This window comes from Idiotropiscis lumnitzeri, chromosome 8, assembly GCF_059441095.1.
Source record: "Idiotropiscis lumnitzeri isolate Australia: NSW breed Sydney's pygmy pipehorse chromosome 8, RoL_Ilum_1.0, whole genome shotgun sequence".
NCBI classification, from domain to species: domain Eukaryota; kingdom Metazoa; phylum Chordata; class Actinopteri; order Syngnathiformes; family Syngnathidae; genus Idiotropiscis; species Idiotropiscis lumnitzeri.
Window position 1 is genome coordinate 8,145,126 of NC_142398.1, and position 208,851 is coordinate 8,353,976.

Sequence of the window (208,851 nt, forward strand, 5' to 3'; positions counted from 1 at the left end):
CACCGTGATGCATCGTCTTCCTTTTCTCATGCGGTCCTTTTCTGGACCTTATTAGAATGGGTCAAGAAAAAGACAGAATGAAGTGGAGGATCACCTGACAGGTGAGATCAAGCCTGACCTACATCATAAAACGTAAAACTCAAACATTCATTAAAAATATTGGAAATTTTAGTTATCTGGTCTGTTCTTTATATATTTTCCTTTGGAACCTATAGTGTCCAAAATTCCACTGTCAAAATTGCAGAATTTGCTCATTTCCCGTTCTCGGACTATAGGCTCACCTGGGATTACACAATCCCTCGCAAAATCAGTTGAGGAGGCTTGTAACTGCCAGGTGCCTGTATCAGTCAGAGTTATAATGGTTCTGGGATTTTTCATCATACTTTTTATTTCATCCTGTCCGAATTCATTTTTAGAGCAGTTTTTTTTATTCCTGAGAAAATGTTTCATTTTAGTTAGGTTTTTATTAGTTTTAACATTATTTTTACTTTTCCCCCCATCCATCCATTATTCAAACTCCATAACCTCATGAGGGTCGCAGGCGTGCCCGAGTTTATCTCAGTTGTCTTCAGGCAGTAGGCGGGGGACACCCTGAACCGGTTGCCAGCCAATCGCAGGGCACACATAGATGAACAACCATCCGTGCTCACACTCATACCTAGGGGCAATTTAGACTGTTCAATCAACCGACCAAGCATGTTTTTAGAATGTGGGAGAACACGCAAAGTCCATAGAGAAAGGCTGGAGCTGGAATCGAACCCTGCACCTGTGTACTGTGAGGCGGACGTGCTAACCTGTGCCGTACTTGAGTTTATTTTTGTAAAGCGTATTTCGTGTGTGAAAGACAGACAAAAGATGTGTCCGAAGCCCGTTGATTTGCTCCGATGTGATGACCAATCACAAAGCAACAAATGCGGCTGTGACAAAAACTTTTCTCGTGTGACAATTGGCTTGATTAGAAAATCAACCAAAAATTTAAGACACCCGTTATCAGCATATTTTATTAACATTGCCAAAAACAACAACTGTCACTCCACGCTGTGATGCCACCTGTACTAAAAATCAAGATAACAGGAGACAGCTGGTCACAACAAGGCGCATGCTGGTGACGATGTTTTCATTCTTTGCCATGATTGGTCAAAACAAATGTTTGGTAGATGTGCATTGCCCAATCAGCGCAAAGTATTACACTGAATTTCCCCGCAATTCCCAAGCAGATCTCATTGAAGCAGTCCCAGAATGGCAAGCAAGCACGACGTTCTGTTTGCCTCACTCGCCATGAACCTCACCGAACAACGCTCACCGGAAAACTCTCCACCCCATTTGGATTGAGCATCACGCGAGTGGACAAACAGTAATTGCTTTTGTTCTTTGTGAGGTTAAAGAATCTATGCCTGTGTTTTTTGGTTTGTCTACATGTGTTACTTCAGATAACTTGCTTAGCCATCACATGGATCCTAATTGTTAGCCTAAGGAGCTTCATTTGCATTGCAGATTAGCATTCAAGTTGCATTTTGCAGTTGTTTTGATGGTTACCTTCAGATAAGAGCAAAAATAAACAGCTCGGGTTGCTCGTATCTTAAGGCACCACTGCAGTTTTCTGATGTTCTGAGTCAAAATATGATGCATTTCAGTTGCAATCAGTTTGAATGTGAGCCGCACCTAATAGTTTGCCTGCTTCTTTGATATGATGCAAGCGATGTCATTTTCTTGCAGCTTCTCCTGTGCTCTCGTGTCAAAATGTCAAAAACTTCACGTTTCATCTTGACGGCCTTTGATCAGATTTCTTTTTTTTTTTTCCATCATCATTTGAGTCGTGTCCACCACCCCCACCATTCCCTTTTTCATCCCCAGGTGGGGGACGGGTGCCATCATTCTGACCAAGGCCTTCGTCGATACGTGCGACTCATGTCAACCATGGGTGGGGGTTGTGTGACGTAGTAGCGCCCTCCTCCTCCGCTTCCACCCCCACCCAGTCACTGACCAGAGAGTGGTCGCCTTGAAGCTGGAATGCAAGTGGTCTTATTCTAAGCAACTAATTGCCTTTGCTGCTAGGCCGCTGAGACTTTTCATGTTCGGGTTTGCACTAATTAATTGAGATTTCACGAGGGGGGGAAAATAAAGGATGTGAACTGGGATGTTGCCACTGCAAAGCTCGTTAAGTTTGCTGGAGATTTTGGTTCTCACGGATTTTTAGCAATTAAGGCCAGTAAAAGGAGGAAGAACAACAGAGCTCAAGAATGATTACACAAGTTTCTTCCCTTAAAAGGATTCTGTGTATGTTGTATTTTAGACATATCACCAAAACATGAAAGGTGCATTCAGATTGTGAAATTCTTTAAAACATATATTTTCCAACTTCAGACTCAGCAAAGAAAGCAGCAAAATATTCAACCACCAAATCATTTAAATATACCAGCATCATTAAGTCCTTTAATGTATATTCTTTCCAATTTCAGGGCAAGCAAAGAAACATGTTTAACCAGTAAATTCACCACCTTTCATTAAACCAACAGGGCACCCGGCATCATGAGCTATTTTAATTCAAACTCTTTGAATTTCAGTCAGAGTGGACTGAAGAATATCATTGTAACTCTAAAACTGATTTTAATTAATTTTTATTTATTTTAGTCCATCCATTATCCAAACCACAGCTGTTAAAACAATAGACAGCCTCCAGCACCGTGGAAGTGTTTTAATGTGAATTATTTTTACTTTCAGCCAGGTTATTAAACAGTGAAAAAATAAATAAAATAAATCCTGTGGCATTTCATACCTGGCTTCTTGACTTTTTTGTGGGTCTACTCAAGGTACACATGGCCAGTAGATTTCTGAGTGAAGCAGTTTTAAGGGATCAGAATTTTATTGAGGACTATTTATGAGTTCAATGTTGTAAAACTTCTCCATCATGATGAGTCTGCATGCAATGACCAAACCTCAGATCTTTCACAATAATGTTGACTGTCTGGTCCACATATTTAGTAGCAGGTGTAGGAAATCTCTGGGAGTGAACAAAAACAACACTAGAATGTCAGCTTCAAACCAAAATGGCTAAAACACTTGGCGGGTTCAGGCACAGACTTACCAAAGACTTTTTTTGTGGCTCTACTCACAATAGCAACATTAAAGTTAGACCATCACACCTCAGGGTAAGAAAGTTTAATGACACCTTGTAAAGTTGTCAGCAAATTTTGTTGCTAGGCCCAGTCTACACGCAATGACAGAAACCCTACTTCTTCGCAATTTCAGGATACCCATCTGCCTAGTAGGATACATGGCTCAAATTCTGCAGAAATTGGACAACCAAGACAAGCCCATCTTTGATGGACCCCTGAAAACAGACAAAATGACACTTAAAAAGTTTGTTGCAAATCAAAACGGCAGACTTACCTGTGCCCTTTCAGTTTCTTGAGGCATTTTTGAGGTTACTCACCATGGACATGTTGCTAAATTAAACTGGCGTCAAGGGTTATTTTTTTATTTAATTTTGTTGTGGGTGTTTGTGAGCTAAAATGATTAATTCAAAGCCAAACGGCTGACTCCTGATTGACCATTACATTTCATCCTGCTGCGTTCAACGAGCTTTGAGGGCTTAATTTAATTTTTTTTTTTTAAAATAAATCAGACACCAACTAACTTCCATGAAATCTTGCCAGCCATTGACGGCGCTCAGTTCACTCAGTCACTGGTTCGGCAACAGCGGTTGAAAATAAGATTAAGCGTAGCTGTATTTGCCGGCACTTGGAAAGAGGAGGGCGGAATTCATCCACAAAGATGTTCAATGTTTCCCATAGTAACGTGTGGTGCTAGGTGGGCGTGCGGGTAGTTGGAGCGGGGGTTCCATCTCAGGCAGCCTTGGGAAGCAGCGGTGGCGGCCGCTCATTCATCAAGCATGAAGGTTGTGCAAAAAAAAAAAAAAAAAGGCGCAAGCTGGATAAATGGTTGACAACGTCGAGAAATGAGACCATTCATCATCTACGCAAAAAGACAAATGAAAAAGAGCCTGAGGAGTTTTCAGCAAAAGCTTTTTTTTTCTTTCCACAATTCATTTCTCGAGGGTGCCGCTGCAGCAAAGGAGAGACTGTGGCACACTATACTGCTACAACAGTATAACAAAATACTGTTGATTTTTGTCATTTAGTCATGTATCTTGAAATGTTACAATGCCGTGGCACTTTTACTGAAGAAGTGACTGAGGCTGAGATTGTGGTGTCAAGGGTTGTGGCATTCAAGGCAGAGCGCAAAAAGTATGCCAAGACTAGCATGTGTGTCATTTCTTAAATGTTACAATGACAACAGCAAGTTTACTCGAGGAGACTGCGGGCACCGCAGCAACAATGTAGAGACTTCGGAGTCCAAGCCAAACACACACTAGCGGCAGAGACTGTGGAGTTTATTATGACCTAAGTCCAAAGTGAAGACAGCAACAGGTCACACTAGCGTTAGAGTTTGATTTATCCGGTAATTTCTAATCGACTGAAATGTTACAATGACTTTATCCGATGAGACTGACATAGTGGAAATTGGAGTTTCATACTGCAGCATTTAGAGCTAAATCAGCAATGGTTAAGCTAATGTTAGCGTTTGTTTCATTTGGTAATTCCTAGCAATAAATGCCCAAACATTAAAAGGACAAATCTTTTTGTCCCATGAGTTCGAAGCAGCATTTTTTTTGTCCAATCAAATTGTGCCCAAACACGAAGAGCAAATTAAAGGAGTCCTTGACGACACCATTACCCAAATAATTTGCTTTATTCAACATAGAAGATTCCTTCACACAAGGTAACAAAACAGACAACGGATTTTCGTTTGAAATGAAAAAAAAAAGAAAAAAAAGTAAAACAAACCCACATTTTATTGCACTTTTAAGTTATAAGAAAATAAAATTCTAAGTAAATGAAACAAATCACAAGAAAATCCCTTTAAGGTATTTTTTCTTTTCCGTCTGTCTATAGTCTTTTTTTTTTTTTTGCCAGGCAGTTTAACACAAACTGAACTGAAAAAAAAAAGACGTTTTTAAAAATAAACAACCGATCTGATTTATCAAACCAGACCATAAATTAAACAGCGGGAGAAAAACAACGAGGAGAAAGAGCAAGATTGTTTTGTTTTGTTGTTTTTTTTTGTTTACTATACAGTGTTACAACCACTTTCACAGTTCAGCTTGTGAATTTTGGAGAGGAGTTTTGGCTACAAGGTTCACCTTTTTTTTCCCCCCACCGTGTGTAACACTTGAACTTAATGGGTGGGCGGGCCCTCCACGGACAACAACCAATCACACGCTAGGACATTTTTTTGTTGTTGTTCTTTTCCTTTGAAATCCCGTAAAGTGTTTTTGTTCTTGTCCACGCAGCATTGATACATTCCCGCTGGTTGTCCCGAGGAATGTGCTCACAAGTTGTCCGCTAGCACAGCAGCACGCTAACACTCATGCTTCCTTCTTTTTCTTCGCAGGCGATCACATCCTCTCCGCCTCGTAGAGGCACGTTTGGCTCAAGTTTCAGTGGCAAAAAAAAAAAAAGTAAGATGTCTTCTTTTCTCCCCTCTCAAAAACACAAAAGTTCAATTTGGAATTTCACCTGGGACTAAAACGTCACAGCAAAAAAAAAAAAAAGAAAAGAAAAAAAAGGTTGCGACTATATCCACCCCCCCGTTCATCTAGCAGCATTAGTACAGTTTGGCCACAGACTGGGAGGTGGCAGGTGGGCGGTGGTCTTAATGAGGAGCGGGGAGGGGAAAGGGCGGGGAGGGGAAACGGTGGGGGGGGGGGCCCACACGCTGGCCTCGGAAGGTCGGAACACTGGACTGAAAAACTGAGGACAGCTTTGACTTTCCTGTTTTTTTTCTTTTTTCTCGTGGCAACATGGCAGATGGCACCAGCCGGACAGCAACGACATTCCTTTTTGTTTTGGTGTCTTCCTGTCTGATGTTAATCACAAGCAAATACCACACACCACCACCATGTGGACTGAAAAAAACAGCAGTGGAGTTCCTGTTCCTGGCCTTCTAGTGCAGGAACGCATCCCCAGATGGACAAGAAATTTTGAATTAGATGAGGTGGAAGTTGGTGGGCAAGGGGGGCTGCAGATTCCACACCCCCCGTATGGACTGAAACGAATCCGGAAAGCACTGGTGCTCCTGTTCCTGTCTTTCCACCCGAGTAAAGACGTGATGGGAAGCATAAGTCGTCACCACAAAAGGTCAGGCTGAAAAACTCTGGATCTGGACAGAATTGACGTTCCTGATACTGATTCCTTTCTTGTAAGATTTGGTGCAGTGAGGAAGCTGAACACGCACGGCTAGAATGAGAAACAACATACTGATGTTCCTGTTCCTTTTTCCTCTTGTGATGTGGAGGTAAATTGGCAGTCGAAGGGCGACAGCACAGTCACTCTCTTCTGAAGGATTCAATGGAGCTCCAGTTGGACTAAAAAAACTGGGCAAACAGCAATGACGTTCCTGATCCCTTCTTTTCAATTCCAAGCCAAATGTTGCTTTCCCTTGTGAAGACTTGATGGGAGATTGGTGGGCCAGAGTAACTAACGTCTCAGAAGACAGGAACAGACCACGAAGCAACACTCTGGACAGGACTGATGTTACTGTTCCTGTGGGTAGGTGGGGCAAAGTGGAATTCTTCACCATGGAAAGTTGGAGTGAAAAAACTTTTTTTGCCCGGGAAGGCTGGAAAACAAGCTTGACCGATAACACTTTGGACAGCATTGCTAACAAACCCGTTCCTGTTTTTTTCCCCAAACAACAATGAAGTGGGTGGGGGTGTTCTAATACTGGGATTTGCTGCCATTAGCAACATGGTGGAGGAAAAAATAAGATTTTGAAATTCACAGTTTATGACGTCAAGGTTCAGCGGAACAGGAACGGCAACGGCAACAAAAGGAGTTGGAATTCCAACCGAGATCTCCATCTTCGGCCCTCAAAGGTGCTTCTCTGTACATGACAACAATCGGGCCACGTTATCGGAGTAGATTGGTGTCTGCTGTTCGCTTATAGGGACCACCTGACCCCCTACCCGCGGCTCATCCACCCCCTTCCTGCCGCCTCGTAACAACGTTGTGCTCACTTCATGTCCACGTCAAAGTCGAGCACGAGCAGCTTGGTCTCCTCGGTGCCGTTGCGGCTGCCCACGGCGCACACCAGCTTGGTGTTGGAGGCCCGTATGCGCCACACCACACCCCCACTGCCGCCGCTCTCCAGCGTCACCAGATTGCGGATGAACTCGCCCGTCTTCAGGTCCCACAGCTTGACCGTGCCGTCGTCTGAGCTGGTGATGACAAAATTCTTGTTGAACTGCAGGCACGTGACGGCGCTCTGGTGCTTGTGCGGACCTGCGAGACAACAAGACGACATGGTCAGACATGGCGGCATGAGCATCAGATATTGTTAACGTTGCACTTGCAGGGTTTCACATAAGAAGTGGGCCACTACGTGACTGCGTTAGGCCACCCAACGAGACGCTGGTCCAACATGGCCAGTACAAATTTCATGAATCCAATAAAATTCATACACTTGTGTTTTTAAAACATTGAATAACGTCATTGATGTTTGATTGTTTTTGTTTTTGCGCAGGTTAAATCCTTCCATAAAGAATGACTTGAAGAGGATATAAAGTCCGGATGAAAATGTCAAATAAACTTTTAGGTAGATTTCATTGTGCAAGACTCAGGGTGACTCTGCAAAAACGGCTTCAAGTGCCTATTCCTTCGAACCTGTTCCCAAAATAAGTAGCCGGCGATGCAGCGAGGCTTTAGCGCATGCGCCTGTCACTGAGACTTGTGCATGTGATGCTTCAAGTCAAGATAAAGATAAAGATAAAGATGTCCTTTATTAGTCCCACAATGGGGGATGTCTGTCTTCAGAGCCAGCGAGAGTCTTGAAAGCGATATCTTAATGAAATCAATTTGAGGCAACACCAAACACAAACGCCGTTTATAGCAGCTGTTGCCATGGCAGCAGGATCCATCCGTTCGTTCAAAGATCACTGCCGGGCCTGGTAATCAACACTGAGCTGATGCGCTTTGTCCACCTATTGCGTCATGAAAGGTAATGAATAGCAGACATTGTTCACTGACCTCATTATATCACCTACAAAGACCCTCCCCCTTATCTCAGACATCAACATCCACCCAAGGCTCACCCCCGCCTGCTTTTACAAAATCACACCATGGTGCAACCCCCTTTGTTTCAACCTACTGTCAACTAATGGGGGAATTTTGGGGTGGCTTTTTGAGCGACTTCCTGTGAGCCACCAGTGGCACTAATGGAGTTCATGCAAACAAAAGAAATGCAATAAGCTTTTTGTTTGCACATGCAGACAAACAAGCACGGTGTGTCTGGTTTGGACTGGCATAGTTCTTGATTTGTCACATCATTACACAAACAAGACAAGGGCGTAATCAAATTCAAAGACATCAGGATGTCATAGGATGCAATTCTCAAATCGCAAAGTCAGCAATTTAAAAAAAACTTGCTTATTTTGATCATTGTCATGTTTTAAATTGTACTGGCCTTCTCTCGCAACTCATTTATATCGAGATATGAAGCGAAATGTCTTATTAGAGCTGCACACCAAGTATGAATAAGTTTCACGTTTCTGATGGTTTCTTTTAATGTCAGTAATTTGTATAGTTTGGCATTCGGAAAACTAACTTGTTAGATATGACATTACCATATTATATATTATCATATCAAGTCGAATTGTAAAAATAAATGATCCACTTGAAAATGTTCACTTCTTGAATTATAACATACACCATGTATCAAGATACGAATCAAATCGTCGTTCATGGGAGAGACGCATACCGCTAATCGATATGTATAGAATTTTTTTGTTCAATATTATTCAGATAGGTTCATTGCTGAGAAGCGCAGCCCACCTTTACATAGCATTGTTTTATGAAAAAATGAAAAGCACAAGTGACAAAGCCAAAGATTTGTTTGTGTTGTGAAAATTTGATTTATCACTTACTGACTTGTTTTTTTTCGTGAACGCGTAAAAGACTGCAAGTCAAAGTGTTTTAGAAGTTAACATCTAATTGACGTAGATAAACAGTTTTTTATATTATTTCATGGTTCATTTACTTTTGTTTTAAAATAAGCTTGACTTTGTCCAATTTGTTGCTTTTGTCTGTTTAAAATTATTGTATACAATAAAAGAGAATCTTTGAAAAAAAAAAAAAAAGTATTTTAATCATGAGAACAAAAATGCAATTAGATTGTCCTGCGCAAGTTCACAGTTGATTGCTTCAAGGTCTAAGAAAGATCATAATCGCTTAAAACCCACCTTGCAGCGTTTGCAGACACTGGCCTGTCTTGATGTCCCAGATCTTGACGGTGGAGTCGGCGTTGCCCGACACCAAGATGTTGTCTTTGAGCTCCATGCCGCTAGTGAGCGACTGGTGGCCCGTCAGCGTGTGGATGCAGTTCCCCGTCTCCACGTCCCACACTCGGATGGACGTGTCCAGCGAGCCGCTCACCACGTGGATCCCGTCAAACTGAATTCACATAAACAGATTCACTTCAGTTTCGTGGCCAATTCGACATGATGATGGCGCCACGGCAAGTTCGCGGCTCACCTGTAGCGAGTACACCCGGTTGGTGTGGCCCTGCAGCGTGTGGAGGCACGTCTCCGTCTCGGGGTCCCACACTTTGACCATGAAGTCGTAGGCACCGCTGACCACCCGCCGTCCGTCGTACTGGACGCAGCGCACGGCTGCCACGTGGCCCATGAGGACGTGTAAACACTGGCCCGTCTCGATGTCCCACACGCGCAACGTTGCGTCCCGAGAGCCACTCACCACCCTGGGGACAAAATCACCACACCCGTCCGTCCCTTCGTATCACAATTGCTTCAACGTAGGAATGTTTAAGTTTTTACTGGTTTTGTTTCTGTCTGTGCTGTAGATATGGACAGGACTTGACTGTTTCCATTCTGACATAAAATGCCGTGTCATGAAACATCATCGAACATAGACAGTTACAGTATGCAGCCATATCTACATGTTCACTTCAAAATTTTGCCCCTCCTCATATTTGTCAAATTTAGTCGATTGGCTAGCCAATCGACTAACGTTGCAACCAAGTGACTGACATCTTATTTCAGTCACCTTCAATTGGATCATTGGTGGGTTCTGCACAACCTCAACATGTTGGTCCAACCAATTGACCAATTAATCAAAACTTTATTCAGTCATCGAAAACGTTCAAGTGTATTTCTGCTAATTAAATGACAAATAGCCAACCAATGACTTACATCTTTATTCGGTCATCTTTATTTTTAACCTTTTGGTAGGGGCGTCACTTCTCAAAAAATTGTTAATCCTGCTAACTGGAATTAATTTAAGCATTTACTTGTGATTGAGGACCCCGTTAGTAACTTGAATACATCATCCAAATGAGAATGAAATTTCTGAGGACAAAAGGGATTTATTTATTTATTAAAATATAAATAACAGCCCAATTTCTATACACTTGGGTCTTTCACACATTCAGCTGATTGTTTATAGCTTTCTTTCGCTTTGGCAACCTGAAAGTCAAATCTCCTCTACTCCTCTTCAGCTTTGCACTTGAATGTACAAAAAAAACCCCCCTAAAACTCTAAAAGCTCCACCTGAGGCCCTCAAGCTCACAGAATGTAGACGATATTTTTAGAGACTGCAAGATAAAGCGTCCTAAGGGTGGATTGCATATACAAGTTTGTTCAAAGTAAAACATTGAGTACATCCATAAGTTTCTTAGAAACTGCTAGGCCTACCCATCTCAGGTTGATGACGTACATTCCTTGATAATAAACTACGTTGTGTCATTATGTCCGCATGCCATGCATGAGGAAGAAAATTCTAATTACAAAAGGGCTCGCTCCATGGACAAGAATCGCCCGCCATGTTACTCACTGTCTGCTTTTCAACTTGCAGTTACCCCCCCGGGCCAGTCATCAAAAGCTTCACAAAATCTCGGCGGGCCCTGGGGCGCAAAGAGCACTTTGGAGCCTCCCCGTCCCCGGTGTAATTGTGGAGTGAAAGAGTGAGCTGGGGGGGCACCACTAAAGAGCGCCTGTTTAATGGCCACCATGCTCACTTTCACAGACACAGATGCTCTTTTGGTCTGTCAGGTTGCAGCTGCTATTAAGCCAAGAAAACAAAAACATTAGCAGAATGTTCATTACATCCTCCAAGCAACTTTTTACTTTAATCGCCATTTGTTTGCTGGTTCGTCAGCAAGATGAGTGCAAAACTAATTGACACGCTTTTTTTTCCTCCGAGACAACTTTGCAAAAGGGGCAACAAGAGCCAAGAAGGAATTACTTTTTGGATGAAAGGTGCAGAACAAGCAATTTCCTCCCTTACTTTAACCTTTGCCAAGAGCCAAAACTGAAGGCCGTGCTGTGATGCTTTGTTTGCAGTTAACTTGTCTTTCCAAAATCCAAATTTTAAGCGCTACCATAACCATAACCAAAATTTTGTTAGATAACACTAACTGATGCACAACCATAGCCGTAACCGTATTCTACTCCAGGACCGCATTTGCAGCCCTAAGACAACATCAACCATTAACACTAACCCAAATTGAGCTCCATGACATCAAGTCAAACTCAAACCATTCTTCTAGTACACGATGCCATCCTTAGTACTGGTCCAGGACCCTAACCTAATGAAATCTCTGGTCAACAGTATTTTTTTTTTATCCAGGACCTAAACCCAGAATGCATATCAGGTGCAGCACCAGATCCAACCTCAAACCATATTTCTCATCCAGAACCGTAAACTCAACGGTTTATTCATCCCTCTAAGCCGAAGCCTAACTCAATATTTCTGGTCCAGACGCAAACCCTAACGCCACCCCAACTCCATTTCCGTTCCTTGATCCCAACCATGCCAGAAGAACCAACATTGTTTCGGCGGTTTTACACCAAGTGACCTCACCTTTTCTCGTGCAGATGCATGCAGCGCACTGTTGAGGTATGCCCGTAGAGGGTGTGGATACATTCTCCCGTCTCTGCATTCCAGACCTTGAGCGTGCGGTCAGTGGAGCCACTGATGATGATGTTGTCACGCATCTGCGATGACCACACGCCGCCCGTGTGGCCCACCAACGTCCTCAGACACTGAGGGGACAGAAGTCAAAAGTTTCTCAGTTAAAAATCCATGTACAACATTACACTGGAACGTTATGATCAAGAAGGCGTGCTTTTTCCATGGCTTAACAAGTGTCCAAAAATTCTCATTAGGCGCGCTAGATTAGGAATTGATTAGCACGCTTACGGGAAATCCTTGTGATCAATTCAATTTGCGCAGTTTGAATACATTGTGTGCCTCTATTACAGCATCTTCAATGTACTCAAAAGCGCGTGGGTAGAGGCTGCTGTATGTACAACAAGGAAACGTAGCAGCTTTGTCACAGGCGGAGAGGATTTACAGCATTGTGTGAAAAACATTACAGTGCAACCTTTGCCAAGTCTCTGTCCTGTGATTAAAGCGTTGTGATGCATGACACTACAGCACAAGGCAAATACCACTAGACTTCAGCTCAGTGAGAATCCAACAGATCGCACCACTGAGGTTGATGTGATTGCGATATACTGAAAAAAAGTTAGCACTTTTTAGTCCTCATGCAGCAAAGGATAAGGTTTACAGAACACAAAAAAAGAATAATGCCGAAAACATTGCAGTCTACGCATTCTCTTAGACCAGGCGTGGGCAAACTACGGAAAGGGGGCCACATGCGGCCCATTAAACGTTTTAATCTGGCCCGCCAAACTTGAAAAAAATTAAATTAATAAACCTTGGTAATGTTTTATTTTCGAAATGCCTTTGTTCATTTTTATTTAAAATTAAATGTATTTCTTTCTTCGAGGAGGTGAGGTCACCAAAACACTCCATCTGCTCCTAGTCCGGCCCCTCTGTCAAATTTTAGAACCCATTGTGGCCCGCCAATCAAAAAGTTTACCCACCCGTCTGAGACTATCATCTCGGTTTGGGAGTAATGAGAAGATGACCATTAATTTTTCTGTTTTGCATTTTATGGTAAGAGTGCAACATGTACACTAAAAATGTACTAAGCACTAAAATATTCTTTGATTTAACAAGGCTTATACAAAAGCACTTCTTGTTGGCATCAAACATGTTGGCGGAGGAAGGGGGGGGAAAAAACACTCTGGTGCCGAGTTTGTTTATATGGCTTACATCTCAATCAGAGGTCGCATCGATGGAGACAAAAAACAAACACAAAACAAACATCCTGTCTGTAATCTCAGACTATGCAATTTCGAGATCGTCATGAAAGACCCAAAATAAGTGCTCCGATGTACACTTGACTTCTGACAGAAGTCTGGCGAGAACCGCGTTAGGGCGGCGAGCCAACAGCAATGAACAGATGTATTGCAATCAATACATAGAGACATAAAATAAGCAATTAATGAATAAAATTCGAGATTTAGCAGGCGCTCCAAGACCAGAACACACAAACGGCTAACGTCATGAAGAAGAGCTCGATGTCAAATGAAATATTTAGAATCTCATCAATGTTATTTGCTATATTTTGCATCCGAGAGTTTTGCGGCAGAGACATCCCGATTGGGAATATACACCAGCAGAATAACGGTTCACGCAGAGCAGATGTGAAATTTTTGTATGCTCTCCCGTTGTGTTAAAGTGGTCAAGGTTTCTAATTACCAAAAAAGCTACGTGTATGCTTATTTCCATCCCGTCTATGGAATTTTCCATTAAGATGGCAGACTTACTTAAAACTAAATTATAATGTATGGTGGAACAGTTTGGTGATAAATATACAAAGTTTAATTTTCTTTTGGCTTATGTGACAGTTTTAGAGTAAACTTGCACTGCCAGTTGCACAGGCAATCAGTCACATACACTGCCGCTTAAGAAAGGCCGAGACAATTGTCAAGAACCAATTTCCTTATCAATCGATTGTCAGAATGCTTTCAGCGACCAGGTTTATCGTTTCAGAACACACGGATGATGGAATGAATATCCTGCATCTACCGAAGAGCTCATGGCTCCAATCATGATTGTTAATGATGGCTTTGCACCGATTTATTGATTATGCTGGATGATGACATACAAGCCAAAGTGACAACAATCAGTACAATCCAATTTTGAATGGAATTTCTCAAGTATATATTCCCAGTCTATTTTGTTTTCAGTTTTCTGCGACACAACCCTATTCTTCCCAGGGGGGAGTGGAAGCTAAGTGAATAGCCCCATATTATCAATTTTCACAAGTTCCTAATATTTTTGATTACATTGTATTGTCTAGTGATGGCCATGCACTTCCTTTTTTTTTTTTAACATTTTCCCCCCATTTTTTAATTTTGTTTATTTTCTCAACTACAATTTTGCGTTGTATTCTTGTTAATTTTGTATCAGTTATTTAAACACCATAAGCGGAGTTCCTCAGGGCAGTGTGCGATGTCCAATCATCTTCCACTCGCTCAAATGGAAAGCACTTTACTGCCAGCTGTTGTGAATTACGCTGTATTAATAAAGTTGTATTGTATTTGTATAAATAATTTTGAGTGGAGTTCTTCAGGGCAGTCTTTGCATTGCAATGATTTTCTATAACAAATAAAAGTTTGAGAGGTGTTGTGCAGCTAAGTGTTTAAAGTCCATTTGTTTTCTATACAATGTCGCAAGAACCCTCCTAAAATATTGCAGCAATTCCTCTAAGTCTAGGAGGATGGACGCTGTGTGAGTAACCCCACATTTTCTACAATTTTGACCGGCCATATGCCCTGTCATATTGATTGGTTCAAACATGTAGAATGGCACGATGGAAACAACACCCTGTGACAGACTAAAGGAATGCTGAGTGTGTGGAAGGAGGTACATGCAGATGGTGGTAATCCTAATGTATCTTTTACACGGCACTTTTATTGGCACGGACAGGAAATTTGAGCCGCAATGGTCGACTGGGTTTAATTCCACCCCCTCTTTCTTTCTCTTTCCTGTTGAAGCCGGACGTGAGCAAAATTTCCAGCAGTGTGGAAATTGGTCGCTCATCACTGAAACCGTGCCTAATTTTGCCAATAAACACCCAAGGAAATAGTGCTTAAGTATGCAATAACAAAGAGAACAGAGGATTGTTATTAAAAGCTCTGTAACAACAGTGGTGCTGCAGTGATTTTCAACAAATTCCTCACATTCCATTTCCACAGTGCTTTTCTTTTGTCAGCGCCGCACAATGCTGCACCACAAGAGCCGTGTGGCCGCATTAGCAACAGCTTGGAATACCAACGCTGCTTGCGGACGTGCCACATCATCAGATAGAGCTGTGGTGAAATTACGCCCGTATTGGGATCGATTTTGTAATATGCATGAGTGCAGCCGCCCTCTACAGAACTGGAGTGGCACAGTATGGCCAGACACGTCAGAGTTTTTCAATCAAATGAGTCTGAAAGTCACTCAAAGTGTCGTGGTTCATATAGCTGACTTCAGTGCATCTGGCATGGAATCAATTCCCATTTAAGGCCACAGTCACGATCATTCTGTGATTGACTAGGGATCAGTTCAGAGTGCAGTTCCCCTTTCATATAATGTCAGCTGGGATAGGCGAAGCCCGAACAGGTTAAATGTTCCAGAAAATAAGTTTTAATGTAGTGATTTAGATATTGGACTTTCATGCAATCACTCTATGCTTGACCGTGAATGAGCTAAAGCCAGGGTGTAGTATGTTTTTTTTGCTGAAATACATCAAGAATGCCATTCTTTATCTGCCAGTTGTATACAAATTGATTGACCTGAAGACGTACCTTGCCCGTGATAGCCGACCAGACTTTGAGCGTGTTGTCGTCAGAGCCGCTGACGATGCGGTTGCCGCAGAATTGGAGGCAGGTGATCACGTGGTCATCGTGACCTTTCAGCACCTGAGCGGAGAGAGAGAGGCCAATCGCTTTTTCAACATCAAAAAAGAGCGCAAAATGTCAGTAAGCGCCGCAGGTGTTGTAGCCAGCACTGCATGCTGTGACCGGTCACATGTCATCTTTCAAGTCGACAGGTTTCAAGTCGACAGGTGTGTCGCAGGGACTGCATGCTCAGCCCAGCGCAGGCATTTGAGGTCCCCTCTACTCCAGTTAGTGTCTATGATGTGCTGCCGGATGAATACATTTAACAGAGTCGGAGTTCATTGGGGAGAAGGCCGGGGTCCGTTCATTTTCTACAAAATTAGACCTCATTAATTTGAAGCAAAATGCCACCTTGGAGTAATTGAGTTATTAATTGCGTTAGTTTTGCCCCCAGTGGAGCTCATCAGGGAAGTGTTCGAGAGCAAAGAGTTTTCTATAAGACGTAAACGTAGCAATTTTAAGGAAAGATCAAAGTGAAAATGCTAATGTGATTTGAGATTACCTCCAGGGCCATTTATTTTTGCAACATTTACATCTGAAGGAAAATCCAAATAAAAATGCTACCTCGTGTGATTGGAGGTCCCCTCTCCTCCAGTTAGTGTCTAAATTGTGCTCCCATATATGTGCAGTTAGCAGTTGCAAACGCCAGGGGAAAAAAATTGAGTTCAGGTTTATGCCATTTGTGTGATTTGAGGTCACCTTTCCTAAAATGTATCTAATCCGTGCTTCCTTGTGTAGCTGACCATAATGCAGTTCATACAGTAATAGTTTGAGAAACATTAATTTTGTTGAAGATTTGATCTTAGCAATTTGTAGGAAAATGCTACCTTGGGTGATATGAAATCACATGTGGGGCTTTTCTATTAGCCCGGTTTCACAGCGAGACCCATAGTGGTGTCCCTTTTCCGTTAGATTTTGTTCGGGGTCCGAGCAGCTACAATGGAACCGCTTTTCAGAACAACTGAATCTGATTGGCTGACAGCGACACACGCACATTTCCTGGTTTTAAGCGAGGGGGCCGTCGCCAAAGTTAAAAAAAATCCAATATACACAACAAACATAACAGTGTGTTATATTAGTAACAGTGGACATACTCATGGAAATTACAGAGATCCACTCATTTTCTTAAAGAATTTCCCTTATCAATCTGACAAAAAAATTGAAATGCTACCTTGGGTGATTTAAGGACCCCTCTCCTCCAGTTAGTGTCTATTCTGTGCTGCCTGATGTAAGCACTCTTCCAAGGGCTGTGAGTGAAGCCAGGCTTGACAATTTTCCTCTTCTTGAGGGGCAAAGGCTCATCGATGCCTGGTGGTGGAGAGGTTAGGGAAAAATGATTGGACTTTTTCAATGTCATTGAATAAAACTTCAAAGTAACATTTTGCGGCAAAGCATTATTCTCGCACCTTCTTCGCGGCATTTTTCCCTCCACAACAAGTTGTCCTCTGCCAGAATGCGCCAGTAGCGACACGTCTGGGCGGCTTGGAGGAGGTCCTTGGGCTCCAGGAATGACAGCACGTACAATGCCAGCTGTGGGAACGGAAAGGAGGAGATGTGAGAATGGCACAATTGAGGAACAAAAAAAGCACCTGAAGCCAAGAATGTGCTGTACGAACATGAGTGAACAAGGGCAATGTAACCGATTTTTATTCTTTTTTTTTTTTGCCACGACTTTATCAGGGTCGGGTGGAAATATAACAGCTACATTGCAAGGCTTCATGGAAAATCTGGAGACCAGCGCAAACTGTTGGGTGACAAATTGAGCATGTGGCCAGTATATCCCAGGGCTAATTTGCCAGCAGCAGTTTGAACTACAGTAAGAAGATGCATTTTCACACTGCAACAAATCGTCTTAAGGGTAACAGCGATATTTCTTTCCTTTGCATTTCCGTGTACTATTTTAGTTTTTTCCATACCCGTAAAATATATATATTTTTTTATTACAATGGTGTATTTTTTACCAATACATATCTCTTTCACAAAATGTAATGTTCGTATTTTTGTAGGTGCCATCCAACAAAAACATGGGATTTCCTTCCATTGCTCTGGAGATCAAAAATCACGCTCTCTCCTTGATATCACTTTTGTCCTGTCTTGAGGAACTTTATTTCTTGAATTTCCACGAAAAGAAGATAGTAGTTATGGAGTTCAGTACCAGTGACCCTTCTACTTTCAATCTTGTTGACCTTGGCCCCATATCTTATCTAAAGCCAACAGTCTCGAACTTGGGTTTTGAATTGGACAGTGTTTTGAAATTAGAGCGGCAAATCAGTGCAGTTGTTTGATTCAGCTTCTTTCATCTTGGTCTGCTGGCTAAAGTGAAGCCCTTCCTTTCCAAGCAGCACTTGGAAACAGTAATCCCTGCCTTCGTTACATCTAGGCTACATTACTTTAATGCACTTTACTTTGGAGTCAGCCAGTCCTCCCTCACACGCCTCCAACTGGTCCAAAAAGCTGCTGCTTGGCTTTAACTGGAGCTCGGAGGAGGGAGCACATAACTCCAATCTTGGCTTCTCTTCACTGGCTCCCAGTGCACTTCAGAGTTAATTTTAAGATACTTCTGTTAGTCTTTAAATCTTGATATGGCCTTGCCTTGTGTCTCTCAGAGCTCCCCCAACCCTACGCACCTGCCCACTGCCTCAGGTCTGCGGACCACATGCTGCTGGAGGAGCTCAGGACTAGGCGGAGCCTCAAAGGGGATGGAGACTTTTCTGTTGCCGGTCCTTCTCTATGGACTGATCTTCCATTAAATGTTAAGCCCCCTCTCTACCCACTTTTAAAACTCATTTAAAGACATTTTTATTCTGGCTTTCGACTCAACATGAGACTGCCGATGTTCTTCAGGTATTATACTGTATATGCGTGTTTTAATTTGAGTTGTAATTTCCTACTAATTTATATTACACCAAATGTAAAGTCATTTGTTACAGCTCCAGCTGTTGAGAAATGGGCAAACTAAATAAAGTTGTATTGTATTGTTTTAACATCCCGGAACAAAGCCGGTCCTATATTTTGCCACCCTTTACAACGGAAACACTAAATGCCCACCATGTCGGACTGAAAACTGCATTAAGCGGGCGTTACACATCCTTGATCAGGTACAGCAAATGTACAACGGATTCCGGTGTTTAACACGTATCTCTAGTCTACGCCGAGTCACCGTGAATGACGCAAGGTAGCCCCGTGGTCTGATTAGTGCTAGCGACATGCCAGGTGTTTACATTCAAGAGCTTGACGTCTGACAAAAAGGTTAAATGTGCGTTTGCGTGTGTGTGAAATGGAGGCACTTTTCTCTTTTTCCTCACCTCTTTGGGCAGCAGGGAGATGAAGTCGCGCTGGAACTGCGGCTCAATGACCTGCATCATATGCTTGACCTGCGTGGGCTCGCAGATGTCAATCAATTCATCAAGCGCCAGTAGCTTCTCAGGGCCGGTCCAGCTCTGCAAAATAAAACCAACAACATTCCTGGATTGAAAAGGAGGTTGGATGTGGTCTCCATTGGAACTTTTTAAGTAACGATGCAGTCGGGATCTGCTATGAACAAGCAGTACAGGCAAAGACTTCTTTCTTTGAAGTTTTTATTTTATATTTATAAAGTTCTTCAAATGAGTGACTTTTGAACTGTTTCAATTGCTTTCGCTTCATCTCTCATGCTGATACGTGTCTAATTTATTCCAGTGCCTTAATATTCCCACGAGAAGTTGTAATTATCTGTATTTAGCGTTGCTGATTAGTCTTTCGGTGTCATCATCCTATGCGCAAAAGGATCATCAAACAGTGAAAGACGCGAACCGAAGAAGACAGAAGAAATACTATTTGATTTTAAATAATTTCATGTCATCCATATTAGTTCGGTATTCATTCTAATACATTTTTTTTTCTGAGAATTATCATACATTTTTCACCATATTTTCATGATTACTATTTTGTCTCTGGTCAACTTGTGTAGCCACGGCAGTGCACGAGTTGAACACTATCCACATACAGACTTGTGCCACCCGATGCAGATCTAAGGTAGCAAGCATGCAAACCGAAACAAAGACTTTATTGGTTGCATTGTCGTCATTTGGGTGCTTATGTAAGCTTGTCGTTGGGGCACCTTGCGGACGTGCCGCCTGGTGTTTGGAGTCAATAAGACGAAACAACTCCCGACGAGCGCTACGAAGCGCGGCGGTAGAGATGGCTGCAGGCACCTCGACTATTTCAGGCTGCAAACACGCAAAGTGGAAAGGCACAAGCCGGAATCAAGACATTAGGAAGGCACATAAAACTGACAAAGATTACTCGCAGCAGCATGTATGCAAGTGTGTGTAAGCAGGGGAAATGCTTCAGTTTAGCAATGCGGCTGATTTATATGTTTTAGTGTTGCCCATAATAAGTAAAAATTGTCACCCTTATGCTTTTGTCAAATATTTTATCATTTCATCTTCAATTATTTTTTTTTAAATTAAGTTTGTATTTTTCCAAAATTTGTTTTGGTCCAATATTTTGCATTTCTAGTTTAATATTTCTGATTTTCTCATTTGTCTAATTGTTTTCTTACATTTTTTATTTGGCACAATCTTATTTCGTTTTCTCTAAATATATTTTGTCAGATCTGTTTGTATAGCTCTATATTTGTGATACTGGTTGTGAATTGCAGCAAAAGTGTTTGTCCAAGTTTTTGTATTTTTTCCAAAATATTTGGTTTGCCCAAATAGTTTTGGTACTCCCTCCTATAAAAACCTATATATATTTGAGCACCTTTTTCCATTACATATATTCTTTTAAATATTTTGATAATCTTCCAAACAATATTGCTCAAACACCTCGCTCGTTTTTTGTAAACAAGGTAAAAATTAAAAGATATAATAAAAGGAACTCCCCTCAAAGTAACAAAATGCTGTCAGTCACTAGGAGACAGTGCTGGGATAACAAGGAAATTTCCCCAGACTTTTTCAAAGATTCCTGGTTTCCTCCTAACCCCAAACAGTATCGTATATTTGTGCTACCATTTGTGTATTGGAGCTAATATGCTTGTCAAATGTTTTAATCAAGATGGCGTACAGTGTGCCAGTCTGCTTGGCGACCTTCTTGATATTTCGGCTTTTTTTTGGTTTGAGGTCTACCTGGTGGGGTACGATCACCCATCTTTGTTGGACTTGCGGTACGACGGAGGTTAGGGTGTGTTGGGAGAGGATGTTGCCTGCTGACATCCCGGCGGATGTTTTCCGCGTCTATGAGCTCCCACCATTGAGGAAGTGGCACTGCGGCAAACGTGGTGGCCAGCTAAAGAACAAGCTAAAAACACGCTTCATCCCCTGCTTGTTACAGAACACGTGGATGTACTCCGTTGTGGCGTGCTCGAGACCCTGCAGACTCCCACTTGCTACAAGTCGTTGGGTGTCCCGGCAAGCATCGGAAGTGCAACCTGCCGCGTGCCCTGCGATGCGGCTCTCCAGCTTCTGAGAGGGCTACCCAGAGCTCGCCTATCGCAGGTGTTACGCACCCCTTCTACTCCCACAAGGATAGCGTTGTTAAACACCTGGTCGTTGACAAACAAAATGTTTATTCTGAGGGAGCTATTTCGTCAAAATGTCTGGGATTTCCTCAGCCTGACGGAGACTTGGACTGGCGCAGTGCGTGGAGTGCAACGCTCAAACTATTACCGTGTTCTTACATGGACGCTCCAAGAACTTCAGGTCCTGGTGGAGGGACGGCGACTATTTTAAAAAAACAATTTTGAAGTACATTGGCCACAGCTTTGAAAGTATTTTCTTTGAAATGGGCGGGGTTGTTCCAGTGCTCCGCGCTCCCATTTTACTGCCCTCCCAAATACAGCAAGGAGTTTCTGACTAACGATCACAATAACTATAAAAGTTTTCTTGCCAAAGAAATGAAAAATCATTGGCAAAGGACTTTTTAAGACTCATTGACTCTTTCGATCTCGCGCAGTGTGAGTCTGGCCACCCTCACAAACAAGGACATCCTTGCTTTTGGTCTTTTGGTTTCAAATTTAAAAGTGATATAAGCAATATGATTTCTGATCAGACGAATGTGGTCTTTGATGTGTTTTGTTTCTGCTACTATTAAACCTACTACCAGCGAGTGCACCGGTAGGATCTTTAAACCCCCCACTACTAGTCGATTCTCAGAAGCCTTTGATCACCTGTGTGTTCCCTCTTCAAAGACAGAGGAACTCAGCTCGTGGTTTCACACATCTTGCTGTAATATTTTGGATTTTGCGGCTCCATTAAAAATGATGCGGCCAAAAGTTTTTTTCAGGCTTTGGCAGAAATGTAATAATTGCTAATTCAAGAGTCAGTAGGAAAATTTGGCGCAGCAGAGCTTCCGTAATCATATTTGTCAGTCGTGACAACAATTTAGCCAAAAATATCAACACTCATCTGGCCCTGGGGCCTTGTTGTTTTGCAGGGTTTCCATGGACAAGAGTACCTCGCCCTCAGGTTTATCCAGGTCCAACCCTCTTCTGTCTTATTCCTAACTGGGGGAGAGGGACACTCCAGAAACGAGTTTGCAGCAATGTTGTTCGTGTTATGATCAGATTATTAAAAAAAATTCATTAATCTCTTTTGAACCAGTCAGTACTTTGCTCTTATCAGTAACAATAGCAGGGATAGCAACACAAGAATCCTCACAGGTCTTGTCGGCATAACACAATAATGATATCTAAATCTTGCTCAAGCAGCCTCATCCTAATTAGTACTCAGGTTTTTGTGAATACATCTCGTTTTGCACCAATCGTTTTTTTTTTTTAATTCACTGCATTTCTAATAAGTGTATATTTATCAGATGATATACACAAATATTAGGAAAGGTGTGAATGTTTGTGTCATCTCTCTATATTGAAGAAATTCGAAATAAATCGTAAGGTGGCCCACATTTGACTCGTTTTGAGTATTAGCTCATTCAATGTTCTGAGAATTTGCACCATTTGCATTCATATGTCCATTGTGTTCTCCCTGTGTGCTTTTTGCTAGGTCACAATGCATTCCAACCACACATTAGCAGCTCAACATCCTCCTCAGCCTCATTCAAAGAAGCCTTGCGATGGTTGCTGAGGTTTGGAAAACTCCCTCTTGGTGTGTGATGTTGAGTGTTTCCCCCTCGTAAGCGTTTCCTTAGCCTCCCGCCATTAGCTGATCAAAACGTTTGTTCTTGCCACAGTTGCCCTCCTCCTCTACCGGTATCCAGCAAAACACTTTTATGTCACACAGGCGTGCTTGGGGTATTTATGGAGCTTTTCAACATTTTCAGGAACTCCCCTAACCAATGCATCGACTTGAGCTGGACTGTTATTTAGGAGTCATTTTCACGTTGGCTGTGTTTAAAATGGTCACAGATGCACCACAAATAGAGAAAAGTGGAGCTACGGACACATAGCTGTGGTCAAACACTATATCGTAAAATGGGACATGGAAAATTTGCATCATAAGAGAAAATAACACTTATGAGAAGGTTCAAGGTTTGCAGAGAGGGATTTCATGTTTTAGCCATTATGGCAACTTCCGGAAATACTGCCAGAGAGTAGTAAACAATCAAATTTAAATCGCAATGTCGAATGAAGGCAATATTGTGGCCTTAAAAGTTTGGCTGCAATTTTTTAGCCCATTTTAAAATGAAACCAAAACTATACACGATGCAGAGTTGCCCTAATTCTATGAAACTATAAATACAAAAAGAAATACTTGTAAACAAATTTCACTCTTTTTTAGCACCAAACATTTTTTCAAATGTAGAAGGTAGTGAAATCAGAGGAGAAAATAAGGAAAATGCACTGTGCTGAAGAAAACTAAAATAAACACGTATTGTTTTTTAATTTTGTTTTCATTTAACCTTTAGCCCAAACGTTTTGCTTTTCTTCACTAATATGGGTAATTTAATAGTAGTAAATTGGTCTACGCAATCAATGCAACAGGGAAACAAAATCTCTATTAGGAACATTTTTTTTTATTTTTTGTGCGTACTACAACTTAGTATATTGCAACAAACTTAATTATGTGTTTTATTGTTATGTGATACCAATGAGGGATTGTGGCAAATATATCATGTTTTGTTACTTTGAGTACTGTAATTTCCTAGTTTGTGAACGCATCACTCCATTCGCGAGCGATCTTTCTGCTTTGATGTCAAACACGGCAAACGCACACTTTGATTGTTAAAAAGAGTTTGCTGACTAATGCCTCCTTTGATCCATATTAGACGCTACAATATATTGGCGTAGCAAAAAGGACATCGTGGCCGTGTACATCAAACACACACGTGTGTGTGCTAACTACAGTTAGCTTGCAGACACAACTGAACGTGTCAGCAATGAAAAAAGGCATCAGCCACAACGTGCTTCCTTTCTTGGTGATTGCGCATCCCCGTCGTGCTGCCCCGAACGGGAGGGTTGCATCTTGAGTATTTGTGGCTGAAATGAGCCGTAACTTTAGGGCTCGGTTGCTAACACCTGGTAGCCGCCCCGCCTCACTACCCACAATGCTTCAGTGTAGATCACGGATGACCTGGATCACCACAACTGAGCATTTGCGCCCTAGACAGGCAAATGGCCAGCAGAGAAAAAAAGCGTGAGTTGATGCTGTTTCAAGAGAAAAGCAATGTGCCAAATAAATAAATATACACAAACAACTCGTCGACGTCGTCGTGATTAGTCGACTAATCTTAGCGGACCGAGTTCTTATTAGAGAGTAGAAAAATAATGCTCGCCAAAACTTGATTAGATCAACACGGCACAATACAATTGATTTTTAAGAGGAATTCATGTTAACTTTTTTCCAATTTGATTTAAAATGGAATTGTTTTCCATGCTCCACATGAAACATGGTACGGGTCTTTCACGCCATCGAGCCATACTTCACCATGACATTCGCGTTGTTTACATTGAATTACATCGCGATTTAATGATTTTGCATTGTGTCGGATGCCAACAGAAATTAAGGCCAGTCTTCGCCATCTGCTTCCCTGTTCTCACCAGAGTGCTTCCTGTAGAAATTGCTTATACTGCACCTTGGTTCAAAACACAGGCCAGTCAGTGTCATCTAACGCTACGTTCTGGTTGCCGTGGATGCTGTAAAAAAAAAAAAAAAAAAAAAAAAAAAGAGAAAAAAAAAGGTGCTAGTGCATCCAAACTTTTGTTAAAAACTTCACCTTGGCAGAGGTCTGCGCAATTGTTTCGTACTCGTGTCATGTCATCACATTTCCTTTTCCCCGAAAAATGCGACAGGCCGAGACGAGACTGGGGAATGTACAGAATGTACGTTTTGGCTTTGAGCCGCCTGTACAATCAAGTAGCTGTCAGTTTGAAAAGATGGTAAACTGGCCTGAGGACTTGTCTTGCAACCACACAAAGACACACACACACACCCTCCCACACACACACGCCCCCCCCACCACCACCACCACACGCAAACGCACCGCCACCCCCCCACACACACGCACGAGTGTGACTGCGAGTCAGACGTAATGAGCAGCTTCAATTCTCATCTGTCATCACTCAAGACATGAACATGTTTGCGGTGACGTCTCATTTCCAAGAGAGTCAATTAAAACCAGTCAATGCTTCCAACTAGTTATCAAAAAGCCCCGTTAGAAATATGATGGATTGGCGAGACAATCAGTTAACTGATTGTTTGGAAACATTTCAATCATTGGCTGCAACTCGCACAAGCACGGTTGAGTCAGTTGATCTCAGGATGAACAATGTGACCAAGGTGGTTTTTCCAATTTCAACTTCCTGGTTTTCACTTGACCTTGATGCTAAAAGTGTTGATGCTAAAAGAAAATGTCTGGAGATTACACGCAAAAACACTACTATTAAGTTGACTGTCTTCTAAAATCATAACTATGAAAGTTGAAAGTATGGATGCAAACAACGATTATTTTAAAAATCCATAAATCTGTTGATTATTTTGTCAAACATGGCATTATTTTAAAATGACAGTGAATATTATGATTCAGTTGCTAGTTTGGTCTGTTACATGTCAGAAAATAGGCAACAATGTTGTGCTTAGTTTTCTAAAGTAAAAGCAAATGTTTTATTTTGTTACACGCTCTATAAAAAAATTGTATTGTATTGATTTAACACAAATATATTCAGTCCACAATCATGGAAGACAATAGAAATTGGATAATACTTATAATTGAGAAGCTGAAATTCTGCTAATTTGGGCAACTTTAAATTAAAAATGTAAACCATAAATATAAACGATAAGTTTGATAATCGATTGTGCTGCTAGTTGTATAAAAAAGTACTGTGAAAAAAGGGGTGATGGAAAGAAGGCAAATGTGAATACTGACGTTGAAAAAGGAAAAAATCAGCAAACAAAATACATATATTATAAAAATATAGAGTCATTATGCCATCGCTTTGTCAGCTTTTAGCGACGACAGCTTGGGCGTTTGGCAATTTCACTTCCTAATTTTCACATTCCACTGTCTTCTCTTCACTTTCAACTTTACAGAAGTGTTTCAAGGCTAAAAATGTCACTGTGGTATTTACACACTCTTAGCAACTCCCCTACATGCCAAACATTATCGCACAAGCTTTTATTTTTCTTGAAAGTAAAAACCAGAAAGTTGAAAAACAACTGTGTATCAGTGTAATTGCACCATTTGCTTCACCCAGAGTGAAACCTGCCAACAGACTGCTTTAATTACCCACGGATTAGCATCTTATCCTCGACCTGGTTAATAACAAGCTCAAAAAATAATTCCGACGTATCCGCACGCCTGACATTAGATAGCATCTGTTCAACTTTTTAACACCGACAACATGTCGTCCCTTCATCTGCTTTTAGCCTCCCCAACCGCTCGAGCTAATACCAATTCCACGCTACAGTGCCTTCCAGTGATGTGCAGGCAGGGCTGGAACGACAACAATTATCGCGCACGAGCAAGAGCAAACATGGATTGATTATTGCCCCTACCCGGGGTTTTTTCTGCATATAAAATTCGGAGGCGGCCACTGTTATTATTGTCAAGTTGGATGCCGTATTTCACCGCAATTGTGGTGTTAGCCAGGGTGATGGGGAGGCGCTGTATCAGAAAAAATTGGAAGTCGCTCCCAACAGCATCAAAAACACAAGCAGAATGACATTTTCTAGTCGGACAATTAATACGAAAAATTTGAAGACGAGCATCGATTAGACCAATGATGGGGGAAAAAACAAACAAACAAACAAAAAAAACCCCCTTCCTTACCTGAAACGTCCGGAGCCATTCCTGGAGCCCTGTAGGTGGCTGGATGGAGGTGATGCGTCGCCTCTGCTGGCCCTGGCCGTTGGCCGCCCGGATGTGGCCGAACGTGGTGGGCGTGGCTGGGCACGGCACGATTCCCGTTGGGCTGGAACAATAAAACCGTTAAATGGGAAACATTAAAGTGGAATTATGCAATATTCATGAGAGCAATTAATCCGAAAGGTCACAACCGTTATTTGCATGTAGAAGGCTAGCACCTTTCAACATTCAGGGCATTTTGCTTTTTATTTGGCATTTTTTGGCAGCACGCTGGTCTTAGTGTCAAAGGATTACGCAGAGGTTTTGTTTTTCCTTAACACTTTCTCCATAAGGCATCAAATGATTTATTTAGTGCCTTGTTTTTTTTTTTTTTTTTTTAACAATTATTCAAACAGTTTGACATGAGCAAGATTTCGGCCTACTTCACACAAGCTCAGTTGAGTGAGCAAAGGATTTAGCCTCCAATCCTCCGTAAATAAATTCAGGAAAAAAAAACCCTGATGACTAAATTACATCCTTTTCAACTGAGCATGCAGATCTCCTTATGAATGATGTTCAATTTGGGCTATTTTGAGTTGAGCCTTTAGGGCAAGGGACGCCATTTGAAACATCATCGGAACATTGGCCCGGCCGGACACGCATATTGGTGGGTCGTTTCCACTGCAACATGTCCTCAAGGAGCAGAAATTAAAGGGTACAATGAGATATAATGAACTTGGACTTCTTTCCAGTAATTTGAAGGCCTTTTTTTTAAAACCAGATTTTCAGGAGATATTACTCAAAAAGGGCCAAATTTCTTCCCAACAAAAAAATTAAATCAATTTCTCCGGAACCCACCATCTGGTTTTAAAAACTGTTGCTACGTTGTAGTCAGACTGAAGTGCCTGTTCCATCCATCTTGAGCATCTTGACATGCTGCCATCTTGTCATGTTGCTACTTAAAAAGATAATTAAGTGCAGCTAATTATTTTTGACAATAGAAGCTGATTTTTTTTTTTAAATCCCGAAACTGGCCATGTTTGACAGCTGTTTCCAAAGATGTTTTAATACAAAATTTTAAGCCTATATGACAAATAAATGAGATGTACATTTTCTATGCAGCTAAAAGAAAATGAGGACTTTCATTGGACAGCGAGAATATGGGATTTATTTCTTTATTTTTACCGTATCAACCAGCTGGCATGGGACGACCATGCGACTGTGTAAAGCCACCAAAATGAATTTCACAAAGAAATGTGAAGAAAACAAAACGTCTTTGCTTTGTCAGTATCTAATATTAAATATTTTGAGTTTTGGCCACTGAAATTGAGCAATCACCTTTGCCGTTTTCCCCCTCGCTGTGCACATTTGATCGCTGTCATTCACACACACGTGCATGCTATGTACTTGCGTGCATTTTGGCAACTGAGTATACAAGCTTCACTATTTCATCCTCGGTTGTTTCAAATCAGAGCCAACTCATGGTGGGAGTGACAGGGCCAGTCCTAAAAAAAAAAAGGTTTCACTTTGGACCCTTGTATTAATTATTTTACCACGGCCAATTTGAGCCAGGAATGCATCTTTTCTTAGTTTAGTATTTTTTTCATCATTAAGATGTACAGGTTTTAAAATGAATTACAACTTTTAAAATGTTTATCAGTGTAAAAGTACAAATTATTTAATTTACCCATGACATGAATGCAAAATCAACCCCATATATTTGTTTTTGATCATGTTTTGCACACCATGCTGTGAGAACACTGATGCAGAAGAAATCCCCTGTGTGCAGGAAAAAAAAAAGAGTGCAGCAGAGGGAGGGAAGCCCAGGGTCTATATTTCATTATTGATTCATATTTAATGGGCCAGGATGCCGATACACAGCTGGTTACACGGCCACATTTACACTCAAGTGCCTGTTGTGTGCGTCTGTGTATTTTTTAATGGGGCAACATGCGCATCAAGTATTCATGGGAAACATCAGAGATGGCTGGCGGGAAAGCGTCATTCCGTTTGAACATCTCTGCTTCGCTTCCCTTTCACGGCCTTTAATACGTTTTGCGGCTAAAACTAGCGCCTCTTAAATATTTCATTTCTTTTGATGCTGGAAAGCGTGAAAGGCATGTTACACTGTTGGGATAAAGTGGAGGAGGAAGCGCACCTTGGGTACTTGAGGACCTGGGCCCAGATAATGAGAAATGACATTTCCGTTCTTGGCTATTTGACGGCACTTATTCTAAACAAGATATTCGTCTAACCAACATCAAATTACTTTTTGGTCATTTGCGTTGGCTATTTTGTAAAACTTAGTCTACACAAGACCTGAGCCCAATTTGAGACATCCATTCTATCTATATCTATGTCTCATTTGCTTTTTTTGGCTAAACTTATTCCCCTAACCCGTTTTGAAAATTTTACATTAACTAAAAGTTCTTAAATGCAATTGTAGTTAAAGTTAAAAAAATATATAAAAAATATTCAAATGACTTATTTTCTTTCTTTAGCTTTTCCAGATGGTACCGTAGCACAACTAGCATGAAAAAGTAAAGTTAAAAGTAGTTGTCTTTTACTTTATTTTTTGTGTGTGTTGATGATGCAAGCTCACCTTGCGTACTCGGGACCTTTGCAGGGCTTTTTTCCTGAAGGGAAAGATCGGACCTCGGGGCCATGGTCCAACTTTCTCTTCATCTAAGGCGGAAAAAAAAGAGATACAGGTAGTGTTAGACACCCTAACATGAATTAAGCTTTTGTAGAGGAGATAACAGTCAAAACAATTCAATGTGAGACAATTTGATTGGAATACTTTTGCTTTCAATTCTATCAAAGCAAAGTTCTCAAGTCGGGTAGCAGGTTGTTTTTTGCCGAACGTGGTGCAGAATTGCTTCAGACGTTGTTCACATTGTGTCTGCAACTCGGCGTATTAAAATCTGCTAGCGTCACATTTCTGCTAATGGGGAGCCAAAGAACAGACGATCAATATATTAACCAATGTGTTGTATACACAGCTAATGAGATCCAATGTAATATCAGCATCAACAATTCTCCCATTCAGGCATTTATTTAAAAAAAAACTGTCCCTTAGAGCAGGCAAGCACAATGGAGTCATCTCCATGTTCTCCATGTGTTTGTGGGGTCGACCCCACCTGACGACTGGCAAGAGAAGCTGGCTGTACCTCAGAATGGTCGCCAGTCAATCACCGGGCACGTATAGACAAATTCACATACACACACTCTTCAATGAACCTAACATGTCTGAAATATAGAAGAAAATCCACCCAAGCATGAGAACATGGGGATTTAAACCCAGAACCACTGTACTGTGAGGCAGACACACTAACCGCGATAACAACATGCTGTCTCCAGTCGGTAATAATCCCATTCAGTTCAGAAAACAAAGACACTTGTGTTTCAAGTTGATCTGTTCCATTTCTGCCACACATGCAAGTGATCACCTTCTCAGCAACATTCCCTCAATTGCACATTTACCGGCTCGGGTCCAAATGATGTATACAAGGTGGATGGATGGCCTCGTTCCTCAATTAATTGAACTTGTTGCTTGTTTGACAAGGTGTGTGGCCCTCTCACTTGCACGTTGAAGGGCTGCACAAAATATATGAAAAATATTGATATGGCAATATTGGCTCCTGCAATATGTATATTGCAAAGACATGCAATAAGTGTTTTTATGGAATTGTATGATTTCTCTGAATTTGACCAGACAGATGCAAACTTAAACGCAATAGTTAAAAATCATACAGGGTAATTACAATTAATAAGCTAAAAATACACTGAGCTTGCTTACTTTGCCGGATGAAAAGAAAATCATAAGGTAAAAATCTAATTTCAAGTTAAATATCCCCATAATATTGATAGCTATATTCAACAACCATAATTGCATATTTTTCCAATATCGTGCAGCCCTATAAATTTGTGTGTGCCACTAAGATTCGGATTATGTTACATTTGCAAGACAAAATAATAGAGTGAACAAATTATTCCTACGCAAGCTGTGGGACAATCAAAGGTCAGGTATGATTGTGACGTCACAAATATAACAATCCCACATTATTTATTTTTATGAATAAAGGGTATATTTTTGAGAACTTTTTTTCCTGAAAAGTTATGATTTCATTGTAACACAACACCTGACATTTTTTTTTTAATTCCTATGGCATTTAGGCTTTCACATCATAGTTATGTTTACTTCGTGTTAGAATTATGAGGGGTTATGTTGATAAATCTCCTACCTCTAAGGGTCCCGGACAAAAACACTTTGAGAAACTATTATTTTGCATCTGCTTTGGATGCATACAAATAAAAGTCACAATACAAATTATAAGTGAAGCAAGCGAAAGCAATTTTTTGGCCCATATTGACATCAAGGGCGGTTAAAAACACTAAATTTGCCTGTGAAAAACAATCTGTGAGGTCTGCTGAAATTAAAACGGCATTGTCCCACGTTGCCCTTTCTGCTGTTAGCGTGACGACGCAAGAGAAAAGCTGCACATTTAATGCCATACTGACTGGATCTTCAGAAACTTGATAACATATCTCTCCTCCAGATTGGTCATTTATTTTGTCAGCCTCTATAATTTGGCCAGTTTTAGTGTTTTGTTTTTTTCCTAACAGCAACCCCCCAACAGCACTACCACCACAGTCCCAAGGGGGGAATTTGGGGTTTTAATTAGAACCCAAACGCTTCAAATACAGCCAAGAATGTTGGCCATCAGTGACTGCGCCCATTCTTTTCTGTATCGCAATCAGACTACAGAATCAATGCGCTAAAAGCGACTGATGGGAGGAGAAGCACGTGTACATGACTAGCACGCTAATGCGTCACCACCGCCGCCACCCAAACCCCCCCTCAAGACATTAAGACTGATCTAAAGCACAATTGATGATTTCCTCCTCCCGCTCGCATGCGAAACGGCACTTTGAGAGCGCCTCTAAAGCCGCACGTTATTCATTCAGAGTGACCTTTTGACAACAAACATGGCGACGGCGGAGGAAGGATTAAGAATGTTGAAAACTAAGGCAATGTAGCAAGTCGCGGTGGTCCGCGTGCTTAATTACCTTAAGGCGTGTCCATGGTGAGGTTTTTTTTTTATTGCTATTACAATGAGAGCCTTTGATGCCCACTTTTAGTGTTTTCCGTGATTTTAACATTACCCTCGTGGGTTTCTAGTCGTACTGCAATATTTGTGCCTTAACCACCCAGCGACCAGGAGATGTGACAGAAATACAGACGAAATTAAGGCCGACTGCGTACGTAAGTGTATCTATCTTACAGCATAAACTCTGACATTTTTCCCCTTTGCCTGTTTTCTCCCACCCAAGTCTAATGGGAAGGACCAAAACAACCAATCTGAGAACACCTAAAAAGAACTTTGTTCAGGTAACATTTGATCGTTGCTAGAACGTGATAACCCCATTTAGACTGGTGAACAAATCAATCAGTTAAAGGCTACAGCTGAGTGTAGATAGTAAAAATAGAGAGAACTATTGACTTTCCAAACTTTTGATTTAATACTGACCCTGCAGGTTTCTAGTAGTACAGGAAGGAGGAACCTTAGGTCTTAGTTTCCAGGAGATGTACACAAGAATGGCAAAGGTTATAAGCGTAACCGTTGCTAGCAAACATTTCCCACCTCTGTGTGCGTTTATTTGGAGTGATGTCAATATAGTAAATGAACAAAACTACAAAATCTGCCATAATTTGGTCTTTGGGAGAAACCAATCTGTTCTTTTTAGATTGGCTAAAATGTTTTAGTTTTTGTTGTTCATATAAAAAGTTGCTTTGTGGTTACCGTTTTTATCAGTTCACAGATGGCTGAAACAATGCAAATGAGTTTTTTCTTTACTGTTTTAAACACTTGCTGCTGAGACCAACTAATGTAAAAACAAGTAGCAGCTTCATTACATCATACGTTACAATTTGAAAACAAATGTTTCTAAAAATCGTACAATGAAAGCCTATTTGTATTCTTATTTATTTTTAAAGCTAACCGTTTTCCAACATGCTATAATCCGCTAAATTGTCCATTTTGACAAATTAATCAACAATAGAATCATTTTAGCTGCATCATTCACTACTCCGGACCACTAAACTACTTCCTGTTTACATTTTTCCGACCAATAACAAAAGACAAGAGCGCAGTCGTTCGGTTTGGTGTGACGCATTTTGTTTGGCAAAGGCAGGAAATGGACCAGGGAATATTTCTTGGGTGTGAAAGCAGTCAGAAACAATGTAAACGTAAGTGTGTGTGCGTACGAGTATGTAGGGTCGGATGTTACTTGTGTTGGTGAAGCGCTGGCCGCCATAAGACAACCACCAAGTGGTGATCTCATTGCAATGGCAGTTCAGTCGCGAAAGAGATTTAGGGTGTGTGTGTGTGTGTGTGTGTGTGTGTGTTAAACAAATAAAGATAAAAAGGGCTTGTGTGTGTCAGGGAACATCACAGAAAATTAAGGTGTGGAGAAGAAGGGGAGCAAGCATGTAACAAGCCTCTTCTTGTGTGTGTAAATGAGAGTGACAAAAGAATGTGCACTAATAAGCACTTCCGCTGGCCTTTTTTCCACTGGACCCGGCACGCCAGATGGACGCAAGGAAAACGTGACGGTATTTGGATGCGCTTGGACGGACGGGAAAAATAATGTGGTATTTCAAACACCCAACAGCTTCAGACGCTAACTTGTGTCTTTTTTTTTTAAACATTAAAAAAACTGTGGCTGTGGTACCTTGATTTACTTAAGGGCTTCCCAGTTTACATGTTTTGACTTTAGGAGTTAAAAAAAACTGTACTCCCCCCTCCCCCCCAACTATGATCCCTATTCTGCCTTCCTTGAGCAATGAAACATAAGGATGATTAAGTTGTGTATGTAACCGAACCACATAACTGTCCAACAAAAGTTTGCGAGCTTAATGCAAACACACTTCCCATTCCCAAAGGCTGATTTGAGATACAATAGATCTGAGTAACATGCGTTGTCTAGCACCCAAATAAACTTGAAAGTCAAGGTACCACTATAGAATAATCGTACAGCCAAAAAAGGTTTTAATTAAATCAAGATCGACGTGTGTATTTCACATGCACTGGCCCATGCGCTCCTTTCATATTCACTTTTCATGGCTTCCACCCAACAGATATCCTGGAGGATATGCCACCTCACACAAGCTGACACACTGACCCATTATCCCAGGTTTGAGCCTGGGGCAAATGTTTAACGTCACGTGAACGAAGAGCAGTACTGTCAGCAAGAGAGACTCCGACAGGCAACAGATCACATACACGCGAGACAACCACTGCTGCATAACGAGCCAATGTCATTCAGTTTCCACCCACTTCTATACCGGTCAACTATGACAAAATAAAAAAATGACCGGAATTGTTGTCACTGGTTGGGCTCATTCTGAGAGCTAAATGGTAATTAGAAAGATAACGTTTTCAGGCCGTTTCCACACATAAAGAACTCACCATTAATTACCATCACAAGGCGTGGGAACGCTCTCATTATAATTAATTCATTTTATAAATCAAATGAGTGTCAGCGGCGTGGCTCATTTGGGGCCCCAACGTCAAAATGGAGCTTACAAATACGATGTCCATTCAAGATATACCAATGTCACTGTGGTGTTTAATTGTAAAAAGTCATTGTAAAAAAAATAAAAAAAATAAAATAAAAAAAATAAGAATGATCTTCATGCCAGAAATTTCATCCTGTTTTGATGTGTATTCAATTAACCCATTCAAACATTTGCTATAAATATTTACAAATCTATACAAAAAATAGGGATTCAAGACTATTTTTTTCTGCTAATAACCTTCTTGGTGTGGGTCAAATTGACCTGCTTTAAAATTTCTCAAATCTAATTAAAAAAATAACACTTCTCTTGTAATTAGTTTTAAGAAAAACTTAACCTTGTTTCATTGCGGATGATTGCACATTTTAAAATGACAAAACTGAAGGGCAAAGCTAATTTTGCTTGCCTTATTTTAGTTTGTGCTTATTAATCAAACGTATATTTCATGAACAAAAATGACTCAATTTGAGATAGTGCATGCTTTTGAAAAAAATAAATAAATGAAACATCACAACATGCAACCACGGTCAGCAAGTCAACTCCAGAACGGGTCCACTTTAGGGCCTCCACCCACTAGTTCCAAAACCCTGAGTGTCGTTGCTTCAGGCATTAATACAGCACAGTGCGTCAAATCAATGAAGTCCTTGCGCATTTGTCATTTAAAAAAAAAGCCTCCACTTGATTGCCTACACCGCCATCCGTCCGCGGAATGAGATCAATGTGCGCATTTAGATCGGCGAGGACGCCAAATCGGCGTGGAGAATATACAAATTAAGGCAACAGCGAGGCCTCACTGGGCTGCTGGAGCTCTGCGCCACGCCGCTCTCCGTCCTCCGCAGTGAGCGAGCAAACCTGACCCACGAGTGGCGCGTCATAAAAAAAATCTCATAATAAATGAACAAAAACAAAAAAAAGCGAGGCGACGCAGTGACTCACTTTGTAGAAAATCATCTTCAAAGTGCCGTAGAACCCCATGGTGCTTTTTGGGGGAGCCGGCGGGCGCTTTCCTTCCTGCTCAGTGACGCTGGCTGGAGTGTAGCGGCGCTTCTGCGGGGGCGGTGGCGGGGCTGTGACGGCGTGAGGCCGGCGACCGACTCGCAGGTAGATCCGACGCCGCCTCAGCTGTGAACATGCTCGGGCACGTCACCCTTCCACTCGCGTTGCTTTCAGTACAATCCCCCCGAGCGATGGCATCAAATTCAACACGAGGGCAAAACTAGCGAAGATGAGCTCCACTCGGGCGCCGGGGGACAAAGTGAGACTCGCGTCCGTGTCAACGACGCGATGCGGCGGTCGACTGGAGACTCTGGCATCGCCGAGCAGGGAGTGATCACGGGAGGGGAGGAGGAGCGGACAGCAGCGATCAGGCAGCAGAAAGCGAGTGTTCGTCGTCGTCTTCCTCTGCGCACGCGGCAGAAAGACGACTCCTCCGCATGGATCGCATTAGAGCCTCCCCAGTGGAGGGGAATGGTGCAGTCCGGCGTTCAGCGCCCTCTCGCAGGATTTGCACGCATGCCAGATTGGAGCACGAACTCCGATTTTACTACCACTTGTTGCACAAGCAACTGATGCACGCACCACACCCTAAAATTGGCCCCCACCTTCCAAACATTACCGCGTTTTTACGGAGAAAATGGTGGTGAAAAGATAATTTAGGAAGACCACATAAAGCAGTGATGAGCAACTGGCAGCCTGCAGAGAGCCAGATTACATCAATAAAATTGTGCTTTTTCCGGTAAATTAGGAATATGTTCTGAAAATGTAAACACAAACCTATCCGCTAGTTTGCTTAGAGACGCTATTACCCATGAAATATTTCAACCCAAATTGCCACTACAACACTAATCTGAAAAGTACTGTACACAACCATTTTCTTTCTCCACAAAAAAACCCCATTGACATTTCGTTTGAAGTGCATGAGGAGCAAGAGAGCATTTGAAGAGAGGGGTCACTAATAATAATAATACTCATAATAATAATAATAATAATTTAAAAAAATAATGTTTTCTGTCCTTACTTAATATGGCATTTTGTCATACATCTGCTTAGGAAGTGCTAAAAAATGTAGACTGCACCCTTGTTTAAAGGGATACTTTACTTATTTAGCAATTTACAGCAGTAGAGTTTGGATCATATTAAATTAGTAAAGCACCTTTAAGAGTCCGATTCCCTGACAAAGGGTAGTATAAAGTACAAGTTGATAACATGTTAGGAATTGGAAATGGCATCTTTGTACATGTCATCAAGTCAATATGCAGCCATACAAGATTGGCACATGCCATTGTTGCATCATTTTTTTTTCATGGCCAAAGTTTAACTCATACACTGCCATTAACGGACATAGAACTCAAAGAGCTGGAGACCACGAGCACGTTAATTCACAGAAAAACCCAAATTGACTAATTAACGTTTGATTAGTTACCACACACAATGTGATCATTGTCATTTTGAACAAATCCTATTGGGGGTATTTTTTGGCAGCCAAGAATGCTTAAAATAAAATATATTATTAAATAAACTCCTATGAGAAGAATCAAACTGTATAGAATATCATGTCTATTTTCCTCAAAACCTTATTCAATAAATTAGAGCAATAAAAAAAAACTGGCATATGCCAGCTATGTCCACAAGGCTGCAAGAACAGCAAATCAGACAAGTTCATTTCAGATTTGACATCATGCTCTGTATTAAACATATAATACAATTGAAAGAGAGGAATAACAAAATGTGAAGAACTGTGGCATTATATTACACACAAGCAGCTCTGATACAACTCCAGGGGCTAAAATGTTCCCAAAGTCCTGCCCCCTTTGGTGTCTTTTTGTCCAAAAGAGACAGAAAAAAGGTGTAAAATCTGTACCTTCTACAGGCAGTCGTCATGAGTACTTGTACTTAAGTGCGTTGCAAAACCAATATTTGCTCAGGACTGCATATGTCAACATTTGAATAGCAGATGTCTGCGCACCAAGAAGAGTCAACAGTGTGCAAACTTCCGTAATGCATCGGATTACTCAATTAAACAGCACAGAAAACGAGCACAAGGAGCAGACGAGATGGCAAAAAGCATCCAACCGCTGTATCCTAATCTATCAGCACAGTTCGTGTTGTTGGTGCACCTGCTTGTTTGCACACAAATTCGAAAGGACCAATATTAGCCTTTCAGTGTGGCAGGTGACAGTCAACTGACACCGTGACCGCTTAATGCGCCAGATGGCTTCATAACTGATTACTAACAGGCACATATCAGGAAAAAAAGACATTTTGGTCACTAAGGGTGCATTCATGTACCGTAGCTATTTTTTTTTCCCTTCAGTTTTTGAAAATTTTTACATGCGGATGACAAAGATTGTCAAAATGTCTCCATTTTAACAGCAATATTATCTTAGGCTAAAAAAAACCTCACGTGTTTTGATCATATTGGATGAGGTGCACTTCTTAGATTAACAAACAATTGTGAAAAAAACACGAGGATGAAATTTGATTTAAAAAAAAGAGTCTAGAAAAACAAAGATATTGGAGTAATTATGTAACACAAACCAAGTCATTTTGCAAGGCAAAGTCAAGATAAGTCAAATTGTTTTGAGAAAAACTGTAATATTGCAAAAAATACAATTGACATTTTTTGTGACATTACAGGACTACATTTAAAAAAAACAAAAACAGAACCACAATATTATGACGTTATTCACTAAGTCCAGAGTTTAATTCTTGTAATATTCAAATATTTAGCCCAACAGAAATATCCAGAAAAAAGATCCTCATTAGACATCCTTCCCCAAAAATATCTGACTTCAGAAGCTGGAAAAATGTCAACTTTTTCATATTAGGGTACGTTTCAGATTGTTTTCCCTAAAAATTGTCTACTTTTCGTAAGGCAAAACTCAAATCCATCAAAGATCCAAACATCAAATGAAAATCAATACAATCAAAATAAAAAATTGCTTCATGTTTTCAACATTTGCTGCATTTATGCAACCCTATTCCTTTGTGTGATGCTGAAAGTTGTCAAAACATCATTTAAACAGCATTTGGTCCACCATCATTAATACTATAATTTTGTTATTGGATAAAAATATGTAATTTTTTGTAAAAAACAAACAGAAAAACTTCGATACGCCCTTAGTGAGAAATGTGGCTATTTCAAGGACATCAATATCGCCCAAAATAGTTCTGGGCTAGTTTTTCAATTAGTTTCATTATTCAGTTTCTATAGAATCCAACGTCTTTTCTACATATGCAAAAGTTTGGAAGCAAGTGATGCACCTCTGCTGAACAAGCTAAACGACATTTGTCCCTCGGCTCTACTTGATACGGAATGGCTGCATTTACACCAAATTGGAGCATCCAAATGACTGGCGATAATTGCTAACGCTAACCACTACCCGCCTATTTATTTTCTTCACAGTCCATTTCTGTCACATGGGAGATAGCAGCGGCTCTCGCCTTCGTTTCCATTTTGACTCGACCCCTTCAAACATCCTCGCTGCAGTCGCGTGGGTGGCTGCGCGAGATGTTAATTCAACTCCAGGCAGACGATGCTCCATTATCCTTCACCCGTTGCCATGATTCATCATTTCCTTATTCATCACCCCGCAAGCCCCCACCCCACCACACCCACATCTGGCATACTGGGAATGACGCTCATGCTTCAGCTTGTTTTGTTATGAGGGACCTCTTCAAAAAAGGACCCCCTCGAAAGAGGACAGTCGCACAATGACGCGCTCCCATTTAGTGACGCATCGCTACCCAAGAGGTATTCCGGCCTCAAGTTCACCGGATGGCATTAAACATTAGCCGGAGAAAGGCCCTTTCTTCTCGCTGGGTTGGAAGGGTTCCCACCGGCAGGATTTGGGACGGCAGCAGTTTCTGCTGTCCCTCACTTGACAGCTGTTTCGGAATATCATTCACTTCTTGCGTCACAAGGTGAAAGCGTATTCCATTTTTTTAAGCAGCACATAAACATCCTTCTTGATGTTGCAAAACTCTTTGCGTCAAACTTAAAGCACGTATCTAACAGCATATAACACTTCTACATCAGATTTTTTGTTATTCAGGGAAAATTGTTCAAAGGAGTTGATGGTGCTCATTTTCCCCCTTATTCAAAGCACGCAGCAAAATTGTATTTTTTTTTACCTGGGGTTCTCTGTTTTCGATGGATTCCCACAATCTATTGCTAAGCTACGCTACAGTAAATGTTTGTATGAAAAAGGAGGTCAAACAATAAAACCAAAAGCAGGAAGCAAAGCTATAAGAGTGTTCATCCACTCATTTTAAAGAAAGCCTTCCATTTTCTTCGGGATCAGGTCGCGGGGGAGCAGCTGAAGCCGGGAAGCCCACAATTCCCTCTACCCAGCCACTTTATCCAGATCTTCCAAGGGAATCCCAAAGCGTTCTCAGGCCAGCCGGGAGACGTAGTCTCTCCAGCGTGTCATGGGTTGTCCCCAGAGCCTTGTCCTCGTTGGGACGGGACCGAAACGCCTCGCGAGGGAGGCGAGTAGAAGGCATCCTAACCAGATGCCTGAGCCACTTCATCTGCCTCTGCTCAATGCAGATGATCAGTGGTCCTACTTTGAGCCTCTCCCCGGCTAACCGAGCTTCTCGCCCTCTCTCGAAGGGAGAGCCCAGACATCCTGTGGCGGAAACCCATTTCAGCCGATTGTATCCGGGTTCTTGGTCCCTTCGGTCACAACCCAAAGCTCGTGACCATTTCTACCCTCACAGATGGTCTTTATAGCAAGCACTAGGACAAAATAGCATGCCTCGCCAATGAAACAACAAGTGTGCGTTACGACTGACATTGCATAAATGTGTAAATGTAAAAAGGAAGTGATAGCAATTTATAAAGCAGATTTAGTGACAAATGTCATTTTTTTAAAAAAATGTTTCCCATATTAGAGTCAAGGCACACTTTAAAAATCTCACTGCATACCACAAAAGACAAATGTCACAATAAGTATCCATCCATTTTCTTCGCCGCTTCTTCTCACTAAGGGTTTGGGGGTGCTGGAGCCTATTCCAGCTGACTTTCGGGCAGTAGGCGGGGTACACCCTCGACTGGTTGCCAGCCAATCACAGGGCACACAGAGACAGTCAACCAAGTGTGCTCGCACTCATACCTGGCGACAATTTAGAGTGTTCAAGCAACCTATCATGCATGTCTTTGAAATGAGGGAGGAAACCAGAGTACCCGGAGAAAACCGATGAGATCATGCAAACTCCACACAGGAAGGCCGCAGGAAACAATCCCACGACCTCTGCACTGCGAGGCCATCGTGCCAACCAGTCGGCCACCACGCCGCCAATAATAATTATATATACTGAAATAATTCCGCTCTTTACATACCGTCTGATGGACTCATTCAGTTGTTTTATGTCTCCCTATGTCACAGGTTGAATTAAGATACATTATTTGTTTGAAATAATTTAAGCACAATTAAGGAAAATTGGATGACCTCTCAAAACACACGTGCTGCAGCATAGTGGTTGGGAATCACTGATTTAAAGCACCTATTCAGATAGTGCTACTTTTTCCCCATTCAAAGCATGCAGCAAAATTTCACACCTTTCACAGGAGATCCTCAGTTTAAGGCGGGGATGTGTTCCTACAGTAATTCATTTGTATTAAAGTCAGAATCCGCTGAAGTATATCGTAGTGAGGTCAAAATTACAGAAAATGTTTGCATTAAAAACATTTGACCATAAATAAAAAAACAAAACAAATGGAAAACCTTAAGTATAGCGCTTACTGTATTCTTGTTTTTCATAACCATATATTCTATATATTCTTACGTCATCACTGTAGCATCATATTCATCACTTTTCAGCAACACTTTTTTTTGCAAGGTAAGTGACCCGCATACTGGGCAAATATTTGAAGCGGGGTGTTGTTAGCTGTCGTCAGAGCAATTCAAGCGTGAACAGAAGGGCTTTGAAGGCGGTGGGTGTATCAGACACGACTTCTGTGTGAAAAGGCCACCTCGTCGCCCAACCTTTACACAGCGCATCGGAATGCCTGGCATGCAGGAGAGGCCGTGCCGTGGCCTTTCAAAGGGCCGGCCTCTCCTTTGTCGAACTCCTTCTGGCCCTTTTGTATAGCCTTAACCACCCCCACCATCCGAACCCCCCCGATACTGACCTACTGCTCATCAAAACCTAAATCGCACTGGTCACACCTACATAAACCCAGTAAAGCAAGTTGGTTTTGTTAGGGGAAAAGTAAGGTGATCCTTTTATGCAACAGAGGTTATGTTGGAACGCTCATTAACACTGCAGTGCAGCCGGATGGCTTCTGGGAAATTACAAATGCTAACGTTTTAGCTTTAACACACACAGCCTGCAGCTAATCCTTGGATATATTAGGTACTCCCAAAAGGATAGCGTTCATGTTTTAGGAATAAATCTTACTTTCTTAACCCTTGAGGCGTCCTCTAAATCTATTTTAAGGACATCAACATGAAAATGTACTCGCTCATTTGTCCCAAACGACAAAAAGGAATGTCACCTTCCCAAAGACCATTGTAACATCTGTTTAAATTACTCAATTGTGGATTTAAAAAAAAGCCTAAAATCCATCCAAAATGTGAACCACAACAAAACGAATTTATCTGAATCTTTGTTATTTACATTTGCCTGGAGCGCATTGGGGTCACAACTGGTACAATCCGAGTAGGATAAATTCAACTTTGCACATTGCTGGGAGGCAGCATAGGGACAATTTAGAGTGTGAAATGAATCTAACATGCATGCATGCATACATGCAAGAGAAAAGACTTGTGAAGTAGGACTTGAAAGAAACATTTATATTTTATCCAACATCAGAAGCAACACATATTTCCTTTGGAAGACACCCTTGCAGAAAACTCGAAAAATACGATCAACTTTGCGGAGATGATGTTGCACCATTTCAATAGAGCTTTTAGAAATCCACACTTGTTTTTCCCAAATGACAAAAAATGTCACCCGTGTGCGTAAAAACTACCCCCAAGCCACACAGACACACACCGTGTCTTTTTTTATTTTGTCTCTTAGACCACAGGTCTCAAACTTAAGGCCAAGGGTGTCAGTTGTGGCCTGTGACATCATTTTATGTGGCCCGCGTGTCCGTTGACTTTGTTTCTTGCAAATTGTCTTTACTTTCAATAACACTGACATAAGATACAGTAATAGCTCGTTTATTGCTGTTAATCGGAACCTACAAGCCTAAGTTAAAAAACTTCAAAGTAGGTTGACTTTTTATATTATTTTTAATTTTCATTTTAGAGGGGATTATTATTGCACCATTGGGAGACATTTTATTTGTTAATGTTTCACCAACCTTCGTGCAGTGCGAGTCGTGCATGTCAGGTGGCTTGTGTGCCCTGCGCTCACAGCTTCTAAACATAGCATAAAACTATCCGCTTTTCTGGCTCGACTCTGACTAACTGAACGGCACATTTGCACAACATTGTGAGTTTCCGACCAGAACATTGTTTAAAAGTGCCGTTCGTTAATTAACTTGATGAGACTGGCAAGATATAACAAGGGAGGACGCCCGGTCATCGTAGCCAATCATTTCACCGGATGAATCCACTCTTGGTCTCATTGGTCGACCTTGCGCCGGGAACCAATCATGCGCCTTGGTATGTACAAAGTGAACTCATTTATGCTTTCATAGAAATAAATCGTTAGTAACATTGCTCTCCATGATTTATTTCTTTACGTTTGAAGTGTAATTACTGTAACTATTTTGTTATTTTAATTTACTAAAATAACCTTGGTTGGAAAAGGCATTTTTTTCAGTTCCAGGGCTTTTACCTAAACTGCCCATTAGAGCTCATCCCAATCAGAAGCAGGTGTCCTGGACACATGAGCGATGCTAAATTATGATGCGCCTGCTCCGTTTCCAAAGGTTTCACAGGGTCAACCAGTTACAAATAATTGTCAAAAAGAAGCATTTAGAACTAATTTTCCTGGCTTTGTGTTTGTGAAATTAGTCAATGTAACTTGAATGAGGCAATGGGGCATTTAACAAGGTTTGTAAAAGATAAAGAGTGGTTATTTGTGGCCAAGTGTGACAGCACGGCGGCACAAATGGATCAGAGGGAAGCGGGCGTGCGGGCAACCCATGTTGATTTACAATCCAATTTCAGCCAGTGAAGGGTGTCTTTGATCTCGTTTAGATGTGTCCACCCAGCACGCTTGTAGAGCAAAGGTCCTTGTCTAAAGTGTTCCGTTTGAGATTAGCGCTATCTCTGATGGGCCACCAGCAGAGCGGCTGATAGCAAGCCCAGCCTGACTTGAGTGGAAATGACACAATTTGGCCACCAGAGACAGCACAAGTGAAAGGTAGTGGAGCAAGGTGAAGCACGGGAAAATGGCAATATCATTGTCAGAAATCTTCTTTTTGGGATGAAATAAAATGATGCAACTTGCCGCAAGTACCTCAAAGAAGATAAATGGAATGATGCAAGACCAACAAACACGTTTGGGAGAAGGCACTGAAATGATCAGATTATAGCAATGAGGATTGTGGCTGTCTGATGAGAAAGCTCGCAAAAGACAGAGAGCGTGACTCGCGCGTGCTCAAGCCACATATTTAGTCCGTAAACAAACAGCCTCAAGCTAGCAGACGTCACAGCTCGAGTCGTTTTGGAAAAACGTCAAACTTGTAACATAAATACTTCATCAGTGCAGCGGAAAATCAAACCAGCATAATTCAAACTGTTGCACTTTGTTTCCAAGCAAGACTGCAAACTATTTGCTGCACTTTAAAAAGATGACAAGGTATGGATGTTACACTTTCCTATCTCAAAAATATTGATAAATATTGAAAAATGGAAATACATTTTGACATAAACATTTAAATGTATGAATCATAACATATTTGTTTATCTAATTCTGTATTTATTTAGTAAAATAAATGTGGCACTCTTAGCCCTCTGTAAATTGAGTGTGAACCAAACCAAACCTTAAAATCCAAGGTTTGTATGTATTGTACTGAAAAATTATTTTGGGTAATAAGCGAAAGCTAACAAACTACAACTGAAAAAAAATGCTGAAATAACATAAAAATAAGAGTAATAGAAAAAAGCTAAGTAAAACTACATTTCTTTTTTAAAGTCAACTGTAACTATAATCATAGCTAAAAACGTCCTTTGTTTTTGTCTGTTAATTAATTTCATACATGAGCTTTTAGTAGTTGACTTTATTACACAATAATAATTCTTTCACTTGACAAATACTCCCTTAATTAAAAACTCACTTATACTAAAACGAAAAAAAGAAACTAAAACAAAAAATTCTAACAAGCCTGCTCTAAAAACTAAAACGGAATAAAAAAAGTAAAAACGAAATAAAAATGAACTATAAAGAAAAATCCCAAAACTATTAGTTTCAGACATATATTACTGACAATGAAATAAAATATTTTCTTAAATACCAATTTACAAAATACACTGTTGCCACTGAACCCCAAGGATGACAAGTTCATCAAGAAAGGAGGCAAAGACTATGACAGGACAGACATCTAAATGAATTAAGGCCAAGTGTTTATCTTGCGTTCGCGATAGCTGTGAGTAAGCTTACACTGCAAAAAAGATTAAAAAAAATAAAATAAAAAAAAAGAAACCGCTGGTTTCTCCATTCTGTTTGCAGTCTTTTATCCGCAATAGGGTTTGTGCGTGTGACGTGAACCGCGTTCCTACAGTCATGTACGCCTACATGCCAAGAGTACACATAAGGCAGCATCCTCCAACCTCATATAGAGAACAAATGTGAGGTCAAAACTATAGTGGGCCACTTTGCAGAGCTTGGAGGAGGTGCTGTTCATTCAATCGTTAGCTCGGTCATAACAAACAGTAGAAGAATGGACCGTTTAATAATGCACCAACAACTCCTAGGCATGGGCTTCGTATAGTTATCGTAAAAACAAAGCTAGTTCACACTTTTGAGAAGGGAAAAAAACTAAACAATGTAAATGTGCAGTTATCATCCCAGACCACCACGGCACTTAATCTCAGCGCACCGCAGTTTGGGAATCCCTGGGCTAAAGCAAGCTAAGCAAGATTTATGGAGCGTCTGCATCACTGAGGCAGCAGATGGCACGGAAAAAGGGAAACATGCCCTTCTATTTGAATGATGCAGTCACATAAGCATTCATAGTGTGCTTGGGGTTGGGCAGCCGACGGTCTCCAAACACATATAGGCAGCGATAAACTGCGTTTAGCTTTGAAGGACTCTTGGAAATGGCCAAAAACAACCGAAAATGGATGGCCGCTTCAAAACAAAATGGTAGACTTTCTTTTTGTCTTTTCAGGCATGGCTTTTTGACACTCAAGGCTTTTTCACTTTGCACTTTGTTTTCTTGATGTGCAGCGAAGGGCAGCATATTTGGAGGTGCTTGTGTAGCAGCCCACCAGGAAGTACAATGGTGGCTTTTCCTGCTGGTTGGTCTATTTGTGTTAGCACTCCGGAATCACTCTGCCAGCCGCTCGCTTACTGGTTGCACCGCTCCCGAATTGAACATTTTAAATTTTTTTCTTAATCTTGCTGCGGTTCTCGAGCCCGAGTAGCATAGACACAATGAATGTGTTCGTCAACGCTGCGTTGTGCGTTGCTAAATGGCCTTAAGCATTTCCAATCAAACCTACCATATTCCAGAATTAAGAGTCGCCCATCTATCTTGTAGATGTGGTTCAAAGTTCTTGGCTACAAGACAAAATCTCTAGGACAAGTTCCTCTTTGAAGGATCCTAGTAGATGGGCAAAAGTACCCACTAATTGTCACCCTGAACCAAATCGGTAAACTTTCTGCATCTTTTCAAGCATGGCTTCCTCAGACTTTTTGTGGGGCTACTCATGATATACCCAAGTATCTAATTTCATGTTGCTAAGGGAATTTGACCACCAGAATCTTTTAATCCTGTCTCTTTCCAAGCATGGCTTCTTGAGACATTTTTGTGGGACTACTCGTGATAGACATGTTAGTGAAGGGATGAATTTTCTACAAGTTCTGTGTAAATGTGCACTTTAAACCAAAATAGTCGACTACTTCAGAATTTTTTTTAAGGGATGGGTTCTTCATACTCTTTCATTTTATGTGGATAAGTGGGGCTGAATTATTCAAAAAGATCGAGGCGATGATGTGGAGACAAAACTGCCAATTAACACAAAAATGGGTGACTTCCTTAGTTTTTTATTGGCTGGATTCTTGGTATTTTTTGTTGCTCTCATCATAATAGACCTGCCAAATTCATGTTAAATCAAACCAACATGAGGGCCTGAATTTTGTGCTCCAACAAAATGAAAATTCTTATGAGATTTTGAGCCCTCAAAGAGGAAATGAATCGTTCCACTAGTCCTGCTTCAAATTTCTACCTTTTGTTTGGACATATGACATCTATGGAACCCCTCTGATAAGCACAAAGTCTATTATTCGCCAAGGCAGCTCCCATTCAATTCACAAAGGGAAGGTGTGGCTCATTACACCAATCCAAGTCACGACACTAAAAATGACAAAAGGCGAGCCGTAATAGCGACCATGCGTCTGGTGCTTGTAATCTGGGCTGCTCCATCTGCTGTGGTTGCGTCTCTAACCACATCCGGTTGGACAGCTGTATGGTAATGTGCACGAGAGGCGGCAGGATTGGCGGGCAGACTACACGAACAAGGGGCCTCCTTCACAGCAGGGCGACTTGGCAGATTACGCATTCAGGAAACAAATAAAAGGCAGCAGACAACGTAGATACGCAAAAGGTTGACAAAGACGCGGTTGCAAAGGCACAGAAATAATCAACTGATGAAAACAGAGATGAGAGTTTTTGGGTTTGGTTTCTGGGGAAATCCCAGCATTAATAGAAACTCTGTGTATGCTGCAATTTTTCTTTGGCTATTTGTGGCTACTTTGTGCGATATTTCCACCCAAAAACGTCACAACAGAAGTCATATCATGCCAGATGTCAGCACACCACAAGAAAAGTGTGGAGTGGGGGGCTTTTTTTTTTTTAGACATTTATTCCAAATGATGTGCAGTCATCGTGCATGATGTCACGACAAACCAGCATATCAAGCCGGATGTCAGCTCACCTCATGAGGACCCAGTTGCACTGCAGTCTCTTCTCTGGCGTATTTCCCTAACACCAAGTTTCTTTCTCTCTCTCTCTTTTTTTTTTTTTTTTTTAAACGTGACAACGACTGCGGCTGCACTGCTATTATTTCCCTCCGGCGGCACGAGAGCAGTCAGCCTGACTGATGTCAGACATTTGAAGGTGGAAGGCGATGTGGGCGGGAAACACTGAGCAGACTCAAATCAAATCAATACTTGAACAGGCCAAGCAAGCTCTAGAAGCAATTCCACTGCTGCCGGGATGACGGAGGACAGGCAGGGGTGTGGGCAACACAGGAGGACCCCGCTACTAGCCCCATAACCCCCCAACATTCATCTGTAAACTTGTTGCCTGGCAACAGGAGTCTCTCCATGTTGGACCTTCAGGCCGCAGTGAGCGCCTCTGGCCTCATCCGGGGATAACGCTCCGGCTAGCTGTTTATGGAGAGGCGTGCATGGCTGGCAATTTAGTGAAGACGTTTAGCAGATAGTGCTGATTAAGGCTTCAATTTCATGGGGAGGAGGCCCCCCACCTTCTTCTCCAAAGACCAACGATATGATCTCACACAGCAATTTCATGCCCCAGCAGAGTGGAAACAATCTTTGAAGGAAACGGCTAAAGTGTCTTTAGAGTATCAGCCGAGGTATCTGCCTGCGAATCAGACGACAAAACGGCTTAACTGTGATGTGGTATGACAACATGAAATTTGCGAACAAGCGATCTGAAAAACTTTATCAGCTGCGTTCGTACAATTGGGCCGATTTCGCCACGGAGCTTATCATTTTCTCTACGATGACTGTATTTCCGACTTATTTTCTAAAGCACATCAAGTGAGTGGGTGCGGTGGTGCCTTGCGATACAAGTATAATTAGCCCTCTCCCTGTTTCTGTTGGTCATGAGGAAAAACAGCAGTCTATTATATTGCACTTTATAGAAACATACAGGAATAACAAATGTATTCAATGTAATGTCCATCACAGTTTTATGCCGAAATACAATTCATTGTGCCACTGGGAGGCAGGATGATACTACACGTTCATGCAGACAGAAATGAAGAATAGACTTCTACTACTATCACTACTACTATTACTATTAGTACAAATATTGGTGCATAAGTCTAGAATACCCTCTCGTGGCCGTCTGTAAAATTACATTTTTTTCCATGCATAAGTTGCTTCAGAGTATAAGTCGCAGGACCAGCCAGCCAACCCATGAAAAAAGTGTGACTTATAGTCCCGGAAAATAGGGCAGTTTGCATAGGATAAAGAATATATGCCTGTAGGTATTCTTATATTAGCTGTCTAAATGTGTTGCTCCACCATTTGGGCTCAAATATCCATTGCTTCAACCGCGACTATTGCAGCTAAATTTAGCATGTCAAAGGTCTTTTTGTATGATTTGTTAACATTAAGCTAAGCAGACATTTTTTTCCACGGGGTGCTTTGTTGTTTAAAATACAAGTGTAATGAGAATGAATTATTATCTCATTAAAATTAACTATGTTACATACGCTACACTATGAGACATTTGAACTATTTTTTTCTTCTCATTTTCTGGCCCATTTGTCGGTTTGAAAAATCAAATACGGCCACTGAGCATAAATGTTTTCACAGGCCTGGTCTAAAGGATGCTCCTTCAGGTAATTTGACGAAAATAAGTTCTAAGCACGTTCAATGTTTAATACGGTTTGAAAAAAAAAAAAAAAAGCTTAAAATGTCTCTTTTAAATTAAAAATGGATGCGCTAACGAGGCAGGTGTTCTCCACAGCTGTCTACTGGCAACCAAGCAGCAGTACATGCTGGCCACGAAACTCGGCGTCGGGCCCCGTGGGAGTCCAACCCCCCAACCTCCCCACCCTGCTCTCCGCAAATTAAAAAAAGAAGCCAGGCGGACCGGATCAGCACTTTGTGCGCTCTGTTGTGGCACGCTGATGTGGTTAGTGGGTGTGAAGGAAGGAGGCCTGCAGAAGATGAGGGAAGGTGAAGCGTACATGTGGGTGCGCCCTGAGCTTTAAGCAGTTGCGCTGCATGTGAATAACGCCCACTAGTAAACGACTTCAGCGGTTGAAGAAGCTCTTAAGATGATAGTCAAATTTTTGGCCCAATGTTCTGCAGTGAATAGTATGAATGGGTACGTTCTAGGGGTGTCCCGATACATTTTTTCACTTCTGATCAGATACCGATATTGTGGCCAAGAGTAATGTCCGATTCCAATATCGTCCAATACGATAAATATAAGAAATGAGCATGAATGATTAATGCTGTAATTGATTATTTTAGTATGTATTGTTAGAAGAGACTTTAAATTATACTATTAAACCGAATAACAAGTCAGTCACGGTAGGTATGATAATATATGACCCATTTATTCCAAACATGGGGTGCATTTTTGTGTTATACTGTACGAAAAGTACATTGTTAAAGCTTGTGAAGTGCGCTATATCAATAAAGTTGTTTTGTATTATAGACCATCTTATTTGCTAATGAATCCCCACATTCTACTGTTGGATCAGATTTGCAACTTGTGGCCGTGTAGATGTAGCACTCGAAATTCTAAAGTGAAGGCAGGTTCAGAAGTGGTGACCAGGTATAATTTGTTTTCATTTTTAATCCAAACAGAGTGAGCTATCCCCCCCCCCCCCCTTCTTGAAGCGTAAAGTTCACTTTTAGAAAATTGATCAAACTTTGACACTGAAGATCACCGGGTACACACACATATCTTGATTTTAAGAATTTCATAACTGTGTCTTCTTTTAAAAGTTCCATTTTTGAGTTGAAAGTCAGAGTTGAACACCAAAAACAGCCGATTTCTTTTGGCATGGAGCTGGCGGGTGTAATTACTCAACTGCAGGTGGGTGGCTGATGTCAATGAGAAGGCTGGGGTGGCGTGGTGGGGGCTTCATGTACTTCATAGGCATTTTCTGACTCAAAAAAAATAAAAATAAAACCCAATGGATTTTTGAACACTTTGAGGCACCCAAAATAAATTATCTACTGTTAAATCAGCCATATCATGTAAAAGGCGATCAATTAAGCGGCTTTGAGCAAAAATAAAATATGGAGCAATCCCCTGCTAGTCACAGTTGATAGGGAACAAGCCCTGGTGTGAGACATTGACACACTCCTTAACTGTCATTCAGAATTATAATACTGTACATATACCAAAAACCTCAAAACAACTTCCCAGACACCAATTAATAATTTCCCATTACCCATGCCTTTCGGTACCATCTTGTCAGGGCATTACAGAAAGTACCCAAAGCCGTCTATAGGTTAATTTTTCAGCAAAGACCAGAGGATAGGTCCCCCCCCCCCCAAAAAAAAAAGTACCGCAAACGCCAGCTCAAGGATATAAGGTATGTTCTAATTGTGCATAATTTATACAAGAGAGTAGCAAAGCACTTAAACTAGACAGGATCATAAAGCAACACCACAAGGCATCTCACATGTACACAGTCATAAAACCATTTTACATAAGCAACTTTGTATTCAGTCGTTGATTTATTCAGCACAAAGAATCTGAATGACAACAGAAATAACCACTAAAAGAAACACATTTACTGTTTTGGCCTGAGCACAAAATTACCAAATAGGAGGATAAGTTCCACAAAAAAAAAAAAAAAAAAAATCTGTGAATTTGAATTTGCAAATGCTGATCTGTGAATATGTGGTAGATCAAGGCAATATAGAGAGGGTCCTTAGATTAGAAAAGCCTACAAATGTTTTTGAATAGAATATTTGCTGTAATTATAACTTTACTACGCCGTTTGCATAGTTTAGTGATAAACTATGGACACCTTGTACATATTGAGCCCTTTGGCCTGCTATTATTCCTAAAGCGAGATAACGGCTCTGAGTTCTACTGTTGGCTGGGGAAAACCATGAAGCGATATTTCTTTGAGGACAAGTACGTGTATTCAGCGGGAGGTGAAAACTGGCCTGAGTCATGCTACTAAATATAGAGATAAAGAGCTGGCCGGGCGGGGGGTGGCAGGGGTGGGGGCTGCCACTGGAGGCCAATGCACAGTGAAGCGGAGGATGATTACGGATGCTTCTTGAATGAAACTGAAGCCTTTCAGAGGACATACCGCTATGTTTTTGCCACCACCAACAATCCATATGCACCCTCTTTCACGAACAATGGCTTTTCTTCCCAAATAAACATCAGGGATATAATGAGACCCGGGATACCATCATAAAAGTTGGGATTGTTAAACTGGCGTTGCATAAAAGCAATTTATGACAGTAGTAACGAGCTGTCGCCTATTTCTCATAGGCGCAATTGTAAGATATGGCGTATGTAGTATGGCGTCTTCTTTGGGGATGTGTTCGTAGGCTTGCAAGTTACAGTAGTACTCTGACTTACAATGTTTGATTTTCTTTGAACAGCCACGTAGCCGCTGCTACTTTAATGCTAATATGCGATGGGAAATCCTGTAGGCACACAGGCTAAAAATGAGCATAAATGTGGCCGCGTCGTCCCTTTAAGCAAACTCATTCAAAATGACCGTTGCTCTCCTTGCCCACATCCAAAAGGCATTACATTTGCTCAATTGCTCTATTAGCCCGCCCTGACTTCACTCAAGTGGGATGCATCTGGTGGGTGGAATAGCGGTAGTTGTAGGTTGCGGTAACACTGTATTGCGCAAACATGCGCTTTTTGACAAACGCTTCAGCCAGCTCATTGATTATTCCCCACACGACTTCACTCGGTTAAGACACTGCCAGGCGAAGGCAAACTCTCTAAAATTATGGCATGCATAAGTTTAATAACAGAGCGATTTTACTCCACAGAAAACCACCAGGGAACACTAGCAGGAACATCTCGGCCAGGAAGCAACGGATTAGGACGGAAGGTCCCAGAGAGGCATTTCGTGGCACGTGAGTGTAATCAAACAGTATTTTTTTTGCTGTTTGGAGTCAATCTTTTCCTAACATTGTCAGGCATTAAATTATGTGACTGGGAAACTGTGCGTAAGTGCAAACACAGTAACGGCAGTACAGGCATACATTTAGCAGGAACTTTGTACATCTCAGGTGAAATGCATCCACCAAACTTAATATGCAGTCAAAGCATTGACAATTTTTTTCCGATGAAATCAATATTTGACGTCACAACATACGACAGATGATGGGCTTGCGTTGCTCCAATTCTAAAATGCATCTTTGTCAACCATCTGTTCAAAGCATAAATTAGGGTTGGTAGTTTATTGAAACCAAGTAGAAGAAAAGTAAAAGCCAGAATTTCCCCAATGGTTTGATGAAAACTTCTGGCATCTTAGGGCGTTTCAAAAATGTCGATAGGAGAGTTTTTCAGCAAATAGGTAGGGATAGAAAAATATATAAATAGGTGAATTTGTGAAAAGTGACCTATGAAAATGTGAGATATTACTCTGCTTGTAATAAAAACCTCATGAAAGAGGTTTTCATTGGCTGTTTAGCTGCAAAGGTGGAGAGCATGAGAATCTCATTATGTTAAAAGTCAATCTCTCCATGAAATAGACAACGAGGTTGTCCACGGAAAGCGACTGTATGCTAATGTGCTAAAAACGCGCCGCTGCTTTCCGATACATCTCTTAAATCAAATCAGACAACTTTGATTAAGTATGAGTGTTGGACGCAGCATCAGTGTGGAGCATATTTTCCCCAACTTTTAACAAACTATTTCCTTTTGATTGACCTCCACTAACGACCTTGTGACGAGTCGCCCAAAGACGCTTGCCACGTTGGCGACTTCACTTTAACGCGCGAAGGACTCCTTCAGACGTACTTAATGACGCGGCATTGAGAGTACACTCACGGTACAAGTGGAATATTTACCAAGCCTTTAGTTGGGTGGCTCTGCAATAAATGAGAGGGGAACGACTGTGCTTGACGTGCGTCTAATCAGCACAAATGTTACTTACGCATACTCAAATAAAGGAGACATGCATAAGGGGTATGTGTTAAGTGGCCGCAATTTCACAAATTAGCAGCACTACACTGGCAGGACGAGCATACAAGTAGATAAGCACAGCCAACAGGGACAGTGAAGTGAAGATTCCCTTCTTGAAACATGAAGGACAAGCAGAGAGCACTCCAATGTTGAGGCCATGCTGCCCCCTGGAGGGGACAATTAAATATTTAGAGTCCCGTGAAGCAGAGAACTGGACCAGCAGAATCAACCATCTTAAAGCAAAACCATCCACCAAAATTTCATTTCATTCGTAAATGGTGAAATTTTGTGTTCATGTAGTTTCACAACAAAAGGGTGGCAGCAGGACACCGAGGAGAAAAGAAAGATTTCTTGTGAGGGGTTTGTTGTGAGGATGTCAAAACGAGTACAAGTATACTGTACACCAGGGGTGTCGAACTCCGGTCCTCGAAGGCCCGTGTCCTGCATGTTTTCTGTCTCTCCTGGCTGCAACACACCTGATTCAAATGAGCAGGATACTTCAGGACTGGATCTTGACACCCTTGCTGAACACTATCCACATGCGATTATACAGATTCACGAACCAATTTGGGATCCAACATCAACGGTGGCCCGATGGCCCTGAGCCCGTAAGACACTTTGTTGGGCCACCATGTACGTTCCGGATGCTGTTCCAATGAACAACATATTCATGCTTTCAACCCAAAATACTTTGAGTTTTACCCACTTAAATTGATCAAGCCATGAATTGCCAACTCTTTATAGTATTTATTAGGTTAGTTCTTTCTCCACTCGAACTGGGTAACAGGTTGATGTTTGTAACTGTTATACGCAAATTGTGAGGATCATCATGAAAAGCTGCCGCAAATCAAGAGGAAATGACGGGAGTGAAAGTGCTTTGGTTATTCTGCTTAATTACAATCAGTGGTCCATCTGGTCAACATACATAATCAAATGCTGAGCTCCAATTATCCATTATAAAAGTTATCCAGTATTGGTGGCTGAAAAGCCTTCATGTCAGACCCTGAAAATGAGGGATCACTTCATTTCTTACAAATGCATTTTGTTGTTTTTAGGCAAACTCATCAGTTTTTTCTTTTTTTTTTGTGTTCCGTGTGGTGCTACAACCAGTACCACATGTCTTTGTCATTACAAAAAAAACAACAGCAGCAGAGCCCTTTGGTATTGAATCAAAGTGAGATTTGGGCAGGCCAGGATGGTCTCCTGCTTTCAAAGATGGGCGGACATATGAAAAGCAAACAGGCGTGCTTTGAGAGGTCATAATGGAATTTCGTGTTTGTGCCTCCATCTCCAAAATTGCCACGTTTCTTACAGCGCTTTCCTTTTCCGCAGTCTGTAATTCACAACAACTGCAGAAAAGACAACAATTGCAGAAAAGCCAGGAGAACAAAAAGCGTGAAATGTTGTGATCTTATCAAATTTGACGCATGGAGCAACAAACGCTGTCTCCCTGGCCTCCAGACAGAAGAGAGAAAATAAGTGCACCAACAACATGAAAATGTTGATTGGGCGACGTTACTGCGCTACTCAGATGATTTAATGACGCTATTAAAGGACCTTTGTGTGACTGTAGGGCAGGAGGGGCGTAATGAAGGTGTTTATTGTGGCCCGTGTGATGTGATGTTTTGTTGCTGGGGCCAACTCTCTTTTGGCTCACAGAAATCGATTTCAGGTTGAGATTGGTATCCGCTGGAATGCATCCGAGGAGGGCTTTTACTACACAAAGAGCAATTTCAGTGTTTTGGCTTTAGGAGCAGAGAGCAGAAAAGTTGATCTAAAAAGTTTGCTGTCAGGAGGTTCAACATGGGAAATAACCAACTCCCACCTACATGTCCAAGAAGTGTATAGACAATGTAGAATGAACAAAGAAACTAAATGTAACACTATAGCCTTTGCTATGAACTGAACTCTAAAGATCCCAAACGTTTTCTTTCTACACAATTGGCACAGCCATTGAAGAGGAATGGGAGCTTTGGAATGTCGGTCCAATCAACAACCTGATCAACTTATGCGAAGGAGATGTGTTGCACCACATGAGGCTATCTGAATGATTTTCAAGCTAGACACTGCAAACAAAATATGAGCGGCTCAGCCTCTGCCTGTCCAATGTCATGGCTAGCTTTTGGCGTAATGCGAATGCAGGACGGGGGGAAAATATATTCCCTTACTGTATTGGATATGAACCAAAATATGACCTTTAAAGCCAAGGGGATACAACCCTCCACCCCCACTTGTGGTAATGCAGGACTATGCAAAGAGTAACAAACTTCAGCAAAACTTAATAAAGGTGAGAGCCAAAGCAAGTAGTTATTAAAATTAAATTAAACTTTGGTAGCCTGGAGTGAAACGCGCCTCTCGCGAGTGTCTCATAGGAGCCTGCAGTGGCCGAGCCGCTTTTCTCGACCAACTGAGCAACAAAATGCTGTGATGAAAACTGAGCAGCAGTGTGTGACTCTCGAGTCATGGAACTTCTAATTGGACCGTTTCATGCATCACTAGTTGAACCCGAAGCACAACACAACCTTCTTGAGGACTCAATGCGAGGACTCATAGACAAGCAGTCCATTCCATACGCCGCTCCTTGTCTTGTATTCTGCAGCGCATTGATCCAGCATGCAGTCTATCTGATCAAAACAATCGCTCCCGTAAAGGAGCTACCGAGCACGCACTGCTCCCACAGTGGTCACCCGCATGACAGCCGAGCTCGGGTGGAGGATTCAGGTGGCAGCTGCCCAAGGGGTGAGATGCAGGAGTGTCAGGACCAACGAGCAGTGACTTTTCCTTTTTTACTGTATTGACACATTAGTTTAAATGGCTTTCAATGAAGAGTTTGCAATCGGTCCCTTCAGTTACGCTGCAGTACCATGGGGAGAGCGGAGGGGGGCGTGGCCATACTCCTCATTAAAAGTAGGCCTTTATCAAATTGTCACCTATTTCCTCATTTTTTCAAAATGAATAAAGATAATTAATTTCAGTTTCCTGATCAAAAAAAATATATAAACTGAGCTTGTTTGTGAAAAATGGGCCATCTGTGGTCTTGCCCTCCTTTAAATAATTCTGCGAGTGATTTATTCTTTGAAGCATTAATTATTAAATGGAGTAAAATAATCCCATGTGCAGTCCTGCTGTCATGTTCCTGGCAGTACTTTAAATTGAGAAAATTAACAAATTGTTCAGAGAGCGAATTTATGTAAGTTGCCAGCTCTGCGAATGTGGTCGTCAAATTTTTCCAACTTTTGTGCAGGTGCGACCAAGTAAAAATGTTGTGGACGCCAGTTACAGCCACTTTAAAAACAGTTTAGAGCCCTGGTTTAATTTATTATTCACTTATTTTATTCAAGTGCAGTGCATTCTCATGTTTGAGGGTTGAATTCAGTTAGGACGATATCAGTATCAGACAATACTCCAGGCCGCAATATCGGTATCGGATTGGCAGTGAAAAAAGTTTTATCTGGTGAAACTGATTTCGAGTCACTCAAACTCGATGAGAGGCAATGACAAAAACTACTATTGAGCATTTTTAAATTACCCGTCTAGTTTCCGTCCTTCAATTTTGGTAACAATCACAAAATGGTCAAGCCAAGCCAGCCTTTGAAGAACACCTGGATATGACCAAAATTACTCTAAAATACCCTTTGCAAACCAAGATGGAAGACTTTTTTCCACATAGGGCTTCGTGAGTTTCATATTTTATTGCTAGTCATCAAGCATCGCATCATCCGCGTGTCTGTCTGTGGTTCAAATTTGGCAGCAATCAGACTCAATTTCTGAGTAGCTCATCTTTCAAGGGCTTGTAGAAATAGCGCAAATGACCGTAAAATGGCTGCTTCAAACCAAAATGCTCGTAGCTACATGACAAGGCACTGCCATCATTGCTGAATTTTCTATATTGAAAAAAAACAAAAAAACAACAACAACAACAACAACAACAACAAAAAAACAACAACACACAGTCAACACATTTTTCTACAGGATCTTATCAGTCAATACCCAATCAGCCGAGTAGCAGACACACACATGCAAACACAAAATAAAAATAAAAAAAGTATTTCTCCCAAAACAGACCATTGAGTTTCTCAAAATATTTGGTGCATTGTAACTCAGGTTGGAGTGATGACTCATCATTTTGACAGAATGTGATTTTTTGGAAATCTTGTCACATTGATCATGGTTGACTTCTTTGTGTGCAGCCATGCTGCAACCACACGTACTGATAAACTGCGACTGTTCTCAGTTGAACAGCACCCAGTGTAATTAATATATATTTCTTTAAATTTGGTAGACGTTAGCCGTATAACAAGTGATTCCACTTTGAAAGACCGCTGGAAATTGCACAAGCGACTCAAATGGTTGTTTTGAACCTCTTTGTAGGACTGGGTTCTTGAGACTTTTCTGTTGATCTACTGATGGTAGACATAGCTACTAAATCTCACATTTCCAATTCAAACCAGCATTTTCCGAACCAGCAAGGTCATTAAACGGAGCAAATAAATACTATAGAAGATAAGGGCAGGAACCTGGCCCCTTTCCTTTCCATGCATCCTACCAACAGTAACGCCTCACAGTACTATAGAACACATCGTGTTCATGCTTCTATCCGGGGTCAGATGAAGAGACACATATCTCACGGACACTAAATATCATCACTTGCTCATTTGGCAGGGATTGTTATCAAATAATTCAGGGTATAAGTTCCACTGAAATAGCCCGTCATATCTTGAGAGGAATTCAAGGTAGGTAAACTGGGTGAATACCGTGTGCAAATCAAGCTCAAGTTGTCCGGGATCACTGAGTTGTTCAGTCAACTTGAGTTTGTATTTTGCACTGGTTATCAATAAATCTTTTTTATTTTAATTATTTAATATTTTTGTTATTAATACAGGGAGTTTGTAAGTATAAGAAAGGCAACACCAGAAAGGCATATTGGGTCAAGTGGGTATTAAGTGAGGGTCGAAAAAGACTCGATATCACATGAAAACACCAGAGCTGGGCAGTCCGTCCCGAGGCCGGAATGGTCTGGCCATCCGGCCCGGACCCCAAATTTTGGGGTAGGGTGGGGGTTACAAATTTAAAAATAAAATAAATAAATAAAATAAAAGGGCTCTATTAAGCAAGGCCGGAGGTGTTTATTAGTCCAGCCGCCGTGCGTGTGATGTGGCTGCGAGGCGGCCAAAAGTTCATCTCAACCTATTCAGGGAAATGTGCAAACAACTAAAACGTACTTGCATTGGGCATGTTTGTGAAGAAGGGTTGGGGGCCGACAATTTTTATGAATAAGGCCGGTGAGTCGAGGCCGGAACGGTACCTCGGTCGCGACCACAGGGTGGGGGACTGACCCGCAAAAAAAGGGTCAAGTTCCCAGCTCTGGAAAACATACAATTTAATTTTGGTTAAGCATTTCTGATATAGTCATGTCATGCTAAAATGCATACTGGTTTTAGTCACGAAGATTTAATTTTTCAGGGTAATTAGGGCCGCAGTAGATTTTAACTGTATTATGTTATGCTCTGATCCATTAGGAAATTAAATCAAGGCTTGTTATTCACACAACTCCTGATTGGCCAGACAGCAATCTGATTAATTTTAGACCTGTCCCAAAATCTATTGGATGGATTCCCCAAAACTCACTAGCCCTGGGCAAAGTCGTGTGTAACTTAGCTTAGCTGCCAGCAGCTGGACTAGTTACTTTCCATTGGAATAGCAGGATGGGAATAGACTGATGGGTGAACCTCTGAGTTCAATGTCACAGGTACTGCTTCAGTGTAATGTCTGTGATGATGGTGACCTCAAGTGGACAAAAATGGTATTTTATATATATATATATATATATATATATATATATATAAATTAAAAAATTGTCATGATTTTCACCTATCGAGGTTGGTATGAATTGTCTACATAAACAAAATAATAATAAGAATAATAAAATTCCTAAGGCGCTTCCCGAAGTTCTTTTTTTTCAGCGACTAATTAATGAAAAAAAAAAAAAGTAATTTTGTTGCAACTCTTTAGATTTACGCCTTGCGATCTGGCACGCCCGTTGAGGTATGCACGTCCACACACGCACACACACCTACAATACCATTCCCTTACTGCTGTTAAATATAGATGCACTTGATACTACACCGGCTGAATGCGAATACCGGGAAGAGGCACGGCTCAAGCTTGTTTTTCTTCTTCTTTTTCTTCAGCCTGCACAGGATGTGCGGTTTGAACAGAGGAAAGCCCTCACGCTGCTCTTCATGATATCAAACGAGAGGGGGTGGTGGGGGTGGCGGTTGATGGAACAAAAGATGCTAAACAAGATATCTCGCAGTGGAGGAGAAAAGGGGTAGGGCAGAAAGAATAACATCCTGAGAGGTCAAGGACTGCGGCAAATGTCCAAACCGCAGTGCAGAGCGTCAGGAGTGCCGTCAGCAGGGCACATACCTATAGCCATCGCATCAGGAAAACGATATTGGTTACAGCCTATTAAAGATGCATTCAGAGGCCGTTCTTGCTTATAACCAGAGTACAGCGTGCCTAGGAGTCATAGGAAAATGACACGGACATGAGATGAAACATTCAGGCGCAATTTGCAGCACAAGAAATCTAAATATGCAGATAATGAAACTAAACGTTGAAGCCGTGTCAAGTTAACTTAACAGTGGTAATTAATTGAATAGACCCTCACATGCATCAGGGGCACGCCCAGTCAGAAATCAGAAATCAGAAATCCCTTTATTGTCATTATACTCAAGTGTGCAACGAGATTAGGGAAACAGACTCTGGAAGGTTTGGAAATCAAAGTATCAGGCATGGAGTAACTGAATCCCAGTCAAGAGAGCAGCGCGACTATGAATTTCTTCAGAGCAGGACCTTGACCTCATGCAAGACATTTGGTCAGGCTCAGACCTTAAGAGAGTTGACTTATTAGAATGTCATGTTTTCGATTGTGATGAATCATCACATTGACGAAAACTCAAATTTCTCTAAATTGAGCATTTCCCGTCAGTGTGGAAAACTGTTTGTAACTGTTCATTACCAGAAAAAAAAAAGCAAATTTTCCTGCAGAATTTGGCAAGCCGAGACAAATGTAAATGTTTTGGAACGTCTGCAAAAACATGTCATCAATCTGTCAAGTAAATGAGATTCAAATTTGGTAGTTATTACGCTCAACCTAGAGGTTGCGGGTTCAATTACCAGACATTGTGACCATGTCCAATTATCCTTGAGCAAGATACTGAACCCTGAGTTGCTCCTGATGTTATGTCATCAGTAGGTAGATGTGACAGCAGTGTGGACCGTTTTGAGGGCCTTAATAGGTGTTATACAAGTGAAAGATCATTTACCATTTGTGAAGGACCCCTGAAAATGACGAAAATTACTAAAATGGCTGCTTCAAAACAAAACAACCCTAACCTTGAGACTTGAGGGTGGGTCTCCTCATGCTAGACAGACATAACTACCAACTCTAATATTGCTACGCAGCTTTTAAAAATAAGGAGAAAAAAAACAATTCCCAGGATGCTGGCAAACTTATAGTAGTTCATGTCTGTTGGAGTTTTGCACTCCAGCTTTATCCACAATCAATTTCATGATACTGAATTCTGAACAATCAAACAATGATTTGACCAACACCTGCTTGTAAAAAAAAAAAAAAAAATTCCAAAATGAGGAGATACAGGACAGAACGGAAAAAACGACAATTCGGTAATCGTGAGGTGACAGTCAATCTTTCACAAAGCATACTTTTCGAACTTTGCAAAACATAATCAAGGACATTATTTAAGATGAAGCATACTGCAAACTCCATAAGAAAACCGTCCGTTTTTACTCCCATTGGTGTAATGTGTCAAGTTTCTCTCCTGTCTCAATTCAGGAAAAACACTTTCACACAGCAATCCCACAGCTAAAAGCATTAGCATTAGCTTGATCACCAAAGTAAAGTCTGACATATGGCAGAAACATTGCTCCCAAAATCACTTTTCAGGAACACCACAAAACAAAATGCATTGTCACATTTTCAACACCAACGATAAATATTTTTTAGAGACTGACAATTAGAAACAATTAAAAAAAAAAAATAGACGTAGGAGGTTTCGGCCTGACGCCAGCGACTTGAAGCTGACCTCGCTATGCCCAGGAATGGGGTGTACGTCTCAGAATAGCCAACGGCAGATGCCCCCCAATGGTCCCCTCATGTTATTTGAAGCCTGAGAGCGACAGAATTCAACCTCCTGCAGTATTCCACTGTATGCTCCTTTCTCACTTTACCATGATGGAAGTAGAACTTCCTCATCGGGAAACCAAAAACCTTTTGCTCCCAGCGATGCATCGATACGTCACAGTAACGTCGTCAGCTAAATGCAAGTTTTAAGGCATTTTTGTCCATTTTGTTGAACGCAAACGACGAATTTTTCAAAAAATGGTCATTAAGTGTTAATCACACGAATCAGGACTATAGTGGAATCAAGTTTACAATAGAAACTATTATTTTATAAAAGAGAAGGAAATGGTTTGAACTGGTCAATTGAAATCTAATAGTGGCCAAAGACTACATTATAGATGGAAAAGGTGACAAAAGCTTGCTTCATGTCGCTTTTATCCATATCTATCCATCTACACACACACACACACACACGAAAAAAAAAAAAAGTCAAGATCATCTTACTGTGCAAGCCTGCAGTCTCAGGCTGCACAGTAAGGTTGGGTGAGGAAAGGCAATAGGTCGGAAAACGAAAGCATACAGTTAAGATTTTTTCATAGCGTCTACTGCAAAAGCTGGGTGCTGAATCATGTGCTTGGGAAGGGAAGGAAGGAGTCTCAGATCAACTCTTAATTTGGGATTCAATCATACTTAAGCACTGAACCCAAATGGCAAAATTCCCAGAAAACAGCACCAAAATAGACTAGCAGTACGTTCCGTAGGAAAGCTTTGCTCATTTTCTTGAGTCCTCAAAAAGGGTGGTAATTGCCGACAGATGTTGGATGGCACCAAATCAATATATTTTATAAAGTGGTGCACTATGATTAGTAAATGGTCTTCAAAAGAAAGGTGTAAAGATGTTTATTAGCATTGTCAGTTTAATGGTACTGTCAAACTAAACATAAAACCAGAGAATTATATGAGTTTGAAACAACCACATAGCCGCTGCTTGGATATAAAGCATACACTCACAAGATAACATTTAGCATCCATGTGCTGGTGCCCTTCATGCAAAAGATACTGGAACATGCGTTGTCCAATCTGTCTAAATTTCAGAAACGTAGTACCAAAAATCTTAGATAAACAGCATTTTCAAACCAATATTGTCAACCATCAATTGATTTTCCCCGCATATTGTCATGATGAATGTGTGGCGGATTTCGTGTAAATCTAATACACAATTTTCACCAAGATACATACGTAATTGTTCACCTTCACCCTTGACATGAACAAATGATAGATCATTACTAATAATAGCATTAATAAGATGTTGTCACAGAACTTAAGAACACACCATGGATATTTTGAAGCAACGTAAATGGTCGAAATTCTTTTTCTTCATTGAGTTCTGTTGTTTCATTAAAACCAACTTTTTTTTTTTTAATTAAAGTCATCCGTTCCAATTTCCACTTATATAATGAACAAATGACTTGTAAAATTATGTTATTAGATGTGATCATTTGGGAAAATAATATCCAGACCAATTATTAAGTGAAAATTAATGTTCTGAATTATACAACCCAATTGGATTTGTATCGTTTTTAATTCTGGTGAAGTGACGATCTCAAATACACACCCCAGATTATGATGCAGTAATAGAAAAACAACATTAATGAGGTTGTTAATTACTCAGAGTTTTAATTCATGGAAGCCACTTCAAAAAAACATTTTGTGGCAGACTTTTGTCAGCTGCAAAGACCAAAGTGGTGTCCACACAAGGGTTGATTACCCCAAAAGAAATAATTCAAAAACTCCAATACTTTTTTTCTGTAATTTTAAATGAATTGGCATAATATATTTAATTTAACAAAAAATGTGTTTTAATGTGTTCCTGTGAATGGGGGGCCTGGGGAGAGCAGAGTACAAGCATGAAAAACAGGCTTTCCCCTCCCATCTTTCGGGTGCTGTGGGGGTGCCCGCTGAATGCACTGCAGACATGTCCGCCTCGACCTTCACCTGTCAATCAAATACGCTCGACTCTACGATCACTAGCTAGCTAGCTCGCCAGCAAACATGCTTCCTAACAACGGTGACCGGCAGCTCGCTTGCTAACTAACTGCACGCAGTAGCGATAGAAATGAACTGGCAAGTGCGGCGGACACCCACCGATAGAATGACAGTGCTCAGGGCGGGTGGCCCAACTCATGCCAGAAATCCTAAATGCATAGTTGGTTTTATTTTTGGCACCCCCACCGCCAAAAAATAAATCCTGGCAATTGAAACGATGAAAAAATGTTTAGCACTATAGCCTGATCACTATTAAATTATTCTGTCTTTGCACGTTTTCAGCATTTATCTAAAAAAAATAACTGCATTTAAAAAAAAAAAAAATCAGGTTCATCTACAGATGGTTGGTTAACCTTGGCACTATTCTCATGACTCGCTCCAAAAAATTAATAATTGACTAATCAAACAAGTCTGGTTCACAACCCTACAAATACAGCGTATCGGCGAATTCTGGCAGGTAAGGTACATTGTATATTCCCGTTGAAGTATGACGTATAATTTCTCTCGCGACGTTTTATCAAACCTAAAATTAGGCTCGAAGGCGACAGACTTTGTAAGGTCACATGTAGGGTGGCACTCTGTGGGGGGAAGCGACAAGGCAAAAAGGCTACCAATTGCCAATATTCACTCATATATAACACTAATAATAATATGAATCATCCCAAAAAATAATGGTCCCCGACTTTTGGAAATTTGTTATGGGAGGTTACTGTCACTGACGTATGGTTTTGTTCAAAAAGATCCCAGAAATCATTGAAACTTAAGTGGTGCTCAATTGAGTTATGTTCATTCTTGAAACAGTTTTAGATAAGAAATACATTTTGTCAGTTTCAATGGGATTGTTGGAAGCACGCTCAACATTTGCTGTTATAAAACAACATTTGACACTTACCCGTCGACGGCAGAATGGCAAACCCTGAGCGATTATGTTGATACTAAATATCCGAAGCATTTTCTGATGGGGTAACGGGTCTGCAACGAGGTCTTTTGGATCAACCACATTGAGTATTTTGGTTTCCGGTGGAGCTTTGGTGGAAGCCCTGTCCTTATCAATTTTTACAGTCTTTCTACGGGCGCCGCCGGAAGAGAAACGAGGGATGGGGCAATGCCGCAGCATTGTGAATTAAGAGGAAACAGAAACTAACAACTCATACTCCAGAAAGATGTAAAGAAACTCCTCAAATGCCTTGAACAAGCAGTACCAACTCTTTGCTCCAGTCTAGTCCAAACTCCCCTGCTGACGGTCACCCCTTAAAAAGTGTCTGCCCTCTGATGTCACTGCTGAGCAGCTGCCGCCCGACGCATGGCCTCCGCCAACCCCGCCCACCTAGAGGCGCTGTGGAATCTGCTCCCGTGAACCTTTGGCGGCGGAATGCATCACACCACCGAGCACGTGTCCGAGGAACTTCCTCATTGCTAGCATTCTCAAATTCCCCAACAGCGGCGGAAATTGCACAAACGTCAAAAGTTGAGTGTCAACTAAGAGGCAGAGGACATTATTATGAACTCACAGTGGTCAAAAGAGTAACATGTAATCGATAAATTAAACAAATGGTGGATAAGATGTGAGGACGGGGATAAAACATCTACAGTGGCCAAGTAACTTTCGTCTTTTTTTTTATAATGTTTTACATATCCATCCATCCATTATCTGCCACACGTGGTCTTTCTCGTGACCACAGGTGAGGGTAAGAACTTTGATCGACCAGTAAATCGAGAGCGCCGCCCTTCGGCTCAGCTCCTTCTTCACAACGACAGACCGATACAGGGTGCGCTGTTTTACATCGGTACATTTATATTTTTGGAGAGATTTTTCAGAAAAAAGTTGAATTGTTAAAGTTTAACTGGAAATAGTTTTTTTGTGTTTTCATATTTTTTTATAGCTCTACATGGTTCAAATAAAAGGAATATTTTTTTTAAATACATTTTATAAAATTACATTACAGCAGAGGTTTATTCCAATAAATTTAGCTTTGCTTCCAGACTGAAAAAAGACACAAAACAAAATGTTAAGTTGAAAACTTGATTTTGAAAAAAAAAATAAGAAAAGAAAAAAAAATAAAGAAAACCCTAGTTAATTTTATGGTTGTATTTTTATTGTTTAATAAAACTCTTGTTTCGGTTCTATGGGATTAACGTGCAAAAAAATAAATTAATTAATTATAAAATTGCTCCACAAAGTTTGCGCCTGAAATTAAGTCATTGATTCACAAAACTGCTTGGCAAAGGAAAAAAAAACATTTCGAGCCTTGCCATACAAAGTAGGTTAAAAAAAAAAAAAAAAAGGGACAGGCAATATTTACCTGTTTGTACCATGTGTCAGGGAAAATCAGGACACTGATACTACCAACGAGCGGATAAACAAATTTGGAAAAAACACGATTCTATCTGTTGCTTCTTCAAGTCTTTTTGGTGCACTGCTGTTAATACAGCGCCCCATAGTGGCAAAACGCCGCAACTGCAGTTAAAATATGTAGCCGCTGCAGAGGCACATCAATTTCTCAATCAAGCTGGAGATTTATGCCATGCTGAGAGATATCAATTGCTTTGGCTAGGGGGAGCACAAATTTAGCTGTCGGTGGCCGCCACGCAATTTTGAACGCAGGAAAAACATCTCAGGTCCTTTTTTTAAACTGGAAAACTTTGCATAGGAAATTACAGTATGGAAAGGGAATCATTGAGAAAAAAGTAGTTCATCCATCCATCTTCTATACCGCTTCTCCTCACTAGGGTCGCGGGGGTGCTGGAGCCTATCCCAGCTATCTTCAGGCAGTAGGCGGGGGACACCCTGAACTGGTTGCCAGCCAATTGCAGGGCTGTAAAGTAATTTATCAACTCAAATTTATAAAAAAGTAAGCAAATAAATATATTTTGGGGAAAATACTTTTTTTTCATTGATTCCAGATTTATTGATGATCACATTTACCTATTTAAAATTCCCATTGAAATTAATGGCACATTTCACACTCCAGCCCGAAGAATCAATGAAGCAGAAGCTCTAGTCTCAAATGCCCTCATACATAGAATAACCTTATTAAAAAGAACTACAAAAACGCACTCATTTATGTTATGTTCTACCAAAATGGTGGCTGTGAGATCACAACAACTGGGGTGTGGTCAAATATCACGCAATTTTCCCTGTGTGCATTTAAACACCTAAACATGCGCTGGCTACACAAAGAATCATTGGGCTTAACCTCTCTTCTATTCTCACGTTCACCATTGTTTGAGGATTAGTGCGCCAAAACATCTATCGGAGGCAGACCATACGGGGCCGACAGACGAGCTTGTGCTCGTTGACGCCTCTTTGGCTCATACCCCCACCCTGAATTCGTAAAAGTATGTTCAGCACAATTGGTGGACAACAGCGTCTTATTGGCAGCTGTTCATTTGGCAGACAGTATCAGTGTGTTACTACATATTCAAATTGGCCTACAATTAAAGATTAATGCAAATAGTGCCCATGCCTCAAGCAAAACATTCTCTAACTGCAAGCAGTGTCTTAGTGGTCTGTGGAATAACTGGCAACAGAAGCATCATTCTAAAAACCGAATCCCTATAGTGGATAGAAAAAGTCCCCACATCCCTGTTCAAATTCCAGGTTTTGGTGAGATTAAAATAAGTAATTAAAAAAAATAAAGACAACTACTACATAAATGTTTTCAAAAACTATCTCGACCATTGAAGTTGTTTGTCATGTCGAGTGTTTTACCTCTAAAAAGACATTTTATTGCCCCAAATTTTCAACAAGACGGTGGTGGGGGGTGGTTGAGATTTTTTACCGATTTAAATTAAACAGATTATTTTATATTGGAAAGATCATCACAGAAGGTATTTTAATAATTTCTGAGAACAACTTGAAAAACAACAGTTTAATTTTTGACGAGAAACTCGTTTAAATGGATGACACAGCGGGTAAAAGTTACTTTTAAAGTGGATTTGGGAACAAAAAAAATGCTGCAACATCCAAAGACTATCTTTTTAATTACATGTAAAATTGGGGGAGATTTTCCCAAGAATCACGGCAGTTGCTGCACATTATTTACTTTCGCGGGCTACATAAAATGACGTAGTGTGCTAGATCAGGCCCAGGTGCCTGAGTTTGACACATGAGTACTCGATTGTGAGACGTGCCAACCACGATGACCCTGTGCTGTCACCTTTGGTGTTTTTTTTAAACATCCTAATTCAGACTGTACAAAGAGACAGTTGAACTGGTGTTGCACTTTCCTATAAGGGAAATATCCAAGCATTTATTTTGAATATTATTGCATGAACTTTTCGGAGGATTCTTTTATTGTATAATTTACTGCTTGGTGTGATTAAACTGGTTCCAGTTTTATATGCCGAACTTGTGTACGTAAAACCAAGGTACGGACTTAACGCTGATTTTTGCTTTGGTGATTTTGTAAAACATATAGCAGAAGCTCATGAACAGATAAGAGTGTCCGCATAATGGACTTGACTCAGCCTATTCATTCAGACTGAAGGGTGATAATGCTGTTTAGCCTGTCCTTAATATTATACCTACTAAATAGGCAACATAATGCAAAGCGAGAGCGGCTTCACTGCGAGCGTGGCTCATCAGTTGCCCCAACAAATTGTGCATTTGCTCCCTGCTCGCTCTTTTATGGCCTTCCAATAAGCCCAGCACCGAAAAAGAAATGTCTCTATCTCTACATCAGCCAAAAATGGAAGCCGGAAAAGCAGCCAAGCACTGGAGGCATAACGCTTAGAAAAAACACGCATGAATGGCCTGGCTAATAGTCGCTGCGGAGTGTCTGACCCAAGACAGGCAACAGTTCACAGAAGCCGTACAGCAGAAGGTTACATATAGAACAGCCTGGTGAAGAATGAGTTCCACAAAGATTTTGTATAAATGGCTCCCCTGTTGGAAAGGTGTGGCGTGATACAAGGAACAACCACCATTGATGGCAACCAAATGGCACACCATCTAGAATTACAAAAACAAGGAATAAACGGAAGTGAGATTTTCAAATGTAACAGCAAGACTTGTGTAAAGTAATTCAAGTCTTTGTCAAGACTTTTAATAATTTTAGCTAAATATGTCCCAGGTTTTTGGAGCAGATAATTTGCCAAATTTCTTTCTTCCAAAAAACGTTCCTTAGAAAGTGCATGTCGAGAAGCAGCAATCAAAGCTTGAAATCATAGAAAAACATGATCGGTGTATGTGTCGACTTGGCATAGAAGTACCACTGTAGTACTCCTATGGTTAGATATGATAATGTCCTTTATCAAGTTCAACATTTAATGAATCGCCTTTTATTGGAGTCATGCATACTCCTAATTATAACAGTAACCGAGGGGTGTGTATCTCGGTTGATGAAAAGATGGAAAAGGTGCAGAAAGTGAGGAAAAGCATGGCCAAAAGGCAAAAAACAGTGAGGAGGAGTAAGTATGCGTTCATACAGTATAAGACTCTAGAGTAATATTTTTTATCAGAAACCATGTTAGAGAAAATAAAAAAAGTTGGCGGTCTTATTAACTTCAATGTGGAAAGTTCATTTATAAATTAAGATACCACAATAGGGGCATGTTGTTTTTTTTTTCCCCCCATGATTTTTGTAGTCAAAGAAAAGGAACAAGTGCAATAATGCACTGTGGTCAACAGAGGGCGCCAATGTATGACCAAAAACTGCAGCTGGGCAGCTTGCCGACAAAGATTCAAAATACAAGTGAAGAATGACGCTTACCTTCTTGTTGGAGCTTTGGTGTGAGTCCACGTTGTTGCTGGCGACTGTCGCATTGTTCCTGATGGATGGCGACATCAGCCCTTCCTCCGCTTCCTCATCCTCCTCTTCCTCATCCTCCTCTTCACGCCCGCTCTCCGCCGAGTGCTCAAAGTCGTCACTGTCCTGGTCCATCTCCTCATCGTCCTCCTCTTCCTCCAGCCTCGTCTTCCTCTGCTCCTGCCCTCCCTCAGTCCTCTCCTCCTCCTCTTCTTCCTGGTGACTGCTGCTGTTCTGATTGTTGTTCTCTTCCTCTTCCTCCTCCTCGTCGTCCTCCTCGTTGTCCTCCTGCGTCCGATGTCTCTGCTCAGACCGCCACATCCATCGGGGTCCTTTCTCACCTCGGTTCACCTTGCTGGGGGGACCCTCCTCGCCTTCCCCGGTTTCCCCCCGGGGGCCATTGCTCGGTGCAGACTCGCCAGGCACCCATGCCGGTCCTCTGTCCACGTCCACCTGCGAGGTCTCGGGCTGAAGATTTGGACAAAGCAGTAACATTTGAGCTGAGTGCAAAATGGATCACACACCCAAATGCCCTGGGGTGGCACACAACCAGGGGAGTTTAATACGACAAAAACACTGCGTAAGAATTTTAGTTTTTACGAGGTATGCACTTTAAAAGTATATTTTGTATAAATTGGATTTATTGAGGTTGTTTTTCAGGCCACTAATTTAGTTTCTATCTTATCAATTGTTGAATATGCTAATGTGTCAGGTAAACATAGCGGTTAGGATTTTCTAACCATTTGTAGTATATTCTTATGCTTTAAGGGGAAGCCAACCATATTTACATGAATATGTCCTATGCAGGCCCAAAAGTTGAAATGTAACTTATTAATATTGTGGATATTTGTGGAATGTGAGTTGAGCAGTAAAATCCACCGGTTTTTAGCCATGTCAGGAGCCAGCCATGTTGCCATTTCTGTTGATTGAAAATGACATCGGTCGCTCAGGGCTCAGATAATGACCAATCATGGCGCAGCTTCAGAAAACAGGTGTGCCATGATTGTTCAGGAGTGTAAAGATTCATCGGAAATTGCTTGCCAACACCATGTTGACCAAAGCTGCTGAACCCAATCTATTTTATTTTTAAACAAAATATAGAATATGTGGTACATTAAGAAACGTACGTATTGTTGAATTTAAATAAATGCCAAGATTATTCATGTGTTTTAATTCTTTTTAGAACATACGTCACAGTATCCCATCACCGCTGTGCTACTTTTACAAAAGGTCCATGGGGGCTCCTCATTGTCCATGGTGCCAACTTGTACCCACTGAAACCCTTTTTTCACAAAAATGCCCATTTATCAAAAAAAAAAGTGCAAAAATTGCATCAATATTTGTCACGTCTCTTTGGTCTTGCTCAGTACCTTTCCCCTCCTCCGTGCGTAACTGCTCAGAATTTCCCACTCTATTCGCTAAGAAGGAGAGAAATAAAATACGACTGGCTTCCAATTAACTTCAGAAGGGTCTCGTTTACTCAACTTGCAAGCAGCTAATCTTTGTACCCTGCTTAGAAATTCCCAGAGCTCATTACCGGCGCGGAAAGTATTAGCGGTTATTGAAACCTTGACTTTGTAAACCCACCATAAACCGTCAAAACGGTCATTTTAGCCGCTGACTAGTTAGGTGGTGGCATTACAATAAAACTGTTTGACAAGAAGTGTCAAGTGAAGACTGCAACATTAGCCACTATGTAGCTATCAATTAACTAGCTGCTTTATGCTCTTCACCTGTGATCCAAATGTGGACGGTTTTGCGTGCGTGTTTGTGTGTCTGTGTCACATAACAGCTGTTGACTTCTTGTTCCACTTGTAATGTAAAACTGTTGTCATCGTCACCTGTTGTCGCGGCCGTTCCTCATCCTGGAGCACCCGGTTCATGTGCTCATCCTCGTCAGCCTCCTCTGCCGGCTGCTGGGGTGCCCGGGCGGCGGAGGAGGAGGCGTTACCTCTCGCCGCCGGACCCCCAGAGCCCCGACTCCGCCTGCTGCTGCTGCCCCCCGACAGCAGATCCTGGTTCATTTCCAAAAGCCAGCTTGCTACCTCCTGCACCTTCGCTAAGCTGTCTGAGGAGGAGAAGGTCTTGACATGCTGCAGGAGAGACAAAACATGAAAATGCAGTCAGATAAGTCACGTAGCTTCCTGGCACATAAACGTGGATGCAAACACTGCGGCCTGACCAATGGAACACTCGTTTCTGGGGAAGACGGCGCTTCCACATAAGATCACCTTCAATGCAGTTTTGGGCTGGAAACAAAAGTTGACTCGCAAATGTCCAAGGACACTGAGTTTTATTCCTTTCTGTGACTCCTCCAGTCTTTCTATCACTGTTGCATTCTGCTGGGGACATCCTGTGACACTTTGACACTATACACAGACACACACACATGCAGGTGACTGTAAACACGATTTTACTTTATTAATGTGCATGTGAGCTGCCTGCAAGTCTTGTTTTTGTCTATTAGGCGTCATCAGCCACACATTTTACTGTCGGAACTGTGAGTGTGTAGAATTATGTTTCAAGGCGGGGTCTGGCCTGGTGAGTGGTATGGACATTAGCAAATGAGCATGAAGAGTTGATTGGCTGTTAATTAGCTAAGCCCACCATGGTCCGCTCAGTCGGTGTGAAATGTTTGCCATCTGCTGCTTCAGAAAATTTGAATTGTTTTAAAGGATGAAAAACAACTGCCTTCCTCTAGTCATGCCTCAAATGCAGTCCACTTGTAAAAGCTAATAAGGCAATTTTGTTTTTGCTCTTGGGAAAATTGTGTTGTCCTAGACCAAAAAAAATGCACAAATTTAGGTAATTAAACCAAGGAAGCCCTGAATGTTTTTGTTCAGAGAAGATGCGGAAAATAACCACTGAAGAACAATGGAGTCTTTGTTTCGACTGAATGAGTAAAGATGAACTGGGTCAAAAAACAAAATAAATTGTCTTTCGAATAGAATAGTTGAATTGGTTGGTTTCCAAAAATAAAGTTTGCCGAGCTGAAGATGCCTCTAAAATCTGCTCAAGTCATCAGTGATGGAATAATCGTATATTATTGAACACGTTATCATATAAAAACACATTACGTGCAAACTCAGACACTAACCTATTCACCATTGCACAATATTAAGCACTCCATATAAGGTATTGTTACCACTTGCAACCGCCTCTTTTATCTTACTAAAAGACAGAACGTTGGATGACCTTGACGCGCTCAAAAGACAAGCTGTGGTTGTTTGCTTTATCTTCTGTCTCAAATTGGAGTGTGTCTACTTGAGAATATCTTTAATTGTACTGATAACTCCAACAATAACACATGACAAAATGTTTCTGGGAAGTTCACACTTTTTCTTTTTTTTTTTCTGAAATGCTGTTCATCTGTTTCAGCAAGAAAAGCCATTCATTTGACTTTGAGGACAATGTCACCCGTTTTATTTTGCGCGCATGGTCCCCGGCACTGCGGTGGGAAGCATTAGACAGATCTCAGATTGCACGGCCACCTGAGACCACCGCGCCATGGCCTGGAGCGCCAAGGAAGAAGGGCTATGAATAGTTAAAACTCTGGTCGGCAATGATCGACGTTCATCCACTTTGGTGGTGAAATGTTTGTTGCTTCCTCTGGTGCTGCCGCTCAACCTATTGTTACAAGTGCACACGTGGCTTACAAAATGGGACGCACAAGTGAGCCGGACAGGAAGTGTTACACACCTGAACACATTCATATCAAACTCAGCGTTGTCCAGTTCAAAAGAGGTTTTAAGGGGTGGTCTTGTCTCATGCAACTGAGCCACTGCTCAACATTCCCCCTCTACTGCATGTCCAATGCAAAACATGGATTATGGAACGACTAAGCGTGAAGCTAGGCGGCTGTCTGGGGTTTTGTGCATCGACTCATAATGGAGCACTTGGGCGACCGCATGCTGCTCGTTTTGGAGAGGAACCGGCCTTCTGTTCTGGCAACATCTGTATGCAAGCACACCAGAATATAACCAGAAAAGAACAAAGGTCATTTGTCCCTTTGCCAGAAGAATTCAATGACTCCCTGTCAAAATGTTTCATTATGATGCACCGCCAACCACGATTTATTCTGTAGCGTTTGATCAAGGACCTGGAAGCGATTGGGGCCGACAGTCAATCACGGGGCTTTTAGAGACGGTCTAGCTACCATTAATGCTCATGTTAGCGCTTTCCATACAATTACCCTAACACCAAACACTGCCATTTACCCCCCATTACAGGTGTGTGAAATGTGCAGATGTGCCCTTAACGGGTTGCTTATGAACACAAATAAAATGAAAATGGTATCATCCTCGACATTCGTTTATTTATATACCAATGCTGTCCGGGGAAAAAAAATCCAAGATCCTTTTGAAAATGACTAGATTGTTAAAATACACAAAAAACATCAGCACTGTTTGGGGTGTTAGGCAATAAATGGCACAAGTGTGTGTCCTTCAGAGCATAGCAGGGGAGAGTAGAAAAGATATTGACTTTCCATAAAGGCACACAAGTACTACTAGCCGCAATTGATGCCGTGCACACTTGACTTTAAATGTGAACTGGTTAAATAAACAACAAGGATCCTTTTAACTCGTAATTTTCAAAGTGAGGCAGGTAACAAAATCACTGGCCACGTACAGTTGAGTTGTAATTAACTTTTAAGTCAGGCTAAGCGACACGTCATTATCATTTTTGCAGTTTGTTTTTTCTTCTCAAAACTGCTTCGTCTCCACTGCTCCTGATGGCCAATGAATGAATGTGTTGATCTTATTTGTCTTTATTTTTAATTTGTACATACCTTAAGGAATTCAAGATGTATGCTAATGATGGTTTGATAGAGAGCAGCTGCTTCCATTTAGATGTGATCAAAAAGTCGACTATGCAAATCTACTATCGGTTATTAATCGACTAGGAAAATAGTCGTTTCCGGCAGCCCTACTTTTAAGTTTACGTTCTCTTTGAATCTTTAAGAAATAATCTTTAAAATTTACATTTTTTTTTAATCATTAGTTAAGTACTGTTTTTAACCTCACTAAAATTGCAGTCTCACTGGACTGTCGATTGTCAAATAATACATTACTAATTTTATATTATTTTTTTTAATTTATTTTTTATTTTGTTGAACCACAACTCAAAAGCAATGCCAAATTGCAATTGGTTAATTTTCATCCCTTTTCAAATTCATTATTATTACTACTATTTTGTTATTTTTCTTTCAGTAACACTTTTGTTCACGCGTTTAAGTGTCTTTCTCAAGTCCTGCATCTAATAGAGTTCCATTTGTATTTGTTTTCTTGGCCTCTTCAATTCCACGCAGAAGCTATTAATTGATTTTTCTATTTGGAGCCAGTCGACCCACAGGAAGTGGAAGCTCCACATGAGCAGCAATGTTTTCAAAAGGTAAAAATGTATGTACTTTATGAAGTGGCTGATTCAGTTTAGAATTTTGAAGTTGCATAATTGTGTCAGATATTGTATTATTAATAAAACAAAATACAGATGCATCACACAGGAAGCCCACAAATCTCTTGTTTACGCCCCACTCCGTTTGTAACAACAAATAGCAAAGGCTATACAATAAACGTCACAATTTTCAACACGTGGTCCAAGGTGTTCTTTGCTTTTTCTGTTTTATTCACGCTTGACGATAGATACGCCTGGTGACTTCTGTCTGACTTTTAGTGGGACATATCTTAAATTGCTAGTAAACAAATGCGCCATATATGTCTCAGGAGTGCCTGCCCAACCAGCAAGTGTGCAATTAAACAACCAACTACATCTTTGGTGAGCTGCCCATTTCTCAGACAAGTCATCTGAATTTCGTCCAGTTCACACAATAACTGCACCAGCCCTGAGTTTGTCTTCCCATGAGATGACCAACTCGGCTGAAATACGAATCAGCCATTATTGACGATGATGGACTGCAATGTCTGAAACACTATCATCACATCAAAGCCAAAAGACAAGCAGCTTTAACTTCTGATAAGCAGCACATACTTGTGGTGGCTGTGGGTTTGCGCCACATATTCACACAGTGTATAAAATTCTGCATCCAAGAGTGAAAATGCTTATGTTGCCCAAACTCAGCTTCCGCAAACAGAAGCACCTCGGGTGTCATGGTAACAAAGATTGGACTCGCCATCGGCCCAGCAAGACGGGATGTGGGGCAGAGGCCACCAATGTGGTGCACACGGGCATCAGGTAGCCCCCAAGGGCCACATGAGTCACATGCAGGCCCGTTCAAAATCGCACGTTATTGATGGGAGCTTGTGATTTTCTGGGAATGTAGAAGAGATCGTATGAAAAATGTAAACATTGGCTGAGGTTTATAAGATTAGCTCTCTGAAAAAAAGGTTGGGGTTGGGCATACAAAACAAAACAAGCTAATTTCAGCAAACAGAAAAATGCTAATGTGTGTTTAGTCCAACACCATTCTAATCTTGGGGTATTTTGACAAAAACATGTCACACACACCTGTTCTGAAAACTTTTTTTAATAGCGTGTACTTAAAATATCAGCGTGCTATCACCATCTAAAAAGTCAGTTATCTCTGCACATTAACAATTTCCATGTAACCACACCATGACAAAAATGTCCCTTTGAGTCTATTGTTAATTGTGATAGGATAAATAGTCTTGGAAACCATGAAAATTCATAACCTCAATTGCGTGCCTTTGCCCTGAAGCAATCTGGCTGCCACAAAATCAGCTTTTTGGTGCCTCCCAACACGTCGGACTGACAGAGGAAATTGGAGAAACGAGGCCCAAAGCGGCGCAAACATGTGCAATCTTGTTTTGCCTGTTACTTGTTCCTTTCGGGGAAAAACAGAATTTGTTTGTCCACTTGAGGAGGAGCAGCAATCAGTGGAGCCAATCTGAAGTAATCCATTTTAAATGACTGATTTCTAGCACACTGTTGTTGCGGCTTCTGCTTCCATTAAAGAATCAATTACTGTGCCACCCTCTGATGTAACGCTTGTTAGCGTTGAAGAAGTGTTCCGAAGCACCTAAGCAGATTCACAAGGCCGCTGTGCTTTATGCAATTTGCAGTCAAGTCCTGGAAGGGCTGTCATATCATACTAATACAAAATCATGAGTGACAATTATGATCCTGTTGAGAATAACAAAAATGGAGTAAAGCTCAAAATGCTTATAATAAACTCAACGCTGTTTAAATAAAAGCTGCATGTGTGCGGCTATTTTTTCCTGCATTGAGGCTGGGAATTTGCTGACATTTTGGACTAAATGGTATAAAACACCATCATGTCAAAGTCAAAAGGTAAGAAGTAGCTAGTTTTGTTGGGTGAACAGATTAGTAGATGCGTTAGCTTCTGACAAGAGGCACAACATTCCTTGACAGAGCCAAGAGATGCCAATCGTGTTAACAGAAGTTATGGAATCTAGATGCCCTGTGTAAGGCTGATTGATTATTAGAAGAAGCAGGACAATTAACAAGTTGTTCAAAATGAAGTTGGCGTGGGAACGATGGATGCCGGTGAACACAGCTTCACTGAAACTGGGAGACAGCGAAGTGGAGGTTATGCCACAATTTGTGAATGGATTGTGGATGCTTGGGCCAACGTGTCTGCTTGCACTGTTGTTGAAGCTTCCAAAAAAAAAAAAAAAAAAAAAGCCGGCATCATATCTGAGGAGCCGCGTGGCAGTGAGACTGACTCAGACAATGACGAGAGAGAACCTGGCACGTTTGTTGAAGAACTTGCCCAGCTGTTCTTTTCTGATAAAGAAGACGAGGACTTTGATGAATTTGTGGAAGAGTGCTGATCAAAAATAATGTGAGTACCGTACATTACATGCTAGCTTATCTTTGAGCATGCTAAACTGAGCAATGTTTTGACATGCCGGCGCCCAATAATATCCTATGTACCCCGATGTGCATGTTAAATACAGAAATGGCACCCACAACTGAGACTTTGCCCTGGTCGTGAAAATATGGTAAGTACCTGGTCGGTGTACGTCAACCAGGAGGAACGGCTTAAACGGCCTTAGTTCCACTAAATATTTAGGATTTATTGATTGTGTTATTCGTGTTGTTTGTTTTGGAGTCTATACCAGCTGTTTTCGGGCAGTAGGCGGGACACACCATGAACTGGTTGCCAGCCAATCTTAGGACACACAAAGGCGGACGTGCTAACCAGTCGACTGTGCCACCCCTAAAAAAAATTAGGTTCCTCCTGTTAAGGTTTCCTTTTTCTCCCCCATTCCAGGTACATACCACAATTCAGAATGTGTAGATTAAATGATGCATTCGAGAGGATCAAAACAAAACATTTTGGATACAAGTTCAAAAATGAATTTAAAAAAGTGTTTATTGCAGTTTACTTTAGCACAGTGCATTTGCCAAATTTTACTCATGATTTCACTCCCTTCTAAAAAAAAAAAAAAAAAAAAAAAAAAAGATTGGTACCCAAGAGGAGTGACTTTTTTCCTGTTGGTTTCATGGTATTTATGCAACTTTGCATAGTGTATAGTTTTCAGTTCCATTTTAAACATTTACCCCACCCTTTCGCCCTCTCCCCCAAAAAATTGAAAAAAAACATTACTGGATTTTAAATGGACTACATCCCAAATCTCCAATATTAGCACTCATGGAGCAGTCATAGACATGCAGTCCATTCAAGAATCTGCTCCTGTTCGTGTATCCAGCAGCATCGAGCGCGAGCGTGTATAGATCACGTGATCAAAACAACCGCTCCTGTAAAGGAGCTAGGCAAGGTAAACCTTATTTATTAAAAAAATAAATAAAAAAATCACACACGCATACACCGCTGTCATTCATAGCGCAGGCTCGTCTCGGTGGTCAGCCAGCACGATCGTCATGGGCCCGCTTATGGGGTGCAGGCTTCAGGGGGCTGGCTGCCCAAATGGCAGGAGTGCGAGGACGAACGGCCGTGCTTTTTTTACTATATTTACACCTTCGCTGCTAGCTATTACATTTTAAATCGTCAATGGATTACATGACAAATTGACGAGTCGACTCGCACTTTCAACAACTCAGAGGAGAACGCGTGACCAGTGGGATCTCTGTGGATTGCTGTTGGCATCTGGAACAGAGCGCTTTAGTATATGTTATAATAGTATCGCTGAAAATAGCAATAATACATTAACAAAGCTAATGAAAGCAGTAAACTCAATATACTCGCATGCATAGACACATACATACACACAATATATACTATATATGATTAATTTAATACCCTCTCCTGCCAAACATTATTATGAATTACAAAAAATAAATTTAAACTTCTGTGTTGTGTCATTTATGATTGCACTGTTTTGACGTTTTGACGCAGAATCATTTCAATGTCGCATCAAGGTACTTTATGCAGTTGTTTGGAAGTCAGAATATTTGTATCATGACAACAATTATCTCTCACCTTTCAAAAAAATGCTAAAAAAAATAAATAAAATCAGAATGAGTGTATGGCACTTAAGACTTTTCGACCACTCAAAGGCAGGACGCAAATTTGAGCGCGGTTACCTTGGATTTGGGCCGAGTGCCAGTGGAAAGCCGCTGCAGCTGCTCGGAAGTGTGGCTGCAGGACAGGAGGTCTGAGCAGCACACCGTGCGGCCCAGCCTCTTCATCAGAGAGGAGATGATGCTGCAGCCACAGCCACACATCCAACTGCTCATTAGTAGCGCTAAAATGAAAAAATAAGTAAAAAACAAAAAAAAGACCACTCCTCCGCGCTCTTTGCGTAATCTCTTTCAGATGTCCTCACTTCCGACTGCTTTTTTGCTTTGTATTCCACATGGCGCTGGTTCCTTGGGGTACTCCGTATCATGGATCGGGTTATGTTCAGGCCACAGACATCCACTTCTATTCGCACAAAAACATTAGAAGTAGTTCCTTGCAGCAAATCCCTTGTGATTGTTTCCCCATCGACTCCACTTATATCCACAAACTAGATTCACCTGATGTTGCAAAGACAACAAAAGAAGCCTGGCTCCTCTCCTGACTCCAGTCGCCATGCACTGAGGATGCTATCCTCATACACCAAATTGTCCACACATAGACATACACACACAAACACACGCACAGACTCCCACACACACACACACACTCCCCACCACAACCAGCTATGCTGAGACTGAGCTCCTCCAAGTTGCCGATAAAAGTGCTTTCCTTCGAATGACATTTGAGCTCCTGACGCTTCCATTAATCGGGAGGGCGGGAGGGTGGACGTTCGGGCAGAATCATAGGAGAAATGCAGAGCCACTTTGCATGCAGTGGTACGCTTGTGGAGGAAGAGGAGGAGGAGGAGGGTGGTCCGGGGGTGAAGTGTTAGGAAGATGACAGGGCACAGGAGATTACAATGGTAATCGGTCCGAATGCAGCAGATGATTGCTTTAATCTGTTGCATGAATGAAAAAAAGAGAGAGCTGCAAAAATTGTCTTCACTGTAGGTTGTGTTAGCCATTTCACAAAGAGATCCTCCAAAACATGATGTGAAGTTAGCCTCGGAAACAAGGAACTTCAAGAGGACAATTGAGTGTTTCGATCGCGGGAACTGGTCTAAAACTCATTCTGCGTTCATTTATCTGCGCAGAAACAAGACCCTGCGAACAGTTGATAGCTGTTATTTTTTTCTCGTACAACAAAAGATGACAGTTTGTTTATATTCTTAAAAACAGAAATGTGACAAACAAAAAGAGCCGCACTTCCACTACAGACAAAACCTCCTGAATTCACATTGTTTAGAGGACAACGCGACAACTGCAGCTGGTTTGCGCTACTAAATTGGATTAGAAAAAAATTGCCTTGCCCATTCTACATGAGTATTAATAACGCTTCTCTCCCGTATTTGCGGCAGTAGCCGGTGACAATAAACTGATAGTAACCAGATGCCATTGAAGGTTGTGGCGGCGTAGGCATTGGGGAAGATAAGATGACCCTCTCTCCGAAAAGGAAGCACAGCAGCAGTGTGATATTAATAGCTCAGACATTACATTGATTGATTCCCTGTCCCCCCTATTGGCACCATTGTGTCAAGACAAAGGAGTGGCAAGTAATGAAACAACCCATGAGAACGAGATGATGTTTGTCGATTAGAGGCCACACACATTGTTGAAACCACAAAATGATGTTTGGAAAATTTAAGGGACTGAAATGAATAATGAAAATAGTCCGGAGAAATATTGTGTCTGTGTACCATGTTAAAAAAAAAACGTAACCCTATCTGAACATAAACAGAGCAAAGTTGATTAAATATACATCTGGCAAGAGCAGACTTCTAAAATAAACTCAAAAGCTATTTGACCCAAATACTGATGGGCCCTACTTTCAAAACAATGAAAACTCATAGGCGCTAACGTGATAGCAGAAAGGCGTCCCCCGCGCCCCCTCACTGATATGCAAACACAGTCAACTGTAACAAAAAGTCTAATTAAAGTGGAACTAAACCCTTTTTGTGGGGTGGTTGATAGAATAGAGCAGAGCAGATTAATTCATCAATTTACACGATTTATATACATGTGACGTGCTAATCCTCCCGCAAAAACTTCCCAGAAAGTGAGGTTCAGACTTCAGAGATTGATCGAGGCGTCAGAAAGTAAGCAACACTTGGGTTATTTGGTAAAAGAGATTATTATTTATCCTCGTCATCTTGCATGAAATACTGAATGATTTGAGTGATAAATCAAGATGAAGAAAACTCCAGTTAAAGAAAACCCCACATTTCATGCTAAACTAAACTTGAAATCAAATCACCTACCAGACGACAACATTGCGAGTTAGCCCAGTCAACTTCTCAGTGGCTCATTTTATGTGCAGATTTTTAAATGCAGCAGACACTTTGCAAAACACAAATACTGCAGCTCTTTCCCTACCTAATGTCCTGCTGTCAGGATAACGGTAATCTTTGCAACCAACAACACTGCACAGTTGTTCACCCCACATAGCTGCCAAGTCAAGGGCAGGGAAACTAAAATTCAGTATGATAAATTACAATACAATAAAAGGGCAGACTGGGAAAGTTTCATTGTTCCACGGTGAAGCGTTTGATAATTTCATTGTCAGCCTGATGAGTCGAGGAAATTTATTGGCGGCAAGAAGCTTGTCAGTAAAAATTGATACAAAAAAGTAAAATTAAATAAAATGTCACAGTTAAACAGACATACATCAACTGCAACTGCAGCCATACACAAAAGCAATTTGCATTGATGTGTAAAAGTTTAGTGTACTTTAAATGGGGGAAAAAAAACCTATACACTATGCTGAGTTGCACTATTTCTGCAAAATGGCCTATAAATACTAAAAGAAATCCTTGTAAAAATATTTCACTTTACTCGGACACCAATCAATTTTCAGTGTAGACAGGACAGAAATCATTTGAATACATTTAGGATGATGTACTGTGCTAAATACAATTTAAATCAAAAAATGTTTTTTATTTATTTATTTTATTATAAATTTTGTTTTTGTTTAACCTCAATCCAAAATGTTTTGTTTTGCTTCGCTCGTATGCATAATATAATCTATAACATACATTGTACCCCCAACTAATTATTTCAACTATACGTCAAACTGTGGCACTTTTGCCATAGAGACAGAAAATAACGTGAAAAGCCACGAATAAATGTGCACTTAGCGAGGGGCAACAAAAGATAGCCAACAGTAGCTTCAGCGGCATTGTTAAGCCATTACATTGTATAAAAACCCATGCATTTAAAGCAACGGGGGAAAAAATTGTGGCTTATAGTCTGGAAAGTATAGTACGTTTATGTCCTGAAGTAAAGAAATAAACGGTCTCATACTATTTCATGGTTCATTTGCCTTAGTGGTGGCAGATACGTTACTAGATTTTTAAGGATTTTAACGTGGTGCCGATCTCATAAAGCCAAAAGATCATGAGCAGCTGACGGGTACCCGACCAACCAATTACATTGGACTCTACGTGACATTCCCTCCATTGCAGGAAGCCATGGTGGAAAGTCACCACAAAACAGAGCTGGTCCTGAAAAGAAACTCAACATTCACAGTGTGGATTTGGTTTGGCTTTTCCCGAAGAACAAGGCAAATAACTTTTATTTGCAGTCTCCATTCGGACGTCGGACGGCAACACGCCAAACGAGTTTACGTTTCAGCCATTCTGGTAATCGTCTATGGAATAGCCTGCCGGAGGACATCAGGTCCGCAGAGACTGTTGATATTTTTAAAAGGAGGCTCAAGACTCACCTTTTTAGTTTGGCTTTTAAATGATTTATCTTAGTCTTTTAATTCAGGACTGTCATTTTATCTATTATCATTGTCTTTAATTTTTAGCTTCTTTGTCTTTTAGTATCATAATTTTTCTTATATATTTTAGCTACGTCGTTTTATATTATTGTCTTTTAATTTTTAGCTTCTTCTATGTCTTTTAGTATCATAATTTTTCGTATACATTTTAGCTTCGTATTTTTATATTATTGTCTTAATTTTTAGCTTCTTTTTCTTTTAGCATTATCATTTTCTTCTATATATTTTAGCTCCAGTGTTTCCTCAAGGGGGGCCTCCGCACTGGGAGGTGTGGCTGGCCTTCTCACAGGGGGCTTCATCCCGGAGGCTCCTTAGGCCCGGCGGACCGGGGCCCTCTGCACTATGTGTAGGGTCTACCCCGGTCAGTCTGGGCCAGGGGTCTGTGTGTTGGCGGAGCGCCCTGTGGCCGTGGGCCGTCATTCCTCTCAGCGCGAATGACCTACCCTGGGTACATTTTCTCATATGGTTTCTCTGTGCCTTGCCATGTCTTTCTGTCTTTCTACTAAGATGGTTTATTAAGTTGTGTGAATGCGAGTGTTCTGTGTGTATGCGAGTTCAGGCGTGTATGTGGATGTGACTTGTGTTTATGTTGGGTGGGTGGAATGGGTTTTAGTTTTTTGTTGTAATTTGGATGTTTTTATTGTACATCACTTTGAGCTGCATTTTATGGATGAAAAGTGCTATATAAATAAAATTTGATTTATTGATTGATTGATAATGACTTGCGGAGACGGAAACCAAAACATTACGGTGACAGTCAAACCAAACGGAGGCAACCGTCAATGCCAAGCCAACATAACTCACAGTAACAGTCGTTTAACAAGGGCACTCCGTGTGAAAAAGAACAAGCAAGTGGAAGAAAGAGGTAACTGAGACAGTGACTTATTACTTTGCTAAAGACGTGATTCCAATTAAAACAGTGGAAAGAAAACGAGTATGTTAGCATCTGCTGATTTGGCTGCCGCCACCATCATTTACCCCATAAGTATTGCTTGTCAGTCATTAAATTTAACGTTCATATCTATAAAACCGGAGCTGCACAAACAAAAGTTTTTATGGCATAAATTATACAGATTCTCACCTCCAAATTTTGTGTGTGGATTGAGGTTAGCTTCACGCAGGTCTCACGCTACACCAGCAAGCACCCTCTCTCTGTCCACTTTGAATACTAGTTTAAAGACACATTTTTATTTTGTAGCTTTCGACTCAACATGAGACGAGACATGTCGCTATTATGCTGATATCTATTGTGCATGTGTTTTAATTTGTGTGCTAATTTCCCGCTAATTTATATTATACCGTATGGGAAGCGCTTTGTTACAACTCCAGCTGTTGTAAAATGCGCTAAATAAATAGTTGTATTGTTTTTAGGTATGTTGGCATCTGTTGATTCAGCCTTTCACCGATCACTTAATAACTATACAAAACAAGCTACATCTGCATGAGCAACTGAACCTGTAACTCACGCACCTAACATGAAGTGATGGCGAAAGAGGCGATCACCAGTAGTACCCTACTTCTCCAACAGCAGCTAATAATTTCGGTAGCCTGTCAAAAGCTGGCCTGCTTTTGCCTGCGCTTGTTGTGGCACCCTGGTTCACAACAACCATCCAACATTGTAAAAGTGAGGCACTTGTATTTGCTCAAAGTAGCTACACATTTTCGATACTGCCAAGGTGGCGTCGTCTACATTTGGCGCAGCGCATTGTGGGATGTGTGACGTCAATGTTCAGCGCTCTATTGCTTGTGCTCGTAGCAAAATACATGGGAAGAGCTTCCTCTGGTTGACGTATCTTTTCAGGGTCGTGTGGCACCAAAGCCAATACGCTGATGTCACCGTCAGCTGCATATAAACACACACGCGCGCACACGCATACACATGCACACTTAAAGCTGCTCACAAGCGGCCTCCTGTTTGCTTTGATAACAGCACGGCTTAAAGATGAAGCCGAAATAGTCCAGTTTGAGCTTCATCTCCGGGGTGGTGGTGGCGGCGGCGGCGAGTGGGGAAGAAACAATCCTATTTACCGTTATGGTCTTTTCGTCGTGAACACAGGAAAAGGGAGTTTATTATTTATGAATATTGCTTTTCACCGTGTCAGCTCAGTGCCTTTGTGTATTGATCCATACAGCAAAGTGGTCACTGCAGCAGAGAGGACAGGACATCAGGCTCTAGAAAACTGAGGCATGAAAGCCATTGCATGGCAACTTATCGTTTTTTCACTAGCAGATGGTTAAAGCCTGCCTTTTTAAAACTATTATTCTCATTCCTAGTGATGAAAATGTGCAGCTGCAGACTACTTCTTCCTCTGCGTTGGCTGCACTCTACTGGCCAAATGTGGTAAAGTGCCATCATTAATTTGGTTTCCTGCAGGTGACGTCTGAGTCAGCACTTGTTAAAAACGCCCGGCCCACTGCGGGCTGACTTTGTTACTAAAAAGTCACATTTGTTCACCATGAGAAGATCCCCGTGGCGGCCACGACATTTTAGGTTACACGAAGGAGCAAAATAAGAGCTTCCAAGCGTCGCCAACGCAATTAACGAGACATAATGCTTTTTTTCCTCTTCAGAATTTAAAGCTGTTCCCAAGTGTTTAATTAGCAATGTAAAGGTGACAGTTACCTGCAGATTTTTGCTATTCACAGCAATCCAAGGTCTCCATCTCCCTAAAACAAGGCGCTAAAACCTTGAAATAATCTGTGCATCAAACAAAACACTTCTGGCTTTCACGATGTATTGTGGGCATCGCTTGAGAGATCCACACCCAGCCTATCCGCCAAATCATGCATGGCGAACCTCAGTGTGCAGGCAACATGATGGAAATTGGTCCAAATGTGATGTGCCAGTTCAAATATTTGGGTCACTTTATTTTACTACACAAGTGTGAAAATATGAGTATGTTGCAATACAATACGCAGCCAACTACCACCACAGTAAAACACATTTTTAAATGAAGATCTCTGAGAAACGTGAGCATTCCAAACTATTCGAATGGTAAGGGCACAATTTTCGTGACAGTACCTTATTAGTTTATGCTCGGTGAGCGTAAAGCAAGACCTCTCTCTCATCTCTCAATGGCAGCTTCCTGTCCCTGAGTGTTTGTTGTGAATTTCCTGTTTTCGGCAGGGTCTCCAAAAGAAGGAGTGGCAATGTGTCATTTGCGCCCGTGGGCTGACAGCAGAGCCCGCACGGAAATCAAGACAGCTACCAATGACAGCAAATATGAGGTGTGCAATGACAAAGGAAAATTATGAATATAACATGACAGTTAATTCATCAATTGCATTCATCAATTTGTCATCAATTCCTGACACACCTTTTGTTATCTTCCACTTATAAATAGCAGCAGTACCTAGAAAACACCACTTGAAAACGGTATCAGTGTCTGGTTAGACATCTTTAAAATGTGTGTACTTTTTTTTTTTTAAAGTTTATTTTCATAAGACAGCAGTTGACTTCTCATGACACTCAATCAAGAATGTTAAAATTTTAAATTTTAGTTGTAATGGCATCTGGTTGACCCCGGAATGGACTCAATATATTTTAAATATTTTCCTTTGACGTGTGCAAGTGCACAGATACACACGCACACAATGGAGTGCAAAAACAATAACCCACAAAAGGGCATGTCATATACGCACACGCACATAAATACACATTCACACATACACGTGCACACACAAAATATCTAAAATGTGGAAATAAATGTGTAAAAGAGCTCAAACTCACACCCAAAATCCTCATTCTGTAATCGTGTGGACATTATCAAACAAATTCCAGATTAACTCAAATGGGTTACTCATTGTACTTTTGCCAATAAACAAGTCATAGTCCAACAAATAAAGTAACTAAATTTGTTCAAAATGGAATGTACTTATATTTTACTTGACATACACTTTACGTTGTCCTAAGCGCGTCACAAAGCTTCCAATTCATCCAGCCATCCATCTTCTGGACCGCTTCTCCTCACGAGGGTCGCGGGGGGTGCTGGAGCCTATCCCAGCTGTATTCGGGCAGTAGGCGGGGGACACCCTGAACTGGTTGCCAGCCAATTGCAGGGCACACAGAGATGAACAACCATCCGCGCTCACACTCATACCTCGGGGCAATTTAGAGTGTTCAATCAACCTGCCATGCATGTTTTTGGAATGTGGGAGGAAACCGGAGTACCCGGAGGAAACCCACGCAGGCACGGGGAGAACATGCAAACTCCACACAGGAAGGCCGGATTGAACCCACACCCGATGCAGTCTCTCACTGTGAGGCCATCGTGCTAACCAGTCGGGCCACCGTGCCTCGCTTCCAATACAACCTTTTGAAAATGTATCACAATGTATGCACACGAAAAAAAGATGGTTATGCTCCGCAATCATGACTTTCCAACTGCATTAGCCTAAGATAGTGATGCACTACGACAAGTTCATATTCCTTCACAGTTGCAACACAACTCTGTCATGAACAGATGAAGCCAAGTATGGGGCCATGACCGCAGCAAAACCATTTACAAATGTGTATTTCAATCCACAAATGCGTTAAAAGAATCCTTATCATCAATGACCATCGTGTACCCCAGAGTTATTAATAATACTTGGAGGACAAGACTGTGGATCGGCCATATGAGAAGCAGCTAATGACTATAATGAGCTACCCAGGTTTATTACCTTCACCACAGCGTGGCAACAGACTCCATTTCAATTGTAAAAGACTGAACCTCCGTGGTACAAAATACCACAAACATTGAAACAAAGACAATTTAAAAAAAATTAAAAAGGGGGCGTTGTTTACTCACAGTTCTCTCTGTGTGTATTTGCTCAGTCCGTGAGCGCTGGTCTCTGTTCTGGAAGCCAGTCCTCCTGCGCAAAAAAGTCCACCGCTGTCGTTGTTGCCGTCCCTCAGGTCATGAGAGGGTCACGGCGCCGTGGTGCCGCCTGGAATAAGACAAAGAAGTATAAAGTATTCTTATATTTAGGTTTATATCTGTGGATGTAGTCATACTACATAAAACACCACTAGATGACAGTATCATCCTAAAAATGTGACCTTGAGTAAAATACTGAACCCCCAGTTGCTCCAAATCATGTGTCATCAGCAGATAGATGCAAAGTCAGTGTGAAGCGCTTTGAGGAAAAGCACTAGACAAGTGCAAGACCATTTACGACAGTGGTCGGTCGGATCTCAAAAGGAGACAAGACAGCTTACAAGGGGGAGGTCCAGAGACTAACGGCTTGGTTTGAGGACATCAATCTTTGTTTCCCCTCTCCGGTGCAAATATAAATAAAATAAAATAATAATCAATAAAATAAATACTTATAAGAACAAACAAAAAGAGTGTTGAAAAACTTTACAGTGTGCCACATTATGTTGCAGTTCTACAAGGCAAAGGTAGTTTGCATTCAAAACGGAGATGGCTCTCGAGAAGAAACCGTTTTCTAGTCTGTTTGTCCTTGCTTTGATGCATCTGAAGCGCCTGCCAGAGGGCAACAGGTCGAAGAGGTGTGAGCTCGGGTGAGTGTTGTCCTTAATGATCTTGTGAGTGCTGCTGAGGCGGCGGGTGGTGCAGATGTCCGACACGGAGGAGGAGAGGGCAGCCAATAATCCTCTGTGCTGTTTTGACTGTCCTCTGAAGCCTCGCTCTGTCTGCCTCAGTGCAGCTGCCGTACCAAGTAGAGACACAGTAAGTCAGATGGCTCTCAATGGATGAGTGGTAGAAGGCCAGGAGCATCTTCCTGTCCAGGTTGAATTTTCTGAAAGCCCTCGGGAAGTGTAGACGCTGATGGACCTTTTTCATCACTGCAGTGGTGTTGCGTGCATAATGACAAAGGGCATTTGGATTCGGATTCTGAGATGGACGGTCTCAGCTCCTCATAATATAGGTATATTAGTCATTTTTCACAGACGATAAAGTATATATGAATGACGAAAGTTATACAGTCTGTCTACATGTGTTGCTGCAAAGTTTGAAATCATATTCATTAACGCTTTGAGGCAAAGTTATATGATTGTTTTAATTGCAATAATGTGTGATTGTCAGTTTTTAATAATAACCTTGAGCTGGCAGAGGCAATAACTTGTTGAAGCCGCTGTTTGTACAATTTTTCATTTATTCCGTCTGCCAAATTCCGGCTTGTTTTGAAAAGAGTTTTCTGCAGCCAAACAGCGCTCCATTTCTGCTCGCAGGTTAAGGCAAAAACAAAATGGCAATTTAGGTTTTATTTTGTTTAAATGTACAGTGGTTACCGTCTCTTTATTAAGCGTTGAGTCTTCACTTAAAAGTTAATGATGACGACATTGATTCACTTTTGCGTAACATGCATGTCAACCTGCGTCACATTACACTTCCCAGTGTATTGTCTAATAGCTCCAGCTTGTTCTCGGTGCGCAGAATGAAACAGCTGCGTGACAATGCGAGCCCTCCCCTGCCAAAAAAAAATGCCTCTTATTCTGCGCGCAGGCTACAAAAATTGGATTTGGACATTGAGGTCAGGGAAAAGAACAGATGTGCGTACAGCCAATCCAGCTGTGGTGCAACACTTGATAAGTGTGGGACAAAAGGGGAAAAGGGGTGTTGGGGCAATGGGAAATCTCAAGAATTTTAACTTTGTTTGCAATAAAATGAAGGACCTCTTTTTGCACAGACTGGAAAAGCCACCTGTGTGGAAGGGCTTTGACAGTGAGTTTTGATGGATGCACAGATGATTAATATTGTGTGTGTGCGTGTATGTGCGCAAAATATGTCCATGAGTATTTATTTTAATATTCAAAATGTAGTTTCACAGAATTATTGCAACTCAACATTGTGTATAGTTTTTGGTTCCATTTAAAATGCATTCAACTTTTACACATCAATGCAAATTGCTTCTGTGGATGGCTGAAGCACCACACGAGCGCACTGAGACAAGTATGGCAGCGATTTAGAAAGAAAAAAAATTGAATTGAATCGGGACTTGAGTTAATCATTACATCCCCAATAAATACGGTTAAAAAGGAAAAGGCACTGCCGTTTGTCCTCACGCTACTTCATCCGACCCCTCGGGCAGCCAGCCGCCTGAAGCCTCAACCCTAGAGGCGGGCCCACGGTGTTGTGCGGTTGATGACCACTTGTGTACGCATACAACATAAATAGTCAGAATGCAGCTGTCCATCAAGCTGCTTGGATTCTTAACTGCACAAACAGCCTGCTCACATGATAGTCTTGCATCACAAGACCAGCCACAGATGCTGCTTTGAAGAGGTGCTAAAGGACAGGGAGGGGATGGGGGTTAAGGTTGGTGTTCCTCCCGCCTCCCTGAGGAGAAAGGAAGTGTGGCGGCAAACCTGAGCTGCCTGCAACATGCTGCTGCCATGGAAACTCTCATGAGCCAAATGGTCTGGCAGAAGCAGTGCATGGTAATTTCCCGACCTTGAAATCTCAATACAGGTGGAGAGAGAGAGCCACAAAAAAGGGAAACACATAGTAACTGCAAAGCTAGATGCCTGGTGTAAATGATATCTTGGATGCCGAATAGTTGGGAATGGACTTCTGGGATATAGAGTCCATTTGTCACCTTTTCTACATAGAAAGGGCATAGGGACAATCGGATGGCAAAAAAAAAAAGAAAGTGACAGACTTTTTTCCTGCATTGCTTAGTTCACTTTGACTGTACAAAGGGATAATCCCCCTTAATAGACTTAAAGGCACTTTAACTGATCTCCCAGCTGTCTGCGTCGCCACCGGGGAAGCCTTACGATCCAGGTCAGAATCCAGAAAAGCCATCCTAGTGCCTCACACACTCAGCCTCAAGTCTCTCAGGCATTCAAAAAAAAGCAAAAAGACGCTGGTCCTAAAATGTGGCAAAATCAGACAAATAAGCTTCTCTTGTAAAGACGGTGCATTGTTTGAGCCGCTCTAAATTCAGGAGAAAAAAGACATCAAAAGTATCGATGAATCTTCAGGCAAACTGAAGAGGATAAGTGTACTTTGATGTCATCACAAAAAAAGTTTGCTGAGGCAAAGCAACGCAGATTTGCTGCTTCCTAAGCCTGCCTTTATGACAGAAGAAAACAAAGCTAGACTGGAAATTTGGGAAAATCTGGGGACAGAATATACTAATTGCTAAAGATTTGACTAAAAATGGGAAGGAGCAAAAGATGATATTGGACTGAAAAAAGTCTGGACAAGTAGCACTGGACCACTGGTGCCAAATGATACAACACAACTTAACTAAATAGTGCATTTCACAACAACTGGAGCTGTAACAAACCGCTTTACATATAGCGTAAATGATGAAAATTATGTACGAGTCAAGGCATGAGCCACTTACTAGGATTTTAAAAAGTCAATGTTTCAATTATAATGAGTATCTCTTCTTTTTGAGGGACTCTTCTTTCTCTCGCCTTCTTGGCTGAGCAGATAGTTGAGGGGTGAGCAGTTGCAGAGAGGCGGGATGAGGAGACGAGAGCCGACACGGACGCATTTTTTCTGTCGATTAATGTGTATTGTCCTATATAAAAAATATATAAATCTATTAAAAATAAACATGGTGCCAGCAGGTACTAGTATGGCCCAAGGAAAAAGTCTGTTCTTGAAAATAGCTCAACAGTAACTTACTAAGAAGAATCAAAACTTTCTCTTTCTTTCAATTTAAAATGGCACAGGTTTTTTTAATGTACCAAATAGTGTGATTGTGTTCTGTGGGGGGAAAAAGCTGTTTATTAATTTACCCAAATATGTTTAAAAAAAAAAAAAACATTTTAGAGCTGTCATTTTAACATGTGATACAATATTTTTGCTCACGATTATCCTACTTTCAGAATATCGGCCCATACCTATTTGTGTCTTACGTGCAAAAATATCAAGACAGTGGGTGATACGCTGCTTGCTGAGCTACAAAGAACGACGACCTCGGACCAAAACTTTGAGCAAACAAATGCAGACAGATGCACTTTGATGTGGTTGTCACGAAAAAAAAAACACTTCTTCATTCAAGGCAAGCTCAGCTTTTGCAGAACTTTGGAAGGAGACAAAGCCATGCATTTAGTGTCTGTTCATAAGCCTAAAATCACTTCAGATTCCACTCCAAACATACGTAGTTGCGGGTGTAAATGGAAGCGTGACACTACTGTGGTTGACACGTGATCAGTTCAGTTGTCGAGTGGCAAAGCGCGGACGCAAAGAAAAGGATGTGATGAGCTAATCATGAAATAGTACACAATCACGCTTGATGACGCCGAATCAGAGGAATGTTGACGTGCGTGTAAGAGTGTGTTTATCGCAGGAAACGAAAGAAAAGCCCTTTAATTTCCTCCTTCCTTAATCTAACGCTGGCCACACACATCGGGGAAGGCAGTTCTTCTTCTTGCCGTTTCAAACTTCCGTCCTTTCTCCTGACATCCACGACGTAATGTTATGCGTGGCCCGCTCTCTCTTATCGGTGCACTCCCGCAAAGCAAGCTTTTAATCTTAAACAAACACAGAGGCGATAAGCGATTCCAACTACTGAAGCTTCTTAGGCTTCAGGAATGTGTCGTCCCACCTGTGAGACTCTCACTCGTTTGGCTTTTGTCCTTTTATTTATGTACACCAGTCAGAAGGGCCAAGGGTCTGTTGTCAACACACTTGGGGGCTATTTTGATCATCTGGTTGGAGGATAGGTGCTTTCAAGATTTTCCAAAAGCCATTCCGACTCACAAGTGAGCACCTTACTTCACAGTAAGTTGGTCCCATCAATCATCTGTCAATTAAAAATATAGAAGGTGCAACGATTTAAGAACTTTTTTTATTTTCTTTGCAAACTATTTTTGCTCATCAATGACTCATTTGAGGAACAACATTGTAATTCTGAGGACCTTTTTTGGGGGGGAATGAATTTTAGGGACGTAATACAAGGATTGTGCAAAACAACAATAAAAATATGACAATATAAAAAAGAGGAGTTGAAGGGCTGCAGCCATTGAATATCTTTGTATTTGAGTGTCCTACTGCAAATCCTATCTAATAATCGAGCCAAATATATTTTTACCTGAATTGCTTGGTTAATGATTAATGAGCAATTGTGAATACAAAAGAGGAAATGCAACACTGCATTTAAAAACTTGGAAGTTTACATTTTTACATTAACAGTTACCATTTCTTAAATTCCTATTGTGTATATGAGCAAACTGCTTTCTCATCTAGATTTTTCTAGGGGCAATTTCAAACTGAAATCTATATGTCAGTTAAATGCAAACATAAGACAATTTAATTATTTATTTATTTATTATTTAATTAAACAAAATATATTTTTATTTTGTCTTGTTTTAGCATGTAACATGAGGCAGTAGGTTCATGGATGTCTGTCTATGATCTTGGACCAGCTGACAAGGAATAAGACAAATATTCTTTATGCAACAGCTTTGAGAAGTTTTCAAACTAAAACGAAGACACTTCAAGAGGAAAACTATTCCCTTCATCGGACTTGACCAAAACACTCAAAATGTCACCACCTGCCACAACACATGCCGTGCCTATATGCTGAACAGAACTTATATGCCGCCTGTAAGATGTCATTATGGTTGTGGGCATGTGCCACATAAAACCTCTAATCTCGTGGCACACTGTACAATGACAATAAAGGGATTTCTGATTCTGAAAATGAGACCTCTGTTATGTTAGTAAGGTAAATTAACGTGAATCTCAGCGATTTGGGGAATCTTAATTTTACTGTGTACGTGTCTTCAGCAAACAGCTAGATCTGTGTTACAAGTTACGATTACACATTGCGGTACTTGCCTTGAGTTTGCAACTAAAAAGCTTCCACACTTTCGCCATCCTTTGGCGCTATTAAGTGAGCGCTCTCAGGTTTCCTGCATGTATGTGAAGTGAGTTGCGACCGCTCGCGGTTTTGCTTAAAAAATAAATCTAGACTCCCAAATTGAAATGCAAAGACACTTATTGCATGCCTTGGATTGTTTAGTTAAAATTGTCCAAATCCTCAAAATTTGAGCCTCTCAACAGCAAATAATCGCCGATTTCTGTAGTTCAGGAAAGAAGACTGCTTAAAACTTAATCATAATCAATTTATGCTTGCACATTTTCAGCACCGTCAAACTAAATAATGTCTTGTGTTGGATTGATTAAAGTGCTATTTTTGTTACCAAAAAGTTTCTGTTGCTGTTTCTTGGAAGGCTGGAACTGATTTATGACATCCCCATTCGTTACAAAGGGGAAAGAGATGCATGACTTGCGAGTTAGGTATGTGGTTACGCCACGAACTAAACATATGTTGAGGCACCATTATTGTAATTATCATCACACTTATTACCAAAGGAGCAGCCTTGACAAAGGAATAGAAGCAGGAACCCTTTTACATGCACCTAGAGTCACTTGCTATTGTTTTTAACAGTGCTTAACTTCTTTTTGCACTTGCATGACATTTAGGAATACAATACAACTTTATTTATATAGCACATTTCACAACAGCTGGAGCGGTAAAAATGGAGAATTCAAGTTTTCAAAGGTACCTTGATAACTCTGACCTTGTTTTGCCATATTGTGGGTCTTTTTAGGATGGGCGACAGTTTTATCAAAAGACTTCATGAGTAAGTCGGTGGCAAATGACGCCATCATGTGCCATAAACAACTCCAAAAGCGCATGTGATTAACGTCCGGGGAGAAAATATGATAAAAATCTGATAAACATGTTTCCGCAGATGCAGACAGGATCTTTGCTCAACAAGAGCCAAGACATTTAATCACTCTTTTGCTCTATATTTACAATCTTTCGGTACGTTATTGATCCTGAGAGGCGGAACATGGGGAAACAAAATTCTTCTCTCTTGAATTTCAAAGAAATAGATTAAGTTGTGATGACTAGGTCTTTAAAAGGACAAATGCAAAGATGTGTGTGCCTTCTGACCAACCCATGACAGCAATTCAAGCAACTTAATAATTGTTCAAGGAAGAAGAGGCCCTGCAAGTTGTACAATTGGGATTTTGAGTGACATTTTCAAGAAAAATAAACCTTACAAATGCACAAAAGAACTTCAGCAGCACGGCTCATTGGTAGAGTGATCGTTTCCCAACCGAGAGGTTGCAGGTTGGATCCTCTGCCACTGTGACCATGTCAAAGTATGCTTGCGCAAGATACTGAACCCACAGTAGCTCTTGATGATATGTCATCAGCAGGTAGACGTGAGGGCCGTAATAGGTAGAAAGCCTCTATACAAGTGTAAGACCATTTACCAGCAGTTAAAAGTGGCGCACTGCGGTCTGAGACCAGAGCCAGATGCTGTAGCGCACAGAGTCAACAATCGGACAGCCTAAAACGAACAATTTCAAGAAGCAACACCTGACCATTTTTTTCTGTTTTAAGCAGCGCGGCAATTGTCAAAAGTTGAAGTTTAGTGGATGGTGACACAGACCCATTAGGTGCGAGTTATACCATCCCACGTGACCATACCCAGCCAATCAAATCTGCAGTTCAGCTAGTGAACTTTGACTTGACAGTGAAGACAAGGCAACAAAATGCTAAATGAGAAAATATGGAACAAACTTTAAAATAATGTAAAATTCAATTGCCTTTATTTTAGCACAAGCCTAACCGGTAAGACCAACTCTTATGTATAATAGATCATAATGTTTTTGAAGTATTTTTTTTTGCTTGTTCGTTTAAAAAAAAAACATGGGAAGAGGACCGTGAAAAATTAATCGCATGATAAAACGCAATCACAAAAAAACGCAATTAGCAGCAAGCTTGAGAAAGTCGTGTCAAAATGTTGAAACAGAAAAGGTCTACCTTTCCTTTAATACGACAAATGATCAATTTTCACTTTTGATTTTCTTGCTCTGATTTACAAATGCAGCCCAACTTTTAATGAGCAAACGTGAAAACAAGATAACGTGTAAGTCGAGAAAACACGAAGGTATTATTAAAAACATTTATTTTATTTTTAATTGGATTCAAATCAAACGTTTGGGCATTTCACATAATTATTTAACAAAACATAGCAATCAAGAAAACGAGTTGATCCCTGTTCAGGCAACAGTCATATTTTCCAAAAATGTTCCACAAATGCTTCCATTATGTAACGCTATTATATCTTATATCTTAAGTTGTGTGTTACTTGATAATACAAAGATAAATGCCAGGTTTTGGAATTGTACTGAATTCACTTGATTTGACCGCAGTCTTGATAAAACGACATTGACTAGGCAACAGTCTACGGAACTACAATATTATGCCGGGCCTTTACTTTACAAACTGGACCACTTTTAATTTCAGTAGAACAGTCCTGATTGTCCAAGGAGCCTCGCCTTCCTGGTGGACCTCTACTGGAACTTTGCATCACGCTGCTGCTCACAGTCAAGCCAGCCGGCTATCAGGGGCTGCTGACCATGGATTTAGTATACTTTTCAGCATTGGGATTTATTCCACTGCTGATATCTGCCTTCAAAGCTCTCGGGATGCTCCCGTTGTAATGATTTGGCAAGCTTGTTGACTGTCTAGACATCACACAGGTACAAATATTAAAGCATGACGGGATCAAGGTGCAAAATGTTCCATTTTAAATCAAACTGCCCCGCGAATATGTCGACGTTTTGGGGCAGCAACACGAGCCAAGTTGAGCTTCTTCAATGGGACACTCGATCAAAGTTAATTAACGAGTTGGAGAAGTAACGAGCGAACTGGGTTCTTTAATTTGAGCCATAGGTGCATCTTTTTAGAAGCTACGCCAGTCGTGTAAACACACAGGACGCCCTCCAGGTAGCTGAACTTCGGCGAGAGAAATGCAAATAAAGGCTGAATCTTTTGAGGATAACAAGCACGATAGGCGGGCTACAGTTAGCACGTCGCTAACAAGTACATGCTAAGACGCTAGGCCCGTGAAGTGGTGGCTCGCTCCCCGGGTCGTGTGCGTGGAAAATGCCCGAGTGTGTTTACCTCATAAGCGCGAGGACGTCCAGGGACGACGGGCCTCTCCAGTAGCTCCTCCCGGCGGTGTATCCGGAGCCAGATATCCTCATGTGCTACAGGAAACAAACGCGAACCGGAGCCTCCAGTGGAATGATGCCCTCCCTATCGTGTCTTCTCTTCCCAGTGTGTAGCGCACTGGTACCGCTGGCGACCACGTTAACGGCACCGGCTAAAACTTAGCATCCGTCCGCGCGAGGGTGCTAGTGGAAAAAAAACGCCGCTAGCATTAGCCGCTTGGCTCAAAGCAGGGGGGATATGTCGCTCGTACGGTTATTCTACGTCCGTCATGGTCTGTGTTTGTGACGGAAGGGGCCGCGTCTTAGCGGAAGCAAACGGCTTGTCAAACGGGAGCAATTCGGCTTTGAATGCCGCTCTGCGCGACCGCTAGCTTTCGGATCCTCTCGCTTGACTAATGGCCGTCGCACGCATGTGACGTGGAGTTTGCTTTCAAGCAGGCGGTCTGATATGACGTACCTTTCTGACCGGATGGCTAAAAATAAGCAGGATTTTGTCCGTTTTTTGTTTTCTTGTAAATTGAATCTGTGAATAAAATTAAATACAGAAATACATTACTGTTACAATAACGCATTTTGAGGTATTAAGATTACAACTATTAACTTTACAACAGTAAAATGAAAGTGTTTTCCTTGATAATTATTAAAATAAGTCAAAATAATAAAGTGCAGTTTTTTCTTTTCCATTTACATTGACCGTTTTCATTTTATTACCATAAATAATGACATATAAATTGTTTAAAGGGCATTTGAGAATTGGGATATTAAATCACATTTCCTTTTTTAGCAGTTAAAATTACGTTTTTTGGATTGAAATGACAAACTATTGACAATAAAATAATCATTTTTTGCTATTAAAAATGATTGTGTACTTTGGCTATTAAAATAGATGTCTAACTACAAAAAGTATTTTTGCTTTTCAGTTTGCAAGTAAACTTGACCAACCGTATTTTGAGTAGTACGTCTATTTTAAGAATACTCCCGTTATTTATTTTTTTTAACACCAACTTTCTACATTTATAGTTAGACCCATTGCAGACCCTAACAACAAAAATGCAATCTCCGGTATTCTTCGGGAATGACGTCATTTAAAGAACGACGAGTTGCATTGGTGATTGTCCGATGAGCTGCTCAACGGCCATTGTTTTTGCATTATTCTGCAAAATGCCTCAGAGCTGTGTGGCGATGCATTGTTCGCTTTCTTTGTGTGGCCAAAACAAAAAAATAGGGCACCTACTCGGAACAATTTTGTTCTGATAAAGAAAGTGAATTTCAAGCCAGTGTCAACGAGTGTTCTTTGCCACAAGCACTTCGAAGATCTGTTTTCTCAACCGTTTTGCCTATGATAAAGGCTTTGGAAAAGCGTAGGCGTGATTACAAATCCATTTGGGAAAACTTGTGGCATGTAACATGTATTGTGACAGCTTTTGTGTGAGTGACGCCTGCGATGCATGTATGCAGAGTGCGCATGCGCTGAAGAATGGTAAGGAAGGAGGAAAAAGGGGCGAGAGTGAGTGACAATTGGGTGTGTGAGACCATGGAGTCAAGGGTACTGAGCGTGCGGGTGTCAAGTAAAGAGTTGAACACCAAGTGTGTATCTATACCTGAAATACCTTACCAATGACAACATAGGAAACCAACCCACTATAACATGTGGTGTCAGTACGAGCAGAATAAATGGACCTAATCTCACCATGTGTCATTTACAGTACGGCACAGCATTGGCTTTCAAACCATAACGCATTGGTCATAACGCCATTCTATATAACTTACCAGTCTTCCAGTCTCGATGAGTTTAGTTTCCACTCCACGTCCGATGTTCTGCCAGAATATCCTGCCCGTGTGAATCGTCCGACTGGCGGCTGATTTGACAGCCACACAATATTTTCAGTCTCCTGAGCATCTGGCTCTTACATGTATGGTCCAACGAACATAACATTTGGTCATGCTTTACTATCTGTATACGGTGTAATTACATTACTTGTGACACAAAAATATTTAATTTGGCATTTTCCAAACTTACTTTGCACTTGGACTTTAAAATTACATTTTGTTTCTATCCATCCATCCATCCATCAACTACCGCTTATCCGTAGTTGGATTGCGGAGGCAGATCCCCTGGTCCCTCTTGGATGACCAATCTTCTCATCTTCTCACACGAGATTCACCTTTCAGATTAGCTCCTCTTCACCACAACAGACCGATACAGAGTCCGCTTTTTGAAGTTGCACCGATCCGCCGGTCGATCTCACTTATGAACAAGACCTCAAGATACTTAAACTCCTCAACTTGGGGCAGGAACTCGTCTCCGACCCGGAGAGGGCACTCCAACCGTTTCCACCTGAGGACTATGGTCTCAGATTTGCAAGTGGACACATTTTGGTTCTATTTTTCTATGAAACACTTTTATAGTTTTTACAGTTTAAATACATTTATCTAATTTATATATCTATCTGAATTATTGTTGTATTGCACTGGAGAGGGGGGAGCTCTCTAATCTCGTTGCACACTTGAGTACAATGACAATAAAGGGATTTCTGATTCTGATTCTGACATCTTTCTCTTCCTTTTTTACTATTGAAATTATTTTCGTTGTTTCTTTTGCTAACAAAATGTGTTTATGTCCTTTACAGTCAAAATATTTTCTTTTCGTTATGAAAATAGAATTTTTTTCTGAAACTCTAGTTTTAATCTTTTTTAATCTTAATGTTATTTCTGTTTTAACTACCTAAAATATTTTTCATTATTATAACAAATGTTTTTCTTGTTTCTTTCAAAACATATGTTTTTATTTAGTCATTTGTTTTCTTTTTTAAGCAGTAAAAATCAAGCTTAACTATTTAAAAAAATACAATCACAATTAGATTATTTTTCAGTTCTCCTTGTTTTTATTTTCCACCTGGCTGCTAGAACTAACCCAATTATTTCCAGCATATTGAGCAATTGCATTAATGTCACATACAATGCATGCTGTTGCCACTGCTCGTCGTTTTCATGCCTAGTTGTGGGAATCCTCCAGGGAGCATCTGAAAGTAGGAGATATCGCCGAGGGCCGATCATGTGATCCTGAGCAGTGTGCAATCCACACTGGCATCGAGGCAAAAGGATGCTGAAAAGCAAATTAGTACCCATAAAGCGATCCGTGCAAATCCACCCTTTTTGACTAAATCATGTATATGTATATGTATACATATATGTAGAGGTAATGTTTTAAGATGCATGCAAGTTTTTAGAAGTACAGCTGTTAACAAATGTGAGGAAGAGACGACATCACGCACGACGTAGTGTTTGCGGACGTAATTGTGGTCCAGCATGTCGGGCATTAATACAGAGGAGCGATTTGATATTAGGTCAAAATACAGTATTTGACGGTAATGATGAGGCAAGGTTGTCCGTTCTCATTTCATGGAGACGTCACGCAATTGGCGTGCGTAAAAACAGTGGCAGAATTATGTCCAGGTTATGCTTCAGGTTTCAAGTTAAAGCAAATTAAAGTAAAAAATATAAAGTCAATACTTTTACTTGCATATTCATATATATTCATACATATTCATATATATACATATATATATATATATTTTTTTTTTAAAATATATCTAAACAAATATGTATTTATATTTTTATTTTGCATATTTTTACACATATTTATTTATATTACAACCTACATGTTTTTTTCCTCAGATACATCCTTACTGAGAAGCAAAGTGGTGCAGTTGTTATTGATGAGAGGCCAAAGAAACGTTCCACATGACTCACTCGCTCACATTCTACTGGTCTGTGCCACATCCTGTCAAATAATTTGCCATCAGATCACGTAGAATCAATTAGTAGAGCAACTTCCCTCACTAAATATGTTTGACATGGAAATTTGCAAGTTCTGTAGAAAATGTAGTCATGGAAACCTTTGGATAAAATTCAAATGGATTCAAATGTTCCTGATGATGGTAGCGGAAACCGGCCTCTAGAACAAAGCTCATGTTTCTCGTCTAAGATTACGAGCACGCGAGCACTAGCTGATCAGTATCAAAAACTTAAGTTCAGCGAAGCGGGTCTCCATTTGTCATCTGATTTAGTCAAAGATAGTCAACTAAGCAAAAAGCAATGAATTCATCTTTAAAATCTAACTATCTACAAAAACGGCTATCCTAAAAAATTAAGATTAACGACAATAAATTTGCAAGAAAAAATAGATTAACCCCAAATAGAATTGTATTTGAAAATACTGGTAGTCACAATATGTCCGAATATGGGAATAAATCAGTTTATTTTGTTGTTGTTCATCTTGGTTTTTTTATTTTTTTTTTTACAAACCAAAAGAAATCATATCATGGTGAAAAACATTCAAAAAACATTTTCCATGTAAAACGGTGGGTAATGGAGAAAAAAAATTATGGAAAAGGCGAACCCCCCCAAAATTAAGTAATATTTAAAAAAAAAATCTATATTTAATTTGCGAATTGATTGATGAAATCAAAAGCTTTACCTTTCAACTCAGTTACTCCATCTTCACCACGACGGACCAATGTAGTCTATATCTCGGCATCAATCTCCAGCTCCACTCTTCACTCCTTGCTAAAATATGTTCAAAGCTTTTTTTTTCATCAATCGATGCTGCTGCGGCGATGAGCTGTTTGACAATTAAAAAGACTCTAATTTTGATGGTCTAAACGTAGGAAAACTCATGAAACTTTGCACACATATCAGGCCTGACAAAAAAAAAAAAAAAACGAGGTTGAGCTTGCAAAAAAATGGCTCCGTAGCGACCACTACAAATTTTTAACGAAGCAACCCTGTAAGTCATCTACTGTAAGTCTATAAAAACTGGGAAGCGTATGTAACAGCCCTAAAACCTACAAAAAACGTTTTTCGGAGCATATCATAAACCTAACAGAAGTGCGTCATTTTTCAAAATTAATTTCAAATTTGTCTCCATTTTGGCATTTCATAGAAGTCATATTTTAACAAACTTTCAAATTGGGTGTTTCATCTGCAAAGTTGTTCAAGGCTCTGACACTGCTGAGGCTGCACCGATCTTCCTGTCCGTAAAAAATTGTTAGAAAATCAGTGAAAAAGTGTAGCCTGACTGAAACCAAATCTGGTTTACTGACAGTAATGCGGTCCAAACTCGTACAGGGATGATGCACAAGTCATCATTATAAAGGAAAAAAGTTGAATTCATATTTAATACATTTTATTAGTTAAACATTTCATACCGAGTATATTTACAAAAAGGCACACTCAGAATGTAGCATCAATGGCTATGATGCATTTGTTTTTACAGCAAGGGAACACAAACTGCAAACTGCATTCACATTGAGATCAGTGACACAAACAAACTTTAACAATGAATCAAAAATAGTTTTTCCACATTAATTAGCAGTGAGTTCTGTTTGATTGTTTTTATCGTTGTTTCATAGATGGAAATATTGAAAAAAAAAAGTACAGATCTAGGGTGAGTCCTCTTTAAGGTTTTTAATGAGACAGGACGCACGATAGTTTGTTGTAAATAGTAAATTGTTCACAGATGTTAAGCTTTGCCATCACATCATCCAATGGTATACAGTAAATATAAAAAGTCTACACACCCCTTTTCAAATCGCAGGTTTTTGTGACCTAAAATGAGAGCTTTTCTAGTAGTCTTTTCATTTTATTGCTTTTCAACAGACACCCGAAAGTTTGATGTTGTGAAAGCCTCCTAGAACATCAGAACTTTAGTTGGTGTTATTCAGGGGCACTTTAGATGGTGGCAGTTGTGTGATGACTCCTATTTCCATGAGTTTGAAAGTGAGTGACCATATTTGTACTGATAAGAGGGTGTGCACATGTGTGAGACCACATTATCTCTGTTGAAGTACTTTTACCTCCCCTCTTGAAAACATGTGTTTTTTTATTTTATCTGAGTTGTACAGGTTATCGGTCACATTAATGCTGGGAACAGCTTTGTGATGGATTTGAACAGGGGTGTGTAGACTTCTTATATTCACTGTTTAAGAAATTGGGGAACAATCTGCCATGAGCTTTAATATGAGCTTGACTGACCGTTTGGGAACAAATACTCCAAGTTTCACCTATGTGAGTTGAATACGGGGTGATTTTAGCCATTCTAAAGCATTTAAAGTAGCTTTTTTTTGTGTCATCATATGAGCATACATTAAGAAAATGCATGAAAGCTCTGCCGCTCTCCGTTGAAGATTCTCAGGATGGAATTTAGGATTGAATGCTTCCAGAGCTTAATTGAGCAGACCCGCAGAAAAGAAAAGATCATTTTGGAAATGTAACACGACTTCAGGGTGTGTTGTGGTTGCTTTTCCACGCCATTAACCTGCAGCCAAACAATCAAAGGGAGAGGCAATATGTGATGATGACAATGAAACAGGAAATGGATTTTGTCAACATAGGGAAGTCTCGCTTCCCAGTATATATATGCAATGCTCACACATCAATACACTATTCTTCTATGAAATACAAAACCATTTTTCAATGTTTTGACCATAAGTAATACATTTTCCGTGGATTAGGTATTTTGGTTGCCATCTGCTGCTTTGTTTTTGTTACCGCTCCACCTGATCAGCAAGAACTGCCTGTGGCTCTGAACTGAACTATTCTAGTTGTGTCGATTTTGTCATTCTTTTTCCACAAATGTTGTGCACACAAGTTGGCACGCCATTACATGTGCCATCGGATTACGTGGAAAATAATACAGAAAAGGCCATTTGAAGCCTCAGTGAGGTTGAGCAAGAGGACCTCAGCCTTCTCAGCTGAGGAAGGAGGTCGTTCAGGTTGCATCATACGGTCTCTTTTAGTGTCGTAACAGCTGACGCAGGTCAGTGTGCGTGTGTGTGTGTGTGTGTCGTAACCCATCAGTCACACAGTGAAAACATCTGGCAGATTACTGACTGACGTGTGATAGCTGTTTAAAATATTTTGGCCCTCTTCATATATATATATATATATATATATATATATGTGTGTGGGGGGGGGGGGGGTGTTAATTGTATAGGGGTACTTACTGTCTTTGATCATCCATTGGTCCAGTTCTTCCATCTCCAGCTCCAACACCGAAGGCACGTCTTCTTCAAACATGGGCCTGGACACACAGTACAGCATTTTCACTACCTCGCTGCAAATGTTTAGTTACGGTAAGTTAATTTGAAATGAGTACAAAAGACTAGCTATCGGTCACAAGTCAACATCCATCCTTTTTCTGAGCCGCTTCCCCTCACAAGGTGAGGTACTGGAGCCTATCCCAGCTGTCTTCAGGCAGTAGGCGGGGTACACCTTGAACTGGTTGTCAGCCAATCGCAGGGCACACATAGACGAAAAACCACTCATGCTCACACTCACACCTAGGGACAATTTAGAATGTTCCATTAACCTACCATTAATCTACAATAGCATTGGAATATGGGAGGAAACCAGAGAAAGTCACGCAGGCGCAGAGAGAACATGCAATCTCTACACAGGAAGGCCCTAGCCAGAATCAAACCCTGCACCTCTGAACTGTGAGGCGGACGTGCTAACCAATCGTCCACCATGCCGAATATAATGAGCACATCTGAAGTGAGCTACTAGTTGTGTTAGCTCCTTTTCATAATAAATCCTGATCAAACTTTATCTTTGGACAAAAATGCTATCATGATTTATAAACATATATTACACATTTATTCTTCTATTTTTTCAGTACACCGCATACAGTATGTAGTGCATTTGAAAAAAAAAAAATCATTCTTAATTAGTACTTATTTAGAACGGAATGGATGCATTCACAGGGAATCAAAATGATACTTGTCTTTAAATAATGTTTGGAATTGTTTTCATTAATTTGATTATTTTTTTTAAAGTAGCACTCTAGAATATTGTACAGAGTAAAAAGTAAACAAAACAGAGTAAAAAAGTAATAGAATGTAATTAAATGTTTTGTGCGTCATGAGTTAATGCTACACTACAATCGAATTGATTGTGCTGCTCCTTCAGGTGTGCCCACTTTGGCCACCTCTAGGCAGTAATTAATATTGTTATGCAGACACAATAAAAGAAGAAAAGTCCTTCTTCTGCTATTACCGTAAGCGACTCAGTAAAATGCTGTAAGTTTTTTTGTTGAGGATAAAGAATATATGCCTGTAATGTTATACGATCCTTCTAGATTATTACTATACTGTTTCTCCACAGTTTGTGTTCAAATACCGTTTGCTCGATTGTACCAAATTTTTATGAGTCATTTTCACCTCCATAGATGGATTATGTAATTGTATAAAAAGAAATATATCTAGTATAGTTGAAAAAATAAATTAAATTTAGTTAAAGTACGTACATTGGCACTTTCTCTGTACTGGAGCCATCCAGATATGGATCATCCTTTCTGGCATCTAAAACCCCCCAAACCAAAACAAATAAAATACCATTTAGTGTATTAGTACCAAAAAATTAACTTCCGGTATATACTGCGCGGTTGTAACAATGATCAAAATGCACTTTTCACTGACGAAGAGTACACTCGTACCTCGAACGGCAGCCTCCATTTTGAACCTACGCTTGAGGAAAAATGCAAACATGATAATGGCGATGATGAAGACCACCAGTGCCACCGGGATAAGGATGATGGTGATGCTGAGACCCTCGTCGCTCTGTGGGCTCAACGTCGAGTCCAACAAGTAGAGGTCATCTGTGCTCCCTTCTGACATAATAAAAAGAATTACTACAACACTATTACTTTGTCTTGTAATAATAACAATAGATGATGATGATCAAATAAAAATCATACAATTTTTAATAATAAGGAATAACAATAATAATACAAAATAAATCCCAAAACAAAAACATAAAAAATAAAATACAAAATGTGTATCAAAATATATGTATAAAATGAAAAAATACATACAGATTTATTTATCTATTTCTTTATTTATCAACCCCTACTTATAACAATACAAACCCATATCTAGCTATAATATAGTATATAAGCTTGAATATTCTAAGATAAATATATAAATATGATAAAAATTGAAATAAAACAATGGGCCCTTGGAAGGTGTTAATTAAATTGGTTATTAATTTTATTATTTTTATTGTTGGGGATACCTAATGATGAAGTCAATTTAAAAAAAAAATTGAAAATAAGCAAGTAAAATTTTTATAAATAACAAATATTAATATATGATGAACAAATATAGAATACTATGCAGAAAAATAAAAAATACAAATATCTATACATATAAATAAAAAATGCCATGTAAATTTAAGTTACTTTAATTATTTTATTAGTTATTTAATATTGGTCTTTTGAATAGTAATGATGATGATACTAGGACTGCAATTAATAGCACGACTACTATTAGTACTACAAATAATGTTAATCATCATCATCACCATCATCATCGTAATAATAATTATCATACTAATCACCATAATAATAATAATCAGAATCAGAATCAGAATAATGTTGTACCTGGACTGCCCACTCCTGAGCCAAGATCTTCTGTTTTATCTTCTGGTGCAACCTCTGAGAAGAAGAAGAATACCAAATGTAATTTTCCTACTTTGTACATCCAACTAAACAGAGATGACATGTCGGATCTGATCTGACCTGAATCTGAGACGCCCTCCTGTGTGGGTGAGGGCTCCAATGTTGGGGGGATTTCCGGGCTGGATAATGTGGGCTCTACAAACGATAACAAAAACAAGTTGTTTTGAAGCCATGCATCTATTTATCAAAGTTAACGTCAACGGTTTTGTTGTTTTTAAAATGGTAATAAAATATGTATGCTCAGAAGTTTGACCTAAAGTTTCCGTGTGCTCCACAACTTGTTCTTGGTCTTCTGTCACTTCTTCCGCTAGTTGGCTTTCTTCTTCGATACCCTCATCTTGGCTCGACACTACAACAACAACAACACTCATCAATCACACAGATGACAAAAATCATAAAGGAAGAATTCCAAGGTCTCAAAAAAAGGAAATTCACCCCCCAGATCCAAACATACTAACTTCTTTCCTGCGTTTCAACTCATTTATAAGGCACCATTTTCATCTAGTTGGAGAGGATGACTTTTGGGTTAAATTAATAATTCAAAAAGTCGGGTCCCCCTTTTTTCCCATACTGGGTTATTTTTGACCCAACTGTTATGAGATTGATAGCACAGATTTCACAGCGGATGCCCTTCCTGATGCAATCCACTCATTTTTATTCTAGCTTGACCAGCATTGGCTGGGATTCGGCAATTCGTCTCAGAATTTGACATTACATTCACAGTCCAAAATGGCGCCATCTTTTAGATCTTCATTTTGCCCCAAATACAATCTTCAATCCAATCTGCTTGGTCAAATTAATTACAGATTGATGGTAAAAGACAGTCTCCTTAAAATCCTCTGGGATATGAAAAAATGTATCACATTATGGACCAAACAAGCAAAATCGATCATAAATTCATGAAAATGTTTGTGCATTTTCTACAATGTCAATTTGAAATCATGTTTTGTGGGTGGAAATTAAAACATGTTTTATAATCCAATTCATCGATTAATTGACAAAATAATTGACACGTTAATTATTAAAATAATTGTTAGTTGCAGCCCTGTTCAAAAAAATTGGTATTAATATCAGTATTTGCGAGTGGTGGGAAGACCAATTTCTTAAGTATTACACTTTTTCAGGGAGCTGTACTTCACTTAAGTATCAATTTTGAATTACTCTCTATAGTTCAAACTTATTGTAAAAATTCATAGAAGGGCTGTCAGTAGTACAAAGTACATTTCAGAGTCAATACTTTGTTTTACTTTTAAGTACAAGAGTTGAAAAAGTAATTCTGCTTTTCCCGCTAAGTCTTTTTTTCCACAAGCAACTGTACTTCAACTCAAGTACATAGTGTGAGTACTTTTGTCCCCCCTGGCATTGGCGATACTGCCGAAGTATTTTCACGATGTGGAATCCATACTTTGCAATATCACAGTAGTTTAAGTCACAACATACAGGAACTTACTTACCACTTCCTGTAGAGAGCTTGCCACAAAAATCATAAAGTTTGCAAAAGCACAAGTGGAGGTTTTGTTACCACGACAAACACTTATTTGCACTGAGGCTTTATCATTTACTGTAAAAATGTTACATACAACACGGGGGGAACAATTCTAGGGTGATCCTGTTCCAACTGGATGAAAGAAACAGTCAACGGGTTCAGTAAGAAGTCAACAGAAAGTCTTCAGAGCGTCAGTATTAGACTGGAATTGTGTGGATTTGCTGACACAGCGGAAACAAAGTCCACAGTCCTTACCTGTCCCGGTCCAGGTGCCCGTAAGCAGCCACAATAGGAGCAGGAACAGTGGGGCATTCTGGCGGTGGCCTCTCATGCTGGTAAAAGAAGGCCTAGGGGCGGACATGTTGCCATCGTGTTGTCTTGTGTGTGTCACAGCATCGCAACTTCCTGACAAGTCTGACTTACGTGGATGGGAGAGGAAGAGGAAAAAGAAGAAGAAAGGAGAAAGAGGTAGGACACACCCACCAAGACCAGTCACTCGGGTGTGACGCAACCTTTTTTGTGCTTGTTGCCGCAAGTTTGCCACCGCACGCTTACATTCCTGCTGCAGGCTGTCAGGTATGCAAGAGCGGGAACCTGCATTGTCAACCGTTTCTATGAACTAATTGGTCGCCACAGGGAACCTCATTACACCCAGGCTGTTCCTGTACCTGCATGTTGAATGTTAAGTGTATGAAATATAAGATTCGAGGCCCTGAACTCTCATTCTGAAGCAAAATTCACAGGGGCGCAATTAAATGTGCACCATAAGCCAATTAAAAGTCTTGCTGGTTGTTGCTAGGCAGAATTCTCATCTTAAACCATTTGTGCCCCATAATCCAATGAAAATATTGCAGCCTCGCGTTAATCGGCAGAAATACGCAAATTGGCCCATGAAAATACAGAATGATGACAGGAAGACTTTTTATCAAATATACTTCCACTTTGGGTAGGGTTAGGTAGACTTTAAAACAGAATTCCGGACCCAATACCTCTTTGCTAGGCAGAATTCATCGGGTTCAAATGAACTGCGCCATATAAATCAATGAAAACAATTCTGCCTCTTGTTGCGAGGCAGAATTAATGTAACGCAATTATTTGTGTCCCATAAAGGAATTTATTAGGTTCCAGCCCTTATTGTTTGGAAAAATTCACAGTGGTCAGTTAAACTGTGCCCCATAAACTAATGAATATATTCCAGCTTCTTGCTACTTGTTAAAATTACCGCAATAAGATGATGAAAATACAGAACGATGACAGGAAGTCTCTTAATCAAATACTGTAGACTTAATCTTAGGCTGGCAACATACCAGAATTCCAGGGGCCAAAACCTTGTTGCTAGGCAGAATTCACAGGGCTCAAAATGGCTGTGCCATGTAAAACAATAAAAACATTCCTGCCACTTGTTGCTAGGAAAAATCCACATGGATCAAATCATTTGTGCCCTACGAAATTATACCACCCACTGTTACTCTGCATAAAGAATAAGGCAATGAAAATACTGGGATCAGAATGGAAGTCTGAGATTTATATATAAACCAGTCAATCACTACTTAGCTAGGTTTAGACTATAGGTTTAAGTAGGCTACATAGCAGAACTCCACCACCTGACCTTTTGTTTCTTGGCAGAATTCACATGGCTCGAATAATATTCGATTATCTTTATTTTACATTACTTCTTATGGCAAGAAAACTGTTTCGCATGTATGAATTGGAGAAAATAATTTAAAAAAAGCACAATTTGAAAGATCTGGTGGGGCACTGCTACTAATGAAGGTTAGATGCAGGTTGGGAGACTTTAACAAGAAAAAAAAGATTTTTTATAGTTAAGCATAGTTCATGTTCAATTAAAAAAATAATGTAGTACTTTTAATGAAGGTGGATTAAAGTGAACCACTTTTAGATTTCCATGTCCTACCTTTTTATATTTGAGTGTAAAATAGATGAACTTGAATCATATCTGAGATAACTTCACAGCTGTTTATGCTGGCTGTGTGACAATTATGACGGGGTCAAGCATTTTGTGAAAAAAATTATTCATAATTCTCAGAAGACGTATGAATACCAGGAAGATTTAGCAACATGGACGTAGTTTACTTTAAATTAAATAAATAAATAAATAAAAAGACAAAAAACGACCATCCTATCGAAGAAACAATAAAGAATGTAAACTAAATCTTTTTTGTTGTTGTTGTTTGTTAAGTGTAGAAATATACTATAAATTTAGAATATTTATAAGATGGCTGGCAAAGGTTCTGGGTCATGGATGGATAGGTTATAATTGGCGAAATTAAGTTGTCTTGATATTTGCTATTCACCTGATAACTGACAAATATGCACTGCTTTCATCACTGTAGTGTTGTTTCAAATCTAAATCATGATTGTCATTATTGTATGGATAATTTTAAAGTAACTTTCAGGTGTTTTGTGTCGCTAATTCTTTTCTAATAATTGCATTATAACATGTTGCGTATAGCCGATAAGAATTTTCTAACATTTTTTTAAATGGCCCTACTCCTAGCGCCACTTATTGTTTTTCATTTGATGGTTTTATAGTTATGGCCTTGTTTATGGTGTTTTTCATGAAAATAGGAACTCCGCCGTCAACGGAGGATCCCCTGGCACAAATAACTTTGCTGTCTACTTTTCTTTGTTGTCAGTGTTTTTCATTTTCAAGTCGAAACAATTTTTACAGGGAATATAAAATATTGAATAAATAAAAAACATATATATAATTTAATATACAATTTTAAATTTTCAGTTATTTTATAATAACATATTTAGTGTTTGCATTTTCTCTTAAAAATAGTTAACAACTGTATTTATTTATTTTTACGGACAAGTCCAAAGGCGCATTCAAGCACCAGAACACTTCCCACCGTTTTTGTTTCACTCGAACCCTTTATCAGCAATTTGATTGGAACGTTTCCGCTTCCGGTCTCGCTGTCAACAAACCAACCACGAGTTTTCTACAGCCAAGCTAATGGTTAGACGAACACTCTATTTGCATGAACAACGATACAAATCGGTCAAAATTCAGTAACAAAATGCACATTTAACATACCTGACCGTCCTTCATATATTAATATCGTATTTGTTTTTTTTTTTAGCCAAAGACGCAGAAGAAGGGTAAAGCCCCGGAGAAGGTTGTGCATCCGTACAGTCGGAAAGCAGCCTACATGGCCCGGGAGGAAATACGACTCAAGAAAAAAGAACGGTCGGTTTACGACTCTTCATCGGAATGCTTTAGGGTTAGGTTTAGTATGAAAAACAAAGTATAAATATTTACAGCGTTTTAACATTCAGGTTGCAATGGCGTATATATTGATTAAACTGCATCGCGTTCCGATTTACGACCTGACGCTGTGCCGTTTGGTTTCTGCAGACAAAAAGTTGAAAAAGCTGGTCGTCTGAACAATATTGGTAAATTTCTTCTGGTTGATTTTAATCCGTGTTTGAATTTTTAATTTAGCATACATTTCTTACATTTTTTAATTTAGCATACATTTCCCATTCACAGGTGACAAGCTGTTATGGTTTCAGAGCCAGTTGGACCCAGAAAAGACCACGTACACCACGATGGATGCATGTGACATCATCGAAAGGTGGGCCAGCATCTTAAGTATTTTATTTCTCTCCTGTGCGCCATTAAACTATACAAAAATTAAACGGTTTTGGCGTCATGAACATTCAGTGAGAATTGTGATGTTCCTTCTGGTGCACGCGCCTTGGCCACCAGAGGGCAGTATAAGGCTCAATCCCAAATTCCATCCTACACCAGTCGCGGATGGGGGACGGAATTACAAAATAACGTAAAGACTCTGCTTTGGCAGAGTCAGCATTGATGCAGGCTCAGCCGGAGTGCTGAACAAGGGGGCGGGGCGACAGAGCAGAATTTGGGACATCCTAAACACTTGAACCTACAAGGGGAAAGCTCAATTGAAAGGCACGAGAACAAATGTGGATTGGGCCTAAAACGCACTACACAAGATTGTGTTTGTAAGGCAATAATATTGGTCGTTTTTTTGCAGAGGATAAATAATATACGCCCAAGTATTATTTTGTCCATCTATGTGTGAATGAACCTCTTATTGTTGACTTTAATGACAAAATGGTTTCTCAACACTAATATTCTCATGTTTTATGTTGGACCTGAACACCACTTTGTTTGAGCATCAATCTTTTTTAAAGTGCGTGATAAATAAAGTTAGGTTGTATTTTGTTGCATTGTGTGTGAGCATAAACCAAGTGGACTTTTGTAAGAGTTATTCACTTTGTTTAATACACAATGTGGAATTGTTTTTGTTTCACATTTAGCTTTACATTTAACTTAAACTGGGATTGGCAATAAACAGCATGAAGTTTCACTATCTGACTGCTTGCCATCCAAATGTTTGCTTGTGTCCCAAGACGCCCTTCCCAAAAACAAACTTAAAAAAATCAAGTGAAAGCCTGCATCAGCAAAAACCTGTGAGTGACTGTGCGGGCGATTGTGTGTGTGTTGTAGGTACCTGCAGAGATTCGACGGCGAGCTGGAGCAGATTGAGCTGGTGAATGGCATCAAGGGGCGTCAGGGGCGTGTCCATGGCGCCAGGGAGGACTTCATCAAGCAGACCATTGAGCGCGAGCGGGCGCTGTACCACGGCGCCGGGTTCGGTCCGTGATTTAAATGGACATTTTATCCATATAATGTTGATAATAAGAAATATTGATCGAAATGTTCTTTGTCTTCACAGAGATCCCTGACTTTATCAACACCAAACATCTGAAAACATTCAGGTGAGCTATGTTTTTATAGAACTGATAGCTGTTCTGGGAGCACTGAACAGCTGGACATCTGCATTCCAAAGTTCAGAGAAAGTCAAAATATGCTCACCTTAGAGAGTCATTAAGATATTTCTCACTTTACATTTTAAAAAAACATCAGTAAGAGGGCACCATAAGTTGATGTTCTGGTAAGAACACAGAACAAAGTGATCAGAATATATTACTCCAGTCCTAAAGACTTGACACTGGCTCCCAGTCAGCTGTTGAATAGACTAAAACTCTACTGTTAGTTTATAAATCAATAAGTGGCATAGGTCCCAAATACATGAAAGAAATGTCCTTTGAATATAAAAAAGATGAGGTCTACACACTCGGGTCAATTAGTTGTCGCTCAGACTTCAAAGCAAACATGATGTATCAGCATTTAGCTGTTATACTGCAGACAGATCGGCTTTGCCTTTTTGTCGACTTCGGCAGTACACATGGACTAAATAAAGCAATGTTTCTTTACTACAGGGAATGGACGGGAGATCTGAAGAAACTTCCTAACATTAAACTCAGAAAGGTTTCCTACAAGGACGTAGAAGTCAACGACAAACAGAAGGAAAAGAACAACAAAGAAGAAGAGTTGGGCGATAACGATGAAGAGTTGGACGACAACGATAACGCTGATAACGATGAAGAGTTGGACGAAAAAGCTCTGTTGTCCGACTCTGACTAAGACATTTCTGATCTCTTTCATGAGTCTCAGCAACTTTTTTTTTTTTATCACAAACAAGGTAGACCACTTTGTACACATTTTTCTACACTCTGTTTATTGCACAAATAAGTGTTGTGGCTAAGCTTAATGTCTTTTTATCCAATCCAAAATAGGAAAAAGTGGTGTCATCATGGGTTTTCCAACTTTTTGTGGCATATGGTAAAAAAGTGAAGAGACAGTAAACAGTGACTAACACGTCGTTGCTAGACGTAGCGCGATGGTGAAAGACTGCAATCTGACCTTTGAACTCCACCCCAAAAAAAATCATGTGTTTAAGCTACAAATGGTAGTAATACTTACAAGGGGGAGTTGACTATCCAAGTGGGAACAACTCTCAGAAAATAAACTCACTGAACCAAATGAAATGTATTTTATGTACGTAATTACAGGAGCATGTCAATAAATTACAGTGGTAGAAAATGTCATTTATTTCAGTGGTTCAGTTACAAAACTGAAACTCCTCCTTATATACAAGAAAAGCCAATTCCAACCGTCTATCGACAAAAATGTCATTGTTTGGATTTTTGTTCGCTAAAATTAAAGACAAAATACTGCAGTTCACTATGGAGTCGAATTTGACTTCTTGAATTGAACTTCTCTACTGAGATGAACATTTTTGTTTTCTCATTTATTGAGATGCACCTGTATTTAATGTTGACCAAGTAAGCTGTCAAGTAATTGTACGTTTCAGAAATAACTATTGAGGCGGTGATCCAAATGGTCGCCCCACTGTGAGGCAGTAGAAACCGTGCGACTTAATGCTAATGATGGGACGTAGCACTAATTGATACATCTTTTTTGTTATTGACGACATTATACAATTGGAGTCACTCAGGGGCCACGATTGATTTGTAAAATGGACATCTGAGCCAGGTCACTTGTAGATTAATTTGAAAAAAAGTGTTAGTTTCTTTCAAGAATAATAAATTGACTTATTTTAAACTATCTGGGCTTTATGTCACCATGGGCCGTACTTTTCCCACCCCTGACTCAACTGAATGTATTGACTATTTAGTGCCGTTTGACAAAGTGCATAAAGGGAATGTAAGTGTCAAAAAAGTATGACATATAGTCACTACTCAGCATTTGCAAGTCATTCTGGAGCCAAGACCTCAGCTTTACTCTGTGGTTATCGTGATGGTCCGCTGACTGCTTGCCAGCCTGCCTGCTTGATTGATTGTGTACACCTTTGGAGACACAAACACGCCCAAAGTGAATTGTTAAAGGTTCACAGCAAAAAATCATAAAGGCAACAGTGATTTGCTGAAACAGGTCAGGTAAATTATTTAAAACAAGTGAATACCAGGGTTAATTATACAGCTATTTGAGATTTTTAATTGCAGTTAGTTTTTAAACATAGTTTTGACTTGTGAATTTTAAATTCATTAAGTTTTAATTTGTTTTTAGAGCAGGTTTGTTAGTTTAATAAATTTGTCTAAAAAACTTTGTTTTAGTTTAGGTTTCTTTTAGTCTGAGTTTTATAAACTAACACATTTCACAATACGTATCAATAATTATGCTCAAAGGTGTACTTTTTAAAAGGAAGCCTCAGCACTCACTTTCTGCAGGTGCAAAAAGCAGGATTATAGCGGATGACGAATCATTTTTACCAAGATATATGACGTGCTGAAATACTTTCTGATTTTGTTCTATTGAAATGTACAATGTCTCAAAATAAATAGTGTACCACCATCTAGCCAGATGCAAGAGGGTCATGGATTAGTTGTGGCACACCGCTGGACAACAAAGTGCTCCGGGCACTTCCAGCAAAGTCTTCAGGTCAGGTCACACCAGTATGAAACGTGTTTTTGACACGCAACACTTTCGGCTCGCTCTGACCCAAAGTTTCCGTTTATTATTTTGGCGTGGACAGTGAGATTATTGGTTACAATATTAGGCATCCTCTTTTCTGTGACAGAGTGGCTGCATTGGATGGACGGTCGCATATGGTGCATGCTTGTGTGCAATTTGTTGTCATACCCTTTGTAGGGTCAGACATTAAGCTTTTTTGGCATGTCTATTTATGAAGTTTGAACAGGCCCAGTAAATGTGAGGACGGAAGCGCTTTAAAAGGATGGCGACGGAGGGCGATTATTTTTATGACTAAGGATGAAAGTGTAAGGACAGAAGGGAGCCCAGGTCGTGGACTATGGACGCAGGACGGACCGGCAAATTAGGGTAAAGTGGCCATTTGTGCTAACAAGCAAGAAATCATTAGATACTTTTATCAGTGACTTTATCACTGTTTTAGATGATTTTCACAAGAGATTGCTTTGTTTGATCGCAATATTGAGAGACATGTCTAGTTGACCATGTATTAGAGATGCCGCCACCTTGTGGCGGAATGAGGTATTACCTCTAAATAGCGTGGCTTCTCAAAACATATTTTATGTGGGTTACATATCGATTTGTAGATTTATAAATCGACATTGGACTACGAAAAGGAAAATCGTTACATTTTTATTTTATTCTTTTTAAATGCAGCTCTATTAGCGGAACGTTTATTCACTTTGGTGAGATAATCTTATGAAGACAAAATACTTCTACAAAGACAATATGAAGTTGCTACCTTCAAACCGGATTGTGCCTGGGCGCCACCGTCGCCCCCTCCAAGGACGCGTCTGAATACGGAGGTGCGGTCCCCTCCACGGCCGCCTGGCGCTTCCCGTTGGCAAGTCGGCTCTTGTCGGGGCAGTTCTGCACGGTGATGATTCGGTTGAAGGCCATGAGGCGGCGCCACAGCTGTAGGTACACCTTGCACTGGATGTACATGAAGATAAGGCCCCCGGTGAAGCCGATGGCCACCACGATCAGTTTGGTCCAGAACGGCCACTCCAGGACACCTGGGAGTGGGGGGAACATGATGCAATAGTGTTATTCGGCCTGCAGGGGGTGCCACCATCGCTCACAGGAGTTGGTCGTGATGTGGTGTGCTTACCCTGAGGGGTATAGTACTTCAGGAGAGAAATCCGCCATAATTCCTCTGCAATCAACAGTGTTAATTTCTCTTTTTCCTTTGCACAAGTGACTTCTAATAACTGACGGCTACTTTAATTGGCATGTATCATGGCCACGCCTGCAGGATCCTTATTGGGTTCAACCTGATGTCCGCTTGGTGTCTCCAAAAGATTATACAGATGTGCAGTGGTTCTTTTAGTTCTTAAAATATGGTAGCGTAGTAGGCCCATGTATATATATTTTTTAAAGGCAACCCACTGTAAAACTGTACTTAATAATTCAATGCTGAAATAACAGATCATGATAAATGTTTAAAATGAATGAAAGAATAAGAAGAAAAATGAGACAAAATGAGCCCATAATAAGGTAAGCGCATTTGAATCGTAAATTAGCCAGCTAACGATCTTTTAATAAACCTCTGCCGTTAGCATCCCTCGGCGTCGTCATGCATGGCCGCTTTTTTTTGGAGTGGGGGAGGGGGTTGAGGCTGGAAGGCGAGCCAGATTGCAGCTGGAGGGCCGGCAAAAAAGGGTCATATGCCCAGCTGTGCCGCTTTGGTGGCCTCAGTATTGCATCTCTGCTTTTTGCAGATGATGTGGTACAGTTGGCGGAGCCAGATGAGGTGACTCGGGCATCCCCTGGACGCTTCCCTGGTGAGGTGTTCCGGGCTTGTCCCACTGACAGGAGACCCTGAGGATGACCCAAAACAAGCTGGAGAGACCATGTCTCCCGGCTGGCCTGGGAATCCTTCCGGAAGAGTTGGAAGACGTGGCTGGGGAGAGGGAAGTCTGGATTTCCCTGCTGAAGCTGCTGCCTCTGTGACCCGACCCCGGATAAGCAGATAATGGATGGATGGACAAATCTCAAACAGCCTTTTGACCTTCCTCTACTGCACCGATGTAAAAAAAAAGATGCATTCACCTAGTCAAAGAATTTTTTTTCTTAGAACCTATGCTCTGTTATTTGATGACAATCACGCTCTTTTTGTGTTCAGGCCATAATGTGGCATATTGGTTACAAGGTATGTTGATAGATTGTACCCTACTAGCTTGATAAAGCACTGAGCATTGATCTGGCAAGCGGCCGTGATACATATTGTTATCATAAAGAATATTTAGAAGCAGTCACTAAAACACATCACTTGGTACTATGTTTACATTTGAATTCATTTCTATGGGATGACATTGAAATTTGTGGCATCTACACTATGATACGCACAGCACACCTCAACACAAAAGGAAATAACAACTGATATTAATGTAACGTAATGTGAAAAAAAAAGTTGTCACGTTACAAGACAAAAAGAGTTGTAATGTTGTGAGAGAATAAAATCCATGTGTTTGGTGTAAAATGCCGCATTTATTGTTGTCACATTTGAGCTTTATGCTCAGATTGTGGGCATACACTCACCGGTCACGTGATTACGTCCACCAACATATCCAAGCCCTACCCGGCACAATAGTCAATGTATCAATACACTTTGGTTTTTGCAGGTGTACCTAATTGAGTGTCCGGGAAGTGGATTATTATTATTATTTTTTTATTTTTTTAAATCTGTTTTATATCCAACAAGTAGGGGCGCAGAAAAAAACATGTGGACCTCTAGAGGGCAATGAAATATGTGGATTACATGTTATTTGACTTTCTTAATCCCTTCACACTGATCATTTTCCAAGAACAGTCCGATTTGATGCAGGCCAAGATCATTACTGTGTCTATCAAATGATGAACTGCAAATGTATGTTTGTGTTTTTTTTTTTTTTTTTGCTCCTAGCAAAGCCTTAAATGTATTGGCATCATCGAGTGTAATGTTGGTGCTCTTGTTGGTTCATTGTGAGTTGTGTTTTTCTACATTTGAAATATAAAGGTTAATGACTTAACATTTATGTAACATGCTTGTGCGGATGTCACCACGGTTTGCGCTAGCGTGTTATTTAGTGTCACTATTGTTCAGCCGCATGTGAATGTGATTTGTTTGTGTTGAATAATTTAACTAGTGAATACAGTGGCTTATGTAACATGGGTTCATGATTGTGTACATTCTAGATGTGTAGTGTAGGTGCTTGATGATCCATTCCATTTTATATACTTTACCGCCATTCTTTTTTATTGCTGTCAAATTTGACTCTAACAGTATGCAAAGGTTTATTAATTGCAGCCCAAAGAGATCCAAATGTGTTTTCCAAACCTTACAGAGGCGTGAACCACGACACTCATTTGGACTACTGACCATTCTTGCCAAGTTTGATCTCCTCGGTGGTTCTCTTGACCAGAATGTAGACGGACCACAGCATGCACACGATGGCAATGAGGTGGAACAACACGGAGCAATAGATCTTCCTTCTCTCGCTCTTGGACATGTGCAACTTCTCCCACTGGCCAGAAAATATTACAAATATTTCATCTCGTAAGTGGTTGCTTGTGTTTTTTTTTCTTCAAACAAGCCAAAAACCACTACTTTATAAAACGTTTTTTTATAAACTTTTAATTAGTGTGTCATCATTTAATGCTGCAATTTTTGTGTACCTTGCGTAGCGGTTTCAGTTTGGTCTCCATGATGAAATCAAATTTGCAGAGCTCACAGCAGCGCGTGTCCGAGGATTTGATCCACTGGTAGAGACACGCATGGTGCACGAAGCTCAGGCTGCCCGTACAGTGACACGGCATGATTAGCGGACACTCCTCATCGCCTTCGCAATGGCAGATCCTGCACATAAAAATGCACACTCATTGAGAAAAAAATATATATATCTTTGTGCACACGTCTTTTACCCCTTTCACAGTGAGCTGGTGCGGTACACAGAAGTAGCAATGGTTCTTATCTTAGATTGAGAGAAAACTGGTCCCAGGGAAGGCTTCCATGTTTATTTTACCTCTTTGTTGCCTTGACAAATTTTCTCATAAACTCTTTTATCATCTTAAATCACATCTTGGACACATTTCATTTCAATTTAATTCCACAATAACTTATCGCATTTCAAACATTAACTCGTTTATAATGGGAAAATAATCCTAAACATTTCTGTAAGTATAGTACAAGTATTTTTCTTAATTTGACAAGAACAAAAAAAAACATATTTGCTAATTTAAAATCTTACTTATATTTTTATATATATTTTTTATATTTTCATTTTTTCAGCCAGTAATTTTACTATGATCTTGTCAAGTTGAAAACAAGTAATAATAAAGTAGTCTTTTATTTTAAAAAAATCACAGCATTTTATCTTGTAATTTAATGTTTTTATTCCCCTCCATTTTTTTAATTAAATGAACTTTTTAGTATTTGCAAGATCTGATTCGATTTAAAAAAATAATATATATATATAATATATAATAAATATATATATATAATATATAATAAATAAATTTATATTTTTATTATTATTATAATATTATTTTAATATTATTATATTTTATATATATATATATATATATATGGTAATTTGACAGAAACTTTTCACATTTTTAAAAATTAAAATAACTGACTTCAAGGTGACGTATTAGCATTTTACACTCCATTATTTAAAACAGGGCCAACATGTAAGTGTCTTAGAAAACATGTCTTGCCCGTTTTGTCCCACGCCAGAATGCAGCAATTCATTCCGCCCACTTTACTGCAGTGCCAATGACGAGTCTGACTTTGGTCACCGTAACGACCTGGAGCGGAGTTAGCAATGCAGAGCCCAGAGTATAGTGGGGAGAAAAGGCACCCGTAAAGACGAAGTACTTTTTGAATTAATCTCCCTCATTGTAATGGCATTAACAATTGGAGTGTTGTATGTCTGCCTTTAAGGGGCGTGGTTCAAGTAAACATCTAGAATATGGTCTCCATGTGAGTTTTGGTGTTCTGTAGCTGACCTGGAGTTTTTATCATGTATTTGTGTGTTTGGCCGTTTGTCTCGGCTGCAAGTGTGGCTGACCGTTAGGGATGCCCAGATTTGTCAGTGTGAAAGGGGCTCATGTGAATTTAGACGCAAACACCACGTAACCAGCCAAGTGGTCAACACATACGCTATTGGCGACCCCGTTTGGCGCATCCCATGGGTGTCGCCGCACGGCCCGACTGACCTGCACACCTCCAACTCCGAGTCATCGGAGCAGGCAAGAGGCGGAGCGCCGTTGGCGCCGCAGCGCTTCTGAGGTGTTGGCACTGCCATGTCCCCGTGCCCCGCCCCCTTCTCCTGATACTCTTTAGTGATCAGATCCTCCTCGCCGTCCTCCGACGAGCAGTTGGGCGGACTTGGCTCCTTGTCCATACTGGGCAAGCTTTCCCTCAGCGAGCTGTGCCCGCTGCTACCGCCGCTACTGTTTCCACGTCGATTTTTCACGCCGTCGTCCACCACCAGTGGTTGGTGCGCCTTCCCCTCGTCAGAGCCCACCGACTGCAACTCCATGACCTCCGTCACGTCATCGCGGCTTTTGCTCCGGCTGCGGTGCCGAGTTCGCCTGGACTTCTCCTTGGTCCAGCTGCGGCTCACCGGCTTCTCATCCTCCGAGGTGGAGTCCAGGCAGCGGAAGCGGGCTGGGGCACGCGAGGGGCGCTCTGACCTCGTCTCGCTGCGGTCTTGGTCTTTGGCCTCCACACAGTCAAATGGGCCGAAGCTGTTCCGCTTGCGGCGGTGGCGGCGCTTCACCTGCTTCTTGGGGACCAGGGCCAAAGGACCCCGGTTGGTGCTGGGGATCGTCATGGAAGCGGGGTTGTAGCTGGGAGTGGGCAACTCGGACACATCCTCCTCAACGCGAGTCAGCTGGACGACACTGAACACGCGCGGACACACATGCAAACACACGAACACACAAGATGGATGCTGAGATGAGATGAAAATGATGAAAATCAATGAGGTGACAAATTGAAAATCCATTTAACTTTTTCATAATGCAGAAAAAACATTTTATCTATGATTTTACAATAATTATTATCCATTTAATTGTATTTTTTTTTAATTAAACATGTTTGATGAAAAAAATCCTAAAACATGGCTATCACATTTGATTTAGATGAAGACTGAATTTCTTGAGCAATATCCCTATTTTTCTTATTTTCTAATATGAAAAAAAAATCTGATCATGTGTTTAAATTAATGTATTTGGTAAATTAAAATTAAATAAATTAATAATAATTATCAAATGAGATTCGATAGACTAAAAACTGACTTAGATAATGAGAAACCGTTGAATTATTTGACTATATCTGTCTTTGTATAAAATACCAATTTTACAAAATCCCAAATACAACAAAATGATCAATTAGGTCTTCTATTTATTTGGTACCTAAAAAATAAAGTTAAATTAACTCATTTATGATGTGAAAAACAAAATGTTTCCATGTTGTAAGATGCTTTTTTATTAATAAATATTCTATATGATATTTTTTCAAATTTAATTAGCACTCATGAGAAGCAAAAATGATCGCCATATTATTTGACTTTTTTCACAATTCATGTTTGACAATGATTTCATATTTTGATAAATGGAAAAATTGAATTAGAAATAAAAATATATTATCAAATTTCAAAATTTAAACACAAATGAACTCTTAGAATGCTAAATTATTAAATTTGAGGGATTTTATTAGATATTTAAAACTAGATATTTGGTAATTTGTCAAAATTGTTCTCATTTTGGGAATTAAATTAACTTGAATTTTTTTCACATTTTACTAGATTTTTCCTGTATCTATATAACTCGACAATATTTTTTACATCACTTTTTTCAATTAGAATGATACAATTTGCAACACTGCATGCATATATTTAGGTTTTATCTGAATCTGATACCGGCGGCAGTTTTAACACAAAGATCCCTATGAAGCATGTTTGGATGTGAAGATTGAGCAATTTATGGATCAATAAACACATATATTTGAGATATGGGAGGAAGATGTCGATGATTTAAGCGCAATGGAAAGACATGCATGAGAGGCCGTCAGGGGCAAAATTCAGGATTACCTCATACGCACCCTCGTGAAGTGCGCTGATAGATAATACTAAAACGTTCTCACACACTACTGAAATAATTTCAAGGACGAATATCGATCTATAATGTCTTGTACTTTATGAAAACAGAGTAACAGTGATCAAATAAAATGTATATAAAAAAGAGTTTGCGCCTCATGATTTAATGCTGCAATCCAATTCATTGGGCTGCTCCTTCCGGTGTGGCAACCTTGGCTACTGAACCGGCAGTATCATCCCATGCAGTAATACAAACACTAACGAATTAAAAATGACAACTTCTACTAAAAAAAATAATAAAAATAAAACGAATAAATATAAAAATAAGGAAACAAGAATTCCACTTGTGAAAAAAAATCACTAATACGTGTAATAGATAACCCTGAATATCTTTTGGGGCCCCTCATTGACACAAGACACACACAACACACATTCACGGCCACATGGCTGAGCTCTTTGGGAGGAAGACTTCTTCAGTGTCATATATTTCCCGCCGGGGTCGTTACCATAGGTTGGGCTATTCTTAAAGAGATGGTAAACACCCTACCTGCAAATATCCTGAGAAGACGGGGTGACGGACGTCTTGGAGACGCTTGTCTGTCCCACTGTCGAGTTGCTTGCCTGGAAGTGATCCGTGAAACCATGTGGTCATTTTTAAACTCATTTGATTCCCAATAGTATGATCAAATATTTGTATTTATTTACATAAGCCAAACACCGCGGGAGGTCAAAACCCCAGTGTGGTTACCTTGGAGATGTTGCTGGATCGACTGCCTGAGCGACCGGGTGCCTTGGTGTGAGGGCCCTGAAGCGTAAAGAGGAGAAGAGAGGAAATCATTATGGCGGAATGATGTTTTTCGTGAAAAAGTCACACATGGAGGCTCGACCTCCAATGTTCCAACCATGACAACACAACAGTTCTGAAAAACAATTAGCACATATGAGGAGAATTGGTGCTCAATGCAGGTCTAACACATCACAATATAATACTAAACAATACAACTTTATTTGTAGAGCGCATTTCACAAGAGCTCGAGCTGTAACAAAGCACTTTACATACAGTCTGACATAAAATACGAATAATTCAATAACTGAGACATTGAAAGCAATAAATGAGAACACAAATTAATGATGCTAACACATATACAATTGACGTTAGAAAACAGCAGAACAGTGAACAGTCTCAAGTTGCGTCGAAAGCCGAAGAATAAAAATGTCTCTTCAAACGAGTTTTCAAAGTGGACAGAGAGGGGGCTTGCCTAATATTGAATGCAAGGGCTCCAAAATAGAACCCTGTGGAATACCACACGGCAGAAGGAAAGACGGGGGACTCAGAGCAACCTAGGCGAACATAAAAAGTTCTGCCAGCCAAATTTCGGGCGCTGCCACTGATGCAGACGTGGTGCTGTAAACGAGCCAACAGAATACTGTGGTCCACTAAAATGAACGCTGCAGTTAGATCCAACAAAACAAGACAAACATCGTCACCAGTGTCATTTGCTAAGATGATATTAAAAACCCGTAGCAGGCCTAACTGTGCTACGCATCATCTTGAAACCTCCATGACATTATGATCATCCAAGGAGGTTTTTAACAGCGTGTTCACCACTTTTTCCAGAATTCAGAAATAAAAGGCACCCTGGAAATGGGTCTAAAATTCAAGGCCAGGTTTCTTCAGCAAGGTTTGCACTACAGCATGTTTTAATTGTTGGGGCTCACCACCAGACAGACTGCTGTTGATGATAGCCATAATCAATTCAACAATACTCGGGAGAACCTCCTTAAAGAGCTGAGGGGGAACTGAGTCATAAGGGCAGCCGGATGGCTTAATATGGCAAACCCCATCCTCCAAAAATCACAAGGAAACCGCCTCAAAGGAATCCAACACTACAAGGAACATGTAAAGAATGTGGCGTTCGAAAAGAAAGACCTGGCTGTGGCAACTTTGGACAACTTCTCTTATTAAATGGCTAACTTTTACATTCTTACTTTTGGCTGCATCATTTTTAATGGAGTCACAGAATCCAAAATATTACGGCAAGATGAGTGAGACCAAGAGCTGAGTTTCCGTGTCTGAAGAGGGAACACAAAGCAGAGTCAATGAATCCTAAAAAGTCCTTTGCCAATGATTTTTCAGAACAGAGCACATGAATATTAAAATCCCCCGTATACAGGATGTGATCATATTTCCGCATGATTTCTGCAAGATTTGAAAGGTCATTCAGAAACTCCTTGCTGTGTTTGGGAGGGTGGTAAAATGAGAGCGCGGAGCACTGGAACAACCTCGCCCATTTCACAGAAAATACTTTCAGAGCTGGTGATCATTGTGGCCAATGTACACAGTTTACATTTAAAATGTTTTTTTTAAATAGTCGCCATTCCTCTTCCAGGACCTGAAGTTCTCAGAGCGTCTATGTAAGAACATCCAGACGGTAATAGTTCGGACACGGGAAATGTTCGCCAGGATGTCAGCAGCGTCCTCTCCCAAATAGCTCAAGTTTGACACGGTCGCCGAACACATTGGCGTACTGTAGCCATGGACAGCGCTTTGTTACAGCTCCAGCTGTCGTGAAATGCACGATACAAATAAAGTTGTATTGTATTGTGTTGTACGTTAAATTAGAGAGGTAAGCGGACTTCAGTCATAGACAAAAACTAAAACAAAAAGTAATAACAAAACAAAATAGAATGTTAAAGCATAAAAAAAGCTTATGCATCACAATTTAAAACTACATTCCATTTCAGTGAGCTGCTCCTGGTATTCCCACCTTGGCCACCGGGAGGCAGTACTGTACACTATAGTTGCTAAATTGCTCTAGTTAGTATTATTATTATTATTATTGTTAGTAATATTGCAGAAATCCTTCGCCACTTTGCGCTTCAATTTTTGCGACTTGAGTGTTTTGCAGATTCTTCCAAATTATGCATCAAAGAAAAACAAGAAAAGGAAAACATATAGAAAAATACTTTCAAAATTAATGATAATAAATATGATCATTATTATATAAAAATAATACTATGTAAAATTGTTTTATGTTGAGTGATATAAATGAAATAAAGTTCAGGTTCAGAGACATGAATTTTTTTCGGAAACATCATAGCTATAAATTATAACGTGGTAAAATTCATACTGCGCAAGATTTTATAGGTCAAAATTAAAAACAAAAAAATGAAAATCTCAAAATCCTGAAGTGCTTGAAAAAAAAGTAAAGACCTTTTGAAACCAGTGAGAAAAATGCATTTAGGGATACGTCTGATTAAGACAGACACACACACATTTGCGACTATATGCCAGTGCAATTGGACAAAAAAAAGGACTCCCACGCATGCAGACGAGAGTGCCTCATCTAAGCTGATCAAGGGATTTGCTGCTAGCCTGATTTGCTATTAGCAGCTCTGAGAGTGCCAGTGCGTGTGTGCGCATGTCGAACTGCGCACGTGTGATCATCATCATGAGTCTGGAAATATTATTAAAAGACACTAATTGTTGTTGAATCCATAGTTCACTTATGGTCAACCACTGTTTTGAAATGTAAACCAAAACAAAAACTGGCTTAAGAGGAGGGAAACGACCGTTATTTGGCTTTATTTGGCAAAAATTAGCGGAAACCGAGCTTTGGTGGTTAGCATTTAGCTGATTTATTGATACTATTGATGCAGATTAGTTGGGCTGATACAAAACAATACATATTAGAATTTTTCCAAAAAATGCATTTAAAAAATGCATTTCTACAGACAGAAGGTCCTGATAGACGCCTGGTACTCTCTGCTGTTAAGTGTACATATATTAGGGCTGCATGATATGAAAAAAAAACATTCGATATGGCTGTTGACTATAGAGATATCAATTTGATTGCAATATTTAACATGTACCTAAAGAAACGACATTTTTATTATCTGATAAAACAAGTACCGTATTTTCCGGACTATAAGCCGCTACTTTTTTCCTAGATTTTGAACCATGCGGCTAATACAAAAGTGCAGTTTTTCTGTGGCTTTTTCTTTCAGCGGTAGTGGCGCTCTATAGTTCAGAAAATATGCTATGTTTTTTTCTCCTAGTTCTATCCTGTTTTAATGAGCAAAGTTGTTGCCGTGTTAAAAGGTACTGTTTTAAGAATCAGTTTCTGTACCTTTATGTGCATTCACGGTACAAAATCGTTCTGTACATACAGTAAACAAGTATTTTACTGTGGCATAAATACAGGTGCACCTTATAGTCGGGAAATTATGGTACATGTTTTTATGCAGCTAAATAAGCAAGCTCAATGTGTTTTTTAATTAATAATAAATTGTAATTAACATAGAGATTGGGTGGCGATGCACATTTACGTGTGCATCTGACTGGTCAAATTCAGATCAAATGATATGAAAATAAGTGCATGTTTTTGCGATATGCATATTACATTGGTCATCGCTTTATGTATACTGTGATACATGTGTGCTTGTTTTCACCATCATGCTGCTATGAAAGGAAGGTTTACATCATATTAAGTAATTGTGTGTATGCAGTTAGTTTACAGCAGAGAAATGAGAGAGCGGCTGTGGTTAACATGACGTTGCATATTTCAAGCAGTTTACGTTGATAAATCGCTTTTTGATGAATCTTTACATCCCTGATACATAGATAGATAGAAGTTCATCACTACTAAGAAGTGGTGTTTTCACTGAGGAGGTGAACGAGGAAAGAAAGCGCTAAGCTAAACCAAAATGCAGTCGGGAAAGAACCAAAATAAGTGCCAAGATGTACACTTGACTTTTGACAGAAGTTTGACTAGTACCGCGTCAGCTATGAACCGAACTGTTGTATTGCAATCGATATGTAGCTCAACATAAAATAAGACAATGGCTCTGTCAGCAATTCAGCAGACTTTCTCAGACCTTAACAGGTAAAGGGATGACGTCATCATGACGAGGCGCTCAACGTGTATTAAATATTTATAATTTTATCAATGTTATTTTCTCTATTTTGCACTACGGAGTACGGAGATTAGAGAGCTATACAATAATAGGTCTATTTTTAATCAATTTAGCTTCGCAAAAGGACAGTTTTTTTATAGACAAGAGTTTACATTTATGTACAAAGAAAATGCAATCAATACAATGTTCTAAAATCCTTCATCCCTAGCGGACACGTGCATGTATATATATATTCATATATATATATATATATATATATATATATATATAGCCGCACTCACACGTATGAAGGACAGTGGATATAGAAAGTCTACACACCTTTGTTCAACCGCAAAAAATAAGTAAAACCACAACCTTTTAGAGAGAGAAGTAAAAAGGCCTTTCATTTCATTATTAATAGTGTGATACAAGGTCTTGGTTGGCTTTATCTAGGACCCTTTTCAATATCACAAAACCTTGCATTTGAACAGAGTATGTAAAAAACAAAAATGAACAAAAATGGTCTCTACGTCACAGGATTTCAAACTATAGGCATATTCAGCATTTGAAAACCAAAAAATGCCATTCATAATCCATGAAATAGCGTTAAATACCTTTATTTAGAAATAAGGTCAAACTAAGCAATTCAAGATGGCATCTAAATAAATGCATTGGGTTTCTACTTTAAACCAGCTACACTATTTAACAAGCTCGTTCTCTTCCAATTCATGCTCCAAAGAACCTGTTCAGTTTGGTCATGTGCTAAAGTGACATCATGCACATAATTTTTGTCTCCACTTTCCAAATGCATGGTAATCGTGATTTAATAATTAGCCACGCAGCTATGGCCTACCTGCCCTTGTGGTGACTCCCACTTGGCTGTGATGCAGGCTGAAGATAGCTGAGTGGAACATGTGCAAGTTACTTGAGGAGGGAGTGGCCCAGGGATTAAGTGGTGTGGCTTGAGAGCCATACTGAATATATTTAGAGATGTACCATGAGGGGCAGTTAACGAAAACTAACGAAAAAAAAAAGTAAAAATAAAAGGCGACAATGGAATAAAATAAAAATAAAAACTGAAACTGCAATTTGGGCAAGTAATGTATTCATAGAGTATTGGGGCTACATTTTAAACATTTATTTTGATATCGCTGTGCTGGTATAAAGAAGAAGGAAGGTCAAATATCTCGTTTGAGAATTTATTTCACAAAACTTAGTGACCTATTTTTTTTATCCTTCACTCGACAAATAATCCATATCGAAAAAGACGAGTAAAACAAATACTAAAACTAATAAAATAAACTAAGCTGAAGCATTTTCCCCAAAACCAAAAGTATTAAAAAGTAATATACCAACTCTCAAAACTAATTAACACTAACAGAAAAAAAATCAAAACTTAAAAACTAACAATAATGAAAAGTCCAAAACTATTACAATCGACTCCGGCATCTCAACTGCTGAAGACGGCCAATGACATCGCACTCTCTCTCTCTCTCTGATATGGCAAAACATGATGATGAGTTTTGTAGACTCCAGGTGTGTCAAAGCACAAAGTAAAAGTAATTCATGTTCATTTTTGACTGCACTTAAGAAAAATAGGAACATCTTTCCAGCCACTTTCACATATGAATTTTTATTCAATTTCTCTTAAAGTGTTCCTTCTGTTTCTATTAAGGTGTCACAGTTCTTCTCGTTAATGTTGATGACTGAGAATTACTTGTTGTTATCAATAAAACATGCCACACATGCCACATCCATTCATACTATGATACTTTTATTTTTCAAAAGGAAAAAAATGTAATTTTAATGAAACCATAGCGTTTGTGAAGTTTACAATATTTGGGGGTCAGCAAGTTTTCTGAATAAGGCCGGAGAGTCAAGGCCAGAACGGTACCAAGATGGCGACCGAAGGGCGGGGGACTGACCGTTAAAAAAAGGGTGGAGTTAGTCAGCTCTGTTCCCACGAACTTAGTACTTACGAGTGTTCTCATTTTGTATTTGTGTGCCCGAAATGTTCTGTTCAATAAGTGGAGGAAATTGCATCACCTACTGCGGCTCTTCTCGGTCACATGCATGAAAATGATAGGGTCTAAATCGTGTTTTTTTGTTGTTGTTTTTTTTAATTCATTCGAGTGGATGCGCACAGTATTTGAAGATTGCGACTAACAAACTTGGGCTCGCTTTTGGCAACACAAAGCAAAGGAAATAAAAATAAAACAACACAATACACGCACAAAAAAAAAGTAATCAAGCATGTGATGGCTCCTAACACACAAACCTGTATACTTTGGTTTAACAATAAAATCATTATTGTTTCTGTATTATTTTATAATGAAGTTTATTTAATCAAATAAATGCATCCCCCAAAGTACCATGAAAAATATTTTTTTACCAAAATATATATTTTTTAATTGATTTGTTTTTTGTAAATAATTTAGGCAATTACTCTTTCAGGCTGGCGACATGCAATTATTCATTTTATAAATATGTTTTGTTTTAACACCTACATTAACTAATGAGACTGGTCAAATTAATCAGAGATACAAGTAAACTTTTCTAGGTGATTTTTTTGTGCTGATTCCAAATCTGCCTTCATTTTCTCTCGAGCACGTCGGATTTTCATAGTAATAATAATATGATAACAATGATCTAATATGTAATACATAGTAAATTGTATTCATTGAAGGTTTGGTTCAGCAACAGGTGGATTTTTATCCTGCCAGTATAGCTATAAATTACAAGGCATGATAAAATCCATATTGCGCAAGATTTTATTGGTCAAAACTAAATAAAAATATAATGTGTTAATGTGTGTTAATAAAGTGATTAAAAAAAGTTGGGCTTTTTAAAATCAATATCAAAAATAGGCTTAGGGCCACATAAAGTCATCTGATTCAAATTTACCGTTCAACATTGTGATTTCATAGGAATAAGAATGAAAAAAAATAAAATTGGAATTAAGTCAATTGAATGTTGTAAAAAAATAAAAATAACAAAAATAAATAAATAAGTTATTCAATGAATACAATAAATATTAGAGGGCAGTTGATAATGTAAATGCTCGATGGCTCACTGAACTGACTTCTCAGCAGATTTCCGAACATGATGGTGTGAACTCCAAGAAGTCTTTAGCATTGGATGTACAAGTCCTGCAGTTATTGTTCATACTGTATGATGCTGATCCATACTCCTAAGAAGTGGGTCAGGACCTTACCTCGTTCCTGTCTTTGGGTCGAGGGGCGCTCTTGCCGTTCTCCCTGGCCGGGACCACCGTGATCTGGTGTACGGGCATGCTGGCGGTTTCCAGGCAACACGCACACACACACGCACACACTCAAGCACACACAGACGTTGCCGTTAGTCCCATGGCATCGCCGCGCCTTCCCGCCCTTCAATGGGCGGCCATCCCGTCGAAGGGGACCGGGCAAGTCCTGCTACACCTTGCGCTTCCCGATCCGGATGGCGGATTTAGATCATGAAGACGGCGGTGAAGATGGTTGGGGGTGAGGTTGTCATGGCGACTGGGAAACTACCCAGCAGCTCCCTCCCGCCCTCCTTCCGTCCGTCCGTCCTTCTCCTCGTGGCCGCCCCTGCTGACAGAGCGAGAGAGAGAGGCAGTAAACAAATAGGAGGTGTGTGTTGGCGTGCTGGATTTTGCCGTCCATGCAGGGTAATAATAGCCATACACTCCGCGAGGGGATTAAAGTTTAGACTAACCTCAATCCACCCCCCTCGCTCTCATCTCGGAGCTAATGGGATTACACGACATGTGCGCGTGGATGCTATAAACACACATACAACAAATGGAACGGACTTGTTGTTTCCTCAAGATAGCTACTTAGCTGATTTAAAAATACTAACGAGTGTGTGTGTGTGTTTGCGTGTGTGTATGTGTGCGTACGTGATGTTCGACCTCAATCCAACCGATACCAGTGATTCTCAAACTTTTTAAACCCAGCACAGTGGTGCCTTAAAATGAACCCCAATTACAAAAAAAAATAAAAAATAATGTCTGTTTTATATTAAAGACAATAGCACTCTATAATATTGTATTTTAAAATGGAATCTAAAAATTCATCATGATTTAATGATTCAATTTGATTCATTGTGCGGCTCCATCTGGTATGCTTGCGTCAGCCACCAGGGAGCAGTAGAAGACCGTCATAGAGAAAAATGACAAATAAGTGAGAGCTGAAGCTGTCAGGAACACCACCCCACCAAAGGGAAGAAAAGACTTCTGAAATTTAAAAACCTCATAAAATAACGCAATATTATGATTGTTTTTTCAGAAAATAAAGAATGTATCGCTAACATCTGGTTGCTATCCCAGCTATCTTCTGGGAGTAGGCAGGGTGCACCCTGAACTGGTTGCCAGCCAATCACAACCATCCGTTCTCGCACTCATACCTAGGGGCAATTTAGTGTGTTCAATCAACCTGCCATGCATGTTTTGGGAATGTGGGAGGAAACCTGAGTAACTGGAGAAAACCCACGCAGGCACAGGGAGAACATACAAACTCCACACAGGAAGATCAGAACCGGAATCGAACCCATGACCTCTGCACTGTGAGGCCATCGCGCTAACCAGTTGTCCACGTGCTGCTCTGACCGAAAGCTCATGTTACAATCGGATAAACGTCACATTTTTCCACAAATCTATACTATTGTTTAGTTCACACCATAACATAACATTTTTGGGGTTATTTGTGCTCTTTGACAATGTAATGTTCACGGTTGAGCAAATTTGCCACTTGTCAGGTCTTCTGAAAAGTGACTATTTTGGAGGTGCAAGAGTTCGGCCAATGCCTAGGATGAGTATTGCTGACTACATGAGTTATTCCACCATGTTTGTTTGCTTCTAACACCATGATTAATCATGATAATCTGAATTTACCCTGTCAATTGTATTTTCCATTCGATAGTGGAAGTCATTCTTAAATTCAGTTACATTTCCCTGGTGTCGGGCCGAAAGCTCATTTGCCACAGTTTGGTAAATTTCACGTTTATTCCATAAATCTATATACTGCTCAGTCCACAAGATGGGTGTTATTCTGACAAATTTTTGATCAACCCAAATGGTTGAAAATGGCTAGCGTTCTTTTACAATATAATGTTATTCCTGGAAAGTGATGATTTTGGACATACAAGTACAGTACTCCATCCGATGCCAGCAATTTGCAAAATGGTTCCAAAAAAAGCATGTGAGGTAGACACAAACGACCAGCAGAGCCCAATACGTAGCCATACTAGAAGTGTTAAAACATACACACAAAGAGTCACAAAGCCAAATCATGAATAATTAGGGTAAACATGATCTGACTTTAACTTGAGAGGCGTAAGCGTGCACTTCACTCCTCATAAGTGTGTGTGTAGGTGTGTGTGTCAGCACTAATGCTGATATAGCCCCCGTGCGGTTATTTACCTGTGTTGGACGATGATGGCGTTCTTGTGGAGTGAGCTAGAGGCGCTGACCGTCGTCCTTTCCCTCATGGTTTTCGGCCTCTTCACCCTCGCCGGAATGATCCACGAGCGTGAGCGACCGACAGGTACGACTTAGGCTGTAATTGGCTGAGAATAGTGATGCAGGGGTAATTTCTAATTTTGATGAATTTTCAAAACAAATTTCCCCAAAACAATTTTCATGCCGTGATTTTGAATGAAATGAATGTGAAATGGGCCATACAGAACTACCATATTTAAATATTCCCAGGGTCTGTTTGTATAGCATTTAGTTTTAAAGAATCATTTTTAAGATCTTTAAACACACATTTGAAATAATAAAAACACATTTAAACACACAGGAGAAGCAAATGATAACACAAAAATATTGTACAGTGTACCATTCCCACTTTGTCTTCAAGGTAATCAATTTACGTTAACAAACGACCCCACACAAAATATGTATATTATCATACCCAAAGATGTACATTATAAAATCAACCAATAGCTGTTGCTTTCTGTAGGCGTACAAGGAAAAAAAAATATTATTTTCAGCAAAAACTAGGTTGGACTTGAAATAATTGTTGGTTTCATTCTTCTTTATACAAAAATACAGTTTTAAACAGAAGTGTGCTGCCATCTAGTGACAAAGAGTGCAACTACACCCAAAATAAAAAGAGAAGTAGAACAAAATATGTTCAAACTGCACAAAAAAAACGAAAAGACATGAGATGACTGTATTTTGTTTTGGCTATCACGTAATATGTCAAAAGTGAAGCACTGAGAATGTTTTTTTGTTGTTTTAACGAAGGGAGCCCCATTTACCGACGCAACGAAGAGCAGATTGTCTAAGGACCAGGACCGCAAGCCTCTCCATATTGAATTTCCTCCTCCTTTTGTGAGCTTGCCGAGATGACATCAAACCCATGGGCGGCTGCATTCACAGTCCACGTGGTTTTCTCCCAGAGAGTGTTTACGTGTGTGTGTGTGTGAGGGAGTGTGTACCTTACGCTAGGATGTCCTCATATTTGCTTCCGGGACTCATGCTGCTCTCCACCTGTGTGTTGGAACATATCATGGAGATTAAAGCTTGCTTTCTACTCATATGTGTGTGAATTCTACACGTTGAGGCTGATATTTTTCTTTTGGTGAGTCCTTTTTCAAAATGTAATACTACTCACATTCCCTTTTTTTTTTTTTTGCTAAACAGGTCACTTCTTATGCAAGCAGATTAGTGATTCTCGGCTCCCTTTTTTTACACAGACAGCCTCTAAAGTTACTGCATTGAAACTAAAGTGCTAGATGTGAAATTGTCTGTTGACTGCGCCTCAGTGCTCGCAAACTAGGGCGGTCAATTGGGGAACTGCCAGGCCTTGACAACTACTTGGGTCGTTTTGTGCGGACTGGACACTATTTTCTGTCCCTTAAACCCAGGTTCCAATGTTTAAATACTTCTTTTGTATCATGTGAAATGTGACATATCGGGTTATGGAACAGCTGTGAGCTCATGGAAGTACCGTTCTCCGGCTTTGAGCTGGCCTTCATCGTGGTGGCCTTTGTGGTCGTCTCGCTCTTCAGCGTGGCTTCCGTCTGCATCCGGCCAGACGAGGGTCTGCAGCCAGGTAAGAGAAGGCAACACACACTTTTGGATGATGTGTACGGGTATGACACATATAAGTAACATTTATAAGGTGTGTGTGTGTGCGGTCATTAGATGAAGGCGTCTACGAAGATGCAAGAGGGAAGCAAAGAGTGATCAGCAGGCTGGCCAAACCGCAGACAAACTGAATGAAGCATGAAAAGACAATAAAGGCAAGGTAACGGCATACTCGCCGGACGTGGGAGATTGTTTTATTTGAATGAATTCTAACTATGGATTGAAAAAGTGATCAAAAATACTGTTAAAATGTAGATTAATAAATTTTCTCCAGAAACGTCAAATAAAGTTGTATTGCATAAAAGTGTGATGTTCTTCAAGAGGATTACACGTTCAATAATCCCAAAGCGCAAAAAAATAAAGTTATTTTCGCATTGGGAAAGCGGGTTAAAATGTATTTGACTGTTGTGTCATTACGACATTCTGCTTAATTACAATAACTGTGGCCCAACGGCCAGGCTCGACAAAAAATATGATTAAATACATGCCAAAAGAATTCGAATATAAAAGTCTCCAGAAGGCTTGAAATGATTTTGTTTCGTTACATTTATTTTGAATTTTATAAACACACACAATAAATATGAATGAATGTGTTTGGGGAAAGCCAGGTGACGTCCCATCTTTAAAACTCCTCTTAAAACTCATTTGTTTTATTTTTTTGTTGTACTGTTGCTGCATGTACAGCACTTTGCATACCGCAGCGCTTGTTTTAAAAAAACTTGATGAATACAGTTGAGTTGAGTTTCTTAAAGCACTTTGTGGGTCCGCAGTGGTCGCCGTGTCTGAGTTGGGCTTTAATAAACCGGGTGACTTTTGGCCTCTGAAGCCCCGGCGTGGTGACATCTTGACTAGGGAGGGATGGGAGGGACTGAAGGTTGGGCCCTTTGTTCAGTTTGCTCCTTGACCTCTGAACCCTTAGTCAGTCAGCCGTCTAGTTACAATAAGGACGGCCAGCATGCGAGTGGCCCGACTTGGCTCTATCGGCTTCTACTTGGCTGAATTTGTGGTGTGATGACCCGTGCGTGTGTGTATTGCACAGGCACGGCTGTTCACGTGCATATGCATCCATCAGGTTTTGGGAGGGTCTCATCGCAGGTAAGGGGGTCTCAAGAGGCATTAAGTAGCAGCCATCTACGGGCCACATTATCACGGACGACCTCATACCATAACAGGGTCACTAGAACTCTTTCAACGACGCGCAGAAGATCACAATCAACTTCCACTCACTGCCGGCCAATGGTGGATGAACACTGCATGAGGACACACGTCCCCTCTGCACTCGTACTGTATGGTGGACACATCCATTTAGATAATAAATTAGGATCTTTCAAATTAGAACAATCACAACAAGCAAACCAAAATAACATTTCCTCTCTTTTACCTCCCTCTTTTTCAAATAAAAATGTTTTTTATGCAATTATGGTTGTTTTAAAGTGCTCTCTCTCTCTCTCTCTCTCTCTCTCTCTCTATTTTTTCTTTTCAAAACTTCTTGAATCATAAAATAAAAGAATAACCACAACAAAAACGCAGAATATAATACTTACTATTACATTATATATATATATATATATATATATATAGCATGACGGGTCGAGTGAGCGACAATTTATTTATTTTTTTGTCAACATTCCGTGTTACAGTTCAGCGCTGTGATTAGGGGCCGCTTCGGGAGCGTCAGTGTCGAATAGCGAGCTTCACGACAACCCGGTTGTCGTGCCTTGGAGAAATTTCAAAGTTGGACTTGGAAAAATCCAGCACGCTCGTACACAACCTCTCTGGGGATATGCAATGCAGAAAATGGATGGATGGATGGAGATATTTAGAAAAATTCAGAGCACCAAAGCTACAGCGAGGAGGCCGACTCCACAGCCAAGTGTGGCCGTACGGGATGCATCATAATCGAAGGAGTGTTGTAGGTGTTGCCCGAGGGGCCTCGCTTATGAGTTAAAAATCTAACGACCTACAAAGAATTAATTTTATGAAAAGTTTCTCTTTTGTGCCTGCGTGGGTTTTCTCCGGGTACTCCAGTTTCCTCTCACATTCATTGATTAAATAATGCAAGATTAATCAGAACACAGTGTTTAGAGTATTAGTGCAGCACAGAACATATTATAAAGAAAACATTTGGGTTGACTTCCCCTTTAATGGCAAAAAAAAAAAAACTAGAACTGATTTGACATGGTCTCCTTTTCATTATATGACAAAAACTTGGGATTTGTAGAGGGGGTGTAGACTTTTTATACCCACGGCAGGTAGTATCAAAGGCAACTGGCGAACACCCGTTGGCGTACCTTGTAAAGGCATTTGGATCTTTATTAGACTGTGGCTAAAGGGCCTCTACGGTTTCTAATGTGATTAGCTGGGCTTTTTCCATTTGGTCCATTATGAAAATAATAACCTGACAAGTGCAATGTTATGAGTCTGTCACACTGATTGAATTCCTAAATCCAGGTCACTGAGTGTGCGTGGGGGTGTGTTTGTGTGTGTGTGTGTGTGTGTGTTTGAGCAGGCTGGGAAATCCCCTGTCACGGCATTTAATCCCCAGCAAGAGCAAATATTACTCCACCAAAAAAAGAAAAAAACGAGTGGGGAGACTTTTTTGTGGGGTGGGGGGAACATACACACACACACACACACCCCCACACACACACACCGCTACATGTATACTTTGTACCAAGCAACACACAACACAGTAAATTGGATACCAGGTGGCTGTGAATGACAATTGAAAGTGCATTACCATATTCAAATGGAGCAAAATAAAACTTCTTTGAAAGACAATGGCCGCTGATATGCAAAGCGCAACACAAGAAACAAACCTAGCCACGGAGAGCGTTTGCCAAGTCCGCCAGGAATCTCGCCCACGTCCACACAGACATTTTTGCAAATACCATAAAGTCATAAAGGCACACAGTCACACAAACACGGACAGGGACAAACACACGCATGTTTGTGTTGTCTTTTGTGTGTTTCTCAAGAGAGATGCTCGTTCAAAGTCTCGGGGAGTGTTTTGCAGGCCTGGCGCTCCATTAGCGTCCTGCTGCTTGCCTTAATCCTCATTCACATGTAATGGGCGACATTTCATCTTAATGTGCTAATTGATTAGCTTCACGCTCAATGGAGGAGTCGCTAACGCCGCACAGGAGACGCCGGCCGGCCGCGCAGACGCGCTAATGAGGCGGCAAGATACAAGACGTAGGCAGCGTTTTACACTTTTCTTTTTGCTATAAGACTCTTCATGAAATTAATTCTATATTTTGTATTGACAGTATGGCGGAAATGTTTCATTTTGTTTCAGATTTGGCCTAAAAAAATTATTTAGGAGATTTTTTCCAAGTTTCATTAAAATATATGTTGCCAACTAGAGATGAGACCTTTTTAAAATTATTTTTCCCCATTTAAAAAAATTACTAACTAACTAACTAACTAACTTCCTAAAATTACCAATATAATAATTTGTTATGTATTCATTTAACCCCTTTATTTATAATCAACCAAAGCATTGCATCTTATAAAATGTTTCTATATTCTAAATATGTATAACTTCAATTTTTTTAAAATATTATTTTGAGATGTTTCATTGCATTATACTGATTACTTTTTTCAATATTTTTCTTTCTTTTCTTTTTTTTTGTTGTTTAAATTATTGATACACATCATCTAGATATACATTCTGCACTGTTTTTGTTTTTTTGGGAAATTCAAGAAAACTGCTGTGCATTTGCAGTTACGCACCTGAGAATTCACCAATTCGCTGTTTTAAAAAAAGATTCTTCAATGATTTCATCCACATTCATAAAGACTTTGCCATTTACGCATAAAAAAACTTAGACAATGGAGCAGACGGACACACAAGACAGGGAGGTGGCCTCAGTGCATCTCTTCATTCAAACACTGTTTGCTTCAAGATCATCTGGCCCCCCCCTCCGCAGATATTTGTGTGGGTGTGGGGGGACTGGCAGCTTTTGAAGGGACCACATGTTAACGAAAAAAAGGTGGCATGTGATAAATCAACAGTACTTCCACTCTGTAAATACTTGCGTGTAAACCCTCGCTGATTCATGATTCACGACTCACAAATATTTCTGTATGTTTGACTTAATTATAATAAATATTAATTTACTACAACTTATGTGTTTTGTTCATATGGAATTATATAAAACTGTGACTATTGATGTGATTTTCCTTTAAATGTTCGCATTAAGCGAGCGGACTATTTTTAGTAATTCACAGTACGAGTGCTGTCATGGAACAAATTAAACGCATATGTCAAGGCACTACTATATGTGGAATTGGGGAATACTCAAATGTACATACGTCTACTCAGTCTACAAATAAGTCTCCTTGTATCCTTGCATCCCTGGATTACATCGCGAATAAAGGCAATTCTAAACCTTAGGCAAGGTGACCGACCATAAGCAATTTTCTTCAGTTCAGTCAGTCAGTTGGCTTTATTTGTTGTATTCGGTATATTTATTCTTTATTCAGTTATGCCGTTTTGAGAAGTTCTGCACTCAAGATATGAAGTACAATCACCATGTATACATATCATTGTTTCAAGAATCATAAATTTCACAATACCGTAATCCAAATGAATTCATTGCTTTTTTTGTCGAAATAAAAAAAAAAAACATGTGACGAGGGCTTTGAAATTAAATAATTGGCTATAAAATGGCAATTGCCATATCGGGAAAAAAAATCGAAAGTAAGATTATTTTTCAAAATTGTTCATTAGTTAACTCTTACTGTATAGCCATCACACACAAAGCGTACGTTCGGCTGTGTGTTTGTGTGTGTTCAAGGGGGCAGTTGCGGGGTCGGGTGGGGGTCTTCCTGTCATTTGAATTACCCTCTACATGTGGGGTCAATATGTCCCATGCTTGTGTGCGTGCGTGTGTGTGAAGAGTTGAAGTGAAGGGTGAGGGGAGAGTGGTGGTCTTGGTTTGGGTAGGGGGGGCGGTTGGAGGGGGCTCCTGGAAAGCCAGTATAAAGGAGGTGGGGGGAGAAGAACCTTTGTCACTTAGCTCTCAAGTCTCTGGAAAAGACTGTGGACACTCTCCAGAGACATCATCCATTTTAGGGGCTTCTCCATTGTCTACCCTGGGAGTGTCTTCTCTTACTGGGCTGAAAAGAACCACAAGAAAGTGTTCAAACCAGGACTCCTCAGACCCAAGATGAGGATTTTCAACTTGCTCTACCTGCTCACGTTGCTGCTGATGCTGTTCGCCACCGTGGTAGTGGAGTCAGCCTCCATCGCTAGACCAAGTAAGAAGAAGAAGAATCCACAACAACTTCCTCAAAGTCAAACTTGATTGAGCGTTAAATATTGAACTATAGTCACTCTCGGTTGGAAAATGACGTGCAAAACCAATAAAAGTAAGAATTAAAAGTCTGTGACTATACCTTGAGACGCGCAGGATTCTTGCAAATATTTGATGCCTTCACATTCCAAAGCCAACATCGTAAATAATACAATCCAGTTGGTGGGGCGAAAATGGTCAGCCTTTTCCACAAGCAATGCGTTAATAAAATAGTTAATAAAGCTATATTTGTTGATACTTACGTTTACGTTGTTAATTGTTTTGTTCAAAGGTTATAAGTTTCTACTTGTAACAGCCTCTAATCATCGCTACTGATTGATGCGTTCATACTTTACTGCCAATGTCGTAAATTATAAAATCCCCTTAAACGACAAAAATATGGGCTTGTCAACAGATATCACACTTTACTAGCTACAAATGTCTATACTAGCAAATATCAACGTTTGACTCGTTATTTTGTTGGCTGGTTAGGTGTGCATTAGATTTCAAATTAATCCCCGCCAATCATTGCAACTGATTGTTGTTGCGTTAAAGCTTTACCGCCAACGTCGTTTTTACTGCAATCTCTTAGGATGGACCGAGTACATACGTGTTTGATAAAAAGTTTTTGAAATAGACAATAGAATTATAGTAAAACAAATGGTAGATAGGTCACAACTTGGCTTTTTAAATAGTTATTTTGGGGTAGTTTGACGTTGACTCTGCCAATCATCTATATGGATCATCGCCAACTTTGTAAATGAGAATTTCCAGCGTGGTGTAAACGAAATGGTTAGTTATACAGATTACGAAACAGGTTAAAACATTAACATAATAACGTAAAAATAAAATAATAATTAAAAAACAGTATAAAAGTAGATTCACGTTTCATTTCGTAATTCGTCTTTTACTCGTCGATGCATCCACTTCTCCCACAAAACGTCGTAAATCGGAAGGTTCTCCACTCGAGAAACTGAAAACTGCATGTGTGGGCACTTTGGATTCGTTTTTACGATTGGCTTTAATTACACACTTAGCTGCACCGCAACAGGTGAGATGTATAAAATGAGCGCTTGGAGGCTTGAGGATCCTCATCAGATGAACACCGCCGCCGGGGGATCACACAACTCGGCGGGTCTCCATTGTCCTATGCTTTTGTTAATCCCGGCGTTAAAATGCCATGCAAATACGCCCCCATGCTTTTATTAAACAAAATGACACGGGAGGAGAATCTAAAAATGCGTATGCCTCCAGGCTTAGGGTTCTCTCACTGCCGGGTATTGGGGGAGGAGGATGAGGAGGGAAGTAGGAAGGGAAGGGAGAGTCATAAAGTCATCTGGCACTTTTTATTCTCTTCCTGGGTTTGGCCGGTAGCTTGTGAACGGTGGGAGCTGAGTGGATTTATTAGGGACGTTTGGGAATAGTCATGCGTTTGGGGGCTGTGCTTCTCTTTATTTCTGAAGTAAGGAGAGAGAGAGAGAGAGAGAGAGAGAGAAGTTTGGGGGGGGGGGCTATTACCAATTGAAGCACACAGTGTAGTCACCTGACGTGATTCGTAAAAGAAAATGGTAATTCCTCCCTCCCCCAGCGAATGTCCTCAAATGCATCGTCATAAAAATCACATAGACTATACAGTAGAGAACATTGAGAACTCTAAATCAACCATTTTCTCTTGCAGATTTCTTGAATGTGAGGAAAAAGTACCACAGACACTTTTGCCTGCATCGACGATGTCTGCCTCTGCACTCCAGAGTCCCTTTCCCGTGATGAGACCACGGAGGACAGGACATCTTGTCAGCTTTTAAGGAAGCCATAGGTGGGCGAACGCATTTATTTATGTTTGATGAATTTGCCCAAAAAGACTGCCTCAAGTCAAATCAACGACTTCCTGTTCAGTTTCCTTTCCAATCCTTGAGACTTTTTCACGTGTCCTGTTATGATAGACATGTCCAAACACTTCTATGTTGATTGCTGGAGCTGATGATGGGGGCTATTTTTTTACCCAAGGTTTCCGGGACTTGTCATAGAGTTCTTCAACCCAATTTCAAGATAAGATGTCCTTTATTAGTCCCACAATGGGGAACTTACTGTTGAATTTGGGGTACTGTATGAGTCCCTGAGATTTTTTTTTTCATGTGTCCTGTTATAAGAGACATGTCCACCCAATTGGTGAAAGTGGGGACGTGGGCTATTTTCTTTCCCAAACTTTAATGTACCCCTTTTCGTTTACCCACAAAATGTCTACTTTCAACCAAAATCACCTATTTCTTGTCCCATTTCCTTTTTCAAGCAGCCTGTTACAGTATAAGTCCACCCAATTCGGCGAAACTTTTGTTAGCAGGGGCAATTTTTTCGAAAACTATCCATGCCACTTTCTTCTCCTGGTTAAAGATTTTTATGACTCACCATGGAGAAGGTCCTCGCAAAATTAGATAAATAAGCCCCCGACACCTGTCCAACCAAATGACCCAAAACTTGAGTCGACGTGTCTTTGATGGGCTCAAGAACCAACTAATTGAACAGGAGGTTATCCATTTTGGTTGCAAGCAGATGCTTGGCACTGGCAAGTTAGAAAAGAAATTAGCCCCAGACACTAATAAAACCCATTGACCCCAAACTGGTCCAAAACCGAACAGGAAGTCGGCCAATGTGATTTGAAGATGTCGTTTAGAGGACTCATACTTTGACAAACTCATACTCGGAAATCATCCCAAATGAACCCCAAACGGAAAGCGCTATCCAAGACAGATGCTAACTTGCCGAGCTTTTTTTGCTGACACTACATAATGTGAGCAGCGCATGGTGTCAAAGTTTGATGATCATTTTGATGGTTGTTCTTGAAAGAGGAGGTGTGAGGGCCCCATAAATCGCAGCTTTCAGATTTAATTTAATTTAAAATAGTTTCCCCCCACCCCTTCTTGTGGGTACCAGAGGCTGCAGGTGGCACTTGAGTAGGTGCGTTTGATTAGTGGCAGAGGTGTGCGGGAGCCCTGGTTGCCATAAATCGGACTAATGACACGAAAGGAGGATTAAAAGCAGCGCAGGAATGCCTGAGCCCCTCGTTTATGTCGAGACAGGCACGCTCATACACCCTGAACATGAGTTTACCTCAGTTGATGTCAGTTGGGGCTCATTATCTGACCACTATTACTTTCCATTGCAGGTTTGACACTCAGGAATGAGAAGGAATACGGTACAGCGACCGTGCACATGTGGGAGGAACAACCAAAGACTCATGATAATAACAACCACAAAATGGGGGGTAACAAGTGACTATCTTGAAAATGTCCGAGCACCTTCATTCATCAATAAGACAAAGAATAAAAAAAAAAAGATAATCTGTATGAAAGAAAACCCAAGGAGTCCGTGCTCCCTGGATTCAACAAGCTGTGTACCAAATAGGTGCTTGCGACTATTTTGTTGACAAATATGTGTGTGTGTGTGTGTATGATATATATATATATATATATATATATATATATATATATATATACATATAATACTGTATATATACGAATAATGCATTGTATGCACTTCAAATGTTTATTGAATACATTTTATTCCTTTTAATAAAAAAATTCAAATATTCAAGTGTATTTTCTACGCATTTGTCACGATGTTTGTCATCTAGATCTGGATAATATAGCCCAAAATGCTAAAATGTATGCCACGGCATGAATAAATTATATATATATATATATATTTACATACACTGTGAGGAAGCTGTCCATTATCCTGTGGAATTAAGCATTTACGTGACAGAATGTCGATCCTTAACATTGACAGGTTTATATTTGCTGCCGGTGTTAAGCATTTATTGAACAAAAAGCATTAATCAAATGAAAATAGAAGTACTGTGCACAGTAATGACAAGTGATTGTGTTTGCTGGTTTTATATTATTCTCATTATTCATAAATTACTTCGTTTAAATGTGTTGAATTCTTTAGACTGTTTATGATCTGCACTCCACATTTGCAACTCACGCACGCACACAGTCAGTCTGCGTATAAAAGTGACAACACTTCACATTCTGCCAAAGACACAACAAAACCGATCAAGCACACTTGCCTCATAGACAGTACGGCCAAAGACGCAACGAATTGGACACGAGACTTGCACAACGGAGTCAATAGGGCCCAATTGAGACAATCACACGAAGACACGACAATTTAAGATCTGAACACATACACACCAAAGACAAGATTGCAGGATGTCAAAATTGGGATAAGTCGTGGGACCAGAAGGGGCCCAATTGTGGGACCTGGCCTCGGACCCCTGAGACGGACGACGATAGGAAGTACGATTTCAACCGTGATGACTATGATAGGAAAACCTGTCTAGTGTGAGGGACTCTCTATATCATGTGAGGTCTGCATTTTGGGCGCAGGTCCTCGGAAGGATAAGAAAAGTAGCTCAGATGTCTGACTAGTTCTATTTCCTGAACCCCAGAGAATTGAAGGGACTATCGGAAAAAATTCAAATCAGTTGAGTCTTTATTTGAACAATTATCTTGTTGAATATAAAAATGAACACTCATTGAGTACATCTAGCTAATTAAGGGTTTATTCAAAAGTAATTAGCATTTGCTTGGTGGCTAAATTTCAACAAAGCATTTGTAAAAAAAAAACATAAAATACAAAAATACAATAGCCGCGGAGCTCAAGGTTAAACATTTATTAACATTGTAAGCGCACAATGATATACAATCTGACAGCACTATTTACATTTTATTCAAAGTCTCCTTAAAAAAGGCAGAGAAGCAGCTTTCCTGGGACGCCACCCACACCCACACCCACTCCCACTCCCACCTGTGACCTGGGACGCCTCTTTAAACGTTGGCCACTTTCAGTGCAGCTACCCCCTCACCACGGAACCACCTTGTCCTATCTGTCTGTTTCAGGTGAGAGGCGAGCAGAGTGCAAGTATGACCTGAATCCGGTCTTGGTCAAGTGGACCGTGTGCTTGGTGGGGGTCCAGAACGGCGGTGAAGTTGCTGTTCAGTGTTGAGCGGTCAGGTTGAGCAGCCTCCTGCTCAGCAAGCTGTTGTGCTGCTTCAGGTACTCGATCAGGTCCGCCTGCTTCTCCACCACTTCTTCAAGGCAGGAACCCTCCCTGAAATGCACCATAGAGCAGGAACTCATCAGAACACAATTCCACAGAAAATTTAAGCAGTTCAAATGAGATATGTTCAGTGCAACAGCCCCCACGCCAAAGGTTCCAAGAATTAAAAAGTTCTTGGATATCTTGAAAGGACAAAACGCCATCACCCCTCCCACTCAGCAGCGTCTTTTGTTAGAACTGATAAATCACCTTAATCACTCTATTAAATTCCAATAAATGATTAATTGGCCGATCAATTAAAAAAAAAAAAAGGTTCCTTAATACTAACGACAATAAAGCATGAATTACAGGCAAAACATTTGACTGTTTTACATTACTTTGCCCTTATATTCTTTAACTTTATAAAGGAGAAAAAATAGCCAAAAATTGTATGTTGCAATGTGCTAATGAGGAAAATAAAAAATGAAAATAAATAAAAGTAAAGGTAAAAGAAAACAATAAAAAACATCTGGCCGATTAATCAGTCAGACTCTACAAGAGATCCAAAAACTTTTGGACGCCCAGTAGCCAAATTCGTTATAGGGCTGTGTAGTTTGTGTTTCAACTGCAAGAACTTTGCTCTGGATCTTTTGAAGAACCTTTGTGTGTTTGGACCACCTGTCTAAATTTAGATCCGATACGATTAACGGCGGCAGAAACGAACCCGGCTAGGAGAATAATATTTTAAAGAGACCCTGAATCGTTTGGCGTGGAAGGTCTGAACACATCAGATTTGAATAGTTTCGATTCCAAGTACAAATAAGTGAGCGCAAAAACCTCCTGGAACCTTCGATGGGAATGAAAGCAAATTTTCACTGATCAGCTGTATTGAATGACCATTTTGAGTTAGGACAGCAACTACACCACTAAACTACTGTCTGGGTTAATGCATTAGGAATGACAGAAGAAGTTTGACAGGTCCCGTTATATTTGTGGTGAGGTCCACAGCTCTGTGCATACAATATATCAGAGGTATTCAATTAAAAGTCACAGAGGTCCAAAATTTCTTCCAATTAAAAGGTCCGAAACAAAGTCCAACTTCCCTTAATTAATGTCTAGCCTATGTTCACATTTTTATATAGTTTCAATATTTAGTCATTTTCAACAGAGCGCACTTATATACTAAATATTTAGCAATGTTCCCATTAAACACCTTTGCCAGTCAAACAAATATAAGGCGTTTATTTCACATTCAAGAAAATGTGGCTCCAGGAACTTAAGTTTGCCCCTTCCAGAAAAAAAACAGTCAAATATCTCCTGCAGAAATATATCAAGTGCTAAGCATTGAGTTAACATCTTATCAGCCTAAAAAAAACGGAAAGCCTAATTATCCAAGTAAAACAGGTCAACATGTTCAGTACACAATCAATAAAAATAATGAAAAACTAATACAAAATGAGCTTTGACACCACCTTTTCTTTTGAATATTTTTTTAACATCTCTTAATGAGAAAAATGAGTTTGTGACTGCCCTGCCAGTGACTTCAATCTGGGTTGGAACGGAGTCAGGGCCATTGGGATTTGGTCGATTATTTCACACATCTGGCCTTTGTTATTTCCTTTAAATAATGTTTGTGCAACCGCATTTAAGCACTCCTTCACAACTTCCCCATCACTGAATGTTTTTTTTATGTTTCCCCAAAATCCACGATACTTTTAGTGAACATTCGTTTGCATGCCGCTGGGCTGTAAACGAAAATGTAAACATCTGTTATACTGCACTCAAAGTTCGATGTTTTTGCGTGCGCTCACCTCAAACTTCAGCGGATAACTTTGCAAAAAAAGGGCGGTGCTTTGTTCCGTAGTGGCGCGTCGCAATGTTGCGACGGTTTCGGAGCATATGATGCACACTGGTTTTGAATCGGCTGCAGCCAGAACAAAACTAAATTTCTCCGTCCATTCATTTAAAACAACACGCATCGACCTCGCTAACTTTTTAGCAAGGCATAGTGTCAGCAGCACTCTCTTCCGGTCTGCTGCGCAATTGGCAGTGGATCGTAAACAAAAGATTTGATTGGCTCAAATCAGTGACGCCTTTTCCGTTTTAACTAGAATTGCAGCGCCAACGTTTGCGAATGCGCCCTGAAAATAAATCATCATAGATTGGTCATGGGTCCGGTCCGAACCATCGCGCGGTCCGGAATAATATCTACTTGGCAGGACAATTGGTAAAAATAGAGGCGGCAAATAACCAAGATTTAGTTTCTTTGGTGTGTGCAATTACATGCTAGGAGGAATGAGGGCAGATTTAAAATTTATTAGCTGAGCCGTTAACCTCAGCGTAAACGAACATGGCGGAGACGGCTTTTACAGTGTCAATAATGTGTGTGCGGCCCCACCTGAATCCCGTCTCTGTGGGCAAGCTTGTGACGCTGAAGTTGTGCGAGTGTTCTTCCTGGCTGACGTCAGGCGCCGGTCGCTCCATGTTGAAGACCATCACTTTGACTAGGGAGAAGCAAAAGCAGAATACATTTTATCACCGGTGACCAATTGTCAGAGGTGGAAGCAAAAATCAAGCCAGGATATGTTTGACTTGAATCACGTTAAATAATCTTACTCATTCACAACATAAAGGGGTGCCTTGACATATTATTTAATGCTGCAATCCAATTGATTGTGCTGCTCCTTCTGGTGTCACTGTCTTGGCCACCGGGAGGCAGTATTCGTACTGTAGATCATGCAGACAAACGAGGAAGAATAGACTTCTCAAATAGTGACTGTAATAGTAGTCATTTTTGTAGAGGATAAAGAATATATGCCTGAGTTGTGTTATATTATGCGTGTTCATGAGTTGCTCGCTGACTTTGATCAAATAGCCATTACTTCTAAAACTGATTAGTGATGCTAATGTTAGCATTTCAGTGGTATTTCATATTTTGTGTGAGCATCAAGCTAAGTGAACTTTTCTCAGGCAAAGCAATGTGGTTGTTTAAAAATACGATCGGTGTAATTCTCTTTATTTTATGTTTAATTTCGACAATAAACTTCAACTTGGAGTGGCGTTACACAGCTTGCGGCCCAACAATCAGAATTTTTTTTTTAATGGCCCCACATCGATATCTAATAACATTTTTGTCCTCTCAATTAAACATATAATCAACGTGAAACTTAGTTTATGTCGGGCCAGCTATAGGTGAGCTAAAATGCTAAATGAATGCATTTAACTCGTTTTCGTGGGTTTTATAGCGATTAATGAAGTTGGCACACTACCTTTGAAAATGTTCAAATGTGAACAGGCAAACCTTGTCAGGTCATGCAGTTCAATTCTAAACCGAGTCAAGTTGAGTCTCATGACTAGCAAGTCAAAGTCAAGTCAAGTCTTCCATAAGTTTTAGGCAAGCAAGACCCAAGTCCTAATATTGTCCTCTGCATTTACTCACAAGACACAAAGACGCAACCTATCAGTGAGAGTTTTCTAGCCGCTGTAACGAGGCAGGTGGGAAAGTGTACAGCCAGTGTTTTCTCTTTTTTTTTTCTTTCCTTTTACAGGCTTCCATTCCCTGGCCGCCCTCTAAACACACACGCACACACACGAGCCGTTATAACCCGCACTTAGCTCTTATGGGCCGCCATATCCTGCACTTAGAGCTCCAATTCTCATGCCCTGAACATACGCCTTTACTCAGGGGGGGGAATGGGTGGGATGGGCCCGGCGGCGAGGTGTGGAGCATCGGGGTGGTCGCCGCAGGCAGAGGCGGAATACGTATGTTACAAAAGTCAAACATTTGGGTTAGAGTGAACCACACATCTTTTAGGTGAGAGTAAATGTAAATTGGACATACCAAAGAGAAGACTGCAGTTAACAACACTTTTGAGTGATTAAAAAAAAAAAAATGCAAAGAATATGAAATGAGACTTCAAATTGGTGACAATTAGCTGCTGTTTTCAAATGTTGTCCATGAATGTGCTGAAAGAAAACCCCGGTGAACTGCCAACTTTTAATCAAATACAACACATCTTTCTAAAGCCAACACATCACGACCTGTTTGAGCAGCTGACATACTTTGGCTTAAAGACTCCTGTGGTTTCAATACATCCCAGCGGGACAATGTGGGGCTTTCATTGTCACGACGAGAACCGCTGGCTACTAGCTAGCTCACAGGCGACTAGGGCCTCCTCATTTCATTTCAGGGAAATTAAATTCCTGCTAGCTGATATACCCACAAGGCTTTGCATATGATCACATTGCTGTTCCTACACTGCACTAGCTTTTCTAGTCTAACGCCGCCCTAACTAGCCTTACATGAACTGATGATGCTGGAAGGTGAAATGTCTTCTAAGACAGACGGAATTGTGATTAATTCGATCAACGAGAAAGTAGACATTGCGGCATCCAGGGAAGCTGCACATAGCTAGTTAGCTAACTGCATCTCCACACCAGAGTTATACATAACGGCGTTTTCAGTTTTTGCACATTTTCAATAAATGACCTTCAGACATGTAGAATCTAAAAGAAATCTCTGAATGGAATTCAATTTACAGGCTCTTTAAACATGAGAACGAGTCTGCTAAAATGACGGCGGCGCAAGTGTCATGGGGGTAGTCTCCCCAGTATTGATAAGACTGGAGCGTCATTAGTCCGAGGAAATTGTCACAGAGATTCTAAAGAGCGCAACCTTTGCTTTGCTCCATTGCAGCATTGACACACAATCCAAAGAAATACTGAGCATTCCTGCATAATGAGGCCCTAAATACGCGTGTGTGTGTGTAAATACATGTGGTATGTGAGAAGCATTTAACAGAGCGCAACACAATAGTTTGATGCTGCTGTTGCATTTATTGACCATTTGTTTGTACAAATGACACAACTCCAGTGCTATTACGTAGACAATAAATACGTTCTAAAAGGTGTTTCAGGTATTGCCAATAAATGTCACTGCTTCCTGAAAAGTCAAACTGTTGGTATGAGCTCTTGATTTGTGAAAACTGCATCTACTGCACAGAATATAAATGGAAAGTAGATTTCTATAATGTGGAGCAGCATGCAGTAAGAACAGGAAGCGGAATAATATGCAACAATTATACAATGATCAACAACATGTGGTTTCATTTCCAACTCATGTGCTGTATGCAAGAAGTATTGCTACTGCATGTGTGGTCATCATGTTCGATGGCAAATGACTATTTTTGCTGCGTTTGATTTTTCACATTCACATCTGTATGCAAAGTATTGTGCGTATATTATGTATATTGAAAATTACAGATGTACGAATGGTCAACAAGCAAGATCAGGTGACGGTATCGTGCTGATATCACCATTATCTATGGTAACGCGCATCTCGGGAGGCTACCGATATCAGCGAGACACTTTAAGGCAAAAAAGACATTGAGTCCTCCTCAGCAGTAGTTGGCGCTCTACTGCGGCAGTTTGATACATTGATGAATTATCATCTACGTCTGATTTTTTTTTTTATCATTGTGTAAATTGAAATTTTATACAGCAAACGTACTAGAGGTATCAGTACTCAAGAGAGAATACTCATACTGGTATCGGTCTGACAAAAAAGTGCTATCGAGCATACTATGTTTTTTTTCCTACATCCATGCTGACTATTTTTGCCTCTTTTGATCATTTTCATGTAGTATAGTGTTCAGTTTGTCAATTTTCCATGAGTAATTTCCAATCCACTGCGGATTATTTCCTTCTCAATGGCTGTTTATTGAATTTTTGTGATTTCAACGCTGCGGACTATTCTCACATTTGCTCACTCTCACCTCTGCATACTCCATAGTACAGTTAGTATTGCTGGTGATTCCATTGACAACTTTTTGTCACATTAAACACTTCTGACTATGCTTGCTGCTGTTCATATTTTACTTTATGAGCAGTATAGTTCATATTTCTGCGATTGGCTGGCAACCAATTCAGCATGTACCCCACCTACAGCCCGAATATAGTTGGGATAGGCTCCTTTGATGACTAAATGCTGAAAGAAAAAGGATGAAACGGTCAAACAGACAGGAGATGCCAGTGATGGATAGACGAATGGTTGGTTGAAAGGAGGTGTTGCATTTTGCGCCTCCATATTATAGTCTCCCCCCCCCCTCTCTCTCTCGCTCTCTCTCTCTCTCCCTCCCTCTCTCCGACTTTGCGTGTGCACGCGTTGCATGCTATCGTCGGCATGTGCCCTGTAGCGCTTTTGCAGCGAAGACATGAGCGAGCGAACCTTTGAAGGCCGAGGAACGGCTTTGATGTGCGTGGAGCACGTGGGCAGCATTCATTTTCAAATGAGAGGTCAGAAACATACAGCAGAGACGTCAAACACACACACAAACTCACACAAACACTCCCACTCACAATCGAGCACGCACTTCAAAGAGAGTAGAATGAGGTCTTCCTGTAAGGACTTCATGGCTGCAGGCTCTCTCTCGATCTTCGACAGAGAACTACACCCACCCTCCTCCAAACAACTTAGCATCTGTCACCTTCACTGTACTTGCCTGCCTGTTCAATGTTTAACTTCATGAACTTCTTTGACTTCATGCTGTTCTCTGACAAGGAGCTGAAAGCTCCTTACTTCCCTAACTGTGTTTCAGCGTCTTTAACTCGGTCGCAAACTGCTGATGTCACTGATCAACAAATGGACAAACACATTTCCTGGTTCAATTAGAATTGGTATTTAAATGCAGTTCACGTTTGGACGTCACATGACCAAGACGATGCCTAACAAATGATAAAGACCACCATGGCGAGGATTCAAACAGAATTTACTCAGAAGGAAGTGGCCACTGTGTCATCATCAGATTGCAACAGAGAGACTGGAAGAGTCACTGAAAGGCAGACAAAGAATGAGGCAATCCATTAAGGGATCAGGGACAACAAGTTGGAGTAGCGATACAGTACTTGTTCCATGGTCACAATAGAGATGAAAAATTCTTGCATCTCAAATCACCTTTCCCCATTGAAATGAATTCAAATGGGCATTGGGTACTCTGACTAACCGAACAGCAAATTTGAACATGTGTTTCTAAATGAATGGCATAAAAAACGCATGCTCAGTGAATTTTTCAAACTCACCTACGACTGTGCGAGCTCCACTGTTCTGGGTTTCCCCCCAAATTTCCCCCCAAAATGCCACTTGTACTGCAAGGGAATTTCTAATCCAAAAAAATGGAGTTGCCTTGGGAGTACAGCGAATCTCTCCTCTAACTTTCTGGCTCTAGAATAATGCTTGGAGTAATGCTGTGCGTCTGTATTCAATTTTATTTTATTTGTATTGATTCATTTACTTATTTTGTGCTTGGCTCTGTGTCATGGCTCACTACACTGATCCGAGCTGGAATGCAGCACAGACTGACCTCATCCACAAACACTGTAAACACTTGGACAATGTGTGGGTGTGTGTGTGTGTGCGTGTGAGGGGGAGGTGGCGGGCGGGCGGGTTCGAGTGGCCGAGGGCTAGCAAGCCTGTGGCTAGGCTAAACACTAATACCTTATCTTCACCTGCATGTATGTGTGTGGGTGGGTTGGTATCTGCCCATCTGTGCCCCGTGGCGGCCCAAATACCCTTTTAATATGTATTTCCTTTCAATACGGCTATCTACCTGATCAATATCCTATCAGGCATTCTCTAACTGCAGTCTTCCTTCAAACACACACACACACCCACCCCCACAAAGTCTTTAAAAAACACTGGTGACTACATTTTTATGATTTAGAAAAAAAAGCTTTTTACGATATAGTCGTTTGTTGGTTTTTTTGGAGGGGGGGTGCTGAAATGGATCAATGTAATTTCCATTCACTTTAATGGGGAAAGCTGATGTGTCAGGTAATGATTTTTTTAAGACAAGGCAACACTTGGTTTAAATTGTGAAAAAGGAGTTGACTGGCCAATGTCATCATTTCTGATTTCCTCTGAAAATGAATCATTTCATTGCATTTAACTGAAAAAAAAAATCATTACAAATGAGCCACAAAGGTTGAAAATGACAATTTCCATGTGGCTACAGTGTTCCTGATCTTTCCAAGGAAGTGCATGGGACAATGGATGGGACCTCATATAACGCTCAGAATGGGGTGTGTGTGCGTGTGTGTGAGATCCAAAGTGAAAAATCAGCAGATAAGTTGCAGGACAGAGAGTGGGAGGGACAGAAGACGGAGCAGAATGCTTGATTGTCATGCTGTCGGGTTTGAAAAGGGCAGGGTGGCTATTGTCATGCCAATGCCCTCTCACATTGTGTGGGGGGTAGTGTGTGTGTGTTTGAGAGTGTGTGTGTTAGTGAGCAATAAAATCTAATAGGGTGTGTCTTTTTTCAAGTGCGGCTTAAGAAAGCCGGTCATTTTGCCCAAATTTTACAACTACAACTTTGTGATCACAAACCCAAACTTTCTTTGTTGTGTTTTTTTAACCACATAAAGCAGGTCTATCACCACAAAAATATATTTACCTGTATAATAGATGAGGCATGGCAATGCCAAAAGTAGCTCCAAGGCCAAGACGCTGATCAGCATGTAGGCGTGCAAAGCAACTGACAGTCTTGCCGCCATGACGACCAACAGCATCACGTTCCCTGCAAGACCACGTGACCAGACTTAGCGTATCATGATCGCATCCTAGTCTCTACCGAATGACATCTCGGGCGTTTACCTGCGGAGTGTATTGTGAGAGGCAGCTGCCTGAGCGTGCTGGTACTTCTGTAGAAGCGCAGGTAGCCTCTGCTGCGGGCCCGGCTGTGGTGGTGCTGGGCGCAGCGGGTGAACACCTGAACTAGCACCCACAGGACTGCTTTGCCAAAGATCACTGCGCTGTCACCCCGCACAGGCTCCAGGATGTCAGAGCAAACTTCCTCCTGGCCGAGCTTCAATACGCACAGCACGGCCACGCACACAGACAGAATCACATACAGCACCTGGAAGAGGCGAATACATTAATTGATATGCCGTCGAGCCATTCTAAAAATATGCGACGTTTATACTTTATAAAAAAAACAACTAAGTTATAACATAATTTAAATGGAATGTAAAGAGGGAAAATGTTAACCTAATGAAGCCTAATAGGTATCGAGTGGAGGATTTGTGGGCTTTGGTCACTAGGGGGCAGTATAGCAGCATAATACAGGAAGTGCTCAATTTACAAACAGTTCCGTTCCTACCTGGCGATGTAACCTGAATTTCCGTGAAAATCGCAATTAACCCATGAATACGCCATCAATTTCTGAGTTAATATACAAATACATGTTTTAAAGTTTATATTAATAAAATAAAATAGATTTAAATAAAAAACAAGTTCCTGTACATACCAAACACTGCTAAGAAGTGGGGCTATCATGTGAAAAAGGGTTTAGTTTAGTGTAAGTGTTCACATTACATTACAAATGCGACCTTGCATATGCATCCCCAGTGACCCAGGTGCAAAAGAGGCAACGTCACTCACAACGTAGTGTTTACAGAATTAAATGTGGTCCAGCGTGTGGGGCATTTCTACAGAGGAGCGATTTGATAGGAGGTAGTAATACAGTATTTGGTGGTAATAATGAGGCAAGGCTTTTCGTCATTGGCGTGCGTAAAAAAAATGTGGCTGAATTATTACAATCAGCATAAATGTACACTTTATACTTCATGTTTGAGCGAGATTAAATTACAGGTAAAGTTAAATATAAAGTCAATACTGTTTCTCCCAGCTGCCAGCACTCTCTGTACATCTCGAGTACATCGTAACCTGAGGACTTCCGGTAATGTAAATATTAACTTACAGTGGACCCTGAGTATTCTCAGGGAATAGGGACCAAAATAATGAAAATCTACGAATAATTGACGAAGATTACCCAAATTGAAGAAAAAAAAAACATTTTATCTCCTAAACAATAATTGAATAAGCCGGGATAAAGCACCAATAATCATTATCCACAAAAAAGTGAGTTGCGCCCTCCTAAAAAAACAAAAATATTTTAAATTAACTTAAAAAAAAACCCCTCTAATACCAATAGTGACTAATATTAGTAATCTTTTACAACGGATAAAGAATACATCTGAGAAAATTGTTGTATGCACTTTTTGTATTTGTTGCTGGACCATTGGTGTTTAAATAAAGGTTTCTAACTAGTAAAACAATGTGAGTTTCATTAGAATGGAGTTTCTTATTATGTGTTAGCCTCACATTAATGGACTTTGTTTTACGTGTAGTTTGACAGTGATCTTATTCACTGGCTGCCAAACTGCTGCTTTTTTGTGAGTTTCGCTGCCACCATCTGGTGCGTGTGTCTCAATTTTTTGCTGACATGTCAAGGGGAAAATAATCTGCAGTGACAACTAATATCTGAAAAAACTTGTAAGGTTGGGTCACTCACAAGTTGACATACCGCTATAGCCAATATAAAGACATTAAATATCGACAACATTTGTACACTGTAAAACTGTGCTTAAAAAATAAGGGGGCAAAGCAAAGAAATTAGTAATTGTTTATTTAATTCAAGCAAAAATGTTGTCGTAATGGGACAGGAAATTTTTACTTCGGAATGTGTGTGTGTGTTTCTGTTCATACATGTATCAGAGACAGCAGGACTGCGTAGCAGGCAGTGGGCACGCTGCGGAACTCTCGCCTGATAGCGGCGTGGAGGGCATCAGCAGAGATGAGCGGCCCATCCACCAGGGAATCCTCCTCGCTGCGCGTCATGTCCACAGAAGACCCTGCGTGCTACAAACGTGACAAAAAATGACTTCACTTCTGCAATATTGGATTTCATATTACACAATATTCCATGAAAAGTGTGTTGATACCTAAAGAAAATTTACAGTCCTGTTAATACTCTAACAGAGGACGATGAAGCCTTTTTTTTGCCTTGCTTTGGGTTCGTAAAAGTGTATGGATACCACAAGATGGCGACAAAGCACTTAATACAGAGATGATCAATATGGCATCAACACCATGCATCCAACATGTAAACAATTATGAAGCCATGTTACATAAACTATTATATTTAGGGGTTCATTTTTTAAATACAAACAAAACACCTTCCCATTAGGCTTATCAATAGTATTAGATAGCAGACGAGCCTTAATAACAATACATGATAGCACACATGGGTACAGTAACCTTGGCCCTTGTTGCCAGGGGCCCCAGCAGGTCTGTAAACTCACTTAGGTGGTAGTTTATACTGGCGTCCAACTTTTATATCTCTCCTCTTATGTAGCTAATAAGCCAAGTATATTAGTTGAGTTTATAAGGAGAGTTTATTCAATTTAATAGTCAATACCATAGACTTTTTGATTTATACTTATGTGTGGTTATTATCGTTTTATTGAGAGCATCCGTGGCACATAGAATGTATTTAAGTTGAAATCAATGTGTCAATCTTCCATGTATAGAGGTAAAAAAAACGACGCTTGTTATGCGGAATGGTTTGTTATCATAACAACACGAAGCATGTTAGCTTCATTGGCTATTACCAACACGCAACTACGAGCTAAAGGACGAACAACTGATACAAATATTGGGTACGTACAGCATAAAAAGCTCCCTCGGACTCCATTTGGTTTTAATACTTGGCTTTTTTTCGAAGAAAGAACGACACATTACAAACTCTTGTCAGGTGGCGGGGAAAAATGCTCAAGTGTGGCGCAAATCCAAGCGATGCTATTTTGGTGCCTCCGATTTCCCGTACGTTCACGTCATATTCACATGACCAACAAGGCGGAAAAACATGAACCAAGTTGGCATCTAATTCCGAACGCTAACGAAAAATTTTAGCTTCGTCTTTAATGACCGAATTTAGCCACAGGATACATCATTTGCGACAGTTAGGGTGACTGTAAACCAAAACCCAGTACCTACCCTACCAAACTGAAACACTCGCCGACATGTGTCTATCACGTGACGCCTTGCGTCTTAGCACTTCCGCTATTTGTATCGTTTCAAAACGCGCCAAATTGTTTTTTTTTTTACTTGTTATTTACAATTATATATACCTAAAGAATCTGCTAAAAAAATAATTATACCCGTAAAATGCATTTGGTGATTATTATACGTCATTAAATTCCAAATGTATCATTGAGCAATATTATTACACTAGGCATTTTTTTATTTTTTTTTGCTATTGATTGGCTTGGAGAATTCACGTGACCTTTTTATAACAGCGTAGCGTCTTTGGCAATGTTTAATTGAATTATTTATTCCACAAATCACGTTACAAACACACCATTATTATTTTATATTGTTATATGATTTGTATATAAGCGGATCAGATAATGGTTGGATGGATATATAAATTGTTTCAGTGAATTTTCAATCAAATATAATAAACTGAATAATGCTTCCTGTCCTGTGAAGTCTTTTTAATATTACGATGTACATATACCTCTCTGTTCTGTACATTTGAATAAAAATAATGAAATGCAAATGTAGCTATTTTTTAATTTATATATTATTAGTTTTCATATTTCTGTTTTTTAATATACACAGTTAAAGTGATTGACAGAAATACACCAGACCTCGATGTAAAGTTGTTACAGTTGACAGACCATTTGAACATATTAAATATATGTTTATCTGCCATCTGTTTTTTTTTTGGGCGCGTGAAAGTAGGGAGGTGGGTCAGAGTGGGAGTGAATTCTAAACACACATTTTATACACACTATGGAGACAATATAATGAACTTTTATGAAATAAATAAATAAATTAATTAATTAATTAAATTAAATATTGATAGATTCATTGCCAACAGCCAGTGGTCAAGGCATTTGCTGAGGGTGACACCCTGTAAAACCGCCTATGATTAACCCATTATTTTGTTACATTTTTAATTATTTCAAATTATTATTTAATTTAAAGTGATTTTTTAAATAAAATATGAAATAATTGTTCCATGTCCAAAACAGTTATTTTTGTTTGAATTTTTTTTCAACCCCTTATTTAGTTCTCTGTTAAATACGTATGGATTGCATTTGATTAATAAAGTTTCTATAAATCTATGAATAAAATGTTAGGGATGTTTCTATCAAAACAAGCCTGAACAAATGAATCAACCAGCCAAGTTTGTCTGTCATTTACGCGCGGGGCAGCCCTCGAACTCCGAGGCGAAGCCAGCGTGTTCGACTGCACACATGGTTTTTATTTGCGTCAGCATAAGCAATTTGAATATGCAATACAGAATGGGAAACTTGACATTTGACTCCATCACACTCTTCCAGCCTATTCTAATGGTTTCAGATTACTAGACATCTTTTGGTGTATGGTGTATTTTCACAAGGCTTGACACATACAAGTTATCTCTCTGGCCATGACGATATTGTTGCTTTAGAGGTACCAAGCCTTGTGCTGAACCTCCCCAAGTCATAAGTTACGGCCTTAGAAGCGAGTGAGTCTCTCTTTATCTGCTAAGGGTCTAAGAGGTCATCAACACCTCAAGGGAGGTGTTCACAGAAAAGGGCTCTGGCGTTGGGGAGTCACATTCGCGAGGAGCCGTACCTGGCACCCATAGGACAGTTCAATTTGAGGCCAGAAAGATACGAATGCATGTGCAACAAAGGGGGCCTGTAAGATTAGTTATAGTTTGAAACTTGCTAAGATGACAAACTAAACAACAAAACTAACAGATGAACATACAAACTTAAATTTCTTTAACATATCCCTCCTGTTTATCAAGTTTCAAATCTCATCATCAAAGGCTGTCGCTTGAGGGGGGAGAAAAACTACCCAAAAACTCCAAAGCTCCAGAGAAAAAGGGTAGAAACCCATGCCCCAAGCGAAAAGCCCAAAAATAATAACAAGTAAAAGTTAATAAGGCAAAGCTAAAGCTGTTTTTGGTCCAATACATGTATGTACAAAATAAACCCAGAACATCAAACATTCACAACTGCAACGCTTTTCTGTGAAGTCATCAAAAAGGGTTCACATATCAGTAAAGTCCTCATCATTTTCGGAGTCAGTATACATAGGTTGGTGTTCGGACAGGGCTACAGAAACCTGAGCAGCTACCTTCAATTCCATAGTATTCATGACTTTGGAAATACAAATTTTATTATGCCAATTTAGTGCTCCTTGATTTCTTTTTATTTTTTATCAGTAATCACCATCAACAGAAGTGATATAATTTGACCAGGACCTCCAATTTATATTGTCGCCATGAGCACTCATTAGATAAAACCAATAACCTCGCCACTGACTCATGTCAGTTATTTCGGTATATTGTTCTTCTAGTGTAACCCTTCCTGAATAATCTGGTATTGCTGAGACTTTTTCAAACTGGGTTCGGCGGGCCTGCAATTGATTCAGAGGAATGGTAATGGCCTACTCTTGTGAAAGAGAGGTTACATTAATCAGTGTCCCTGAGTCTTTTGTCAGAAGCTGCAGGTTTTTCGACATGAGTGTAGACAGCAGTCTGCGGCTGTGCAACTTGGATGCGTCGATGTCGTCCTGGTCTCGAGGTCGTGCGCTGATTTCCACCAGGCACAGCCCTGCAAGGAAGTAGATGATGCATCTGGTCGACAGGGCTGTGCCCAGTCGCCGTTCGGCGGCTCGCTCCATCTTTCCGAGAGGGGTGTGTTTGCCACGGAAAACCCTCTTTCCAAGAGGGGTGTGTTTGCCACGGAAAACCCTCTTTCCAACTGTGGTCTTTCGTCGGTACACTGAGAGTGTACGTGGTGGAGATCCTACCCGGAGGGACCAGCGTCGCTCGGCCTGTCAGCAGGGAACCGGAGAAGCTTGCACTGCGACTGGTGGATCCAGCCGCCACGCCCCTCAACTTTTGCTGCCGTCGGGGTCACTGCAATCACCTGATGAGGGCCGTCCCAGCGTTCACTGTCCCAACGAGGTCGTTTCAGCACCTTGAGGAAGAGTTGGTCTCCCACATGGACGTGGTTTATCTGTGGATCAAAACACACTGGCCAGTAATTGTGGTCAAACATGTCTTTCATGTGGACTGGGACAGATGTGCCAGTCGCTGGTGGTTCTGGTGAACCTGAGAGTCTATGTGTGAGGCCATATAGGATAAAAAGGGGATAGTGTCCTTCCTTCGGCTGTCACTATCCTCATTGCTGTGATTGAAACACAGTCTGGCCATTGTCTCTTTTTTTTTCTTTGTCTTGATAAGTCAGTTCCATTCGTGCGTTCCACAAGTCCTGCAGACTGTATGCAAAATGACGCTTTGAGTCAATTTTGCAACAACTGTCCCACTTGTTACAAACATTATTCACAAAATGCATCATTTTCACTTTAAATCACTCTTGAAATTCCAAATGTCAGGATAATTCGATTACACAACTCTTTTTCCAACTGTTTTAACATCATCATGTGTTGTTGGAAACAACGTAATCCATTTTGAAAACACATTAATTATAACCAAACAATATTGCAACCCAAACAACTAACACTTTGTCTAAAAAAAAGTTTTTTGTTGAAGTCTATATGTGGGAACAATTTCATATCATACTTCCCCCTGTTGACACACGACTATCTGCTCGTGTGTCAATCATCTTATTCCTCTAATCAATGAATTAGGCAGCCAGGATTTGCCATCTGCCAATTTGCTGATCCTGTCCTCAGCAATGTTTGCACCTTTGTTTTCTCCCAACGGTGCATTCAATTAGTGGTGTATTTTTTCCTGGCGTGAGATCAAATTGTCAAGTTGATTTGCTGCGTGTGTGTGTGTGTGTGCATTACCCCTTGCTGCATTGTCAGCGAGGCAGTATTCAATTGTAATCGTGTCATTTTCTGTTCAGAGAATTTTGCGTTTACAAATACTTATTTAGACGTGCTTTATGCACAACTTTTCTTTCATCTTCTGTGATTTTTTAAAGCGCCGTTTGCCCAATGTCGACAGAACACATAAACATTTGTCAGTCCACATTGTAACCATACAACTCATACAAAATGGAAAACCCCAAATCTTAATTAGCTCACAACCGCCTACGCTCTTCCTGCTTATCCGAACAATTTCTCTTTTACAAGTTATCTGCTGGTATCAGACTACTAATACTCCCATCGCATAAAAGTCAGCGTGATTTCTTCCTACAACCTTGGTTCTCAGTCACTTTCTTATCAGTCTGAAAGCGCACCTGGTCTGTGTTACAAGTCTGATTTCCTCCAGTCGGGAGGAAAAAGGAAAAAGAATGTCAAAAAACAAGAGGTCAAGTCGGGGGTTCGTGATAATTTGGAGCGGCTCCACAGTCGTGTGATGCCTTCTAATGGTGCGGAAAACAAAATGACGCTGGGCTGAAATGCATCGCACCTTATTAGCGTAATATCCCTGTGACAATTAAGTCGCTGTGCAATGTGAATGTCGTGTGATGGAATGTCATTTTTTTTTATTCCTTAAAGCAGCAGTGAAAACTGCTTGATCTGATTGTTGTGACTAATATGCAAGTGATTTCATGAGCCCTACGCGTCTGCAGCCACACAAGGTCATGAAACCATTTTTTGAAGTCACTGTTTGCTCAAATGGCTCATAGTAATTTGGTAGTGCTAATACATCTTAATCAATGAGTTCACGCTTGACAAGTTCAAAAGCTTGTCAGCCTCAAGTGTTCAAACATTTTTTTTTTTCTTCTCAAATGTCATTGGCTTGTCATAAATGATGTCCAGCAATGGTCGTGTGATTTCTCAGTAATTCGCAATCCATGCCTGGCAATAGTTGCATACACCTATAAAGGTCATTATTTACTTCTTTGTTATTGGTTTTAGGGCTCGGGCAACGACTTCTTTTTCCTTGTCCCCAAAAATGCGCCCCTTTTCAGTTAAAATGCGGCCTAAATATGTGACTTCCTTTTTTAACAGCTGCATCTTATCTTTAGTTCAGATTATATCGTCGGTTCAATTTGATGACACATTAAGTAATTCTCGTGGTCAAACGTATGTTTAATATCTTCCTCGATGTCTTCCCCGCTGTCATTGTCAGAGGAGGAATCCAGAGGTTTGGACATTAACTCGCAGTCCGAAGCCCCTCTGGGGTCCCGGCCTAGTCATTCATCATCAGGTGACTCGTCAACACGGCGTCGACTAGGCTTAACTTTTCCCCCACAATGACGAGCAAGATGACCTTTTTTTCCGCAATTGAAACACTTGCCTTCCTTGAACCACTGTTGATGTTTGGGTGACAATTTGGACAAGTCAACTGGACTTCTTTTTTTGTATTTTTGTCCACGTAATTCTTCTTTGTTATCACGACTCGGTCCCGAAAAATTTATGTTTTTATCAAGACGTTCAGTTTTTTTCTTTTCCTGTTCGACACGTTCATTATTTTCTGCATAATTTAGGATTTTCTTTTCCATTTTACAAGCTGGCCAATTTAAATTATGTTGTTCTATTCGAAAAAACCTGTGATTTTCTTTTCCTTTTTCACCTAATCACAAATTTCTTATCACAAAAGTGAACTTGTTAATTCTATTTTATTTCCAATTTTTCCGAATCTTTTGACTCATTTCACTTTAACCAATTTTTCCTTAAAGTGGACAAGTGCCCATTAATGTTATTGTAGTTTCTAATTCCTTCTATGCTTTAATGAAATTTATAGCCCTTCTAACTAAATTTCCATTTTTTTTCCTGTGTCATTTTCCATTTCTGTTCTACTTTGATCCAAAAATTATCAACTGAAATATGAAATATAAACTCTTTCTTCAATTTACCAAAAAGCAGGATCTAATTTCTATCCTCCTTCTCTCATTCAAATGACACAGCCTTCAATCACTAAACTCTCTCTCTCTTTCCTTCTCCGCACCTGGGACCTCTCCACAGGCTGCTCCTTCTGCACGCCCCTGATTTATGACCACCCCTCCTCTTTGCCTCCTGCAAAGGCTTTTCTTTTCCCAATTTCCAAATTCACTGTAGTTTTTCCACAACCACTCAAAGCTACCAATGTGTTGAATTAAAAATGTCAAAATCAGGAAACACCGATGCTTTTGCAAAGATTCCTCATGTTCACTTTCAAAACCTTCATTCAATCTTTCATAACACCTACTTCTCTCCTTCAACTCATGCAACCAACTCAGTGTTCTGCGTACCTCAACCACATAGGCTCTAATTTTGTTACTCTCTACAGTTTTCCACTTGCAAATCTGACTATGACACCTTTCTCACTTGCCCTATCATTTGGACTTCATCAGTCCTTTCTATGGAACATTAATTGTTCCTTTCCCTTTTCTACACATTCTTTTTCTTTTCTTATTAACTTCCAATCTCTACACTGCAAAGTTTCCCTAACTTTACTATACTACCGAATACCTCAATTTTAGAAAATTGGAGCAGTTTGTCAACACCTAGGGTGTTCTAAAAACTGGTTTCTCATCAGTAGGACAGCAACTCAATTTTCCTGTTGTGGCAATTCTCACTTCAACTTTTTCAGGTGGAGATTTCTTGTCTATTACATCCACAACAGTCCGCTGTTTATAATCCTACTGTATTACATGGGATTAAATACCAAATGGTATTTGTAATCCCCAATCACACCATTCACTCACTTTGCATACAGTTTTTTTTTTCAAACATTCACAAACAAAATGATCTACTCACCCCACACACTCGCACACACTCCAGCTCACTGACTCAACCCCCTTTCTCTTCTTCGTTCTCACACACACACATAGTCAGACACAGACATATACACGGGCCCACAAAACAACACACACGGTTCTCAACATTGAACAGCTAGAAACGAGAAGCTAATCAATATTTTTCAATTTCAGCTAACCTACATTTTTCCTTTATTTCAAATTCGGAAGGTTGACAGTTAATTTCCTTCATCAATTTTGCCGCCATTTCTGACGGTCTTAATTATTCTTGATGTCTAGTTATGGTTCCTCGGTGTTGAGAAAAATTCAAATTGCCTGACTTTGGGTCGAATACCAAGCTTCTACTCCCAATTTGGAGCGGGTATTCCTGGGTGTTTTTACTCACAACCCTCGGTCAGTTTTAGTTTTCTCAAACGTTGGACATTCATACAATACACATACACACTCACAGATTGATCAGTTCTGTGTCTGTGAAAATAGATAAACTATTTTCGTCTTCTATAAATAAACGTTGTACTATCACTTCCAAATATAGTAATAATTACATCTGTACTCTACCAGAAATAAGAACCCCTAAATCTGCCTTCCAGAAAAAACAACAGTTAATTCTGTACTATCCGAGCAGATATAATCAACTACACTTGTACTCTCTACCAGACAAGGAATGCCTTAATCTGCCTTCCAGAAAAAAAACAACAGTTAATTCTGTACTATCCGAGTCTTCCAACAAGCCTTCCAAAATAGCAAAGTTAAATCTGTATTTCTTCCAGAAAATAACGAAGCTAAGATGTACTATCTCTTCGGGTAAAGGAACTCCCTGAAACCCACTATCCTTCAAAAACCTGAAAACTCAAGTTTTTTACTATCTGTTGTATACAACCACTGACCTGTGACAATCTCTTCGCTGGTCGAGACACTCGCGGTTCATGGATGAAGTCTGTGTTCTCTCCGGTGGAGGATGGCCGAGGACTGGCCTCCTGGAAGAGAGGACTTTTCACGATGGCGCCATTTTCAGTCGTCGTCAATCGTCCACCGCAGATCACACGTTTTCATCCGGCATTCGAAGGACCAAGTAATGTTAGGGATGTTTCTATCAAAACAAGCCTGAACAAATGAATCAACCAGCCAAGTTTGTCTGTCATTTACGCGCGGGGCAGCCCTCGAACTCCGAGGCGAAGCCAGCGTGTTCGACTGCACACATGGTTTTTATTTGCGTCAGCATAAGCAATTTGAATATGCAATACAGAATGGGAAACTTGACATTTGACTCCATCACACTCTTCCAGCCTATTCTAATGGTTTCAGATTACTAGACATCTTTTGGTGTATGGTGTATTTTCACAAGGCTTGACACATACAAGTTATCTCTCTGGCCATGACGATATTGTTGCTTTAGAGGTACCAAGCCTTGTGCTGAACCTCCCCAAGTCATAAGTTACGGCCTTAGAAGCGAGTGAGTCTCTCTTTATCTGCTAAGGGTCTAAGAGGTCATCAACACCTCAAGGGAGGTGTTCACAGAAAAGGGCTCTGGCGTTGGGGAGTCACATTCGCGAGGAGCCGTACCTGGCACCCATAGGACAGTTCAATTTGAGGCCAGAAAGATACGAATGCATGTGCAACAAAGGGGGCCTGTAAGATTAGTTATAGTTTGAAACTTGCTAAGATGACAAACTAAACAACAAAACTAACAGATGAACATACAAACTTAAATTTCTTTAACATAAAACCATAAAATTCTCCAGAAAACATTACCTCAACTCAACTTTATTCATGGAGCACGCTAAAAACAACCAGAGCCCCATATAAAAGCGCTGTACATAAAAAATCAGACATAAAAAAACAAAAAAACAGCCATTTTCGACAGTTTTATTGACAAACATACAGTGGCTATAAAACACGTTGAACAAAGCATTCTTCGGCCAGAAAGAAACGAGAAGTTCAACGTTTGAGGAGGCCAGTGGCAACACTTGTGTTGAACCCTGAATGACAGGATGTTGTGAAATGACGCTAAAAAGAGGAAAGCAGCAGGAATAACGTACGTGTCATTGGTTTAAGCTCTATAAGAGAGAAACGGTATGCGCAAGAGGCTGATCCGCATATTTTACTTGCTGGTATGGAATTTCACTTCATGTCACATCTCACACACACATTTGGAGGTTCATGTGTAATAGCCCCCACACACACTGAATTAAGGCACTGGTGGAAACAGCATAAAGGGAAAGGAGTTCCAAGCCAACATGCAAGTGGACAAAGACGTACAACAAACTTAAATGTTGGAGAACTGTATGTCAAACGCATACTTGCAATAACCAATGTTCATGCAAAAGTGTAAAAACAAAGAAGGAGGAAAAGGTAAGGCATTAAAACGGTCACGCTACCTATGTAAAATAGAGCTGTGTTATAGTCTTGTGGTGTACTGTATGCTGTATATTATTCCAGTTGCAGTTCAGTGACCCCGTGATATATATCTGGTATGTGTTATGGATTTTTACAGTACATAGTCCATTCCAGCCTCCCCCCACGAAAAACGGATGTAATGCATATTATTTAATGAAGCAAAATAGCGCTCTATCATACTGTACTTTACATAAACAGAAAAATTAAATAATTGAATAGAATTAGAAAGAATTACTGGTAAACACCTTGGCTACATGGGGGCAGTAGAAGATAGACAGCCTCGCTACAACAGCCAATCATATTGGAGCAGGGCATGTCTTGCATATTCATAATTGATGCGTTTAATAACTTTAAAGAATGTGGGGGGTGGGGGGTGGCGGTAAACATTTTACGGGCTCGCTATATTGCTGATTTGTACATATTTGCAGATGGGTATGGAAAGTATGGCCCGCAATAAACGGGGGTTCATTGTATTATTATTCCAGTTGATGTATTGTGCTTGTCTAGTCATAAATATGCTGTTCATGCTTACAAACACACTGTGGATGCGCAGTATGTTTAGATATTTGAATAAAGTTATGAGGGTTGGGGTCAGGTTCAGATCATCATAGAGTGGTTGGTTGTCCTCGGCCTGTGAAAAATAAAGATAAACAAAATTAGATAGCAGGCAGATCAAATTGTGGCCACACCTTTTATAACCACACAGACAACAGCTGAACTTTATTTGGGGTTAATCACAGAGACTTTAAATAGCGGCAGCTGTGCGCTAACTCCATTTAACAAGCGCTTGAATGTGATTGCAGCCACATTCTCAGTGATATACATTTGTGTTTTCACTTCACATTGTCCTACCGAAAGCTTTTTTGAAAGTCATGTTAATTTCGAAATTGAAAATTTTATCTTGGTCTAATTTTTTTATACTGGATATAACAAAAATAGGGGTGTACAGACTTTGTAAATCCTCTGGCAAAGTTAGCACTGGAAATTTACTCAATGAGTGAATGATGGTATTTGTCATAATTAGGAGTTTGATATCTTGTAACAGTCAACATTTTTAAAATAAAAAAAAAGTGTGTCACAGTATCTTGTGAAATTTTATATTTCCAATATATTTTAAATATACAAAAATTGTGTGATACCCTGTAGCATTCACCTTTTTTCTATTTATTTGGAATAAAATGTATAAATACGCATATATTCAACTTCTAAAAAAATTGTAAACAATAAATCATTGTAATATTCAACAGTTATTTAGATTTAAAAATATATATGTTAGGAGCTTTAAAACTTAAAATATTTTTTTAAATAAAAATGAATGGTCACATTTCTTTTTACTTCATTTATTTTTTCAAATTACATATTTTATTAATTATAATTATACTAGTTATAATAATTATTCATGTTACATGTATTTTTTAAATAAATAAATGTAAAAATTAAAACATATATGTTTTAAAAATTGTGATTATTATTGTTTTAACACGTATGTTTCCAAAATTACATCACACAATACATTACAATAAAAAAATATTGAATAAGTAATTTTGTATAAAATAGAAAAATTGTGCCATATCTGGTAAGATTCAACATTATTTGACACAATTTCAAATAAATAAATAGTGTGACATCTTGTTGAATTCATAAATTTCAACAAGTGAGTTGAGTTCACTGCTCCCAGACAGCAACGGTGACGGTGGGCAAGTGAAGTTTGCTGCTGCCCTGTAGTGGAGGAATAATACATACACTAACTATCCTCTTGTATATTCCCACCTTGAGCTGCCAGGTAGCAATGGTGACAGCTCAGCAGGCCATCACGGATCCTCACGTCTGTCCCAGTGGTGGCGTCGCCTAGCTGCCCCTCACACAGGCCGCACTGGACACAATTTAACAGTAACAGTAAATGCCATGCACGGTAAGGCAAGGATGGAAGCGCTTTAAGGGGACAAAGACAGATATATCTATATATATATATATATATATATATATACACGCACACACACCTTAAAACACTGCATGTGGAAGAAAAGTCCGAGTGTTTCGATGATCATCGCCGCTCCTTTTCCTAGCGGCTGAGAACAACCGGAGCAATGCTTCTTCTTGCTAACGCACCTGCAGTTTGAAACACAAACACACAAGCATTTACTTAGATACTCAACAATTTCTAAATTCTGCTTTCTATGCGATTAAACTGAAATTAAATTTGAATTAATATATGTAAAGTAACAACTATAATAATAAAATATTTTTGTCCTACTATAATGTGTCATGTTTTGTACACGTGTTTGATTTCTAACCTGCTGGGCGACGTCGGCAAGGGTGACGACGGTTGCTGTGTTCCGGCGATGCCCTCGTGGGAATCGCACCTGTCATCGCAATGCAAATATGAGCCACTAACAACGAGCATGCGCTAATTATAATTTAGCCATTTTCACTTTCAAGAGAGTCAACATTTTAGTGCAATAGTCATTTAAATCCAAACAGCCGCCCAATCTCCCAATTTCAGGAACAATGATGAATAAGCTGTGTATGAAGTTGTGGCTTGGGATACAAGTGACCCAACTTCACAAATTTTTTGAGATGCATCCATTCATCAAAAAATGGGCTTCAGTCGGTTTAATGCCACTGTCAGTTGAAGTTTACTGTCAAACTAAACATAATACTAAGAGAACTACGTACATGTTATTTACTACAGCCAATAACATCAACAGATGAGACAATCTAACAGCACTCACAGTGGTGTAATCTTTATCCTCTACGTAGAATGACTATACTAGTCGTCATGAGCTCTGAGAGGAGTAGAGATGTTTTTAGAATCCCATTTTTTTTTTTTTTAATTAAGATTCACATTACAACAATTGTAGTTGTCGTCTGGGGGGGGGGTAGAAGGATTATTTTCATTTCAGTTCCTTTCAATCAGAAAGATTATTTAAGTAACACGTGTTTTGTGCTACAAGTTACGGAATGAATTAAACTATTATCATAAGGGACCACTCAATGTCAAAATTGGAACCAAGCCGTGACCGGTATTCATCTGAGAAAACTGCCTTTTCTTGACTCGTAAATACACTTGCATTCAGAATGGCAAAAGTGGAGTTTGCCCACTGTAACGCTCAGCTCATACAATAAGTTTTAATGTTTGTCTAATTATTTACTAAGACTTTAAAGATACCTTTTTACGCAGTGCGGTGTGTTCGGCTGAGTGTTTCGGTCCAGAGAGGCCGTCTTCCAGATCTCGGACTTCTTGGCAGGCTCGTTATCAACAACGGCGTCTAAAACAAAGCACACACTCAAATTACAGTGGAACATGTAAGGCCGTCACACCTGGTGATTAACTTGCTTTTTCTTTGGCATTCGTGACTCTTTTGAGTGTCAATTATTCCTAAAGAAAAGGTGTGGGTTTTAAGGGAACGCCGGGCCTGACCTCTGGCGTCGTGGTCTCACCTTGTAAAAAGTGCAGCTTTGACGCATGCTGCTCTTCACTTCCTCTGGCGTCTTTGTGGCCGTTTTGCTGCAGGGATTCCAGTTGGATGATGTGTTCTTTGTCACCAGGAGGTGGAGACGCCGTCCTCACGCAGGCTTTGAGGGGCACTACAGTCTCCTCCAAGATCTTTCTCTCCTGAAGGAGAGAATGAAGACGAAAGAGTCATAATGCAAAGCTGTTCGGACATATATTCAATATTCTACTAGTTCACTGAGTTTTTCCTGTACTAGTACACTCTTTGTCCTCACTTCTGCAGATTACGTCCCAGGGAACTGTCCCTTTTTGGGACGGAGGCCAGACCACGAGGTTTTTAAAAAGGGCCGATGGAAGTGAGATTTCATCCGTCCCTTTAATAGTCCCCCCGGTTGGGAAATACTGTTTTATATCACTAAGAAATTAAAAAAAAAAAAAAACAGTGATGTAAGTTTTGTTTGATTGGCGAATACGTCAATGTTTGCATGCAAGAGTCAAGCATGTTTTTCAAAATGTGGTATTGTGAAATGTGGAAAGACATGACTGGACCTAATGAGAGCTGAGGACACTGAGGTAGACGGGCCCTTTGCACAGCATTCACATCACAAAAAAAAAAAAAATGTCAGAAATGTACAAGCACTCATCCGCAAAATGTATGTGGGCAACGCTACTTCTGACCACATCAACCTCTAAAGATATTGCCCCAATATTTTGTATTTTATAGATGACACGTTTCTCTCCAGTGATATCCGCTTTGTAATAAGCTTCTCTATGAAGAGCAAAATGCCCTAAAATCGGTACTATTTCCAGAAGTTGGTGTGAGCATAACTAGAGATGTCAACATGATTTTTGGTGTACTGATGGCAGATTTTGCACATTATGCAACTTTTGAATTCCTACATTAAGGTTATTAATTTGTCCCCTCCGTGCATTTCAAAAGGCCCATCTACGGTGTCCTGGTTGTTCATACAATAGCAGAAAAAATATTACCATTTACTAGTGTGCCCCAGTCATTCTATTAATTTGTTGATTTACTTACTAGAGAGGACAAAGCGTATACATGGACAATTCAATGCACTAGCAGGAGGATGCTCAAGTAGGTGGGCGATGTTCTCCTTCTGGGCGTACCTCTTCGTTGTGCTTGCGTTCCTCCTCTTGTACCTCCAGTTGCGCTTTCTCCCATTCCTTCTTTAGCTTCTCCTGTTCCTTCTGGTACTGCTCCTGAAAGTGGCACAATGTCAAAGTCAACTTAACTTCAGTTAAAAAAAAAAAAAAAACAATATCAGAGATACTACATGCATGTGCAGGACAAAACATGACAATATGCTGGAAAGGGTTATTCATTTCAGTAGCTCAACTCAAAAAGTCAAATTTATGAACTTTTAAGAATGCCAATTCGTGCCATTTTATTTTTGGCATTCAAATCTTAAAACTGTCTATTTTTTATGTTTTCACCATCTCAAAATATTTGACTGCATAGGACAAAATGAAGATATATGTCGATTTTTTATACAGATATTAAATTGTAGGACAAGCTCTAGAGAAAATGAATGGATAGGTGTACCTAATGAAGTGTCCCAAAAGTGTAACCACAACCTTGTATGGTGTTAAGCGGCAACACACATCCCCCCAACCTAACACACACACATTACCACCGGTGTACCTGTAGGAGGCGCTCCTGCTCCTGTTGCCACCTTTCCACGCGCTTACGTTCCTCATTGGGGTCCCAGACCCAGTGATTAACACGCTTAGCCAAGTTCAACATGGGGGTCTCAATCTACCCCAGAACCCACATTCACAATCACACACACACAAAGACACCCCCGCACGCACACACGAGGAAAAACACACACATACACACACACACACGTCGAGACAGCAAAAGGACAGAAAGAGAGGAAAGGTCAGAGTACAAGTGGAGACGAGGGGTAAACACGAGGTCCAATTGAAGGATGAAGGAGAAGCAGAGCGCAAGGCAACAAGTTGATACTTACGCTCATGCTGCTCTCCTCTTGGCCTTCTGTGGATAAAAAAACACACACGTGACCTTTCAATCTGGGTAAGGAATGAGTGATTGTGAAAATTAGGGGCCTACAGATTAAAGGAGAGGAGAAAAACATTTTTTTTCTTTACAATGAGACAGTAGGAGCGACCATTTTGCCTTGTACAGCCACTTGTCGATTGAAAATGACATCACAGTGCCGAAGGACTCGGGTAACGAGCAACCATGGCGCACTTGTTTTCTCGGTTTGGTCATGTGACATTAGCAAGCTGAACCCTGAGACACTGTGACATCATTTTAAGTAGACAGAAAAATGCACAAATGTAAGGAAGCGTGGAACTGCCAATGTGGAGTCAACATTTTTGACTGTCAAATATGCTCGAACGTACTCGTAGGCTAAATGCTAAAAACAAAGCATCTTTTCCCATAATGCCAAAGGGTATAGACTGACGCACGCCAGAGTATACCTTGCGGTATTATGGTAAAAAAAAAAGCTTCACGGAAAAATGATGACCACCCCTGAGATGGATAAAAATGGGTTGATTTTGCATATTAATTCTTATTCCTTCTTAATTAAGTGGGAGACGCAGGTAAAAAACTTATATTTGATTTGACATTTAATTACTTAGTTGGCCAATATAAGCGCTTTTAAAATTGTCAATAATCGGCTGATTTCTTTGCTCATTTCTTTTAATATACAATATAGGACAATGACATTAATGTTCAGAAATCCATATCAGTCGGGCCCTATGGAAATCTTTCTTAATGTTTCACATAATGGAGTCCTACCTGAGACACTGGGACAATGGTCTTGTATGCTGGTTACTGAAGTTGATGATGGCGACTGAGATTGTTTTTCCTCTTCCGGATTCTCAACGGTGGAACTTTTATTCACCTGAAAGTTAAATCCTTATTACAGTGTATATGAATGACCAAATAAATGTTTGCATTATGTACATTATGCATGCATGTGGACATACACTGAAATGAATAGCAATGCATTATATTATTATTATTATTATATTTACAAATAGAGTTATTAGGGCCCGACGATTCATCGGATGCCCGATTGAGTAGGTTGATATTAGCAGGCGAGTTTTATTTTAATTTTATATAATAATACATTTTTCTCTCTGTTGAAAAGTTCAACAAATGCTAAAAGACAAAAGTATTGAAAACAGTCAAAGTTTTCTCTTTTAATTCACAATTTCATTGTTGTAATTTTTTAGTGCATTATCAGACCAAAAAGAAGTCCATTTAATTTATTACATGCTTTTTAAATTAATCAAACAATTAAGCAGATATTATATGGGTATTTTAGTATGCCAAATATTGTAATGAACATTGGCTTAATTAATTCATATCGGTCGGGCTCTAATAGGTCTGTGTATGGACAGATGACGTAAAAATTATGGGCTCTATTTTCATGACAGATTTGCTGACGTGCGTAAATCTGCACAGAGACGAGTTTAGCTCAGTGTTGGTAATTCTCCAGACGCACGCAAATCAGCGTATTTAAAAAAAAAAAACATTTGTACATAATGTTTATGGCCAGACAAGATGAAAGCGGACACAAATGACATCACTACCTGATTAAGTGTTGTAACTTGGCTGTGGCTGTTGACATCCATATCGTGTGGCTCCACCAGCGTCTGAGTGAGCTCAGTGACGATGGTGGTCTTGGTGATGCAGTTCCTCCCACTGAACAGCGAGCTGATGGTGGAGGATGACGAAGACGAGAAGGATGACGAAGACGAGGAGGACGTCGCCGCCTGGGGAGGAGGCGACCTGTCCCGCGTCTCCGGGAGAGAGGCGGCCGCCTCCTCCGCTTGTGTGACCAGGTTGTCCTTCGCTGATGGCGAAGGCAGTGGTGAGGTGTCTGCGTCGCCATTCACACGCACTAGGCCGTCCATCTTAATGTGACACACACACCAAAAAAATTTGAATGGGGCCCATTAGAAGAGAAGCGGCCATTTTGTGTTAGGTGCAGGTGGGGCAGTGCCTTAGCAAATATAGCCGATTGCACTGAGGTGAATTAAAAAAAAAATCTTATGCAGAACGTTTTAATTCAATAAAAAAGTGGACATTTAAGTTGTCTCGTGTTGCTTTTGTAATACCCATGCCGTTCTCCGAGTCCTTTCTCTGGCGGTGTGGGGCAGCGGCCTACTATGCTCCAAGTTGCAGTGGAAATAGTGCGGTGAGGAATGTGTATTAAGTAGTCTTTAGACCAAGATTGTAGCGCACGAGGATCAATTGACCATGGAAAAAAAGCATTAAGTACTTTATTTTGACTTTCTTCTTTTTTTTTTTATTCACAAATTAGGATTTTTTTTAATCGAATCACTTGTTTGTTTGTTTTTATTTCTAAGTTAAATTTAGGCCTTGAAATTTTATAAAAACCTGATTTGTTGATTCAGGATATATTTATTTGTGGTCATATGCTGTTAAATTCAAAAATCACAATTTATTTTTTGTTTTTTAAATTGTAAAGTAATATTCTTTGTTTTTATTAATTTATAAATGTTTTTATTCTAGTTTTTAATAAACCAGGATTGAGATATTCAGCAATTCTTAAATGTCCACTTTTTATGTATTCACTTTTGAGGTTTTTATTGATCAAAATGAGATATATTTATGAATTTATTTAGTATTTATGTATCAGTTTGTTCTATTCACAAGTCTTTGCTTTATTTTTTCACTACATTTGTTTTTTGGGTCTTTTTGAGGCTTGGTGTTTTCTGGCAAATCAGGATTTAGTCATTTTATTGTTTAATTATCTGGTTCCAAATGAGGACTTTTAAATGTTTAGTTTGATTTATTCTTTAATTTTATTTAACTTTTGGTTGTATTTTAGTTGTTTATTTCAGAGTAGTGTAGCTTTCCCAGGATGTAATTTAGAATAATAGCAATACCAATCTAATAGTGTTGCTTCACCCACTGCATACACAGTAATAATGCCTTTCCTTTCCATACCTTGATTCCATGTGTGCTGCTTGGCTGGCGATAGGGCTTGGCGGCCAGCAGGGGTACGGGTCTGGAGGGCGGCGGCGGCGGTGGCGGCGGCGAGGGATGCGTGAATACGGGGTTTGCGGAGTGAGGCAGAGACGATTTAAGCTTGGGGGATTTAGGTCGAGGTACTGCATCCGCTTTGGTCGCTGGTTCTGGTTTGCAAGAAGATACTTGAGCTGGAGGTTCATAGCTTTCTTGGGATGGAGGAGGTGTGCTTTCTGAAGTCAGTGGTTCTCTGAGGGAGGCAAGTGTGCAAGCATGACTTGATCATTATACAGGGGGTTGCACAAAGTCGCTATGCATTCGTAAGAGTTCTGTATAATATATTAGCAAACGTTTATCTGCGCTGTTGGACAGAAACCTTGCATGTCCAAATGGTCAGTTTCATATTTTTCATCAATCAATACTATTTGTCTGTCACTACATGATAATTATCCAGTTTAAAGTGGTCAAAATAGTTTGGGAACACATTTATGAACTCTGTCTGAGAAGTGCTGGACACTCCACCTCTTCTCTCACTCTGCGGGAGCCGTGCACATTGTTTCGCCTCGAGATTGAAAGTCAGGGCGAATTTTAGACAATAACGAATGTTAAGTTGGATAGTTAAGAGAGAGCCCGTTCTTTTAAAAATGGACTGGTGTGATGGTTTGGTGCAGAAGGAACTGGTCAGCTATAAATGTATGTTTGCATAAAGACTCATTTTCGCCCATGACACTGCTCATTTTGTCTGTCGTGTCTCTTGAGGCTCTAAGACCTTTGAAAAAGAATATTGGAAGATGATGTAGTCACAGTTGTTTGTGCTTACAAAGTATAAAATGATTTTGGGCTTGCCATGGCACTGTAAATAAATTATTTCGGCAAATTAAATGAGCCATTGAACATGGTTTTGAGATGCTGTTCTATTGATGTTGGGGAGCAACAGCATGTTTGCAATATCACGGTGTAATAGCAACTTGGGGTGTTTTGGAACTGGAGCCATTGAGAGAGCTGTGTAAAGAGATGCATGGAAGCAAGAAATTGAGAACAATGAAGACCTCTGTGTCAAAGTTGCCTTCAGTTTGGAAACTAGACTACAGAATGTCAACTGTGGGCCTGTGAAGCTCTTTGAAACTGTTTTGTGATTAAGAGCTTTACAAATAAACCTGACGCAATTGGAGCACACAACAGACTGACTGTACTTAATGCTAATTTTCATATTATTCTAATTGTGACTTCATGAAGCGATTGTTTTTTTTTGTTGTTTTTTTTTTTTTGCATAGTAAAAACTGTATACCTACATTTCCAGGCCCCTGTGTAAGTCTTCACGCATCTTGTGCTCGGTTGATTCTGGCTTGGTGTCTTCACTAATGGTTTTGTGTTCGTGCTGGGCCTGGTTTTGGGTCGCATTGGGGTTTGCGGTTGAGCGAGGCAGCTTTAAGAAGTCCAGCGTGGCGTCGCTGATGGTGAAACGGAGAGCGTAGCGTTGCAGAACCATGGCCGCTTCCTCTGGTGTCGCCGCACTCCGGTATGCCTCGCACAGCTCTGCCTCTCGCCGCTCCCTTGGAATACAAGGATTGATATTTTCAAGCTGTCTATGAGGGATTATTCATCGCAGCCGCTAAAAACATTCTCACGGTTTTGATCGGTTTATAAGACAACCGCAGGGAATTCCACCAATTTCTACATTTATGAAGCTTTTCCAGCTGCAAAAAAACAGACGGCATTGAATGCACACGGAGGAGAACTCTTGTCTCTTAAAGAAGTAAAATCAGGAAAACGTTTTTCATTTTTTTATTCCCTTAACTATCTCAATGCCAGCCATTTAAAAAAAAAAAACTCTTGCGTGCCAGAGCTTTGTGACTGATCTTCCAAGTATATTGTGTTCTGACTATGTAAACACAAACAACCAAATAAAAGATTAAACTCTTTGTTTCTATTTTATTACATTTTCTAGTAATCAGTAGTAGAACATTGGTCGGTTTGAACTAAATCACCTATTTTTGAGCTACAAAAACCCTGAAAGCAAACTTTTCTGAAAAAAAAAAAAAAAAATTTGATGCATTTACAATAATAACCAGTGTGACAATTTTACATGAGATGAACCTTACTAAGAATTTGCACGCAATTTAGTAGTAGTAGTTTGTAGTGTGTGTGCGTGCATGAGTGCGGTATCTTGATACATTACGTCAGTCATAGGATATCTCCTTTGTGACACTCTTTGTAGTAGATTTAATGTGACAAACACTTTGATGAATCACAAGCTGTTTGCAACAATCGCATTTCTAAAGATGCACCATGTTTACAAGCGTCAGATTTATTTAGCCACATGATCTCATCCAAAAGAGACCCAATGCTGCAATCTGCTGGTCATAATTGTTTTTTTTTTTTTCTTTTTACTTTCCCAGCAGTGGAAAAGTGGTTGAGAGCCTAAAAAAAAGGAGGAACTTCAATTCCCCCTCCCATGCGATGCTTACTTTTCTTCCACAATCTCCTTGTAGGTCTTGATGCTCTTCCTCTTGTCACCTCCCTCCCCGCTCAGCTTCTCCATCCTCTTCCTCTCTTCTTCCTTCTTGATTAGCTCCTGCGAGGCGCAGCGGCGGCGGTTCTTCCATCGGGCCAAGTCCTGCAGCAGCAAGCAGTGTCACCCCCAAATTTTTTTTGTCCCAAAGATGTCAGTAATTATGAAAAAAATATTGGAAAAATATGATTACACAAAACTGAGCGAAGACAGTGTGTGCTTTTTCTTCGGTTACATTTCTTACACTTTGCCACTGGTCGTCCTCATCTTGGAAGTTGTTGTACTGCTCGTGCATGCGCTCGTAGCGTGACTGGCTCAGCTGTGGCAAGTGTCCTGCCTCGTCCTGGTCAACCATGTCGCCCATGCTCACGCTCCTGAATGGGAAAGTCCACGATGGTATAAACACGGAATACTGGCCACCACTACACACGTGTTAAGACAAGGCAAGCAATCAATGAATTGTGGAGCGAAGCAAACGCCAAACTGTTAATGGATCCCAGTGAGCAAATTTGAATTAAATAGAAAAAAAAAGATGACAATAAAAAGCTGCAGGTTAGCAATGGCAGTAAAAAAAAAAAACCAGTTTGAAGCATGTTAGCTGTAGGAAGCATAACACAGTGCAACCTCTGAAGTTCGATTTGATTTTAACAACAGAACAAAATTAATTTTTTTCTTTTTTGCAAGAATATATTGAAACACGGTATTGTCATTATAATCGTTTTTGTGCAATAAGAATTAAACATAAATTCTTAATTTTTCATCCAGCTCAGGTTGACACAATTTTGGGTTCGAATTGCAAACGTCACATGACCAGTGCCCAGATAAAAAAGCTCCCGTGCTGGAGACAATTTGGATTACTTTGACATGATATCCAAGATTTAAAAACTGTTTTCTAAAGTGACGTCAGAGGTTCAACTGTACGAAAAAGTTGTTGCTCTTGTTAGCATGCAGTCGTCCATATCCACTTTGTCAAACTTACTCGGTGTCCTCGGACAAAAAAGCGACTCTGCGGCTCATCCTGGAAGGACAAAGTGAAGTGAACAAAATGGGAACGTGAGGGTCTGAGTCGGCCCAACGGGAAATTTAATTCAACGCATTCCAATCAATATTTCGATTGAAGGAAAGAACGACACATGCAGTCAAAATTGGGAGGGCGTCTCACATCATTGGCGGCAGATCATCTTCCCCCACCCAGGAGGCTTTCTTTCTCGGTGGATTCTCCATCCTACTGGTCTTTCCTAACCCTGCCTCCCCACAAGGCGGGAGTTGGGAAGGGGCCACATTTGTCACATCTGCCGATTTCTCTTTTTGCTCGCCCACTTCCTCCTTCCTGGGCAGGATTTCGAGTGGTTGGACGCCACCGCTGACCACCAAGCAAGACAAATGTATCAAAACCCAGCTGGGGTGCCACACAATGAGATGAATACACGTAGATCACGCCTCAGACAAACATGCTAGTGCCACACCATGGCAGCGATACGCTCGTTGGACGTAACATTAGGTACACCTCAGCCATCATTGAACCCAGCACAAGAAATGTCTCAGAAATTGCTTGGGTTGTCCCCGATGCAAGTGGCCTTTAACTGTGAAAAGCAAAATCGTGAAATCTAATTCAATTTAATAATAAATGAAAATATTCTAGTACAAAAATGATAACACGGAATTTTGAATGTTATCCTGGCTTGGAATTATTAGTTTAAATTCAGTGTATTTGGAATAAATGTAACAAAATTTAATATTGCAACCATAATGGTAAGGTTACAAATCATTTTTCATTTTTTTAATATAGTCTGAAAGTTAATCAAATGTAATTGTATTTAATGTTACAGCATTTGGTTGCTTCAGGTTATTTCAGGACAACGTTGAGCTGTTGTCTTCGGTCGCAACATTTTGCGACAACAATGAATAACGCCCCAAACGGTTTGGAAGAGAGTCAAGTTAGCCACAATACAATGCCTATGTTACAACTTCAAAATAAAGAGCCCTTCCGCATTGATGTTCAAATAATATTTGGTAAGCAAAGTTTATTTTGAAGCTGACCTTCTTTCCGACTGTGTACATGTAAATAAGCGGGTACTTGAGTTGAGGCAGAAAAAATGCTCTAAGCGAAAAAAAAAAATGCCTCAACCTGTTTCAGCCCTAGCGTCAACTATATGCGGATTTTTGTGACTCGCGGTTCCCTCTGCAAAAAGTGAGGATCCACTGTCAGAAAATAAAATGCATTATGGATCATGCCCACCTTTGTGAAGCAGTTCCCAAAGTTTTACTGTATTTCTCACTGAATGTTAATTACATTTTCTTGAATTTCATTTTGTTGTGAATCATCATCAATAAATATTGTCCGAAATTAGCATTTTAAAAAAAATTAGACGTGCAGTAACTAGTCGATTAATTGAAAACTAATCTATTATTTTGAAGAAAAAAAAAACAAAAAAACAAGGCTAGTAGAAAAATGATAAATTATCTTATTGTATTTTTTTTTTTTTTTAAGTGAGCATTTTTTTCATTGTAAAGGCAGACTTTATAATCCAGCTTGATTGGATCCAAGTCCGAGTCATCTCCTTAATACTTTGTTAGTCACTTAAGCACATCCTCCAAAAGCAAACCGCGAAAGGTACCTTTGGCCCGCCATCTTTTCCACACACTTGGGTGCCTGCTTGGTTCTACAACTTTGGATTGTGTTGTTTTTAAGCGCACCAGGCACTGGTAGAAACTGCCTGAAGGCCGGATTGGATTTTTGGAGCCATCCCGCCCTGCGAGCCATCATGTCGTCCTTCTCTGGGTTGCAAAGAGGCTCGTTTGCATCATGATGTTCCCTCTCAATATGAGTGCGTAGGTTAGTTTCATTGGTCATTTTCCCTTCTTCCGCTCTGTGACAGAAACTCCAATGAGCTGTTTAAATCTCACACTAACAACCTGGTTAGTTGACACGTCCAAACGTTCCCACCTGAAGTACTTATTCCTCTCCACTTCCTTGGTGCCAGTAACCCGGACCTTGTAGTTTGAGGAGGGCAAAGGCAGGAAGCGGTTGCAAGATGCCGAAGACGTGCTTTGCTTATGGAAAACTCCAGTTCGCCTTGCCATCATGTCATCTTTCTGAACGTCTGGTATTCTCTCCTCTTCTTCTTCCTCCTTCAAACAGCTCTCATACTGAGCCAGACAAGCATCCAACTCGGCCGGAGAGCGAGGAGCCTCCGGAGAGCCAGGTGAGAAGTTGGAGGTAGCTTGACTTGGTTGTCCTCCGTCTGTGAGGCTGCGAGGGTATCATAAAGCTCTAAAATTGGCTCAAACTAAGGCCGTATAGCACAAAACTGTGCATGCAAATGATAACATACACAGTGCTCAGGTCAATCTTGCTATATGTTAGCATCATAATTGTTAGCATATTAGCAGTTAAGAAATTTGAATTAGTAATAGTACCCGACTATACAAAGCACGATGTAAGATTCAAATAGAATTGCCTTGGCACATCACAACTGTTAGCATGTTAGCATTTTAATTATTCTCATTTAAAAAACACCTGACGAAAGAGCCAGAGGTAAAATCCTACTAGAATTGTCTAGCTTCTTTTTTTGTATTTAGGTTACTATCATCCGATATCTTAGTATTAGACCTGTTTACACCTCAACAGTTCTCATTAGTAATATTTTCTGATGATCAAGTAGGATGTGAAATCCTCATAAAACTGCCTCCATGTTTTTTTGTTAAGGGAAACTATCTTGGGAAATGTTAGCCTCGTAACTGTTTACATTTTAGTCCTTCTTGATTTACATAGTACCCGATTACAGAGTACAATGTGAAATCCATATTTGTCTGTTTTAGCGCTTTTTGTACTGTCTTGCTATTAGTTAGCACAACAGCAGTTAGCATGTTAGCAATTTGCATTTGAAACAGTACAATGTGGAATCTTAAATCTATCTGACTGCTTTTGGGACTTGGGTTGTTCTATAAAATGTTCGCATTAGTATGTTTGCAGTTTAGTCATTTTCATTATGTTGAAAGAGTACAATGTAAAATCTGTATTCATCTGCTATCTTGTTAGCATAGCAAGTATTAACAGACTTGCATTATAGGCATTATCATTATCCTACTCAGTATTAGATCAAATAGTCATGTCAAATCATTGTTCTGCTTTCGCACATTTTGTACTCAGATTGCTATCTTGCTAAGAGTTATTATTCTTTCATTTTTAAATATGTTTCATTTGCAGATCCTGAATTATTGTTATTATTTAATATTAAATATTCTCACATTAAACATTCTCACCATATCAGCTGTAAAAATGAGAGACATAACATGCTTTCATCTGATTAAAAGCAGAAATCAAACAGGAAAAATGCAGATAGTTGCACCCCCGACAAGCTATAGACAAAGCCTGCTATAGAGCACTCTATGACACAACTACTGCATCATCTGCCCCAGTCCAAACCAGTGCAAGCGGCCATGTTTGTACCTGCCTTCCCACTCAGAGAGCAGGGAGCCCAGGCCAATGGTCGGCACGGCAACCGTCGCCTGGGACAGGAGTCGTCCTAGCAACCCTGACTCGGGCGAGCCTATTGGCTGCCCCATCTCGGTCACGCCCCCGAACCTCACCGACTTGCCGTGACCCCGTCTGCCACTTGCGTATGTTTTCTCCCGACAAGCCTGACAAACGGGGACGGGGTCAGGCGCGCTACAGACACACACACATACACACAGCGAAGAAGAAATGAGCAACTCCAGATCAATTAGACGGGAAGTAGAGGAGGTTGCTATCTTGCTATGTGTTAGCATAGCATCTGTAAGCATTTTAGCCATTCTCATTTGTAATAATTAACAGGCCAGGATGTAAAACCCTAATCAAGCCACGTTTGCATTTTTTTTATACTCAGGATGCGGTCTTGCTATATTGTAAGTTAGCATAGCAACTGTTAGTATTTCAGCCATTCATTTGTACCTAAATACAAGTCAGAATGTTAAAATCTTATTCAATCCACCAGAGCTTTTTTGTACTGTAATTTGCTATGTTATAGCATATCAACCATTAGCAGGTTAGCATTTAGCCATTCTCATTCATAATAAATCTCATCAACAGGGTTGATAGTCAGGATGTAAAATCCTAGTCGGAGCTCTTATTGTTTTTATCTTATCAGGTTGCTATATCACTGTATATGCAAGCTAGGATACTATCAATGTGACTTGATGTTTTGCATTCAAGTTGCTCTTGCTACATGTTAGCATAGCAACAATTAGCATATTAACCATTCTAAATTGAATAGTACCTAACTAACATACTACAGGATTGGATGTAAAATCCTAATTGATCTGCCTTAGCAACATGAGTAAAAAAAAAAAGCGCAATCGTGCTATATGTTAGCAAAGCAACTGTTAGCATGTCAGCCATTTTCTCCATGTGATGTTCTGGTGCACAAATCCTCCTTTGTGGGAACTAATGACATCAGCATCAGGAGGACAAAAAACAAAAGCCTCGACACACAACAAACAATTGCCTCTTTTTTCCCTCAAACAAACACACACACACACCCCGACACACATACAATGACACGCACATACACACTAAGGGATGGCACATTCCCTGCCCTTTCAGAGCCTGTCAGATGGCAATGAAGTGCACAATAATGAGGAGAATAAATAAAGTGGTGAAAAGGAGCCAAGCGACGGAGAACTAAAGGAGATTTTAAAGCTCCTTTCAATGGGATTCAAGCAGCCACGAGGGGGCGTACTTTTAAAGATTTAGAGTTACGGTTCCTCAGTGTAGCAGTTGTCTTCTTGATTTACTAAATACATTAAAGCTACAGTACAGTGGAACATCTAAAGTGCAAAACCTTGGACTTCAAACAAGTGAGATTTGCACTTGATGCACTACACAATTAGAATTAGAATTAGAATTAGAAATCCCTTTATTGTCATTGTATTCAAGTGTGCAACGAGATTAGAGGGCTCCCCTCTCCAGTGCAATACAACAATAATACAGACAACTATATACACACATGCACATTCACACACGCGCACACATACACACACCTGGGTTCACTCATCCTGAGCCTCTCCCACTTCTGCACATCGGCTTGGCTCATTGCGACCGCGGTCAAACTCATTGGTCCGTCCTGGCGAAGGGGGCGTGGCCTAGTCTGTGCCCGTCTGAGAGCCAGATCATCCATCTGCTTGTCGGGTGTCACTTTAACCCTTCCTGCATCCTCAGACGCTTCCTCATGCTCATCCTCTTCGTCTTCTTTTTGGCGAGTAATGATGTCAGGGATTTGCTCATGCTCACTGTCCAATCGTCAGGATAGAATAGTGAGCGCAACAATGGTGGTAAAACAAACACCAGAGACTCGCACACACATACGCGCACTTAAACATGCAGACGTTGCATGGTCTAACCTGATGTCCTTGTCCTTGAGTGTTTTATGCGAGGATCGCCTGATGCCTTCCCAGCGTTCCTGATCTTTACTGCTGCACTCGGGCAGCGGTGAAGCCATGACAAACTGATGCATCCTGGGCACCGCAGGGCCCCGAGAAGCCCGTCGGGAGGCCAGGTCATCTTTGCAAATGTCCGGTACTTTCTGGCTCTCCGCCTCGCCTTCACCGTCCGAGGATGAGTCCCAAGCAGATTTTTGCACACTCAAAAAGTCGTTATCGCGGCGAAGGATGATATTGGGAGAAGCTGGTCTCTCCGGGGTGGGGGAGGTGGAAGGGCTGAGTTGAAGACGGCATGGCAACAAGTCATTTCACGAATGCCAAGAGGTCCACAGTGACGTTCCATGAGGCCAAGCGTTAGTGACGTGCATGGATTTAACTACGGCCACAAGACCATTAGTCCATCCAGATGACTTGAAACCAAAACGAAGATCTCCTCCAAGGAAACCTCATCACAAACTAGGAATGGGCACAACGAAGAACCCATCGATATCCCCCACATTAGAAATGTTACCCCTCATTTTAATATTACAAAAGTATACGACCTAAACAAAAGATTAACTAGCTGTCTAACACACTAAAGAACTTCCATGGATTGAAAGTTGGAGCTGACTAGTTAGCAAGGAAGTGTTTGCTAACTAAGTAACTAACTAGGTAGCTACATAACTACCCAGATAGCTCACAGAAAAATAACTGGCTTTGTTTGCAATAAATTAGCAGGCAAGCAAGCAAAAATCGGGAAATGAAGGTTAGAAGGTAACCATGCTAGCTCCATAGGTAAATAGAATTCATTAGTTTGCCAGCTAACTAAACACTACCTACTCCATGAACCAACACACTGAGAAGCTAAACCAAATTAAGCTGTGGCTATCTTGTTGACTAACTAACTAACTAACTAACTAAGTATTATGGTGTTCAGTTCATTAACTAACTAACTAACTAACTAACTAACTAGCTGATTAGTTGAGTTGTGATTGTGTTACCTAACTAACAAATCAAGTAACTAACAAACTAATCAATTGAATTTGATGTTGGCAAGATAAGAAACAGTAAAATAAATGTTATTGAGTCGATTGCAAGCAACCCCCCTCACTAAACAGTTCACTGGATTTGATTTGACTAACTAACAATGGCTCGTGTAAAAGAAACCTAGGAAATGAACAATCACTCGATAAACGATAAGATGACTGATGGAGTGAATTACTCATGAATGCCCACCACTACACAAGCAATGAGTTGACTTTTCTCAAGCAGTTAGTCGTTGGCCAACAACACCACAGCACCAGTCAATCAACTAATCGAGTTGCACCAGCAGCATGATTTCCACAAGCAATCACAAGCCAGTAGCCAAGGTCCGAGCACAACACTCCAAACGCTAACCTTCCGTAGCGAAGGGCCGCTGGCAACACTTTGATACCCGCCTTCTCCAATATCTGTAGCCTGGTCTGCTCACACACTTCCTTTTCGCCCTGGTAATCCGGCGCCCAGGTCACACTCTTTGGGCTCCTTTTGCTCTTGGTGGGACTGTTTGGTGCAACATTAGCTTAGGTTGCTCTATTTGAAGATATTCCAAAAGCATCATTACCTGCGCTGCTCTCCGTCCTCGGCATGAGGTCTGCGCTTTGCATTCAGGACGTAAAAACCGGTGTTGCTTCGGTTGGGCAGGAACTGGTTGAAGACAACGGGGGTCCGCGCCTCTCCGCTAGCTGCACGCCGGGCTGACATATCGTCCTTCTGCACGTCGGGCCTCCTGCCACCGTCCGCCTCCGGCTCGCCGTCTCTTCCTGGCGTTAAGGTCATTCAAGTGTTAAAGGACAGACAGCCAATAACTGTTTGTTAGTTAGCAGCCTACTTCCTGGCTACCTAATGGTCATTAACTATCTAGTTAACTACAGTAATATTGACAGGTCGCTCGTTAGTAATTTTGATCATATTTACTGTACTTTAACAGAAATTTAAACAGAGAATGAGGAAATCCCAATCTTATCAAGTACACTGCATCCAAAAGTATTTTATGTTTTGGCCTTTTTTTCTCAAAATGACATAAATTACCTAAAATTAGTACATTTTCCACAAACCAAGTATGAAATCAAATAAATATTCACAGACCTCCAAAAAAGATCTCACAACACAAATTCCAGTTGTGAATACTTGCAGGCTGTACTGTACATACTGTTTGGGGGTGGAGGATGGGTTTTGGAAAAAAAATAATGATCACATACTCTGCCAAGGCAAAAACTATCCAAGGGCTAAGGACAAGGAACTGTTTCTGCCTGGTTGCCTCACCTACCTTGCTGCACACATGCACTTGCACGCACACACACACATGCGCACTCACACATGGGACGCTGACCCGAGTACCTGTTTCACATCTCTAATGACTGCGGACAACAGCTGCACACATACACGCATGCACATGCAAACACACACGCACACATATGAAGCCTTTTCAGGCTTTCTTGTGATTAAGGGCTATATAAATAAAATTGACTTGACACGCATGCACACACCTAAACACAAACTAAACACACTCACACTTACTCACACAACACAAATGCACACAAATACACACTCAGCCATCCACATGACACAACAAGGTGAAACCCCCCGTTCGACACGCTTGAATCTATTAATGGAACTTAACTTTATGTGTTCTGAGAAAGAAGATGAATGTGTCAGCAGTCATATTTTATGAATCATTTAAATATTTCTAGTGGGAACAAACCTTCCGTGTTGCCTCGGTAGGCCACATCGGGAGAAGGACTGTGCTGCGAACGCGAGCCAAATGAGTCCAGACTGTCAATAAAACAAAAGACTGTTAACAACATGAATGAATGGCTCTTAATATTACCACAGTCTGATTGTTGGACTTCACAATCGAGCTACAAATGTGGAGCGGTCGAAGAAGGACCCTTTTTGTGAGTCTGCTTAAGAAGAAAGTCAGTTTTCTTACATTTTCTTACGTTTGATAAAAGTGGGAAATTTCAGACTCCTGAGAAAAAGATCATCTTAAATACGTTATCTGTATTCAATAGTGTAGAAACGTTTCTAATGGATGTTGATGTGTACATGTCACAATTTTAACTACATTTGTATTTGGTCAAATGTAAAACAAAGAATAATATTAACTATTGGCAAACTACAAAATGGACTCCCTGAATAATTATCAACCTTCCTATCTAGTTAACTTTAATAGTGGTTAGCTAGCTAGCTAACTAAGAATACACTTAAATGATTTGGATTGGAGTTTGCGCAAAGGATTATTGGCTGCCCTCTCCCCTCACTGTCGGACGTCTACACCGCCCGGTGCCTCAGAAGGGCTCTCAACATCGTCAAAGACAAAACCCACCCGAACTCACACCTGTTGGACCTGATGCCCTCTGGCAGGCGCTACAGGTGCATCAAATCGAGGACCAATAGACTGAGAAACAGTTTCTTTCCGAGAGCCATCTCCATTCTGAACTCTCACACACACACACACACGACCACCCTTACCTTGCAGAACAGCAACGTGATGTGTTTTTATATATCCTATTCAGTATTATTTTCCATTGCACGAACTATACTCTTATTTATCTAATTTTTTATATTTATCTGAATTATTATTGTATTGCACTGGAGAGGGGAGCTCTCTAATCTCGTTGCACACTTGAGTACAATGACTGATTCTTATAACTCGCTAGCGGTCATTAGTTAACGGAATAACTACTTAGTTGGCTAACTAAATGCTATCCAAGTAGTACAGCTAGCAAGCTAACTTACTAAGAAGCTAACTACATCAGTAAGCATTACCTACCTAACTGATTAATAAAAGCAAAAAAAAAAGCCAACTAGTTAGCTCATGCTTACAGAGTAACTTACTAGAATTATGAATTAACCTTGATAGTAATTAGTTAGCAAGCTGTCTATGTAGTGTTGACTATTAGACCAACTCATTAGCCACCAAATAGCAACGGTCACTGACGAACTACCAAACTTAAACTATATATTTATCTGACTTTGACAGTGGTTAGTTAATAAGTTAACACTAAGTAGCTAGCTTCTAAATTGACTGAACAACTGATTTTAATTGCCATTGGGTACTTAACTGTGTAGCTGTTTGCATACTAAATAACTAACCGACCATTTAACTGAAATTGATAGCAGCTCGTTGGCAAGACAGCTAGCTAGCTGCCCACACAACTAACTTTTGATTGCGGCTGAATAACTAGGTCAAAAACGAAAAAATCTAACTAACCATCTACAAAACTAACAGACTAAATTTGATTGCGGCTAGTTAGTGAGCACTAGGTAGCGAGCTATTGTAGTGTATTGTAGGTGCTGCTCAGTAAAACTGGGAAATGTAAAAACATAAATAAATGACAAAAACCCAAATGTTGGAATACAATTATCAAGGCACCTAAAAAAAAGATTAGCATCATTGACTTGTGTGTACTGTTTTGCTGAATCTAGTTCCATTTGTTAGTCTACTGTTTACAACAGTGGTTGTCTGACCTGTCCAGAGAGTTGTCTCGAGTGTGTCGAGGCGGGGAGAGTGACTCGCTGCGCTCTGAGTCCCAACAGTCGTAACCGCTGTCTCGAATGCTGCGCTTCTGCGAGCCGTCAGCCGCCTCATCGCTGTCCTGTGCACATGGAACAGGCCAAAAGACAACTACACTCAGTATATAAACGGAGCATTGCTTGGTCCACCTGGACAACTATATTAAGGCAAGACAAGGCACCTTTATTTCTAGAGCGCATTTCATACACAAGGTAGCTCAATGTGCTTCACATTCTTACGAAACAACATTTAAAAGCAAACAAATTTAAGACATTTAAAAAACAAAGAACTGTAATACATTTAAAAGCAAAGTACAGAAATAAAAATTTGTTTACTAAGATAATTAAAAGAATGTACAATGCAAGAACATAATTTTGAAATAACTGATCACAGAAATGCTCTAAAAGACCTTAGGGAAGAGGGAAAAGAGGAGCATAGTTTTAAATCTCTATTTAAAAGCATTTACACTTGGTGCTAACTTGAATTCTGTTGCCATCTTTTTCCATTAGCCTGCAGCATAACAGCTAAATATTGATGCAACACATTTGCTTTGAATTTTGGCCTTGAAATTTGACCCAAATCAGCTGACCTCTAAGTCTTATTGGGTTTAGATTCTATGACCGATGAATAGAGATTGTCTGAATAGATAAATCGAGTTAGTTGGCGATGAGCTGCGGCTGTTTGATGCTCTTCTGAGGGAGTCCAGTCAAGAAATCATTACAATAATCAAGTCTACTGGAGATAAAAGCAAAGATAAAATTCTTTTGGTTAAAACTTTCTTAGAACTTACGCACCTAATTCGGGTAACTTACAGCTTTGTACTCATAAAATTGGTCGAATTGGTCAAAAAACCTGATTTGTAATTTGATTGACTTTGATTTCTAGTAGAAAATTTATTTTCAGTATAATATACTGAAAATACATTTTACATTTACATTTTTAGTAGCTATAAGTTCCATTGAGTCAGATCAGTGAAGGAGTCCATTTTGTCTTTCTGAAACTGAACAAAAGAATGTCTTCTTCCAGGAGTGCACCCCTGACAACAACAAAAACAACCCCCGCAGGCCCACTCTGGCTACTTTCTGTCGATTAACCCAAGTCCCCGCCCCCACTCATCACCTTCATGTTTGCCAGCAGAGCCTCAAATTCCTTGAGGTCGAGCGTAGGCCCACTGTAGGAGGCGCAGCCACTGGCCGCTTTGCCCAGCCAAAACACAGTGTTCAGAACCTGCAAAACACAAACCAGGGATTACAAAATATGCAAAATTACAGGAAGGGAAAAGATCCAACTCACATTTTTTAGTTTGCGGCTGCAGTCTGAGTCTCTGTTAGAAGAGGAGATTATTAAACACAATTATTTTGCATAAATAACTAATAAATACACTAATTAATTTACTGACTTGAGGTTGGCTCGAATGGAGGTGTCTAGGAGGTCTCCCGGGTCAAACAGCTGGGAACCTTTCAACCCGAGTTCCTCGCAGCCCCGCAGGAAGACTGAAAGGTTGTCCTAGAGGAGGACAAAGAAAGTTTTTATTCTTCACTTCAAACAATTTAACACATGCAAACAAATAAGACATAATTTCTAGGTTTCTTTTAGCTGGATGGAGCAAAAGGTTTTCAAAAGCTGATAATGCCACATTGCTGTGATGTCAAATAAAAAGCATGGTAATTATAATACTCTGCATACACTCTCATAATCCAACAAAAGATGGATTTTTTTAGGTTGTTGCTGATTCTGATATTTGGGAGACTAAAAATCTGATAACTGATAAATTGGTAGATTCATATCAATTGCATGAATTACATTTACAATACCTGTTCCATTAGCATTTAACTTTAGAACAGAGTGAAAAGGCTCCATGTTATTTGAATATAATCTTTGTTTTATGTAATGATGTGTAAAAAAAATAAATGAATAAAAGTAAAAATTTTTTAACAATTTTAGAAACACTAATATCGCGGCCTAATAAATCAGTCAGGCCCAACTCATAATATTTCTGCAAGAATTATTTTGGGACATTTTGTCACTTTATGAATTTACATGGGAACTTTCTTAACAAAAAAATACATTATTCTTGCAATGTTTATTATTTTTATTCATTTTTAACAAAACTTTTAAAAAAGATTTTTTGCTAGTTTACGACTTTGCAAACACAACATTCTGACTGTATTTGTAGCTTTAGGAAATTTTATTCAGATATTTTATTCTATCATTTTCCTACTTTATTATTTATTTATTCTCACAACTTTACGACTTCTCATCATTTTATGACATGCTTTTTTTGTAAAATTATGACTTTTTGTATGACTGTATTTCTGTCACTCTATGATTGATTTTCTTGTAACATTACACTGTGAATTTTGTATTGTTCTTTGAATTCCAAAAAGTCAACAGAAGATATGTACACATCAAAGTGGATCTATTACTTTTTTTTTTTTTTTGCTCCTTCATGGGTGAAGGCTCTGAGGCTTGTGGATTTTTCCTTACCAAGCCGGCGATTGGGGTGGGCAGTCTGTTGATCTTCTTGACTAGGCCTGGTCTGATTGCGCTCAGAAGTCTGGGTGGAGGAGGGGAGATAAGCAAAGTTAGGAAGGGGGTGTGAGTGATGTTGCCATTCGTGTGATGTCATCAGTCTTACTCGCACAACAGGATGCCATTCTCCAATGCACTGCGGAAGTCCTTGTTTCCAAAGCTCTTCCCTGTGGCCGCCTGTCGGACAGTGAATGGCAAGTCAGGGAATATGCAATATGAATCAGAATCACAAGAATCAGAATAGCTTTACAGTCATTGTACCACAAAATGCAACCAAATGGAACAGATACCACCTGTTCAGGAAAAAGAGAAAAAAAATGACAAACAGCTGGAGACAGAATGGAAGTTTAACGGGGCTCCTTTTGACCGTTTTATTAGATGAAAAGAAATCATGAGGAGGTTGCTGGGGGAAAAAATAGCCTCAGACAAATTATATTATGGATTAAAAGCAATGGTAACAGGAGTTCAGAACATTCACTACTTGTACGATTGACCCATCTCACTAAAATTGCGTGTGGAAAAACACAAAAACTCAATTATTTATGATTCATTTTATCTGTAGCCGAGCTAGGAAATGTATTCAAATGCCTCTCGCTACTGCTAGCAATAGCTTGACTAGCCACAAACTGGCTAGCAATTAATTTATTCATTCAATATTATGATTTTATTCACGTATTGCAATGACTTTTTCTCTCATAATTTTACATACCATACATTTGTCATGCAAATAAGAAAATAATTGAATTAGCTCAATTACTACAAAAAATATTAAAATTTTAATCACATGACATTTAGCCTTATTAACATTAAAGCCTTTTTCCTCCTAAAATTACACAGTTATTCTCCTAATATTCAGATGTTGTTCTTGTTGTAGTCCAATGATCTATAACCAGGGTTGACACACCACTTAACCAATGAATTAATTACTGTCTGAATTAATCAATTCGGGTCATGAACTAGATCCCTTCAATACCGCTAAGTCATCTCACAAGACATGAAGACAATTGTATGCGTCCATCTTTGTAGAATTTAGAGTGGAATCAGGTAGAACACTGACTGGGAACAGGAGTTCAGAACATTTGCAGATTCACCCATTCCATTCAAATCATCCCAAAAAAAAGCCAACAACTTACACACACACACACACACACACACACACGCACACCCCCGCGCGCACATGCGCATTTTTACACACAGAGCCAAAGATAAATGGAAAGGAAGAGAGGTTTGACTGATTCCCGTTTACATGCGCTAATCCAGATTAGTGGTAGGTTCGATATGAAGTGCTGACTGTGTGCGTGTGTATGTGTGTTCAAGAGTAAACATTTAAAAATATACCAATAATGCATATTTTTATTTGTTTTTTTTTGTGGGGGGGGGGGTATTTTTGAAAAACCCGCCATGCACTATAGCCGCAAAACGTGAAGCTCAAAGTGGCGAGGAAACACTGTACTCCAAATTTATTTACTCTTGAATTAATACTCAAAATTATTAACTTTTTTCTGATATTGGAATTATCCATGCAGCCAATATCTTAGTCGCCTCTCCTCAGATAGCTTTGGGCAGAAGGCGGCGTACACCTTGAAGTGGTTGCCAGCAAAATATTAGAATTGTATTCTATAAATGCGTTTTCACAAATTTTCACCTGATTATCTATATCTAAATTATTTCAACTTTATTATCGTAATTAAGATTCAGATTCTTCAGATTCTCTCTCTTACTTGTCATTTTAAAATTTTAAATTTTTCCCTCTAATACTGTGCTTCAAAATTATTTTAATAATGCCCCCCACCCCTCAAACATGACCTCGCATACCATATTTTTTCCACATATAGTCTTCAACATGCTTCATCTTCTTTCCCCTTCTCTGTCCTTGCGCACTTTGATGATTCTCAATCTGTCTTTTTAACGCAGCGCACGTGTGTGCCGGCGTCAATCGGCAGCCGCTGTATGTGCGCAAATCATAAAAATATGACCTATTGTGCCCCCCCCCACACACGCCCTCGCCTCTTATATAAGACTTCCAGATGTTTCACATTGGCGACGCCGTTCCTCTCGTCCCTTCTTTTCTTGTCTGGCATCATTCCGCCTGTCCTGCTCACATCTGCCAGGGTTGGTTTGTCTCGGCGCTTTTAAAACATTTACAGCATGCTCATGCATTATTTAGTCGGCCAAAATAGACAGAGCCGGTCTACTCAGCGTGCACTTTTGTTGACTTGTGTTTTGTGTGTAGCATTCAAGGAACAAAGTGAGAGCGTGGGCTGGGAAAAGAATTGCTATAGATGAGCTCTGATAGCAACATTTGTCCGTAAAAGATGGGATGAATATTTGAATGAAAAACAAAAGTTCAATCCAGATGCGAGTCGTCAGGTCGCCAAACATCAAATGATGAACTGTTTTGTTTTATCTTGGACTTTTCCTGTGACAGTTAATCACTCCCAGTTTAGAACCAAAATAAATATCAAAGAAAGAATTACACTTTGTGTATTTAAAACAACTATAGCTTAGCCTATCAGTCTGTTACCTTAATAGTAATGCTAATTAGCGGCTATGCTACATTGAGAAATAAGAGAAATAAATCTAACACAAACGGCATAACATGTACACGAATATATCATCATATTCATATATTTTATCTTTTGCGTACAACAACTAATATTAGCGCTGTACTGATGAGCTGAGAGAGGAGTTGAGACATTATCATGAACTCCACTTGTGTTCGAGGACGGTAATGTGATTGGCTGCTGCATCCAGGCAGGTGTGCATGCTGCAGCCAATCATATTGCACCTGTAGGATTCATAACGAAAAGTAAAGAAAAAGGCACAACTTTCAATTGATGCTCTGCGAAAAACGTTTTAATTTATATTCATTTATGTCGTTTATTGTATGCTTTTCTAAGGTATAATATTATGGCGTGCTTTTAATGAAGGTCAGGGGTGAACAGGAGTCTGGTGCACCCTGAACTGGGCGCCATTTCGATAACTCTTGTCCAGACCATTGATGGTAGAAATGCGGAACAGCCTGGTCAGAGGAGGTTTTGTGACCTGACGAGCTCTCATCCAAAACTGTATAAAAAATGATTTGTCAGCAATTCCCCACTCTTGATTACCAAAGCTTTCGTGTGAGATTAAAGCCACAAATCGACACGCATCTGGATGATAGAAATAATCCCTTTGTTGTCTTTGCTGATGACAACAGTGCCGCTAATCCGCACGCAACACAGCAACAGTTGCGTCAGCACAAATTTTCAACCCAGAAGCAGTGTGACAGTGCAGGGTACAACGATTGCATTCCTTCAGCAGGGCAACCTACCAAGCGTACCGTCCAGGTTATTGACACAAAACTTAATAAAAATGCTTCCCAATCACACAATCAGTTTGAAATTGTAATAACACCATTCACCACCAGATGGCAACCATGAGTCGTTACACTCCCAGAAGAACATAGAGATGCTGTCCGCCATGACTGCTTCTGTGACATTTTGGACTCACTCAAGTTTATGGTGACTCAACATGGAGAAGTACTAACCAGGATGTTACCATTTGACACAAATCACAGTTTCATGTTCACAATGTGCAGTTTAAATTTAACGTTAATTATGACAAACATTCAAAGAAATGATAATGATTAATGATCTAATGAAGGAAAAAATAGAAACGTAAACGACAGCAAAAGTGCATTAAGTTGCTCATTCCTGGTGTAGATCTGCTGCTACATTTTTTTAAAAAACACCATTCAAAGGTTTCCTTTGCTAATCTGGATCAGTTATGTTCTTTTTCTAACCATAAACAGAATTTATTTGTACCTTGGGGGTTAGATTGTGACTCGTGAAGCTTACGTCACAAAAATATCTTGGCTGGATGATACCATATTGCATTGGAGTATTTTATGAGATTGACTGGCGGTAATGCTTCTCTTGCCAAAAGTCAGCTGGGAAAAATTCCAGCTCACTCTCAATCCAAATGAGGACAATCGCGATTAAAAAGATAAATGGGTGCGTGGATTGATGAAAATACAGCGCAATAACATAATCTGCCTCGCCACAGTTTATCATTTTGTGCAATACAGAAGCACACAAGACAAGTCAATGCTACTTTGGCCTACTTCTGGCACTGCTACTTACACACACACACACACACACACCCCTACACACCCCCACCATGGATTTAAATGGTAGCTGCTGCTGCCATTCAACGTGTCACAGCGGAGTAATTCGCCATGAGGGCCGCAGGGGCTCGGATTTCCGGGACTGGTGCCGAAATACCCTCAAGACCTTTCGCTTGGTTTCTGTGGCTGACGTGAATGCTCACTCCATGGCCACATTACGCACACACGCACGCATGCCCCATTTCCACCAAACACTGTTTCAGTTTGAGGCGGAATGCAACTTCTTCAGATTTCTTTGGAGGAAATGTTCAAGGGCAGCAAAAAAAAAAAAAAAAGCTGATGAATTAATTCCTTTTATTTATTTTTTTTATTAGGGAAGGCATGACTACATGTAAATGACATTGGAAAATAAGAAAGAATGTTTATACATAGCCCTAGGGTAAAAAAAAAAAAGTTTGATTGTGACCACAATATGGCCCAATCATATTGCATACAAAATGCTAATTTGTGGGCATGAATTATGCACACCGAATACAAATTAATAATGATGTAATTCCAGGACAGCTGGCTAAGTAAATGAAGCGTACGTTCTCTAGGAACAGTACTAAAGGGGAAATCACGTATTACAGTTTCAAGCACCATTTGTATCCATTTAGGATGTTTTGTGTGTGTCATCACAATTTTGTGGCAACAATTTTGTTCTAGTGCATTTTTTGCAATTTCAATGTCATTTGAGGGGCACCGTACTGTGACACGATAAATCATTTGTCATTTAGAAGATGAGAGTGCATCGTATTGTTCTATTTTATAATCTTATTTGAATTTGATCTGGGGCTTCCATTGTTAATCGGACGGCGGTATGACACAGTGTAGTAAAGGCTGTGTGAGCTAAACATGACATTAAAAGTCCTGTAAAAGCATTTGCTTCAGGCCAATGCGAGTGTGTGTGTGTGAAACTGTTCTTTCGCATAGCTTCCTTCACTCTGTCTGCTGTTTTATGTTGTGTTGATGCAGGAAGACGCAGAGAGTTTTTTTTTCTCTTTGCAGACGCCTCGTGCTGTCTGGGACTTGGTTAATCTGCCACCGAGGACGGCCGCGACATCTGGCGTGCACGTTTGCCGCGTTTGTATGTTTGTGGCATTACAGGGATTTGTAGGGTGACCAACACACACACACACACACGTGTGCAGTCAGTCAACATTTTCCTCATGAGTTTATGCTGTCAACAGAGAGTGTCTTGTCTATGCAAAATAATGACGATAAAATGCCAAATACTATGGAAAAACTGGTGGTTTGAAGATGATAAAACTATGTAACATACCACACAAAGAGTAGTTAGTGAACTAAAATTGTGCAAAATACTTTATTTATTAAAAATGTAAAGTATGAAACAAAATCTTAATATTTTTTATATTTGTCATCAGTTGCTTTTTTTTTATAACAAAACTGTCTTATTATTTTTATTTAATTTATTTAATTTAATTTATAAAATTACATAATACTACACAAAATTGAGTTGGTCTGAAAAAAAAAAATACGACATAGAAAACCTGCCAAAACTCCCCAAGATTCTACACAAAACCTAGTTTGTTTGAAAAATTACAAAATTAAAAAAAAAATCTAAATAAAATACACAAACCACTACATAATAACTAGTTATAGTAAAACAAAATACAAACGGAGTAAAATTACACAATTGTTTAAAATACAACAATAAAAAGAGGGATTTTTCACTTTGTTAAAAAAATATATACATTGCACAAAACTGTGTCATTTAAAACCACAAAATAATGAAATAAAAAAAATAGCTGGTTAAAAAGGTGCTACAAACTACTACACAAAAACGAATTACTTTGAAAAGCTTAACTGCCTGTCCTCATTAATGTCCCGGATGAGTTGCAGCCTTACTCCAGGCTGACTTTGGGCACAGCCTGGACTGGTTGCGAGCCAATCACAAGGCACATAAAGACAATCAACCAATCCTATTCGCACCCACGGACAATTTAGACCATTACGACAATGTTGATTGGCGAGCTCATGGAATTAATTTGCTTGCACTGGGACAAACTGGGAGTGACCCACCAGATCCAGAAGATGGAACCACGGTGAAAAAAGCCTGCAGTGTGTGGCATTCGTCTCTCACTTTGCAATGTGCTTCAATGCCACCTACAGGACTGGGGTGGAACTGCATGACCCTTCAATTTATGATTTGCATCAGATTTGCTTCAAATCATTTGGCCAAACTCCTGCTGGGTGGGAGTCACGTGGCGCCACAACGTCCCTTTTGGAAACTAGACTGACACCTGAGAGTCTGCCCATGCCGTGTTACCGTGGCGACCTCTGTCACTCAACCTAGGCGTGTCTGAAGAGTGTCTCACACATGCACACACTTTTAGAATACCATTACATGGTCCATACACTGAGTCATTGCCACCTGTGTGAGTGTGAAAAAAAAGCGGGCACCGCAAATAGAAGCAGTCTGGACGGCGCTGAAAATAAACCTGCACAATTCCAAAGCAGAAGACAACAAAGGGGCGCAGTGGGAGATATTCACTTTACTGGACCGCCTCCTCACTAATGTACAGTCATCGTGCCGGCCTTTGATGGGACCGGGTGGATTAGATTTTGACTTTGAATGTAGAATACCAACAGTGCATATGACTTAGTCAAAACTGTTTTCAGTGACTTCAGTAGTGCTGTAGCGTGGGCATGTATGGCTGCTTATTGATGATGAGATGTCTGACAAAAGCAAAAGGAAACATTTTGAAGTGCTTCGGGTTTTATGTGTTCATATTCTGAACTCATTGGATGGCACTTCACAGTGCTGATGAACAATGACCCGGACAATTAGAATGCTCAGCAAAGGCATTTCTCCAGTTGAAGACAAAACTAACGGGAAAATGCCCCAAAAACAAGCAGGAACTGAAGAAAGTTGCAATAGGTGACTAGAATGACCAGGGATGAAATCCAACGTCCGGTGAAGTTTATGCGCCGCAGAATTCAAGCTGTAGTTGACTGCATGAAATGATTTGCAAATGAATATTTAAACGTGAATGTTCGTGATGGTTGAATTGTCCCAATACTTTTAATCCCTTCAAAAGTGGGAGGTAAATAACTGAAGTGACTGTTAATTGCTGCTATTCTTCCCTCTCTCGCAATTCTACTCATTTCAGTACCTAACCAAAATGTCCGGAAGCAGCTTAGTGGTAAAAACAGATTTTAGAAATGAAGTTTCAATCCAATCGCATTTTACAGGATAGCTGATCAAAATGGCTGACAGCTGTGTGCAGTCAAAGACAAAATGGACGTGTTTATTTCAGCACGCAAACCACCAGTTTTGAGCGATTCTTCAGCCAAACAATAACAACGTATAATTATCACAGTTGTGAATGCAGTTCAAATTTTCAGTGACCTCACTTTTAAGGGCAAACAACATTCCGGTCAGATTCTTAGCGAATACTGGAGCAAGATGGTCGAAGTAGCCGCGTTTTAAGAATGGACCGCTGACAGTCCAACCAATGAGTTTATTTACGCACTCATGCTAGCTCTCTGTTCAGCTGTTATTCCTCAATGCCAGAACAAACCACAGAGAATAAATAAAGATCCATGCCCGCCTGCTGCCCGCTGTCGGCATCCTGAGAGTTGACGCGACTTTAGCAGAACTAAATGTCCAAAATATAACCAGTCGGGGTTTTTGCTCGCATTCTTGCTCTTGTTGGCTTCAACCTGTGGAAGTGGAGAATCGAACAGCGTGACATTTTTGATTTTGTGGAGGTGATCACATGAGCTCACGTTTGATGGCAATAAATCTAAAGTATTCCACAGAATGCTTTTATACTTTCACAGATTGAAGTGGACAAGAGTATTAATGTGCATTTGCATTTTAGTGGCGATCGGTCATCATTTTATACAACAGAACTGTCAATTCGAGCAATATTACTTAGCTTGCCTCCCTGCTGTGACCTAGACGCTAAAATCGAAAAAAAAACTACAAGCTGCACTCCAAAAGGGAGCATGCCAGTTTGTCGTAAATCTCAATGCAAAAAAAAAAATTTAAATCACTTCAGTCTTTTGGCAGGGACATTTTAGTACGGATGTCATTTTTACATGCGAACCCATTATATAAGTGGCCATGTTATGTTTTATACAACCGTAAAAACAATGCACTTTTTGGCACGTTAAACTCTGCAGTTTGAGGAAGCCATTAATGCCGCAAGTACCACCAGAGAAGTGTACCAACTAAGATTAGATTGTCAGTGTTGGTATCTTCCACAACCGACATCACAGACTACGCAAATGCGAATGCAACGAGGGAATGCTGTTAATATTTGAAACAAAACAAAATAGGTCATGCTTTTACGATTATGATTCACCACTTGGCTTTTTAAATATATATTTATAAAACCACGAATAAAAGCGGATGATGCACTTGATAATCTCATCCCATCACCATCATGATCATCGAATGCTGCTGGTGCGTGAACGTTGGCCCGGTTTCATCACCATGGCAACGACCGTGGAACAAGGGGGCGTTCCTCATGGCATGGAATAAACACGCAGTTTAAAAAAACAAAACAATCTAGAGTCCTTTTAATCGGCGGGGGAGTCGTTTTCATTAGATAATTGAGTGTTGGGATGGCAACTTTTCGTGCTGTAACCCGATACATACACTCACCCTCCCCACGGAACAGGTGACGGTGCACCGGTGCAGTGGGTATTTATTTATATCTACTATCAGGCCCAAGTCTCCCACCCGCGTCCCCAAACCACCACCCGACTTCGAGTCCCTCAGCAACGGCTCGTGTTGAGTCCGCTTACCTCGATCCATTTCTGCGCCTCCAGGCAGGCGGGCTCTGGACGGCTCGCCTCCGCCGACTCCGGCCGGACGTCGCGACCCGCAGGCGGGCTAGCCATCGCCGGGCAGGCCGATCCGTGCGTGGGACCCTCGGTGGTGGACGGTCGTGGAGCGGAGTGTTGTGATGCGGCTCTTGCCAATGTTCTCTTGCACTACGCGTGGACGGTACTTGGGAGTCAGCAGCTTCCCGCGACGACCCACCCCAAAATGAGAATGCTTGTTCTACGTAGGTGGCGTGCGCGCACGGCGATGGTGGAGGCTGTCCTCCGTCAATAGCGCTGCGGTCGCGCGCACGAGGAGGCGGGAACGCGCTCGCGGGAATCCGTCCTGTACAAGGGGCCGTTCCAGTCTCGTTATTTCATGTCACTTTCATAGTTAATACCTTGGAGTAAATGAAAGGAAACATTTCATGCAGTGAAGTGATGACATCCTAGTACCCGACCAAGATACCCGCAGTAAAACGGCATCAGCTGAATTTGCCTACTGAAAATTAAAAAGTAGAGTAGCCCTTATTCGCTGGGGGCGAGAACCGGGCCAAGCTTTGAATAACGGCTATCCGCGTATAACTCCCTTATAAAATTAACATGAAAAAATTACCCACCAAAATTGAAAAAAAAAAATGAACTTTGCATGTAAAACGGCTGGCTCCATAAAATTTTGCAGAAGCCTGTTTCATGAGATTTAAAAAAAAAAAAATTTTGTTGACCAAAATAGACAGCAATGTCCGAATTTTACTTCATCCATTTTCTAAGCCACTTTTCACGAGAATCGTGGGGTTACTGGAGCCCATGCCAGGCATCTTCGGGCAGTAGGCAGGGTACACCCTGAACTTGTTGCCAGCCTATCACAGGGGACACAAGACGAACACCCATCCGCGCTCGTACTCATACCTGGGGATAATTCAGAGGGTTAAATCAACCCATCATGCATGTCTTTTGGAATGCGGGAGGAAAAAGGAGTACCCGGAGAAAACCACACAGGTATGGGGAAAACATGCAAACTCCACACAGGAAGGCTGGTGCTGGAATCAATCCTGCAACCATTGCACTGTGAGGCCATCATGCTAACCAGTCATCCACCATGCTGCCCAATTTTTACTCAACCTTTTTCACCATTATTTTTATTCTATTAACAGTGGAGAGGCAACAATTCTGTTTAAGTGTACGTGGAACACTTTGGGCACCTCATTTAAATTTATTTCTTTGTGTGTTGTGATTAAGGGTCATTATAAAAACAAAAAGCTAATGGTCACCTACAATATCACATTACATTTTCCAAGACCTTTCAACAGCATATTTAAGGATTAGCTGTCATTTTAAGGATAACCAAATCCTTAATTTTAAAATCCTGATTGAAGATTGCTCAATGCATGCAATTCTAACGCAAGTGTATGTTCACCATTTATGTAATCACTTGCACCACCATCACACGTCAAAAGCACTTTATTTGTGTCAGTAACAGCCACACCATCAGTGAAATAAACACTGCAACACACGCACACAACTGTGCAAAGTAAAGCAAACCAACTAAATTGTACATTTCAAATTGAGTCCACTATGTGAACAAATGCATTCTAAAAGCTACACTGAGCCTGTGAGGAACATCAGATCAACCGATTAGCAGCAAGAGGCATCTAAACAGTCCAAAAGTTTGTTTTTTTTCCTTTTCACCCAGCTCCTAGTTGCATTCTCGTTGGTCCGCAAAGCATTCAAGCATAACAAAAACGTACAAAGAGACAAGTGCTTGTTCAAAAACAAAAAACAAAAGAAAATGCAGTGGGAATCATTTGTTCACATCTAAGGAGAAGATTGGTTTCTGATCATCTTGTGCTAAAAGTTCACAATATGGAGTGTATAGCCTACAGTATGTGTGCGTGTGTGTTGAGTGAACACAATACTTGCTTGAAAGGGCCCACAAAATGTTGATAAATGTGTTTGTGGTCTACATTGTGTCCCGGTAGGTTATTTAACCACGACACAGAGCCACGGCAGAGAAGCGAACTTCACCTAGTCCTCGCTCCACAAAGCCCTGGCACACTTTGGCAGCATCCTGGATGTAAATTGGTTAGGGGGAAAACAAAAAGGGTAAAAAGGTTAGAAGGAATTTAAGTACAGTGGTACCGTGACTTGAAGAGTTTTGAGATCTGAGCCCTTGCTTGTTTGATTTTTTTGTCTTGGTTGTAAGCATTACATGATAATATTGAACTACACATGCAACAGAAGGGGAAAAAAAATAAAATAAAAAATCAAGTCTAAGTGCTTCCTTTAAGGGACAGGTGTCAAACTCCGGTCCTGGAGGGCCGCTTTCCATCTCTGCAACACATCTGATTCAAATGAGCAGGATACTTATCAGGCTTTTTTCAGAGCTTGCTGATGAGCTGTTCATTTGAATCAGGTGTGTTGCAGCCGGGAGAGATGGAAAGCATGCAGGAAAGCGAAAGTTAGACACCTACCTTTTAAGGTGTTAGTGGCCATTCCCTGTTGAAGTTGACTGTAAACAAACTATTACATATTGTGTATTAAACCAAACCACATAACTTGCGCAAGTTTGCTTGTAAAATATGGAGAGGTGATTTTATAAGAATTAGTTTGAGTGGCCTTATGCATGGAAAGTAACTTATAACATTAGTTCAATATGTTATACCAGTATGTTTTATACAGTAAAATACTGTAAGGTTATATTTGTATAAAAAAAAGTGTTCCAACAACTTAAGGCAAGTTCAATTTTAAGCGCAAGTCAAGTCAAAAATTCCTTACAATGTTTTATGGAGCCCCAGTAGTCTAACAGCGGCATTCTGATCAATATAGCGTTTGTGTAACATGAATTGTGCAAAAAAATCCCCGTACATTTATATCTATCTCAGGAAGACTACTACTTTGCCACTTGCAGGTGACTGAAAATGTCTCGGCTTATGAATGTCAAATGGCCAAACTCAGAAAAGAAGTGAGCCTTGATTAGTTGCTACCCTAGCAACATTGGTGTCATTTTCTGTTGACAGTTAGTGGCAAAATGGCCATGCCTTGATATGGATCTAAAGATTGATTTAGCAGACTTTTGTGCCAATTAAGGCCTCGTTTTTAGATTTATGGCTTTACTGCTTTTTAAGACTCCAAGGATCCATGGGAACCATCTCCTAGTGTGTGTTTTAGGACTTTGCTGGAAGGTTCCATTCCAAATTTAGTGTCATTTGGAAAAAGACATTTCAATTCTGTACCGTTACGAGGGTCTCATCTTTGGTGGCGCCGTGGTTCAGGGGGCCGTTCATCTTCCCATCTTAACAGCAAAAGAGAAAGTCAAAACATTATAAATACAAATCAGAATGTGGCTTTTCCTCAAAAGTGATCTGCTTTGTCTAGAATTTATTTCTTAAACAGCTTTACAGATGCCGCGTCTACCCTGTAAGCAGTGCATGTAGCAGTGAAGACATCTACCGCCAGCAGAGGACGCTATATGAGGAAATTCAGAGGATTAAAAAGCTAAATTTCCCCTCACCGAATTCAAGGAGCTGTCCATTCACATTGACAAAGGCAATGAAGTGGAAGTTGACCTTATCTGCTTCAGGCTGTGGAAATTTTCAAAGTGCATACTTTTATCCATTCCTCAATGTTTATTACTGAAAAAAATGCTATGCCCAAGTCAACTTACCCTACATTGTCCCTGTGCAGCAACCTCATTGTGAGCATCATGGATTGCCTGGACAAAACATATTGCCATTAAAATAAACAATTTACAATTACACAAATCAAGGCTAATATTAAAATTATTTTGGAACACAGAACTATCTGGAAACGGGACTCAGTGGTGGTCTGTGGTTCCCCCAAGTGGACATTAACGACATAAACATGAACAGACTCACAGTTTACACTAAGTACTATCGTACTGGGGGAAAAAAATAACACTGTACTGAGGTTTCCGGGTGATGATGACCAAAATTTAAATGCAGTAAGTGGCAGACTCCAACAAAAAAAAAAGAAAAGAAAAAAAATAGCTAAAAAGCATATTTTATATTTTCAGGCACACTAAACTATACTTAAATACTTGTGCTGTCAAGTGATTAATCAAAATTGTCAACTACTATTTTTTATGAAGCTTGTAACATATTTACTTACATAATATCTTGGAATTGATGCAAAAATCACTAAATATGAAGTATATTTAATTCAAAGACTGTTTTAATAGCTTTCTTGACAGGCATTTTTCTTTGAAACATTTCTCAAAACTGCCCACAAGCGCCACACTCCAGCAGTGTTGGTTTGCAAGACCCAGTGGTAACTTGAACAGTGTTTTGTTCTGAGACTTGCTAATGATGTACAGCTAATATGGCACAATATTTGCAAAGTAGGCAAATTATTTTTTAAGTAACTCAAGCTGAGTTAATTGAGTTAAAATCTTTAACCGAGTTCAAATGTTTTGGATTAATCACCTGAGTTAATGCTTTAATTCTGACAGCCCTATTAAATACAGAACAAAAATTTTACATTTTAATGTGTTGCACATGAAAAAAAATTCTTAGAAACGAGCAGTTCATGAAGAAAAGCAAATGCATTTAACTTAAATGCAACTAAATTATACTGCACATGTAAAGATGTCATGTGCTGGATTAAAAAAAATGTTTTTCAATATGCTACATGCATAGCTTCGTTCATACATGATCCTCACCTTGCTCTTGTCCAGATGTTTGGCACGGTCATCAGCAGACATCTTGGCAGTTTCATCCAGAAACTTCTTCAACACGGAAGCACTCTCTGAGAAAAGAAGAGGTTTTATTATTTTTTTTAAGATGCCTTAAACTCAAAAAGTGCAGGTCATTTCCGATAGCAATGTGGCGTTAACAGTGCTGTTTTTGTGTGTGTTCCAGTGTCTAATAAAATCCACAAAGTTACCAAAGGTGAGTTTGCTTTGGTTGTTTCCCAACGCGTGCAGCAGGGCAATGGTTCCGCAGGAATTGGTGGCAGTCTGCTTCAGGAAGTAAGCGTCCGAGCCCCGCATCACTTTGTCTGCCTGTTTTTGTCTGAAAGAGTCATGCTGAGACAAAACAGAAAAAAAAAACGCTTTAAGACAATGGCATTGAAAAAAAAAATTCCTTCGCTGAAGAATGTTTTATGCTTAAAAAAATTTGAAAAAATTAAATTAAATTTAAAAAAAAAGGCCTTTTGCATGACAAACTGCGGCTTCACCTTTTCAGGTGGCATTATCTTGCAGTTCGGATTGAAGCCAATTAAGTAAATCTATCAATCAGTCACTTGTCCTTATTATCCACAAACAGTTGACTGTCACTCTAATGCATTTAAACAATGTAAAAATTTCTTAAAAGATTAAGTTAAAAACAGAACTCTGACTTATTTATTTTGTGAAGTTGTCATAGTGAACATTTAAAATACAAAGTCCAAATGTTCACAGTAAGTTATCAGTGATTTATATTGCACTGTTATTTTTTTAGCCGAACTGTGACTTCAACATGTGCTTAAAATAGAGACTATCAGATCAATTCCTTGCACAACTTGCATAAATTAAGATTTACTTTGTTTAGAATGCCAGGTCTATAAAATGACAATCAACAAACTTCTTTTCTATATTAATTCGTACAAGTTTAAGGTACACAATTTTTCATTTAAAATTAAAAAAAAAAAAGACACCCGAGTTACAACTGCTGTAAATGTTTAGAGTACATAAAATTGACAAACCAGCGATTTTGGCTGATGTCCGAAGAGCCATGATCAGCCGGACAATAAATCAGTTGGGCCCAAATAATAAATTTGATTGTAACTCTGGTTTATTTAAAAAAGAAATGCATGAAAAGAGGACCTTGCAATTCTAAAAAAATGCAAGGTTAAAAAAAAAAAATCCTAATATGGTAAAATGAGTTTGAAATGAAATGCAAGTGTTTTAGCAATGCTATTTGGGGGTTAACACGGGGTTTAGAGCATAGGTGTCAAACTCTGGCCTGCAGTGTAATTATATTTGGCCCGCGAGCCGATACCAAATGACTACTAGACCATTTTACATTCTTTATGATAATAGTAACACTTTTTTTGCTAATCCAAGACATGGGCTTGAATGGTTGATTTGTTTTATTTAAAAAAAAATAAACATTGAAATTTTATTAAATAAATGTATGTCATTGCTTTTTTTTTTATTTGATTTTGCTATCTGGACTATTAAATTAAATATTTTATAGAAATAACTGTTGCTTGTTCCATATTCAATGTTAAAGCAAATCTTGTTTGGGTCCATATTAAAAGGTTCATTTGTTCAATGCTGGCTCGTGGCTTAGTTCAAGTTTTACTTTTCGGCCCACTGTGTATTTGAGTTCGACACCCCGGGTCTAGAGTAACAAAACATTGAGGGGGCGGAGAGTTCATTCATTGTTGGTATCCAGGCATGGTCCCAAAGCCCCCTTTTGGTCCCTACATCAACTGATGACTCATCAGGATTACAATCAGCATCCGCCACCTCTGCAAGCTCAGCATCACCACACCCGAGGCCTGGATGGATCACTGCCACACCCCAACAAAGCCCCCACCCCCCGGATCCCCCCCCCCTCCCGCAAAAATATTTTCCAGTCTACAGCTCATGTCTTCAATGATTTACCTCTTTAGTGATGGGGAAGAGCAGCATGAGGGCACAACACGGCTTAGGGACAGCGGACAGCTGCTCGGCCTCCAAGCCGAGGACGTCCACGAAGCGCCAGCCTTCCCCCACGCCGACTTTAGTCATCAACTGGCGACAAGAAAGAGTGAAAATGAAGTTTAACAGCCATGCATAGGCGAGATGAGCTGCTTAGTGGGGAGATGCTAGTGGTCCAGACAGGCCACACCCATCATTAGCCGGGAAGCTAACGGTGCCACGAGGGAGGATGCCATCTATTCACACTTTATAAAACCTTCATTATTAAACATATTCATAACACAAAACTGTCGTACTGGCGTTGTACCGTCGATGAACGGGTCCATTGTTGATGAATAGACGCCTTGTGAGCTCTTGTCCAAACTTACCGGACCTTTAAATGCCGTGACTCAGCGTCTATTTTTTTTATTTTATTTTATTTTTTTCCCCCCAAGTCGAGTTACCCACCTTGTTCAGCACCTGTAAGCACATGCACATAAAAATAAACAAATTATTCTAGTGTCGTCTTTAATGAATCAACTAAAGGTGGTCTCGGTTATTTGAATTCACCTCAGGGTTGATTTCCATCGGAGTCCACTCCATGTTGGCAAAGTTTAATAGATGTTAAATTTGAGAATAACTTTTTGATTTTCCAGCGTCGACAGATTCGGTTGTATTTATAGGACTCGGGTTGTACCATTCAAGTGATTTCTCGAGGGGTGGGATGACACCAACTGTCTGGTTTATCTGGACCGTGGTCGTCAATGATTGATTTGATTTTCCATTTTATTGCATTTACTTTATGTTAAGAAGCTGATTGACAGAAGAAATGGGCGATTGTATAATTTGGGACAAGCAAGGCAAGATTAGGCTGGTCAAGCGGCATTGCTTTCTAGAAAGGTGAGACGTACCAATCAAAACCAATCACAAAACGGCTTGAAACAGCTGGTTTGACACATTAGAATACTGTATTCAGACTCAATAAAAGTTAAACGTAGTCTCTCAAACTATTACGTGAGTAATAATAGGTAAGTATTGGGGACATTTTATACAGTAACTGGTGGGTAATTTATGATTTTTTTTTTTAAAATCCAAGCAAGAATGTCAAATCGGATTATTGTCGAAACAACAGACAATAGATCCACCCATCCATTCATTATCTGTTCCGCTTCGTGGGTCGCAGGCGTGCTGGAGCCTATCCCAACTATTTGTGGACAGTCGGCGGGGGTACACCCTGAACCGGTTGCCAGCCAATCGCAGGGCAACAGCAATGCAATGAGATTTTATTTTAAATCCATACATGTCACACTTTTCAATACTGCCATTTCCAACACAATAAATGAGAAAAAAAAGTTACATTATACAAAAGATTTCTTCTTCTTAAACCAAAAAGTTCATGAACAGAAAAAATAAATCCATGATTACTTGTTTTATATTGGGAGGGAAGCTAAAGTATACCGTACCGCTCAGAGTCATAGGATGAGGCGTAACAGAAGAAGAGCCACTGCAGTTTAGTTTTGGTCTGTGTTTCTTTTGGTCTTTGGATATTATGTTTGGAAGCAGATATGGAAAATCGACTATTTCAATTTTAAAAGAGAAACACTTTAATTTAAATACAGCTTGATTATCTAGTCTTTTGTCTGGCTCGAGTAAAGAAAAGAAAAAAAGTGTTTGATTTTAAAATTGTATTCATAAAACGAAAATAGGACATAGCATGAGACACAAATAGAAATATGGTGCATGTATTTGTTTTAGATTCCTGCAAGTTGTCTGTGACAATATTTCTCTTACTAACTAGGAGATGGCAATATGTACTGTTCCACCTCCAGCCTAATTCCACAAACATGAACTACACTTGGAGAAAATGGTTGGTACCCCTCTGATAAACAAATAATAATAATAATAATAATAATAATAATAATAATAATAAAGCAGCGTTGTTTTCTGGGCGAAAGGAGCGTTGCCCTAGTAAAAGCTTTTTGCCAAAATTCCCTAACTTCGTGTTGCAGTATCATAAAGACCAAAACGATCTTCCCACCAACTATGAGGTGTATCTGGTTAGGCACTAGCATTTCCTTTCCTCCACCAGTACGGTAAAAATACATTCATCGATGTATTTAGGCTTGGACAATTGTCAAATGTGACAAATCTTGAGAAGAAATTCTTATTTGGATCAAGTTTCAGCAGCTTTTGTTGTCAAAGTGACGTAAAACTTTAAAATAAATTCAAAATTTTGCATCTGGCTCCAAGAGACTTTTTAGTAGGTCTTGGCTGGTTACAAATACCACAAGATTTTAGTAGATACGTATAGGTGAAACGCAAAACCAGGACTTCTCTGTTGAATATTTCTAGGGGAAAGTAGAGAGCCATTTTTTTAAAATTCCACAGTAAACTAATAAAATATTGAGAATTTTGCAATGCCTGATGTGTGTGCAAAGTTTCATGAGTTTTCATGCATATTAAGTCCCTCAAAAGTTGTGTTTTCTTGATGAGTAGCGCATTGCCAAGGAAAAAGATTTTCATAAAATTTCACAAACTTTGTGTTGCAATGTGATGAAGGCCAAAAAAACTCTTACGAGGGAATATGAGGTAAATCTGGTCAACCTGCAAGGAGAAAAATCAAACCAAATCAAAAATTTCCTTCAGCCAGTAAGTGGTGCTACTATAGTACGACATAAAATAAATTTGTTGATGTATTCAGGTCTGGACTATTATCAAACGTGAGAAGTAATTATCATTTGGGTCAGGTTACAGCAGCTTTTGTAGTCATGGCGACACCAACCTTTAAACTCAATTCAAAATAGCGAACTTCCTGTTAAGTTTAGCATATGGCTCCAAGTGACTTTTTTGCTGGCCTTGGCCTGTTACATATGCTACTAAATTTTCATATATCTAGGTGAAACATACAACTGGGCGGATTTTTAAAAAAAAATCCAAGGGGCACTAGCGAGCCATCTTTTAAAACTCACAGTAAATTAATAAAAGGTTAATGATTTTACCAGGCCTGATATGCGTGCAAAGTTTCATGAGTTTCCGTTTTTATTTAGACCGTCAAAATCAGCGTTGATTTATTGGTGAACTTTGCATTGCCACAACCATAGCTTTGCGCGAAAAATCACCGAGTTCGTATTTTGATATGATGTGATTTATGTATATAGACTAGTTCTACGACATCGCTACCCCCCAAAAAAAGAGCTAAATACATTTTGATAATACATATATATATGCATTGTTCTGGACTAGACCAGTTCCATAAATATTGTATTTAAAGCCAAGCATTTGAAGTATTGTATAGTACAAAGTATGACTTGTAGGAAACACCAAAATAGTTCA

The 208,851-nt window shown here is 40.2% G+C and overlaps 9 protein-coding genes and 3 long non-coding RNA genes across 22 annotated transcripts; 4 read left to right on the forward strand and 8 right to left on the reverse strand.

The window, feature by feature from the left end:
* Positions 1 to 1,206: 1,206 nt before the first annotated feature.
* LOC148331928 (uncharacterized) lies at positions 1,207 to 2,773 on the forward strand. Its single transcript, XR_015844674.1, has 2 exons — positions 1,207 to 1,354; positions 1,855 to 2,773. It is a non-coding gene; the product is annotated as an uncharacterized LOC148331928 (long non-coding RNA).
* A 1,960-nt stretch (positions 2,774 to 4,733) lies between these two features.
* On the reverse strand, positions 4,734 to 97,242 carry fbxw7 (F-box and WD repeat domain containing 7). 2 transcript variants are annotated; one of them, XM_088302713.1, is made up of 14 exons: positions 96,776 to 97,242; positions 87,667 to 87,805; positions 71,472 to 71,723; positions 69,595 to 70,098; positions 29,694 to 29,776; positions 27,077 to 27,218; positions 19,180 to 19,314; positions 17,281 to 17,404; positions 17,046 to 17,182; positions 15,782 to 15,895; positions 11,937 to 12,118; positions 9,591 to 9,816; positions 9,299 to 9,509; positions 4,734 to 7,343 (listed from the first exon to the last, which is right to left on the reverse strand). In XM_088302713.1, the coding sequence occupies exons 3-14, from the start codon at positions 71,652 to 71,654 to the stop codon at positions 7,075 to 7,077; spliced, it is 2,310 nt and encodes a 769-aa protein (XP_088158839.1). In that variant the 5' UTR covers positions 71,655 to 71,723; positions 87,667 to 87,805; positions 96,776 to 97,242; the 3' UTR covers positions 4,734 to 7,074. The 2 variants fall into 2 exon arrangements, with proteins under 2 accessions (XP_088158839.1, XP_088158840.1); XM_088302714.1 differs by lacking the exons at positions 69,595 to 70,098; positions 71,472 to 71,723; positions 87,667 to 87,805; positions 96,776 to 97,242 and adding an exon at positions 35,607 to 36,167.
* On the forward strand, positions 35,446 to 36,498 carry LOC148331930 (uncharacterized). Its single transcript, XM_088302715.1, has 2 exons — positions 35,446 to 35,771; positions 35,841 to 36,498. The coding sequence occupies exons 1-2, from the start codon at positions 35,565 to 35,567 to the stop codon at positions 36,237 to 36,239; spliced, it is 606 nt and encodes a 201-aa protein (XP_088158841.1). The 5' UTR covers positions 35,446 to 35,564; the 3' UTR covers positions 36,240 to 36,498.
* A 4,754-nt stretch (positions 97,243 to 101,996) lies between the features above and the next one.
* Positions 101,997 to 111,019, reverse strand: tmem154 (transmembrane protein 154). Of its 3 annotated transcripts, none has more exons than XM_088302281.1 (9): positions 110,893 to 111,019; positions 108,087 to 108,245; positions 106,599 to 106,694; positions 106,406 to 106,480; positions 106,268 to 106,321; positions 105,323 to 105,493; positions 105,134 to 105,188; positions 103,833 to 103,909; positions 101,997 to 103,144 (listed from the first exon to the last, which is right to left on the reverse strand). In XM_088302281.1, exons 1-9 carry the CDS (start codon positions 110,981 to 110,983, stop codon positions 103,140 to 103,142), a joined length of 783 nt encoding a protein of 260 aa, XP_088158407.1. In that variant the 5' UTR covers positions 110,984 to 111,019; the 3' UTR covers positions 101,997 to 103,139. The 3 variants fall into 3 exon arrangements, with proteins under 3 accessions (XP_088158407.1, XP_088158406.1, XP_088158408.1); XM_088302280.1 differs by having other exon boundaries at positions 105,323 to 105,496; XM_088302282.1 differs by lacking the exon at positions 110,893 to 111,019 and having other exon boundaries at positions 105,323 to 105,496; positions 108,087 to 109,203.
* Positions 110,694 to 113,780, forward strand: tma16 (translation machinery associated 16 homolog). The gene is made up of 7 exons (XM_088302284.1): positions 110,694 to 110,814; positions 110,939 to 111,045; positions 111,214 to 111,251; positions 111,349 to 111,433; positions 112,336 to 112,484; positions 112,565 to 112,607; positions 113,112 to 113,780. Exons 1-7 carry the CDS (start codon positions 110,812 to 110,814, stop codon positions 113,314 to 113,316), a joined length of 630 nt encoding a protein of 209 aa, XP_088158410.1. The 5' UTR covers positions 110,694 to 110,811; the 3' UTR covers positions 113,317 to 113,780.
* marchf1 (membrane-associated ring finger (C3HC4) 1) lies at positions 113,367 to 130,743 on the reverse strand. 4 transcript variants are annotated; one of them, XM_088302278.1, is made up of 10 exons: positions 124,257 to 124,336; positions 123,016 to 123,072; positions 122,815 to 122,888; positions 120,382 to 121,071; positions 118,840 to 119,020; positions 118,544 to 118,688; positions 117,724 to 117,759; positions 116,294 to 116,338; positions 115,925 to 116,198; positions 113,367 to 114,542 (listed from the first exon to the last, which is right to left on the reverse strand). In XM_088302278.1, the coding sequence occupies exons 1-9, from the start codon at positions 124,269 to 124,271 to the stop codon at positions 115,927 to 115,929; spliced, it is 1,515 nt and encodes a 504-aa protein (XP_088158404.1). In that variant the 5' UTR covers positions 124,272 to 124,336; the 3' UTR covers positions 113,367 to 114,542; positions 115,925 to 115,926. The 4 variants fall into 4 exon arrangements, with proteins under 4 accessions (XP_088158404.1, XP_088158402.1, XP_088158403.1 ...); XM_088302276.1 differs by lacking the exon at positions 124,257 to 124,336 and adding an exon at positions 130,378 to 130,743 and having other exon boundaries at positions 113,368 to 114,542; XM_088302277.1 differs by lacking the exons at positions 117,724 to 117,759; positions 124,257 to 124,336 and adding an exon at positions 130,378 to 130,741 and having other exon boundaries at positions 113,369 to 114,542.
* Positions 130,740 to 134,403, reverse strand: LOC148331934 (uncharacterized). Of its 2 annotated transcripts, XR_015844621.1 has the most exons (4): positions 134,120 to 134,403; positions 133,608 to 133,659; positions 132,586 to 132,731; positions 130,740 to 130,756 (listed from the first exon to the last, which is right to left on the reverse strand). It is a non-coding gene; the product is annotated as an uncharacterized LOC148331934 (long non-coding RNA). The 2 variants fall into 2 exon arrangements; XR_015844620.1 differs by having other exon boundaries at positions 132,586 to 133,659.
* Positions 134,404 to 139,202: 4,799 nt separating this feature from the next.
* Positions 139,203 to 139,791, reverse strand: LOC148331935 (uncharacterized). Its single transcript, XR_015844696.1, has 3 exons — positions 139,663 to 139,791; positions 139,458 to 139,515; positions 139,203 to 139,383 (listed from the first exon to the last, which is right to left on the reverse strand). It is a non-coding gene; the product is annotated as an uncharacterized LOC148331935 (long non-coding RNA).
* Positions 139,301 to 142,935, forward strand: apela (apelin receptor early endogenous ligand). The gene is made up of 3 exons (XM_088303569.1): positions 139,301 to 139,524; positions 141,238 to 141,375; positions 142,723 to 142,935. Exons 1-2 carry the CDS (start codon positions 139,434 to 139,436, stop codon positions 141,324 to 141,326), a joined length of 180 nt encoding a protein of 59 aa, XP_088159695.1. The 5' UTR covers positions 139,301 to 139,433; the 3' UTR covers positions 141,327 to 141,375; positions 142,723 to 142,935.
* Positions 142,936 to 144,219: 1,284 nt separating this feature from the next.
* On the reverse strand, positions 144,220 to 156,495 carry tmem192 (transmembrane protein 192). Of its 3 annotated transcripts, none has more exons than XM_088303015.1 (6): positions 156,431 to 156,495; positions 155,141 to 155,293; positions 153,248 to 153,509; positions 153,048 to 153,170; positions 146,999 to 147,104; positions 144,220 to 144,672 (listed from the first exon to the last, which is right to left on the reverse strand). In XM_088303015.1, exons 2-6 carry the CDS (start codon positions 155,270 to 155,272, stop codon positions 144,558 to 144,560), a joined length of 738 nt encoding a protein of 245 aa, XP_088159141.1. In that variant the 5' UTR covers positions 155,273 to 155,293; positions 156,431 to 156,495; the 3' UTR covers positions 144,220 to 144,557. The 3 variants fall into 3 exon arrangements, with proteins under 3 accessions (XP_088159141.1, XP_088159142.1, XP_088159140.1); XM_088303016.1 differs by having other exon boundaries at positions 156,335 to 156,464; XM_088303014.1 differs by lacking the exon at positions 156,431 to 156,495 and adding an exon at positions 156,102 to 156,318.
* Positions 156,496 to 164,948: 8,453 nt separating this feature from the next.
* Positions 164,949 to 199,190, reverse strand: LOC148331938 (LIM and calponin homology domains-containing protein 1-like). Its single transcript, XM_088302735.1, has 32 exons — positions 198,876 to 199,190; positions 190,056 to 190,126; positions 189,905 to 189,974; positions 188,817 to 188,923; positions 188,711 to 188,741; positions 188,537 to 188,644; positions 187,372 to 187,499; positions 185,603 to 185,673; positions 184,463 to 184,661; positions 184,258 to 184,401; positions 182,842 to 183,156; positions 182,482 to 182,730; positions 180,911 to 181,129; positions 179,405 to 179,710; positions 179,076 to 179,327; positions 177,620 to 177,820; positions 177,437 to 177,475; positions 176,702 to 176,831; positions 176,414 to 176,562; positions 175,238 to 175,498; positions 173,925 to 174,195; positions 172,541 to 172,864; positions 171,741 to 171,846; positions 170,944 to 170,969; positions 170,613 to 170,726; positions 170,078 to 170,170; positions 168,937 to 169,111; positions 168,665 to 168,764; positions 167,790 to 167,858; positions 167,496 to 167,604; positions 167,266 to 167,368; positions 164,949 to 166,126 (listed from the first exon to the last, which is right to left on the reverse strand). Exons 1-32 carry the CDS (start codon positions 198,969 to 198,971, stop codon positions 166,101 to 166,103), a joined length of 4,662 nt encoding a protein of 1,553 aa, XP_088158861.1. The 5' UTR covers positions 198,972 to 199,190; the 3' UTR covers positions 164,949 to 166,100.
* Positions 199,191 to 200,338: 1,148 nt separating this feature from the next.
* On the reverse strand, positions 200,339 to 206,136 carry uchl1 (ubiquitin carboxyl-terminal esterase L1 (ubiquitin thiolesterase)). Of its 2 annotated transcripts, XM_088303620.1 has the most exons (9): positions 206,089 to 206,136; positions 205,987 to 205,998; positions 205,504 to 205,632; positions 203,796 to 203,937; positions 203,572 to 203,657; positions 202,558 to 202,605; positions 202,405 to 202,474; positions 202,127 to 202,185; positions 200,339 to 200,961 (listed from the first exon to the last, which is right to left on the reverse strand). In XM_088303620.1, the coding sequence occupies exons 1-9, from the start codon at positions 206,119 to 206,121 to the stop codon at positions 200,878 to 200,880; spliced, it is 663 nt and encodes a 220-aa protein (XP_088159746.1). In that variant the 5' UTR covers positions 206,122 to 206,136; the 3' UTR covers positions 200,339 to 200,877. The 2 variants fall into 2 exon arrangements, with proteins under 2 accessions (XP_088159746.1, XP_088159747.1); XM_088303621.1 differs by lacking the exons at positions 205,987 to 205,998; positions 206,089 to 206,136 and adding an exon at positions 205,836 to 205,880.
* Between the last annotated feature and the right edge of the window lie 2,715 nt (positions 206,137 to 208,851).

Excerpts from the sequence above, each read along its gene's own strand:
- apela (XM_088303569.1), top strand. The coding sequence starts at position 139,434 with ATGAGGATTTTCAACTTGCTCTACCTGCTCACGTTGCTGCTGATGCTG. Across the intron at positions 139,525-141,237 it reads AGCCTCCATCGCTAGACCAA|ATTTCTTGAATGTGAGGAAA; the intron begins GTAAGAAGAAGA and ends TTTCTCTTGCAG.
- LOC148331938 (XM_088302735.1), bottom strand. The coding sequence starts at position 198,971 with ATGGCTAGCCCGCCTGCGGGTCGCGACGTCCGGCCGGAGTCGGCGGAG. Across the intron at positions 189,975-190,055 it reads AATGGCATCCTGTTGTGCGA|ACTTCTGAGCGCAATCAGAC; the intron begins GTAAGACTGATG and ends TCCTCCACCCAG. Across the intron at positions 188,645-188,710 it reads GCAGCCGCAAACTAAAAAAT|GTTCTGAACACTGTGTTTTG; the intron begins GTGAGTTGGATC and ends TGTGTTTTGCAG.
- LOC148331930 (XM_088302715.1), top strand. The coding sequence starts at position 35,565 with ATGAACAAAAACAAAAAAAAGCGAGGCGACGCAGTGACTCACTTTGTA. Across the intron at positions 35,772-35,840 it reads GGCCGGCGACCGACTCGCAG|TACAATCCCCCCGAGCGATG; the intron begins GTAGATCCGACG and ends CGTTGCTTTCAG.
- tma16 (XM_088302284.1), top strand. Across the intron at positions 111,252-111,348 it reads TGGTCGTCTGAACAATATTG|GTGACAAGCTGTTATGGTTT; the intron begins GTAAATTTCTTC and ends TCCCATTCACAG. Across the intron at positions 112,485-112,564 it reads GTACCACGGCGCCGGGTTCG|AGATCCCTGACTTTATCAAC; the intron begins GTCCGTGATTTA and ends TTGTCTTCACAG.
- marchf1 (XM_088302276.1), bottom strand. The coding sequence starts at position 130,455 with ATGCCCGTACACCAGATCACGGTGGTCCCGGCCAGGGAGAACGGCAAG. Across the intron at positions 119,021-120,381 it reads TCGGAGTTGGAGGTGTGCAG|GATCTGCCATTGCGAAGGCG; the intron begins GTCAGTCGGGCC and ends TTTTATGTGCAG. Across the intron at positions 116,339-117,723 it reads TGGACGTAATCACGTGACCG|AGGAATTATGGCGGATTTCT; the intron begins GTGAGTGTATGC and ends TGTTGATTGCAG.
- uchl1 (XM_088303620.1), bottom strand. The coding sequence starts at position 206,121 with ATGGAGTGGACTCCGATGGAAATCAACCCTGAG. Across the intron at positions 203,658-203,795 it reads CCAAAGCAAACTCACCTTTG|AGAGTGCTTCCGTGTTGAAG; the intron begins GTAACTTTGTGG and ends TTCTTTTCTCAG. Across the intron at positions 200,962-202,126 it reads AAGATGAGACCCTCGTAACG|GATGCTGCCAAAGTGTGCCA; the intron begins GTACAGAATTGA and ends ATTTACATCCAG.
- tmem192 (XM_088303014.1), bottom strand. The coding sequence starts at position 156,128 with ATGGAGTCCGAGGGAGCTTTTTATGCT. Across the intron at positions 153,510-155,140 it reads TCCTGCTGTCTCTGATACAT|GTGCTGTATGTGATTCTGTC; the intron begins GTATGAACAGAA and ends CGCCTCTTCCAG. Across the intron at positions 147,105-153,047 it reads ATGCCTCATCTATTATACAG|TCAAAGTGATGGTCTTCAAC; the intron begins GTAAATATATTT and ends GCTTCTCCCTAG.
- fbxw7 (XM_088302713.1), bottom strand. The coding sequence starts at position 71,654 with ATGAACCAGGATCTGCTGTCGGGGGGCAGCAGCAGCAGGCGGAGTCGG. Across the intron at positions 29,777-69,594 it reads ACCAAAGCTCCAACAAGAAG|ATGAAGAGAAAGTTGGACCA; the intron begins GTAAGCGTCATT and ends TTTCCGCCTTAG. Across the intron at positions 7,344-9,298 it reads GTGTCTGCAAACGCTGCAAG|GTCCGCACAAGCACCAGAGC; the intron begins GTGGGTTTTAAG and ends GTTGTCTCGCAG.
- tmem154 (XM_088302280.1), bottom strand. The coding sequence starts at position 110,983 with ATGCACAACCTTCTCCGGGGCTTTACCCTTCTTCTGCGTCTTTGGCTA. Across the intron at positions 106,695-108,086 it reads GGGCACCTGGACCGGGACAG|TGTCGAGCCAAGATGAGGGT; the intron begins GTAAGGACTGTG and ends TTGTTGTTGTAG. Across the intron at positions 106,322-106,405 it reads GGAGGGCGTCTCAGATTCAG|AGGTTGCACCAGAAGATAAA; the intron begins GTCAGATCAGAT and ends TCTTCTTCTCAG.